This window comes from Hyla sarda, chromosome 8, assembly GCF_029499605.1.
Source record: "Hyla sarda isolate aHylSar1 chromosome 8, aHylSar1.hap1, whole genome shotgun sequence".
Lineage (NCBI taxonomy): Eukaryota > Metazoa > Chordata > Amphibia > Anura > Hylidae > Hyla > Hyla sarda.
Genome location: NC_079196.1, coordinates 11,389,385 through 11,677,742, shown reverse-complemented (window position 1 = coordinate 11,677,742; position 288,358 = coordinate 11,389,385). Strand labels below are relative to the sequence as shown.

The following is a 288,358-nucleotide window of genomic DNA, read 5'->3' as shown; positions in this document are numbered from 1 at the left end:
ACTGTTGTACAGGAGTCCTTTGGATCCAGTCTCTGGTGAGCGACTTCCTCAGATTATGGTTCCCCAAAGAGATGCTGCGATGGTCCTCAACGCGTACCATGATCAGTCAGGACACTTTGGAGTCCACAAGACCGAGTCCACTGTCAGACAAAGGTTTTATTGGATTGGGATGCAGAGTGATGTCGAGAAGTGGTCGCGCTAGACCATGTCAAGTTGTCTCCTACCTGGTCTAGGTACACTCTCACCATGGTGGATCACTACTCCAAGTGGGTAGTAGTTGTGCCTGTCAAAGACCTCACGGCCAAAACAGCGGCCCAGATGTTCTACTCTAACTGGGTGCAGACCCTTGGATGTCCGGAGTCGGTCCTTTGAGGCCCAACTGTTCCAAGAATTGTGTCGATTCCACAACTGCAAGAAACTCCAGACTACAGCTTACCACCCCCAGGGGAATGGATTATGTGAGCGCATCAATCAAGTCTTCATCCACATTCTGCGAGCAGTGTCTGTATATAAGCATGAAGAGTGGCCCGGCTGTTACCAGAATTGTTGGAGATCTATAACAATACCATTTATTGCTCCACTGGATACACCCCGTTCTTCCTGATGATGAGTCGACATGGGCAACTGCCGAAAGATCGGGCATTTGGACTGCAAGCGCCCACTAACAACTTTCCGCAGGCTTCACGAGACTGTGTCTCAGACCATCAGAGAAGAATCCAAGAGGAGAAGGATTGTTGGTAGAAGAATGGGCGAGACTCAAGAAAGACAACATAGAGACTATAACCGTCATGCCTCTGCCAAGTCTCTACAATTGGGAGACAAAGTTTGGCTGCGGAAGTTCCTAAGGACACATAAGTTGGACTACATTTGGGAAACAGAGCCCTACACAATCACTGCAGTACCCTATCCAGACTCCAATGTCTATGAGATTCAGAAGACTGGTTATGAACCACAGGTGGTACATCGAAATTGCACAAAATTGTGCCTTAGAGAAGATCTGCCTGAACCTCCTGCACCTCTTCCTCCAGCTGCTAGACCCGTGAGGGAGTAACCTGGAAGTCTGCAGTCTTCTGTGCTATGCCGTCCCAAGGGCTGGTGCAACCATCCCTAGTTTCTTCACCGGCTCCTGTTCTGTCTCCCGTGGCATAAGCTTGTATTCCGGAATCCAGTTCCTCAGTATCACTTTTAAACCACTTGGATCCAGCTAGTCCAGGGCTTATTTCAGTTCCAGAGTTCAGTCTGCAAGAGTGTCCTGCTACTCCAGAAGCACCAAGAGCTCCCGAAACAGAGAATGTTCCTAAGTCCCAAGAGGTGGTGTTGTGTCGGTCCCAAAGGTAGACACAAGGACAACTGCCAGCCAGATATCTAGACTGACCTAAATAGTGTACACATATAAGTTCAGTACACATAAGCGTAAACCACAAAAGTCATCTACATCAGTCACAAACTTCAGTCAAATGTACATTACGGACTGTAGCATTCTTATATCAGTCCACCCCACTGTTAGTCACTAAAATGTCGTGTAACTAATGTAATTTCTTCTTGTCTTTGCTTGCCCAGGGTACTTTACTCACCAGAAGGTATTACTGTAGCTAACCAAATGCACGTACAAAAGTAAGGTAATAGAATGTAAAGTGTTCTAGGGGTAAGCGTGTAACGCCGATAGACCCTAGTAGCCAAGTAATTGGGCAGAATGCCTCCTGCAACCCAATCCGCAACCAGTGTCTAACAGCCAAAAATAAACAGTGGTAAAATGTCAAAGTGTATGTATAAGCATTGCCGTCACCATGCTTGCCAAGTCTAATAGTCAGTCAAATGTCAGACATAGTCAGATATATCATAGTACTAATCAAATGTCGCAATACTCATAAAGTGTGATGTCATAGTCATAATAGAATGTCAGATATAGTCCAGTGTCATAAAATGTCCTAGTCAGTCAGAAATGTATAGTCAGTTATGTCTGTTATATGCAGTCATTAGATGTGCATAGTCCATAGTCATACCTACTAAGAATAAAAGTTATGTTATAAGTGTAAGTCATGTTGTTATAGTCATAGGTATGCCTCTCTGTGGTACCCCCCCCCCCCCCCCCCCCCCGTTACCATGTGTTGTCCTCCCTTAAGAATGTACTAAGGCTGTGAGTATGTGCAATAAAAATTGCTGAACTGGAAGAACCGGTGAGTGCCGACTTTTCACTCTTCTATCAATTGTATAGTCATAGGTATATTCGTAAGATAATGAATCCTTATCTCAAGCAAGTCCGAGAGTTATTATGTTCATAAGATTTGCAGAGCATGTATGTACATTATATACAGAGACTCTTATCACCAGTTCATCAGTTTTCATATTCGTTTCATCAGCCTGGAATTAGACGTTGTATGTAATGCTTCAGGACTGCATACGGCCCAGTGGCCATTTTGCTCCGCTCCCTAAGGGAACAGATGTCGAGGGCGACTTATATTAAGTAAGGGGGTTTGTTGTGTCCCGGTACAGAACTTGGTTCTGTACAGTTTCCTAAAGTCCCCACAGATAGAGTTCCTCATGTCCACAGGGCTCTCCTGCAGGATCCCCCTAGATCATTATTATGGTTTCTATTGTACATTAATTATGTATGTTTATGTTAGGTATTGTACAGTGAATATAAGCTATGTGCAAAGGTTATTAGGATGTTTAAACTGTATAGGACCTTCCTTAGGTCATGTGATACGTGATCACCTGATACCCAGAGTTCCAGTGGCACAGGCAACCAGCTACCAATGGGCTTCAGTCCAGCCCCTGATATATAAAGGACTGTAGTCTCCGCTCTGTCTCTCTCTTAGTTCCTGGACAGTAAAGCACCAGTCCTGTACAAGCTCCATCCAGTCCAGCTAGGCCAACACCTACAAGTCTTCAGCCACATCTAATCTGCCTCATCTATGTCTACAAGTCAATTCTCTACTGTTAATAGCAAAGTCATAATAGTAGCACAGTGGCTGCATCATCATTATTATCACTACAAGTCCAAGCCTGAGAGGTTCTCTGTGTCCCGGTCGCCTCTGTGGAAGTTGGCTATCTGTAAGAAATGTTATACGGCCTTCCTCAGTAAAGTTCCAGTTGCATCAAAACCTGCTTTGGACTCTCATTTAATATATGCCATTTCTGGGTTGGTTGTCGGCGATGCCGTACACCATACAACCACATCCTGGCGTCACGAACACTACAAAGGATTATACGACCATCTGTCCCTGGGCTATTACCACCTGAACCTACTAATACCTGCACTACACCACCTGGAAAGAATGGAAGAAGAAGGTGGGGAAAAAAGAGGGAAGAAAAATGGTGGAGAGCAGAGGAAGAAGAGGAAAGGGGGACAAAAGGGGGAAACAAGTGGAAACTAGTGAAAGAAGAACAAAGAAAGGACAAAAAAAACAAAGAAGAAGGAAAATAGAGGAAGAAGGGGAAAAGGGGCAGGGGAAGAAGAATGACAGACAGAAGAGAAGATGAAAGAGAAGAGGAAGCGAAAGAGAAAGAATTGGAAGAAGACTCAAAAGGGGAAAAGAGAATGAAAGCAAAAGAAAGGGAAAGAAGAAAGAGGGGAAAGAGTGGAAGCAAAGTAAGAAGGAAGAGGAAAGAAAAATTATGGAAAGAACAGGAAGGAAATGTGGAAGAAAGATTAGATAAAGAAGGGAAAGAAGAAGGAAAAGAAAGAAGAAAAAGATTATAAGAACAGCAGAAAGAAGAGCAAGAAGAAGACAAAAGAGGAAGGAAGGGGGAAGAGAAACTGAAAGGAGGGGAAAAAGGAAGAAATAGAGGAAGGAGGAGAAGAAGACTAAAGAATGAAAGGAAAAGACGGGTCCACTGATTGAAAGAGCTGACAGGAAAACCACCGACCAGGGATGGAAGATGAGGACGGTGCATGTAATGTATGTACACAGTGACCTCACCAGCAGAATAGTGAGTGCAGCTCTGGAGTATAATACAGGATATAACTCAGGATCAGTACAGGATAAGTAATGTAATGTATGTACACAGTGACCTCACCAGCAGAATAGTGAGTGCAGCTCTGGAGTATAATACAGGATATAACTCAGGATCAGTACAGGATAAGTAATGTAATGTATGTACACAGTGACCTCACCAGCAGAATAGTGAGTACAGCTCTGGAGTATAATACAGGATATAATTCAGGATCAGTATAGGATAAGTAATGTATGTACACAGTGACCTCACCAGCAGAATAGTGAGTACAGCTCTGGAGTATAATACAGGATATAACTCAGGATCAGTACAGGATAAGTAATGTAATATATATACACAGTGACATCACCAGCAGAATAGTGAGTACAGCTCTGGGGTATAATACAGGATATAACTCAGGATCAGTACAAGATAAGTAATGTAATGTATGTACACAGTGACCTCACCAGCAGAATAGTGAGTACAGCTCTGGAGTATAATACGGGATATAACTCAGGATCAGTACAGGATAAGTAATGTAATGTATGTACACAGTGACCTCACCAGCAGAATAGTGAGTACAGATCTGGAGTATAATACAGGATATAACTCAGGATCAGTACAAGATAAGTAAAGTAATGTATATACACAGTGACCTCACCAGCAGACTAGTGAGTACAGATCTGGAGTATAATACAGGATATAACTCAGGATCAGTACAGGATAAGTAATGTAATGTATATGCACAGTGACCTCACCAGCATAATAGTGAGTACAGCTCTGGAGTATAATACAGGATATAACTCAGGATCAGTACAGGATAAGTAATGTAATGTATATGCACAGTGACCTCACCAGCAGAATAGTGAGTACAGCTCTGGAGTATAATACAGGATATAACTCAGGATCAGTACAGGATAAGTAATGTATGTACACAGTGACCTCACCAGCAGAATAGTGAGTACAGCTCTGGAGTATAATACAGGATATAACTCAGGATCAGTACAGGATAAGTAATGTAATGTATATACACAGTGACCTCACCAGCAGAATAGTGAGTACAGATCTGGAGTATAATACAGGATATAACTCAGGATCAGTACAGGATAAGTAATGTAATGTATGTACACAGTGACCTCACCAGCAGAATAGTGAGTACAGCTCTGGGGTATAATGCAGGATATAACTAAGGATCAGTACAGGATAAGTAATGTAATGTATATACACAGTGACCTCACCAGCAGAGTAGTGAGTACAGCTCTGGAGTATAATACAGGGTATAACTCAGGATCAGTACAGGATAAGTAATGTAATGTATATACACAGTGACCTCACCAGCAGAATAGTGAGTACAGCTCTGGTGTATAATACAGGATATAACTCTGGATCAGTACAGGATAAGTAATGTATGTACACAGTGACCTCACCAGCAGAATAGTGAGTACAGCTCTGGAGTATAATACAGGATATAACTCAGGATCAGTACAGGATAAGTAATGTATGTACACAGTGACCTCACCAGCAGAGTAGTGAGTACAGCTCTGGAGTCTGGCCACTAGAGGGAGCATCTTCCTGTTTGAGCTTCCTGTGAGCGTTTGGTGTGCTCGACCTTGAGAGTGATCCACCTCTCTCCCAGGGGCGACCTTCCTTTCCCCAGAGGGGGGGTTCGTTTCCTGGTATGAGCGAGGAGCGGAGAACCCCAACACCTGCCCCCCGAAGTAGGTCCGCGGGGGGCAGGGGGAGCCAGCGACCAGTTGCAGAGGGACCAGCATCAGGAACTGCACCAGAGGTCTCTGGGTTAAGGCGCTCTGCCAGGAGATGCAGCGATGTATCTCCAGCACCTCCTGAGCCCATGGAGACGAAGAGTAGCCGCAAGGCTGCTCCAACAAAAGGTACTACAGGTACTATGGACTGTGATACTCCTCCTGGAGCAAAGCCAAATGCCCATGGAGGTGTGGAGGAGGATTGGGCAATGCCCAGGGCCCAGGAGCCTGGAACCACCTATGGATCCCGTGTTGCAGAGATACTTCAGGGATATAAAGAAGCAAGGAGCAGCTTGTATAGGCTCCAGGAGGAGGTACAGGAGGCAAAAGCCTTAATGGAAACTGCATCAAAACACCAGAAGGCTGAGCTGTCAGCAAGGATTAAACAGCTTAAAATCAGCATCAGCAATCTAAAGAAAAGGAAAACTTTTATTTTGGAGAACAGCGGGCCATTTAAAGAAAAGCTTCAGAATGAAGATCGCTTTGCAGAAAAGGAGAGGGAGAAGCAAAGAAAGCTGAGGGGGCTTCAGCCACGGGTGGAGGAGGAAGGAGACGTTGCGGAGGCCGATAATGTTGAGCCAAATCCACCCGGGGGTCTGCAACATCTCACCCCATACAGTGGGCTCCCTGCAGGGCAAGTGGCAATGTCATCTGGCTGCGGCCCTGGCGGTTCGGGGGATGAGAGTAGCACCAGTCACCAGGGAGGGGCGCTGATGGCCCAGATCCAGCTCCTGGAGTCCCCAGGTCGCCTCCAGGACTTCACATTCATTTGGACATGAGTTACCAGAGGAGGCACCTGGGGGAAGGAAAAAGAAGAAGTCAAAGAAGACCAAGCTCCAGGAGCAGGTAACATTTGTATATACCCCCCTCCCTGAGCCCCCCGGACTGGCCGCAGGGTCAGCTCACTGTGTGAACCCCATTTCTCAGCCCAGCCTGAGTTCTGCTGTGGACTCAGTGCAGGAGAGTGGGGAGAGTATGGAGTCTAGTGTGGCGGTGAGCTCCATAGCTGTTTGCAGTAACAGTGGTGGAGCAGACAGTGTATCGGCTGTGAGGTCGGACAGTGATATTTGCCCAGCGATGGGCAGTAAGGGCTCTGGCACATTGGGTTGCTCCCTAACGGGAGGGGGGGGCGATTTTGTGCCAGAGTCGGCTGCGGGAGCTCCGGTGGCTCTGAGCGTTGGCACTGCTGTTCCTTTGGAGCAGCGGTGTCGTCGTGGAGGAGCTGCCGGGGCAAAGATGTCTTCGCCTCCCAGAAAGACTGGACTTAAACCCCTATTTTGTATTGGCGCCGCTGATCCAGATCAGCGGCGCCCAGGAGCAGGAAACTCCAGTACTGATGAGGCGGAGGGTACCAATAAAAACAGGGCTGGGGCCGCTAATAAGCAGGCTAGGCAGGCTTCCCGGTCCTTGTATAAGGGACCGGTGACCTGTCCTGTGGTGGTGGCTCCAGCTCTGGTACCCAGTGATGCTGATGGTACAAAATCTGCACCAGAACGCACCGGTCCAGCCAGTATGAGTGAGAAAGTTAATGTAAAAGTGAATGAAGGAGTGAATGTATCTGTTAATAATTTGTCTGGGGCTTTGAATGGTGGTTTGGGCTGTAGCACGGGTGGAGGTATGGGGGGCACATTAGCTAAAACATGTGACAATGGTTTGGGTATGGATTATGTGGAGGAGGGTGGTGAAGGGGCGCAGATTAGTGGTGGGGATGTAGGGCCTGGTCCAGTTGCACCCCCAGAGGTGGCAGCACCGGTACGCAGCTACGCAAATGTCACCGCTGGGGGGAGGGGGGCACCTTCCTCGTCCTCTGGCTCTGGGGAGAGCAGTTTGCAGCAGCATCTCCTGGGGGCCTTAAGGAGAGGGGAGAGATCGATCAATGTAGAGGGTAGGGAGGTTGATCTATCCTTCTGGATAGAGAGACATGGTCTTTCAGCCTTCCGAGAGGAAAGAGGGGGGGATAATGTGTGGTCCCTCCCTACAGCCGGCCAGGTGGTCTCCGAAGGAATGTGGTCCGGCTGAGGTGGAGAGGCAGTGATACATGTCCTCCAAGATCTAAAGTTGTTGAGCTTCTGCTGAAGTTGGGCTTTAAGGCAGCTGACATCTACGCCTTAATACATCCTTATGGTACCCCTGAGTTTGATATCAGCTTTGTTCGGCCGGAGGGGCTTGAGCTCTTCTGGTCGAATTATGAGCTGATAAAGAACGAACCCGGCTGGCGAGACTTTGCCATTCAGGCGGTGTCTCGCCAAAATAATGTCAAGAAAGTGACCGTTTTAACCCGTAACGAATCACTCTCTTGTATTGACATCATGACGTGGCTAGGTCGGTATGGAGAGGTGGTGGAGGTCCCAAAAAAGAACAGGGATGAATATGGCATCTGGTCAGGGGCCTGGACGTTTATGGTCAAACTGAGGCGTTCAGGAAACACAGTTACCCATATACCATCTGCGACCTTCCTCGGAAGAGATCGTATCCAGATCTTCTACCAGGGTCAGCCGAAGCTCTGTCACAGATGTGGTGACCCCACGCATTTTAGTGCCAATTGCACTGTGCAGAAGTGCACTCTGTGTGGGGAAATAGGTCATCTCGCTGCATCTTGTGCGGAGATTAGGTGTCACCTGTGTGGTGACTTAGGTCACCCATTCAGTCGCTGCCCTCGTTCCTTTGTCAACGCGGTTGTTGCCCCGGTGGGAGTAAGCCTTGAGGTGGATTCTGCTGGGGCGATGGCCGTCGGGGATGAAGGGGTGCAGGGGCCAGGGAAGAAAAGTAAGCAGAAGACGCCTGCCCAACTGAGGCGTCTCAAGAAGCGCCAAAGGGATAGGGAGATTCAGGACTCACAGGAGCATCAACCAACTGGGGTGACTCCTGATCCTGTCCCTGCGGCCAGTCTTACTGCTGAGGCCCTGGGGGATAGTGAACTGGATGAGGAGATTGGGAGGATCCACAAAGAGGGGGATGCCGTCTCCTCACTGTCCTCCCATGGTGAGAGCGCGGATGAGGACAGTGGGGGATGGGCAGAAACAAAGCGGGGTACTCGGAGGAATAAAAAAAGAGGAGATGTAATATCTTCTCCCACCCGCCAGATGCCAAAGGAAGGTACAACTGATCTCCCTCTGATTGGTCTCTCCAACCGGTTCCGAGCCCTCCGCGACATTTCCTCTTCAGAGGGGGAGGAGGCGGGGGGTGAGGTTCCGGATGTTGCGGTGGGGCTCACAGGAGACGCTGAGTCCTCTCTCCCTGGGGAATCTATGTCTTCAGGGGGGGAGACTGGCCCAGAGTCAGGGGACGAGGAAAATGTATATAATGGGAAAATGGACACATCCATCTCACTAAAAAGGGGTAAACCATCATCTGATGAGGAGGGTGGTGGGGTGGATGGGAAGGATGGTGGGAAAAAGAAAGCTGTCTAACTCAATCACCCTCGATGGCGGCACCCTCTCCGTTGACTCTGGCATCCATTAATGTTGCCAGCATTAAGTCAGATACAGCTCGATTTGCGGCCTATGATTTTTTGCCCACATTAATGCTGATATTTTATTTTTGCAGGAGACCAGGCTAACAGATATGTCATCTATCTACAAGGCTAAAAGAGAGTGGAGGAATGGGCCCTCCTACTGGTCTCTTGGGGCCGAGCCGTATAGCGGAGTGGCGGTCCTTTTTACTTCAGCGGTAGAATGCCGACGGGTTATCGAGTTAGAAATGGGGAGGTGCCTGATCTTAGATGTCCTCATGAAGGGACAAGAACTTCGCCTTATTAACATCTACGGCCCACAGTCTAAGTGGGACCGGAAGTGTCTCTTTATGAGGATCAAGCCCTATCTTTTTACAAGTCGGCAGGTGGTCTTTGGAGGGGACTTCAATGCTGTCACGAGGCCCCAAGATAGGGGAGGTTCCAGAGACAAGCTGACTTATGATAGCGTCGCCCTTAATAGCATAGCAAGTGAGGCTCGCCTGGTGGATGTCCACATCCGGTACACCCCAGGACACGCGGGATTCACCTATCATAGGGGTAGTTGTAGGTCTAGGATAGACAGGTTTTATTTGAAGGAGGAAGCCGTCTCTTCAGCAGTATCTGTTGTTGAGGTGGAGTTCTCCGATCACTGTTTAATTTTGTTTTCTCTGAATGTCACAGAGACCCCCCGGATGGGCAGAGGCTATTGGAAGCTGAATTCGTCTCTCTTGGAAGAAGCGGAGATAAGACAGTCCTTTGAGGATTTTCTTCAGAGCCAGGTACCATTGCTGGGCCTTTGTAGCAGTAAGTCAGAGTGGTGGGAGATCTTCAAGAAAAGGGTTGCGAGATTCTTCCGCCAGCTCTCGGGCCTCAGAAGCCTAAACAGGTACCGTTTGTACCAGGGCCTGAGGAAGAAACTTGAGAACCTTGTCTCGACTGGAGGTAGTCGTGACGATATCTCCAGAGTGAAGTCCTTGTTGATGAAGTGCCAGTATGACAGACACGCATCTTTGGTTTTTGAGAGGGATTACGGGAAGTACCGCTCGCCCGACCCTTACAGAAACTGCAAGATGTCAGTGAATAGTAAAATAGTCTCAGGACTGATTGATAGTACGGGATCCTTGAAAAGGTCCAGATCAGGGATCCTGGAGGTCGTCAGATCCTTCTACTCGCACCTCTTGGGAAGGAAGGATCTAGATCGAGATAAGGTATCAGCTTTCTTGGCTGAAACCATCCCTGAACCAGGAGTAGACCCCTCTCTTGACGTTTTGACAGAGATGATCCGGGAAGAGGAAGTCAGGATGGCGATTGATGGGCTTGCCCTCAAGAAGTCACCCGGTCCGGATGGCTTAACATCTGAGTTCTACAAGACCTTTAAGGACACTTTGGTTCCCCTCTTGACTGCGGTTTTTAATGAGTGTCTATCCTCGGGCACTCTGCCAAAGACAATGAGGAGGTCAGCGCTGATCATCTTGTCAAAGGGTAAAGACCCGTCCCACATTGAGAATTGGCGTCCCATAGCTCTTCTCAATGCGGACAGAAAGATTCTGGCAAAAGTGCTGTTTAACCGGCTGGTGGACATTTAGTGCTGTGCTCGGTGTCCGGGAGGCTGTGGAGCAGGGTAGGGCTGGCCACTGGAAGGGGTACTTGCTGTCCTTGGATCAGGCAAAAGCGTTTGATCGGGTTAACCATGAGTACCTCTGGTCTGTTCTTCTGAGATATGGCCTGCCGGGGGGGTTTGTTGATTGGCTTAAGACCTTGTATGCAGGGGCAGAGAGTTTCCCGCTTGTGAATGGTTGGATTGGTCGCTCCTTTGAGGTTGGGTCTGGTGTCCGTCAGGGTTGTCCTTTAAGCCCTTTGCTGTACGTGTTTGCAATTGATCCTTTCCTTAGGAGGATTGATTGTGGACCGTTGGCGGGGGTGAGAATGGACCTGGCGGTGCCGGATTCGGCTCTGAGGGCGGTAGCATATGCTGATGATGTCACTGTGTTTGTCTCCTCACAAGAGGAGGTCAGATGGGTGATGTCAGAGGTGGACCGCTACTCGGAGGCATCCGGGTCCAAGATCAACCAGGATAAGTGTGAGAGTCTCTGGCTGGGAGGGGGAGATCCTAGTTTTGATCTCCCGGACGCCCTTCCAGAGCCCCAGGAATCTGCAAAAGTTCTCGGCATTGAATTTGGCCAAGGGGATTACCCCAAACAAAACTGGGACAGCAGGCTTAAGATCGCCGCTCAGAAGGTGGATCAGTGGAAGGGTTGGTCTTTGACCCTCCGGGAAAGGGTTAACCTGATCAAAACATTCCTGCTCCCTTTGTTGATATATCTGGGCAGTGTATGTATGTTGCCAGAACCTCTCTGGACCCGGGCCTACAGTGTGTTCTTCCAGATGTTATGGGGGAATAGACTGAACCTAGTGAAGAGGGAGGTTACTTACCGTACAAGGAGACTAGGGGGGTTGTGTATGGTCAACCCTGTGGTGTTCCTAGTGAATACCTTTCTTAAGACCAATATAGCAAACCTCTGGTCAGAGAGGGCTCCTCCGTGGGTATCCTCCTGTAGGGGATGGTTTCGGCCTTTCTTCCAGGAATGGGAGACAGGAGGGCAAGTGAAGGATCTTCGCACACCACACGGGCATCTCCCGGTTTACGCTACCCCGGTTCTGAAGGTTATTCGTCGGTGGGGTCTGGGGATGGGGGAGATTAGGACTCTGTCGAGGAAATTCCTTGACAAGAGGGTCCTGTCTTCTCATTTCCAGAGGCCATTGGCGCTCAAGGACTTCCCAAGTCGGGATCTGGAGGTGGGTTTAGAGCTTTTGAATTCTATCAGGATCCCCTTGAAGTTTTGGGACTTGACTTGGCGCTGCTTCCATGGGAAACTGTGTGTGAGGGACAATCTGAAGTGCAGGAGCTCTGATGACCGGGGATGTCCCCGCGAAGAGTGTGGAGGCATGCTGGAAAGCATGGAGCATTTTCTGCTTCATTGTCCCTTTAACACAGAGGTTTACACCAGGGTGGGCGCTTCCATTGGTTGGCCTCGGCTGGCCAGTCTCTCCTATGCGGAATGGGCCTATGGGGCATTCAGAAACCTTGGAGGCTGGGACCAGTGCACTTTATTCCTAGTCAGCTCAGTGGTCAGGTACTACACGTGGAACGCACGGTGTTTAGTGTCGACGCAGCGTAAAATCCTCCCTGTGGATGTGGTGGTTAGGAACATTCTCAGTGACCTGGTGAAGGTGCGTTCTCTGGAGTACGAGAGGCTGGGTGCTGGCAGGGCCTCTCGTCTATGGAGGGGCTCTGCCTTTAAAGTGCCTTAGCCTGTTGTCTCCCCCTGGTGGTGGGCTGATGCTGGCACATTAGTCTTTTTGTTTTGAGCAGTTGGTTTATGGTAATATAGGGCTTGCAGGCGCTGAACTTGAGCTTTAGGGGTTTGTTGTTTGGCTTATATTGTTATATGTATTTGTTATTGTATTTATTGTTGTAGTCTATTTGTATACTTATGTATTGTATATATTGTTAGTCTGTGTATATTTTATGTAATGTATATATTGTATATATTGTGTGATGCCACCTGGGGTTTGGGTTTAGTTTAGGTTGGGTGGTGGGTTAAAAAGGGGGGAGGGGGTTTGTATGGGACTTTTATATATACAGAAAATCCTGGACTGGTTCATGGACGTCTGGTAACATGTACTGGGGGCATGGGATGCGGGACCAGCTCAGGGCCCAAAAAAAAAAAAAAAAAAAAAAAATGTGGTGTTATTTTGTTTGTGTTGGTTTTTATTATTTTGTATATATTATTATTGTTGTTGTTGTTATTCTTTTTGGTATATTACTGGTATTGGGTTTTTGGTATTGCAACTGGGCCAGGAAATTCACATTTAGTATTAGTGTATATAGTTTATTAGTATGGTATGGGTATTATGGGTATTATAGGAATCTGTCTTTTGTAAATATTGTATATATTTGTTTGTGTGCAGGAATGAGTGTGGGGTGGACCGGTGTTGTATTTTATGCTATGGTGATGGTTTTATGATCGTTATATTGATTATGTTCTGTCGGATATGATATGTTTATGTTTTGTAATTTTTTTATTGTTATGTTTGAAATTTTAATAAAAGATCTACAGGATATAACTCAGGATCAGTACAGGATAAGTAATGTAATGTATGTACACAGTGACCTCACCAGCAGAATAGTGAGTACAGCTCTGGAGTATAATACAGTCAGGATCAGTACAGGATAAGTAATGTAATGTATGTACACAGTGATCTCACCAGCAGAATAGTGAGTACAGCTCTGGAGTATAATACAGGATATAACTCAGGATCAGTACAGGATAAGTAATGTAATGTATGTACACAGTGACCTCACCAGCAGAATAGCGAGTACAGCTCTGGGGTATAATACAGGATATAACTCAGGATAAGTACAGGATAAGTAATGTAATGTATGCATACAGTGACCCCACCAGCAGAATAGTGAGTACAGCCCTGGAGTATAATACAGGATATATATATATATATATATATATATATATATATATAATGTATTTTCATAGTGATCTCTTGTAGTTATACATTGACCTGTGGTTCGGTAGAATAATAAGCTGATATAGTAGGTCTGGCTCCATATTTCCAGTAATATTAGTGGCCCCCGGGGGTGGTCAGGAAGGTTTGAGGTTTGTACCTTCACGGTTTAATCAGTTTTCCGGAGTCGATAATTTGCTCCTACACCGTGATCGCCCGAGGCAAAACGACAAAGTCTCTGTATAAAATCATGGTGTGTCATCCGCCGCTCGGCGGATTGATGGAGAAATGTTCTGCCTTGTGGACTCTATATACATTTGTGCACATATACAGCATATTGTAAGTTACACATCATTTCTAGCCTATTGCACAGTTATCTGCACTGCCCTCTAGTGGCCTCTGTGGCCCCTCAAACATCAGGGCCCTCAATGTGACAGCGGAAGCAGTATTATCAGATGTATCATAACTAATGATAAAGCAGCGCCATCTAGTGTTCATAACCAGATGCTGCAGTCTGCCTGTACCGCTTTGCTACATGTTCTATTAGGGCCTCATTATTTCTGGTTACCCAACTTTTCTGGAGACCAGAACGGCAAAGCCTTTGGCTCTTGGGGAATGCTGGGAGATGTAGTTTTTAAACAGCTAGGATTTCTAGGCATGTCTGGAGTTGTAGTTTTGCACAACCTGGGCTGTCTGGACATGCTGGGAATTGTAGCTTTGCAACTGCTGGAGGCACCTTGTTTAAAAAACACTGCATACAAACTATGCATTGTACAAGAGTCTGAAGGGATGCTGGAATCTTGGTTCGTATAAGGGTACGTTCACATTGAGGAATTGGGGCGGAAATCAAGCAGAAATTTTCTGCTTCAAAATATTGTTACTTTTCCACAAGAACTCACAGAGATTTTGTGCGGAATTTTGCGTGGAATTGGCGTGGAAATCGCGGGAAAATTCTGCACGGAAATGCAGGTTTCCTGCGGAGGAGTTCCAAGTATTTCTATTTATAAAATTTTCTTTTTTTTATGCCGAAATTCCGCACAAATTCCACGCGAATTCCACGCCAATTCCGCGGGGAAATGCTTCTGACTCAAAAAATATATATAACATTGATCTCTATGGGAGAACGACGCTGAACATGTTCTTTCTTCAGGCGGAACAGAGCTCTATGGGGGATTTCACTGCTGAATGATTTGGAGAGGAAAAAGCGAGCAGAATTACTCGTGGAAATTCCTCTCCAATTCCTCAGTGTGAACGCACCCTAAGGCAGCATTTCCCAACCAGGCTGCCTGCAGCGGTTGCATGCTGGGAGTTGTAGTTTTGCAACAGCTGGAGGTGTACGGTTTTGAAAGACACTGGTCCAGAGTATGAGCAAATCCCAATAACAAACTTCTCCTGCAGAGGCGTTGCTAGGGTTGGTGTCACCCGGAGGCACCCTGTTGGGAAACACTGATATAGATAGATAGATAGAGAATAGATATAGGACATAGAGCAATGTTTTCTGACAAGGGTGACTCCAGCTGTTGCAAAACTACAACTCCCAGCATGCTGGGAGTTATAGTTTTGCAACAGCTGGATGCACCCTGTTCAGGAAACACTAATCTATGTCCTATCATCCATCTATCTCTGTGCTTCCCAAACCTTTAGATGTTGCAAAACTACAACTCCCAGCATGCCTGGACAGCCAACCATGCTGGGAGTTTTAGTTTTGTAGTTTTGTGGGAGCTGGGGGCACCCTGGTTGGGAAACACTTATCTATCTTCCAGTGTTTCCCAACACTTTAGTTGTTGCAAAACTACAACTCCCAGCATGCTAGGAGTTGTAGTTTTGTAAAACAGAGTGCCCCCCTGTTTACCTGCCTCTGAAGTCTTCCTGCACTGCTCAGCTCCTGTATCCTCAGTACTGATCAGGAGCTCTTCCTGCTTGCAGGGGTCATGTGATGTTATAATGTCACATGACCCTTGCAGGGAAAGCTGCAGAGGAGAAGGAGGAGCTTAGTCCCCCACGAGCGCTCTATGCTCCTGTCACTGTTCCTGTATGCGCTTGCTGTGCAATGCTCTCTGCACTGAGCTCACAGATCAGCCAGTGACAGGGATGGTCGGATGCACCTGGGTGTCACCTGGTGCGGCTGCTCTGGACAGTTCCTGAAACGGACAGAGGTATCAGCAGAGAGCACTGTGGTCAGACTGGAAAGAACTACACAACTTCCTCTGGAGCATACAGCAGCCAAGTACTGGAAGAGTTAAAGGAGAAGTTTCATGCAAAAAAATGTATCCCTTATCCAAAGTTTTTGATTGCAGGGGGTCCGACCGCTAGGGAACGGGGCATGTGGACCCCCGCACAAAGCAGCGCCCGGCATGCCTCCCCATGTATCTCTATGGGGGAACCATTCAGCTATCTCCTCCTCTCCCAGTGGGATACATGGAGGAGACGTCTTGGCCACCGATTCCCGAGGAGAGCCGGGGTCCCGTGCAGACCGTTGGGACTCCCGCAAAATAAAACCTATCCCACATTTTTCGGATAGTGGATACGTTTTACTGCATGATTTAAGAATTATTAAATAGAAGTAATTTACAAATCTGTATAACTTGATTGTACCAGTTGATTTGATAACAGTTCTTTTCCCTCCGGAGTGACCCTTTAAAGGGGTACTCCGGTGGAAAACAAATCTTTTCAAATTAACTGGTGCCAGAAAGTTATACAGATTTGCAAATTACTTCTATTTAATAATTTTTAAGAAGTATCATGCAGTAAAACGTATCCCCTATCCGAAAAATCTTAATCCTTCCAGTACTTATCAGCTGCTGTATGCTCCACAGGAAGTCGTGTAGTTCTTTCCAGTCTGACCATGTCAGGAACTGTCCAGAGCACGAGAGGTTTGCTATGGGGATTTGCTCCTACTCTGGACAGTTCCTGACATGGACAGAGGTGCCAGCAGAGAGCACTGTGGTCAGACTGGAAAGAACTTCGCAACCTCCTGTGGAGCATACAGCAGCTGATAAGTACTGGAAGGATTAAGATTTTTATATAGAAGTAATTTACAAATGTGTTTAACTTTCTGGCACCAGTTGATTTGGAAAAAAAAAAAAAAATTCCACCGGAGTACCCCTTTAACTATCAGTGATTTCAGTGTTATGGACTACGTAGAGCGTTACGGAAAAACTGAATTCTTATTTATTTGACAACAACAACAATGATAATAACAATAGATGCACAATAAAGATGAGCAGAATGCTTAATAACATTTAAAGTGGTACTCCGGAATATAAGGATAGCGGGTAAGTGTCAGATTGCGGGGCTCTTCCATAGAAATGCATAGCTTCATGCAGTGGTGGATACGCCATTCAGGGCGGGAGGTCCCAGTGGTCGGACCCCCCGCGATCTGACTCTTATCCCCTATTCTTAGGATAGGGGATAAGTTTTTCTATCTCGGAGTTCTCCTTTAAAAGCTCAAACACTCCCGGTGATGCGGCGGTCTAGTCTTCTGCGGTCGATATGAAGCCGTTAACCCTCCGTGGTTGTGATCCTCTCCGCCTCTGCTATCTGCGCCGAGCTCCGCCCCCTCTCCAGCGGAGTGGTAGTAGTAGCCGGTGACCTCTTTAGCTTTCATCCTACTTCGTTTGCTCGGTCGCCCCCTGACCCCTCCTCCCGGCGCCGCAGACTCCCCACTTGCAGGCCGCGTTCCTCCTTTTCTTTTTTCCTCCCTTTAATCTCTTCGCACGACGGAGTCTGTTCTCGGCTTCTAAACGCTCCGGAGCTGGAAATGTCGCCTCTCATCTTCTGGCTTATTGTGCTGAAGGTTTTTTTTTTACTCCTCGCCGGCACCTGCCGCCACCGCCGCCGCACAGTCTACAAAGCGCTTTAAGGGTCGGAGCTGCGAGACGCAGTCACTTCAAATAAAGACAAAGATAAATGACTGGAAGCTCGGAGAACAGAACTGACTTCTATTTCACAAAACTTGCCCAAAAAAAAAAAAATAAACTGAAAAAGAAATTGCGCGTTGACGAGGTGGCAGACAGGAGCGGCGGCGGAGACAGATTAAGGGTTTGTTATTCATCCCTGAGGAGCGATCGCTTGGGAGGAGGATTTGCTGATCACACAAAGGTGCAAAGACGCCCTGAGAATCAGCGCAGTTTCACAGCGATGAAGGGAGGATACGAGACACCGGAGCTTACCGTAAAACATACCGCTAATTCTTCCCATCATGGGGAACAGGCAACGTTTTGGCCTTGCGAAGCCTTTATCGAGCCAAGAACTTCAGGGCCATACGACTCGTGTCCTGTGTCCGGCATCCTACATAAATAAAGCCTCAGCTCTGTAGAATGCAGTCTTAAAATGTATCTGTTGCTTAAATTTTTTTTTGACATGTCCTGGACCAGTGTTACCCAACTAGGGTGCCTCCAGCTGTTGCAAAACAACAACTTCCAGCATGCACGGACAGCCAAAGGCTCATAGGTGTATAGGAAGAGGTATAAGCAGTAAAGGGAAGTGCTCATGGGGTGTATAGGGAGAAGTATTAGCAGTAGAAGGAAGTTCTCATGGGTGTATAGGGAGAGATATTAGCAGTAGAAGTTAGTGCTCATGGGTGTATAGGGAGAGGTATTAGCATTAAAGGGAAGTGCTCATGGGTGTATAGGGATAGGTATTAGCAGTAGAAGGAAATGCTCATGGGTGTATAGGGAGAGATATTAGCAGTAGAAAGGGAAGTGCTCATGGGTGTATAGGGAGAGATACTAGCAGTAGAAGGAAGTGCTCATGGGTGTATATAGAGAGGTATTAGCAGTAGAAGGAAGTTCTCATGGGTGTATAGGGAGAGATATTAGCAGTAGAAGTTAGTGCTCATGGGTGTATAGGGAGAGGTATTAGCATTAAAGGGAAGTGCTCATGGGTGTATAGGGATAGGTATTAGCAGTAGAAGGAAATGCTCATGGGTGTATAGGGAGAGATATTAGCAGTAGAAAGGGAAGTGCTCATGGGTGTATATGGAGAGATACTAGCAGTAGAAGGAAGTGCTCATGGGTGTATATGGAGAGGTATTAGCAGTAGAGAGGGAAGTGCTTGTGGTTGTATAGGGAGATGTATTAGCAGTAGAGGTGGAAGTTCTCATGGGTGAACAGGAAGAGATATTAGCAGTAGAAGCAAGTGCTCATAGGTGTATAGGGAGTTGTATTAGCAGTAGAGAGAAGTGCGCATAAATGTATAAGGAGAGGTATTAGCAATAGAAGGAAGTGCTCATGGGTGTATAGGGAAAGGTATTAGCAGTAAAGGAAAGTGCACATGGGTGTATAGGGAGAGGTATTAGCAGTAGAGAGGGAAGTGCTGATGGGTGTATAGGTAGGCATATTAGCAGTAGAAGAAAGTGCTCATGGGTGTATAGGGAGAGGTATTAGCAGTAAAGAGGGAAGTGCTCATGGGTGTATAGGGAGAGGTATTAGCAGAAGATAGGGAAATGCTCATAGGTGAATAGGGAGATATATTAGCAATAAAGAGGGAAGTGCTCATGGGTGTATAGGAAGAGGTATTAGCAGTAGAGGGAAGTGCTCATTGGTGTATAGAGAGAGGTATTAGCAATAGAGAGGAAAATTCTCATGGGTGTATAGGGAGAGGTATTAGCAATATAGAGGGAAAAGCTCATGGTTGTATAGGGAAAGGTATTAGCAGTAGATGGGAGTGCTCATGGGTGTATAGGGAGAGGTATAAGCAGTAGAGGGAAGTGCTCATGGGTGTATAGGGAGAGGTATTAGCAATAGAGAGGGAAAAGCTCATGGATGTATAGGGAAAGGTATTAGCAGTAGAGGGAAGTGTTCATGGGTGTATAGGGAGAGGTATTAGCATTAAAGGGAAGTGCTCATGGGTGTATAGGGAGAGGTATTAGCAGGAGAAGGAAGTGCTCATGGGAGTATAGGTAGAGATATTAGCAGTAGAGAGGGAAGTGCTCATGGGTGTATAGGGAGAGATATTAGCAGTAGAAGGAAGTGCTCATGGGTGTATATGGAGAGGTAAGTGCTCGTGGTTGTATAGGGAGAGGTATTAGCATTAGAGAGGGAAATGCTCATGGGTGAACAGGTAATCATTTCAGGAGTAATCATTTCAGAAGACTTAAAGGTAGGAAGACAATAATAGAGCAACAGGAAATGGTAGCAGAATGCTTGGGTGAATAGGGGTATTAGCAGTAGAGGGAAGTACTCATGGGTGTATAGAGATAGGTATTATCAATAGAGGGAAGAACTCATGGGTGTATAAAGAGGTATTATCAGTAGAGGGAAGTGCTAATGGGTGTATAAGGAGTGGTATTAACAGTAGAGGTAAGTTGTCATAGGTGTATAGGGAGAGGTATTATCAGTAAAAGGAAGATCTCCTTGGTGTATAGAGATAGGTATTAGCAGTAGAGGGAAGTACTCATGGGTGTATAGAGAGAGGTATTAGCAGTAGAGAGAAGTACTCATGCCACTGTACAAGGCACTGGTGAGACCTCACTGTGCGCAGCACTGTTCATTATACAAAGTCCAGAGTTCACCTTCGGTCAAACCAATCTGACTTCATCTCAGACGTTCCTACTCGACTCGCTCTGAAGGACGTAGTCTGTGATTGATCCCAGTAATGTAAAGTAATAATGGATGAGCAGTTATTTTAAAACATAAAACAATACGAATATAGACGTCCGACGTGTATTCAGGGTTCTAACGCCTTCCTCAGGGAGATTACAGTACACCAATCATAGTACCACTCTATCTATATATATATATATATATATATATATATATATATTTATATAGGAGACTATTGCACCTTAAGGCTCTATTCACACGTACAGTATTCTGCTGCAGATTTCAATGTAAACTAAATGACTAATACAGCTTCAAATCCTGCGCATCAAATCTGTGCAGAATACTGTACGTTTGAATAGACCCTAACTCTCTCAAGCCTGGAAATGACATAATTTCATACGCTAAACATAAATCTCCAGGCACTCCAGTAACTCCACTATGGAAATGACAAAACTTCTACTGCAGTATAAACAGTCTCTGATCCTTTTCATCTCACTTGATCCCACATGTTTAATGCTCTTGGCACCATGATTGATCAATGGTTATGTTTGAATTCTAATTTGTCCACGTTTTAATCCCACTTTCATATTATTACTTTTTAGTATGTTGGAATTGTTATTCTTATTTTTACCTTTGTTACTATGTAATTTTGGATATTATGGTGCCACCATCTGACCAAGTATGTTCCTGTCTAAGTCTATCCTTCATATAAGATAGGGATAGGTATAAGATTATCCTTCATATAAGTGTGGTGTCCCGGTACAGGACTTGGTCCTGTCCCTCTCTCTAAAGTTCCCTCAGCCAGAGTCCCTCCATGCTAGTAGGGCTCTCCTGGAGGGCTTACCCCTAGTCGCCTCATATTAATGTGTATTGGTGTATATATTAATATATTTAATTATAGTAAACCTCTGTATAGGACCTTAGAGGTCATGTGCCTTTAAATAATTTATGTTATGCTATGGTTCAAGGACCTTTGGGTCATGTGACATACTCATAGTTCCTTAGGTCAGAACTGACAGATTCTGCTGACCAATGAGCTTTGTACCTGCCCCCTCCATATATAAGGGGCTGCTGCAACTTAATTCGCTCTCTTGGTCCCTGCACTTAAAAGCAAGCGCATCAATCTATATCTCATCATCGGTTCAAGCTAGACCTGAAGCCTGATCTTCCGCAGCCACTAAAACGTGAGTTATCCAACTCAAAACGACTAAAATCCTGTGTGACTACTGCAACTCAATTATCATAAAATCAGTAGCACAGTGGCTAGCAAACCAAAGCTCATTGTTCTCAGAAGTCCCAGCAAACCTGTGAGGAGCCTGCACTACAGTCCTCTCTACAAAGACTAAAAACAGGTCCAGCGCAGCTTTTCACAGATATGCGGCTTTATTGTGTCATACACATATCACAAAGGACATACAGGAAGGTGACGCGTTTCGGCCGGTGGCACCCGGCCTTAGTCATAGTCATGTATGTATGTCCTGTGTGATATGTGTATGACACAATAAAGCCGCATATCTGTGAAAAGCTGCGTTGGACCTTTTCTCTGTTTTTGATTACCACGAGGTGAATCCGTACCTGTCCGTGCTGCAGCAGGTCTATGCCGGATGAGCTGATCCTACTCTCTCTTTGCTATATAAAGACTGTTCTGTTATCTGCAGTTGCATAAAATATGCAGTAAAGTTTATTCCGGTTTCATTAAATATAATGCTGTGGACATTCCGTTGTTTCTCCCTACCGTTTGTGGGACGGTTGGCGGTAGGACCCTTTACCTAAGGAAACCTGGCATCACGACAATTAAGGGTTAAATACCAACATATCCTACACCATAACCTGCACCACCTACAGTGGGGATCAAAAGTTTGGGCACCCCAGGTAAAAAATCTGTATTAATGTGCATAAAGAAGCCAAGGAAAGATGGAAAAATCTCCAAAAGGCATCAAATTACAGATTAGACATTCTTATAATATGTCAACAAAAGTTACATTTTATTTCCATCATTTACACTTTCAAAATAACAGAAAACAAAAAAATGACGTGTACAAAAGTTTGGGCACCTGCAGAATTTATAGCATGCACTGCGCCCTTTACAAAGCTGAGACCTGCCAGTGTCATGGATTGTTCTCAATCATCATCTGGGAAGACCAGGTGATGTCAATCTCAAAGGTTTTAAATGCCCAGACTCATCTGACCTTGCCCCAACAATCAGCACCATGGGTTCTTCTAAGTAGTTGTCTAGAAATCTGAAACTGAAAATAGTTGACGCTCACAAAGCTGGAGAAGGCTATAAGAAGATAGCAAAACGTTTTCAGATGTCAATATCCTCTGTCCGGAATGTAATTAAGAAATAGCAGTCATCAGGAACAGTAGAAGTTAAAGCAAGATCTGGAAGACCAAGAAAAATATCAGACAGAACAGCTCGCAGGATTGCGAGAAAAACAATTCAAAACCCACGTTTGACTGCACAATCCCTCCAGAAACATCTGGCAGACACTGGAGTTGTGGTACACTATTCCACTATAAAGAGATACTTGTACAAATATGGTCTTCTAGGAAGAGTCATCAGAAGAAAACCTCTTCTACGTCCTCACTACAAAAATCAGTGTTTGAACTTTGCAAATGAACATATAGACAAGCCTGATGCATTTTGGAAACAAGTTCTGTGGACCGATGAGGTTAAAATTGAACTTTTTAGCCAAAATTAGCAAAGGTATCTTTGGAGAAGAAGGGGAACAGAATTTAATGAAAAGAACCTCTGTCCAACTGTTAAGCATGGGGGTGGATCAATCAGGCTTTGGGATTGTATTGCAGCCAGTGGCACAGGGAACATCTCACAAGTAGAAGGAAAAATGGATTCAATAAAATTTCAGCAAATTTTGGATGCTAACTTGATACCATCTGTGAAAAAGCTGAAGTTAAAGAGAGGATGGCTTCTACAAATGGATAATGATCCTAAACACACCTCGAAATCCACGGGGGATTACATCAAGAGGCGTAAACTGAAGGTTTTGCCATGGCCTTCACAATCTCCTGACCTCAACATCATTGAAAATCTATGGATAGACCTTAAAACAGCAGTGCGTGACAGACAGCCCAGAAATCTCAAAGAACTGGAAGACTTTTGTAAGGAAGAATGGGCAAAGATACCTCAAACAAGAATTGAAAGACTCTTGGGTGGCTACAAAAAGCGTTTACAAGCTGTGATACTTGCCAAAGGGGGCAGTACAAGATATTAACTCTGCAGGGGGCCCAAACTTTTGCAGACGCCATTTTTTTGTTTTCTGTTATTTTGAAAGTGTAAATGATGGAAATAAAATGTAACTTTTGTTGACATATTATAAGAATGTCTATTCTGTAATTTGATGCCTTTTGGAGATTTTTCCATCTTTCCTTGGCTTCTTTATGCACATTAATACAAATGTTTACCTGGGGTGCCCAAACTTTTGATCCCCACTGTAGACACCACATAAGATAGGGATTAGCATAAGGCTATCCTTCATATAAGATAGAGATAGGTATAAGGCTATCCTTCATATAAGATAGGGATAGGTATACGGCTATCCTTCATATAAGATATGGATAGATATAAGGTTATCCTTCATATAAGATAGAGATAGGTATAAGGCTATCCTTCATATAAGATAGGGATAGGTATAAGGCTATCCTTCATATAAGATAGAGATAGGTATAAGGCTATCCTTCATATAAGATAGGGATAGGTATAAGGCTATCCTTCATATAAGATAGGGATAGGTATAAGGCTATCCTTCATATAAGATAGGGATAGGTATAAGGCTATCCTTCATATAAGATAGGGATAGGTATAAGGCTATCCTTCATATAAGATAGGGATAGGTATAAGGTTATCCTTCATATAAGATAGGGATAGGTATAAGGCTATCCTTCATATAAGATAGGGATAGGTATAAGGCTATCCTTTATATAAGATAGGGATAGGTATAAGGCTATCCTTCATATAAGATAGGGATAGGTATAAGGCTATCCTTCATATAAGATAGGGATAGGTATAAGGCTATCCTTCATATAAGATAGGGATAGGTATAAGGCTATACTTCATATAAGATAGGGATAGGTATAAGGCTATACTTCATATAAGATAGGGATAGGTGTAAGATTATCCTTCATATAAGATAGGGATAGGTATAAGGCTATCCTTCATATAAGATAGGGATAGGTATAAGGCTATCCTTCATATAAGATAGGGATAGGTATAAGGCTATCCTTCATATAAGATAGGGATAGGTATAAGGCTATCCTTCATATAAGATAGGGATAGGTATAAGGCTATCCTTCATATAAGATAGGGATAGGTATAAGGCTATACTTCATATAAGATAGGGATAGGTATAAGGCTATACTTCATATAAGATAGGGATAGGTGTAAGATTATCCTTCATATAAGATAGGGATAGGTATAAGGCTATCCTTCATATAAGATAGGGATAGGCATAGGGACTATTGGGCAGACCAGGATGTTGTCTATCAGGAGGAGGACACCTAGTGGCAGCAAGTATAATATTTCTTATCCTGTATAAACCACATTACATATCTTTTTATTCCCTGTCGCATATGAAAAGTTTTCCAAAAATGACATTTGGGCCATTTAGGGGTTAACATCCCCTTGTTATATACACAGTATTCAGTATCATGATGTCAGTACATGATAAACTCCTCATAATCGTCCCTATACATCACCCAATGCTCCACAGTCATGTCTTATTCCATGTGGTACTTGTGGTTCTACAAGAAATCGCATATTTAACCTACAATCCTACAAGAGGCCGCTCCTGCTCCTATAACATCCTATGGTGGGTTTAGTCAATCCATGTAAAATCTGTGTCCTGCATTGGGGGCTCCAGACTCCATTTTGTTGTATCCATCCAATAGGGGCTCAGGGGGCGTGGCCTAACTAGGCAGGAAGGGAATCAGAAGCCATTTTGGGAATCAGTGAGGATGAGGGAGGAGCGGGGCCGATCTGTGAAGAGAAATGAGCTTAAGTGATGGAAAAGGGGAAATAAAGAGAAAATACACAGAATGGGGGAGATTTATCAAAACCTGTGCAGAGGAAGAGTGGTTCAGTTACCCATAGCAACCAATCAGATTGCTTCTTTCATTTTCCACAGGCCTCTAAAGAGGCCTGTGGAAAATGAAAGAAGCAATCTGATTGGTTGCTATGGGCAACCAAGAGGCTCTAAAGAGGCCTGTGGAAAATGAAAGAAGCAATCTGATTGGTTGCTATGGGCAACCAAGAGGCTCTAAAGAGGCCTGTGGAAAATGAAAGAAGCAATCTGATTGGTTGCTATGGGCAACTGCACCACTCTTCCTCTGCACAGGTTTTGATAAATCTCCCCCAATGAGTACAAATATAGATGAGCAGCTCATAAATCAGAGTACAGGGAAACATGTAATGGGGGATCAGGGCCCATCTGTGAGGTAGAAATATGTTCATAGCTAAAGAAAAGGCCAAAATAACAATAAAAATGACTATTTGAGGAAGAAAAACGTAAAATAAATACAAATATTGAAATGAAACTCATGAACATACCACAGAAAAGAGAGAAATAACCCTAAAAATGATGATTTCAAAGAAATTGTCACGTAGGGCAGAAAATAGTGCGGCCCTGAGCTCACCCAGTACCCCTTTCCCTGCCTACTTGAGTGTCCGCCCTAAACAGCAGATCCACAACTGGTAGACAGTCCCTGCGCTGGTATGAAGTGCAGTAAGTGTACGAAAGTCAGGGAAACAGGTCAGAATACAAAGCGTTAAAGGGGTCCCTGGAAAAAAAGAAATTCATCAAGTAGTGTCAGAAAGTTAAACAGATTTGTAAATTACTTCTATTTAAAAATCTTAATCCTTCCAGTACTTATCAGCTGTTGTATGCTCCACAGGAAGTTCTTTTCTTTTTGAATTTCCTTTCTGTCTGACCACAGTGCTCTTTGCTGACACCTCTGTCCATTTTAGGAACTGTCCAGAGCAGGAGAGGTTTGCTATGGGGATTTGCTCCTACTCTGGACAGTTCCTGCCATGGACAGAGGTGTCAGCAGAGAGCACTGTGGTCAGACAGAAAGGAAATTCAAAAAGAAAAGAACTTCCTGTGAATCATACAGCAGCTGATAAGCACTGGAAGGGTTAAGATTTTTTTTAATAGAAGAAATTTACAAATCTGTTTAACTTTCTGGCACCAGTTGATAATTTTTTTTTCCCAGTGGGCTACCCCTTTAACAGTACAAGGCAAACAGGGAATGAATAAAGTAAAATCAGAGTAAACAGGCCGGGTCTTTACCAGAGAGAGCAACGCAGTACAGATACAGGAGACAGGAGAATAGTCAGGAGACAATAGCAAAGGATAAAAAATACACAGTATAGCAATGTAGAAGCAAGACAAGAGCAAGAGCTGATAGAGAGAAACAAACACAAGCAATGGATGACAGGCTGTCTGGGAATCTATATGCACCTGAGAAGGTTTATAAGCTTTAAAAGGGGTACTCCGGTGAAAAACTTATTATTATTATTTTTTTTATCAAATGGAGCCAGAAAGTTAATCAGATTTGTAAATGACTTCAATTAAAAAATCTTAATCCTTCCAGTACTTATTAGCTGCTGAATACTACAGAGGACATTCTTTTCTTTTTGTAACACAGAGCTCTCTGCTGAATCACGAGCGCAGTACTCTCTGCTGACATCTCTGTCCATTTTAGGAACTGTCCAGAGCAGGAGAAAATCCCTATAGCAAACATATGCTGCTCTGGACAGTTCCTAAAATGGACAGAGATGTCAGCAGAGAGCACTGTGGTCATGATGTCAGCAGAGAGCTCTGTGTTCCAAAAAGAAAACCATTTCCTCTGTAGCATTCAGCAGCTAATAGGTACTGGAAGGATTAACCCCTTAAGGACTCAGCCCATTTTGGCCTTAAGGACTCAGACAATTTAATTTTTACGTTTTCATTTTTTCCTCCTCGCCTTCTAAAAATCATAACTCTTTTATATTTCCATCCACAGACTAGTATGAGGGCTTGTTTTTTGCGCGACCAGTTGTCCTTTGTAATGACATCACTCATTATATCATAAAATGTATGGCGCAACCAAAAAACACTATTTTTGTGGGGAAATTAAAACGAAAAACGCAATTTTGCTAATTTTGGATGGTTTTGTTTTCACGCCGTACAATTAACGCTAAAAATGACGTGTGTTCTTTATTCTGAGGGTCAATACGATTAAAATGATACCCATTATTATATACTTTTATATTATTGTTGCGCTTAAAAAAAATCACAAACTTTTTAACCAAATTAGTACGTTTATAATCCCTTTATTTTGATGACCTATAACTTTTTTATTTTTCCGTATAAGCGGCGGTATGGGGGCTCATTTTTTGCGCCATGATCTGTACTTTTTTTTGATACCACATTTGCATATAAAAAACTTTTAATACATTTTTTATAATTTTTTTTTTAATAAAATGTATTAAAAAAGTAGGAATTTTGGACTTTTTAAATTTTTTTTCGTTCACGCCGTTCACCGTACGGGATCATTAACATTTTATTTTAATAGTTCGGACATTTACACACGCGGCGATACCAAATATGTCTATAAAAAATGTTTTTTACGCTTTTTGGGGGTAAAATAGGAAAAAACGGACGTTTTACTTTTTTATTGGGGGAGGGGATTTTTCACTTTTTTTTTACTTTTACTTTTACATTTTTTTTTACACTTGAATAGTCCCCATAGGGGACTATTCATAGCAATACCATGATTGCTAATACTGATCTGTTCTATGTATAGGACATAGAACAGATCAGTATTATCGGTCATCTTCTGCTCTGGTCTGCTCGATCACAGACCAGAGCAGGAGACGCCGGGAGCCGCACGGAGGAAGGAGATGGGACCTCCGTGCGGCGTTATGAATGATCGGATTCCCGCAGCAGCGCTGCGGGCGATCCGATCGTTCATTTTAATCGCGAACTGCCGCAGATGCCGGGATCTGTATTGATCCCGGCACCTGAGGGGTTAATGGCGGACGCCCGCGAGATCGCGGGCGTCGGCCATTGCCGGCGGGTCCCTGGCTGCGATCAGCAGCCGGGATCAGCCGCGCATGACACGGGCATCGCTCCGATGCCCGCGGTTATGCTTAGGACGTAAATGTACGTCCTGGTGCGTTAAGTACCACCTCACCAGGACGTACATTTACGTCCTGCGTCCTTAAGGGGTTAAAGGGATATTCCAGTGAAAAACTTTTTTTTATAATATCAACTGGCTCCAGAAAGTTAAACAGATTTGTAAATTACTTCTATTAAAAAATCTTAATCCTTCCAATAATGATCAGCTGCTGAAGTTGAGTTGTTTTTTTCTGTCTGGCAACACTGCTCTCTGCTGACATCTCTGCTTGTCTCGGGAACTGCACAGAGTAGAAGAGGTTTGCTATGGGGATTTGCTTCTACTCTGGATAGTTCCCGAGACAGGTGTCATCAGAGAGCACTTACAGAAAAGAACAACTCAACTTCAGCAGCTCATAAGTACTGAAAGGATTAAGATTTTTTAATAGAAGTAATTAACAAATCTGTTTAACTTTCTGGAGCCAGTTGATATATATATATATATATATATATATATATATATATATATTTAAAAAAAAAGTCTTTCCCTGGAATATCCCTTTAATCCTTCCAGTACCTATTAGCTGCTGAATACTACAGAGGAAATGGTTTTCTTTTTGGAACACAGTGCTCTCTGCTGACATCTCTGGCCATTTTAGGAACTGTCCAGAGCAGCATATGTTTGCTATGGGGATTTTCTCCTACTCTGGACAGTTCTTAAAATGGACAGAGATGTCAGCAGAGAGCACTGTGGTCATGATTTCTGCAGAGAGCTCTGTGTTACAAAAAGAAAAGAATTTCCTCTGTAGTATTCAGCAGCTAATAAGTACTGGAAGGATTACGATTTTTTAATAGAAATAATTTACAAATCTGTTTAACTTTCTGGCTCCAGTTGATTTAAAATTATTATTTTTTTTTTTTACCGGAGTACCCCTTTAACCCCTTAAGGACGCAGGACGTAAATGTACGTCCTGGTGAGGTGGTACTTAACGCACCAGGACGTACATTTACGTCCTAAGCATAACCGCGGGCATCGGAGCGATGCCCGTGTCATGCGCGGCTGATCCCGGCTGCTGATCGCAGACAGGGACCCGCCGGCAATGGCCGACGCCCACGATCTCGCGGGCGTCCACCATTAACCCCTCAGGTGCCGGGATCAATACAGATCCCGGCATCTGCGGCAGTTCGCGATTTAAATGAACGATCGGATCGCCCGCAGCGCTGCTGCGGGGATCCGATCATTCATAACGCCGCACGGAGGTCCCCTCTCCTTCCTCCGTGCGGCTCCCGGCGTCTCCTGCTCTGGTCTGTGATCGAGCAGACCAGAGCAGGAGATGACCGATAATACTGATCTGTTCTATGTCCTATACATAGAACAGATCAGTATTAGCAATCATGGTATTGCTATGAATAGTCCCCTATGGGGACTATTCAAGTGTAAAAAAAAATGTAAAAAAATGTAAAAAAATGTAAAAGTAAAAGTAAAAAAAAAGTGAAAAATCCCCTCCCCCAATAAAAAAGTAAAACGTCCGTTTTTTCCTATTTTACCCCCAAAAAGCGAAAAAAAAATTTTTTATAGACATATTTGGTATCGCCGCGTGCGTAAATGTCCGAACTATTAAAATAAAATGTTAATGATCCCGTACGGTGAACGGCGTGAACGAAAAAAAATAAAAAAAGTCCAAAATTCCTACTTTTTTAATACATTTTATTAAAAAAAATTATAAAAAATATATTAAAAGTTTTTTATATGCAAATGTGGTATCAAAAAAAAGTACAGATCATGGTGCAAAAAATGAGCCCCCATACCTCAGAATAAAGAACACATGTAATTTTTACCATAAATTGTACGGCGTGAAAACGAAACCTTCCAAAATTAGCAAAATTGTGTTTTTCGTTTTAATTTCCCCACAAAAATAGTGTTTTTTGGTTGCGCCATACATTTTATGATATAATGAGCGATGTCATTACAAAGGACAACTGGTCGCGCAAAAAACAAGCCCTCATACTAGTCTGTGGATGGAAATATAAAAGAGTTATGATTTTTAGAAGGCGAGAAGGAAAAAATGAAAACGTAAAAATTAAATTGTCTGAGTCCTTAAGGGGTTAAGTCCAAGCCCCCTGATAGGACTGGGAGTCGCCACAGCTACACATGATTGTAGCCAAATACCAGAAAGTGTAACCCTTCGGGCAGAACCAGGATGAGTCAATACAGAAATACACTGAAAATAATGTGTGGGGTCAGATTGGATTCCTGGGCGACACGGGGAACCGCGCAGCCATCAAAATCCTCTGCCACTGCTTTAGGATGTGGATTTGTTAGACCAGGTTCACACGGCCGAAAATATGCAGAAACATCGGCACAACACGGTCGGACATTCCGTACATTTGAATGTTCCGGCAGGCTTCCAGTATTTTATCTGCTGCTGTATGCTCCACAGGAAGTTGTGTAGTTCTTTCCAGTCTGACCACAGTGCTCACTGCTGCCACCTCTGTCCCTGTCAGGAACTGTCCAAATCAGGAGCGAATCCCCATAGCAAACCTCTCCTGATCTGGACAGTCCCTGACATGGACCAGAGGTGGCAGCAGAGAGCACTGTGGTCAGACTGGAAAGAACTACACAACTTCCTGTGGAGAAAACAGCAGCTGATAAGTACTGGAAGGATTAACATTTTATATACAGGTAATTTACAAATCTGTATAGCTTTCTGGTACCAGTTTCTGGTACCAAAACATTTTTTTTTTCCACCGGAGTACCCCTTTAAGTGAAGGAAATGGATTTCAATGCAGAATTGTAATGATTCTATACAGAGAAATCCAGTGTTTCCCAACTAGAGCGCCTTCAGCTGTTGCAAAACTACAACTCCCAGCATACCCGGACAGCCATAGGCTGTCCGGGTATGCTGGGAGTTGTAGTTTTTCACCAGCTGGAAGCACCCTGGTTGGTAAAACACTGCACTAGGCAGCATTAAAGGGGTTATCCAGGAAAAAACTTTTTTTTATATATCAACTGGCTCCAGAAAGTTAAACAGATTTGTAAATTACTTCTATTAAAAAATCTTAATCCTTTCAGTACTTATGAGCTTCTGAAGTTAAGGTTGTTCTTTTCTGTCTAAGTGCTCTCTGATGACATGTGTCTCGGGAACCACCCAGTTTAGAAGAGGTTTGCTATGGGGATTTGCTTCTAAACTGGGCGTTTCCCGAGACACGTGTCATCAGAGATTACTTAGACAGAAAAGAACAACCTTAACTTCAGAAGCTCATAAGTACTGAAAGGATTAAGATTTTTTAATAGAAGTAATTTACAAATCTGTTTAACTTTCTGGAACCAGTTGATATATATATATATATAAAAAAAAAAAGTTTTTTCCTGGAATACCCCTTTAAGACACTGTACACATCAAGAATGCAGCATCTTGAACTTTGAGGTCATCTAGTGGCGATCTACAAGTACTACAAGTGCCACAAATTTATCTATTTAAGGTCTATTTCTCATGAATATTATGATATGCCAATCCATCCTGATAATATTTATTTAATATGTTGTATTTATAAAATTCAGTTTTTTTTTTTTTTTTTTTTTAATGGGGAAAGGAATTCTATATTGATCTGCAGGGAAGGACAGTGTTGCTCACCATTACCCCACCACACACAATCATCTGATCCTTTGCTTGTCTATGAATCTGACGCTCCGGGGTGATTTGCGTTATCCTTAGATGAAATAAAAACGTCGCTGTTAAAGTATATACAGTGGGATCTTGGTTCCCCGTATTGATGGCAGCCAGTAGAGATGAGCGAACTTACAGTAAATTCGATTCGTCACAAACTTCTCGGCTCGGCAGTTGATGACTTATCCTGCATAAATTAGTTCAGCTTTCAGGTGCTCCGGTGGGCTGGAAAGGTGGATACAGTCCTAGGAGACTCGCACCAGCATGAACACCCAAACTTCTTAGGAGGTAGCACCCAGCCTGCAAACTGATATCTACTGAGGATTGGGGAGGGTGAAGCGGCCATACTGATGTATTACATATCGCCCCCTAGAGGCAGTGTTACATCAATGGGCAGACTAGATGGGCTGAATGGTTCTTATTTGCCCATTTATTCAATGGGGGACCTATATTAATATTGGTGTGAGGTAGTACAGATTTTACCCATTTGGTTGGTGTATTTTTTCACAGTTTCTCAAAATTAACCAAAATGATGCCCAGACTTGATAAATTCTGCACAATTACAGAAACCAGTGAGCTGCAGAGCCAGGTTTAAAGGGGTACTCCGCCCCTAGACATCTTATCCCCTATACAAAGGATAGGGGATAAGATGTCTGATCGCGGGGGTCCCACTGCTGGGGACCCCAGTGATCTCCCTTCGTCACGCAGCGTTCATTTAGAACATCGGGTGCAGCGCTGGAGGCTCGTGACGTCACGGCCACGCCCCCTCAATGCAAGTCTATGGGAGGGGGCGTGACAGACGTCACGCCCCCTCCAATAGACTTACATTGAGGGGGCGTGGCCGTGACGTCACGAGCGGGGCGTGACAAAGACATCACGAGCCTCCGCCGCGCCAGTCATTCGGCAGGGAGCAAATTTTGCTCCGTGCACCGGATGTCTGGGGTGCTGCAGCCGAGATCGCGGGGGTCCTTTGAATAGGAGATAAGATATCTAGAGGCGGAATACCCCTTTAAGCTTTGTGTTCTGGTATCTGACAAATATGTATATAGTGTAGGTTTGCGCAAAAAAACTAAAACAACACACCTTAATTTAATTTATATATAAATAATAAATACAGCTCCACTGCAAAAAGTGGGGTACGGTGCACCAAACAGTAGACAATTTAGAAAGATGTTCTACTGAAAATTGTGCTAAAACATTGTGCAAAAAATGCAGTTGCGAAAAATTTTGCAGGGACATTTAGAACATTAAAGTGGCGTAAAGCCAATGATAAATGTCCCCCTATGTTAGAGCATAGGGGGAGAGTTAACCCCCTAAAACCTGTGCAGAAAAAAAGTTTCCTAGTTGCCCATAACAACCAATCAAATCACTTTTCATTTTTTAAAGGGCCTGTGCAAAATGAAAGAAGCGATCTGATTGGTTGCTATGGGCAACTAGGCAACTGTTTCTCTGGACAGGTTTTGATTTTAAAAAATCCCCCTTTGTGTCTACACTAAACATTAAAGGAGGACTCTGACGATATTTCCCCTTTATACCCAGACTGCCGGAAAAAAATCATAAACTTTAACTTACCTTACACTGCTCCCCCAATGTCGCCAAAATCGGTCTCCTGTCCTCTGGCCCTGGTCTTCTTCTTGCTTTTGGTGCCTGACAGGTCACGCCTTAGCCGATCATAGACTGAGCGTCAGTGTGATGTAACGGGCAGCAAAAGACCAGACCAGAGGAAGGGCGACTGACACAGGGTAGACCGGTGTCTATGAAGCGCAGGAGCTATCAGCAGCCGTGCACTCAGAGTCATTGGCGGACGTCAGCGATCACGTCTATGTCCACCATTAACACTTTAGATCAGCGGTTCTCAACCTGTGGGTCTCGACCCTTTTGCCTATACGTAATGAGGGGGAACTCTGCTATATATACCTAATGAGGGGGAACTCTGCTGCCTATACGTAATGAGGTGGAACTCTGCAGTCTATACCTAATGTGGCTTTACTCTGCTGCCTATACCTAATGTGGGGGAACTCTGCTGCCTATATCTAATGTGGGGGAACTCTGCTGCCTATACCTAATGTGGGGGAACTCTGCTGCCTATACCTAATGTGGGGGAACTCTGCTGCCTATACCTAATGTGGGGGAACTCTGCTGCCTATACCTAATGTGGGGGAACTCTGCTGCCTATACCTAATGTGGGGGAACTCTGCTGCCTATACCTAATGTGGGGGAACTCTGCTGCTTATACCTAATGTGGGGGAACTCTGCTGCTTATACCTAATGTGGGGGAACTCTGCTGCCTATACCTAATGTGGGGGAACTCTGCTGCCTATGCCTAATGTGGGGAAACTCTGCTGTCTATACCTAATGTGAGGGAACTCTGCTGCCTATACCTAATGTGGGGGAACTCTGCTGCCTATACCTAATGTGGGGAAACTCTGCTGCCTATACCTAATGTGAGGGAACTCTGCTGCCTATACCTACTGTGAGGGAACTCTGCCGCCTATACCTAATGTGGGGAACTGCTGCCGCCTATATATCTAATGTGGGGGACCTGCTGTCTACCGATTCATAACAATAGCAAAATTACAGTTATGAAGTAGTAACGAAAATAATTTTATGGTTGGGGGTCACCACAATATGAGGAATTGTATTCATATTGGGTCATGGTATTAGGAAGGTTGAGAACCTTTGCTTTAGATGCTTTGCTCAGTGCCCATCATGGCACCTAAAGTAGTATAATGGAGGTGCCGGTGGGTTAGGGGTGCTCATCGAACCCCGCAGACTGATCCTTCATGCTGCCTGATTGTCTCTCCTCTGATCAGTAGAGTGCCGATCTCACTGTGCAATGCTATGCAATTGCATAACATTATTCAATGAATGCAACCTAATAACTGCATATAATAGTCCCCTTATGGTGTAAAATAAATGATAAAAGAGGCCACGTGGCCTCCGCAGACATTACCATTTTTTAATACCCTGAAAGCTTAGTCTGGGTTCACATCAGCGTTTTTTTCATCTACATTATAGCAATGAGCAATGGAGATTAAATAAGATTTCATCCTAAATAACGGATATAATAATAAATTGTTACGCCGAGCGCTCCGGGTCCCCGCTCCTCCCCGGAGCGCTCGCAACATCCTCGCTACGGCAGCGCCCCGGTCAGATCCACTGACCGGGTGCGCTGCGATACCGCCTCCAGCCGGGATGCGATTCGCGATGCGGGTGGCGCCCGCTCGCGATGCGCACACCGGCTTCCGTACCTGACTCGCTCTCCCTCGGTCCTGTCCCGGCGCGCGCGGCCCCGCTCCCTAGGGCGCGCGCGCGCCGGATCTCTGCGATTTAAAGGGCCACTGCGCCACTGATTGGCGCAGTGGTTCCAATTAGTGTCTTCACCTGTGCACTCCCTATGTATACCTCACTTCCCCTGCACTCCCTCGCCGGATCTTGTTGCCCTTGTGCCTAGTGAAAGGGTTCCCTTGTGTGTTCCTAGCCTGTGTTCCAGACCTCCAGCCGTTGCCCCTGACTACGATCCTTGCTGCCTGCCCCGACCTTCTGCTACGTCCGACCTTGCTTCTGCCTACTCCCTTGTACCGCGCCTATCTTCAGCAGTCAGAGAGGTTGAGCCGTTGCTAGTGGATACGACCTGGTTACTACCGCCGCAGCAAGACCATCCCGCTTTGCGGCGGGCTCTGGTGAACACCAGTAGTAACTTAGAACCGGTCCACTAGCACGGTCCACGCCAATCCCTCTCTGGCACAGAGGATCCACCTCCTGCCAGCCGGCATCGTGACAGTAGATCCGGCCATGGATCCCGCTGAAGTACCTCTGCCAGTTGTCGCCGACCTCACCACGGTGGTCGCCCAGCAGTCACAACAGATAGCGCAACAAGGCCACCAGCTGTCTCAACTGACCGTGATGCTACAGCAGCTACTACCACAGCTTCAGCAATCATCTCCTCCGCCAGCTCCTGCACCTCCTCCGCAGCGAGTGGCCGCTTCAGGCCTACGACTATCCTTGCCGGATAAATTTGATGGGGACTCTAAGTTTTGCCGTGGCTTTCTTTCACAATGTTCCCTGCACTTGGAGATGATGTCGGACCAGTTTCCTACTGAAAGGTCTAAGGTGGCTTTCGTAGTCAGCCTTCTGTCTGGAAAAGCTCTGTCATGGGCCACACCGCTCTGGGACCGCAATGACCCCGTCACTGCCTCTGTACACTCCTTCTTCTCGGAAATTCGTAGTGTCTTTGAGGAACCTGCCCGAGCCTCTTCTGCTGAGACTGCTCTGCTGAACCTGGTCCAGGGTAATTCTTCCGTTGGCGAGTACGCCATACAATTCCGTACTCTTGCTTCTGAACTATCCTGGAATAATGAGGCCCTCTGCGCGACCTTTAAAAAAGGCCTATCCAGCAACATTAAAGATGTTCTGGCCGCACGAGAAATCCCTGCTAACCTACATGAACTCATTCATCTAGCCACTCGCATTGACATGCGTTTTTCCGAAAGGCGTCAGGAGCTCCGCCAGGATATGGACTTTGTTCGCACGAGGCGTTTTTTCTCCCCGGCTCCTCTCTCCTCTGGTCCTCTGCAATCCGTTCCTGTGCCTCCCGCCGTGGAGGCTATGCAAGTTGACCGGTCTCGCCTGACACCTCAAGAGAGGACACGACGCCGCATGGAGAATCTCTGCCTGTACTGTGCCGGTACCGAACACTTCCTGAAGGATTGTCCTATCCGTCCTCCCCGCCTGGAAAGACGCACGCTGACTCCGCACAAAGGTGAGACAGTCCTTGATGTCAACTCTGCTTCTCCACGTCTTACTGTGCCTGTGCGGATATCTGCATCTACCTTCTCCTTCTCTACTATGGCCTTCTTGGATTCCGGATCTGCAGGAAACTTTATTTTGGCCTCTCTCATCAACAGGTTCAACATCTCGGTAACCAGTCTCGCCAGACCCCTCTACATCAATTGTGTTAACAATGAAAGATTGGACTGTACCATACGTTACCGCACGGAGCCCCTCCTAATGTGCATCGGACCTCATCATGAAAAAATTGAGTTTTTGATCCTCCACAATTGCACTTCCGAAATTCTCCTTGGACTACCGTGGCTTCAACGCCATTCCCCAACCCTGGATTGGTCCACAGGGGAGATCAAGAGCTGGGGTACTTCTTGTTTCAAGGACTGCCTTAAACCGGTTCCCAGTACTCCCTGCCGTGGCCCTGTGGTTCCCCCTGTAACCGGTCTCCCTAAGGCCTATATGGACTATGCTGACGTATTTTGCAAGAAACAAGCTGAGACTCTACCTCCTCACAGGCCTTATGACTGTCCTATTGACCTCCTCCCGGGCACTACTCCACCCCGGGGCAGAATTTATCCTCTGTCCGCCCCAGAGACTCTTGCTATGTCCGAGTACATCCAGGAAAATTTAAAAAAGGGGTTAATCCGCAAATCCTCCTCTCCTGCCGGAGCTGGATTTTTCTTTGTGTCCAAAAAAGATGGCTCCCTACGTCCTTGCATTGACTACCGCGGACTTAATAAAATCACGGTAAAGAACCGCTACCCTCTACCTCTTATCTCTGAACTCTTTGATCGCCTCCAAGGTGCCCACATCTTTACCAAACTGGACTTAAGAGGTGCTTATAATCTCATCCGCATCAGGGAGGGGGACGAATGGAAAACGGCATTTAACACTAGAGATGGACACTTTGAGTATCTGGTCATGCCCTTTGGCCTGTGCAACGCCCCTGCCGTCTTCCAAGACTTTGTTAATGAAATTTTTCGTGATCTCTTATATTCCTGTGTTGTTGTGTATCTGGACGATATTCTGATTTTTTCTGCCAACCTAGAAGAACACCGCCAGCATGTCCGCATGGTTCTTCAGAGACTTCGAGACAATCAACTTTATGCCAAAATGGAGAAATGTCTGTTTGAATGTCAATCTCTTCCTTTCCTAGGATACTTGGTCTCTGGCCAGGGACTACAAATGGACCCAGACAAACTCTCTGCCGTCTTAGATTGGCCACGCCCCTCCGGACTCCGTGCTATCCAACGTTTTTTGGGGTTCGCCAATTATTACAGACAATTTATTCCACATTTTTCCACCATTGTGGCTCCTATGGTGGCTTTAACCAAGAAGAATGCCAATCCTAAGTCATGGCCTCCTCAAGCGGAAGACGCCTTTAAACGGCTCAAGTCTGCCTTTTCTTCTGCTCCCGTGCTCTCCAGACCTGACCCATCTAAACCCTTCCTATTGGAGGTTGATGCCTCCTCAGTAGGAGCTGGAGCGGTTCTTCTACAAAAAAATTCTTCCGGGCATGCTGTTACTTGTGGTTTTTTTTCTAGGACCTTCTCTCCGGCGGAGAGGAACTACTCCATCGGGGATCGAGAGCTACTGGCCATTAAATTAGCACTTGAGGAATGGAGGCATCTGCTGGAGGGATCAAAATTTCCAGTTATTATTTACACCGATCACAAGAATCTCTCCTATCTCCAGTCTGCCCAACGGCTGAACCCTCGCCAGGCCAGGTGGTCTCTGTTCTTTGCCCGGTTTAATTTTGAAATTCACTTTCGCCCTGCCGATAAGAACATTAGGGCCGATGCTCTCTCTCGTTCCTCGGATGCCTCGGAAGTAGAGCTCTCTCCGCAACACATCATTCCTCCTGACTGCCTGATCTCCACTTCTCCAGCCTCCATCAGGCAAACTCCTCCAGGGAAGACCTTCGTCTCTCCACGCCAACGCCTCGGAATCCTCAAATGGGGTCACTCCTCCCATCTCGCGGGCCATGCGGGCATCAAGAAATCCTTGCAACTCATCTCTCGTTTCTATTGGTGGCCGACTCTGGAAACGGATGTTGTTGATTTTGTGCGGGCCTGCACTGTCTGTGCCCGGGATAAGACTCCTCGCCAGAAACCCGCTGGTCTTCTTCATCCTCTGCCTGTCCCCGAACAGCCTTGGTCTCTGATTGGTATGGACTTTATTACAGACTTACCCCCATCCCGTGGCAACACTGTTGTTTGGGTGGTCGTTGATCGATTTTCCAAGATGGCACATTTTATTCCTCTTCCTGGTCTTCCTTCAGCGCCTCAGTTGGCAAAACAATTTTTTGTACACATTTTTCGTCTTCACGGGTTGCCCACGCAGATCGTCTCGGATAGAGGCGTCCAATTCGTGTCAAAATTCTGGAGGGCTCTCTGTAAACAACTCAAGATTAAATTAAACTTTTCTTCTGCTTATCATCCTCAATCCAATGGGCAAGTAGAAAGAATTAACCAGGTCCTGGGTGATTATTTACGGCATTTTGTTTCCTCCCGCCAGGATGACTGGGCAGATCTTCTTCCATGGGCCGAATTCTCGTACAACTTCAGAGTCTCTGAATCTTCTTCCAAATCCCCATTTTTCGTGGTGTACGGCCGTCACCCTCTTCCCCCCCTCCCTACTCCCTTGCCCTCTGGTTTGCCCGCTGTGGATGAAATAACTCGTGATCTTTCCACCATATGGAAAGAGACCCAAAATTCTCTCTTACAGGCTTCATCACGCATGAAGAAGTTTGCTGATAAGAAAAGAAGAGCTCCCCCCATTTTTTCTCCCGGAGACAAGGTATGGCTCTCCGCTAAATATGTCCGCTTCCGTGTTCCCAGCTACAAATTGGGACCACGCTATCTTGGTCCTTTCAAAATCTTGTGCCAAATTAATCCTGTCTCTTACAAACTTCTTCTTCCTCATTCTCTTCGTATTCCTAATGCCTTTCATGTCTCTCTTCTTAAACCACTCATCATCAACCGTTTCTCTCCCAAACTTATTTCTCCTACTCCTGTCTCCGGTTCTTCAGACATCTTCACCGTAAAGGAGATACTGGCCTCCAAAAAGGTCAGAGGAAAAACTTTTTTTTCAGTGGACTGGGAGGGCTGTGGTCCTGAAGAGAGATCCTGGGAACCTGAGGACAATATCCTAGATAAAAGTCTGGTCCTCAGGTTCTCAGGCTCTAAGAAGAGGGGGAGACCCAAGGGGGGGGGGGTACTGTTACGCCGAGCGCTCCGGGTCCCCGCTCCTCCCCGGAGCGCTCGCAACATCCTCGCTACGGCAGCGCCCCGGTCAGATCCACTGACCGGGTGCGCTGCGATACCGCCTCCAGCCGGGATGCGATTCGCGATGCGGGTGGCGCCCGCTCGCGATGCGCACCCCGGCTTCCGTACCTGACTCGCTCTCCCTCAGTCCTGTCCCGGCGCGCGCGGCCCCGCTCCCTAGGGCGCGCGCGCGCCGGATCTCTGCGATTTAAAGGGCCACTGCGCCACTGATTGGCGCAGTGGTTCCAATTAGTGTCTTCACCTGTGCACTCCCTATGTATACCTCACTTCCCCTGCACTCCCTCGCCGGATCTTGTTGCCATTGTGCCAGTGAAAGCGTTCCCTTGTGTATTCCTAGCCTGTGTTCCAGACCTCCAGCCGTTGCCCCTGACTACGATCCTTGCTGCCTGCCCCGACCTTCTGCTACGTCCGACCTTGCTTCTGTCTACTCCCTTGTACCGCGCCTATCTTCAGCAGTCAGAGAGGTTGAGCCGTTGCTAGTGGATACGACCTGGTTACTACCGCCGCAGCAAGACCATCCCGCTTTGCGGCGGGCTCTGGTGAACACCAGTAGTAACTTAGAACCGGTCCACTAGCACGGTCCACGTCAATCCCTCTCTGGCACAGAGGATCCACCTCCTGCCAGCCGGCATCGTGACATAAATGCAGTAATTTAACATTGAAGTCTATGGTGACGCAGGAAACTCCATTATTTTTATCTATTATTTCATCCGTTATTGCTACTGAGCATGCTCAGAAGAAAAATAAATAAAATAACTGGTGAAAAAATAATGGATATTAAAGGGGTACTCGCCCCTCCCATAAACTTGCATTGGGGGGGGGTTGACCCAGTGGAGTACCCCAGCGGAAAACTATTTTCTTCATATCAACTGGCAGAAAGATATACAGATTTGTAAATTACTTCTATTAAAATATCTCAATCCTTCCAGTACTTATCAGCTGCTGTATGCTCCACAGGAAGTTGTGTTGTTCTTTCCAGTCTGTCCACAGTGCTCTCTGCTGACACCTCTGTCCGTGTCAGAAACTGTCCAGAGCAGGAGCAAATCCCCATAGCAAACCTCTCCTGCTCTGGACAGTTCCAGGTTTTTATAATATGATTTTTTTTTTTATAAGTTTAATAATAAAAAAAACAATTTTAATTAGGTATCGTTGTAATTATATTGACCCACAGAATAAAGAGAACATGTTGGTTGTGCTGTAACCTACGATACATTTACTTTTCAATTTCCCCTCACAAATAATATCTTTTTTCGTGGTACATTTTATGGTAAAATGAGTGATGTCATTACAAAGTACAATGGGTTGGGAAATAGATCCTGGTTGCACCCGGTGAAGATCTGCCCCCTTCCTGATTAGTTTTACCAGAAGCGGGTAAGGCCCCTTTCACACTACAGGTAACATCCTGATTTTTTACTGCCGTTATTTTACAACAACCAATTGGAAAAAAACGGATGCAATAACTGGTAATAACGGATGATAACTGATGACATCATCCATTATTTTTAATGTTTTTTGTCTTAAAAAAACTGATTTTGTTAATCCGTTATTACCAGTTACATCCGTTTTTTTAAATTAGGTTTTTAACCAATTTTTTTTGTAAAGCTGTACTGAGCATGCTCAGTACAAAAAACGATGTTAAAAAACCTGACAATAACTGATGATATTGGATGTTTTTTTTGAACATACAGTCCCCGAGACTTCAATGTTAAATTTTAACGTCCGTTTTTTTCGTAATTTTTTTGGGCCGGACCAAAAATTAGTACATGCATCGTCATTTGTGCCAGCAAGAATAACTGACATTAGTAAAAACGGACATGCCTGATGCAAAAGGATGTTCAAAAAATTCCATTGACATGAAAGGGATTTTTTGTCGCCCGTTTTCAGGACTTTTTGCCAGGAGTAATAATGGAGGTTTTCTAAAGAATGATACTAGAGATGAGCGAACTTACAGTAAATTCGATTCGTCACGAACTTCTCCGCTCGGCAGTTGAGGACTTTTCCCCGCATAAATTAGTTCAGCTTTCCGGTGCTCCGGTGGGCTGGAAAAGGTGGATACAGTCCTAGGAGACTCTTTCCTAGGACTTTATCCACCTTTTCCAGCCAACCGGAGCACCGGAAAGCTGAACTCATTTATGCAGGAAAAGTCATCAACTGCCGAGCCGAGAAGTTCGTGACGAATCGAATTTACTGTAAGTTCGCTCATCTCTAGATGATACCTATAGTGTGAAAGGGGCCTAAAGAAAGACCACTCAGACACCTGTCAGCTTAGTTGATACTTTATTAAATCAGGAAGAGACTGTACAAGGTTTATACAGATGATAGTGATGTCTGCAAAAGGGGTTGTGTGAATTGGGTGTTAAAAGCATTTTATAGGTTAAATCTCCTCCTGCGTATTTTTCTAAAGAGATACATTTCTTATCTCAGCTACATCCCAGCGCCATCTTTGATTCTCGATGGAGGGAGGGAAAAGGAGTATACAGGTGGGGGTGGGAGAGAGCAGTTCAGCGCAGCAAGGATCTATGCAGTTTAGGAAAATAGACATTTTAATAAGTATATATATATATATGCAAATCCAAAAAATGTTGCAGTATCTTGTAATATCTTTTTTATTGGACTAACAGAATTTTGTAGAGAAGCTTTCGAGATTCCTCCCATTATCAAGTCCAGAGCAAATCCCATAAAGGGAGGAATCCCGAAAGCTTCGCTACAAAATGCTGTTAGTCCAATAAAAAAGGTCATTACAAGATACTGCAACATTTTTTGGATTTGCATCTGCATCACTGGACTAATACGGCTACTCAAATTTACTATATATATCTATCTATTGTAGGGATCGACTGATATCGGATTTTTTAGGGCCGATACCGATATTCTGTGACCTTTCAGGCCGATAGCCGATAACTTATACCGATATTCCAGTATAAATTATCGGGGATGGGGGAGGCAATGGGGCAGCGGCAGCAGCGGTCTCTGGCCGGGGAGGCGGGGCATTATCGGCAAGGTAATTGCCGATGCCAATAATGTTCAAAATCGTGAATATCGGCCGATAATATCGGCCAAACCGATAATCGGTAGATCCCTAATATATTAGTATATTTATCAATCCACTACAGTTTATATTAGTACATAGGAGTCCACTACAGTTTATATTAGTACATAGGAGTCCACTACAGTTTATATTAGTACATAGGAGTCCACTACAGTTTATATTAGTACATAGGAGTCCACTACAGTTTATATTAGTACATAGGAGTCCACTACAGTTTATATTAGTACATACGAGTCCACTACAGTTTATATTAGTACATAGGAGTCCACTACAGTTTATATTAGTACATACGAGTCCACTACAGTTTATATTAGTACATACGAGTCCACTACAGTTTATATTAGTACATAGGAGTCCACTACAGTTTATATTAGTACATACGAGTCCACTACAGTTTATATTAGTACATACGAGTCCACTACAGTTTATATTAGTACATACGAGTCCACTACAGTTTATATTAGTACATAGGAGTCCACTACAGTTTATATTAGTACATAGGAGTCCACTACAGTTTATATTAGTACATAGGAGTCCACTACAGTTTATATTAGTACATAGGAGTCCACTACAGTTTATATTACTACATAGGAGTCCACTACAGTTTATATTAGTACATAGGAGTCCACTACAGTTTATATTAGTACATAGTAGTCCACTACAGTTTATATTAGTACATAGGAGTCCACTACAGTTTATATTAGAACATACGAGTCCACTACAGTTTATATTAGTACATAGGAGTCCACTACAGTTTATATTAGTACATAGGAGTCCACTACAGTTTATATTAGTACATAGGAGTCCACTACAGTTTATATTAGTACATAGGAGTCCACTACAGTTTATATTAGTACATAGGAGTCCACTACAGTTTATATTAGTACATAGGAGTCCACTACAGTTTATATTAGTACATAGGAGTCCACTACAGTTTATATTAGTACAGAGGAGTCCACTACAGTTTATATTAGTACATAGGAGTCCACTACAGTTTATATTAGTACATAGGAGTCCACTACAGTTTATATTAGTACAGAGGAGTCCACTACAGTTTATATTAGTACAGAGGAGTCCACTACAGTTTATATTAGTACATAGGAGTCCACTACAGTTTATATTAGTACATAGGAGTCCACTACAGTTTATATTAGTACATAGGAGTCCACTACAGTTTATATTAGTACAGAGGAGTCCACTACAGTTTATATTAGTACAGAGGAGTCCACTACAGTTTATATTAGTACAGAGGAGTCCACTACAGTTTATATTAGTACATAGGAGTCCACTACAGTTTATATTAGTACATAGGAGTCCACTACAGTTTATATTAGTACAGAGGAGTCCACTACAGTTTATATTAGTACAGAGGAGTCCACTACAGTTTATATTAGTACATAGGAGTCCACTACAGTTTATATTAGTACATAGGAGTCCACTACAGTTTATATTAGTACATAGGAGTCCACTACAGTTTATATTAGTACATAGGAGTCCACTACAGTTTATATTAGTACATAGGAGTCCACTACAGTTTATATTAGTACATAGGAGTCCACTACAGTTTATATTAGTACATACGAGTCCACTACAGTTTATATTAGTACATAGGAGTCCACTACAGTTTATATTAGTACATAGGAGTCCACTACAGTTTATATTAGTACATAGGAGTCCACTACAGTTTATATTAGTACATAGGAGTCCACTACAGTTTATATTAGTACATAGGAGTCCACTACAGTTTATATTAGTACATAGTAGTCCACTACAGTTTATATTAGTACATAGGAGTCCACTACAGTTTATATTAGAACATACGAGTCCACTACAGTTTATATTAGTACATAGGAGTCCACTACAGTTTATATTAGTACATAGGAGTCCACTACAGTTTATATTAGTACATAGGAGTCCACTACAGTTTATATTAGTACATAGGAGTCCACTACAGTTTATATTAGTACATAGGAGTCCACTACAGTTTATATTAGTACATAGGAGTCCACTACAGTTTATATTAGTACATAGGAGTCCACTACAGTTTATATTAGTACAGAGGAGTCCACTACAGTTTATATTAGTACATAGGAGTCCACTACAGTTTATATTAGTACATAGGAGTCCACTACAGTTTATATTAGTACAGAGGAGTCCACTACAGTTTATATTAGTACAGAGGAGTCCACTACAGTTTATATTAGTACATAGGAGTCCACTACAGTTTATATTAGTACATAGGAGTCCACTACAGTTTATATTAGTACATAGGAGTCCACTACAGTTTATATTAGTACAGAGGAGTCCACTACAGTTTATATTAGTACAGAGGAGTCCACTACAGTTTATATTAGTACAGAGGAGTCCACTACAGTTTATATTAGTACATAGGAGTCCACTACAGTTTATATTAGTACATAGGAGTCCACTACAGTTTATATTAGTACAGAGGAGTCCACTACAGTTTATATTAGTACAGAGGAGTCCACTACAGTTTATATTAGTACATAGGAGTCCACTACAGTTTATATTAGTACATAGGAGTCCACTACAGTTTATATTAGTACATAGGAGTCCACTACAGTTTATATTAGTACATAGGAGTCCACTACAGTTTATATTAGTACATAGGAGTCCACTACAGTTTATATTAGTACATAGGAGTCCACTACAGTTTATATTAGTACATAGGAGTCCACTACAGTTTATATTAGTACATAGGAGTCCACTACAGTTTATATTAGTACATAGGAGTCCACTACTGTTTATATTAGTACATAGGAGTCCACTACAGTTTATATTAGTACATAGGAGTCCACTACAGTTTATATTAGTACATAGGAGTCCACTACAGTTTATATTAGTACATAGGAGTCCACTACAGTTTATATTAGTACATAGGAGTCCACTACAGTTTATATTAGTACATACGAGTCCACTACAGTTTATATTAGTACATAGGAGTCCACTACAGTTTATATTAGTACATAGGAGTCCACTACAGTTTATATTAGTACATAGGAGTCCACTACAGTTTATATTAGTACATAGGAGTCCACTACAGTTTATATTAGTACATACGAGTCCACTACAGTTTATATTAGTACATACGAGTCCACTACAGTTTATATTAGTACATAGGAGTCCACTACAGTTTATATTAGTACATAGGAGTCCACTACAGTTTATGTTAGTACATAGGAGTCCACTACAGTTTATATTAGTACATAGGAGTCCACTACAGTTTATATTAGTACATAGGAGTCCACTACAGTTTATATTAGTACATAGGAGTCCACTACAGTTTATATGAGTACATAGGAGTCCACTACAGTTTATATGAGTACATAGGAGTCCACTACAGTTTATATGAGTACATAGGAGTCCACTACAATTTATATTAGTACATAGGAGTCCACTACAGTTTATATTAGTACATAGGAGTCCACTACAGTTTATATTAGTACATACGAGTCCACTACAGTTTATATTAGTACATACGAGTCCACTACAGTTTATATTAGTACATACGAGTCCACTACAGTTTATATTAGTACATAGGAGTCCACTACAGTTTATATTAGTACATAGGAGTCCACTACAGTTTATATTAGTACATAGGAGTCCACTACAGTTTATATTAGTACATAGGAGTCCACTACAGTTTATATGAGTACATAGGAGTCCACTACAGTTTATATGAGTACATAGGAGTCCACTACAGTTTATATGAGTACATAGGAGTCCACTACAGTTTATATTAGTACATAGGAGTCCACTACAGTTTATATTAGTACATAGGAGTCCACTACAGTTTATATTAGTACATAGGAGCCCACTACAGTTTATATGAGTACATAGGAGTCCACTACAGTTTATATTAGTACATAGGAGTCCACTACAGTTTATATTAGTACATAGGAGTCCACTACAGTTTATATTAGTACATAGGAGTCCACTACAGTTTATATTAGTACATAGGAGTCCACTACAGTTTATATTAGTACATAGGAGTCCACTACAGTTTATATTAGTACATAGGAGTCCACTACAGTTTATATTAGTACATAGGAGTCCACTACAGTTTATATTAGTACATATGAGTCCACTACAGTTTATATTAGTACATAGGAGTCCACTACAGTTTATATTAGTACATAGGAGTCCACTACAGTTTATATTAGTACATAGGAGTCCACTACAGTTTATATTAGTACATAGGAGTCCACTACAGTTTATATTAGTACATATGAGTCCACTACAGTTTATATTAGTACATATGAGTCCACTACAGTTTATATTAGTACATACGAGTCCACTACAGTTTATATTAGTACATACGAGTCCACTACAGTTTATATTAGTACATACGAGTCCACTACAGTTTATATTAGTACATACGAGTCCACTACAGTTTATATTAGTACATACGAGTCCACTACAGTTTATATTAGTACATACGAGTCCACTACAGTTTATATTAGTACATAGGAGTCCACTACAGTTTATATTAGTACATAGGAGTCCACTACAGTTTATATTAGTACATAGGGTCCACTACAGTTTATATTAGTACATAGGAGTCCACTACAGTTTATATTAGTACATAGGAGTCCACTACAGTTTATATTAGTACATAGGAGTCCACTACAGTTTATATTAGTACATAGGAGTCCACTACAGTTTATATTAGTACATAGGAGTCCACTACAGTTTATATTAGTACATACGAGTCCACTACAGTTTATATTAGTACATACGAGTCCACTACAGTTTATATTAGTACATAGGAGTCCACTACAGTTTATATTAGTACATAGGAGTCCACTACAGTTTATATTACTACATAGGAGTCCACTACAGTTTATATTAGTACATACGAGTCCACTACAGTTTATATTAGTACATACGAGTCCACTACAGTTTATATTAGTACATAGGAGTCCACTACAGTTTATATTAGTACATAGGAGTCCACTACAGTTTATATTAGTACATAGGAGTCCACTACAGTTTATATTACTACATAGGAGTCCACTACAGTTTATATTAGTACATACGAGTCCACTACAGTTTATATTAGTACATAGGAGTCCACTACAGTTTATATTAGTACATAGGAGTCCACTACAGTTTATATTAGTACATAGGAGTCCACTACAGTTTATATTAGTACATAGGAGTCCACTACAGTTTATATTAGTACATAGGAGTCCACTACAGTTTATATTAGTACATAGGAGTCCACTACAGTTTATATTAGTACATAGGAGTCCACTACAGTTTATATTAGTACATAGGAGTCCACTACAGTTTATATTAGTACATAGGAGTCCACTACAGTTTATATTAGTACATAGGAGTCCACTACAGTTTATATTAGTACATAGGAGTCCACTACAGTTTATATTAGTACATAGGAGTCCACTACAGTTTATATTAGTACATAGGAGTCCACTACAGTTTATATTAGTACATAGGAGTCCACTACAGTTTATATTAGTACATAGGAGTCCACTACAGTTTATATTAGTACAGAGGAGTCCACTACAGTTTATATTAGTACATACGAGTCCACTACAGTTTATATTACTACATAGGAGTCCACTACAGTTTATATTAGTACATAGGAGTCCACTACAGTTTATATTAGTACATAGGAGTCCACTACAGTTTATATTAGTACATAGGAGTCCACTACAGTTTATATTACTACATAGGAGTCCACTACAGTTTATATTAGTACATACGAGTCCACTACAGTTTATATTAGTACATACGAGTCCACTACAGTTTATATTAGTACATAGGAGTCCACTACAGTTTATATTAGTACATAGGAGTCCACTACAGTTTATATTAGTACATAGGAGTCCACTACAGTTTATATTACTACATAGGAGTCCACTACAGTTTATATTAGTACATACGAGTCCACTACAGTTTATATTAGTACATAGGAGTCCACTACAGTTTATATTAGTACATACGAGTCCACTACAGTTTATATTAGTACATACGAGTCCACTACAGTTTATATTAGTACATACGAGTCCACTACAGTTTATATTACTACATAGGAGTCCACTACAGTTTATATTAGTACATAGGAGTCCACTACAGTTTATATTAGTACATAGGAGTCCACTACAGTTTATATTAGTACATAGGAGTCCACTACAGTTTATATTAGTACATAGGAGTCCACTACAGTTTATATTAGTACATAGGAGTCCACTACAGTTTATATTAGTACATACGAGTCCACTACAGTTTATATTAGTACATAGGAGTCCACTACAGTTGTGGAAAAAACAACAACGAGCCTCATATGGATCTGTGGATAGAAAAATAAGAGTTCTGACTCTTAGAAAGCGAGGAGGAACAAACGAAAATGCAAAAACGTAAAAAATGGCCACAAAGAGAATTAATATATATATATATATATATATATATATATATATTTTTTTTTTTTTTTTAAATTATGTTTAAAAAAACTTTGTCTTCCAACCAGGGTGCCTCCAGCTGTTGCAAAACTACAACTCCCAGCATGCCCAGACAGCCAAGGGCTGTCTGGGCATGCTGGGAGTTGTAGTTTTGCAACATCTGGAGGCACACTGGTTGGGAAACACTTGTCTAGGGGTTTGTACAAGGCTGTCATGTCATGCTGGGAGTTGTAGTTCTACACCAGCTTGGGAAGCACCGGCTGTATACAGAGGCGGATTTTACATGGCCTGGAGAAGACCCCTGGCTGCCATGACAACAAACGGACCCCGGAGGTGCCTGACGTGCGTCCAGTAGCAGTTGTCATCACTTACAGCGGCAATTAGATGGTTAAAAACGCTGATCTCAGCTGTTACCATAGCTACCCGCTACACGTGGTCTGTACTTCCGGCTCTGGCTGATGACGTTGTCGTCAACCAGGAAGTGAGGTCGCCCTGTGAGCCGCTGACAGCGACCAATCACATTGTTCGGTCTCCTGTGACGTCACGTCGGCGCTGGCAGTGTCGGGAGTAACAATGTCTGTGGTGGATCAGTTTATGGAGCTCCAGGGCGGTCTGAGCGCCGACCAGGATGTCCGTGAGGTGAGAGGGGGGTGCACGGTGTCTGGGGGTCCCTCCTAATCCGTAGTGTCTGGAGGCGGAGCCTCGGTCTATCAACCCCTCCCCCATCTAATCCCCATAGCAATTATTAGATTGCTTACAACAGCGTTTCCCAACCAGTGTGCCACCAGCTGTTGAAAAACTACAGCTCCCAGCATGCCCGAATAGTGTTTGTCTATTGTTAAGGCGTTATTCACCATTAAACATTCTTTGGTGCTGGAGGCGGGGCTCCATGTGACGGCAGTAGTATAGATGATGTCACCTCTGGAGGTTATTTTATTACATTTTTGTTTTTTCTTTACCCATTTTAGGACATCAGGAAAGTGGTTCAGACCTTGGAGCAGGAGGCGCGGGAAATCCTCATCCTCCTGCACAGCGTCCACCATGACACCGGATTAAACTCCAGTAAGTGACGCCGTACCTGAGGAGATTCATAGAGGGGCCACGCAGGGACACAGGATTTTCTTTATATTACTTATCTACTTATTTTTCTTTAATCCTCACTTTTTCCTTTTTTTCGATGACATTTTGGGACTTCAGAACCAATTTCCAGGTTTCCATAGAGTTCTGGTCCCAACATACAATGGTCGTCCTGGAACTGATTAATATTGTAACTTGATGGACCACTATATATATATATATACACACACATAAAAAGACTATTTAACAAAGTCCCACGCTGTTTTCCCCCCTCCTGTCGAGTAGAAGAATTTCCTGTTCTAACCAACGCCTAAAAACCAACGCCTAAAACATTCTTAAAGGGTAGCTCCCACCATCCCTTTTTTTTTTTCTTCCTGTCCCTGCCTATTGCCCATCTATCCCTAACCCCCCCCCCCCTGCCTTTACATTTTTTTTTACTATATTAAAAATGCTTTTTTTTCTGCCTGGTAGTGTGCTCACTACCAGGCAGACTTCCCCGGCAGGCATGACGTCACTGACGCCTGCTGGGGGGCCTGACTTCCGCCCTTAGTTCAACTATACAGGGTGCCTCCAGCTGTTTCACCACTACAACTCCCAGCCTGCCCTGACATCTATTGGCTGTCAGGGCATGCTGGGAGTTGTAGTGGGGAAACAACTGTAGGCACCCTGTGGTGAAAACAGTCTCAGCCGCAGCTGCCACAGATCCCGCTCCCCCAGGCCCCGCCGCGCAACACCCCCCACCCTTCTCCCTCCGCCGACCCGGAAAAAACATTCCGCTCTCCAAACTCCATCACCCCCAGACCCCGCTGTGCAACAGCCCCCTCCCTCCAACTGCCCGAAAAGAAGACATTCCGCTCCCCTTATAAGACCTCAGATCAGACTTGCCCATCCGGAGGATCAGCGCAGCAATGAGTGCGCGCGCTGCCTCCGGACAGGGTAATGGGGGCGGGGCCATGCGCGAGGCTAGTGGAGCAGCCTGACAGTGGGCAGTGCAGCCCCAGCTTTCAGCACGCTGGCTCTCGCCTGTTTGATTGACAGGCGGGAGCGAGCACCGCAGTGACTGGATTTCGACTCATTGCCAGGCTGAAATGAGTCGAAATCCAGTAGTGACGTCACTGCTGAATGCATTCGGCCACTAGGAGGGCGACCCCTAGTGGCCGAATTTAAAAGTGATTTTAAACTTGTTTAAAATCACTTTTTTTAATTAAAGTATATTAGAGATATGTTGTAGTACTTAAGTACTACAACATATCAATTTTTTTACTTCATGTCAGTGCCCATTTAAATATGCATATGGTGTGCCAGGGCTAAAAACACCCCCCTAGTGAGGGCGGGAATTTATTCTAATTGCAACATCTATATAACTTGAACGACTGCCAAATAAAGCTAGAAGTACAGTGACCCCCCCCCCCCCCCCCCCCGACCTATGATAATTTCAACATGCGATGGCCTCTCAGAGGCCATCGCATGCTGAAGGCAGCATCACTATCCGATGCTTTTGTATGTCATGGACATCGCATAAACGGCTATCCATCAGTGCAGACTGCTTCAGCCACCGCCGGATAGCCGTTTAAGGTGCCCTGTGTCATCCGGTGAGTCTCACTCACCTGTCCCCGCCGCTCCGGACCGTCCTCTTCGGGATCCCCTGCATCGCTGTCCTGTCAGCCAATAGGAGCGGCGTGCGCAGCGACGTGATGACGGCGATGAAAAGCGACAATCCCAGGCAGCAGAGACGGTCCAGAGCGGCGTGGACACGGCGGTGATGGCGATGGAGGGCGACATCCAGGGCAGCGGTGACAGTCCGGAGAGGCGGGGACAGGTGAGTATAACTTCCTATACTTATCATTACACGGATCCCTCAACATACGATGGTTTCAACAAACGATGGTTCATTTGGAACGGATTACCATCGTATGTTGAGGGACCACTGTATTTGATACTGACATGACTCCGTCTGATTTTACTTTGGTGTTTTGGTGAATACTTTCTGATAATGAATTAGGATGGGGGTCAGATATTTACTAGGTCACTGATAAAATCCTTATCACTGGGAGTTGTAGTTTTGCAACATCTGGAGGTCAGCAGTCTGGAGACCGCTGCAGCATGCATTGTTTTCTGCTCCTGACGTACAGCGACCTCCATATTGTTTACTTTCGGTTAGTTCCCGCTCCGCTTTCATAATTTTTTTTTTTTTTTTTAACATTTATTTTCTCAGTTCCTGAAAAGAGCGCCAACGTTCCTGAACACTTCCCCGCCGTCCAGAGCGAGCTGGCTGCACCGCGAAGTAAAGCTACATGTATGAAGTATTTGATACTGACATGACTCCCTCTGATTTAGTTTGGTGAATACTTTCTGATAACGAATTAGGACGGGGGTCAGATATTTACTAGGTCACTGATAAGATCCATATCACTGGGAGTTGTAGTTTTTCAGCATCTGAAGGTCCACAGTTTAGAGACCGCTGCAACAGAGTGCAGCATGCGTTGGTTTTCTGCTCCTGACATATGGCGGCCTCCATATTGTTTACTTTCGGTCAGTTCCCGCTCCGCTTTCATAAAATTTTTTTAACATTTATTTTCTCAGTTTCTGAAAAGTGCGCCAAAGTTCGTGAACACTTCCCCACCATCCGGGCCCAGATGGCTACACTGGCCACGAAGTTCCCTGCAGATCAGTACTACAGGTGAGGATCAGTACATGGCGCTGCGCTCCCAGGACAATGACGTCACCCATCTTGCTGTTTACTGGGGTGCCTCCAGCTTTTCCAAAGCTACAACTCCCAGCATGCCAGGGCAGCATTTAGTTTTATACTGAGGCTCCATATAAGCATTTTCCAATCAGTGTGCCTCCAGCTGTTGCAAAACTACAACTCCCAGTATGCCCGGACAGCCGTTGGCTGTCCGGGCATGCTAGGAGTTGTAGTTTTGCAACAGCTGGAGGCACCCTGGTTAGGAAACACTGCTCTACTCTCAAACTCCCTTTCCGGTTTCACAGGTATCACGATCAGTGGCGTTTCGTTCTGCAGCGTCTGGTCTTTCAGGCGGCGTTTCTGGTATATTTGGAGAAGGAGCAGCTGGTGACCCGAGATGCCGTCGCTGAGATTTTGGGAAGTGCGTTGCTCATTTTGCCCCTGTTACCGACTGAAAGTTTCCTCAAGGTGCCACGCTGAATGCTGGGACCACGATTTATCGGATGCGCCATTTTAATGTGAAAATCTTCTTTTTTTTTTTTTTTTTCTAGTTGAAAGTGAACGGGAGAAAGGGTTTCACCTGGACATTGAGGATTATCTGTCTGGGGTGCTGAACCTGGCCAGCGAGCTGGTGAGTGCTTCTCTCTTGTGCTACACCAGGGTTTCCCAACCAGGGTGCCTCTAGCTGTTCAAAAACAACTGCCAGCAAGCTCGGACATGCTGTTGGGAAACACTGTGCTACACACAGCCTCTTGCAGATCTTTGTAACATCACAACCTGACATTATTATTTTTTTTAAATATATATATATATTAAAGGGGTACTCTGCTGCCAGACATCTTATCTCCTATTCAAAGGAAAGGGAATAAGATGTCTGAACAAACCCGCTAAACAAACGCTGGGTTCCTGCGACAGTGGTCGTGAAGTCACGCAACACCCCCTCCAATCATGTCTGTGGGAGGGGGCATGTCAGACTACACGCCCCCTCCCATAGACTTGCATTGAGGGTCCGGGTGTGACATCACGAGGGGGCGGGGCTGTGACATCAAGATACTCCGGCTTCTGTATCGCCCGTCATCAGACACAGAGCCAACTTCGCTCTATGCAGCAGATGACACGGGGTGCTGCAGGAGAGATCGCGGGGGTTACCAGCGGCGGGACCACGATCAGACATCTTATCCTCTATTCTTTGAATAGGAGATAACATGTCTAGGGGCGAACGACCCTTTTAAGGACACAGCCTATTTTCATTTTTGCGTTTTTCGTTTTTTCTTCCTCGCCTTTTAAAGTAAAATGTTCAGCCTGTTCACCCACACTAAACCCAATAGTGCGGGTTATAGTGCGGGTGAACAGGATTCCATAGAGGGGTCACTTACCTAAATTGGTCCAGTAGGTCTTGAGATATTAGCTTTGGAAGTTCCCTGGCTGTATTGAGGGAAATGTGCAGTGGAAAAATTGTAATTGCTTATTATTCATATATTTTTTACTGATATATGTGAAGGAGTTTCGGCATGTATAGGATAGGAATAAGGCTATCCTTCATATAAGATAAGGATAGGTATAAGGCTATCCTTCATATAAGATAGGGATAGGTATAAGGCTATCCTTCATATAAGATAGAGATAGGTATAAGGCTATCCTTCATATAAGATAGGTATAGGCATAAGGCTATCCTTCATATAAGATAGGGATAGGCATAAGGCTATCCTTCATATAAGATAGGGATAGGCATAAGGCTATCCTTCATATAAGATAGGGATAGGCATAAGGCTATCCTTCATATAAGATAAGGATAGGTATAAGGCTATCCTTCATATAAGATAAGGATAGGCATAAGGCTATCCTTCATATAAGATAGGGATAGGCATAAGGCTATCCTTCATATAAGATAGGGATAGGCATAAGGCTATCCTTCATATAAGATAGGGATAGGCATAAGGCTATCCTTCATATAAGATAGGGATAGGCATAAGGCTATCCTTCATATAAGATAGGGATAGGTATAAGGCTATCCTTCATATAAGATAGGGATAGGCATAAGGCTATCCTTCATATAAGATAGGGATAGGCATAAGGCTATCCTTCATATAAGATAGGGATAGGCATAAGGCTATCCTTCATATAAGATAGGGATAGGCATAAGGCTATCCTTCATATAAGATAGGGATAGGTATAAAGCTATTCTTTATATAAGATAGGGATAGTTATAAGGCTATCCTTCATATAAGATAGGGATAGGCATAAGGCTATCCTTCATATAAGATAGGGATAGGCATAAGGCTATCCTTCATATAAGATAGGGATAGGTATAAGACTATCCTTCATATAAGATGGGGATAGGTATAAGGCTATCCTTCATATAAGATAGGGATAGGTATAAGGCTATCCTTCATATAAGATAAGGATAGGTATAAGGCTATCCTTCATATAAGATAGGGATAGGTATAAGGCTATCCTGCATATAAGATAGGGATAGGGATAGGTATAAGGCTATCCTTCATATAAGATAGGGATAGGTATAAGGCTATCGATAGTGTTCAGAATATTTTGCAGACTAGATGGACCAAATGGTTATCCTCTCTGGACACATTGTATGATGTTCTTCCTGCTTCAGTCCAGGCTGGCGGTGAACAGTGTGACCGCGGGGGACTACACCAGGCCTCTCCGTATCTCCGCCTTCATTAACGAGTTGGATTTCGGATTTAGACTTCTCAACCTTAAGAATGATTCCCTGAGGAAGCGCTACGATGGCCTGAAGTACGACGTGAAGAAGATCGAGGAGGTGGTGTACGACCTGTCCATCCGGGGGCTCAGCAAGGGGCAGTCCTCAGAGAAGTCCTAGACCCGGAGCCCCTGGTGTCACTATCTGCAGGGGAGAGGTTATTCCCCCCCCCCCTTTCTGCACTGCCTCCACTTTGTTCTACTTCTGTATATGTCATCTGTGTAGGGCAGTGATTCCCAACGAGGGTGCCTCCAGCTGTTGCAATACTACAACTCCCAGCATGCCCAGACAGCCAAAAGCTGTCCAGGCATGCTGGGAGTTTTAGTTTTGCAACAGCTGGAGGCTCCCTGGTTGGGAAACAATGGTGTAGGGGATTTTTCAGCACAACTTGTATAAAAATCACTGCAGCTTGGATAAAGGTGAGGAGTAAAGACGTTCTCATACTCATCGGATATCTAGGGTTTTGGCCGGAGGGATTCACATGGATGTTTTCTATTAGAATTCGGTAACATAACTAAATTAAAATGTGAACCACTTTGTATTACTTATCCAGAGTTATATCCTGTATTATACCCCAGAGCTGTACTCACTATTCTGCTGGTGAGGTCACTGTGTACATACATTACCTTACTTATCCTGTACTGATCCTGAGTTATATCCTGTATTATACTCCAGACCTGTACTCACTATTCTGCTGGTGAGGTCACTGTGTACATACATTACATTACTTATCCTGTACTGATCCTGAGTTATATCCTGTATTATACTCCAGAGCTGTACTCACTATTCTGCTGGTGAGGTCACTGTGTACATACATTACCTTACTTATCCTGTACTGATCCTGAGTTATATCCTGTATTATACTCCAGAGCTGTACTCACTATTCTGCTGGTGAGGTTACTGTGTCCATACATTACATTACTTATCCTGTACTGATCCTGAGTTATATCCTGTATTATACTCCAGAGCTGTACTCTCTATTCTGCTGGTGAGGTCACTGTGTACATACATTACATTACTTATCCTGTACTGATCCTGAGTAATATCCTGTATTATACTCCAGAGCTGTACTCACTATTCTGCTGGTGAGGTCACTGTGTCCATACATTACCTTACTTATCCTGTACTGATCCTGAGTAATATCCTGTATTATACTCCAGAGCTGTACTCACTATTCTGCTGGTGAGGTTACTGTGTCCATACATTACATTACTTATCCTGTACTGATCCTGAGTTATATCCTGTATTATACTCCAGAGCTGTACTCACTATTCTGCTGGTGAGGTCACTGTATACATACATTACATTACTTATCCTGTACTGATCCTGAGTTATATCCTGTATTATACTCCACAGCTGTACTCACTATTCTGCTGGTGAGGTCACTGTGTCCATACATTACATTACTTATCCTGTACTGATCCTGAGTTATATCCTGTATTATACTCCAGAGCTGTATTCACTATTCTGCTGGTGGAGTTACTATGTACTCAGGATCAGTACAGGATAAGTAATGTAATATATGTACACAGTGACCTCACCAGCAGAATAGTGAGTACAGCTCTGGAGTATAATACAGGATATAACTCAGGATCAGTACAGGATAAGTAATGTAATGTATGTACACAGTGATCTCACCAGCAGAATAATGAGTGCAGCTCTGGAGTATAATACAGGATATAACTCAGGATCAGTACACAGGATAAGTAATGTAATGTATGTACACAGTGACCTCACCAGCAGAATAGTGAGTACAGCTCTGGAGTATAATACAGGATATAACTCAGGATCAGTACAGGATAAGTAATGTAATGTATGTACACAATGACCTCACCAGCAGAATACTGAGTGAGTGATCAGTAAGGTGATTATTATTATAAATGGCCGCTCCTCCCTGTACACTGCCTTTGTGTATGTAATATATTTGCCCCCTCATCATTTCTTCTTGCCCCTTTGAGCTGATATAATGGAGATTTCATCCAGACTTTCTCCTTTGGATTGGTCGCTGTGTAGTATTTTACTTTGTGCTCTTTAGTTATTTCAGGATAATATCTCCTGATATTGGAGGCCATTGGGCAGCATTATGCCCCAGGGTGAGGTACTTTCTGTCGGGTGCATTATCATTCCTGAGCCCGCGCTTGTTGCTTGTTAAAATAAAAGGATTTCATCCTAATTATTTTGGAACCATTTTTGTTGTTGCTGTTTTGATTAACTAATATGAGATGCCGTGTGTCTCCAGCTGTTGCAAAATTACAACTCCCAGCATTCCTGGACAGCCTTTGGCTGTCCAGGTATGCTGAGTGTTGTAGTTTTACAACAGCTGGAGGCTCCCTGATTGAGAAACACATTTGTTATCCACGACCATTATAAATGCTGACTGCAGGTGGCGCTCTTGTTCTGCTCATTGGCGTTCATTCGTTTTAAGTCTTTATATTCTGCTGAAGGCTAAAAACCTAATTAAGTGTTCATCTGCAATGAGCGTAATGAGATGGCTGCCGAGGACGCCTGACCTTGTGTTAATTACACGCTGATCAGATCCGTCCTCACGCGGGTCACTCGCCTCGATCACCGCCGGCGCCGCTGTCCTGTACAGTAAGTAAATGCTCTGCAGCCTTCTATCTGATCCTGAGATCTGGATGGTAGATGAGGTCTCTATGGGCTCAGTATACATAGTAGTTATACACCTCCATCTGTATACTGCTGCTATCTCTATGGGGTCAGGATATAGTAGTTATACACCTCTCCTCCGGCTCTCTCTGTATACTGCTGCTATCAGGATATTTACACTGCTCAAAAAAAATAAAGTGAACACTAAGATAACACATCCTAGATCTGAAAGAATGAACTAATCGTATGAAATACTTTCATCTTTACATAGTTGAATGCGCTGATAACAAAATCACACAAAAATTATCAATGGAAATGAAATGTATCACCCCCTGGAGGTCTGGATATGGAGTCACTCTCAAAATCACAGTGGAAAACCCCACTACAGGCCGATCCAACTTTATGTAATGTCCTTAATACAAGTCCCAATGAGGCTCAGTAGTGTGTGTGGCCTCCACGTGCCCGTATGACCTCCCTACAACGCCTGGGCATGATCCTGATGAGGTGGAGGATGGTCTCCTTAGGGATGTCCTCCCAGACCTGGACTAAAGCATCCGCCAACTCCTGGACAGTCTGTGGTGGATGGAGCGAGACGTCCCAGATGTGCTCAATCAGATTCAGGGGAACGGGTGGCCAGTCCATAGCATCAATGCCTTCCTCTTGTAGGAACTGCTGACACACTCCAGCCACATGAGGTCTAGCATTGTCTTGTATTAGGAGGAACCCAACCGCACCAGCATATGGTCTCACAAGGGGTCTGAGGATCTCATCTCGGTACCTAATGGCAGTCAGGCTACCTCTGGAAAGCAAATGGAGGGCTGGGCGGCCCCCCAAAGAAATGCCACCCCACACCATTACTGACCCACCACCAAACCGGTCATGCTGGAGGATATTGCAGGCAGCAGAACGTACTCCACGGCGTCTCCAGACTCTGTTACGTCTGTCACGTGCTCAGTGTGAACCTGCTTTCATCTGTGAAGAGTACAGGGCGCCAGTGGCGAATTTTCCAATCTTGGTGTTCTCTGACAAATGTCCTGCACGGCGTTGGGCTGTAAGCACATCCCCCACCTGTGGACGTCGGGCCCTCATACCAACCTCATGGAGTCTGTTTCTGACCGTTTGAGTGGACACATGCACATTTGTGTCCTGCTGGAGGTCATTTTGCAGGGCTCTGGCAGTGCTCCCCCTGCTCCTCCTTGCACAAAGGCGGAGGTAGCGGTCCTGCTGTTGGGTTGTTGTCCTCCTACGGCCTCCTCCACGTCTCCTGATGTACTGGCCTGTCTCCTGGTAGCGCCTCCATGCTCTGGACACTACGCTGACAGACACAGCAAACCTTCTTGCCACAGCTCGCATTGATGTGCCATCCTGGATGAGCTGCACTACCTGAGCCACTTGTGTGGGTTGTAGACTCCGTCTCATGCTACCGCTAGAGTGAAAGCACCGCCAGCATTCAAAAGTGACCAAAACATCAGCCAGGAAGCATAAGAACTGAGAAGTGGTCTGTGGTCACCACCTGCAGAACCACTCCTTTATTGGGGGGGTGTTTTGCTAATTGCCTACAATTTCCACCTGTTGTCTGTTCCATGTGAAATTGATTGTCAATCAGTGTTCTTCCTGAGTGGACAGTGGGATCTCACACAAGTGTCAGTGACTTGGAGTTACATTGTGGTGTTTAAGTGTTCCCTTTATTTTTTACCCTTGTAGTAGTTATACACCTTCCCTTCAGCTCTATCTGTAGACTGCTGCTGCTATCTCTGGGATCAGGATATATAGTAAATATACTCTCCTTCAGCTCTATCTGTATACTGCTGCTGTTGTCTCCATAGGATCAGGCTATATAGCAATTAGACACCTCCCCTCCAGCTCTATCTTTATATTGCTGCTGCTATCTCTATGGGATCAGGATATATAGTAAATATACTCCCCTTCAGCTCTATCTGTATACTGCTGCTGTTGTCTCCATAGGATCAGGCTATATAGCAATTAGACACCTCCCCTCCAGCTCTATCTTTATATTGCTGCTGCTGTCTCTATGGGATCAGGATATATAGTAAATATACTCCTCTCCTTCAGCTCTATCTATATACTGCTACTATCTGTATGGGATCAGGATATATAGTAATTATGCACCTCCCTTCCAGCTCTATCTGTATACTGCTGCCTTCTATCTCTATAGGATCAGGCTATATAGTACACTGCTCAAAATATAAAGTAAACACTTACACACCACAATGTAACTCCAAGGCACTGACACTTGTGTGAGATCCCACTGTCCACTCAGGAAGAACACTGATTGACAATCAATTTCACATGGAACAGACAACAGGTGGAAATTATAGGCAATTAGCAAGACACCCCCAATAAAGGAGTGGTTCTGCAGGTGGTGACCACTTCTCAGTTCTTATGCTTCCTGGCTGATGTTTTGGTCACTTTTGAATGATGGCGGTGCTTTCACTCTAGTGGTAGCGTGAGACGGAGTTTACAACCCACACAAGTGACTCAGGTAGTGCAGCTCCTCCAGGATGGCACATCAATGCGAGCTGTGGCAAGAAGGTTTGCTGTGTCTGTCAGCGTAGTGTTCAGAGCATGGAGGCGCTACCAGGAGACAGGCCAGTACATCAGGAGACGTGGAGGAGGCCGTAGGAGGGCAATAACAAGCAGCAGGACCGCTACCTCCACCTTTGTGCAACGAGGAGCAGGAGGAGCACTGCCAGAGCCCTGCAAAATGACCTCCAGCAGGACACAAATGTGCATGTGTCCACTCAAACGGTCAGAAACAGACTCCATGAGGGTGGTATGAGGGCCCGACGTCCACAGGTGGGGGTTGTGCTTACAGCCCAACACCGTGCAGGACGTTTGGCATTTGCCAGAGAACACCAAGATTGGCAAATTCACCACTGGCGCCCTGTGCTCTTCACAGATGAAAGCAGGTTCACACTGAGCACATGTGACAGACGTGACAGAGTCTGGAGATGCCGTGGAGAACGTTCTGCTGTCTGCAACATCCTCCAGCATGACCGGTTTGGCGGTGGGTCAGTAATGGTGTGGGGTGGCATTTCTTTGGGGGGCCGCACAGCCCTCCATGTGCTTACCAGAGGTAGCCTGACTGCCATTAGGTACTGAGATGAGATCCTCAGACCCCTTGTGAGACCATATGCTGGTGCGGTTGGCTCTGGGTTCCTCCTAATACAAGACAATGCTAGACCTCATGTGGCTGGAGTGTGTCAGCAATTCCTACAAGAGGAAGGCATTGATGCTATGGACTGGCCGCCTGTTCCCCTGAATCCGATTGAGCACATCTGGGACGTCTCGCTCCATCCACCACAGACTGTCCAGGAGTTGGCGGATGCTTTAGTCCAGGTCTGGGAGGACATCCCTCAGGAGACCATCCTCCACCTCATCAGGAGCATGCCCAGCCTGTATACACTTCCCCTCCAGCTCTATCTGTATACTGCGGCTACTATCTCTATAGGATCAGTATATATATATAGTAGTTCTCTACCTCCCTTCCAGCTCTATCTGTATACTGCTGCTACTATCTCTATAGGATCAGTATATATATATAGTAGTTCTCTACCTCCCCTCCAGCTCTATCTGTCTACTGCTGCTGCTATCTCTATAGGATCAGGATATATAGTAGTTATAGTATATGTTTTATGTATTTTGGAGCCTTTCACTCACAAATACACATGAAATCCACCAACAAATTGTGCTGCAGTTCACACTGTGTCTATCTCTCTGTTGTTAATTTGAAATACAAAAAAACTTGTATTGATTTGTGTTATTAGAAAATCTGTTGAAAAAAAAAAAACACAGCAACTATACAATACGTTTAGAAAATTCATATTTTTCAGCGTTTTTCCTTAGAAGCAGCTGACAACCCTCCCGACGATCACCCACCATACACTGCGGTATTAGAGTCCGCGCAGACCAGCGGCTGCTGCGATTTTATTTTAAGATTTTCCAATACTGGATTTTGCACATCATTTGCGTTTTATAGATGAATAACAAACACACAACATGAGACTGAAATCTGCTTCACCTTCACCACCTCCGAGGAGGACGGACAAAAGTGAATCAGGAAAGTGCAGAAGATCCGACAAACCAAAACGTACTGAAATGTTCTCGGTGGGGGGCAAAAAAAAGTGTCTAATTATTTACAGTCGGATTATGTCAGACGATGATGATGATGATGTCATTACGGCGGGGATACATGGTTGCGGCGTGCACCACTAATGTGAAGGATTACAATAGATAACTATAGAAATAGCAATTCTGTTCTATATTTTCAGGGTTACACCCTTTACAGGTGTGGGCCCATAGGAACCTGCGGAGCTTCACGTTGGTATCAGATATTTCTCTTCCATCCCCCATCAGCATAATAATGGGGGGCTGACCACCCCGGGAGCGAGCAGGACAAAGGAACTTTTAATGGATAAAAAAAAAATGAAACTAAGACCCCCCCACACCACCTCTAGGTATATATTTGCGAATAACCTCAAGGACAGAGAGCCCAATGTCCCCATTATTGTGCTGGGTGATATAATGTGGTTCCCTTAGTCCCAACAGCAGCAGAAATTATTTTATTAGTTGTAATGTATTAGTTCTTGGTACTTAAAATGGTATTTTGGTTTCAAAAATTTCGAATTAAAAACTACACCAAGATACCTTTGCATGATTCTCCTCTGACAGGTTTTGTAGTCCTCCCCTATCAGTGTGGTGTTGTCTCAGCTGCTCCTGTCTCCTCCCTCTCTCATGACAGGAAGTTGAATAGTCCTCTCCTATCAGTGTGGTGGTGTCTCAGCAGCTCCTCCTCTCCTGACAGGAAGTTCTGTAGTCCTCTCCTATCAGTGTGGTGGTGTCTCAGCAGCTCCCCTTCTCCTACCCCTCTCCTCTTCTGTCTTAGGAGGTGTGGCTGGATCATGACTCTGAGCTCTAGTCCGACCCATTAAGTGAGGTCATCACCATCTTCCTGTTATATACACATATATATTTTTTGGGACATTTAGGTAAGAATAAGCTGTGGTTACAGCATGGTGCCTTGTGCTGAACAATTCCACAGGCAGAGGAACAGACAGTAAATGAATACAGCAGGTGCTGGAACCTCCCCTGATGCAATAGTCTGTTGTAAAATGAGATGTTCTGCAAGAAAACTGGGCAGGAAACTGACATGAGAGGTGTGGGAGGACTGTGATGAAGAGCTGAGGGAAAGCAATGCATTCTGGGAATTAAAGTACTGGGAAACTGCTCAACCAGGAAGTATAGGACAGATTTTTGGTGTTTAAAACTGGGGCAGACTGGTAAGCAATGCTATATGCTTCTGCAACATTTTTTATATATTTTTTTATCCTGATGTCAGAGTACCCCTTTAAGAATTACTCACTGCCCTTGGGGTTAGCCGTTCATATATACCTAGAGGGGTGTCTTAGTTTAAAGAGGTACTCCACTGCTCAGCGTTCGGAACAAAATGTTCCGAATGCTTAGAACCAGCATCGGGATTGTGACATCATGACCCCGCCCCTTTTGACCGCACACCCTGCCTACTCAATGCAAGTCTATGGGAGGGGGCGTGATGACATTTTGTTCCGAACGCTGAGGAGCGGAGTACCCCTTTAATAGTTTTAGTCCCTCATTACCCGTTCTTTTATCACAGGGGTGAGGACTCCCCATTATTGTGCTGCTGATGGGACTAAGGGAGAACACGATTACTATTCTGGGATCTTCCTCCAGTTACTGATAGTTCGGCTCCTCACGTGCAAAAAAAAGTGACTCCCAGAAAACATCTGGTAATTGCTGTATATCCCATTCTCTCATATATATCATTCTGCAGGGCCCTGGAGCTAAAAATCCTCCGACCAGGTACTTCTTCCCAGTAGACCCCCAACCCTTCCCCACCCACACTTGTTCATTACTAGAGATGATATCATGTAGGATGTAACACCGTGAGACAGACACCAACGATGAGTTAACCCATGGAGGCCCCTGAATAATATTAGACAAAGTTCATGCGAACGACATCACAAATCCCCGGAATAGGAGGAAACGTTTCTCTTGTGAAGGTTTCAGGATTTTTTTTATGTTGTGCTTCTGCATCAAGAGCTCCAGCCAAAATGACCGGGGACCATCCTGATCCCAGATAGGGACATCATCAGACCATGACGTGGGGGCCACAGCTGACCAGTGGGGAACAGCCTATAGAACTGTACAGGACATTGAGCCGAGCGCCACATGTAGGACTTGTGCTGGGAGGAGAACACATCCAATGTGGGAATCCTTTACAGGATCTGTGAGGTTTGTGTAGATGTCTGGTCCCCCCTCCCTCCCTGTAGGTTCTGGTTTGGGATCTGTGAGGTTTGTGTAGATGTCTGGTCCCCCCTCCCTCCCTGTAGGTTCTGGTTTGGGATCTGTGAGGTTTGTGTAGATGTTTGGTCCACCCTGTCCCTCCCTGTAGGTTCTGGTTTAGGATCTGTGAGGTTGGTGTAGATGTTTGGTTCCCCCTCCCTCCCTGTAGGTTCTGGTTTAGGATCTGTGAGGTTTGTGTAGATGTTTGGTCCCCCTGTCCCTCCCTGTAAGTTCTGTTTTTAGGATCTGTGAGGTTTGTGTAGATGTCTGGTCCCCCTGTCCCTCCCTGTAGGTTCTGGTTTAGGATCTGTGAGGTTTGTGTAGACATTTGGTCCCCCCCCCCCCCTCCCTGCCTGTAGGTTCTGGTTTAGGATCTGTGAGGTTTGTGTAGATGTTTGGTTCCCCCCCCCCCCCTCCCTCCCTGTAGGTTCTGTTTTTAGGATCTGTGAGGTTTGTGTAGACATTTGGTCCCCCCTCCCTCCCTGTAGGTTCTGGTTTAGGATCTGTGAGGTTTGTGTAGACATTTGGTCCCCCCTCCCTCCCTGTAGGTTCTGGTTTTAGGATCTGTTTTGCGCTGTGCTTATCATTATGTTAGGGAGGGCGTTTCGACGTTTCTTCCAGGTTCCGAGTTCACTCGAATAGCTCTTCATCTGTTGGAACCAGTGCTGGGTTCGGGAATTGTCACTGTCCCGAAAAACAAACCCTTCCCTCCTGACCTCCAGGAGTTCGAAGGTATCTTCACAGTCCGGATCAGTAGACACCACACAGTGGGCAAGTCTCAGGGGGTCCCTGAGCATCACAAATTTTCCATTGCTTTTGTCTTTTATAAGCACCACAACGGCGTCTCTCACCGCTCTGTCTGCGGAGCCGCCCTCCAGGCCGGAGTCTGAAGTTCTCTTTACGTTCACCATCAGTAGTGCATGCACATTGTGGAACTTTAGGGCCTTGCAGCCCTTCTTGACCCATTGTCCATCGGTAGGTTGTGCCATCTGCAGAAGCCCCTCTTTTATAAAACGCGTCTCCTCCCTGGGCCAGCCGACCTGCTTGATGGCCATCTCCCTCATCTCGATGTTGGTCACTTCCCTGTTCTTCCTGCTCTCCCTGCGGAAGGAACGTAACGTCCATGTGTTCCCTTCCTGCCGCGTCTTCATGTTGATGTGCTCTAAATGAGACTTGATCCTGCTCTTGGCCTCCCACAAGCTGCTGTGATCCGGATGGAATTCTGTTGTGCTCTTGAGGATCCGGCTCAGCAGCAGGGGGTACTTGGTGACCCTCTGTAAGGGAGCCATAAGGAAAGATCGGAGGTTCATGCGTCGCAGGGCGGTATTATCATTCTGAGACACATCCAGAAAAATCCTAAAATTAAATGGTACAAGATACGGTCAGGATTATAGACAATATTCCACTTTACATCTGTATCTGTAACAATTGCCTCCTATGATGTTCTATGTAGAGAAGCAGAAGATCACTGACAGCGGAGGAAGAAGTGGCATTACCTCTTATTGGCAGTAGGTGGTGTTCTAACGTTATACCAGTGACATACAACCTAAAGCTGAACTCAAGGGACCTTTATGTTCACAAAGGAATCGGAATAATTGTCAGAGGGACATTGTGTGGATTCAGGTTCCTTTCGATATCCTAACAGGATAGGATAACATCAGATATACAGACATATGCATATATAGAAAAAAGACCAGCTCACCACCCTGTGGTTACTTTGAATTGGAGGAACCAATGGCCAAGACGCCTACTTGGTGTGAACAGGCAACAAAAAAGAGATAAAAGTCCAAAATGTATTTCACATAATTAAAAGTTAATTCAAAAAATGAAAACCAAAAAAGGTGATTTTAAAAGCATAGCAGAAACGCCGTGGCGTTTCTCCTATGCTTTTAAAATCACCTTTTTTGGTTTTCATTTTTTGCATTTACTTTTAATTATGTGAAATACATTTTGGACTTTTATCTTATTTTTGGGAGCTGGAATTTTCATCTCTTTATTGTTGCAAATATACAGACCATATTGTCCTCAGACCTTTTACATTTTTCTAATTTTATTATGGAGCTTAACCACAGTGACCATTGGTTTCTTAGTCACCTCTTTTACCAAGACCCTTTTCTTCTGTTTTGCCCCCTTCTCCAGATCTGTGCCTCCACCCAATCCTGTCTCTGAACTCTACAGGCAGTTCTTTCCTCCTCATGGCTTGGTGTTTGCTCTGATATACGTTTGTGGTGGCCCAGTAGGGGAGGTGTTGCCCCGTACCCTTCGTACCCATGCTGTCCTGTCAAGCAGTCTCCTTCAGTGTCCCCAGGGCCCCTTGCACCTGTCTCCCCCCCCCCCCCCCCCGTACATATGTTCTGCAGTGTATTGTACAGGAGGTACCAGTAACCAGGTGATCCCCGGGGTGACCTATGGGCCCCCTGCTAGTCTCCCCCATACAGTGACCTATGGGCCCCCTGCTAGTCTCCCCCATATAAGTCCTGGGTGGAGCTTCTCTCTCTCCAGCTGAGGTCCAGTGCAGTCTTGTCTAGTGTGTGTGTCCAGAGTGTTGGAGACCTCAAAGTCCAGTCCTGCAGCCGCCATCAAGTCAAGTAAGATAAAGTCACAGCTTTATGAGTCCAGTCAGTCCCTGTCATCTGTCAAGTCAGCGTGGTCTGCATTCAATTGTCCAATCCTACTACAAGTCCCAGCAAGCCCTTAAGGTCTCTGTGTCACTGGTCACCTCCTTGGGCCCTGGCTGAACTGTATAGACTTTACCATCTGTCTACCCTCAGTAAAGCTGCCATTATCTGTAACTTGGCGTCGGAGTCTTTATTGCCCCCGTGCCTAACCCAGGATCCAGCGGTATACCTTCGGATGGTTATAGGCTAAACCACACCCTGGAGTCACGAACACAAGGGGTTAATGCCATCTGCCCCTAGGGTAACAACATCTGCCCTCATCACACCCCACTGCCACACATTGTCAGCTGTGAGGCCTTATATAGACAGGGCTGTGTCTGAGCTCTACAGGCAGTTCTTTCTCCCTCTAGGCTTGGTGTTTGCTCTGATATACATTGTCAGCTGTGAGACCTTATGTAGACAGGGCTGTGTCTGAGCTCTACAGGCAGTTCTTTCCGCCTCACGGTGTTCGCTCTGATATACATTGTCAGCTGTGAGACCTTATGTAGACAGGGCTGTGTCTGAGCTCTACAGGCAGTTCTTTCCGCCTCATGGTGTTCGCTCTGATATACATTGTCAGCTGTGAGACCTTATGTAGACAGGGCTGTGTCTGAGCTCTACAGGCAGTTCTTTCCGCCTCATGGTGTTCGCTCTGATATACATTGTCAGCTGTGAGACCTTATGTAGACCGGGCTTTGTCTGAGCTCTAAAGGCAGTTCTTTCCGCCTCATGGTGTTCGCTCTGATATACATTGTCAGCTGTGAGACCTTGTGTAGACAGGGCTGTGTCTGAGCTCTACAGGCAGTTCTTTCCGTCTCATGGTGTTCGCTCTGATATACATTGTCAGCTGTGAGACCTTATGTAGACAGGGCTGTGTCTGAGCTCTACAGGCAGTTCTTTCCGTCTCATGGTGTTCGCTCTGATATACATTGTCAGCTGTGAGACCTTATGTAGACAGGGCTGTGTCTTTTCCAATCAGATGAATTTACCCCCAGGTGACTCCAGTCAAGGTGGAGAAACATCTCAGAGATGATGTCAGAGATGATCGAGAGAAGTGGAAGGAGGCAGAGATAAATATAACGTGTAATAGTAAAGGGTCTGAATACTTATGTCCATGACAAACTTTAGTTTTCCTAAATATTTCTAAACTTTGGTTGTTCTTTGTCATTATGGGGGTATGGAGAGTAGGATAATGGGGAAACTTTATTTTTTTTTTTGTAACTCAAAGAGCAACATAACAAAATCATAAAAAAGTGGAAGGGTCTGAATACTTCCTGAATGCATCGTACGTGGACTGTGATATGGATGGTGACATGGTGGAGCTGCAGTGATGAGACTTGTCACTTCATGTGCTCCATGTGAATAGTGAGATACTATTATCATTCTTTACTATTCTCCATGAGTTAATTCTCTTTATACTGGTGTTTAGTCTATTGTACTGGTGTTTAGTCTGTTATACTGGTGTTTAGTCTGTTATACTGGTGTTTAGTCTATTATACTGGTGTTTAGTCTATTGTACTGGTATTTAGTATATTATACTGGTGTTTAGTCTATTATACTGGTGTTTAGTCTATTATACTGGTGTTTAGTCTATTATACTGGTGTTTAGTCTATTGTACTGGTGTTTAGTATATTATACTGGTGTTTAGTCTATTATACTGGTGTTTAGTCTGTTATACTGGTGTTTAGTCTGTTATACTGGTGTTTAGTCTATTATACTGGTGTTTAGTCTATTATACTGGTGTTTAGTCTATTGTACTGGTGTTTAGTATATTATACTGGTGTTTAGTCTTTTATACTGGTGTTTAGTCTATTATACTGGTGTTTAGTCTATTGTACTGGTGTTTAGTCTATTATACTGGTGTTTAGTCTATTATACTGGTGTTTAGTCTGTTAAACTGGTGTTTAGTCTGTTATACTGGTGTTTAGTCTATTATACTGGTGTTTAGTCTATTATACTGGTGTTTAGTCTGTTAAACTGGTGTTTAGTCTGTTATACTGGTGTTTAGTCTGTTATATCGGTGTTTCGTCTGTTATACCGGTGTTTAGTCTATTATACTGGTGTTTAGTCTATGATACCGGTGTTTAGTCTATGATACCGGTGTTTAGTCTGTTATACTGGTGTTTAGTCTGTTATACTGGTGTTTAGTCTGTTATACCGGTGTTTCGTCTGTTATACCGGTGTTTAGTCTATTATACTGGTGTTTAGTCTATGATACCGGTGTTTAGTCTATGATACCGGTGTTTAGTCTATTATACCGGTGTTTAGTCTATTATACTGGTGTTTAGTCTATTGCACTGGTGTTTAGTCTGTTATACCGGTGTTTAGTCTATTATACTGGTGTTTAGTCTATGATACTGGTGTTTAGTCTATTGTACTGGTGTTTAGTCTATGATACTGGTGTTTAGTCTATGATACTGGTGTTTAGTCTATGATACTGGTGTTTAGTCTATGATACTGGTGTTTAGTCTGTTATACCGATGTTTAGTCTATTATACCGGTGTTTAGTCTATGATACCTGTGTTTAGTCTATTGTACTGGTGTTTAGTCTATGATACTGGTGTTTAGTCTATGATACTGGTGTTTAGTCTATTATACTGGTGTTTAGTCTATTATACTGGTGTTTAGTCTATGATACTGGTGTTTAGTCTATTGTACTGGTGTTTAGTCCATGATACTGGTGTTTAGTCTATGATACTGGTGTTTAGTCTATTGTACTGGTGTTTAGTGTATTATACTGGTGTTTAGTCTATGATACTGGTGTTTAGTCTATTGTACTGGTGTTTAGTCTATTGTACTGGTGTTTAGTCTATTATACTGGTGTATAGTCTATGATACTGGTGTTTAGTCTATTGTACTGGTGTTTAGTCTATTGTACTGGTGTTTAGTCTATTGTACTGGTGTTTAGTCTATGATACTGGTGTTTAGTCTATGATACTGGTGTTTAGTCTATTGTACTGGTGTTTAGTCTATTGTACTGGTGTTTAGTCTATTATACTGGTGTTTAGTCTATTATACTGGTGTTTAGTCTATTATACTGGTGTTTAGTCTGTTAAACTGGTGTTTAGTCTGTTATACTGGTGTTTAGTCTATTATACTGGTGTTTAGTATATTATACTGGTGTTTAGTCTATTATACTGGTGTTTAGTCTATTGTACTGGTGTTTAGTATATTATACTGGTGTTTAGTCTATTATACTGGTGTTTAGTCTATTATACTGGTGTTTAGTCTGTTAAACTGGTGTTTAGTCTATTATACTGGTGTTTAGTCTATTATACTGGTGTTTAGTATATTATACTGGTGTTTAGTCTATTATACTGGTGTTTAGTATATTATACTGGTGTTTAGTCTATTGTACTGGTGTTTAGTCTATTGTACTGGTGTTTAGTCTATTGTACTGGTGTTTAGTCTATTGTACTGGTGTTTAGTCTATTATACTGGTGTTTAGTCTATTATACTGGTGTTTAGTCTATTATACTGGTGTTTAGTCTGTTAAACTGGTGTTTAGTCTGTTATACTGGTGTTTAGTCTGTTATACTGGTGTTTAGTCTATTATACTGGTGTTTAGTATATTATACTGGTGTTTAGTCTATTATACTGGTGTTTAGTCTATTGTACTGGTGCTTAGTATATTATACTGGTGTTTAGTCTATTATACTGGTGTTTAGTCTATTATACTGGTGTTTAGTCTGTTAAACTGGTGTTTAGTCTGTTATACTGGTGTTTAGTCTGTTATACTGGTGTTTAGTCTGTTATACTGGTGTTTAGTCTGTTATACTGGTGTTTAGTCTGTTATACTGGTGTTTAGTCTGTTATACTGGTGTTTAGTCTATTGTACTGGTGTTTAGTCTGTTATACTGGTGTTAAGTCTGTTATACTGGTGTTTAGTCTGTTATACCGGTGTTTAGTCTATTATACTGGTGTTTAGTCTATGATACTGGTGTTTAGTCTATGATACTGGTGTTTAGTCTATTATACTGGTGTTTAGTCTATTATACTGGTGTTTAGTCTATTATACTGGTGTTTAGTCTATTATACTGGTGTTTAGTCTATGATACCGGTGTTTAGTCTATGATACCGGTGTTTAGTCTATTATACCGGTGTTTAGTCTATTATACCGGTGTTTAGTCTATTATACCGGTGTTTAGTCTATTATACCGGTGTTTAGTCTATTATACCGGTGTTTAGTCTATTATACTGGTGTTTAGTCTATTGTACTGGTGTTTAGTCTGTTATACCGGTGTTTAGTCTATTATACTGGTGTTTAGTCTATGATACTGGTGTTTAGTCTATTGTACTGGTGTTTAGTCTATGATACTGGTGTTTAGTCTATGATACTGGTGTTTAGTCTATGATACCGGTGTTTAGTCTATTATACCGGTGTTTAGTCTATGATACCGGTGTTTAGTCTATTGTACTGGTGTTTAGTCTATGATACTGGTGTTTAGTCTATTATACTGGTGTTTAGTCTATGATACTGGTGTTTAGTCTATGATACTGGTGTTTAGTCTATTATACTGGTGTTTAGTCTATTAGACTGATGTTTAGTCTATTATACTGGTGTTTAGTCTATTATACTGGTGTTTAGTCTATGATACTGGTGTTTAGTATATTATACTGGTGTTTAGTATATTATACTGGTGTTTAGTCTATTATACTGGTGTTTAGTATATTATACTGGTGTTTAGTCTATTGTACTGGTGTTTAGTCTATTGTACTGGTGTTTAGTCTATTGTACTGGTGTTTAGTCTATTATACTGGTGTTTAGTCTATTATACTGGTGTTTAGTCTATTATACTGGTGTTTAGTCTATTAGACTGATGTTTAGTCTATTATACTGGTGTTTAGTCTATTATACTGGTGTTTAGTCTATGATACTGGTGTTTAGTATATTATACTGGTGTTTAGTATATTATACTGGTGTTTAGTCTATTATACTGGTGTTTAGTATATTATACTGGTGTTTAGTCTATTGTACTGGTGTTTAGTCTATTGTACTGGTGTTTAGTCTATTGTACTGGTGTTTAGTCTATTATACTGGTGTTTAGTCTATTATACTGGTGTTTAGTCTATTATACTGGTGTTTAGTCTGTTATACTGGTGTTTAGTCTGTTATACTGGTGTTTAGTCTATTATACTGGTGTTTAGTATATTATACTGGTGTTTAGTCTATTATACTGGTGTTTAGTCTATTGTACTGGTGTTTAGTATATTATACTGGTGTTTAGTCTATTATACTGGTGTTTAGTCTATTATACTGGTGTTTAGTCTGTTAAACTGGTGTTTAGTCTGTTATACTGGTGTTTAGTCTGTTATACTGGTGTTTAGTCTGTTCTACTGGTGTTTAGTCTGTTATACTGGTGTTTAGTCTGTTATACTGGTGTTTAGTCTGTTATACTGGTGTTTAGTCTATTGTACTGGTGTTTAGTCTGTTATACTGGTGTTTAGTCTGTTATAGTGGTGTTTAGTCTGTTATACCGGTGTTTAGTCTATTATACTGGTGTTTAGTCTATGATACTGGTGTTTAGTCTATGATACTGGTGTTTAGTCTATTATACTGGTGTTTAGTCTATTATACTGGTGTTTAGTCTATTGTACTGGTGTTTAGTCTGTTATACCGGTGTTTAGTCTATTATACCGGTGTTTAGTCTATGATACTGGTGTTTAGTCTATTGTACTGGTGTTTAGTCTATGATACTGGTGTTTAGTCTATTATACTGGTGTTTAGTCTATGATACTGGTGTTTAGTCTATGATACTGGTGTTTAGTCTATGATACTGGTGTTTAGTCTATTATACTGGTGTTTAGTCTATGATACTGGTGTTTAGTCTGTTATACCGGTGTTTAGTCTATTATACTGATGTTTAGTCTATTGTACTGGTGTTTAGTCTGTTATACCGGTGTTTAGTCTATTATACCGGTGTTTAGTCTATGATACTGGTGTTTAGTCTATTGTACTGGTGTTTAGTCTATGATACTGGTGTTTAGTCTATGATACTGGTGTTTAGTCTATTGTACTGGTGTTTAGTCTATGATACGGGTGTTTAGTCTATGATACTGGTGTTTAGTCTATGATACTGGTGTTTAGTCTATTATACTGGTGTTTAGTCTATTATACTGGTGTTTAGTCTATGATACTGGTGTTTAGTCTATGATACTGGTGTTTAGTCTATGATACTGGTGTTTAGTCTATTGTACTGGTGTTTAGTCTATGATACTGGTGTTTAGTCTATGATACTGGTGTTTAGTCTATTGTACTGGTGTTTAGTCTATTGTACTGGTGTTTAGTCTATTATACTGGTGTATAGTCTATGATACTGGTGTTTAGTCTATTGTACTGGTGTTTAATCTATTATACTGGTGTTTAGTCTATTGTACTGGTGTTTAGTCTATGATACTGGTGTTTAGTCTATGATACTGGTGTTTAGTCTATTGTACTGGTGTTTAGTCTATTATACTGGTGTTTAGTCTATTATACTGGTGTTTAGTATATTATACTGTTGTTTAGTCTATTGTACTGGTGTTTAGTCTATTGTACTGGTGTTTAGTCTATGATACTGGTGTTTAGTCTATGATACTGGTGTTTAGTCTATTGTACTGGTGTTTAGTCTATTGTACTGGTGTTTAGTCTATGATACTGGTGTTTAGTCTATTGTACTGGTGTTTAGTCTCTTGTACTGGTGTTTAGTCTATTGTACTGGTGTTTAGTCTATGATACTGGTGTTTAGTCTATTGTACTGGTGTTTAGTCTATGATACTGGTGTTTAATCTATTGTACTGGTGTTTAGTCTATTGTACTGGTGTTTAGTCTATTGTACTGGTGTTTAGTCTATTATACTGGTGTTTAGTCTATGATACTGGTGTTTAGTCTATTGTACTCGTGTTTAGTCTATTATACTGGTGTTTAGTCTATTGTACTGGTGTTTAGTCTATTATACTGGTGTTTAGTCTATTATACTGGTGTTTAGTCTATTATACTGGTGTTTAGTCTATTGTACTGGTGTTTAGTCTATTGTACTGGTGTTTAGTCTATTATACTGATGTTTAGTCTATTATACTGGTGTTTAGTCTATTGTACTGGTGTTTAGTCTATTATACTGGTGTTTAGTCTATTATACTGATGTTTAGTCTATTATACTGGTGTTTAGTCTATTGTACTGGTGTTTAGTCTATTATACTGGTGTTTAGTCTATGATACTGGTGTTTAGTCTGTTATACTGATGTTTAGTCTGTTATACTGGTGTTTAGTCTATTATACTGGTGTTTAGTCTATTATACTGGTGTTTAGTCTATTATACTGGTGTTTAGTCTATGATACTGGTGTTTTGTCTGTTATACTGATGTTTAGTTTGTTATACTGGTGTTTAGTCTATTGTACTGGTGTTTAGTCTATTATACTGGTGTTTAGTCTATGATACTGGTGTTTAGTCTATTGTACTGGTGTTTAGTCTATGATACTGGTGTTTAGTCTATGATACTGGTGTTTAGTCTATTATACTGGTGTTTAGTCTATTATACTGGTGTTTAGTCTATTGTACTGGTGTTTAGTCTGTTATACCGGTGTTTAGTCTATTATACCGGTGTTTAGTCTATGATACTGGTGTTTAGTCTATTGTACTGGTGTTTAGCCTATGATACTGGTGTTTAGTCTATTGTACCGGTGTTTAGTCTATTATACTGGTGTTTAGTCTATGATACTGGTGTTTAGTCTATGATACTGGTGTTTAGTCTATGATACTGGTGTTTAGTCTATTATACTGGTGTTTAGTCTATGATACTGGTGTTTAGTCTATTGTACTGGTGTTTAGTCTATTATACCGGTGTTTAGTCTATGATACTGGTGTTTAGTCTATTGTACTGGTGTTTAGTCTATGATACTGGTGTTTAGTCTATGATACTGGTGTTTAGTCTATTGTACTGGTGTTTAGTCTATGATACTGGTGTTTAGTCTATGATACTGGTGTTTAGTCTATGATACTGGTGTTTAGTCTATTATACTGGTGTTTAGTCTATTATACTGGTGTTTAGTCTATGATACTGGTGTTTAGTCTATTGTACTGGTGTTTAGTCTATGATACTGGTGTTTAGTCTATGATACTGGTGTTTAGTCTATTGTACTGGTGTTTAGTCTATGATACTGGTGTTTAGTCTATGATACTGGTGTTTAGTCTATTGTACTGGTGTTTAGTCTATTGTACTGGTGTTTAGTCTATTATACTGGTGTATAGTCTATGATACTGGTGTTTAGTCTATTGTACTGGTGTTTAGTCTATTGTACTGGTGTTTAGTCTATGATACTGGTGTTTAGTCTATGATACTGGTGTTTAGTCTATTGTACTGGTGTTTAGTCTATTGTACTGGTGTTTAGTCTATGATACTGGTGTTTAGTCTATTGTACTGGTGTTTAGTCTATGATACTGGTGTTTAGTCTATTGTACTGGTGTTTAGTCTCTTGTACTGGTGTTTAGTCTATTGTACTGGTGTTTAGTCTATTGTACTGGTGTTTAGTCTATGATACTGGTGTTTAGTCTATTGTACTGGTGTTTAGTCTATGATACTGGTGTTTAATCTATTGTACTGGTGTTTAGTCTATTGTACTGGTGTTTAGTCTATTGTACTGGTGTTTAGTCTATTATACTGGTGTTTAGTCTATGATACTGGTGTTTAGTCTATTGTACTCGTGTTTAGTCTATTATACTGGTGTTTAGTCTATTGTACTGGTGTTTAGTCTATTATACTGGTGTTTAGTCTATTATACTGGTGTTTAGTCTATTATACTGGTGTTTAGTCTATTGTACTGGTGTTTAGTCTATTGTACTGGTGTTTAGTCTATTATACTGATGTTTAGTCTATTATACTGGTGTTTAGTCTATTGTACTGGTGTTTAGTCTATTATACTGATGTTTAGTCTATTATACTGGTGTTTAGTCTATTGTACTGGTGTTTAGTCTATTATACTGGTGTTTAGTCTATGATACTGGTGTTTAGTCTGTTATACTGATGTTTAGTCTGTTATACTGGTGTTTAGTCTATTATACTGGTGTTTAGTCTATTATACTGGTGTTTAGTCTATTATACTGGTGTTTAGTCTATGATACTGGTGTTTTGTCTGTTATACTGATGTTTAGTTTGTTATACTGGTGTTTAGTCTATTGTACTGGTGTTTAGTCTATTGTACTGGTGTTTAGTCTATTATACTGGTGTTTAGTCTATTGTACTGGTGTTTAGTCTATTATACTGGTGTTTAGTCTATGATACTGGTGTTTAGTCTATTGTACTGGTGTTTAGTCTATGATACTGGTGTTTAGTCTATGATACTGGTGTTTAGTCTATTATACTGGTGTTTAGTCTATGATACTGGTGTTTAGTCTATTGTACTGGTGTTTAGCCTATGATACTGGTGTTTAGTCTATTGTACCGGTGTTTAGTCTATTATACTGGTGTTTAGTCTATGATACTGGTGTTTAGTCTATGATACTGGTGTTTAGTCTATGATACTGGTGTTTAGTCTATTATACCGGTGTTTAGTCTATGATACCGGTGTTTAGTCTATTGTACTGGTGTTTAGTCTATTATACCGGTGTTTAGTCTATGATACTGGTGTTTAGTCTATTGTACTGGTGTTTAGTCTATGATACTGGTGTTTAGTCTATGATACTGGTGTTTAGTCTATTGTACTGGTGTTTAGTCTATGATACTGGTGTTTAGTCTATGATACTGGTGTTTAGTCTATGATACTGGTGTTTAGTCTATTATACTGGTGTTTAGTCTATTATACTGGTGTTTAGTCTATGATACTGGTGTTTAGTCTATTGTACTGGTGTTTAGTCTATGATACTGGTGTTTAGTCTATGATACTGGTGTTTAGTCTATTGTACTGGTGTTTAGTCTATGATACTGGTGTTTAGTCTATGATACTGGTGTTTAGTCTATTGTACTGGTGTTTAGTCTATTGTACTGGTGTTTAGTCTATTATACTGGTGTATAGTCTATGATACTGGTGTTTAGTCTATTGTACTGGTGTTTAGTCTATTGTACTGGTGTTTAGTCTATGATACTGGTGTTTAGTCTATGATACTGGTGTTTAGTCTATTGTACTGGTGTTTAGTCTATTGTACTGGTGTTTAGTCTATGATACTGGTGTTTAGTCTATTGTACTGGTGTTTAGTCTATTGTACTGGTGTTTAGTCTATTGTACTGGTGTTTAGTCTATTGTACTCGTGTTTAGTCTATGATACTGGTGTTTAGTCTATTGTACTGGTGTTTAGTCTATGATACTGGTGTTTAATCTATTGTACTGGTGTTTAGTCTATTGTACTGGTGTTTAGTCTATTGTACTGGTGTTTAGTCTATTGTACTCGTGTTTAGTCTATTATACTGGTGTTTAGTCTATGATACTGGTGTTTAGTCTATTGTACTCGTGTTTAGTCTATTATACTGGTGTTTAGTCTATTGTACTGGTGTTTAGTCTATTATACTGGTGTTTAGTCTATTATACTGGTGTTTAGTCTATTATACTGGTGTTTAGTCTATTGTACTGGTGTTTAGTCTATTGTACTGGTGTTTAGTCTATTATACTGGTGTTTAGTCTATTGTACTGGTGTTTAGTCTATTATACTGGTGTTTAGTCTATTATACTGGTGTTTAGTCTATTGTACTGGTGTTTAGTCTGTTATACTGATGTTTAGTCTGTTATACTGGTGTTTAGTCTATTATACTGGTGTTTAGTCTGTTATACTGATGTTTAGTCTGTTATACTGGTGTTTAGTCTATTATACTGGTGTTTAGTCTATTATACTGGTGTTTAGTCTATTGTACTGGTGTTTAGTCTATTGTACTCGTGTTTAGTCTATTATACTGGTGTTTAGTCTATGATACTGGTGTTTAGTCTATTGTACTCGTGTTTAGTCTATTATACTGGTGTTTAGTCTATTGTACTGGTGTTTAGTCTATTATACTGGTGTTTAGTCTATTATACTGGTGTTTAGTCTATTATACTGGTGTTTAGTCTATTGTACTGGTGTTTAGTCTATTGTACTGGTGTTTAGTCTATTATACTGGTGTTTAGTCTATTGTACTGGTGTTTAGTCTATTATACTGGTGTTTAGTCTATTATACTGGTGTTTAGTCTATTGTACTGGTGTTTAGTCTATTGTACTGGTGTTTAGTCTATTGTACTCGTGTTTAGTCTATGATACTGGTGTTTAGTCTATTGTACTGGTGTTTAGTCTATGATACTGGTGTTTAATCTATTGTACTGGTGTTTAGTCTATTGTACTGGTGTTTAGTCTATTGTACTGGTGTTTAGTCTATTGTACTCGTGTTTAGTCTATTATACTGGTGTTTAGTCTATTGTACTGGTGTTTAGTCTATTATACTGGTGTTTAGTCTATGATGCTGGTGTTTAGTCTATTGTACTGGTGTTTAGTCTATTATACTGGTGTTTAGTCTATTGTACTGGTGTTTAGTCTATTATACTGGTGTTTAGTCTATTGTACTGGTGTTTAGTCTATTATCCCGGTGTTTAGTCTATTGTACTGGTGTTTAGTCTATTATACTGGTGTTTAGTCTATGATACTGGTGTTTAGTCTATTGTACTGGTGTTTAGTCTATTATACTGGTGTTTAGTCTATTGTACTGGTGTTTAGTCTATTATACTGGTGTTTAGTCTATTGTACTGGTGTTTAGTCTATTATACTGGTGTTTAGTCTATTATACTGGTGTTTAGTATATTATACTGGTGTTTAGTATATTATACTGGTGTTTAGTCTATTAAACTGGTGTTTAGTCTATTGTACTGGTGTTTAGTCTATTATACTGGTGTTTAGTCTATTGTACTGGTGTTTAGTCTATTGTACTGGTGTTTAGTCTATTATACTGGTGTTTAGTCTATTGTACTGGTGTTTAGTCTATTATACTGGTGTTTAGTCTATTATACTGATGTTTAGTCTATTATACTGGTGTTTAGTCTATTGTACTGGTGTTTAGTCTATTATACTGGTGTTTAGTCTATTATCCCGGTGTTTAGCTCTTCTTACCTGAGAAGCTCCTTCTCTTTCTCCAGTGCGTTCAGCGTGGCCATGGAGGTGGGTTGCTGGAGGCAGTACGCCTGGAAAGCGGGCAGCATGTTCACAAACTCCAAGAAGATCTCCCCAATGCAGATGGTCATCAGGTCATCATCCCCCTGCAACAAAACATGGTCATATATGGCAGCGAAACCTGGTGGGATCTCCATAAGACTCATTCATGGCCTGTGCAGAGGCCGGACAAGTGCAGCTCAAGGGGTCAGGAATTATGGGCCAGCAGGGCTGGTGCAAGGATTTTTGTCACCCTAGGCAAAAGCTCATTTTGCCACCCCCTTGACTCCACCCATTGGCCCGCCCTTTGACAGTCCCATCTTACTACTGGGGTGATACACTGTAACAAACCTCCTCCTCATGTAATCACCTTACTACTGGGGTGACACACTGTAACAAACCCCCTCCTCATGTAATCTCCTTACTACTAGGGTGACACACTGTAACAAACCTCCCCTCATGTAATCACCTTACTACTGGGGTGACACACTGTAACAAACCCCCTCCTCATGTAATCTCCTTACTACTGGGGTGATACACTGTAACAAACCTTCTCCTCATGTAATCACCTTACTACTGGGGTGACACACTGTAACAAACCACCTCCTCATGTAATCTCCTTACTACTAGGGTGACACACTGTAACAAACCTTCTCCTCATGTAATCACCTTACTACTGGGGTGACACACTGTAACAAATCTCCTCCTTATGTAATCTCCTTACTACTGGGGTGATACACTGTAACAAACCTTCTCCTCATGTAATCTCCTTACTACTGGGGTGACACACTGTAACAAACCTCCTCCTCATGTAATCTCCTTACTACTGAGGTGACACACTGTAACAAACCTTCTCCTCATGTAATCTCTTTACTACTGGGGTGACACACTGTAACAAACCTCCTCCTCATGTAATCTCCTTACTACTGGGGTGACACACTGTAAAAAATCTCCTCCTCATGTAATCACCTTACTACTGGGGTGACACACTGTAACAAACCTCCTCCTCATGTAATCTCCTTACTACTAGGGTGACACACTGTAACAAACCTCCTCCTCATGTAATCTCCTTACTACTGAGGTGACACACTGTAACAAACCTTCTCCTCATGTAATCTCCTTACTACTGGGATGACACACTGTAACAAATCTCCTCCTTATGTAATCTCCTTACTACTGGGGTGATACACTGTAACAAACCTTCTCCTCATGTAATCTCCTTACTACTGGGGTGACACACTGTAACAAACCTCCTCCTCATGTAATCTCCTTACTACTGAGGTGACACACTGTAACAAACCTTCTCCTCATGTAATCTCTTTACTACTGGGGTGACACACTGTAACAAACCTCCTCCTCATGTAATCTCCTCACTACTGTGGTGACACACTGTAACAAACCTCCTCCTCATATAATCTCCTTATTATGGGGATGACACACTGTAACAAACCCCCTCCTCATGTAATCACCTTACTACTGGGGTGACACACTGTAACAAACCTCCTCCTCATGTAATCTCCTTACTACTGGGGTGACACACTGAAACAAACCTCCTCCTCATGTAATCTCCTTACTACTGGGGTGACAAACTGTAACAAACCTCCTCCTCATGTAATCACCTTACTATGGGGATGACACACTGTAACAAACCTCCTCCTCATGTAATCTCCTTACTACTGGGGTGACACACTGTAACAAACCCCCTCCTCATGTAATCTCCTTACTACTGAGGTGACACACTGTAACAAACCTCCTCATTTAAACTCCTTACTACTGGGGTGACACACTGTAACAATCCTCCTCCCCATGTAATCAGCTTAGTACTGGGGTGACACACTGTAACAAACCTCCTCCTCATGCTGCTGGCTGAGCGAGTGGTTTGGCTGCTGGTAGTCTAACTTTCTTGTGGCAGACAGAGCGGTGCCCCCATAAAGAGGGTGCTTTAGGCAGCTGCCTATTTTGCCCATAGGTATAGCCGGCCCTGTGGGCGAGTAATGAGAAAGGGAACCAACTATAGTAAAGTCATAGGAAACCTGAAAGGTCTCTAATGTTCTGTGACTGCCTGGTGGTAATAGAAGTTTATGGGATGTCATGGAGTGTCCTGGTGGTAATAGAAGTTTATGGGATGTCATGGAGTGTCCTGGTGGTAATAGAAGTTTATGGGATGTCATGGAGTGTCCTGGTGGTAATAGAAGTTTATGGGATGTCATGGAGTGTCCTGGTGGTAATAGAAGTTTATGGGATGCCATGGAGTGTCCTGGTGGTAATAGAAGTTTATGGGATGTCATGGAGTGTCCTGGTGGTAATAGAAGTTTATGGGATGTCATGGAGTGTCCTGGTGGTAATAGAAGTTTATGGGATGTCATGGAGTGTCCTGGTGGTAATAGAAGTTTATGGGATGTCATGGAGTGTCCTGGTGGTAATAGAAGTTTATGGGATGCCATGGAGTGTCCTGGTGGTAATAGAAGTTTATGGGATGTCATGGAGTGTCCTGGTGGTAATAGAAGTTTATGGGATGCCATGGAGTGTCCTGGTGGTAATAGAAGTTTATGGGATGTCATGGAGTGTCCTGGTGGTAATAGAAGTTTATGGGATGTCATGGAGTGTCCTGGTGGTAATAGAAGTTTATGGGATGTCATGGAGTGTCCTGGTGGTAATAGAAGTTTATGGGATGTCATGGAGTGTCCTGGTGGTAATAGAAGTTTATGGGATGTCATGGAGTGTCCTGGTGGTAATAGAAGTTTATGGGATGTCATGGAGTGTCCTGGTGGTAATAGAAGTTTATGGGATGTCATGGAGTGTCCTGGTGGTAATAGAAGTTTATGGGATGTCATGGAGTGTCCTGGTGGTAATAGAAGTTTATGGGATGTCATGGAGTGTCCTGGTGGTAATAGAAGTTTATGGGATGTCATGGAGTGTCCTGGTGATAATAGAAGTTTATGGGATGTCATGGAGTGTCCTGGTGATAATAAAAGTTTATGGGATGTCATGGAGTGTCCTGGTGATAATCGAAGTTTATGGGATGTCATGGAGTGTCCTGGTGATAATCGAAGTTTATGGGATGTCATGGAGTGTCCTGGTGATAATAGAAGTTTATGGGATGTCATGGAGTGTCCTGGTGGTAATAGAAGTTAATGGGATGCCATGGAGTGTCCTGGTGGTAATAGAAGTTTATGGGATGTCATGGAGTGTCCTGGTGGTAATAGAAGTTTATGGGATGTCATGGAGTGTCCTGGTGGTAATAGAAGTTTATGGGATGTCATGGAGTGTCCTGGTGGTAATAGAAGTTTATGGGATGTCATGGAGTGTCCTGGTGGTAATAGAAGTTTATGGGATGTCATGGAGTGTCCTGGTGGTAATAGAAGTTTATGGGATGTCATGGAGTGTCCTGGTGGTAATAGAAGTTTATGGGATGTCATGGAGTGTCCTGGTGGTAATAGAAGTTTATGGGATGTCATGGAGTGTCCTGGTGATAATAGAAGTTTATGGGATGTCATGGAGTGTCCTGGTGATAATAGAAGTTTATGGGATGTCATGGAGTGTCCTGGTGGTAATAGAAGTTTATGGGATGCCATGGAGTGTCCTGGTGGTAATAGAAGTTTATGGGATGTCATGGAGTGTCCTGGTGGTAATAGAAGTTTATGGGATGTCATGGAGTGTCCTGGTGGTAATAGAAGTTTATGGGATGTCATGGAGTGTCCTGGTGGTAATAGAAGTTTATGGGATGTCATGGAGTGTCCTGGTGGTAATAGAAGTTTATGGGATGTCATGGAGTGTCCTGGTGGTAATAGAAGTTTATGGGATGTCATGGAGTGTCCTGGTGGTAATAGACGTTTATGGGATGTCATGGAGTGTCCTGGTGGTAATAGAAGTTTATGGGATGTCATGGAGTGTCCTGGTGATAATAGAAGTTTATGGGATGTCATGGAGTGTCCTGGTGGTAATAGAAGTTTATGGGATGTCATGGAGTGTCCTGGTGGTAATAGAAGTTTATGGGATGTCATGGAGTGTCCTGGTGATGATAGAAGTTTATGGGATGTCATGGAGTGTCCTGGTGATAATAAAAGTTTATGGGATGTCATGGAGTGTCCTGGTGATAATTGATGTTTATGGGATGTCATGGAGTGTCCTGGTGATAATAGAAGTTTATGGGATGTCATGGAGTGTCCTGGTGATAATAAAAGTTTATGGGATGTCATGGAGTGTCCTGGTGATAATCGAAGTTTATGGGATGTCATGGAGTGTCCTGGTGATAATAGAAGTTTATGGGATGTCATGGAGTGTCCTGGTGATAATAGAAGTTTATGGGATGTCATGGAGTGTCCTGGTGATAATAGAAGTTTATGGGATGTCATGGAGTGTCCTGGTGATAATAAAAGTTTATGGGATGTCATGAAGTGTCCTGGTGTTTATGAAGATTCGGGGCAAATGGGGTGCCTGCTGTTGGTGAAAACTCTTGGGGTGTCAGGCAGTGTCCTAGTATTTGGGGACATTCATGAGATGTCTCGCAGTGTTTTAGCAATGGTGGAAGTTCACATGGCCTGGCAGTGTCCTGGTATGGGTTGTTTATGGGATGTCACACAGTGTTTTGGTGTTGATGTAAGTTTATGGGATGTCACGCAGTGTCCTGATGTTTGTGGGATGTCATGCAGTGTCCTGGTGTTGATGTAAGTTTATGGGATGTCACGCAGTGTCCTGCTGTTGATGGACGTTTATGGGATGTCACGCAGTGTCCTGGTGTTGATGTAAGTTTATGGGATGTCACGCAGTGTCCTGGTGTTGATGTAAGTTTATGGGATGTCATGCAGTGTCCTGGTGTTGATGTAAGTTTATGGGATGTCACGCAGTGTCCTGGTGCTGATGTAAGTTTATGGGATGTCATGCAGTGTCCTGGTGTTGATGGACGTTTATGGGATGTCACGCAGTGTCCTGGTGTTGATGGACGTTTATGGGATGTCACGCAGTGTCCTGCTGTTGATGGACGTTTATGGGATGTCACGCAGTGTCCTGCTGTTGATGGACATTTATGGGAGGTCACGTAGTGTCCTGGTGTTGATGTAAGTTTATGGGATGTCACGCAGTGTCCTGGTGTTGATGTAAGTTTATGGGATGTCATGCAGTGTCCTGGTGTTGATGGACGTTTATGGGATGTCACGCAGTGTCCTGGTGTTGATGGACGTTTATGGGATGTCACGCAGTGTCCTGCTGTTGATGGACGTTTATGGGCTGTCACGCAGTGTCCTGCTGTCATTGGACATTTATGGGATGTCACGCAGTGTCCTGGTGTTGATGGACATTTATGGGATGTCACGCAGTGTCCTGGTGTTGATGGACATTTATGGGATGTCACGCAGTGTCCTGCTGTCAATGGACATTTATGGGATGTCACGCAGTGCCCTGGTGTTGATGGACGTTTATGGGATGTCACGCAGTGTCCTGCTGTTGATGGACGTTTATGGGATGTCACGCAGTGTCCTGCTGTTGATGGACATTTATGGGATGTCACGTAGTGTCCTGGTGTTGATGTAAATTTATGGGATGTCATGCAGTGTCCTGGTGTTGATGTAAGTTTAGGGGATGTCATGCAGTGTCCAGCTGTTGATGGACGTTTATGGGATGTCATGCAGTGTCCTGGTGTTGATGGACGTTTATGGGATGTCACGCAGTGTCCTGCTGTTGATGGACGTTTATGGGCTGTCACGCAGTGTCCTGCTGTCAATGAACATTTATGGGATGTCACGCAGTGTCCTGGTGTTGATGGACATTTATGGGATGTCACGCAGTGTCCTGCTGTCAATGGACATTTATGGGATGTCACGCAGTGCCCTGGTGTTGATGGACATTTATGGGATGTCACGCAGTGTCCTGCTGTCAATGGACATTTATGGGATGTCACGCAGTGCCCTGGTGTTGATGGATGTTTATGGGAGGGGAGACTTGCGCATAGGTTGTAGCTACGTGGTTTAAAGTTGGTGAGGATGGGTCACAACTATGAATACTCGTAATATAGGAGATAAGTGGAGTGGCAATAATACCTTTATGGGCTAACTGGGGAGATATAGATTGGAAACTTCCGAGACCTCTGAGGTATCATCATTCCTCCACTTATCTCTTATATTTCTAAGGTTACCACCCTTTCTCCTCAGAATTTGGTTTTTGGATTAGTTCTATATGCCTTTTGTGTCCTTTGCACTGACCTGGTCGAAGGCTTGGTCGATTTCCTCTTGTAGAACCTCCAGGAACTTCTCGTTGAGGTCAATGAGTTCTTGGATGTTACTGAACACGACAGCCAGCTGTTCTTGTGTCAGTAATCCCGCCGTCTGCATAGGGATGTAGAATTCCTCTTTTATGATCCGCAGATCCTCCCCGTAGCTCGATTCTGTGTTCACAAATTCCAGCACGGCCTCCTTATGCTCCATCCTACGAGTGACGCACTTCACACACAGCGTTTCCCGCCTTTTTCCTCTGCTCCCAGAGTCCATGGATGAATTGCTCTCCCCACAGTCTATACACGGACGGTGCGCCTCCCAGGCCTCGAGGGAAGCCGATGCCTCTACCACCCGAGCTCTCCACTTTCTAGAGAGTGCATCACCGATCCCACTGTCCACCCGCTCCACCTCTCCTGGCTTTACGGGTCTTGTGTTCCCTTCACATTCTTCCCTCTCATCATTGACCCCAACAATCCCACTGTCTGTGCTCAAGCTGCTGATGTTACTCCAGCGATGGCGCGATCGGTACGAGTGCCCCGTGGTGTAAGTGCTATCTTTGTTGGAGCTGCACGATGTTGTGGTGTTGGCCTTCATCAAAACGGGTCCTGTGCAATAAAGAAGACAAATAAAAATAGTCTGGTTAGGCGGATCATATTATCACGTCATAGGCCTCAGATCGACATACTTTCTTATGGCTCAGTGAAGGAGAACACTTATTAGGGTACTTTTTCCTGTAGGGTGAGGAAAGGGTTATTTTAGGACAGTTCTGCCAATACTAGAGGCATCTCATATGTTTCCTTGAACAGGGTGGCGCTATTTCAGCTCTCAACCAATCCCTGTCAACTCTAGATAAAGCGGTACTCCGGTTAAAAAAAAAAATGTTTCAGATCAATTGAGGCAGGGAAGTTAAACAGATTTGTAAATTACTTCTATTAAAAAATTGTTATCCTTCCAGTACTTATCAGCTGCTGTATGCTCCATAGGAAGTTGTGTAGTTCTTTCCAGTCTGAACACAGTGCTCTTTGCTGCCACCTCTGTCCATGTCAGGAACTGTCCAGATCAGGGGCAAATCCCCACAGTAAACCCGTCCTGCTCTGGACAGTTCCTGATATGGACAGAGGTGGCAGCAGAGAGCTCCGTGGTCAGACTGGAAAGAATTACACAACTTCCTGTAGAGCATACAGCAGCTGATTAGTACTGGAAGGATTAAGATAAAAAAAAAAACCTAATTTACAAATCTGTATAACTTTCTGGAACCAGTTAATCTGAAATTCCCCCCCCCCCCCCCCCCCACTGGAGTACCCCTTTATAGGTGTTCTCGGCAGTTCGGTGTTCAAAACAAAATGTTCCGAATGCTTAGAGCCGGCGCCGGGGTCTCGTGACGTCACGGCCCTGCCCCTGCCCCCTTATAATGTCATGCCCGCCTCCTCAATGCAAATCTATAGAAGGGGGCGTTTTGACCGCCGCGCGAAGCATCGGCTGATGCGGCGCTTTCAGCAATCTCCGGCTCTGCCATAGAGTTGTATTGAGGGGGCGTGTCAGCTGCCGCTTCGTGCGGTGGTCAACACGCGCTATCTGGCCAGCGAGCCGGGGCCCCGTACAGAGAGGTCGCGGCGGGCCCCAGTGGTCGGACCCCCCACGATCTGAAACTTATCCCCTATCCTTAGGATTAGGGGATAAGTTTTTCACCACTGGACTACCCCTTTAAAGGAGTTTAGGAAAACGTATTCCCTGAATGAAGCTGTGTCGACTATGGCAGGAAGCAATGGCTGAGGTGCCCCCTCTATACATCTCTATGGGAGAGCCAGAGACACACGAGTGCTGTACGCCTTATCTCTGGACTGCATGCCGACCCCACTGCTCCGTACATAGGAAAAGAGGGGACCCCATTCTGGAGATACCGGAAAATCAGAATAAGACTGAGATCAAGGGATCCTGCTGCTAGCAGATTCTGCTTGGAATTAAAGGGGTATTCCAGGAATAAAAAAAACAGGCCTTTTTTCTTTCAAAGACCACTCCCTGTCTGTCTCCAGGTTGGGTGTGATTCTCCAGCTCAGTTCCATTAAAGTGAATGCAGTCAAGTTGTAATACCGCACCCGAAGTGGAGACAAGGAGGGCGCTGTCTTTTAAAGAAAAAATGCTTGTTTTTTGATTCCTGGAATACCCCTTTAAGTCAGAGTGAATGAACAGATGTGATGTGACTCCTAAATCCTAGAGACGTAAAGGACGTATAACGTGTGTGCGCCGTAGTAGTGTCTATAGGCCGCGCTCAGTATGAACGGTACCATTCTCTCTGTCCTGCCTCCTCTTCTGAGCATGGTGACGGGCAGCCGCTGCGATTTTCAGCTCTAACTGTTTCCTCTTCACTGCGTCAGTGGGCATGGGGTCACTGAAATGTGGGCGCAGGCGACACCCACGTTGGGCTTTTCCCGACTCTGCAGCTTCGTGAGTCATGTCTGAACTGGACCTCCGACAACCGGGGCTGCAGATCTGAAAGAGACAAAGGAGGCAATTAATGATCTATAGCGGCGTGATCACATAGGCGGGTGACGTACACAGCGCTCGCCCACTTCCCTGTGCAGCATCACACCCCCGGCTAGTTCAGTGTGATGTCAGCTGTGACTGGGGGGACCCTGGCCCTGTGACCAGGGGGAGCAGGTGGGCGACGTTCTGTATAACATGGGGGCGTTGAGCTGTGGGATATATCTGCGGGCACTGGCCATGCACTTCACCTGGGTGATTCATACAAAAAAAATTAATATACCTGAAAATGTACTTGTGTGGGTTGAACACTAGCCTGCAGTTAGTCAATGGTTAATGTCGGCATTTCACATAATCGTGACAGAGCACTGTAATGTTCACTATACACAGGCCTAGTGTAGGGATATTCGCCACCCTAGGCGAAAGCTATTTTTGCCGCCCCATTGGCTCCTCCCCATGTATGGAGGCACGTGAGGTCAGGATGTTGGACAGACCTGACCTTAGTGATCGCCCCTGTCTGCCTCAGAAGTGGCGCTGTGCTCCTCCAGCAGGCTGAAAAAAACAGATTTTATAGTACGGGTGGGGGTAGCGTGGCGGGGTATTGCGTGATGGGCAGGTGCTTCGGATGGGCGGGTGTTTCGGATGCTTGCTAACTTTATTCCAGCAGGCAGAGTGGCGTCCCTATCAAGAGGGCGCTTTAGGCGGCTGCCTATTTTGCCTATAGGCAGAGTCGGCCCTGACTACATAAGGATTGGGCTATTAGGTGACTTTAGCCACAATACACACGAGCGCGGCGTCCTGAAGCAGAGATTGTGCGGCACTGCAGCTAATACAAGTGAATGGGGCCACGCTGCAACCAAGACTGCTACCAAAAAGTCGCAGAAATTATGTGATTCGCAACTAATGTAAGTAAAAAGGGCCCCATTGTGACCCACGAGCGTCCGTGACCACCTTATGCATTAATGGATGCTAAAGAAAAAAAAACGGACCGCAACGTATACGTTTTTTTCTGGCATCCGCAAATGTGTAGTTGACCACATTTTTGCATACAGTATAATTAAACAGACTGTAAGGGCCCATTCACACTCCAGGAGATTCTGCCTGCAGCGGGCACCCCCATAGTCAATCAGCGTTATGTTCACATGGACAGGGGCTGTTCCCATTGACAGCAATTTAGTCCAAGCTGAATTCCGCCAAAAGAATGAACATGTTGATTCTTTCGGCGGAGCCTGGAATCCAGAAATTGTGAAGTGTGCATGGTGCGGCAGTGAACCACTAAAAACGAATGGGAGGCTGCTGCAACAGAAGGTCTGAGCGGAGTTATGTCGGCAGAAACATTATGGGGGGAAATGTATCAAACCTTAGGCAGAGGATACCAATCAGATTCCATCTTTCCTGTTCCAGAGGCCTTTTCAACTCCTCAGATTTTTAACAAAAAGTGCACTGCGTAGAAACGGAAGCCCCCAAAATATGCAAAACTGTTTTTTTTTGTTTTTTTTTCAATTTCAAATTTTTTTTGGTTTCACGGTAGATTTTGTGGTAAAATGAGTGAGGTCATTATAAAGTACAGTACAATTGGTGTAACAACAACCAAGCCCCCATATCGGTTTGTAGGTGGAAAATTGAAAGCGTTATGGCAAAAAGAAAAGTGCAAAAATAAAAAATACTGCCGCGTCCTTAAGTGGGTTAAAAAATGAAAGCTGGATTCTGACTGGTTGCTATGGGCAACAAATAAATGAAATATGAAATCTGGTTTGTTGCTATGGGCAACTGATAAATGAAAGATTAAATCGGATTGGTTGCTATGGGCAAGTGATAACTGACAGATGGAATCTGGATGGTTGCTATGGGTAACTGATAATTGAAAGATTAATCTGGTTGCTATGGGCAACTGATAAATTAAGACGGAATCTGACTGGTTGCTATGGGCAACCGATAAATGAAAGATGAAATGTGGTTGCTATGGGCAACTGATAAATGACAGAAGAAATCAGATTAGTTGCCGTGGACAACTGATAACTGAAAGATGGAATCTGATTGGCTGCTATGGGCAACTGATAAATGAAAGACGAAACCTGGTTGGTTGCTATGGGCAACTGATAAATGAAAGATGAAATTGGATTGGTTGCTATGGGCAACTGATAACTGACAGATGGAATCTGTCTGGTTGCTATGGGTAGCTGATAATTGAAAGATTAATCTGGTTGCTATGGGCAACTGATGAATTAAGATGGAATCTGACCGGTTGCTATGGGCAACCGATAAATGAAGATGAAATCTGGTTGGTTGCTATGGGCAACTGATAAATGAAAGATGAAATCTGATTGGCTGCTACGGGTAACTGATAATCGAAAGATGAATCTGGTTGCTATGGGCAACTGATAAATGAAAGATGGAAGTTGCTATAGGCAACTGCTCCTCTGCACAATGTTTTAAACATCTTTCCTTATATGTCTGAATGGCCAATAATGGAAGTGTAGTGATCAGTCATTCCACAACCAGTCACACACTAAGGCCGCATTCACAAATCTGACGCCCTAAAATCTTATGAAAACGTAAGCTAAAAAAATCAAATCAGATTAATTGTATCCGCCACACATATGGTAGTATATTTTTTGCAAATTTTCGTCTGTTGTCTTAAAAAATATATATTTGTATTCGCCTTTATGTTTTGTTCGGTCATTATAGACTCTAAAGCTACTGCGCACGTGTAAAAAATAAATTGCGTATGATTAAGTGGATCGAAACGTACAGTGAATACGACTTAATAAGGTTTACATAGACAGATGCTGCCATACTTACACTAGGCTTGGGTTCAGGGGTCAGCTTGTTGCTTGAAGGGTTTTTACAAGTTTTTGTTGCCATGGATACAGTAGTAGGTGATGGACAGCTCTGTCGATCCGGTATGGTATCGGTTTTTGGGGTGTCACATGATGTACTTGTTGGGGTCTCAGCACTTTCAGAGCTGCAGCTGTGAGGACAACAAAATGGTAAAAATACTGAGGTGAAGAGCGGAGGACATAACATCCGGACAACATGGCGTCCGTCTCCTGTCTCAGTCTTTCCTCAATACGTGTCCCTTATATATCATCCGCTCCTGGCTTTGTGTTTCTATATCTGAACGCACCCTAAGGTAGTGTTTCCAAACCAAGGTGCCTCCAGCTGTAGCAAAACTGCAAGTCCCAGCATGCCCAGACAGCCAACGGCTGTCCGGGCATGCTGGGAGTTGTAGTTTTACAACAGCTGTAAGGCTCCCTGAGTGGGAAACACTGTCCTAAGGGTACATTCTCGCGATCATATTTTGCTTTTTAAATTTCTTAGCAAACATCTGACCGCAGCATTTTTGTCCCAAAAAAAAACACAATGGCATTTTTGGTGGCATTTGTTCCTTTTTTTTTATATTTTATTTTTTTAATACAAAACTCCATGTGTGTTTTTAGGCTTAAAGCTGCAAGAACCGGACTTGGACCGGGTTTGGCTCATCAGACCCAGGGTCAGGCCAGGACTTGCGCGCCTTAAATAGCGCAAAAATGCAGCCATATTGGGGGAGATTTATTAAAATCTGTGCAGAGGAAAAGTAACTCAGTTGCCCATAGCAACCAATCAGATTGCTGCTTTCATTTTGCAGAGGCCTTGTTAAAAATGAAAGAAGCGATCTGATTGGTTGATCTGGGCAACTCAGGAACTTTTCCTCTGCACAGGTTTTGATAAATCTCCCCCATTATGTCCGTGTGAACCTAGCCTTAAAAGGGGTTGTGCGCTGCCCTGCAGTTCGGAGCTCCGCTCACAGCGTCCGGAAGTTCATTACTCCGAATGTTGTGTGCGGGCTTCCGTGTTCGCAGGCGTCTGGCGGGACGTCACGTCCAGCCCCTTCGGGACGTCTAGCCCGCCCCCTTCCCATAGACTTTCATTGAGGGGGCGGGCGAGAGGTCACAAGGGGGCGGGTGCGAACACGGAAGCCCGCACACAGCGTTCGGAGTAATGAACTTCCGGACGTTGTGAGCGGAACTCCGAACTGCAGGGCAGCGCACAACCCCTTTAAAGGGGTTATCCAGGAACAAACTTTTTTATATATATATATCAACTGGCTCCAGAAAGTTAAACAGATTTGTAGATTACTTATATTAAAAAATCTTAATCCTTTCAGTACTTATGAGCTGCTGAAGTTGAATTGTTCTTTTCTGTCTAAGTGCTCTCTGACGAAACGTGTCTCGGGAGCTGTCCAGAGTAGAAGCAAATTCCCATAGGAACTGCACAGAGCAGAATAGGTTTGCTATGGGAATTTGCTTCTACTCTGGACAGCTCCCGAGACACGTTTCGTCAGAGAGCACTTAGACAGAAAAGAACAATTCAACTTCAACAGCTGATAATTATTGGAAGGATTAAGATTTTTTTTATAGAAGTAATTTACAAATCTGTTTAACTTTCTGGAGCCAGTTGATCTAAAAAAAAAAAAAAAAAAGTTTTTTTCCTGGAATACCCCTTTAAGCTGTGTTCACACATGGTATTTTGCTCAGGATTTAACTAAAACGGACACAGAGAAAAACTAGAATGGGAAGATTTGCGCTTTTTTCTGTGTCGGTTTTACTCCGGTTAAAAATACTGAGCAAAATCCTGACTGAAATAAATGAGTGTGAACATAGCCTCAGACTGGGGGAGATTTATGAAAACCTGTCCAGGGGAAAAATTGTTGAGTTGCCCATAGCAACCAATCAGATGGCTTCTTTCATTTTTCAGAGGCCTAAAGTTGCTGAGTTGCCCATAGCAACCAATCAGATCGCTTCTTTCATTTTTCAGAGGCCTAAAGTTGCTGAGTTGCCCATGGCAACCAATCAGATCGCTTCTTTCATTTTTCAGAGGCCTAAAGTTGCTGAGTTGCCCATAGCAACCAATCAGATCGCTTCTTTCATTTTTCAGAGGCCTAAAGTTGCTGAGTTGCCCATCGCAACCAATCAGGTCGCTTCTTTCATTTTTCAGAGGCCTAAAGGCCTCTGAAAAATGAAAGAAGCGATCTGATTGGTTGCTATGGGCAACTCAGCAACTTTTCCTCTGGACAGGTTTTCATAAATCTCCCCCAGAGTGAATTCACACATGGCAAATTTGAGGCAGAAATTTTGCGCAAGGCCCCATTCACACTGTGGAATTGCCGGCCGGACATTTTGTCCGCCGTAGCCATCGGCAGAACAGGCCGGCACTAGGACCGCGCAGAAGTCGTCTCTATAGACTCCAATGTATTTCCGAGCGGATTCCGCAGAAAGAATTGACAGAAAGGATGGAATTGATGGCGGACACAAAATGGTTGAAATGGAAAGATGTCATGTCTGGATAGAAATGTGATGCTCTACAGCAGCGTCTCCCAACCAGTGTGCCTCCTGGGCATGCTGGGAGTTGTGGTTTTGCAACAGTTGAAGGCACACTGGTTGGGGAACACTGGTCTGTAACAACTTTAAAAAGGCACCTTGGGAAATTGCAGTATATATCCTGATCCTGCAGCGATAGCAGCAGTAGTATACAGATAGAGCTGTAGGTGGTGTATAACTACTATATATAATTTTTATATTTTTTATATATTGATCCCATAGAGATAGCAGCAGTATTCAGATCAAGCTGTAGGGGAGGTGTATAACTACTATATATTTACTGATCCCATAGAGATAGCAGCAGCAGTTTACAGATAGAGCTAGGGGGAGGTGTATAACTACTATACATAGTGATCCCATAGAGAAAGCAGCAGCAGTATACAGATAGAGCTGGGGGGAGGTGTATGTCTACTATACATACTGATCCCATTGAGATAGCAGCCTATACAGATAGAGCTGGAGGGGAGGTTTATAACTACTATATATATCCTGATCCCATAGAGATAGAAGCAGCAATATACAGATAGAACTGGGGGGGGGGGGGGAGGTGTATAACTACTATATATACTGATCCCATAGAAATAACAGCAGTATACAGATAGAGCTGGAGGGTAGGTGTATAACTACTATATATCCTGGTTCCATAGAGATAGCAGTAGTATACAGATAGAGATGGACGGGAGGTGTATAACTACTATATATCCTGATCCCATAGAGATAGCAGCAGCAGTATACAGATAGAGCTGGAGAGGAGGTGTACACCTACTCTATATCTTGATCCCATAGAGATGGCAGCAGCAGTATACAGATAGAGATGGAGAGGAGGTGTACACCTACTCTATATCTTGATCCCATAGAGATAGCAGCAGCAGTATACAGATAGAGCTGGGGGGGGGGAGGTGTATAACTACTATATAGCCTGATCCCATAGAGATAGCAGCAGTATACAGATAGAGCTGGAAGGGAGGTGTATAACTACAGTATATCCTGATCACCTAGAGATAGCAGCAGTATATAGATAGAACTGGAGGGCAGGTGTATAACTACTATATATTCTGACCCCATAGAAATAGCAGCAGCAGTATACAGATAGAGCTGGAAGGGAGGTGTATAACTACAGTATATCCTGATCACCTAGAGATAGCAGCAGTATATAGATAGAACTGGAGGGCAGGTGTATAACTACTATATATATTCTGACCCCATAGAAATAGCAGCAGCAGTATACAGATAGAGCTGGAAGGGAGGTGTATAACTACAGTATATCCTGATCACCTAGAGATGGCAGCTGTATACAGAGAGAACTGGAGGGCAGGTGTATAACTACTATATATTCTGACCCCATAGAAATAGCAGCAGCAGTAGTATACAGCTGGAGGGGAGGTGTATAACTACTATATTTCTTGATCTCATAAAGATAGCAGCAGTATACAGATAGAGCTGGGGCGGAGGGTATGATGATAAATCTGATAAATGATGTAGTCATCCTGTAATTCACAGGAAGTCAGCAGACCCCAGGACTGACCGCTTCCCCTGACACGTTAAACACTGTGATTTTCTGTGGGGCAGACTGGTGATCACATGACCCAGTTACAGTAATGAAACGCATGGATTCAGCTGTGCTGGGATAACACAGATGGCGATGTAGGACTAGTAGTGAGTGTGCATGATATGGGCAAAAAAACAAAAAGCTGGGAATCCTGATCCCTTGTGTAATCATCTTATCAGGTAACTCTCCTACTTCTAAAGTAGTGGTCTCAAACTGTGGCCCTCCAGATGTTGCAAAACTTCAACTCCCAGCATGCCCGGACAGCCAACGGCTGTCCGGGCATGCTGGGAGTTGAAGTTTTGCAACATCTGGAGGACCACAGTTTGAGACCACTGTTCTAAAGGAAGAAATTCTAACATTTGTGTATCTTATGGCATTACTATTCATCTAATTCTTTATGATATTATTGCACATTCAGCAAAAGTGACCCCCCGACTTTAAAGGGGTACTCCTGTGGAAACCAAATTTTTTTTTAAATCAACTGGTGCCAGAAAGTTAATCAGATTTGTAAATTACTTCTATTTCAAAATCTTAATCCTTCCGGTACTTATGAGCTGCAGTATACTCCACAGAAAGTTGTGTAGTTCTTTCCAGTCTGACCACAATGCTCTCTGCTGACACCTCTGTCCGTGTCAGGAACTGTCCAGAGTAGGAGGAAATCCCCATAGCAGACCTCTCCTGCTCAGGACAATTCCAGAAATGTACAGAGGTGTCAGCAGAGAGCACTGTGGTCAGACTGGAAAGAACTACACAACTTCCTGTGGAGCATACTGCAGCTCATAAGTACTGGATGGATTAAGATTTTTAAATAGAAGTAATTTACAAATCTGTATAACTTTCTGGCACCAGTTGATTTAAAAAAAAAAAAGTGTTTTCTACCTGAGTACCCCTTAAAGGATTACTCCACTCCCCAGCGTCCGGAACATTGGCTTCCGTGTTCACGCCCGCCCCCTCGTGACATCACACCCCGTCATGTGACGTCATGTCCCGCCCCCTCAATGCAAGTCTATGGGAGGTGGCGTGACGGTCGCCGCGCCCCCTTCCCATAGTCTTTCATTGAGGGGGCAGGCCGTGAACTCACGAGGGGGCGGGTGTGAACACGGAAGCCCGTACACAGTGTTCAGGAACTCAATGTTCCGGACGCTGGGGAGCGGAGTAACCCTTTAAAGGGATACTCTGCCACACACATCTTATCCCCTATCCAAAGTCATCGGTAACGGAGTTCGCTCCGTGACCTGAATGACAGGCCCAGAGATCGCGAGGGTCCCCAGCGGCTGGACCCCTGCGATCTAACCTCTTATCCCCTATCCTTTGGATACGGGATAAGATGTGTGCGGCGGAGTACCCCTTTAATGGGATTTACCAAATCATTTCTAAAAACAAGACCCAGAGGTCACGCTACCTTTTCTTGATCAGATCCAGAGCCGATCCTATGAGGCCGTCCTTCATTTTCTGCAGCTTGGCTCCGTAACCAGACAGATCAGTTGCTTCTAGAAGCAAAGATGGACAGCAAGAAGAATGGGCTTCAGAAGGGAGACCCTGCTCAGCCATCCCGGGGAATCCACTAGATCTACCGGAATCAGACACATGGGGATCACACACCACAAGCTCCTCTCTCGTGCTATGTATGTCTAACACCTGGAATGGAAACCTGGAGACGGGACTGGAACAAATGGGGGCTGTGAATGCAGGCCGACATGAAGGGTGAGCTCTGTGGTCTAATGCACTATCCTGTACAATGGAGGGGTCTCCGGGGTCAGGCTGGGGAGGAGCCGGCAGATCTCCGGGGTCAGGCTGGGGAGGAGCCGGCAGATCTCCGGGGTCAGGCTGGGGGGGAGCCGGCAGATCTCCGGGGTCAGGTTGGGGGGGAGCCGGCAGAGCGTTGGTTTCAGAGTCTTGTGTATAGTCCATGTTTGGAGAACCAGCTGTCGGGTCGGTGTCGTTGTGCGGTTCTTGCGTTGAGGTTCTATCAACGGAGGATTCTGGGCGGACATCGCTCTTTGACAAGTTCTTTTCCTTATTGCGCATCTTCTTGAATTCTTCGAATGTCGGGATGTAGAACCTGGCCGTTCTCTTGGGCCTCCTGGCGTTGGCTTCCATGACTCTGCCCGGACATGGCCTCAGCTCCTTGAAGGATTCTGCAGTCTTGGACTTCCCTAGACTTTTGCTGTCGGTCTCTTCTTGATACAGGGTTAGGTTTGGGGAACTATATTGCCTGCGGAGCTGCAGTCTTCTCCTGGCCTCCTGCTTGATGTGCTCTGGGGTGGTCCTGTGATGTAGGAGACTTGTGCATTGCCGGGAGGCCGGCATTGTGCTACTTATAAGTGCAGGATGACCAGAAGATATTGCACTACAGGGTGCCTGGTGTTTGCAGTGCTGGCATAGTTTGTCTGCTGCTTCTCTTGCCTTGCAGTCAACCAAGCAAACCTGGGGGCGGATGGGCCTGTTGGGTTCCACAACCTTGGAACTGTGAGTCCTCAGCTTCTCTTTCAGTTCCCGTTTGGCGTCACCATAGGAGACCTTGTCATCCGCTGTAAGAAAAAGCCACTGATGAACTTTGGCAAGAGGAGGAGCAGGAAGGTCCCGGTGGCCCACGTCCCTTACTGACAGGCCATGGGGTGGCATATTTCCTGCAGATCCTTCTGATAAGTTTCTGGTGCTTCTACAGTGCAACATGAACTCACTATCCATGCTCCTATAATGTGCAAACACACTCGACTCTGCAAAGTGTAAGTTCTCCAAGCTCCGATACAGCCTGGGTTCAACATTTGTCCCCGTTGGTGCATTACCTGCATGACATGCCTGCGGAGGGTAAAACTGCCCCCAGGCAAGATGGCAATCTACATTCTTTAATGGATGCATGCTGCTCAGCGAGGGCTCCTCTAAGCCATGGTTAGTGCACAGCAGATAGTTCTGGGGACTTGGAATGACTCTGGAATGTTCATGCGTTTCATCGGCACGGATGTATGTCATAGCAGATGGACATGGGAGTTTTGCACACGGATGTTGAAGGAGATAGAGGGGTCCCTGTAAGCAGCCGGGATGATGTTGAGCGTCCATAGTATGGAAAGCAGCTGCTCAGTCTGCTGAGGGTACTCACATTCTGCCAGAATTACTGAGCGATTTATGCGGGGACCATGGCGGTGACGTCTGGGAATGGATCCAATCAGGTGACGTATCCTTCACAACAAAGAAAAAAGAGAAGGTTATTGTGTATGGAGCATTAAGTCTTAAATTATGTTTAAATATTTAAAGTATCTGTCAGCAGGAAAATTGGGGTGTAAATAAGCACATGGGTAGAAAGATAATGGCCCAAATTTATCAAACTGTGTGAGAAAAAATAGAGGGATTTTCCCACAGCAACCAATGACAGCTCAGTTTTCACTTTACCAGAGCTCTTGGCTGAGCTGTGATTGGTTGCTGGGGGAAAAAAATCACTTTATTTTTTCTCTCACACAGTTTGATAAATCTGGGCCATAGTCATCAGGATTCTGGGCATACCTTTCTACCATCCATAGTCCTTTCCAGTTCCAAGATATAAGTCTTATTGTTATTATGTAAATGAGGCTCAAAAGCCAAGGGGGCATTCCCCAGCATAGCAGGAGCCAGGGGGTGTTCCCCAGCATGGCAGGAGTCCAGGGGGGCGTTCCCCAGCATAGCAGGAGTCCAGGGGGTGTTCCCCAGCATGGCAGGAGTCCAGGTGGCATTCCCCAGCATGGCATCAGTCCAGGGGGCGTTCCCCAGCATGGCAGGAGTCCAGGGGGGCATTTCCCGGCATGGCAGAAGTCCAGGGGGTGTTCTCCAGCATGGCAGGAGTCCAGGGGGGCATTCCCCAGCATGGCAGGAGTCCAGGGGGTGTTCCTCAGCATGGCAGGAGTACAGGGGGGGATTCCACAGCATGGCAGGAGTCCAGTGGGTGTTCCCCAGCATGGCAGGAGTCCAGGGGACGTTCCCCAGCACGGCAAGAGTCCAGGAAAGTCCGGCTCAACTCTTATTACCTCCTACTGGTATCTGCCTACCCCATTTGTCAGCCAATAGATAAAGAGGATATGGGCCGAATTGTTTATTTCTACTTGAAATTTGCAATAATAGACCTTCTCTACCTTATACTAGGAACCAACTATGGTAGCAGAATTACTAAGGCTAGGTTCACAATTTGGAATCTCTGGGCAGAATTTCTGTCGGAGATTTAGCTGGCGGCACTAAGACCGCACGGGCTCCACTGCCATCCCCATAGATGGCAATGCATTTCTGGGTGGATCTTTTGGGAGACCTGCTCGGAAATACATTGACATCTATGGGGACGGCAATGCAGTCCGCACAGTTCTAGTGCCGCCAGCATTATCTCCGGCAGATATTCTGCACAGAAATTCCATAGTGTGAACCTAGCCTAAGTGTCAATTCACATGGCAGAATTTCCGCTTGTGGAATTCCACCTCAAATTAAAGCCCATAGACTTCTATGGGATTTTCCACTCCCATTCACACTTCTGAATTTCTGCAACAGGAAATTCTGCCGTGTGAATTGACCCTTAGTGTCTGGAGTCGGGAGAGGAAGCTGCTTGAGTCTCCTTTCTAGTTCAAATTATTGGCTGGACTTACCTGGACTCTTGCCATTTTGGCGAACTCCCTCTGGTGCTTTTGAGCCTCATTTACATAATAACAAAAAGTGTTAAATGTTGGGAGCTGGAAAGGATTATGGAGATAAACACATGCAAGCCCACTATTCTGATGACTAGCCCTATCTAGCCATGAGCTTAATTACACCCCTGTTTAACTTTTGACTGGCCCACTTTATAGAACAACTACAGACACTACTGCCCCCTATATACAAGAATATAACTGGTATAATACTGCTCCTATATACAAGAATATAACTGGTATAATACTGCCTCCTATATACAGGAATATAACTACTATAATACTGCTTCCTATATACAAGAATATAACTACTATAATACTGCCTCCAATATACAGGAATATAACTACTATAATACTGTCTCCTATATACAGGAATATAACTACTATAATACTGCTCATATATACAAGAATATAACTACTATAATATTGATCTATATACAAGAATATAACTACTATAATACTGCCCCCATATACAAGAATATAACTACTATAATACTGCTCCTATATACAAGAATATAACTACTATAATACTGCTCCTATATACAAGAATATAACTACTATAATACTGCTCCTATATACAAGAATATAACTACTATAATACTGCTCCTATATACAAGAATATAACTACTATAATACTGCTTCTATATACAAGAATATAACTACTATAATACTGCCCCCATATACAAGAATATAACTACTATAATACTGCTCCTATATACAAGAATATAACTACTATAATACTGCTCCTATATACAAGAATATAACTACTATAATACTGCTCCTATATACAAGAATATAACTACTATAATACTGCTCCTATATACAAGAATATAACTACTATAATACTGCTCCTATATACAAGAATATAACTACTATAATACTGCTCCTATATGCAAGAATATAACTACTATAATACTGCTCCTATATACAAGAATATAACTACTATAATACTGTCTCCTATATACAAGAATATAACTACTATAATACTGCTCCTATATACAAGAATATAACTACTATAATACTGCTCCTATATACAAGAATATAACTACTATAATACTGCTCCTATATGCAAGAATATAACTTCTATAATACTGCTCCTATATACAAGAATATAACTACTATAATACTTCCCCTATATACAAGAATATAACTACTATAATACTGCTCCTATATACAAGAATATAATTACTATAATACTGTCTCCTATATACAAGAATATAACTACTATAATACTGCTCCTATATACAAGAATATAACTACTATAATACTGTCTCCTATATACAAGAATATAACTACTATAATACTGCTCCTATATACAAAAATATAACTACTATAATACTGCCTCCTATATACAGGAATATAACTACTATAATACTGCTCCTATATACAAGAATATAACTACTATAATACTGCCCCTATATACAAGAATATAACTACTATAATACTGCTCCTATATACAAGAATATAACTACTATAATACTGACTCCTATATACAGGAATATAACTACTATAATACTACTCCTATATACAAGAATATAACTACTATAATACTGCTCCTTTATACAAGAATATAGCTACTATAATACTGTCTCCTATATACAAGAATATAACTACTATAATACTGCTCCTATATACAAAAATATAACTACTATAATACTGCCTCCTATATACAGGAATATAACTACTATAATACTGCTCCTATATACAAGAATATAACTACTATAATACTGCTCCTATATACAATAATATAACTACTATAATACTGCCTCCTAGCTGATTGTGTCTGTGTAGCTCTCCTGATGTCTGGAGAAAGCCCAGGGAGGGGCCACCCTGGGTGGGGAAGCTCCCCAAGCAAGGCCCAGGCTTCTCGGCCTATTCTGGGAATTAATCCCCAGACACCACAAACCATGGATGAAAATCCTAAAGTTTCTCTGGATGTAAGAAATGTTCAGAATGTTGTCAGTTCTGGTGCAGTAAGAAGCACAGATGAGAAGAAAGCTGTGGAACTAAAGAAGAAATCATCATCAAGTAAGGTAATGGCTGCAGGTACAATCCACCCCTCCTGCAGTCAGACAGAGGAGAACATCCCTGGAGAAGCAGACCATGCAGGAGAATCTGCAGCAGCCTGTCCTGATACGTTCTGACCGCACACGATACGGGAGCGGGAGCAGCGCAAAAGTTACAAGCACGCCAGAGGGGACCAGAGGGAGTACACCAGGAAGGCTTCAGGGGGCCACAAGTGCGGTCACTGGGAAGAACCAGGGGCCCAGTCCCCAGTCTGGAGATTGTGGCCCCGCAGCAGTGACCACAGCAACACCGAGACAGATGCCACCTCAGAAGCAGAGTCCTGTGAGTACCCCACCAGCGCGGCCCCCCAATACTCAGCGGGCACCTGAACTATGTCTGGCCGAGCAGATCCCAGCTCTGGTAAAGAGACTTGAGACTTTAAAAAAGACAAAGTTACAGCTGCAGAAACAGATAGACTGTATATACAAGCTAAAGGCAGCAAACCCCAATAACCATGCTGTACATGATAAGAAGCTGAGCTCCCTCGCTGTGCAGCTCGCTGACACTGTGCAGGACATGGAGGATGTATTGGACCAGATGGGACCAGTCGCTGAGACCTTCAGAAATCAGCAGCGATTTGAGGGATATAAGGAGAGACCAAAGTTATCTCCATCTATTGCTGAACCCAAGTCTTCAGCCTCACCAGGGGACACCCAGCAGTCCTGTACAAGACAAGAGGACATCCAGCAGTCCTGTGCAAGACCACTCCTCAGACCAGCCAGCTTCCCTTTTGAAAAAGGGGATTTGTACAGACAAGCAGAAGCAAGCGTCCAGCAACATCAGAGACCTGCAGAGACTCCTCCAGAGGTACCACAAGTCCCAGCAGTCAGCACGGTGAAGCAGGACTATGGACACATACCTGAAGGTAACTCTGTAACAGTAGTGCAGTCACCACAAGCCCCTGGGGGCAGTAGAGAGCAGCAGGACTGTGGACTCTTACCTGAAGGCAGCAGTGCAGCAGAGAGTTCACAGGACATGGCTCTGCAGGGCTTGCTGGGCTCTGTAGTGCAGGATCATACTGCCAGTGACTGCACTGATATGACTGTATGTGATATTACTGATAATGTGTCTGCAGAGGGGGGCGCTTCACAGTCTGTGTGGGATCTGGGGTCATCTCTGGGGTCAGGTCCACCATTAGTTCAGCCTTCAGAGGCTTGTGACCCCCAGAGTATAGAGGTTGATGGTGGGGAGGGGGCTGTACAGTCTGATGCACAACACTTCCCCCCTTTAGTCACACAAGTGTCAGACCCCCCTAGTACGGCTGGTCAGCAGCCACCACAGCGCCCCCAAGTACAGCAGGAGGGTAGAAGTAGTGGCGCCTCCTCTGGTAATGCCTGGAGTCGTGGGTCACCATTCATGTCCAATGTAAACTATACGGGTCAGGCTTTCAAGAGGAGGAACGTGGTCAGGTTCAGACATAGAGGGGCCAAGGAGGAGCTGCCTGACAGGAGGTTTGTGGTCCGTGAACTTCTGTGCCACCAAATGGGCTTCCTGCCATCTAACATCCTGGCAGTGATAAACCTTCCTGACAGGCAGGGCTATGACGTCAGCTTCAAACTCATGTCTGACCTCGACCGTTTCTGGGCCCATGTCACCCGGGTGAGAGATGCTGATGGCTGGAATAAGTTCAGCTTTGTCCCCATCTCCAGACCGGACACAGCGAATGTCACCATTATATTCTGGAACGAGTCTGTCCCCCCCCAGGATATTGTTGTATGGTTAAAGAGACACTGTGACCTAATGTCAGACCTGACTAAGACCAGGGATGAGGACGGCATATGGACGGGCGGGTGGAAGGTCCTGGTGAAGTTAAGGCAGATTAATAACATTACCCAACATCTGCCCAATTCATTTTTCATTGGTCGGGAGAAAGGGGTTTGTTTCTATGCAGGTCAGCCCAGAAAATGCTTCAAGTGTGGGAAGACCGGTCATATCGCGAGTGTCTGCACCCTGGTGAAGTGTAATTTATGTGGGGAGATCGGCCATGTCAGCGCCACCTGCCAGAACATCCGCTGCAACCTCTGTGGTAAGACCGGTCACTCCCACAGGGACTGTCCTGACGCCTGGCATAACATCTGTAAGGACTTCCCTGATGAGGACCTGCTGGAGGGGGCAGAGGACCTGGAGGAGGAGACGTTGGTGTCAGGGTCAGCAGTGACACAGCCCGAGCCTCAGCATAACACTAGGGGTGACAATATGGGTGACACTGTAGGTGACACTAGGGGTGACAATATGGGTGACAATATTGGTGACACAGTGCCCGACCAGTCCCAGCCAGGAGCCACTGAGGGGAACAGGGAGGTCACTGAGCAGGTTGTGGCCATGTCTTCTTCCGCCCCAGCATCAATAAATCCGCAGAAGAGACGGAAAAAAGACAAAACCAGCCGTAAGCCTGAGGAGGGATGGACCACTGTCCAAAAGCCCTCCAAAAAGAAAGTAGACCCCGGGTCAGGTGTAATGACCATCACAAATAGGTACAGTGTGTTGTCAGAGTCAGACGCTGAGGAAGAGATGGAGAGGGAGCTAAAGAGAGTGATAGAGGAATTTAATGAAGACCAAGAGGGTGATCCCCCCACAAAAAGGAGACCCCCACGGGATAAACGTCTGTCCGAATCGGACATGGAAACAGGTGGTCAGCAGGAGGGCTCGGACTCAGATCTGTGATGATGGGGGTGACATCTCTGCTTCTTCTGCTTTCCTTTGTTATGATGGCCGACTTTACCCTTAAAGTGTTCTCCAGTAATGTGAATAGTGTCAGAGTGAGGAGGACCAGACACGTCGTATATGACCATCTAAAGTCTATTGATGCTGACATCTTCTTCTTACAGGAGACACGTTTAAATACTCAAGGACTGTTACGTGAAGCAGAGCGTGAATGGCGGTCTGGTCCATCCTTTTGGTCACTGGCTGTGGAACCAAGTGCCGGGGTCTCTATCCTCTTTACCACCAATGATGTAACTATACATAGGCTGACAGAGGTATTGATGGGAAGATGCCTAATGCTAGAAGTTACTATTCGGGGTAGAAGGCTCTGACTCATTAATATCTATGGTTCACAGACAGTGACTGAAAGGGTTAACCTTTATAATGAAGTGAAGCCATATCTCTTCACGTCTGTCCCCGTCATCTTGGCCGGAGATTTTAATGCCTCCAGAAGAACTAGTGACAGATCCTCTAATAGACCTCTAACCCGAGACTCCAAGGTCTTAAACAACATTATTCTACAGGCCGGGTTGTCAGATGTGTTTGTGCAGGGTGGTCGGAAGGCAAAGTTTACCTATTTTTGTGGTGGAAGAAGCAGTAGGATAGATTTGGCTCTGGTTAGTCCTACAGAGACCATTGGTGAGAAAGATGAGAAAATCGTCCCTTATTCTGACCATCTGGCCTTATATTTCTGTTTGGGTGTCACACAGGGTCCTGAGACAGGTAGAGGGTTGTGGAGACTGAATTCCAGCCTATTAGAGGATCCTTCTGTACAGAGACAGGTTCACTCTCTTATACAGGGTCAGCTAGAGCGGGTGGACTTCTATGATGATATGGCCGCCTGGTGGGAGGATGTCAAGGATGAGATCAGAACCCTCTTAAAGAGACTGTCCTTTATAAAGGGGAGGAGTAAGTATGGCCAGTATCTCAAGCTGCGCAAAGAATTGGAGTCACTGTATTCGGTGGGTGGGGACCAACAAAGGATAGACCGGCTGAAATCTGAGATAAGGCAGTATCAGTACAGCAGGTATACCTCCCTGGTTCTTGAACGGGATTATGGGTCCTTAGGGTCTCCTGATCCCTTTGAGAATTGCCGGGAGCGGGTGGCAAATAAATCTGTCACCGGTCTCACTGACTCCCAGGGTGTTTTGCAGGAATCTCGGGAGGGTATCCTGGGGGTGGTGAGATCGTACTATGCTGACTTGTTTCAGAGGAAGGTTTTGGATAGAGACAAGATGACCCAATTCTTGGAGACAACTCCGCTCCCTGATACTAATGATTTGGACTTTTCTCCTTTGACAGCAGAATTGACGGTGGCGGAGGTCAAAGAGGCCATTGATAAGTTACATGTGAAGAAGGCACCAGGTCCAGATGGGATAACAGAAGAATTCTATAAGACATTCAGAGACCTCTTGGCTCCAATCCTCGTGGATGTTTACACAAATTGTCTAGAAAGTCACCTGATGCCTCCATCCATGAGAGTGTCCTCGCTGATTCTGCTGTCTAAAGGTAAAGAGCCGAGTGACATCAAGAACTGGAGGCCAATTGCCCTCTTGAATGTCGACAGGAAGATTCTGGCAAAAATCCTGTTTTCTAGGTTAGTTTGTCTGTCCCCGGCACTGTTGGCAGGCTGTCAGTATGGCACAGTAAAAGGGCGGAACATCTCTGGGGCAGTGATCTCCATAAGGGAGATGTTTGAGAGATGTAAAGCCCTGAGGTGTGGGAGATATGTTGTGAGTCTTGACCAGGCTAAAGCCTTTGACAGAGTAGATCATGAGTATCTATGGGCCACTTTGTCAAAGTACGGTATTCCGGGACAATTCATCGATTGGCTGAAGACTTTGTATTGTGAGGCCGAGAGCTTTCCTCTGATCAATGGTTGGCAGGGTGACACGTTCAGGGTTGAGGCGGGGGTGAGACAAGGTTGCCCACTGAGCCCGCTGCTGTATGTATTTGCCTTAGACCCGTTTCTGAGGTCACTGCAGGAGTGTGGTTTTCAGGGGGTGCCGGTCCCCCACTGCCTGCCCCTGAGTGTTGTTGCCTACGCGGATGATGTGACCGTAGTGATATCTGAGCCTCGTGAGGTGGAGATGTTGTCTGCGGCCATCAGAAGTTACTCGGAGGCCTCAGGGTCTCTGGTCAACCTTGAGAAGAGTCAAGCTCTCTGGGTATCAGATACTGATCCAGATTTTGATCTGCCCCAATTTGTGAGAGCCTCCTCCTATATTAAAATCCTAGGGGTCAAATTCGGGAGGGACGATAACGCCAAACTAAATTGGGAAGAGAAGTTGGAAGCCGGAAATGCAAAGGTTCAGCGCTGGAAGAACTGGAGGCTGACCTATAGAGAAAGGGTTAAAATGTTGAAGACTTACCTGGTCCCCGTCTTCTTATATGTCTCTGTTGTTTTTCCTTTGCCAGAATCTTTCTCCGCTCGGCTCTTTAGCCTGTTCTTCCAAATTTTCTGGGGGAACAGGTTGAATCTGATAAAAAGAGGGGTCACCTACAGAGGAGAGAGGGTGGGTTGGATATGCTGAATCCAAGGGTGTTCTTTGACTCCATGTTTCTAAAAGTTAATTTTGGTTGCATGGACTCAAACAACAGCTCCCTGTGGGCGAATAGTATCAGGGACTGGATATTGCCTTTTGCAGAGTCTTGGGTGCGAGGCGGCAGTCTCAAGAGGGGGAGATGGACGCGTGACTACCTCCCCCCGTACCTGGAATACGAGCTCAGATGTCTGAAGAGATGGCGCATTGAGAAGTCCTATATAGAGAGTAAGCCAAGGAAGGATCTATACGTAAGGGTTTGTAGGGCTTTCTTCTGCTCTCCGCTTGCCTTGAGGGATTGTGTGACCAGCACTTTACAGGAAAGTCTAAAGTTCCTCAATGGGAAACGACTCCCCGCAAAATTCTTTGACATAGCTTGGCTGTCGCTCCATGGGAGGCTCTTTGTCAGGGTTAACCTGAAATATCTAAGCGTTTCTGATAGGAACTGTCCTCTGGGTTGTCAGCAGGAGGAGACTATGGAGCATTTCATATCTGACTGCAGGGCCGGGAGGAGGATATGGGAAGAAGTGTCCAGTAAGCTGAACATCCCATTACTGCAGAACCTGACGTATCCTGACATCATATATGCTGTACCATCCAGTAACAGGACTGTAGACAGGGGGACAATGTACATAATTATAACAATCATTAAATATTACCATTGGCACATGAGAACTAGAGTGTCCATACACAACGAGCCATTCCACCACATCACAGCAGTAAGACAGATCATGTCCGAGCTCCAGTGGGTAAAGTCATTAGAGATACGGAGGAACCAAAATAATGGGAAATTATGGAGGAATGTCTCTTTGGTTTAACACGGATGATGTCATGTTATTTTATTAAATTTTTTTGTGTTTTTCCTTTTCCAGCAAATGTGGACTTTCTAAGTTTAATATTACTCTGTACATACTCTAGTTGAGTAGTCATTGTGTGTACAATGCTTGTTATTTTTGTTTTGCATTGTAAGAATTTATGTTAATTGTAATTTTGTTTGTTTTCACAATAAAAATTGCCTCCTATATACAAGAATATAACTACTATAATACTGCTCCTATATACAAGAATATAACTACTATAATACTGCTCCTATATACAAGAATATAACTACTATAATACTGCCCCTATATACAAGAATATAACTACTATAATACTGCTCCATATACAAGAATATAACTACTATAATACTGCTCCCTATATACAAGAATATAACTACTATAATACTGCTCCTTTATACAAGACTATAACTACTATAATACTGCTCCCTATATACAAGAATATAACTACTATAATACTGCTCCTTTATACAAGACTATAACTACTATAATACTGCCCCTATATACAAGAATATAACTACTATAATACTGCTCCATATACAAGAATATAACTACTATAATACTGCTCCCTATATACAAGAATATAACTACTATAATACTGCTCCTATATACAAGAATATAACTACTATAATACTGTCTCCTATATACAAGAATATAACTACTATAATACTGCCTCCTATATACAAGAATATACCTACTATAATTCTGCCTCCTATATACAAGCATATAACTACTATAATACTGTCTCCTATATACAAGAATATAACTACTATAATACTGCCCCTATATACAAGAATATAACTACTATAATACTACTCCTATATACAAGAATATAACTACTATAATACTGCAATAGGTACAACAGGTGCGGCACAGCTCACTCGATTGCCCCTCCCGCTCACGGACCGGACCGGACCTCAGTCCATATAATAGTAGAAAGAAATGGAGTTGTCCAGAGCAGGATGTCAAGCAATGCAATATTTATTCAGCGGTAACTGTGGGTGATGACAAGGTGACGCGTTTCAGCTGCACTCAGCAGCCTTAGTCATACAAAACAATAGTGCAAATGGCTCGCTTATATGGGGGTGAAAAGATTGGGTCCGCCCTGATGGGAGTTTTCACTGGGCTTAACCCATTATTCACCTCCATCCAGCAAGTATAATACATATAGTAAAAAACGCACATATAATGTGAACAATAGTCAACATATTAAAACGCTTGAATTACAAGCAATGATGTAGAAAAAAACATACGTTAATACTAAAAATACAAAAGCAAATTACAAAATGTCAGATGACATATATACATGTGCGATCCCAAAATGGAAAAGGAAAAGACAGGGGGGAAATTTCCAAAAATAGAAAAATCTATATAGAGATAGCCCTATATAATATCATATGAATCTAAATGAATTCAAGTGACCTATATGGCTGTATATATTACCATAGGGCATGAAAAGCATAAGTTCGAAAAAATTTTTTGTTTCTTTTTTATGTTTATTATATTCCAATTATATAATAGGATCGCAAATGGATATACGGAACAGTTGAATTATCTCAAACATATCCCCACATGTGGTATGAATATTGTTTAATGCTCAGTTATATATATACTATTAATTATCAATTGTCACATGTGCGGGAAATGATTGTGGGGAAGAGAATTTGTCTATGTATATAAAAATAAACATATGTAAAATTGTCCCCCCAAAACTCCAAGAAAGACCAAAAATATTTAGTTCCATACACAAACAACAGCAAATCAGTAATGGAGAATGACATCTTGTCTTAAATTTAAACCAAGGGGACACCTAGTTTGAAGTTTGATGATCCAGAAGACTTCTCTATCCAATAATTTTTGCTTAATATTGCCTCCTCTAATATTATTGGTGACCCTCTCAATCCCCTGGAGGCTGAGACCAGAAAAATCACCCTCATGTTTCTCGGCAAAATGCTTACTGACCATGGAAAGATGTCGGGTCTGGAAATGGGGGATGTCCGACAGGTGTTTTCTGGTCCTAGTCTTCAGGGGATTGGAGGTGCACCCCACATACTGTAACTGGCAGATGTTGCATGTCATTAAATAAACCACATGACTCGTGTTGCAATTAATATATTCTGACATGCCAAATGTTTCTCCAGTTACTGTGGACATAAAGGTTTTGGAATTCTTCATGATTTTACAACAAATACATTTTAGATGTCCACATTTGAAATTGCCCTTGGTATTCAGCCAAGTTGGTTTTTTGATTTCACCAGAAATGAACAAGCTCGGGGAAACACATTGGCCAATGGTTCTGGCCCTCCGTGACACAAATTTATACCCATGTTCAAAAATTTTTATATATTGGCTATCATTAACTACCATTGGTAAATATTTCTCAATTATTTTACATATTGGTTTGAAATCTTGGCTATAATTTGTGGAAAAAACAAGGGGTTTAGCTTCACTATTATTTTTAGGAACTTGTGATAATGGCTTTTTGATGCCATATACCAAGTCAGACCTATTTTTTCTCCTAGCAATGTCCTTGGCTCGGTTCAATGACCAAGTCTGGTAACCTCTTTCACCCAGCCTCATTGATATATCCTCCGCCTCTTTTTCGAACAGCTCCAATGTGGAGTTGTTCCTCCTGGCTCTAATCATTTCTCCTACCGGGAGATTCTTGACCACATGCGGTGGGTGGCACGATGTTGCCTGCAAAATCGAATTGGTAGCTAATTCTTTACGGTATGTTAAGGTGGTGACCCTATAATTCAAAGGATCACCTCTCAATGTCAGATCCAAGAAACTAACCTCATGTTCCTCACTATGAAGTGTGAATCTGAGGTTGCAAGGATTCTGATTGAGGTACAGTCCAAACTGCTGCATGGTCGGCATAGACGACCCCCCGATAAACAGGAGGTCGTCTATGTACCGGCCATACCACAGGATGTGCTCCCCAAATGGATTGTCATGAGAAAAAAGAAAATTTCTTTCCCACCAACACATATATATGTTTGCCAATGAAGGCGAGAATCCCCTTGGTTTAAATTTAAGACAAGATGTCATTCTCCATTACTGATTTGCTGTTGTTTGTGTATGGAACTAAATATTTTTGGTCTTTCTTGGAGTTTTGGGGGGACAATTTTACATATGTTTATTTTTATATACATAGACAAATTCTCTTCCCCACAATCATTTCCCGCACATGTGACAATTGATAATTAATAGTATATATATAACTGAGCATTAAACAATATTCATACCACATGTGGGGATATGTTTGAGATAATTCAACTGTTCCGTATATCCATTTGCGATCCTATTATATAATTGGAATATAATAAACATAAAAAAGAAACAAAAATTTTTTTCGAACTTATGCTTTTCATGCCCTATGGTAATATATACAGCCATATAGGTCACTTGAATTCATTTAGATTCATATGATATTATATAGGGCTATCTCTATATAGATTTTTCTATTTTTGGAAATTTCCCCCCTGTCTTTTCCTTTTCCATTTTGGGATCGCACATGTATATATGTCATCTGACATTTTGTAATTTGCTTTTGTATTTTTAGTATTAACGTATGTTTTTTTCTACATCATTGCTTGTAATTCAAGCGTTTTAATATGTTGACTATTGTTCACATTATATGTGCGTTTTTTACTATATGTATTATACTTGCTGGATGGAGGTGAATAATGGGTTAAGCCCAGTGAAAACTCCCATCAGGGCGGACCCAATCTTTTCACCCCCATATAAGCGAGCCATTTGCACTATTGTTTTGTATGACTAAGGCTGCTGAGTGCAGCTGAAACGCGTCACCTTGTCATCACCCACAGTTACCGCTGAATAAATATTGCATTGCTTGACATCCTGCTCTGGACAACTCCATTTCTTTCTACTATTATATGGACTGAGGTCCGGTCCGGTCCGTGAGCGGGAGGGGCAATCGAGTGAGCTGTGCCGCACCTGTTGTACCTATTGGATCATTTGGACCTGGCAACGTGCTCCTGGAAATGGCGTGTCCACAATCCAAAGAAACAGAGAGGGAGTCTGCAATGCCAGCAGACATCTGCCTCAAACCTGTGGAGGAACGCCTAGCCCGATCAAGCCGAATTACTGAAATCTTCAGCAAAGGTAACGTGAGCGTTGATGAAGCAGTGGATTTGAAAATTCTTATGTCAGATTTGGAAACATCACTAGTTTCGGAGACTAAACTATGGTGGGACTCGTCTACGCTAAAGAAATATGTGGAGCGTGATATGGTCCCGAGAGGACTTAGATTGAGAAAGTTCCCAACCACGATCTTCTCCGAACAGTTTAAGGCAGAATGGGAAGAACTGTTAAATGACTCATCCCTCAGGTTTGTCAAGCTCATTATCAAACATGAGGAGACTGCCTTAACCGAGATTACATCTAAAATTTCGGAACTACAGAACTCTATCTCCAAGTACGAAAATCATCCCACTTATGTGGACCTCAATCAAAAAATCAGTGGGAACATTGTAAAAATGGAGACTTTGATATCTCAAACCAAGGAGAACAAGTTCCTTCGAGATCTGCAGGACTATAAGTCCAACCATGTCTATGAGTGGCCACAGAACAGATCAACCAAATCAACTCCGAAGTCTATCCTGAAAAATCACAGAAATTATAAAAAATATAACAGAAACAACAAACCAGCAAGGGTCAGCTTTAGTGAAACGGATGCGGATTCCATGTCTGGAACGGAGCCAAATGAGATGTCTGTTCCGCATACTCCAGAAGCAGCGTCTTCCCCTCTTCCTCAGTCTCGTAAAGCAAAGTCTGCAAAAAACGACGCCGGGGCCGCAAACATCACGGCCGTAAAGAGAACCCGAAGACATCAAGTCAAACCGACCTAACATGCATTCCGGTCTTCAACCTCTCTGCGTGGATCCTGTCTGAGCCGCAACTAAAGGTACTTTCTAAAGGATTATCTTTTTCTCCATCATGCTCTTTCGATTTCTACAGAACCATGTTGGATGTTAATCGTTTTGTCCGCTCCATTACGGTGCGAAAACATTTTGCCAAGATTCAGGATCAGAGATCCACTCAGGAACTTGTGCTGGACTTGGGGAGGGAGGGGGAGGCGGGAGGCGGTGGGAGTCTGGACACGGGTGACCATGATTTTTCTGATTACTTTTTTGATTCGAATACAGCATTCATATCTGTACCAACTGTCGATCATGATGTTTCCCTCATGGTACCCCAGTATCCCACCCATGGTGGTGTTTCCGACAGAGTGGAGGGATTCTCTTTCCGGGACCTCTCCACTCTCTCGGAATTACAACAATTGACCACATCTAGAAATCATGTAGAACCTTCCTTCCCTACCCCCAACCCCGAATTTTATCCCATCATGTCCCGCACACCTGTATTGGAACAATTTCAGAATTTAGTAGAAAGGGATTTATACAAATTATCTCGAAATGTCAAAATAATGAAACATAATTTAACAAAATGTGAAAAAGTGGCTCTGAAAGAATTGTCTGAAACCAGAGATATAGTGATTCGTGGAGCGGACAAAGGTGGAGGGGTTGTTGTATTGGATTCTAAATTATATAGAAAGCTCAATATGGACATTTTGTCGGATATAAATACATACAGAGTATTAAAAATGAATCCAACACCACAATCCAAATTGGTATTATACAATCTGGTAGATTTGGGAGTAAAAGATGGCCATTTCACGTCCAAGGAGGCAGATTATATTAAAATAACTAATCCCGTCATGGCAATTTTTCATTCGCTCCCTAAAATCCATAAGAATACATTTCCTCCCCAGATGCGTCCTATTGTAGCGGGGATTGGCTCTCTCAATGAGAGACTCTGTGAGTGGGTCGATTCCAGACTTCAGCCGTTGGTCCCTCTCATCCCGGGTTTCCTCCAAGACACCAGGGATGTCCTGGTTGCTATGGACAACATCCGGTGGGAACCCGGGATGAGATGGATAACAGCTGACGTCACCGCTCTGTATTCCGTGATTCCCCACAAGGAGGCATTGATTGCCCTGAGATGGTTTTTGTCCATTTATGCCCCATACTCCGGTGACCTGCAGAACTTCATTATTTTGGTGGTGGAATATTTACTTACCCACAATTTTTTTATGTTCGATGGAGAGTATTTTCTGCAGATCACCGGAGCATCTATGGGTGCTAAATTCTCGCCTTCATTGGCAAACATATATATGTGTTGGTGGGAAAGAAATTTTCTTTTTTCTCATGACAATCCATTTGGGGAGCACATCCTGTGGTATGGCCGGTACATAGACGACCTCCTGTTTATCGGGGGGTCGTCTATGCCGACCATGCAGCAGTTTGGACTGTACCTCAATCAGAATCCTTGCAACCTCAGATTCACACTTCATAGTGAGGAACATGAGGTTAGTTTCTTGGATCTGACATTGAGAGGTGATCCTTTGAATTATAGGGTCACCACCTTAACATACCGTAAAGAATTAGCTACCAATTCGATTTTGCAGGCAACATCGTGCCACCCACCGCATGTGGTCAAGAATCTCCCGGTAGGAGAAATGATTAGAGCCAGGAGGAACAACTCCACATTGGAGCTGTTCGAAAAAGAGGCGGAGGATATATCAATGAGGCTGGGTGAAAGAGGTTACCAGACTTGGTCATTGAACCGAGCCAAGGACATTGCTAGGAGAAAAAATAGGTCTGACTTGGTATATGGCATCAAAAAGCCATTATCACAAGTTCCTAAAAATAATAGTGAAGCTAAACCCCTTGTTTTTTCCACAAATTATAGCCAAGATTTCAAACCAATATGTAAAATAATTGAGAAATATTTACCAATGGTAGTTAATGATAGCCAATATATAAAAATTTTTGAACATGGGTATAAATTTGTGTCACGGAGGGCCAGAACCATTGGCCAATGTGTTTCCCCGAGCTTGTTCATTTCTGGTGAAATCAAAAAACCAACTTGGCTGAATACCAAGGGCAATTTCAAATGTGGACATCTAAAATGTATTTGTTGTAAAATCATGAAGAATTCCAAAACCTTTATGTCCACAGTAACTGGAGAAACATTTGGCATGTCAGAATATATTAATTGCAACACGAGTCATGTGGTTTATTTAATGACATGCAACATCTGCCAGTTACAGTATGTGGGGTGCACCTCCAATCCCCTGAAGACTAGGACCAGAAAACACCTGTCGGACATCCCCCATTTCCAGACCCGACATCTTTCCATGGTCAGTAAGCATTTTGCCGAGAAACATGAGGGTGATTTTTCTGGTCTCAGCCTCCAGGGGATTGAGAGGGTCACCAATAATATTAGAGGAGGCAATATTAAGCAAAAATTATTGGATAGAGAAGTCTTCTGGATCATCAAACTTCAAACTAGGTGTCCCCTTGGTTTAAATTTAAGACAAGATGTCATTCTCCATTACTGATTTGCTGTTGTTTGTGTATGGAACTAAATATTTTTGGTCTTTCTTGGAGTTTTGGGGGGACAATTTTACATATGTTTATTTTTATATACATAGACAAATTCTCTTCCCCACAATCATTTCCCGCACATGTGACAATTGATAATTAATAGTATATATATAACTGAGCATTAAACAATATTCATACCACATGTGGGGATATGTTTGAGATAATTCAACTGTTCCGTATATCCATTTGCGATCCTATTATATAATTGGAATATAATAAACATAAAAAAGAAACAAAAATTTTTTTCGAACTTATGCTTTTCATGCCCTATGGTAATATATACAGCCATATAGGTCACTTGAATTCATTTAGATTCATATGATATTATATAGGGCTATCTCTATATAGATTTTTCTATTTTTGGAAATTTCCCCCCTGTCTTTTCCTTTTCCATTTTGGGATCGCACATGTATATATGTCATCTGACATTTTGTAATTTGCTTTTGTATTTTTAGTATTAACGTATGTTTTTTTCTACATCATTGCTTGTAATTCAAGCGTTTTAATATGTTGACTATTGTTCACATTATATGTGCGTTTTTTACTATATGTATTATACTTGCTGGATGGAGGTGAATAATGGGTTAAGCCCAGTGAAAACTCCCATCAGGGCGGACCCAATCTTTTCACCCCCATATAAGCGAGCCATTTGCACTATTGTTTTGTATGACTAAGGCTGCTGAGTGCAGCTGAAACGCGTCACCTTGTCATCACCCACAGTTACCGCTGAATAAATATTGCATTGCTTGACATCCTGCTCTGGACAACTCCATTTCTTTCTACTATAATACTGCTCCTATATAGAGGAATATAACTACTATAATACTGCTCCTATATACAAGAATATATCTACTATAATACTGCTCCTATATACAAGAATATAACTAATATAATACTGCTCCTATATACAAGAATATAACTACTATAATACTGCCCCTATATACAAGAATATAACTACTATAATACTACTCCTATATACAAGAATATAACTACTATAATACTGCTCCTATATAGAGGAATATAACTACTATAATACTGCTCCTATATACAAGAATATATCTACTATAATACTGCTCCTATATACAAGAATATAACTAATATAATACTGCTCCTATATACAAGAATATAACTACTATAATACTGCCTCCTATATACAAGAATATAACTACTATAATACTGCCTCCTATATACAAGAATATAACTACTATAATACTGCTCCTATATACAAAAATATAACTACTATAATACTGCTCCTATATACAAGAATATAACTACTATAATACTGCTCCTATATACAAGAATATAACTACTATAATACTGCTCCTATATACAAGAATATAACTACTATAATACTGCCCCTATATACAAGAATATAACTACTATAATACTGCTCCTATATACAAGAATATAACTACTATAATACTGCTCATATATACAAGAATATAACTACTGTAATACTGCTCCTATATACAAGAATATAACTACTATAATACTGTTCCTATATACAAGAATATAACTACTATAATACTGCTCCTATATACCAGAATATAACTACTATAATACTGCTCCTATATACAAGAATATATCTACTATAATACTGCTCCTATATACAAGAATATAACTACTATAATACTGCTCCTATACACAAGAATATAACTACTATAATACTGCTCCTATATATAAGAATATAATTACTATAATACTGCTCCTATATACAAGAATATAACTACTATAATACTGCTCCTATATACAAAAATATAACTACTATAATACTGCTCCTATATACAAGAATATAACTACTATAATACCCCTCCTATATACAAGAATATAACTACTATAATACTGCCTCCTATATACAAGAATATATCTACTATAATACTGCTCCTATATACAAGAATATAACTACTATAATACTGCTCCTATATACAAGAATATAACTACTATAATACTGCTCCTATATATAAGAATATAATTACTATAATACTGCTCCTATATATAAGAATATAATTACTATAATACTGCTCCTATATACAAAAATATAACTACTATAATACTGCTCCTATATACAAAAATATAACTACTATAATACTGCTCCTATATACAAGAATAAAACTACTATAATACTGCTCCTATATACAAGAATATAACTACTATAATACTGCTCCTATATACAAGAATATAACTACTATAATACTGCCTCCTATATACAAGAATATAACTACTATAATACTGCTCCTATACACAAGAATATAACTACTATAATACTGCTCCTATATACAAGAATATAACTACTATAATTCTGCTCCTATATACAAGAATATAACTACTATAATGCTGCTCCTATATACAAGAATATAACTACTATAATACTGCTCCTATATACAAGAATATAACTACTATAATACTGCTCCTATATACAAGAATATAACTACTATAATACTGCTCCTATATACAAGAATATAACTACTATAATACTGCTCCTATATACAAGAATATAACTACTATAATACTGCTCCTATATACAAGAATATAACTACTATAATACTGCTCCTATATACAAGAATATAACTGCTATAATACTGCTCCTATATACAAGAATATAACTACTATAATACTGCCTCCTATATACAAGAATATAACTACTATAATATTGCCTCCTATATACAAGAATATAACTACTATAATACTGATCCTATATACAAGAATATATCTACTATAATACTGCTCCTATATACAAGAATATAACTACTATAATACTGCTTCTATATACAAGAATATAACTACTATAATACTGCTCCTATATACAAGAATATAACTACTATAATACTGCTCCTATATACAAGAATATAAGTACTATAATACTGCTCCTATATACAAGAATATAACTACTATAATACTGCTCCTATATACAAGAATATATCTACTATAATACTGCTCCTATATACAAGAATATAACTACTATAATACTGCCTCCTATATACAAGAATATAACTACTATAATACTGCTCCTATATACAAGAATATAACTACTATAATGCTGCCTCCTGTATACAAGAATATAACTACTATAATACTGCTCCCTATATACAAGAATATATCTACTATAATACTGCTCCTATATACAAGAATATATCTACTATAATACTGCCTTTTGTAGATAGGAATATAAGTACAAGTTCATGATGTATAACTTATGAGTTTGTTCTCCTTTTCCCCGGTATAAATGCTCCATTACGGTAGAATACATGAATACGTACTGTGGTTACAAGGTCAGTGATTTGTCTTCTGCCGGATCTATAGACTGACCTAGAACTGCTGACATTTGGATCGCGCTGCACGTTGTGTAAGCAGCTTCTGTACACAGGATCTGTAATCGAGTGAATTGCCACAGACCAAGGTCAGGACCACGGACAGTGATACAATGTATCCAGATATGAGACACTGATCAATGTATCATCATTATCTATATCTCCCCTCCCCTGGGAGTTCTTCTGATTCATTTCGTATGAACTTATATTTAAAATTCAAGAAATCTATAAAAAGAACAAAAAACAAAGTAACAAAAAAAAAAACACAACAAAAAAAGAACAACAACAACCAGGAATCATCTCCATTACCATAGATATCATTGATTGGGTGCCTGGAGAATTATTTTCCATTGATATCTCCGCAGTGATCAGCGTGACGATGGTAATCAGCCGCCGCCGCTCCTACACGCAGCGTTAATGAGCTTTACGGGAAATCTTTCGGGTTATTGTTCTACGACAGTGGTCTTCAAACTGCGGACCTCCAGATGTTGCAAAACTACAATTCCCAGCATGCCCGGACAGCCGTTGGCTGGGGTATGGAGGAGGACAGAGGGGTCTGGAGGAGGAAGATAGAGGGGTTTGGAGGAGGAGGAGGACAGAGGAGTTTGGAGGAGGAAGAGAGAGGGGTCTGGAGGAGGAGGACAGAGGAGTCTGGAGGAGGAGGACAGAGGGGTCTGGATGAGGAAGAGAGAGGGGTCTGGAGGAGGAGGAGGACAGAGGAGTCTGGAGGAGGAGGACAGAGGGGTCTGGAGGAGGAAGAGAGAGGGGTCTGGAGGAGGAGGAGAGGGGTCTGGAGGAGGAGGACAGAGGGGTCTGGAGGAGGAAGACAGAGGAGTCTGGAGGAGGAGGACAGAGGGGTCTGGAGGAGGAGGACAGAAGAGTCTGGAGGAGGAAGACAGAGGAGTCTGGAGGAGGAAGACAGAGGAGTCTGGAGGAGGAAGACAGGGGTCTGGAGGAGGAGGAGGACAGAGGAGTCTGGAGGAGGAAGACAGGGGTCTGGAGGAGGAGGAGGACAGAGGAGTCTGGAGGAGGAAGACAGGGGTCTGGAGGAGGAGGACAGAGGGGTCTGGAGGAGGAGGACAGAGGAGTCTGGAGGAGGAGGACAGAGGGATCTGGAGGAGGAGGATAGAGGGGTCTGGAGGAGGAGGACAAAGAAGTCTGGAGGAGGAGGAGGACAGAGGGATCTGGAGGAGGACAGAGGATATCATTGATTGGGCGCCTGGAGAATTATTTCCCATTGATATCTCCACAGTGATCAGCGTGACGATGATAATCAGCCGCCGCCGCTCCTACACGCAGCGTTAATGAGCTTTACGGGAAATCTTCCGGCTTCGGGTTATTGTTCTCCGACAGTGGTCTTCAAACTGTGGCCCTCCAGATGTTGCAAAACTACAACACCCAGCATGCCCGGACAGCCAAGATACGGCCTTTTGGTTGGCTGGGAGTGGTAGTGGACATTAGTATTCTCCTTCCTTGTTCTCTTGTATCCTCCAGCTCATATATTTTTATTATTAGAACAGGAAGAATCTGTGATAGAACAATCTGAGTATAAACACAAGGAGAATAATAAATATTGGGGCCGCTGCGTTCTCTGCTGCATAAATCCATTATTATGAGAACGTCCTGTATATAGGGGGGGGGGGGGGGGACATACTGTATATCTGATGTCAGGACACAACAGGGACATAACCAGAGGGATATAGCAGAAGTGACGATCCCAATGGTCACAGCTTATAGTCTCATTCACTGAACTCCATTCTATATCCAGATAAGTCCTAACAGGATTTCACATCAGTCACTTGTGGATGTATCACTGGACGAACAAAACCATCTCATCTTCTGGAGGGGTCAGGAGAGAGCAGAAGAGACAGAGGAGTCCGGAGGGGAACAAGGAGTCTGGAGGAGGAGGACAGAGGAGTCTGGAGGAGGAGGACAGAGGGGTCAGGAGAGAGCAGAAGAGACAGAGGAGTCCGGAGGGGAACAAGGAGTCTGGGGGAGGACAGAGGGGTCTGGAGGAGGAGGACAGAGGGGTCAGGAGAGAGCAGAAGAGACAGAGGAGTCCGGAGGGGAACAGGGAGTCTGGAGGAGGAGGACAGAGGAGTCTGGAGGAGGAGGACAGAGGGGTCAGGAGGAGGACAGAGGGGCCAGGAGAGAGCTGAAGAGACAGAGGAGTCCGGAGGGGAACAAGGAGTCTGGGGGAGGACAGAGAAGTCTGGAGGAGGAGGACAGAGGGGTCAGAAGAGAGCAGAAGAGACAGAGGAGTCCGGAGGGGAACAAGGAGTTGGGGGAGGACAGAAGAGTCTGGAGGAGGAGGACAGAGGGGTCAGGAGAGAGCAGAAGAGACAGAGGAGTCCGGAGGGGAACAAGGAGTCTGGGGGAGGACAGAGGGGTCTGGAGGAGGAGGACAGAGGGGTCAGGAGAGAGCAGAAGAGACAGAGGAGTCCGGAGGGGAACAAGGTGTCTGGGGGAGGACAGAGGAGTCTGGAGGAGGAGGACAGAGGGGTCAGGAGAGAGCAGAAGAGACAGAGGAGTCCGGAGGGGAACAAGGAGTCTGGGGGAGGAGGACAGAGGAGTCTGGAGGAGGAGGACAGAGGGGTCAGGAGAGAGCAGAAGAGACAGAGGAGTCCGGAGGGGAACAAGGAGTCTGGGGGAGGACAGAGGGGTCTGGAGGAGGAGGACAGAGGGGTCAGGAGAGAGCAGAAGAGACAGAGGAGTCCGGAGGGGAACAGGGAGTCTGGAGGAGGAGGACAGAGGAGTCTGGAGGAGGAGGACAGAGGGGTCAGGAGGAGGACAGAGGGGCCAGGAGAGAGCTGAAGAGACAGAGGAGTCCGGAGGGGAACAAGGAGTCTGGGGGAGGACAGAGAAGTCTGGAGGAGGAGGACAGAGGGGTCAGAAGAGAGCAGAAGAGACAGAGGAGTCCGGAGGGGAACAAGGAGTCTGGGGGAGGACAGAAGAGTCTGGAGGAGGAGGACAGAGGGGTCAGGAGAGAGCAGAAGAGACAGAGGAGTCCGGAGGGGAACAAGGAGTCTGGGGGAGGACAGAGGGGTCTGGAGGAGGAGGACAGAGGGGTCAGGAGAGAGCAGAAGAGACAGAGGAGTCCGGAGGGGAACAAGGTGTCTGGGGGAGGACAGAGGAGTCTGGAGGAGGAGGACAGAGGGGTCAGGAGAGAGCAGAAGAGACAGAGGAGTCCGGAGGGGAACAAGGAGTCTGGGGGAGGACAGAGGAGTCTGGAGGAGGAGGACAGAGGGGTCAGGAGAGAGCAGAAGAGACAGAGGAGTCCGGAGGGGAACAAGGAGTCTGGGGGAGGACAGAGGAGTCTGGAGGAGGAGGACAGAGGGGTCAGGAGAGAGCAGAAGAGACAGAGGAGTCCGGAGGGGAACAAGGAGTCTGGGGGAGGACAGAGGGGTCTGGAGGAGGAGGACAGAGGGGTCAGGAGAGAGCAGAAGAGACAGAGGAGTCCGGAGGGGAACAGGGAGTCTGGAGGAGGAGGACAGAGGAGTCTGGAGGAGGAGGACAGAGGAGTCTGGAGGAGGAGGACAGAGGGGTTAGGAGGAGGACAGAGGGGTCAGGAGAGAGCTGAAGAGACAGAGGAGTCCGGAGGGGAACAAGGAGTCTGGGGGAGGACAGAGAAGTCTGGAGGAGGAGGACAGAGGGGTCAGAAGAGAGCAGAAGAGACAGAGGAGTCCGGAGGGGAACATGGAGTCTGGGGGAGGACAGAAGAGTCTGGAGGAGGAGGACAGAGGGGTCAGGAGAGAGCAGAAGAGACAGAGGAGTCCGGAGGGGAACAAGGAGTCTGGGGGAGGACAGAGGGGTCTGGAGGAGGAGGACAGAGGGGTCAGGAGAGAGCAGAAGAGACAGAGGAGTCCGGAGGGGAACAAGGTGTCTGGGGGAGGACAGAGGAGTCTGGAGGAGGAGGACAGAGGGGTCAGGAGAGAGCAGAAGAGACAGAGGAGTCCGGAGGGGAACAAGGAGTCTGGGGGTGGACAGAGGAGTCTGGAGGAGGAGGACAGAGGGGTCAGGAGAAGGAGGACAGAGGGGTCAGGAGAGAGCAGAAGAGACAGAGGAGTCCGGAGGGGAACAAGGAGTCTGGGGGAGGACAGAGGAGTCTGGAGGAGGAGGACAGAGGAGTCAGGAGAGAGCAGAAGAGACAGAGGAGTCCGGAGGGGAACAAGGAGTCTGGGGGAGGACAGAGGAGTCTGGAGGAGGAGGACAGAGGGGTCAGGAGAGAGCAGAAGAGACAGAGGAGTCCGGAGGGGAACAAGGAGTCTGGGGGAGGACAGAGGAGTCTGGAGGAGGAGGACAGAGGAGTCTGGAGGGAGGAGGACAGAGGGGTCAGGAGAGAGCAGAAGAGACAGAGGAGTCCGGAGGGGAACAAGGAGTCTGGAGGAGGAGGACAGAGGAGTCTGGAGGAGGAGGACAGAGGGGTCAGGAGAGAGCAGAAGAGACAGAGGAGTCCGGAGGGGAACAAGGAGTCTGGGGGAGGACAGAGGAGTCTGGAGGAGGAGGACAGAGGGGTCTGGAGGAGGAGGACAGAGGGGTCTGGAGGAGGAGGACAGAGGAGTCTGGAGGAGGAGGACAGAGGAGTCTGGTGGAGGAGGACAGAGGAGTCTGGAGGAGGAGGACAGAGGAGTCTGGAGGAGGAGGACAGAGGGGTCTGGTGGAGGAGGACAGAGGGGTCTGGAGGGAGGAGGACAGAGGAGTCTGGTGGAGGAGGACAGAGGAGTCTGGAGGAGGAGGAGGACAGAGGGGTCTGTAGGAGGAGGACAGAGGGGTCTGTAGGAGGAGGACAGAGGGGTCTGGAGGAGGAGGACAGAGGAGTCTGGAGGAGGAGGACAGAGGGGTATGGAGGAGGAGGACAGAGGGGTCTGGAGGAGGAGGACAGAGGGGTCTGGAGAAGGAGGACAGAGGGGTCTGGAGGAGGAGGACAGAGAAGTCTGGAGGGAGGACAAAGGAGTCTGGAGCAGGAGGACAGAGGAGTCTGGAAGAGGAGGACAGAGGAGTCTGGAGGAGGAGGACAGAGGAGTCTGGAGGAGGAGGACAGAGGGGTCTGGAAGAGGAGGACAGAGGAGTCTGGAGGAGGAGGACAGAGGAGTCTGGAGGAGAAGGACAGAGGGGTCTGGAGGAGGAGGACAAAGGAGTCTGGAGGAGGAGGACAGAGGGGTCTGGAGGAGGAGGACAGAGGAGTCTGGAGGAGGAGGACAGAGGAGTCTGGAGCAGGACAGAGGGGTCTGGAGGAGGAGGACAGAGGGGTCTGGAGGAGGAGGACAGAGGAGTCTGGAGGAGGAGGACAGAGGAGTCTGGAGGAGGAGGACAGAGGAGTCTGGAGCAGGAAGACAGAGGGGTCTGGAGGAGGAGGACAGAGGAGTCTGGAGGAGGAGGACAGAGGAGTCTGGAGGGAGGACAGAGGAGTCTGGAGGAGGACAGAGGAGTCTGGAGGAGGAGGACAGAGGGGTCTGGAGGAGGAAGACAGAGGGGTCTGGAGGAGGAGGACAGAGGAGTCTGGAGGAGGAGGAGGACAGAGGAGTCTGGAGGAGGAGGACAGAGGAGTCTGGAGGAGGACAGAGGAGTCTGGAGGAGGAGGACAGAGGGGTCTGGAGGAGGAAGACAGAGGGGTCTGGAGGAGGAGGACAGAGGAGTCTGGAGGAGGAGGAGGACAGAGGAGTCTGGAGGAGGAGTAGGACAGAGTAGTCTGGTAGTAGCTTTCCTCTCTTCTTTATGTTTCCTCTCTTCTCTTGGTTTCTCAGGTTTTTCCTGTTTTTATTCTTTTGTCGCCTTTTTCACATATAACGTTTCGGCTCCGCACAGTGGACGCTGCTCCCGATTCTGTGACGTTTATGGAGACTTTTGTGTAGAGACGACATTTACCACAGACAAGAGGTCGGGCGCAGGGGAAGACGTTTTAGGAGGGTCCGATGTTTTCCCACCAGTGAAGTGGATTCTCAGTGGGGGGATATGACGGTTCTTATTTACTGCACTACATGGCGGCAGCTTTTTAAAGACACAATTGTTTGGAAAAAACACGCGGTTTAAGAGTTTTTAACATAAATAACTAAAGCTGTGATATTTTATCCCGGTCCTCATGATCTGTGGGGGTCCTTGCAGTCAGACCCCCACTGATCATTTCCGGTGAATAGAGGATCACACTTCTTCAGCTTGGAATACCCCTTTATATATTCTGTCTATCCTGCACAAATGACCTTTGCACAGGCCACAAAGCATGCCCACAACACTCTCCCATAGAAGTTTATTGGTAACAGTCAAAGCTTACCTCTCTGCGCCGTGAATTTTCTACAGGTCACAGAGCATGTCCACTACACTCCCTTATATAAGGCAGTAGATGATGACCACTGCTCCCCTCCTCTCTCCTTGCACACAGGTCTTGGAGCATGCCTGCAACACCCTTCTATAGCAGTCAATAGATTATTATCACAGCTCCCTTCCTCCCCCTCTCTGTACAATGACCACTGCACAGGTCACAAAACATGGCCACAACATTCTCCTACAGACGTTCATTAGTAAAAGTTGAAGTTTACCTCTCTGCATAGGGACTTTCTTTTACAGGTTTAAAGAGCATGCCCATTCTCTTACATAAGTCAGTAGATGATGGTCACAGCTCCCCTTCTCCTTCTTCCTTTCATACTGATCTCTACACAGGTCACAGAGCATGCTCAAAACAATCTCCCATAGTAATCCATAAATCTATAGTAATCTATACATTCTATCTCTCGCCGCTCAGTGACTTGTTCGTAGGTCACAGAGCATGCCCACAACACTCTACTATAGATGTCAATAGTATATTATCAGAGCTCCCTTCCTCCCCCTTCCTGCACAATGACCACTCCACAGTTCACAGAGTATGCCCACTGCATTCTCCTATAGATGTCAACAGGTTATTGAAATGTTTCCCATCTAGTGGGCCTCCAGCTGTTGCAAAACTACAACTCCCAGGATGCCCGGACAGCCTTTGGCTGTCCAGGCATGCTGGGAGTTGTAGTTTTCCAATAGCTTGAGGCACACTGGTCGAGAAACAATGGGTTATGGTTACAGTTCCCATCCTCCCCTTCCCCACACTGATATCTCTACCGGTCACAAAACATGCCCACAACACTCCTACAGAAGTCAATAGGTGATTGTCACAGCTCACCTTCTCCCCCTCCCTGCACTGACATTTCTACAGGTCACAGAGCATTCCCACTACACTCCTATAGAAGTCAATAGGTGATTGTCACAGCTCACCCCCTCCCCTTCCCTGCACTGATATCTCTACAGGTCACAGAGCATGCCCACAACACTCCTATAGACGTCAACAGGTGATTGTCACAGCTTACCTCCTCCCTGCACTGATATCTCTACAGGTCACAGAGCATGCCCACTATACTCCTATAGAAGTTACTAGGTGATTGTCACAGCTCACCTCCTCCCCCTCCCTGTACTGATATCTCTACAGGTCACAGAGCATGCCCACTATACTCCTATAGAAGTTACTAGGTGATTGTCACAGCTCACCTCCTCCCCCTCCCTGTACTGATATCTCTACAGGTCACAGAGCATGCCCACTATACTCCTATAGAAGTTACTAGGTGATTGTCACAGCTCACCTCCTCCCCCTCCCTGCACTGATATCTCTACAGGTCACAGAGCATGCCCACAACATGACTCATCTCCCGCCTACAGGTTCCTATGGTCCATGTGGCTCGGCCAATATGGCCGCCTCGGTTATCAAGAACAGAAAATAGAATTAAAAAAATCTACAATCAGAAAATAAAACCAGATTAAAAACAGAATTATCAGCAGTTTACTGTAAACTTTTATCCGATGATGTATTTCTTCCTGGCAGTGATGGAGTTAACCATATCGCGAGGAGAATTAAAGAGACGCATTACAGATTAATGGGACGATCTATAAACCCTCAATCGTCTCCTGGAGCTAACCGCCCCCCCGGGAGCCATGTTACTGTAATCTGAGAAATATGGAATAATGTGGTTAGAGAATCGGCCGCCGGTGAGCCACATGTGCGCCCTGACCGCCGCGGCGCAGGAGCCCGACACTCCGCAAATACAGAGAGAAGCGGAAAAAAATCACTGGCGACTCTTATCTCCCCCATCTGTCCGCAGGGCCAAACTGCGTCGTCTGCATCTTCAAAGACGGCGACGGCGGCCGAACCATCCAGATCTATAATTACAGATTCACAAAATGATACACGAAAAATTAATTAAAGTTTTTAATTATAGAAATGAGCTATGTTAACCCATTAGTGCTTAGAGCAGTGATTGTCAGCTCCTGGGTCCCGACTTATTCAATCACATGATCACAGACAGCAAGTCTAATTAACCCTTTCCTCTTCACTTCTTAAAAGCCCTAAGGCCACGTTCACACGGTGGAATTTTTGCGGTGGACATTCTGTAAACAGCGGACGCTGGCAGAACATTCCGGCGCTAGGACCGATCCCGAATGCTCCGTCTCCATAGACAGCAATGCATTTCCGAGCAGGTTTCGCAGACATGTCATTTCCTTGTGCAGAGGCCGCAATCTGAACTTACACGGCAGATGTTTCCTCCGCAGAAATTCTGCCGTGTACACGGTGCAGCAGAAACTCATTGAAAACAATGGGAATCTGCTGCAACAGAATTTCCAAGAATTTTTTTTGCCAGATTCCGCTCGGAAATTCCACCATGTGTCCAACTTTCCATCTACATATGAGGCTTGTTTTTTGCAGGACTAATTGTTCTTTGTAATGCCACTTTTAATTTAACCATAAATTCTATGGTGAAACTTAAAATAAAAAAGATCATATATATATTTTTGTGGGGTTGTTTTCACGCAATGCACTTTACAGGTGAACTGTCAAGTCATTTTTATTCTGTCGGTCCTTATCATAAGAACTATATTTTTTTAGGTTTTTTTCTTCCTACTTTTTAAAAGAGAATAAAAACTTTTTTTATTTTTCCGTAGACCGGGCTGTATGAGGGGTTAATTTTATTTCATGATGTGATCTGTAGCTCTTACTGGGACTTTTTCGTGGGACTTTTTGTTCACTTTTTATAAATGTTATTTCTGATATATGAAGTGACCAAGAATAAGCAGTTCTGATGTTTGGTATTGTTTCTCGTACATACGTTCACTCTGCGGGAATATAAACCTTGTATTTTAATAGTTCTGATGATTCTGCATAAGGTGATACCGATTCGTTTTTTGTTGTTGTTTTGTTTATGTTTCTTATTTTTTTTAAATACTTTTTATTTTATTCCCCATAGAGGACTTTTAGAAGCAATCTTGGGGTTGCTTCTAAAAGTCCTCTATGGGGAATAAAATAAAAAGTATTTAAAAAAAAGTTCCAAGCTTCCATGTTCCAGATGCCGCCACTGCTGCCCGCCTGGAGATCACAGGGGTCCTCAGCGGCAGAACCCCGTAATAAGATATCTTATCCCCTATACAAAGGATAAGATGTTTTCCGGTGGAGTACCCCTTTAATAAACAGATTGTTTGAGAAAGAGGGCTCCGACCTGTTCAGTCCCTTCTCTGAGCTTAACATATCAGTGCAAATCTTTCTCTCTCTCTCGGCCTGATGGTTTGTTACAATGTATCAGTCTGGCTGTTGTTGTTGTTGTTGTTGTTACAATGTATCAGTCTGACTGTTGTTACAATGTATCAGTCTGGCTGTTGTTGTTGTTGTTGTTGTTGTTGTTACAATGTATCAGTCTGACTGTTGTTACAATGTATCAGTCTGGCTGTTGGTACAATGTATCAGTCTGGCTGTTGTTGTTGTTGTTGTTGTTACAATGTATCAGTCTGACTGTTGTTACAATGTATCAGTCTGGCTGTTGGTACAATGTATCAGTCTGGCTGTTGTAGTTGTTGTTACAATGTATCAGTCTGGCTGTTGTTACAATTTATCAGTATGGCTGTTGTTACAATGTATCAGTCTGGATGTCATAGTTGTTGTTACAATGTATCAGTCTGGCTGTTGTTACAGTGTATCAGTCTGGTTGTTGTTACAATGTATCAGTCTGGCTGTTGTTACAGTGTATCAGTCTGGTTGTTGTTACAATGTATCAGTCTGACTGTTGCTGTTTTTGTTACAATGTACCAGTCTGGCTGTTGTTGTTGTTGTTTTTGTTGTTACAATGTATCAGTCTGGCTACTGTTTTTGTTGTTACAATGTATCAGTCTGGCTGTTGTTGTTGTTGTTGTTACAATGTATCAGTCTGGCTGTTGGTACAATGTATCAGTCTGGCTGCTGTTGTTGTTACAATGTATCAGTCTGGCTGTTGTTACAATGTATCAGTCTGGCTGTTGTTACAATGTATCAGTCTCGCTGTTGTTGTTGTTGTTGTAATCTATCAGTCTGGCTGTTGTTGTTGCTGTTGTTACAATGTATCAGTCTGGCTGTTGTTACAATGTATCAGTCTGGCTGTTGTTACAATGTATCAGTCTGGCTGTTGGTACAATGTATCAGCCTGGCTGCTGTTGTTGTTGTTGTTGTTACAATGTATCAGTCTGGCTGTTGTTACAATGTATCAGTCTGGCTGTTGGTACAATGTATCAGTCTGACTGTTGTAGTTGTTGTTACAATGTATCAGTCTGGCTGTTGTTACAATGTATCAGTCTGGCTGTTGGTACAATGTATCAGTCTGGCTGTTGTTGTTGTTGTTGTTGTTGTTGTAATGTATCAGTCTGGCTGTTGTTGTTGCTGTTGTTACAATGTATCAGTCTGGCTGTTGTTACAATGTATCAGTCTGGCTTTTGTTGTTGTTGTTGCTGTAATGTATCAGTCTGGCTGTAGTTACAATGTATCAGTCTGGCTGTTGTTATTACAATGTATCAGTCTGGCTGTTGTTATTACAATGTATCAGTCTGGCTGTTGTTGTTGTTGTTGTTACAATGTATCAGTCTGGCTGTGTGTACAATGTATCAGTCTGGCTGTTGTTGTTGTTGTTGTTGTTGTTACAATGTATCAGTCTGGCTGTTGTTATAAGGTATCAGACTGGCTGTTGTTGTTGTTGGTACAATGTATCAGTCTGGTTGTTGTTGTTGTTGTTGTTACAATGTATCAGTCTGGCTGCTGTTGTTTTTGTTGTTACAATGTATCAGTCTGGCTGTTGGTACAATGTATCAGTCTGGCTGTTGTTGTTGTTGTTGTTGTTGTTGTTGTTGTTGTTGCTACAATGTATCAGTCTGGCTGCTGTTGTTTTTGTTGTTACAATGTATCAGTCTGGCTGTTGTTATAACATATCAGTCTGGCTGTTGTTGTTGTTGCTACAATGTATCAGTCTGGTTGTTGTTGTTGTTGTTGTTACAATGTATCAGTCTGGCTGTTGGTACAATGTATCAGTCTGGCTGTTGTTGTTGTTGTTGTTGTTGCTACAATGTATCAGTCTGGCTGTTGTTATAATGTATCAGTCTGGCTGCTGTTGTTTTTGTTGTTACAATGTATCAGTCTGGCTGTTGTTATAACATATCAGTCTGGCTGTTGGTACAATGTATCAGTCTGGCTGTTGTTACAATGTATCAGTCTGGGTGTTGGTGCAATGTATCAGTCTGGCTGTTGTTGTTGTTGTTACAATGTATCAGTCTGGCTGTTGATGTTACAATGTATCACTTTGGATGTGATATGACTATAACATCTGTCAGTAATGAGAACCCTGAGGTCCAGACCAGCTTTGATGCTTCTGGATGTAAGCAAGGAATGTTCCCGTTCACTGACAACAAGCGAAGCTCTTGAAAATAGCCACAACCTGAAACACAAAAAAAAGTCAGAAAGTTACAGGACTCTCTGTTGTGCAATGATTGAGGATTCTGTACATTAAACTGGACTGGGGTGAAGCCCTGATATGACGTGTGATTCAATGTCGCCCCCAAGAGAAGATCTCAGGGGCCGAATACGAGGAGATTCATCAAGTCAGCAAAAGGGTTAAATGAATAGAATTGCTATCTTCCTTGCAGTCCATAAACACATATACTGTATGTGGCCCCTGACTTGAGCCCCATAAAGCAGTGTTTCCCAATCAGTGTGCCTGCAGCTGTTGCAAAACTACAAGTTGTAGTTTTGCAACAGCTGGAGGCACACTGGTTGGGAAACACTGCCATAGAGCCACATTATGCCTCTGGCAGCGAGAATCCGTTATTCACGTACATTGAGATTTGTCACGGCTCTAATAAATAATAAATGGCGCGCTTTGCGAGCTGCGCTCTAGGATGTGGTGGACAATACATTTCGATAGGATGTCGTAAATAATATATCAGGTGAACTTCATTTCTGAATGTGAAGATTTAGCGTTTGTTTAGTTTTCGGGTGGACGCGGCGAAACGATCTCCATAAATAATAGAAGAGCGAAACGTTAATGTAAGAAGCAGAACCGCGGCGAGATACGGTATCAGTATAATAAACACTAAAGAAATTACCCTCAGGTGTGAATGGAGAACAGGTGTTTTAAATTTGGTGTTATCGCTCTCACACTCTCTAATACTGGTCACTGAAAGTTTAACATGGCACCTCATAGGAAAGGACTGGGGGCAATAAAGGATTGCCAAGACCCTGAAACTGAGCTGCAGCAAGTGGACAAGAGCATACAGCAGTTTTACAGGAAAGGTTCCACTCAGAACAGGCCTCGCCATGGTCGAAGTTGAGTGCACGTGCTCAGCGTCATATTCAAAGCTTGTCTTTGGGAAATAGCCGTATGAATAGATAGAATAAAATACTTACAATAACGGGAGGGGTGGACACACTTATGGGAGATACTGTCCGTGTCATGTGGTCCAGCACACGCTATATCTAGAGACTCTTGGTGCAAAAAAACCCCAAAAAACGAAACTGCTAATCCTGCACGTTCAGCGGTAAATTTATCCATTTGCTCGGCAGCGCGGGGCCCTAAAATGTAATTATCCAGCCGCTTATCTCAGTAAAATAATGAGGTCGTCATATAGAAGAGAAATGAAGTGTTCTGTATGAAGTCCTCGAGATCCAGATCAATCCACTTAACTATGTATGAGACAAACTAGAAGAAGATCCCCCCCAGCTGCCAGATACCCATCACCCCCCTAGCTGCCAGATACCCATCACCCCCCAGCTGCCAGATACCCATCACCCCCCCCCCCCCCCCCAGCTGCCAGATACCCATCACCCAGCCCATGGCCAACAAATTAAAATCTGGATAAATTAAATCAAAAATTACTTTGAAAATAAAGTGCAGAGGCTGGAAACAGCAATACACCAACTGCTTAGATCAGATACCATAATACAAGATGACATTACTGTACAGAGCAGAATACAAGTCACCAGCAGAATAGTGAGTGCAGCTCTGGAGTATAATACAGGATATAACTCAGGATCAGTACAGGATAAGTAATGTAATGTATGTACACAGTGACCTCACCAGCAGAATAGTGAGTACAGCTCTGGAGTATAATACAGGATATAAATTAGGATCAGTACAGGATAAGTAATGTAATGTATGTACACAGTGACCTCACCAGCAGAATAGTGAGTACAGCTCTGGATTATAATACAGGATATAACTCAGGATCAGTACAGGATAAGTAATGTAATGTATGTACACAGTGACCTCACCAGCAGAATAGTGAGTACAGCTCTGGAGTATAATACAGAATATAACTCAGGATCAGTACAGGATAAGTAATGTAATGTATGTACACAGTGACCTCACCAGCAGAATAGTGAGTGCAGCTCTGGAGTATAATACAGGATATAACTCAGGATCAGTACAGGATAAGTAATGTAATGTATGTACACAGTGACCTCACCAGCAGAATAGTGAGTACAGCTCTGGAGTATAATACAGGATATAACTCAGGATCAGTACAGGATAAGTAATGTAATGTATGTACACAGTGACCTCACCAGCAGAATAGTGAGTACAGCTCTGGAGTATAATACAGGATATAACGCAGGATCAGTACAGGATAAGTAATGTAATGTATGTACACAGTGACCTCACCAGCAGAATAGTGAGTACAGCTCTGGGGTATAATACAAGATATAACTCAGGATCAGTACAGGATAAGTAATGTATGTACACAGTGACCTCACCAGCAGAATAGTGAGTACAGCTCTGGAGTATAATACAGGATATAACTCAGGATCAGTACAGGATAAGTAATGTAATGTATGTACACAGTGACCTCACCAGCAGAATAGTGAGTACAGCTCTGGAGAGAGGTTGGGTGTGTCTGAGCTCCTGTTACTTCCAGACTCTTCCAGTGAAGCAGTGATTTCCATCCGCCCCTCCCCAGGTGTGTGGCAGATACCTGGGTAGAGGGTTTTCCTGCTATGGAGCCCCAGGAGGCTTCATCTTGCACTCCCCGTACCCGGCCGGCGGGGGGTGCAAAGGAAAATGCGACGGCCAGCAGCCAGGATGGGGTGAGACGATCCACCAGGGCCCATCGCCATGTGGGGCCCCCTCCCCCATCCCCAGCTGGGAGCTGCAAGGCTTCCAGCAAAAGCTCCTCAAGGAAAAGAAGCTCATCCAGGCAGAGGAGTGGAGTGAAGGCTTCTACCTCAGGCTCCTCAGAACCCCAGCAATGGGGGGTCAAGGGGCCAAGGGAATCCCTGGAGACTTTTGGTTCAAGAATCCAGGCAAAGATGGCCCAATATGAGCAGCTTGGGAAACAGCTACGAGGTCTAAGAGAAGATATAAAGTTTTCAACTTACCAGGCGGATACAGCAGCCAAGGGCAAGAGAGCAGCGTTCACTGCAAAGGTGAGAGCACTAAAGAAAGAGGTGGAGGAGATTGTTCAGCTGAGAGCGGACATTGTGGCTGGAGCCGGCTTCTTCAGTGAGAAGATTCTTAATGAGGAGAGGTTCCCCAAAAAGGGGGTCTCCAGAGGTGCAGAAAAAGAAAGTCACCAAGATGAGAGTGAGGAGGAGGAGGAGATGGAGGAAGGTGAGGAGGGGGATGTGAGTGAGGGGGATATGGACACGGGTTCTGTTTGTACCACCACCACTGTTACCCCAGACCCCCCACTTACCCTCAGTGAGGACTATATAAACCCGGCTCAGGTGGCCTTACCTCCCTCCAGTGAGGACGATGAGGATGGCAGTGACTGTAGTGATTGCAGCGGCTTGGCAGATGGGGGTCTCCTGCGGGCAATTGTTATGCAGGAGTCCCCCCACTCGTCTAGAAAATTTTTCTTTCGGGGATGATTTGGGCCCAGAGGAGAAGAAAAAAGCGAAGGGCAAGAAGAGGAAGAAGACACAGGCAGTGAAGTTTGTCTTTGCTCCCTTCCAGCAGCCTGGGTCGGCTGAAAAGTCGGTTCAGCGTGCTGGGTCCCCCAATCTGCCAGACCCCGTTTCTGTAGTGGAGCGGGGCCAGCATGGGGGATACAGTAGTGCACCCAAAATGGCCGCGGGTGCTATAGAAAAAAAAGGGCACCCTCCTGTGAGGGGGGAGGGTGTCCAGGCACCAGAAAATAGCGGCAGATTTACCAATTTGGGGGGCGGTCCCCCGATTGAAGCTGGCAGTATAGGTCCTGGCACTGCGGGGCACTCCCCTGTGAGGGGGGGGAGTGTCCGGGTGCCGGACCTTGTTGGTTCAGGGGGCGGTCCCCTAGGTTACACAGTTGGTACCAGTTCTGGCGCGTCGGGACTCTCCCCTGTGAAGGGGGAGGTTCTGCGCCCGTCAGCTGCAGTAAGCGGGGCGGGAGTGCATCCGGTGGGACAGCTCCCGCCAAAATCTATGGCGCTGTGCGAGGGGGCGGAGCCTGTGTCCGTGCCCCAGAAGACTGAACGGAGGAGCTGTGCAGCGCTGATCCTTAAGCCAGCAACCCTTGTACACGGAGCTATAGACCAAGCCAGCCCGGCCTCTAATACATCAAGGGACAGTGTAGGCAAGAGTGAAAGTGAGGGAAAAAATGTGACTAAAAATGGTAATGTGCAGAATGTGAGTTATAGTGTGCATGGGAGGAGTTGTGGTAGCAGTGTGGATGAGGGGGGAACTTGTGGGGTGCAAGAGAGGGGTGCAAGTGGGGTGCAAGAGAGGGGTGCAAGTGGAGTGCAAGAGAGGGGTGCAAGTGGAGTGCAAGAGAGGGATGCAAGTGGAGCGCAAGAAAGGGGTGGTAGTGGAGCGCAAGAAAGGGGTGGTAGTGGAGCGCAAGAAAGGGGTGGTAGTGGAGCGCAAGAGAGGGGTGGTAGTGGGATGCCAGAGAGAGGATTGGTGGCAGACACCTCTGTTAAGAATAAGGGTGCTGGTTTGGGGTCTGGATCAGGTTCTGGTTCGACTGCCCCCCCGGTAGTGGCTGCTTCTCCCAGAAGCTATGCCAGCGTCACTGCCGGGGGATCAGGGGGATCCCTATCTCCGTCTGGCTCTGGTGGTCACTTGCAACAGAGCCTACTGGAGGCTCTACGTAGGGGAGACAGGTCAATCCATGTAGAGGGGAGGGGTGAGGTTGACCTGTCTTTTTGGATAGAAAGACATGGCTTAGGCGCATTCCGAGAACATAATGGGGAGGTGGTCTGGTCCCTCCCGACATCCGGGCAGGAAAGTGGCCGTAGGAATGTGGTCCGTTTAGTGTGGAGGGGCGAAGATGCGTGTCCGCCACGGGGTAAGGTGGTTGAGCTCCTCCTCCAAATGGAATTCAGGGCAAGTGACATCTTTGCCCTGATCCACCCCTACGCTACTTCTGAGTTTGACATCAGCTTTGTTCGGCCGGAGGGTCTTGAACTCTTCTGGTCGAACTATGAGGTGGTGAAAAACGAGCCCGGCTGGCGGGATTTTGCCGTAAAGGCGATATCCCGTCAGAATTTGACCAAGAAAGTGACCGTTTTGACACGTAACGAGTCACTATCTTGCTATGACATCATGACCTGGCTCAGCCGATATGGGGATGTGACGGACATGCCAAAAAAGAACTATGACGAACATGGGATCTGGTCTGGGGCCTGGACGTTTTCCGTCAAACTGAAGCGTTCGGGGAGCACTGTTGTCCACATCCCATCAGCTGCTTTTCTTGGGAGAGACAGAATCCAAATTTTCTACCAGGGGCAGCCCAAGGTCTGTCACAGGTGCGGCAGCCCCACTCACTTTAGCGCAGCCTGTACCGTGCAGGTCTGTGCTCTGTGTGGTGGGGTAGGTCATCTTGCCGCATCCTGTAGGCAGATCAGGTGTCATCTGTGTGGTGTCTTAGGACACCCTTTCAGCCGTTGTCCTAGCGCCTTTGCCCGTGCGACGGTCACCTTGGCTGGAGACAGCAGTAATGTTGCTTCAGCTTGGGCGGGCACGAGTGCGGGTGAAGGTGCAACAGGGTCAGTGAAGAGGAAAAGTCCCGCCAAGCTGAGGCGGGAGGCTAATCGCAGAAGGAGCAGGGAACTGGAGAGTTCCCATGTGGCAGGGGTAGCTTCTGGCCCTGCTCCAGAGGTTAGTCCTGAAACTGCTGAGGCCCTGGAGGAGAATGTGCTGGATGAGGAAATGGGGAGAATCTGTAAAGAAGAGGGCAGCAAGGCCGATCTTTCCGATTCCTCCCACTGTGAAAGTGTGGATGAGGAGGGTGAAGAGAGGCCAAAAAAGAAGGGCAGTAAAGGGAGAAAGAAGAGGTCAGAGCCCTCTAGTCCCCGTGCTACGGACCAGGTCCCAAGCGGAAGCTTACCTGCCCCCCCTCTGATTGATCTGTCTAACCGGTACTCTGTCCTTGAAGACATCTCCTCCCCCTCCATGGAGGGGGGGGGGTCAAGGATGGGGTGCCTGAAGTGGGGGAGCCTCCAGGGGGAACTGGGCCCTGTCCACATGGGGCAATTTCCTCAGGGGATGGGGCCAGACCAGAGCCAGGCGGAGATGGCGATTTAAAAATGGACCAGTCTGAGTCCAAAAAAAGGTTTAAAGAGAAAGAAGCCTCCTCTTCCGGGGATGAGGGGGTAAAGAAAAAACAGAAATGAGGGGGTTAGGGCTATCTAACTCAATCACCCATGATGGCGGCACTCACCCCATTGACGCTGGCATCTATTAACTGTGCCAGCATAAAGTCTGATACGGCTAGATTCGCAGCCTTTGATTTTCTCGGCCGTGTTGAAGCCGATATTTTGTATCTGCAAGAGACCAGGTTGTCAGATCTAGCCTCCCTGGTAAAAGCCAGGAGAGAGTGGAGGCGCGGCCCCTCCCACTGGTCTCTTGCGGCTGAGCCGTATAGTGGGGTGGCGGTCCTTTTTACCGCTCCTGTTGAATGCAGACGGGTTATTGAGTTAGAAATGGGGAGGTGCCTGATCTTAGATGTCCTCATGAAGGGGCAAGAGCTCCGGCTTATTAACATCTACGCCCCACAAACCAAGTGGGGACGAAAAGATCTCTTTATGAGGATCAAGCCCTTCCTTTTTACAAGCCGACAGGTGATCTTTGGAGGGGATTTCAATACTGTCACGAGATCCCAAGATAGAAGAGGCTCAAATGATCGGTTGGCTTATGATAGCATAGCTCTCAATAGTATAGTTAGGGAAGCTCGCCTAGAGGACGCCCACATCCGGAGCCCCTCAGGCCACGCGGGTTTCACCTATCATCGAGGTAGCTGCAGGTCTAGAATAGACAGGTTTTATTTGAAGGAGGAAGCTGTCTCTTCCTCAGTGTCCGTGGTTGAGGTGGAGTTCTCCGATCACTGTATGATTTTGTTTTCCCTGAATGTTTCAGAGACCCCTCGGATGGGTAAAGGTTATTGGAAGCTGAATTCGTCCCTCCTGGAGGAAGCGGAGATAAGACAGTCCTTTGAGGATTTTCTTCAGAGTCAGGTACCTTTACTGGGCCTATGTAGTAGTAAGTCAGAGTGGTGGGAGATGTTCAAGAAGCGGGTTGCGGGGTTCTTCCGCCAGCTCTCGAGCCTCAGGTCCCTGAATAGGTATCGCCTGTATCAGGGACTGAGGAGGAAACTCGAGCTTCTCGTCTCGACTGGAGGTAGTCGTGAGGATATCTCCAGAGTGAAGTCCTTGCTGATGAGGTGTCAGTACGATAGGCACGCATCTTTGGTTTTTGAGAGGGATTTCGGGAAGTACCGCTCGCCCGACCCTTACAGAAACTGTAAGATGTCAGTGAGTAGTAAAGTCATTTCAGGACTGATTGATGGTACGGGATCTCTGAATCGGTCCAGATCAGGGATCTTGGAGGTCGTCAGATCCTTCTACTCGCACTTCTTGGGAAGGAAGGATCTAGATCGAGACGGGATATCGGCTTTCCTGGCTGAAACCATTCCTGAGCTAGGGATAGACCCCTTTCTTGATGTTTTGGCAGAAAAAATCAGGGAAGAGGAAGTGAGACTGGCGATTGAGGGGCTTGCCCCCAAGAAGTCACCAGGTCCGGATGGCTTAACATCCGAGTGGTACAAGACCTTTAAGGAGTCTTTAGCTCCCCTCTTGACTGAGGTATTCAATGAGTGTCTCTCCTCGGGCACTCTGCCGAAGTCAATGAGGAGGTCAGCCCTGATTCTTCTCTCAAAGGGTAAAGATCCTAGCCGTATTGAGAATTGGAGGCCCATAGCTCTTCTCAATACGGACAGGAAGCTTCTGGCCAAGATACTGTTTAATCGGCTGGTGAAGTTTGCGCCCCGGCTCCTTTCGGGGGCCCAGCACTGCTCTGTTCCAGGCCGAAGCACCTTAAGTGCTGTTCTCGGTGTCCGGGAGGCAGTGGAGCGGAGTAGTGCGGGTCTCTGGAAGGGGTACTTGCTGTCCCTGGATCAGGCCAAAGCATTTGATCGGGTGAACCACGAGTACCTCTGGTCCGTCCTCCTGAGATATGGCTTACCGTGTGCTTTTATTAATTGGCTTAAGATCTTGTATACAGGGGCAGAGAGTTTCCCGCTGGTGAACGGTTGGTCTGGCCGCTCTTTTGAGGTGGGGTCCGGAGTCCGTCAGGGTTGTCCTTTGAGCCCGCTTTTATACGTGTTCGCAATCGATCCCTTCGTCCGGAGGGTAGATTGTGGGCCGTTGGCGGGAGTCGGGATGAGTCTGGCGGAGCTGGATGTCGCCCAGAGAGTGGTGGCGTACGCTGATGATGTCACCATTTTCGTGTCCTCGAGAGAGGAGGTCGATGTGGTGATGTCGGAAGTGGACCGCTACTCGGAGGCATCCGGGTCTAAGATCAACCAGGATAAGTGTGAAAGTCTCTGGCTGGGAGGGGGAGATCCCACTTTTGATCTCCCGGACACCCTTCCGGGGCCCCAAGACTCAGCAAAAATTCTGGGCATCACATTCGGCCAGGATGATTATCCCACCAAAAACTGGGACGGTAAGCTACAGGATGCCACTCATAGGGTGGATCAGTGGAAGGGTTGGTCTATGACCCACAGGGAAAGGGTACACCTGATCAAATCGTACCTGCTCCCCTTGTTTATCTATCTGGGCAGTGTATGTATCTTGCCAGAGGCTTACTATACTAGGATCTACAGCCTGTTTTTCCAACTGTTATGGGGGAACAGGATGAACCTAGTCAAGAGAGAGGTTACGTACCGCACAAGGAGACTAGGGGGTTTATCTATGGTAAACCCTGTGGTGTTCTTAACAAACACCTTCTTGAAAGCCAACATCGCAAAACTCTGGTCAGAGAGGGCTCCTCCGTGGGTATTCTCCTGCAGGGAATGGTTTCGGCCTTTCTTCCAGGAATGGGAGACAGGAGGGCAAGTGAAGGACCTCCGTACGCCCCATGGATATCTTCCGGCTTACGCTACCCCGACTCTGAAGGCGATACGTCGGTGGGGTCTGGGAGTGTGGGAGATCAGGACCCAGTCAAGGCAGTTCCTTGACAAACGGGTTCTGTTGACCCACTTCCAGAAGCCTCTGGCGCTCAGGGACTGCCCAGGTCGGGATCTGAGGGTGGGGTTGTATCTCTTAAATATGAAAAGGATCCCCCAGAAGTTTTGGGACTTGGCCTGGCGCTGCTTTCAGGAGAAGCTATATGTGAGGGACAATTTGAAGTGCAGGAGATCTGATGACCGGGGGTGTCCCCGAGAAGAGTGCGGGGACATGCTGGAAAGCATGGACCATTTCCTGCTTCATTGTCCCTTTAATATAAGGGTCTACAACCGGGTGGGCGCTTCCATCAGCTGGAGTCAACTTGCCGGCCTTACCTATCCAGAGTGGGCTTATGGGGCATTCAGGAACCTGGGTGGCCGAGATCGGGGCACTTTGTTTTTAGTCAGCTTAGTGGTTAGGTACTACACGTGGAATGCACGGTGTTTAGTGTCTAATCAGTGCAAAGTCCTCTCCGAGGTGGAGGTCTGTAGGAACATCACCGGTGACCTCGGGAAGATCAGGTCTTTGGAGTATGGCAGTCTTGGTACCAGTAGGGCTTCTCTCCTATGGAGAGGGTTTTCTTTTGATGTGCCCTAGGTACTAGACCTTTTGGGTAGAGTACCCTTGATTTGGTTAGGGACAGTGATGTAGGGACAGGGTTAGGGTGATAGTAGGGTCAGTTTATCTTTAGGGATAATGGTAGGGTGAGAGGTAGGGTGCAGTTAGGGAAAGAATATACATTTTGTATGTATCAGGATTGCCATCCTTCTTCCTGGTGGTGGGCTAATGCATGTGCACCCTAGCTTTTTGTTTTGTTTTCAGATGCTATGGTTATGAAGGGCTTACAGGCACCGAACTTGGGCCTAAAGTGGGTTGTATTGTTTTCTTATGTATGTTAAAGCTGGTTATGGTTAAGTTGGTTGGGAGGAGTTCTAGGTTGGGAGGGTGTATTTGTGGGTGGTGGTGGTCTTTTCTTTTGGTGGACCTGGCATGGGTCAGTTGTGGACTGGACATTGAGGACTATGAACTGTATGGAGAAAACTCTGACCCATGTACAGGAGGGCGGGTGGTGTGGGTGAAGGGTCAGTTTAGTGTAGAATGTTCTTTTATATTTTGTAGGTGTGTTTTCTGTTTATTTATAGGTGTATATAGTTTGTGTATAGTATTGTACATAGTAGTGTATATAGTTAGTTATGTATATAGTATGTATAATGTATGTTATATTATTATTAAATTTTTTTTTTTTTTTTTTTAAAGTATATAGTATTTATAGTAGAGATAGACATGGCAGTCGAACCAGTTTTGTTTTTGTGGTAATGTTTCTTTAGTATCCCGTTGTGGATTTATTTTCTTTGGTTTATATATGTAGTATGTAGTAAAGATGTGTGTAAGCATGTGTGTATTGTGTTTTCTGAGATATTTTCCCGAGTTTGGGTATTTTGAGTTGAATTTAATTTATTTATTTATTTATTTTTGGTTTCTTGGTTAAATGTAGTTAATATATGGATATAAATGTGTGCATGTGTGAGTGTGGTATAGTGTTATAATTATTATTATTATTAATATTATTATTTAAAAAAAACATGGTGTGCAGTGTGAGTGCTTGTTGTGTTTTCTATGTATGATTTTTCCCGAGTTTGGGTGTTTTGAGTTAAAGCGAAATAGTGCTATTCTTATGTTTCTTATGAGTGTGTTGTTTGGCTATGAAAGGTTTAGTTGTAATATTTCTAGTCCTAGTAGGAAAGCTGGGCTGGCCGGTTAGGCAGGATTTTTGTTCTTTTATTTAAATGTAAAGTTTGGGTTTATGTTATTTCATGTTGTTGTTTTCCGTTATGGCAAAGTTGTGCTGGTTTATGTTTTGTTATGATTTATATTTTTCTAATAAAAGATTTACAGAATATAACACAGGATCAGTACAGGATAAGTAATGTAATGTATGTACACAGTGACCCCACCAGCAGAATAGTGAGTACAGCTCTGGAGTATAATACAGAATATAACTCGGGATCAGTACAGGATAAGTAATGATGTACACAGTGACCTCACCAGCAGAATAGTGAGTACAGCTCTGGAGTATAATACAGGATATAACTCAGGATCAGTACAGGATAAGTAATGTAATGTATGTACACAGTGACCCCACCAGCAGAATAGTGAGTACAGCTCTGGAGTATAATACAGAATATAACTCGGGATCAGTACAGGATAAGTAATGATGTACACAGTGACCTCACCAGCAGAATAGTGAGTACAGCTCTGGGGTATAATACAGGATGTCTGATAAATCATTATGTCTGTGTTTCCGCGCTCTATATTAGAAACATAGAATGTGTCGGCAGATAAGAACCATTTAGCCCAATAATCTGAATCCTATCAATAACCCATGGCCCTATCTTATACACTGCTCAAAAAAATAAAGTGAACACTTAAACAACACAATGTAACTCAAGTCAATGACACTTGTGTGAAATCCCACTGTCCACTCAGGAAGAACACTGATTGACAATCACTTTTGGTCACTTTTGAATGATGGCGGTGCTTTCACTCTAGTGGTAGCATGAGACGTCGTCTACAACCCACACAAGTGGCTCAGGTAGTGCAGCTCATCCAGGATGGCACATCAATGCGAGCTGTAGCAAGAAGGTTTGCTGTGTCTGTCAGCGTAGTGTCCAGAGCATGGAGGCGCTACCAGAAGACAGGCCAGTACATCAGGAGACGTGGGGGAGGCCGTAGGAGGGTGTGTGGGGCAAATAGCATTAACCCCTTGTGTTCGTGACTCCAGGGTGTGGTTTAGCCTGAACCACCAGAAGGTATACCGCTAGATCCCGGGCTAGGCACAGGGGCAATGAAGACTCAGATGCCAAGTTATGGACAACGGTAGCTTTACTGAGGGTAGACAAATGGTAAAGTCTATGCAGTACAGCCACTGCCCAAGGAGGTGACCAGTGACGCAGAAACCTTGCAAGTTTGCTGGGACTTGTAGTTGGACGGGAGAATTTAATGCAGGCCATACTGGGTAGACAGAAGACTTGACTGACAGGACGGTGACTTCAGCTTACTTGCACTTGACTTGAGGCCTCCAATGCTCTGGACACACACACTGAGACAACTTGACTGGACCTCAACACCAAGCAAGAGCAGAGCTCAAAGAAAGTGGGGCTCGCTCCACCCAGGGCTTATATGGGGGAGACTAGCAGGGAGCCCATGGGGTCAGCTGGTCACTGGTACCTCCTGGGTATCAATCACATGATACATTTATTAAAGGTATATCACATAGCATAAGGCATAACATATATACAAATGGGGAAACAACTGCTGGGGGACACTGCCTGACAGGACAGGGAAGATACGGGGAAACACCATCCCGTTCTGGACCACCACACATACATGCTTAAACTCCTTCACTTTATTTGCAGTGACCACTTCTGCAGGAAGGCTATTCCATGCATCCACTACTCTCTCAGTAAAGTAATACTTCCTGATATTATGTTTAAAACTTTTGCCCTTCTAATTTATAACTATATCCTCTTGTGGTAATCTTCCTTCTCTTATATATCTTCTCCTCCTTTACCGTGTTGATTCCCTTTATGTATATAAAGTCTCTATCATATCCCTCTGTCTCTTCTTTCTTCTATACATGTTAAGGTCCTTTAACCTTTCCTGGTAAGTTTTATCCTGCAATCCATGTACTAGTTTAGTATCTTCTCTGAACTCTCTCTAGACTATCTATATCCTTCTGGAGATACGGCCTCCAGTACTGCGCACAATACTCCAAGTGAGGTCTCATCAGTGTTCTGTACCGCGACATGAGCACTTCTCTCTACTGCTAACACCTCTCCCTATACATCCATGAGCACTTCTCTCTACTGCTTATACCTCTCCCTATACATCCATGAGCACTTCTCTCTACAGCTTATACCTCTCCCTATACACCCATGAACACTTCCCTCTACTGCTAACACCTCTCCCTATACACCCATGAGCACTTCTCTCTACTGCTAATACCTCTCCCTATACACCCATGAGCACTTCTCTCTACTGCTAACACCTCTCCCTATACACCCATGAGCACTTCTCTCTACTGCTAACACCTCTCCCTATACACCCATGAGCACTTCTCTCTACTGCTAACACCTCTCCCTATACACCCATGAGCACTTCTCTCTACTGCTAATACCTCTCCCTATACACCCATGAGCACTTCTCTCTACTGCTAATACCTCTCCCTATACACCCATGAGCACTTCTCTCTACTGCTAACACCTCTCCCTATACACCCATGAGCACTTCTCTCTACTGCTAATACCTTTCCCTATACACCCATGAGCACTTCTCTCTACTGCTAACACCTCTCCCTATACACCCATGAGCACTTCTCTCTACTGCTAATACCTCTCCCTATACACCCATGATCACTTCTCTCTACTGCTTATACCTCTCCCTATACATCCAAGCATTCTGCTAGTGCTTCCTGCTGCTCTATTACATTGTCTTCCTACCTTTAAGTCTTCTGAAATAATTTCTCCTAAATCCCTTTCCTCAGATACTGAGGTCAGGACTGTATCACATATTCTATATTCTGCCTGAGGGTTTTTACGCCCCAGGTCCATTATCTTGCACTTATCCACATTAAATTTCAGTTCCCAGAGTTCTGACCATTCTTCTAGTTTTCCTAAATTCTTTTCCATTTGGTGGATCCCTCCAGCAACATCAACCCTGTTACACATCTTTGTGTCATCAGCAAAAAGACCAAAACCATCGAGACCTTCTGTAATATCACTAATGAAGATATTAAACAATATTGGTCCCAGTACAGATCCCTGAGGTCCCCACTGGTAACAAGACCTTGCTCTGAATATTCTCCATTGACTACAACCCTCTGTTGTCTGTTACTCAGCCACTGCCTAATCCACTTAACAATATGGGAGTCCAAGCTCAACGACCTGTAGTTTATTGATAAGTCTTCTATGTGGGACAGTGTCAAAAGCCTTACTAAAATCTAGATATGCGATGTCCACTGCCCATCCGCCATCTATTATTTTAGTCACCCAGTCAAAAAAATCTATAAGATTTGTTTCACATGATCTCCCTGAAGTAAACCAATGTTGTTTTTCCTCTTGCAATCCATGGGATATTAGATGTTCCACAATCCTATCCTTTAGTAGGGTTTCCATTAATTTCCCCACTATTGATGTCAGAATTACTGGCCTATAGTTGCCTGATTGCTCCCTACTACCCTTCTTGTGAATGGGCACACCATTTGCTAATTTCCAATCTTCCGGGACGACTCCTGCTACCAGTGATTGGTTAAAGGGGTACTCCGCCCCTGGCATCTTATCCCCTATCCAAAGGATAGGGGATAAGATGTCATATCGCCGTGGTCCCGCTGCTGGGGACCGGGGATCGCCGCTGCGGCACCCCGCTATCATTACAGCACAGAGCGAGTTCGCTCTGTGCGTAATGACAGGCGATACAGGGGTCGGAGCAGCGTGACGTCATGGCTCCGCCCCTCATGACATCACGGCCCGTCCCCTTAATGCAAGTCTATGGCAGGGGGCGTGACGAATGCCACGCCCCCTCCCATAGACATGTATTGATGGGGGCGGGCATTGACGTCACGAGGGGTGGAGCCGTGACGTAACGATGCTCCGGCCCCTGTATTGCCCGTCATTACATGCAGAGCGATCTCGCTCTGCGCAGTAATGATGGCGGGGTGCTGCAGCGGCGATCCCCGGGGTCCCCAGCAGCGGGACCCCGGCGATCTAACATCTTATTCCCTATCCTTTGGATAGGGGATAAGATGTCTGGGGGCAGAGTACCCCTTTAAATAAATCTGTTAAATCAGTGAAAGAGAGTCAGCAGAGCCGGCCGGTGTAAGGGGCGCCATGATCCCGGAGCTACGAGGGAGCGCCATAAGGTGAGTTAAAGTGTTTGTTATTTTTGTAGGCAGCCTGGGGACAATCAGAGAGTAACTATGGATAACCCCTTTAAAAAGACTTCAGAGATGGACATGTGCCGTAAGACAGTGAATAAATATTAGAGAATCCTTTCCTAATTCATAGCCACTGATAATCCATCAATATTAGAAGAGGGAGCTTTGCTCTATAGGACGTGCTATGATTGTGATCAGCATAAAATACATGATTTCATCCTCACATAAAGTAGAGAAGATTATCTCTCTTGCTAATTTCTTTTGTTTTCCATAAGGATTAAATATGAAGGAGATTATAGATTATAGCGCGATGTCATGTGACAGGTGGTATCCGCACAAAACACAATGGATGATGTCGGGCGCTGGTTCCACCATCTGTAGCCATGATAAGAATGAGGTTTGTGGAACATCAGTGTTTGTTACAGTGTGTCAGTGATTATACAGCCCTCCTGACCTATAAGGCTAAGTTTCCACTTGATATTTGTGGCCCAAAAAATGCAAGATTAAAAACACCAGAAAAAACACCACAGCATCTTCCTGTGTTTGGCGTTTTTTTCTTGCGTTTTTGCCTTTGAGTTGAAATAGCATTTTTGGCCCCTTTGACATTTTAACAAAAATTTCTTGGGTACCAAAAAAAAATAAAAAATAAAATAAAAAATGCAGTAGTGATGGAAAGAATTTATTTAACGAAATTTATATTTTTTTATGACAAAATTGTAATTAATTTTTAAACAGGGATCAATTTATGTGGGCAGGCAGGGCACTAAAAATGTAGTGTGCGTGTTTTACACTTTTTTTCCCTTTATTTTTTATATTTTTTTAGGTAGTACTTCTACTCCCAGCATGGAACACATTGTTCCATGATGGGAGTAGTAGTTCCTGTACTAATAGACAGATTGCCCCGGGTATCACTCCTGACACCTGATGCGATCGTCCATAATATAGCAGAGATGCGGAGCGGCTCTATACAGCACTGGCATCTCTGCTCTGTACTCCTGCCAGTGATGTGAATAGAACATCATTCATATTTGCCGTCCAGAGTAGTGATTGGCCGGATGGTGGCAGCCAATCACTGCTCTCAGTGGGAAATATGAATGAGTGAGTGGCCGGTCGCAGTACAGAGCAGAGATGCGAGCGCAGGAGAAATCCGCTCCACATCTCAAAGATGAAGGATGATCGCATCAGGTTTCAGGAGTAACACCCGCTGTGATCTCTCCTTAACTGCAGGTACTACTGCTCCCAACATGGAGCACACTCTGCTCTATACTGGGAGCTGTAGTACCTGCATTAATAGACAGATCGCAGCAAGTGTCACTTCTGACACCTGTTGCAATCTGTCTATTAATGCAGGTACTACAGCTCCCAGCATGGAGCAGAGTGTACTCCATGTTGGGAGAGGTACCTGCAGTTGAGTACAGATCACAGTGGGTGTCACTCCTGACACCTGATGCGATCATCCTGTATAATGTATAAATGCGGCCGGCCGCTCTTCTTTGGTCCCCTGCACTGACGTATATATATACACCCACTTATATTTCCCAAAGAGAGTTGTGATTGGCTGGAACCATCTGGCCAATCACAGCTCTGCGGGAAATATGAACATGTGTATATATATGTCAGTGCAGGGGACCATAGAAGAGCGGCTGCATACATACATTATACATTATACAGGAGGATCGCAACCGGTGTCAGGCGTGACACCCAGGGCCATCTGCCAGTTAGTACAGGTACTACTATTCCCATCATGGAACACTGTGTTCCATGCTGGGTGTAGTATATACTAACTAAAAAATGTAAAAAAAATAAGGGAAAAAAAAGTGAAAAACACACAAACACTACATTTTTATTATTGTCGGCTACATTTTTAGTGCTTTACCCGCCCACATAAATTGATCCATGATTAAACATTAATAAAAATGTTGTTATAAAAAAGATTTATGTTGTGAAATACAAATTTTTCCATCACTACTGTATCTTTTATTTTTTTAATGGTACCCTATGAAATTTTATCCAAAAAGGTATCTCCAAAACAGAATAAAAACCGCCTGCAAAAACACCAAAGTTAAAACCCACATGTCGTTTTTCTTGGCGTTTTTTTACTCCCATAAACTTTTCCGGGAAAAAAACGCCATAGGCTCAACATGCTGCGACTTTGAAAAACCCCCAAGAAGCTGAAAAACGCCAAAAAAGAGTGAAAAAGGCCAAAAGGATAAAAAAAAAAAAAAAACGCCAAACTTTTTTTTCTTTAAATATGAAATAAGCCCCTTCTCCTAATAAAAATCCAATGGCTGTCCGGGCATGCTGGTTGTTGTAGTTTTGCAACAGCTGAAAGTGTACTAGTTAGGTAACACTGGTATAAGCAACCCTATGGTTGCTTATAAAAGTCTTCTATGGCCAACGGCTGTCAGGGCATGCTGGGAGTTGTAGCTTTGCAACAGCTGGAGACGTACTAGTTAGGTAACACTGGTATAAGCAACCCTATGGTTGCCTATAAAAGTCCTCTATGGCCAACGTCTGTCTGGGCATGCTGGGAGTTGTAGTTTTGCAATAGCTGGAGAGCCACAAATTGGAGACTACAACCAGTGGATCCTTATAATGATACCACAGACCCAGGAAAGAGATCTGTGCGTGCAGTCATATTAGAGGCTTCCGCAACGTATAGGGCCTGGACGTAAACCGCGAGGTGTGAACGAACCCCGAGAGCCGCGCTATGTGTGTGTATATATATATATATATATATATATATATATATATATATATATATAGGCGTCCGTCACGTGCGAGGAGATGTCTCCCACAGACCGCAGCCATCTTTCAGGACGACATTTACAGGAACATCCCTCATCACCGAGCGGTTTGCGTACGGCGGTAATCTCTCAGGGCGCGTCAATAAATCGCCGTAATTGCTCATTTCCTCCGTCGCAGAGATCTATAACCTGGGCGTCCCATCTCGGCTGTGAATATTCATAAGCACTGGAGCAATTTCACTAATAGCCCCCAATTTATATAAGGATGGAGGGACTCCGGGCCCCAGCTGCTCCGCACACCTGCCGCCGGATCAGCCAGACGCAGCTTCTTTAGTGAAGCTTTATCGCTCGGCGCTTACATTGATTATGAGGCCTTGTTCACACTACTGCGGAAAAAATAAAGACTTGTAATACACAGTTTTATTTTTTATTTATTATTATTAATAATAATTATTATTTAATATATTTATTTTTATTTATTTCATAATTTTTTTTTAGCATTTTGTTCTGTTTTTAGGTCTGTATTGTATTTGTATTTTCTCCTGTAGTTTGTAATAAGTTTGTTTTTTTTTCATCAGTATAGAGTCACAAGATAGTGGATAGGTATATGATGGTGATAATGGGGGGAAAGAGACTGCTGGGACCCCTTGACTTCTCGAGTACAGGCTCCCCACCCATGTCACCCTTCAGAAGTGGACACAAATAATTGGCGGTCACAGAAATGCTGCAAACGTCAGCTGATGTAGAATTCAACGATGTTCATACTACTTATTCCTAGGAGCCATAAGGGCCCGTTCACACTGCTGAATTTCCACCTGGAGAAATTCCAGGCGGAGATTCTGTCTGCAGTGGGTACTAACGAAATAAATCAGCATTAGGACTGTGCAGACATACGTCTCCATGGACGGCAATGCAGTCCAGGCGGTGTTCCACCAAAAGAACGCCTTCTTTCGGCGGGTCCTAAATCTTGTATTTCTGTAGCGGAAACATAAAAGACCAATATATGGAGGGTTAATCCAGATAATTCACCACAAGATCACCGCAGTAATCCACTAATTCCCTAATTTCCCATATATTAAAACATGTAACTTTATTGATTTATAATAATCCACACAAAATGAAAGATTCAAAATTCAGAGTGTCTCTCTTCCCATGTATATTGATGTTAAATGAGTACTGCTGTACCGCAATTAATTATAATTCTGTATGCTCCTGCAGTGTGACATACAGATGGGGAAGGACACCACAAGATTTAAAATCCGTTTACAGCCCCCCCTCGACATGTTTCGCCGTTAGACACGGCTTTGTCAAGAGGTTGTAGGGCTATAGCCCTACAACCTCTTGACAAAGCCGTGTCTAACGGCGAAACATGTCGAGGGAGGCTGTAAACTGATTTTAAATCTTGTGGTGTCCTTCCCCATCTGTATGTCACACTGGAGTGGAGTGTAGGTTTCTTTGTGGGTTTTGATTTCCCAAGGCATTTACTAAGGTTTCCCTACATTTTGCACTTTTCCCTATATTTTGCTTTTTTTTTTACAACTGTTCTGATCTGTCGGGTTTTTCTCAGCTCAAATCCACCACTTTTTCTGTGGAAACCTTAGTAAATAAGTTGGGATTTTTCAAAACTGTCGGCCCACGCCCCCTTTCGTCGGGACCACGCCCACTTTACACCGTAACCACGCCCCCTTTTCAGGTTTATCTTGTAAAATGGAGGGTTTTGTTTTTTTTGGTCGCAAATTGTGTCGCAAGGGACATGCTACACAATTTGGGCGCAAAACCTGACAAAAAAGAGTCGGGATCACGTTAGTAAATAAACCCCATTGTCTCATTTAACCAACAGGCCAAACTACTCAGTGACAAACTACAAGACCGAGGATATCCCCCGCATCACTAATTCAACAAGCCTGGGATAAAGCCCTTCATAGAAAGCCTGAACAATTATTATATCCCCAAAATCGGGTTAGGAATAAAAGGGAGGGATTTTCATTTACTTTTAAATATAGCACGATGTCTAATGTTATTAGATCTGCCATACAGAGAAACTGGCATTTCATTGCCAGAGAAGCCGTTTTTTCAGAGAAATCTTAACACAAACCTATTGTAAAAGGGAGAGAGGAGAGAGCGTGTAAAGAGAATCGCCTGCAGAGCGCGCTACCTAAGGGCAACCACCCATGTGGCAGCTGTCGTTTTTGCAGTCAATTTCGTAAGCTATCATCTATCTGTCTATGAGATTATGATCGATCAATTCTTCACATGCCGCACCAGCTTTGTGGTATATGCGGTCATCTGCGAATGCAGTCCCCATTATATTGGTAAAACGATCCGACCCCTGTTCAAACGCTTTGGGGAGCATGTCCGCTCACTTGGAACAGAGGTCGGATCACCAAGACTGATTGACCATATGAGGCAGTGCCATGAAGGTGATGCGAAATATATGTGGGGGGGGGGTTTGACCGTAACCAGGAATTACTGAGAAGAGAGACGGAACTCATTCTCAGAACAGAAGCATTGAGCCCTATGGGTATGAATGAGAGGAGCGATTTGAACAGTATATTTTAATGTATTTAGTCAAGACCTGACGGTTGCATAGAATGCACATACAGTGGTCCCTCAACATACGATGGTAATTCGTTCCAAACGACCCATTGTTTGTAGAATCCATCGTATGTTAAGGGATCCGTGCAATGTAAAAAGTGCATTTAATACTCACCTGTCCCCGCCGCTCCGGACTGCGTCCTCACCGCTCCCGATGCTGTCCCAGGGGCTCCCGATGCTGTCCCGCTGCTTCGGCGTCTTCTTCGGGATCCTCCGCCTTCTTCTGCATCTTCTCCAGGGTCCAGGCCTCGCTTTCTGGTGACGTTATTACGTTAATGCTCCGGGACAGCGTGCGTAGCGACGTAATAACAATGCCAGAAAGCGAGGCCCGGACCCCGGAGAAGACGCCGGAGGATCGCGAAGTGGACCTGGAGCAGCGGGGATAGGTAAGTGAACCTGTCCGGGATGCTTAAACTGCTATCCAACAGCAGCTTATATATTTCAACTTACTTTTCTATAATTGATTTTAATGTATCTAGTTACAATGACATATGTTTAATTTTAACAATTTTTATGCAAGTCCTCTGTTCCCTGGTAGGTTGGGTTCACACCATGTTTTTGCAATACAGTTTTGTATCAGGTTCTTGATTAAAAAAAAAACGGATTCCTCAAAACCTGACTAAACTGTATCAAAACGTGTGCACACATTTTTATCTGTATACGGTTGAAAACGGTATATGGTTTGAAAAATGATGTCCGGTTGCATCCGTTTTTTTAAGAAAAAAACTTATACGTTTTGAACTTTTCACTTCATTATGAATAAAGTTTCACTTGTTTGATTGAAATTCCCCCCCAAAAAACTGAGCAAAGCCAAAAACCGTATGGTGAAAATCGGAGGGAACCGTACGCACATACCTTTCTGCACGGTTCTCATTGACTCCCATGTTAAAAAAAAAACGTATACAGTTTAATACGGTAGGCCACGGTTTTCTGTCCGGGAAAAAAAGTAAAAAAAACGTATGGTTTGAAAAACGGAGACAACCGTATACATTATGGTGCATGCGGTTTTGAATGGGAAGTCTATGTGCACGGTTTTCTGTACGGTTGCATACATTTTTTTTTTTTTATGAAACCGTATGCCGAAACCGTATAGTAAAATTTAATAAAGTTGGTTTGGGAATGCTGGGAACTTTTTAAAGGGGGTGGAGATCCCTGGTTCAATTAGGCTGTGAAAAAGCTACCTGCGAGTAGCGAAACAATTGTTGCTGAGCATTTCCACCTGCAAATAAACCGCTTGACCGGAACCAGTGTGCCCAGTGCGTCTCCATTCGCATTGTGTAAGTCTGTCCTGTATTCGGCTGAGAGCACCGGTGGTCAGTGCCGCAGACGCCCGAAGGTTCGTTGTGTGTTGTCTTGCACTTGTGGGATAAAGTTTAAGCAGTGCCGGCTGCATTCCTTATTTGAGAATCATAAAAAAATAAAACAATTCACAGCTGACTCGACCCTTACAACAGTTTTTCCCAACTAGGGAGCCTCCAGCTGTTGCAAGACAACAACTTTTAACATGCCCGGACTGCAGGGGACGGGTCTGCAGAGAAGGGGGAGGGGTTTATAAGGGTAACTGCCCAGGAGGAAAGTTTAAAGTTTTCTTGCCCTGAAAAAAATTCCCACTATCCCCCAGAGACCTACAACAGTTTTTCCCAACCAGGTTGCCTCTAGCTGTTTCAAAACTACAACTCCCAGCATGCCCGGACAGCCAAAGGCTGTCCGGGCATGCTGGGAGTTGTAGTTTTGCAACAGCTGGAGACACTCTGGTTGGGAAACACTGACTAACAACCTATGCCTGGGTTCTCATATTGCGTTTTTGGTGAAGCGCAGCCTCTAATAAGCATGGCACACACCCACTTGCCAAACAAACCACACCCGCTTTTCTCAAAAAACGAAAACAAGCAACCAGCATTGCGCAAATATGAAAAGTAGTACAAATACATAATAGGAAAAACTGACTAAACAAATAAAATAAAAAAAGGACACTATTTACAATTTACGAACGAACATTTTTTTCCCCGCAAAAAAGTATGTGATCCTTTCCCCTCCAGACCCGGGGACACCAGGAGACGCACAGTCAGGTTAGAAGGAGAGAAGGGGCTGTGCGTGTCTATGAAGCCTGGGTGACCCTGAGACTATAGCTTCTTCCAGGATTTGCCAAGAAGTGGCTGACACAAGAAGACAACAGCACACACTGATAATAGTGTATGGGGGATGAGCTATAGTACTCGGCATGCTGTATGTCCCATCTGCTGTCTCCCGTTTACTGCAGGACATAACGCGGTATTCCTCAGGGAGTGGGTGGTATTTGTGGTGAACATCTCGGAGCTGTCACTATATGAGCTGTCATCACTCCTGCTATTGATCTTCTGGTTTTACGACTTCTTCATCTGAAGCTGATGTTGCGCGCAGAGCAGTGGAGAAAGCATACATTGCCCTCCCAGCATTAGGCTGTGTTAGAGTGGCCATGAATAAGAACTTGATCAGCTCGAAATGCGTCAATTCTTTCCAGTCATGCTGTAACCACCAGCCACTTATAGACTTTCAGTCATGTCATGTAGAGCAAGGAAGACTGTGCCCTGAGCTGACCCAGAACCTCTTTCCCTGCCTACTCTGCCCTAAGCAGCGGCTCTACAACTTGGTGTCGGACCCTCCGCTAACTAAAGTGCTGTGGCGACATAGTCAAAACAACAATTGGAACAGTATGAGGCCAGGGACACAAGTAAGGACACAAAAGGTAAGAAGCTAACAAAGACACAGACAGGAAACCAGAATACTAAATAACGGCAGGAATGCAAAGTAGAACAAACAGATATCAGGGAAACATAGCGGCAGGTATATACAGACTACAGCCCAAGAACCAAAACAAGATAAACGGCAAGTAAGGATAACTAGAATTATAACGGTGAGACTAATAACGGTGAGACTTAAAAGGATAGGGGATAAGTTGTCTGATCGTGGGGGTCCCACCACTGGGGACCCCTGCGATCTCCCTGCTGCACCCGGCATTCGTTTACAGCGTCAGGTGCAGCACCGGAGGCTCGCGACGTCAGCCTCTGTCCCCCATCGCCAGTCATCCGGCACGGGACCCCCACGATCAGACATCTTATCCCCTATCCTTTGGCTAGGGATAAGATGTCTAGGGGCAGAGAACCCCTTTAACAAGGAATGGAGGGGATAGAAGGTTTTCTAAAGTCAGACACTATGGCAAATACTAGAGAACAAGAACAGATACATAATCGCACAAAGACCAACAGGTCTGAACATGGACCAAGATACTAAATAGATTAGGATACACAGAACTAATTTACACTAGAAACAAGAACAAAACTGATTCCTAGGTGAGGGACATAGCGAAACTCAGGAGCGGAACTAACTATAGGAGGAACAGGATTCAATTGAAAACCAAACTCCAAGCATGGAGGAACACAAAACAGGTCTGAACACTAACCAAGATACAGGTTCACAAAACAGATACAAAGCTGGACATGAAAATACCGACCATTTTGTGGCGGCCCAGTACGGGAGGTGTTGCCCCGTACCCTTGCTGTCCTGTCAGGCAGCCTCACTACAGTGTCCCCTGGGCCCCCTTGCATCTGTCCCCCAATGGAAATATGTTTCTAATGTATTGTACCACGTAATGTGTTCAGGAAGCGTTGTCACTTTAAGACTGTTTACCATGTGACTTGTCATGTGATTGTTACCCAGGAGATACCAGTGACCAGGTGATCCCAGAGGTGACCTATGGGCTCCCTGTTAGTATCCCCCATATAAGCCCTGGGTGGAGCTTCTCTCTTTCCTTACAAGTCTTTTCTGAGGTCAAGTCGAGTCCTAGAGAGTCCGGAGTCATAGGAGCCACAAGTCCAGTCTACAGCAACAAGTAACCACAGTCTCAGTAATGTCCGTCATCAGTCAAGTCAGTCACAGTCACCATTTATCAAGTCAGCGTGGTCTGCATTAAATTGTCCAGTCCTACTACAAGTCCCAGCAAGCCCTTAAGGTCTCTGCATCACTGGTCACCTCCTTGGGCCCTGGCTGAACTGTATAGACTTTTCCATCTGTCTACCCTCAGTAAAGCTACCGTGATGGTCGCCACACCCCCTCCCATAGACTTGCATTCAGGGGGCGTGGCCGTGATGTCACGAGCCTCCGGTGCTGGACCCAACGCTCTAAATGAACGCCGGGTGCAGCAGGGAGATCGCAGTGGTCCCCTTTGGATAGGGGATAAGATATCTTGGGGCAGTGTACCCCTTTAAGGGTTAGATCAGCTCGAAATGCGTTGGTTATTTCCCGCTATGCCATAACTCACCTGTAATTCACCTATGGACTCCTTTTTTTTTCTTTTTTTATATTAATAAAGTACGAGAGATTTTATCTTCTATTCCCTGAGTTATGATTGACACAGAAGCCGATGAGAATCTCCTTCTCCACAAATATAAATCCCCAAAAACCTTAGAACTTGATTATTTGGTTAGTCATATCTGGGAAAGCTGGGTGACAACCAAATACATTAACCCCTGGAGCACAAGTTGTCTTATCTCCATTACTCTCCCTCAAGTGTTGAGAATAAGATATATAATACATGACGACTTCTTTCACAGATGCCCTCCGAGGCGTGATGGCGGACGGTCATGTGACAGGCCCATTCACCTATTCTGATCTCTGGAGGTGTCAGTCTGAACTGCGTCATATGCTAAATGTCACGACACAGACAGGAAGATGCGGTGACTTGGTGGGATGAAGGTGAAGGGAACGAAGAGCAGCCATTGTCTGGGAGAAGTCGTCTGGAACTGGTTAAAGGTCTCCTGCCATTATTGTTGACATTTATATCTGAACACCTGCAAGTCTCATAGAAAAGAAGTCAATAACAAGGCGGACTCTGATCCCAAGAGCTAGCAATCTGCTGCAAATTACTGCGGCGGACACTGATCCCAAGAGCTAACAATCTGCTGCAAATTACTGCGGCGGACACTGATCCCAAGAGCTAACAATCTGCTGCAATCCACTGCGGCGTGCTCTGATCCCAAGAGCTAACAATCTGCTGCAATCCACTGTGGTGGACTCTGATCCCAAGAGCTAGCAATCTGCTGCAATCCACTGCGGCGGACTCTGATTCCAAGAGCTAACAATCTGCTGCAATCCACTGCGGCGGACTCTGATCCCAAGAGCTAACAATCTGCTGCAATCTACTGCTGCGGACTCTGATCCCAAGAGCTAACAATCTGCTGCAATCCACTGCGGCGGACTCTGATCCCAAGAGCTAACAATCTGCTGCAATCTACTGCTGCGGACTCTGATCCCAAGAGCTAACAATCTGCTGCAATCCACTGCTGCGGGCTCTGATCCCAAGAGCTAGCAATCTGCTGCAATCCACTGCGGCGTGCTCTGATCCCAAGAGCTAGCAATCTGCTGCAATCCACTGCGGCAGACTCTGATCCCAAGAGCTAACAATCTGCTGCAATCCACTGTGGCGGGCTCTGATCCCAAGAGCTAACAATCTGCTGCAAATTACTGCGGCGGACTCTGATCCCAAGAGCTAACAATCTGCTGCAATCTACTGCGGCGTGTTCTGATCCCAAGAGCTAACAATCTGCTGCAATCCACTGCGGCGGACTCTGATCCCAAGAGCTAACAATCTGCTGCAATCAACTGTGGTGGACTCTGATCCCAAGAGCTAACAATCTGCTGCAATCTACTGCGGCGGACGCTGATCCCAAGAGCTAACAATCTGCTGCAATCTATTGCAGTGGACACTGATCCCAAGAGCTAACAATCTGCTGCAATCCACTGCTGCGGACTCTGATCCCAAGAGCTAACAATCTGCTGCAATCTACTGCAGTGGACACTGATCCCAAGAGCTAACAATCTGCTGCAATCTACTGCGGTGGATGCTGATCCCAAGAGCTAACAATCTGCTGCAATCTACTGCGGTGGATGCTGATCCCAAGAGCTAACAATCTGCTGCAATCCACTGCGGCGGACACTGATCCCAAGAGCTAACAATCTGCTGCAATCTACTGCGGTGGATGCTGATCCCAAGAGCTAACAATCTGCTGCAATCTACTGTGGCGCTCTGATCCCAAGAGCTAACAATCTGCTGCAATCCACTGCTGCGGACTCTGATCCCAAGAGCTAACAATCTGCTGCAATCTATGTGGCGGACTCTGATCCCAAGAGCTAACAATCTGCTGCAGTCCACTGCGGCGTGCTCTGATCCCAAGAGCTAACAATCTGCTGCAATCCACTGTGGTGTACTCCGATCCCAAGAGCTAACAATCTGCTGCAATCCACTGCTGCGGACTCAGATCCCAAGAGCTAACAATCTGCTGCAATCTACTGCGGCGAACACTGATCCCAAGAGCTAACTATCTGCTGCAATCCACTGCTGCGGACTCTGATCCCAAGAGCTAGCAATCTGCTGCAATCCACTGCGGCGTGCTCTGATCCCAAGAGGTAACTATCTGCTGCAATCCACTGCGGCGGACACTGATCCCAAGAGCTAGCAATCTGCTGCAATCCACTGCGGCGTGCTCTGATCCCAAGAGGTAACTATCTGCTGCAATCCACTGCGGCGGACACTGATCCCAAGAGCTAACAATCTGCTGCAATCTATGTGGCGGACTCTGATCCCAAGAGCTAACAATCTGCTGCAGTCCACTGCGGCGTGCTCTGATCCCAAGAGCTAACAATCTGCTGCAATCCACTGCTGCGGACTCAGATCCCAAGAGCTAACAATCTGCTGCAATCTACTGCAGCGGACACTGATCCCAAGAGCTAATGATCTGCTACAATCCACTGCTGCGGACTCTGATCCCAAGAGGTAACGATCTGCTGCAATCTACTGCAGTGGACACTGATCCCAAGAGCTAACAATCTGCTGCAATCTACTGCAGTGGACACTGATCCCAAGAGCTAGCAATCTGCTGCAATCTACTGCGGTGGACACTGATCCCAAGAGCTAACAATCTGCTGCAATCCACTGCTGCGGACTCTGATCCCAAGAGCTAGCAATCTGCTGCAATCTACTGTGGTGGACTCTGATCCCAAGAGCTAACAATCTGCTGCAATCTACTGCGGTGGGCTCTGATCCCAAGAGCTAACAATCTGCTGCAATCTACTGTGGCGGACTCTGATCCCAAGAGCTAGCAATCTGCTGCAATCTACTGCGGTGGACTCTGATCCCAAGAGCTAACAATCTGCTGCAATCCACTGTGGTGGACTCTGATCCCAAGAGCTAACAATCTGCTGCAATCCACTGTGGTGGACTCTGATCCCAAGAGCTAGCAATCTGCTGCAATCCACTGCGGCGTGCTCTGATCCCAAGAGCTAACAATCTGCTGCAATCTACTGCGGTGTGCTCTGATCCCAAGAGCTAACAATCTGCTGCAATCCACTGCGGCGGGCTCTGATCCCAAGAGCTAACAATCTGCTGCAATCTATGTGGCGGACTCTGATCCCAAGAGCTAACAATCTGCTGCAATCTACTGTGGCGGACTCTGATCCCAAGAGCTAACAATCTGCTGCAATCCACTGCGGCAGACTCTGATCCCAAGAGCTAACAATCTGCTGCAATCCACTGCGGCAGACTCTGATCCCAAGAGCTAACAATCTGCTGCAATCCACTGCGGCAGACTCTGATCCCAAGAGCTAACAATCTGCTGCAATCCACTGCGGCGGGCTCTGATCCCAAGAGCTAACAATCTGCTGCAATCCACTGCGGCGTGCTCTGATCCCAAGAGCTAACAATCTGCTGCAATCCACTGCTGCGGACTCTGATCCCAAGAGCTAACAATCTGCTGCAATCCACTGTGGTGGACTCTGATCCCAAGAGCTAGCAATCTGCTGCAATCCACTGCGGCGGGCTCTGATCCCAAGAGCTAACAATCTGCTGCAATCCACTGCGGCGGGCTCTGATCCCAAGAGCTAGCAATCTGCTGCAATCCACTGTGGTGGACTCTGATCCCAAGAGCTAGCAATCTGCTGCAATCCACTGCGGCGGGCTCTGATCCCAAGAGCTAACAATTTGCTGCAATCTACTGTGGCGGACTCTGATCCCAAGAGCTAGCAATCTGCTGCAATCCACTGTGGTGGACTCTGATCCCAAGAGCTAATAATCTGCTGCAATCCACTGCGGCGGGCTCTGATCCCAAGAGCTAACAATCTGCTGCAATCTATGTGGCGGACTCTGATCCCAAGAGCTAACAATCTGCTGCAATCTACTGTGGCGGACTCTGATCCCAAAAGCTAATAATCTGCTGCAATCCACTGCGGCAGACTCTGATCCCAAGAGCTAACAATCTGCTGCAATCCACTGCGGCAGACTCTGATCCCAAGAGCTAGCAATCTGCTGCAATCCACTGCGGCGGACTCTGATCCCAAGAGCTAACAATCTGCTGCAATCCACTGCTGCGGACTCAGATCCCAAGAGCTAACAATCTGCTGCAATCTACTGCGGCGAACACTGATCCCAAGAGCTAACTATCTGCTGCAATCCACTGCTGCGGACTCTGATCCCAAGAGCTAGCAATCTGCTGCAATCCACTGCGGCGTGCTCTGATCCCAAGAGGTAACTATCTGCTGCAATCCACTGCGGCGGACACTGATCCCAAGAGCTAGCAATCTGCTGCAATCCACTGCGGCGTGCTCTGATCCCAAGAGGTAACTATCTGCTGCAATCCACTGCGGCGGACACTGATCCCAAGAGCTAACAATCTGCTGCAATCTATGTGGCGGACTCTGATCCCAAGAGCTAACAATCTGCTGCAGTCCACTGCGGCGTGCTCTGATCCCAAGAGCTAACAATCTGCTGCAATCCACTGCTGCGGACTCAGATCCCAAGAGCTAACAATCTGCTGCAATCTACTGCAGCGGACTCTGATCCCAAGAGCTAATGATCTGCTACAATCCACTGCTGCGGACTCTGATCCCAAGAGGTAACGATCTGCTGCAATCTACTGCAGTGGACACTGATCCCAAGAGCTAACAATCTGCTGCAATCTACTGCGGTGGACACTGATCCCAAGAGCTAACAATCTGCTGCAATCCACTGCTGCGGACTCTGATCCCAAGAGCTAGCAATCTGCTGCAATCTACTGTGGCGGGCTCTGATCCCAAGAGCTAACAATCTGCTGCAATCCACTGCGGTGTTCTCTGATCCCAAGAGCTAACAATCTGCTGCAATCTATGTGGTGGACTCTGATCCCAAGAGCTAACAATCTGCTGCAATCTACTGCGGTGGGCTCTGATCCCAAGAGCTAACAATCTGCTGCAATCTACTGTGGCGGACTCTGATCCCAAGAGCTAGCAATCTGCTGCAATCTACTGCGGTGGACTCTGATCCCAAGAGCTAACAATCTGCTGCAATCCACTGCGGCAGACTCTGATCCCAAGAGCTAACAATCTGCTGCAATCCACTGTGGTGGACTCTGATCCCAAGAGCTAACAATCTGCTGCAATCCACTGTGGTGGACTCTGATCCCAAGAGCTAGCAATCTGCTGCAATCCACTGCGGCGTGCTCTGATCCCAAGAGCTAACAATCTGCTGCAATCCACTGCGGTGTTCTCTGATCCCAAGAGCTAACAATCTGCTGCAATCCACTGCGGCGGGCTCTGATCCCAAGAGCTAACAATCTGCTGCAATCTATGTGGCGGACTCTGATCCCAAGAGCTAACAATCTGCTGCAATCTACTGTGGCGGACTCTGATCCCAAGAGCTAACAATCTGCTGCAATCCACTGCGGCAGACTCTGATCCCAAGAGCTAACAATCTGCTGCAATCCACTGCGGCAGACTCTGATCCCAAGAGCTAACAATCTGCTGCAATCCACTGCGGCAGACTCTGATCCCAAGAGCTAACAATCTGCTGCAATCCACTGCGGCGGGCTCTGATCCCAAGAGCTAACAATCTGCTGCAATCCACTGCGGCGTGCTCTGATCCCAAGAGCTAACAATCTGCTGCAATCCACTGCTGCGGACTCTGATCCCAAGAGCTAACAATCTGCTGCAATCCACTGTGGTGGACTCTGATCCCAAGAGCTAGCAATCTGCTGCAATCCACTGCGGCGGGCTCTGATCCCAAGAGCTAACAATCTGCTGCAATCCACTGCGGCGGGCTCTGATCCCAAGAGCTAGCAATCTGCTGCAATCCACTGTGGTGGACTCTGATCCCAAGAGCTAGCAATCTGCTGCAATCCACTGCGGCGGGCTCTGATCCCAAGAGCTAACAATTTGCTGCAATCTACTGTGGCGGACTCTGATCCCAAGAGCTAGCAATCTGCTGCAATCCACTGTGGTGGACTCTGATCCCAAGAGCTAATAATCTGCTGCAATCCACTGCGGCGTGCTCTGATCCCAAGAGCTAACAATCTGCTGCAATCTATGTGGCGGACTCTGATCCCAAGAGCTAACAATCTGCTGCAATCTACTGTGGCGGACTCTGATCCCAAAAGCTAATAATCTGCTGCAATCCACTGCGGCAGACTCTGATCCCAAGAGCTAACAATCTGCTGCAATCCACTGCGGCAGACTCTGATCCCAAGAGCTAGCAATCTGCTGCAATCCACTGCGGCGGACTCTGATCCCAAGAGCTAACAATCTGCTGCAATCCACTGTGGTGGACTCTGATCCCAAGAGCTAACAATCTGCTGCAATCCACTGCTGCGGACTCAGATCCCAAGAGCTAACAATCTGCTGCAATCTACTGCGGCGAACACTGATCCCAAGAGCTAACTATCTGCTGCAATCCACTGCGGCGGACACTGATCCCAAGAGCTAGCAATCTGCTGCAATCCACTGCGGCGTGCTCTGATCCCAAGAGGTAACTATCTGCTGCAATCCACTGCGGCGGACACTGATCCCAAGAGCTAACAATCTGCTGCAATCTATGTGGCGGACTCTGATCCCAAGAGCTAACAATCTGCTGCAGTCCACTGCGGCGTGCTCTGATCCCAAGAGCTAACAATCTGCTGCAATCCACTGCTGCGGACTCAGATCCCAAGAGCTAACAATCTGCTGCAATCTACTGCAGCGGACACTGATCCCAAGAGCTAATGATCTGCTACAATCCACTGCTGTGGACTCTGATCCCAAGAGCTAACAATCTGCTGCAATCCACTGCTGCGGACTCTGATCCCAAGAGCTAGCAATCTGCTGCAATCTACTGTGGCGGGCTCTGATCCCAAGAGCTAACAATCTGCTGCAATCTACTGCGGTGTGCTCTGATCCCAAGAGCTAACAATCTGCTGCAATCCACTGCGGCGGGCTCTGATCCCAAGAGCTAACAATCTGCTGCAATCTATGTGGCGGACTCTGATCCCAAGAGCTAACAATCTGCTGCAATCTACTGTGGCGGACTCTGATCCCAAGAGCTAACAATCTGCTGCAATCCACTGCGGCAGACTCTGATCCCAAGAGCTAACAATCTGCTGCAATCCACTGCGGCAGACTCTGATCCCAAGAGCTAACAATCTGCTGCAATCCACTGCAGCGGACACTGATCCCAAGAGCTAATGATCTGCTACAATCCACTGCTGTGGACTCTGATCCCAAGAGCTAACAATCTGCTGCAATCCACTGCAGCGGACACTGATCCCAAGAGCTAATGATCTGCTACAATCCACTGCTGTGGACTCTGATCCCAAGAGCTAACAATCTGCTGCAATCCACTGCGGCGGACACTGATCCCAAGAGCTAACAATCTGCTGCAATCTACTGCGGCGGACTCTGATCCCAAGAGCTAACAATCTGCTGCAATCTATGTGGCGGACTCTGATCCCAAGAGCTAACAATCTGCTGCAATCTACTGTGGCGGACTCTGATCCCAAGAGCTAACAATCTGCTGCAATCCACTGCGGCGTGCTCTGATCCCAAGAGCTAACAATCTGCTGCAATCCAGTGCGGCAGACTCTGATCCCAAGAGCTAACAATCTGCTGCAATCCACTGCGGCAGACTCTGATCCCAAGAGCTAACAATCTGCTGCAATCCACTGCGGCGGGCTCTGATCCCAAGAGCTAACAATCTGCTGCAATCCACTGCGGCGTGCTCTGATCCCAAGAGCTAACAATCTGCTGCAATCCACTGCAGCGGACACTGATCCCAAGAGCTAATGATCTGCTACAATCCACTGCTGTGGACTCTGATCCCAAGAGCTAACAATCTGCTGCAATCCACTGCAGCGGACACTGATCCCAAGAGCTAATGATCTGCTACAATCCACTGCTGTGGACTCTGATCCCAAGAGCTAACAATCTGCTGCAATCCACTGCGGCGGACACTGATCCCAAGAGCTAACAATCTGCTGCAATCTACTGCGGCGGACTCTGATCCCAAGAGCTAGCAATCTGCTGAAATCCACTGCGGTGTGCTCTGATCCCAAGAGCTAACAATCTGCTGCAATCTATGTGGTGGACTCTGATCCCAAGAGCTAACAATCTGCTGCAATCCACTGCGGCGGACACTGATCCCAAGAGCTAACAATCTGCTGAAATCCACTGCGGTGGACTCTGATCCCAAGAGCTAACAATCTGCTGCAATCTATGTGGTGGACTCTGATCCCAAGAGCTAACAATCTGCTCCAATCCACTGCGGCGGGCTCTGATCCCAAGAGCTAACAATCTGCTGCAATCTACTGTGGCGGACTCTGATCCCAAGAGCTAACAATCTGCTGCAATCTACTGCGGTGGACTCTGATCCCAAGAGCTAACAATCTGCTGCAATCCACTGTGGTGGACTCTGATCCCAAGAGCTAACAATCTGCTGCAATCTACTGCGGTGGACTCTGTTCCCAAGAGCTAGCAATCTGCTGCAATCCACTGTGGTGGACTCTGTTCCCAAGAGCTAGCAATCTGCTGCAATCCACTGCGGCGGGCTCTGATCCCAAGAGCTAACAATTTGCTGCAATCTACTGTGGCGGACTCTGATCCCAAGAGCTAGCAATCTGCTGCAATCCACTGCGGCGGACTCTGATCCCAAGAGCTAACAATCTGCTGCAATCTATGTGGCGGACTCTGATCCCAAGAGCTAACAATCTGCTGCAATCTACTGTGGCGGACTCTGATCCCAAGAGCTAACAATCTGCTGCAATCCACTGCGGCGTGCTCTGATCCCAAGAGCTAACAATCTGCTGCAATCCACTGCGGCAGACTCTGATCCCAAGAGCTAACAATCTGCTGCAATCCACTGCGGCAGACTCTGATCCCAAGAGCTAACAATCTGCTGCAATCTACTGCGGCGGACTCTGATCCCAAGAGCTAACAATCTGCTGCAATCCACTGTGGCGGACTCTGATCCCAAAAGCTAACAATCTGCTGCAATCTACTGCGGCGGGCTCATGTTGAGCCTCAGATCGTCGGACGTGTCAGGTCGCGGTGTTGTCAGGTGTCGGGAGCCTTGTCTCTTCTCGTAGTAGCAGATTTGCTGCAGTGTCATCCAGTAACCTTGTTCTCATGGATGTCGCCTGTATCGGGGGCCGCTGCGCTCCTCACCCCGCACACATACGAGCTGTAATAATCTGATAATCGGATCCCTGTGAGTGACGTCTTATCTCCTCGCTGTCACCGGTCACAAGTTATGAACATTTCTCTGATGAACACGACTGTAAATCTCTACGAGGAGACACAAATTCTGCTCTCAGGAATAACGTGGATTCATTCTTTATATTCCAAATATTCATCATTTTAAGATCTCTGCTTACTGAGTGAATAGAAACTTTCTTGTATTCAATCAGTGGATGAAAAGACATAGAGGGGGAGATTTATCAAAACTTGTGCAGATGAAAAGTTGCCCAGTTGCCCATAGCAACCAATCAGATCACTTCTTTCATTTTTAACAAGGCCTCTGCAAAATGAAAGAAGCGATCTGATTGGTTGCTATGGGCAACTTTTCATCTGCACAAGTTTTGATAAATCTCCTCCATCGACCTAACACTTCTTAGTGTATCCAGTCCTGACAATTCGCTGTTAGGTAAAGACATCAGCAGAAGAAACCACAGAGGACTGAATCTATAGAGGACTAGATCCCTACAGGACTGGAGCCACAGAGGACTAGATCCTTACAGGACTGGAGCCACAGAGGACTAGATCAACATAGCACTGGAGTCATAGGAAACAGAAGCCCAACAACAGTATTTCCCAACCGTGGTCCTCAAGTCCCCCCATGATTTCAGGATTTCCTTATTCAGGTGAAAATTTGTGGTGATGCCTGATGCACTAACAAGAATTATATCACCTGTAAAACATGACCAGTTGGGGACTTGGGAAACAATGCCCTGTAGTACTGTAGCCACAGAGAACTGGAGCCATTTGGAACTGGAAGAACATAGAGCCAGAGAGGACTGGAGCCACAAAGGACTGGGGCCAGAAAAGGCTGGAGTCACAGAGGGCAGGGGCAAAAAAAGATTGGAGCAACAGAGAACTGGAGCCACAGAGGATGGGGCCACAAAAAAGACTGGAGCCACAGAGCTCTGAAGCCACAAAGGACTGGAGCCACAGAGGACTGAGACCACAGAAGACTGGAGCCAGAGAGAACTGGAACCACAGAAGACTGGAGCCACAGAAGACTGGAGCCACAGAAGACTGGAGCCACAGAGCTATGAAGCCACGGAGGACTGGAGCCATGGATGTATTGCAAACACTTAAGTAAAGCTGTTCAAGTTCAAGTTCAATCTCCTTGTGGACCTTCAGTCATTTCATGCACCTATCATTACTGGGAAGGGCGGTGATAGGCCGGAGCATTGCCTCAGCATACCAGCCCTCAGCCTGGCATCACGAACTATAGGGTTAACATTAACCCGTCATATACCGATACCATACCACCACTACCATACACCCCCAAGGGCTACCACAAAGCCTTTTTGGCGTTGCACAAACAGGATTCGGGTGTGTGCCTACTATTGCCACTAGTGAAAGTGTACTGCCCCCCCCCCCCCCCAGAAAACAAACTTTATTCATGTGTTGCTGTGTACAAGAGCGGTGCTTGTGGGGCATCATACAAGGGGGCCAAGAGAAGAGTAAGGGGGAGGCGAAGATTTGTCTACAGTTGAAATGTGTAAACTGCGCAAGGAGTTCATGCTGCGATCCTCTGGTCCGGTTGGCACAGGCGGAGCCGAACTGGTGCCGGAAAAATGCGCGATGAAAGCCCGCGCTGCACCCCGCCCCTGGGCGTGGACGCCAAGGGGCTGTATCCCAGCCGAAAGGGAACACAGAGATGCAGGAGTCGTTTCTGGAGGGACCGGAAGTCGGGGCTGCACCGATAGTGTCCTTCCTGCCCAGCTCCATTTTGGAGAAGCCTACTATAAAAGACGCCACGCACAGCGACCTCTTCAGTCTGCAGAGAGAGCCGGAGAGTACAGACATGGCGGAGAGCAGCGTTCCACGTGGTCAAGTTGGCAAAATGGCGCCAGAAACACGGAAAGTTGTGGCAGTCACAGCCCAACTTTTTCAAGAGCTTGCTGATCGTCTGCAGCGGTTGTCATTAGACGAAGAGGGGGCCTGCAATCTTCCCCCATTGCCTGATGATGACGACAATTGGCCAGAGACACCTCCAGCGAACAGTGCAGGGACACCTGGAGGTGCGTCACCGGTGAGATTGTCCCCTCACCACAGAACTTGTTGCTCGTGGGCCGAGATCCCGTCGGAGGAGTCTGCTGTGAGTACCCCGCCAGAAGCGGCCTATTCTTCCTCCTCCAGCCCTGAAGTCATTCCTCGATCAAGCTTGCCAAGTGCACGACCGTGCTCACCAAAATTGCCGCAATGGGTGTTCGGAGATGAGCCGGAGCTGATCGAGTACATGCACAGAGTGCTTCAACTATTACCTGGGAAGACACTCCCACCAATCCTCACTGCAGAAAGGGAAAGGGCCCATCAAGAAGCCGAGCTGGCTGAATTGATGGAAAAGCTAAAGGCCCGATACAAAGAACTCTACGCTCCAAAGCACGTACATTTGCCTTATGAAGAAAGAGTGCGGTTATCAAGAAAATACCAAAGAAATGGAGGCATTGTACATCCGTAAATGGGATCACCCCCGAGAAGGGGAGGAGCCATTAGAAAGAAGAAGAGCAACTGTGGCCAAGTTCGAAAAGGTCAGAAGTTATGGGACACTCCTTGACTGCCACACTGGACAGACCATCCTCGTAAACCGGTCAGCAGTGCAAAGGCCATATCTCTAGAAGAAGTTCTACACCTTGGAGGTGGGTGAAATTGTGGAGTACAACCCCGTCCAGAGCCTTCGTGGAGAATGGGCTGCAGCGGTCACCAGACCAACAACCCCAACACATCTTCCTTTCAAATATTTCCCGTCGACGGATTGGGAGTCCGATCCCTTCAACTTGAGGCTGACGAGGTCTGCTCCTAAAGCCTCCACCAGCGTACCCAAGGAGGAGGAGCCTAAAGAGTCAAGTTCATCATCTTCTATGTACAGTAAAGAGTCAAGTTCATCATCTTCTTCATACCGTCAAGTTCTGCACAGGGTGAAGAAAACAGGCCAAAGTTGCGGCCACCCAAGTCGGTACCTAGACCCTTTCGGAACAGTGAGAGTTTGTCTAACCCTGGGGTACCCACAGATGTACCAAGGCCCTCTCGGAGCAGTGAGAGTTTGCCAGTTCCTAAGGTACCAATGAAAGGGTCATGGGTTGCTTCTAATTTGGAGATGGTGCTCAAGCCCTATTGCCTTACTGTGATCCTGGCTAGTAAGCCTATAACCCCTTCTTAAGCTGCCTTCCACAACTCCATCCTCACCAATGTGGTGTGGCAAAGCTATGTTAAGTCTAATCCTGCCCCTGATGTTGGCAGATATAGAGGAACCAGGAGAGGCACTACAAGCGTAAAGAAGAACATCTTCTAAAGAGACTCTAAAGTAATGGCATATTGTTTTTCTGTCTAACCATTTTGTCTTACAGTAACAAAGTTCAAGAATTGTGCCTAGCAGGACTGTGCTAAGATTGTTCCAGTTGAAAGTTCAGCAACGTAACCACTAAGCTTGTGCCTATTAAGTCAAGAAACTCCTAGCTTGTAGGAGATTCATTAAGCACTGTACCCGGCTGAGTTGTGGTTAAGGCCATGTTTACCTTTCCATTCCTATGAACTCCTAGTGTAGGTGGACTGCTGATCCCTACACGCCAATTTGTATATTTTCTTTGGACTCTTAGTGTAGGTGGACTGCTGATCCTTACACGCCTGCTTCATGTTTATACCCCCAGTTTCATAAGAACTCTTATGATAAATGTTGCACTTATCGGATGAATGCATCTGAAACATGTTGGAGTGTTGATAAATGTATAGTAAATATGTATATGGTTCTGTACACAGTAAGGTATCTTCATATCTGTGTACATAAGTAGTAAGTAAAGGTTGTACATAGGAAAATAGTCTAATGTCTATGTACATATAAAGTAAGTTAGAGCTGTACACAGAAAATATCGACGTACTGCACGTGTACACTCAACACTGAAAACCTAACTAATTCTTGTACATATAAATGTATAGAATGCTAAAGGTGTTTAGTAGGTAACTCAATAGGGGACACCTCGGCTCCTCTGAGGGTAGTATTATTGCTGTTGCCCATCGCTAACACCTGTCTCAACCAAAAATAGTAGGGAGAATTTCCCTTAAACTAGTACTTGTACACATAGTACCCTAGATTATTCACTTAAATGTACTACCTCAAAATTTCTCTAGTACATACTTCAAAATAAATATCTCACTTAAAGAAAACACTTAGGAATTGTAGCATATTGATACCCAATTCCTGCCACTGTTAGGTACACTTCTTCTTTTCTTTATTCATTGCGTGTGTGAGATGCTCTGCCTGGCCAGTAGGTGCTCTTGCAAATACAAAAATAAACACATAACTCTAAGAATAACCTAATAGGTTGTTTTGAAAGTGCTCTAGGGATAAGTAGCGTGTAGCTGATAGACCCTAGCAGCCACCCTTACTGTGACCTAGCTTCCAGCTAGCCAGTATACCTTTTGTGTACTAACAGGTAACTTATTGTTGGCAAATAGAATGTGTGAGATAATATAAATGCCTAGTCAGCTTGAAGCTAACTGTATAGAAAGCTGTACCAATGTCTAGTTAGCCTTATGTATAGAAGTATGTGCTTATGTTCAGTTTAGCCTCATAAAAATGTATAGAGAGCTAATAAAGTGTTTTAGGAGCTAGCAACTACATGTCAGATAGCTGCACAATTGTCTAGTAAGCTTCCAAATGTATAATAAGTTTGATAAAGTTGTATAGGAAGCTAGAAACTAAAGGATAGATAGCTTCTTTAAATGTCTAGATAGCTTTAAATGTCTAGATAGCATTGAATGTCTAGATAGCATTATATGTCTAGATAGATTTCTAATAGCCTGTTCTATAGCATCCTGTTCTAGTCCTAGTCCCTCTGTCTCAGGGGACAGACGTCGAGGCCAACTTATCTTAAGTAAGGGGGTTTGTGGTGTCCCGGTACAGCATCTTATACGGTACCTATGTATGTGTTGGTCCCCATAGCCAGAGTCCCTAGGACGTAGGGATCCCTATTGTGTAGCCTACCCCTTGTTGCCTCTATTCCAACTAATAGTCTAGTAATTTATGTAAAGGTAATGTAAATATAGTAATATATATGTAAATAAATGGTTAATTACCGGTTCCATAGCGTTGCAGGACCTGCGGGTCACGTGACTAGGTAAACTCTATGGTATTTTGCTTAAGGACCTTTGGAGGCCCTGTGAGGTATGCAATCCCATTACTCTGTGTAATGGTGAGTGACAGATGTTCGGACCAATTGGATTCACCCCGCCCCCTGCCCATATAAGGGAGCGGCGGCCATCTTTTCTCTCTCTTGTTCCTGTGCAGCCAAGCTGTAAGCAGCTCTCTTGTTCCTGGGCTGTCAAACGAGAAGGATCTGCTCAGCATCTATCGCAGTGAGTAATTCAGAATATAGAGTGTCTCAATTCCCAGACACTCTGCAGCATCACCGGACCTAATATAACCCCTAAATCCGGACGGATCTGCAAATATCTACCCTAAATTCAGAGACTTTCTAAATAGCTCAAGGTCCGCAACAACTGTCAGTCACTGAGCAATATAAGGACTGTTTGTATGAGACTGTTACTGTGCCTGGGATGTATCGCAAGCACTTAAGTAAAGTTATTCAAGTTCAAGTTCAATCTCCTTGTGGACCTTCAGTCATTTCATGCACCTATCATTACTGGGAAGGGCAGCGATAGGCCGGAGCATCACCTCAGCATACCAGCCCTCAGCCTGGCGTCACGAACTATAGGGTTAACATTAATCCCTCATATACCGATACCATACCACCACTACCATACACCCCCCAAGGGCTAACACATATGTATTTCACATCCATGAATAATGTACGTAATACGCATTACAATGATAATCTGTGCTGTAGTTTGTATTATGCTTTTTTTGCAACAAATTTTTGTGGGTAAAAACCTGCGCTCTATCACTTGGCTCCCATATTATGTGTAGATAAAGGGACAGAGGAGCAGGGAGCACACAGAGGGGACACCCAGAGGACACACACACCCAGAGGGGAAGACACAACCAGAGGGACGGACTGACACACACACACACACACCCAGAGGGGGACACACACGCATACCCAGAGGGGACACACCCAGAGGGGACACACACACACACCCCCAGAGGGAGACACACACACACACACACACACACCCAGAGGGGGACACACACACACACCCCCAGAGGGAGACACACACACACACACACACACACACACACACACACCCAGAGGGGGGACACACATGCAGAGGGGACACACATCCAGAAGGGGGACACACACACATACCCAGAGGGACACACACACACAGAGGGGACACACACAGAGGGGGACACACATCCAGAGGGGACACACACACACACACCCCCAGAGGGAGACACACACACACACACACACACACCCAGAGGGGGGGGACACATGCAGAGGGGACACACATCCAGAAGGGGGACACACACACATACCCAGAGGGACACACAGAGGGGACACACACAGAGGGGGACACACACACAGAGGGGGACCCATACACCCAGAGGGGACACAGATTGAGACGTGATCTCATGACGGAGCAGATGAAGTCGGAGCCCCAGGATCCCCCCCCCCCCCCCCCGCTCCTCAGTCATTTCCTCCTCGACAGGTTCTTCTTCTCCAGTCTGTAATTTTCTCAGATGTGTGAATGAGACGGAGACTGATCCTGTTATTACACGAAGCGACAATCACACAGCGCTGCCGCCATTCCTGTCTGTCACACACTTCTGGAGCTATAAGCCTGGGCCCTAACACAAAGTCTCTACCAAGGGCCCCACTGTCACGTATAGCATTGCTGTCCTCTTATGTGGACACTGGGACTTCTCACAAACCACGGCCCAAGTATGACTACAACCTCCAACAGCTCTTACTCCCATCATCCTGCAGCGCCATTACTGATAGGGGCAGCGGTTATATACACTGTACTATAATATATACTGTACTATTATGTACACTGTACTATTATATACACTGTACTATTATATACACTGTACTATTATATATACACTGTACTATCATATATAAACTGTACTATTATATACACTGTACTATTATATACACTGTACTATTACTGTACTATCATATACACTGTACTATTATATATACTGTACTATTACTGTACTATTATATACACTGTACTATCATATACACTGTACTATTATATACACTGTACTATTATATACACTGTACTATCATATACACTGTACTATTATATACACTGTACTATTATATACACTGTACTATCATATACACTGTACTATTATATATAAACTGTACTATTATATACACTGTACTATTATATATACTGTACTATTACTGTACTATTATATACACTGTACTATTATATATACTGTACTATTACTGTACTATTATATATACTGTACTATTACTGTACTATTATATACACTGTACTATTATATATACTGTACTATTATATACACTGTACTATCATATATACTGTACTATTACATACACTACTATAATATATACTGTACTATTACTGTACTATTATATATACTGTACTATTATATATACTGTACTATTACTGTACTATTATATATACTGTACTATTATATACACTGTACTATTATATATAAACTGTACTATTATATACACTACTATTATATATACTGTACTATTACTGTACTATTATATACACTGTACTATCATATACACTGTACTATTATATATAAACTGTACTATTATATACACTGTACTATTATATATACTGTACTATTACTGTACTATTATATACACTGTACTATTATATATACTGTACTATTACTGTACTATTATATACACTGTACTATTATATATACTGTACTATTATATACACTGTACTATCATATATACTGTACTATTACATACACTACTATAATATATACTGTACTATTACTGTACTATTATATATACTGTACTATTATATATACTGTACTATTACTGTACTATTATATATACTGTACTATTATATACACTGTACTATTATATACACTGTACTATTATATATACTGTAATAATTTATATACACTGTACTATCATATATACACTGTACTGTACTATTATATACAGTGGGGATCAAAAGTTTGGGCACCCCAGGTAAAAATGTGTATTAATGTGCATAAAGAAGCCAAGGAAAGATGGAAAAATCTCCAAAAGGCATCAAATTACAGATTAGACATTCTTATAATATGTCACCAAAAGTTACATTTTATTTCCATCATTTTCACTTTCAAAATAACAGAAAACAAAAAAATGGTGTCTGCAAAAGTCTGGGCACCCTGCAGAGTTAATATCTTGTACTGCCCCCTTTGGTAAGTATCACAGCTTGTAAACGCTTTTTGTAGCAGCCAAGAGTCTTTCAATTCTTGTTTGAGGTATCTTTGCCCATTCTTCCTTACAAAAGTCTTCCAGTTCTTTGAAATTTCTGGGCTGTCTGTCACGCACTGCTCTTTTAAGGTCTATCCATAGATTTTCAATGATGTTGAGGTCAGTAGATTGCGAAGGCCATGGCAAAACCTTCAGTTTACGCCTCTTGATGTAATCCCCCGTGGATTTCGGGGTGTGTTTAGGATCATTATCCATTTGTAGAAGCCATCCTCTCTTTAACTTCAGATTTTTCAAAGATGGCATCAAGTTAGCATCCAAAATTTGCTGAAATTTTATTGAATCCATTTTTCCTTCTACTCGTGAGATGTTCCCTGTGTCACTGGCTGCAATACAACCCCAAAGCATGATTGATCCACCCCCATGCTTAACAGTTGGACAGTGGTTCTTTTCATTAAATTCTGTTCCCCTTCTTCTCCAAACGTACCTTTGCTCATTCCGGCCAAAAAGTTCAATTTTAACCTCATCGGTCCACAGAACTTGTTTCCAAAATGCATCAGGCTTGTCTATATGTTCATTTGCAAAGTTCAAACGCTGATTTTTGTGTTGAGGACGTAGAAGAGGTTTTCTTCTGATGACTCTTCCATGAAGACCATATTTGTACAAGTATCTCTTTATAGTGGAATAGTGTACCACAACTCCAGTGTCTGCCAGATCTTTCTGGAGGGATTGTGTAGTCAAACGTGGGTTTTGAATTGTTTTTCTCACAATCCTGCGAGCTGTTCTGTCTGATATTTTTCTTGGTCTTCCAGATCTTACTTTAACTGCCACTGTTCCTGATGACTGCTTTTCTTAATTACATTCCGAACAGAGGATATTGACATCTGAAAATGTTTTGCTATCTTCTTATAGCCTTCTCCAGCTTTGTGAGCGTCAACTATTTTCAGTTTCAGATTTCTAGACAACTGCTTAGAAGAACCCATGGTGCTGATTGTTGGGGCAAAGTCAGATGAGTCTGGGCATTTAAAACCTTTGAGATTGACATCACCTGGTCTTCCCAGATGATGATTGAGAACAATCCATGACACTGGCAGGTCTCAGCTTTGTAAAGGGGGCAGTGCATGCTATAAATTCTGCAGGGTGCCCAAACTTTTGCAGACGCCATTTTTTTGTTTTCTGTTATTTTGAAAGTGTAAATGATGGAAATAAAATCTAACTTTTGTTGACATATTATAAGAATGTCTAATCTGTAATTTGATGCCTTTTGGAGATTTTTCCATCTTTCCTTGGCTTCTTTATGCACATTAATAAAATTTTTTACCTGGGGTGCCCAAACTTTTGACCCCCACTGTATAAACTGTACTATTATATATACTGTAATATTCTATATACTGTACACACAGCACAAGATACAATTACAGATCTGTCCTTTACCCTCATTAATAAAACAGCCGGACTTGTGCTAAGAGCCGCCGAGCGATTACCAGAGCGAAAACCAAGGGGGATGATGGGTCTTGTAAAACCGTTAAAGGGCCAATAACCCTCAAAATCAGCAGCTTATAATACTGCAGGAGCGATATAAGTCTCCTGTCCTACAGTCACCTCTCCCCTCCTGACATGGCTGATAACAGAGAACAATAGATATATTCACCTGTATAGGCAACAGGAAATAAATAGAGAAAAATGGTAACAATGTATCAGAGAATTGTGCGATCCATATGAGTGAATGTCTGGGCTCCAGGAGGGGATCAGAGAACGGATCTCGTAATCACTCAGCGTTTTTTGTGTCGTAATTAGAAAATGTGATTGAGTTCAGTAATGAGAAGCTGTAGGTGCAGGGAGGGGGAGGAGTGACGCATGGGCGACAGTCACAAGTCAGCACCCAGGCCTTACCTTCTGGGCCTGGATCACTTCTATTAGATCATTCACTGAGGCCTAAGGAATAACCTCATCTCATGAGGGACATGGAGCTGTCATGGAGCCATCACACGAGGTGTACAGTCCTGTCATTAATTCATCACACAAGACGTAGTCCTGTCATGAAGCCACCACATGAGGTGTACAGTCCTGTCATGGAGCCATCACACGAGGTGTACAGTCCTGTCATGGAGCCATCACACGAGGTGTACAGTCCTGTCATGGAGCCATCACACAAGATGTACAGTCCTGTCATGGAGCCATCACACGAGGTGTACAGTCCTGTCATGGAGCCATCACATAAGGTGTACAGTCCTGTCATGAATTCATCACAAAAGGTGTACAGTCCTGTCATGGAGCCATCACACGAGGTGTACAGTCCTGTCATGGAGCCATCACACGAGGTGTACAGTCCGGTCATGGAGCCATCACACGAGGTGTACAGTCCTGTCATGAAGCCATCACATGAGGTGTACAGTCCTGTCATGGAGCCATCACACGAGGAGTACAGTCCGGTCATGGAGCCATCACACGAGGTGTACAGTCCTGTCATGAAGCCATCACACGAGATGCACAGTCCTGTCATGGAGCCATCACATGAGGCTCATAGTCCTGTCATGAAGCCATCACATGAGGCTCATAGTCCTGTCATGCAGCCATCACATGAGGCTCATAGTCCTGTCATGAAGCCATTACACGAGGTGTACAGTCCTGTCATGAAGCCATCACACCAGGTGTACAGTCCTGTCATGAAACCTTCACACGAGGTGTACAGTCCTGTCATGGAGCCATCACACGAGGTGTACAGTCCTGTCATGAAGCCATCACACGAGGTGTACAGTCCTGTCATGGAGCCATCACACGAGGTGTACAGTCCTGTCATGAAGCCATCACACGAGGTGTACAGTCCTGTCATGGAGCCATCACACGAGGTGTAGAGTCCTGTCATGGAGCCATCACATGAGGTGTACAGTCCTGTCATGAAGCCATCACACGAGGTGTACAGTCCTGTCATGGAGCCATCACACGAGGTGTACAGTCCTGTCATGAAGCCATCACACGAGGTGTACAGTCCTGTTGTGAAGCCATCACACGAGGTGTACAGTCCTGTCATGAAACCTTCACACGAGGTGTACAGTCCTGTCATGGAGCCATCACATAAGGAGTACAGTCCTGTCATGGAGCCATCACATGAGGCTCATAGTTCTGTCATGAAGCCACCACATGAGGCTCATAGTCCTGTCATGAAGCCATTACACGAGGTGTACAGTCCTGTCATGAAGCCATCCCACCAGGTGTACAGTCCTGTCATGAAACCTTCACACGAGGTGTACAGTCCTGTCATGTAGCCATCACACGAGGTGTACAGTCCTGTCATGAAGCCATCACACAAGGTGTAGAGTCCTGTCATGAAGCCATCACACGAGGTGTACAGTCCTGTCATGGAGCCATCACACGAGGTGTAGAGTCCTTTCATGTAGCCATCACACGAGGTGTACAGTCCTGTCATGGAGCCATCACACGAGGTGTACAGTCCTGTCATGGAGCCATCACACGAGGTGTACAGTCCTGTCATGGAGCCATCACACGAGGTGTACAGTCCTGTCATGGAGCCATCACACGAGGTGTACAGTCCTGTCATGAAGCCATCACACGAGGTGTACAGTCCAGTCATGGAGCCATCACACGAGGTGTACAGTCCTGTCATGGAGCCATCACACGAGGTGTAAAGTCCTGTCATGGAGCCATCACACGAGGTGTACAGTCCTGTCATGGAGCCATCACACAAGGTGTACAGTCCTGTCATGAAGCCATCACACGAGGTGTACAGTCCTGTCATGAAGCCATCACACGAGGTGTACAGTCCTGTCATGAAGCCATCACACGAGGTGTACAGTCCTGTCATGGAACCATCGCACGAGGTGTACAGTCCTGTCATGAAACCATCACACGAGGTGTAGAGTCCTGTCATGAAGCCATCACACGAGGTGTACAGTCCTGTCATGGAACCATCACACGAGGTGTAGAGTCCTGTCATGGAACCATCACACGAGGTGTACAGTCCTGTCATGGAACCATCACACGAGGTGTAGAGTCCTGTCATGGAACCATCACACGAGGTGTACAGTCCTATCATGGAACCATCACACGAGGTGTACAGTCCTGTCATGGAACCATCCCACGAGGTGTAGAGTCCTGTCATGAAGCCATCACATGAGGTGTACAGTCCTGTCATGGAGACATCACACGAAGTGTAAAGTCCTGTCATGGAGCCATCACAAAGGTTTATGGTCCTGTTATAAAGCCATCACAGGAGATTCATGTCCCTGTTATGTAGCCATCACACAAGGCATGTAGTCCTGTCATGAATTCATCACACAAAACATAGTCCTGTCATGAAGCCATCACACAAGGTGTACAGTCCTGTCATGGAGCCATCACTTGATGCACAGAGTCCTGTCATGGAGCCATCACACGAGGTGTACAGTCCTGTCATGGAGCCATCACACGAGGTGTACAGTCCTGTCATGGAGCCATCACACAAGGTGTACTGTCCTGTCATGGAGCCATCACACGAGGTGTACAGTCCTGTCATGGAGCCATCACACGAGGTATAGAGTCCTGTCATGGAGCCATCACACGAGGTGTAAAGTCCTGCTATAAAGCCATGCATGTTCCAGTCACGTTCCAGTCATGAAACCATCACACAAAACATAGTCCTGTCATGAAGCCATCACACAAGGTGTACAGTCCTGTCATGGAGCCATCACTTGATGCACAGAGTCCTGTCATGAAGCCATCACACGAGGTGTACAGTCCTGTCATGGAGCCATCACACGAGGTGTAGAGTCCTGTCATGGAGCCATCACATGAGGCTCATAGTCCTGTCATGAAGCCATCACACGAGGTGTACAGTCCTGTTGTGAAGCCATCACACGAGGTGTACAGTCCTGTCATGAAACCTTCACACGAGGTGTACAGTCCTGTCATGGAGCCATCACATAAGGAGTACAGTCCTGTCATGGAGCCATCACATGAGGCTCATAGTTCTGTCATGAAGCCACCACATGAGGCTCATAGTCCTGTCATGAAGCCATTACACGAGGTGTACAGTCCTGTCATGAAGCCATCCCACCAGGTGTACAGTCCTGTCATGGAGCCATCACACGAGGTGTACAGTCCTGTCATGGAGCCATCACACGAGGTGTACAGTCCTGTCATGGAGCCATCACACGAGGTGTACAGTCCTGTCATGAAGCCATAATACGAGGTGTACAGTCCTGTGATGGAGCCATCACACGAGGTGTACAGTCCTGTCATGAAGCCATCACACCAGGTGTACAGTCCTGTCATGGAGCCATCACACGAGGTGTAGAGTCCTTTCATGTAGCCATCACACGAGGTGTAGAGTCCTGTCATGGAGCCATCACACGAGGCGTACAGTCCTGTCATGGAGCCATCACACGAGGCGTACAGTCCTGTCATGGAGCCATCACACGAGGTGTAGAGTCCTGTCATGGAGCCATCACACAAGGTGTAAAGTCCTGCTATAAAGCCATGCATGTTCCAGTCACGTTCCAGTCATGAAACCATCACACAAGGCACACAGTCCTGTCATGAAGCGATTACAAGAGGCTTCTGGTCCTGTTATAAAGCCATCACACGAGGTGTACAGTCCTATCATGGAGCCATCACACGAGGTGTACAGTCCTGTCATGGAGCCATCACACAAGGTGTACAGTCCTATCATGGAGCCATCACACGAGGTGTACAGTCCTGTCATGGAGCCATCACACGAGGTGTACAGTCCTGTCATGGAGCCATCACACGAGGTGTAGAGTCCTGTCATGAAGCCATCACAGAAGATTTGTGTCCCTGTTATGTAGCCATCACGTGAGGTGCATTGTCCAGTCATGAAGCCATCACGTGAGGCACATGGTCTTGTTATCAAGCCATTACAGGAGGCAAGTGGTCCTGACATGGAGCCATTATATGAAGTACAAAATTCTGTCGCTCAGCCATCGCAGAGGCATGTGGTCCTGTTATGAGGGCATCACACAAGGTAAACAGTCCTATCGTGGAGCCATCGCACGAGGCACACAGTCCTTTTATGGGGCACACAATCCATGAAGCACACAACATGAGGCACACAATATGGAACGCTTCACAAATTTGCGTGTCATCCTTGCGCAGGGCCCATGCTAATCTTCTCTGTATCGTTCCAATACAGCACACATGGGGCACACAATCCTTTCATGGAGCCATCGTACAATGCACATGGTCCTGTCATGGAGCCATCACACAGTCCCGTCACGGAGCCATCAGTCCTCCCCAGAGCTGTCCTCTATAGACAGATGTTCTCATGATAGAAACAACATTAACCCATTGTTCCTCAGCCGCTCCAGTCTGTTCCCACTGCCCAGGATTAGAGACGGAGAAATTACTATAATGTTCTTATCAGGCTCCGGACGGGCAGCTTAACACTACGGTCACCGAGATCTGATGAGCAGATGACCCCCTGGGATCACAGTGAAGGACACGTGTCCCCTCTACCGCCATGTCCTGCCCCATCTCGGGGGTCACTGATACCAGTGCTAAGGGGGGGTCGAGAGATTTATACATCTCTGGGTCTGCGCCCACTAATCAGCTTTCCTCTTATCTGCGGTGCGGACAGACACGTAACCACCGCATCCTGCGCTTTTATGGAAATCAATTGCCAAAACCTCTGTTTGCTGTCAGTGAATGGAAGCAATCTTACAACCCATCTTGACCTATTGTATTCAGTCTAGATAATCCTCTCCGCGCCAAACACAGAATCAAGGCTAATCTCTCTCCTATCCCGAAAGTATAGGGATTACGGAGTTAATATAGGATTCTCATATAGTAGTGGTCTCTAAACTGTGGTTCGTCCGGCTGTTGCAAAACTACAACTCCCAGCATGCCCTGAGATCAGAAAAGACTTTACATGGGGCATAGCTATAGTGTTCCCCAACTTTGTGTGTCTCCAGCTGTTGCAAAACTCCCAGCATGCCCTGAGCTCACCAGAGACTTTATATGGTGCATAACTATAGTGTTCTAAAACTTATGTCTCTCCAGCTGTTGAAGAACCATAACTCCCAGCATGCCTTGAGCTCAGTGACTTTTTTTAATTAAAATTTTTATTAAGCAATATACAATCAATGGCCGACATTTATCATTGTCTTTAGACTGTTTTTTGTGTTAGAAAAGGTCTTTTGGTTTACACATTTCTGCTGATTTTGAGTTGTAATCCACCGATTTTGGCGATACACATGATATGGAAGGGTTTTATGAACTGCGCCTTTTTGTGAAAAGGCGCAAAAAAGGTGCAAAGCCACTGAAAAGTCTCTAAAACTACACCAGCCCCAGACTTAGCTTTTTGGTGTATGTGAAGAGAGAAATATCAGAAAATGTGACCGGCACAAAAGAGATTGAGGTCGGGATATGAGGACGGGATATGAGGACGGGATATGAGGTCGGGATAAGAGGTCGGGATAAGAGGTCGGGATAAGAGGTCGGGATATGAGGGCGGGATATGAGGGCGGGATATGAGGGCGGGATATGAGGGCGGGATATGAGGGCGGGATATGAGGGCGGGATATGAGGTCGGGATATGAGGTCGGGATATGAGGTCGGGATATGAGGTCGGGATATGAGGTCGGGATATGAGGGCGGGATATGAGGGCGGGATATGAGGGCGGGATATGAGGGCGGGATATGAGGTCGGGATATGAGGGCGGGATATGAGGGCGGGATATGAGGGCGGGATATGAGGTCGGGATATGAGGTCGGGATATGAGGTCGGGATATGAGGTCGGGATAAGAGGTCGGGATAAGAGGTCGGGATATGAGGGCGGGATATGAGGGCGGGATATGAGGGCGGGATATGAGGGCGGGATATGAGGTCGGGATATGAGGTCGGGATATGAGGTCGAGATATGAGGTCGGGATATGAGGTCGGGATATGAGGTCGGGATATGAGGTCGGGATATGAGGTCGGGATATGAGGTCGGGATATGAGGTCGGGATATGAGGTCGGGAAATGAGGTCGAGATAGATATGAGGGCGGGATATGAGGACGGGATATGAGGGCGGGATATGAGGGCGGGATAGGAGGGCGGGATAGGAGGGCGGGATAGGAGGGCGGGATAGGAGGTCGGGATAGGAGGTCGGGATAGGAGGTCGGGATAGGAGGATGGGGTTGGGATATGACAACAATATATGAGGACGGCATATGAAGTCAAAAGTTTCCTCCTTTGTTTATTTTCCTCCCCAACAAGGATTAGGAAGGAAAAACCGGGCAACGCCGAGTACTCAGCTAGTACATACATATATATATATATATATATATATATATATATATATATATATATATATATATGTGACAGCCGGTCACTCTCTGATTGGGACCTTTACAACCGAGTCCCACAGTTCAGGAGTTACAACATTATCTTTCGGGACCACTTCTCAAAAGCCACAACATTACATTTCGATAAGTATTTATCAAGCAAGAAAGTAGATAATCTTGTGATAAACCCTGAGGATCTAGTAGCGGAGACTATAAAGTCCAGTGCTATATCATTTTGGTAAGTTAAAGGGGCACTCCACTGGAAAACATTTTCTTTTAAATCAACTGGTGCCAGAAAGTTAAAACAGATTTGTAATTTACTTCTATAAAAAAAATCTTAATCCTTCCAATACTTATCAGCTACTGAAGTTGAGTTGTTCTTTTCTGTCTGACATCAGTGCTCTCTGCTGACATCTCTGTCTGTCTCAGGAACTGTCCGGAGCAAGAGATGTTTGCTATTGGGATTTGCTCCTACCCTGGACAGCTCCCGAGACAGATGTCATCAGGGAGCATTTAGACAGAAAAGAACAACTCAACTTCAGCAGCTGATAACTATTGGAAGGATTAAGATTTTTTAATAGAAATAATTTACAAATCTGTTTAAGTTTCTGCTAAAAATGAAAGCAGCGATCTGATTGGTTGCTATGGGCGACTCAGCAACTTTTCTTCTGCACAGGTTTTAATAAATCTCCCCTATAAAGTGTAGAGTAGAATTCTCTGAAAACCATAAGAATTTCATCAACAATATCTCCGGTATTAGATTTAAGGGATGAAATCATTACGGGAGGATTTTAAGCTTTTTACATTTTTGAAATAATACGACCGACCGATTCCCCCTCTGTATAAAGGACTTGTTTCTGTAACATTAATCTATTATTTGCCTGAGACTTTATATAGTGCGTAACTATAGTGTTCCCCAACTCGCGTCTCTCCAGCTGTTGCAAAACTACAACTCCCAGCATACCCGGAGCTCAGCAGACTTTATATAGTGTGTAACTATGGTGTTCCCTAACTTGCGTCTCTCCAGCTATTGCAAAACTACAACTCCCAGCATGCCCTGAGCTCAGCAGAGACTTTATATAGTGCGTACCTATAGTGTTCCCTAACTTTCGTCTCTCCAGCTGTTGCAAAACTACAACTCCCAGCATGCCCTGAGCTCAGCAGAGACTTTATATGGTGCGTAACTATAGTGTTCCCCAACTTGCATCTCTCCAGCAAAACTACAACTCCCAGCATGCCCTGAGCTCAGCAGAGACTTTATATAGAGCATAACTATAGTGTTCCCCAACTCGCGTCTCTCCAGCTGTTGCAAAACTACAACTCCCAGCATGCCCTGAGCTCAGCAGAGACTTTATATAATGCGTAACTATAGTGTTCCCTAACTCGCGTCTCTCCAGCTGTTGCAGAACTACAACTCCCAGCATGCCCTGAGCTCAGCAGAGACTTTATATGGTGCGTAACTATAGTGTTCCCCAACTTGCATCTCTCCAGCAAAACTACAACTCCCAGCATGCCCTGAGCTCAGCAGAGACTTTATATAGAGCATAACTATAGTGTTCCCCAACTCGCGTCTCTCCAGCTGTTGCAAAACTACAACTCCCAGCATGCCCTGAGCTCAGCAGAGACTTTATATAATGCGTAACTATAGTGTTCCCTAACTCGCGTCTCTCCAGCTGTTGCAGAACTACAACTCCCAGCATGCCCTGAGCTCAGCAGAAACTTTATATGGTGCGCAACTATAGTGTTCCCTAACTTGCGTCTCTCCAGCTGTTGCAAAACTACAACTCCCAGCATGCCCTGAGCTCAGCAGAGACTTTATATAGAGCATAACTATAGTGTTCCCCAACTCGCGTCTCTCCAGCTATTGCAAAACTACAACTCCCAACATGCCCTGAGCACAGCAGAGACTTTATATAGTGCGTAACTATAGTGTTCCCCAACTTGCATCTCTCCAGCAAAACTACAACTCCCAGCATACCCTGAGCTCAGCAGAGACTTTATATAGTGCGTAACTATAGTGTTCCCCAACTTGCATCTCTCCAGCAAAACTACAACTCCCAGCATACCCTGAGCTCAGCAGAGACTTTATATAGTGCGTAACTATAGTGTTCCCCAACTTGCGTGTCTCCAGCTGTTGCAGAACTATAACTCCCAGCATGCAATGAGCTCAGCAGAGACTTTATATAATGCGTAACTATAGTGTTCCCTAACTTGTGTCTCTCCAGCTGTTGCAAAACTACAACTCCCAGCATGCCCTGAGCTCAGCAGAATTTTTTATAGTGCGTAATTATAGTGTTCCCTAACTTGCGTCTCTGCAGCTGTTGCAGAACTACAACTCCCAGCATGCCCTGAGCTCAGCAGACACTTTGCATGGTGCATAACTATAACTTGCGTCTCTCCAACTGTTGCAAAACTACAACTCCCAGCATGCCCTGAGCTCAGCAGAGACTTTATATAGTGTTCCCCAACTTGCGTCTCTCCAGCTATTGCAAAACTACAACTCCCAGCATGCCCTGAGCTCAGCAGAGACTTTATGTAGTGCGTAACTATAGTGTTCCCCAACTCGCGTCTCTCCAGCTGTTGCAAAACTACAACTCCCAGCATGCCCTGAGCTCAGCAGAGACTTTATATAGTGCGTAACTATAGTGTTCCCTAACTTGCGTCTCTTCAGTTGTTGCAGAACTATAACTCCCAGCATGCCCTGAGCTCAGCAGAGACTTTATATAGTGCGTAACTCTCCCTAACTCGCGTCTCTCCAGCTGTTGCAGAACTACAACTCCCAGCATGCCCTGAGCTCAGCAGAAACTTTATATAGTGCGTAACTATAGTGTTCCCTAACTTGCGTCTCTCCAGCTGTTGCAAAACTACAACTCCCAGCATGCCCTGAGCTCAGCAGAGACTTTATATAGAGCGTAACTATAGTGTTCCCTAACTTGCGTCTCTCCAGCTGTTGCAAAACTACAACTCCCAGCATGCCCTGAGCTCAGCAGAGACTTTATATAGAGCGTAACTATAGTGTTCCCCAACTCGCGTCTCTCGAGCTATTGCAAAACTACAACTCTCAGCATGCCCTGAGCTCAGCAGAGACTTTATATAGTGCATAACTATTGTGTTCCCTAACTTGCGTCTCTCCAGCTGTTGCGTCGCTCCAGCCGAAGGCTGTCCGGGCATGCTGGGAGTTGTAGTTTTGCAACAGCTGGAGAGCTTGAGGTTTGAGGTCTATTACTATAACATTTCCTCTATTCTGCCATCACCAGCAGCAGAAGGGCAGCCATCCCCCCCAGTGCAGGTGGAGCAGATCACCTGGCAGCGGCGCTCACTGCGGCTACGGCTACTGTGGCAGCTGCATTGTGGAGACGGTAACATTAGGCATTGTTTTCATGTAACACGAGGCAGCGAGACAATGACAGGCTCCAGTATCAATATCTCCTAGACAATGCCTGCAGCCACTTAAAGGGCAAGTAGTCAGTGACCATAGCACCGGCGCACACTTACAGCGTCTTGGAAAAACACAAAGTTTTCATTGCGCGGTTATTATGGAAAAAAAATAATAATAATAATAATCAAAAAAAATTTGCAAAACTCCAGAATAAAAGGTAACAAGTCACGGAGGTGTGCGCTCATAGACAGCGCTACGTATGGATCGTATTACACATAGCGGTACATATAGGTGGATATATTACCGTATCGCCAGGAGATGTAAACGAGTAACAGGCGCTAAATTTGTAATCGCTTTATTAATAATATTATTATTCTAATTATTATTCTATTATTCTAAATAATAATTATTATTAATTATATTATTACATTTATTATTATTTCAATATTATTATTAGTCTTATCTATAATCTTCATTTATTATATTATTTTTAATATATATATATATATATATATATATATATATATATTAACCTTTTTTTTTTATATATATATTCCATTGTCATGTACACATACAGCAATGGGATGCGTTAACCCCTCAGTGACCGCGCATGTCACACGTACAGGCGCTATATTTCTAATCGCTTTATTAATATTATATTATTATTCTAATTAATAATATTATTACATTTATTATTATTTAATTATTATTATTAGTCTTATCTATAATAATTTATATTTTATATTCCATTTTCATGTACACATACAGCAACGGGACGTGTTAACCCCTCAGTGACCGCGCATGTCACACTTACAGGCGCTAAATTTCTAATCGCTTTATTAATATTATACTGTTATTCTAATTAATTATATTATTACAATTATTATTATTTAATTATCATTATTCTTATCTATAGTCTTTATTTATTATTCATTTTTAATATATATATTTTTTAACCATTTTTTATATTCCATTGTCATGCACACATACAGCAATGGGACGCGTTAACCCCTCAGTGACTGCGTATTTATTTATTATTTATTTTTAATATATATATATATATATATATTTATTTATTTTTTTAACCCTTTTTTATATCCCATTGTCATGTACACATACAGTAACGGGACGTGTTAACCCCTCAGTGACCGCGTATGTCACACGTATAGGTCACGGCGAGAGTTCACGGCTCGGGTTACCTGGCTACTCTTTTTTTTTTTAGTTGTAGTCAGGTATCCAGGAGCCCCGGGGGGGCTCCAAGTGTTTCACAATGACGTCCTCTGGCCCTATAGAATCAGGTTACCCCCCCCCCCCCCACTGTGGGGGTCACTACACAATAGTGTCATGTGATTGTGACCGCTGTCCTGGGTACGGTACATGAGGGGGGGGTCTCACAATGATATAGGGCCCACCACATCTTGGCACGTCACCCCCCCCCCACCACCACCACCCACCACCCGCACACCCCCTTTCTTACCATTCTCAGAGGAAAGTGTGTGGTTACGGTCATTCTGCGGCATGTCCCCCGTCACCTCCCAGTCCAGCCGGGGAACGCTGAATATTCCAATATCCGGGAACCATTGTTCTGCAGACGAGGGGTTCGGTGCGGTGGTCCGATGCTGCGGGCGCCCACCGCTGGGGTGATAAGTCACAATGAGTGTGTAGTGATGTGCGGCAGTGGGTGTGTGCTGCGCTGACAGTATATAGCGGTAGGAGTCCTTGTATCTCCTGGATGTCGTCTTATTCCTGTGCAGGATACATTATGGCAGGTGTTGTGCGGTGCAGGTGTGCGGTGTCGTTGCGGTGCCGGGTCTGTACCTGGATAGCGTGTGTGTCAGGCTGCCCTGCTGCTTCTTTGTGTGCGGGCTCTGCAGAACGTTGCTTTGCATTGAGAATAAGCCGAGGGCTGCCGCCGCCTCCTCCTCCTCCATCATCATCACCGCTCCCTCCTCCCTCTCTGTCCCTATGAATCAGCTCTGCCTTCGCCCTCCCTCACTCATCTTTCTGAGGGTCCAGCTATGCTGGCAGCCCTTTTGGTTTCACCGGTGGTCATGGTAACGGGGGGCAGGGAAGCATGGCGGGGTCCCCGGGCTGTCATATGAATGACTGTGTACCGCATCATCTCTGCGGCGAGGACCATGTGCACTACACAGCTCGGATATAGGGGGGCAGATATAGGGTTGGGGGTCCCCGGAATCATCACCCACATGAGGGTCAGATTATAGGGTCACCACCAGGACGGTATTTTTTTATATTAAAAATAACGGCAATGCAATGGCTGGAATTTATCCAACCAACCCTCCAACTTCTGGAATGTTGCACTATATAATATACCAGTGTTTCCCAACCAGAGCGCCTCCAGCTGTTGCAAAACTACAACTCCCAGCATGCCCGGACAGCCAACGGCTGTCCGGGCATGCTGGGAGTTGTAGTTTTGCAACAGCTGGAGGCACCCCTGGTTGGGAAACACTGATCTATACTATATACAACTATATAGTCCAACATGCTGGGAGTTGTAGTTTTGCAACAGCTGGAGGCACCCCTGGTTGGGAAACATTGACCTATACTATAAACTACTATATAGTCCAACATGCTGGGAGTTTTACTTTTGCAACAGCTGGAGGCACCCCTGGTTGGAAAACACTGCCCTATACTATATCCTACTATATAGTCCAACATGCTGGGAGTTGTAGTTTTGCAACAGCTGGAGGCACTCCTGGTTGGGAAACACTGATCTATACTATATACAACTATATAGTCCAACATGCTGGGAGTTGTAGTTTTGCAACAGCTGGAGGCACCCCTGGTTGGAAAACACTGCCCTATACTATATCCTACTATATAGTCCAACATGCTGGGAGTTGTAGTTTTCGTTTGGAACAGCTGCTGAGCCACAGGCTGTATCAGGGCATGCTGGGAGTTGTAGTTAGCAACTAACTGCAACTCGTGAATTAAATTTTTTAAAAAGCGATCAAAAAGTCCCATCAAAACAAAAATGGTCCTGTTAAAAACTACAGATCGGGGCGCAAAAAATGAAAAAAAGTTATAGGCATCAGAATAGGACAAAATTTCCCCCACATGTGTGTATCATGTGAGGTCACGCATATATAATTAATTATGCAAATTAGAATGATCGGTATGTTTTTTGCAAGAAAGGTGGTGACCCTAGTCAGATATAGGGTTGGGGGTCCCCGGAATCACCCACAAGATTATTGATCGCTGCTCCGGTGTTCAGCGCCATAAATCAAAGAAATAGAGAAACCCGAGCATAAGAGCTGACACTCTAAAACATATAAAGGGCAAGGACATGAGGCTGCGGTGCTGGGCGGCATTATATACACGATGGTGCATGAATAGGAAACCCATAAAGACCACGAGAACGTCCGTAATCCTGAAAACAACGCGCACTATATACAGATCAGCCGCAACATTAAAACTGCTGACAGGTGAGGCGATAAACATGGATAACCTGAGGCGAAAAACATGGATAACCTGATCACAATGGCGTAACTTCACTGTAAATAATGCTGCAACACTGTGCACAGATCAGCCATAACATTAAAACCGCTAACAGGTGAGGTGATAAACATGGATAACCTGATCACAATGGCGTAACTTCACTGTAAATAATGCCGCAACACTGTGCACAGATCAGCCATAACATTAAAACCGCTAACAGGTGAGGTGATAAACATGGATAACCTGATCACAATGGCGTAACTTCACTGTAAATAATGCCGCCACAATGTGCACAGATCAGCCATAACATTAAAACCGCTAACAGGTGAGGCGATAAACATGGATAACCTGATCACAATGGCGTAACTTCACTGTAAATAATGCCGCCACACTGTGCACAGATCAGCCATAACATTAAAACCGCTAACAGGTGAGGTGATAAACATGGATAACCTGATCACAATGGTGTAACTTCACTGTAAATAATGCCGCAACACTGTGCACAGATCAGCCATAACATTAAAACCGCTAACAGGTGAGGTGATAAACATGGATAACCTGATCACAATGGCGTAACTTCACTGTAAATAATGCCGCAACACTGTGCACAGATCAGCCATAACATTAAAACCGCTAACAGGTGAGGTGATAAACATGGATAACCTGATCACAATGGCGTAACTTCACTGTAAATAATGCCGCCACACTGTACACAGATCAGCCATAACATTAAAACTGCTGACAGGTGAGGCGATAAACATGGATAACCTGATCACAATGGCGTAACTTCACTGTAAATAATGCCGCCACACTGTGCACAGATCAGCCATAACATTAAAACCGCTAACAGGTGAGGCAAAAAACATGGATAACCTGATCACAATGGCGTAACTTCACTGTAAATAATGCCGCCACACTGTGCACAGATCAGCCATAACATTAAAACCGCTGACAGGTGAGGCGAAAAACATGAATTATCTGATGACAATTGCTTCTCTACAGCGCACAAAATGTCAGTAACCTCGCTCTAAAATAATGCCGCCACACTGTACACAGATCAGACGTAAAACCATCGATGGTTGAAGCAAAAGTCACGGATCGTCTGATGACAAGGACGCCTGTAAGGGGAGTACGCAGAGTTTTGTGTGTGAGGGGTCACAGTAATGTCACTATAAATAAAGCCACCACATGGTACACAAGTCATGACACTGATATTCCAGATGCACCATGCGGAGAACAGTGCAGGCGAGTAGTGCTGACATGTATGTACTGTATATGGTGCAGAAATAAACCAGGAGAGGACGTCACTATGGAATATTCTGCATATTATTTCTCAGATTTAAATGACATCTGCAGCAAAATACAACTTATCTCCTATCCACAGGTAAGTGTTTGATCGCGGGGGGGGGGGGGGGGTTTGATCGATGGGACCCCCACGATGTCCTGCATGGGGCCACGGCTCTCCCATGCAGGAGGGGTGCCAGCCGCAGTGTGAAGTTGCGGCCGACGCGCCTCCTCCATGTATGTCTATGGGAGAGGTAGGGAGGCAGCGTTCGTGCTTCTCCCATAGAGCTGAATGGGGACGGGGCATGGAGGGGCAATGCGGGGCCCCGTTTGGGAGATCGCAGGGGGTCCCAGTGGTTGTACCCCCCGCGATCAGACACTTATCCCCTATCCTGTGGAGAAGGGATAACTTGTATTTTGCTGCAGATGTCCTTTAAAGTTTAAAAAAATATATTCTGCTGAAATAACATTGTACAGTGAACTAAACATTATTCTTACATACAGAAAACACAGACAGTCACTTCTGAAATGTTTCTATAAAATGAAGTATTCCTCACAGGAAAGGATTGCAGTAACACACGTTTATTCCCTTTGTGTGTATTGGAACTAAACCAAAAAAGGAGGAAAAATAGCAAATTGGACATAATGTTACCAAACTCCAAAAATGGTCTGGACAAAATTATTGGCACCTTAACTTATATTTGGTTGCAGACCCTTTGGAAAAAATAAGTGAAATCAGTGTCTTCCTATAACCATCAATAAGTTTCTTACACCTCTCAGCCGGAATGTTGGACCACTCTTCCTATAACCATCAATAAGCTTCTTACACCTCTCAGCCGGAATGTTTGACCACTCTTCCTATAACCATCAATAAGCTTCTTACACCTCTCAGCCGGAATGTTGGACCACTCTTCCTATAACCATCAATAAGCTTCTTACACCTCTCAGCCGGAATGTTGGACCACTCTTCCTATAACAATCAATCAATAAGCTTCTTACACCTCTCAGCCGGAATGTTGGACCACTCGTCCTATAACCATCAATAAGCTTCTTACACCTCTCAGCCGGAATGTTGGACCACTCTTCCTATAACAATCATAAAGCTTCTTACACCTCTCAGTCGGAATGTTGGACCACTCTTCCTTTACAAACTGCTCAAGGTCTCTCTTATTGGACGGCGCCTTTTCCCAACAGTAATTATAAGATCTCTCCACAGGTGATCAATGGGATTTAGATCTGGACTCATTGCTGACACTTCAGAACTCTCCAGCGCTTTGTTGTCTCCATTTCTGGGGCTTTTTGACGTATGTTTGGGGTCATTGTCCTGCTGGAAGACCCAAGATCTCGAACACAAACCCAGCTTTCTGACACTGGGCTGTACAGTGCGACCCAAAATCCATTGGTAATCCTCAGATTTCATGATGTCTTGTACACATTCAAGGCCCCCAGTGCCAGAGGCAGCAAAACAACCCAAAACATCACTGACCTCCCCCATATGTCACTGTAGGTACTGTGCTCTTTTCTTTGTAGGCCTCATTCTGTTTTCGGTAAACAGTAGAATGATTTGCTTTAACAAAAAGCTCTATCTTGGTCTCATCTGTCCACAAGACGTTTTCCCAGGAGGATTTTGGTTACTCAAGTTTATTTTGGTAAAATGTAGTCTTGCTTTATTATGTCTCTGTGTCAGTAGTGGGGTCCTCCTGGGTCTCCTCCATAGTGGGGTACTCCTGGGTCTCCTCCATAGTGGGGTCCTCCCGGGTCTCCTCCATAGTGGGGTCCTCCCGGGTCTCCTCCATAGCGGCGTCCTCCCGGGTCTCCTCCATAGCGGCGTCCTCCCGGGTCTCCTCCATAGCGGCGTCCTCCCGGGTCTCCTCCATAGCGGCGTCCTCCCGGGTCTCCTCCATAGCGGCGTCCTCCCGGGTCTCCTCCATAGCGGGGTCCTCCCGGGTCTCCTCCATAGCGGGGTCCTCCCGGGTCTCCTCCATAGCGGGGTCCTCCCGGGTCTCCTCCATAGCGGGGTCCTCCCGGGTCTCCTCCATAGCGGGGTCCTCCCGGGTCTCCTCCATAGCGGGGTCCTCCTGGGTCTCTTCCATAGTGGGGTCCTCCTGGGTCTCCTCCATAGTGGGATCCTCCTTGGTCTCCTCCATAGTGGGGTCCTCCTGGGTTTCCTCCATAGTGGGGTCCTCCTGGGTCTCCTCCATGGTGGGGTCCTCCTGGGTCTCCTCCATAGCGTTTCATTTCATTTAAATGTTGACGGATAGTTCGCGCTGACACTGATGCTCCCTTAGCCTGCAGGACAGCTTGAATATCTTTGGAACTTGTTTGGGGCTGCTTATCCACCATCCGGACTATCCTGCAGTGACACCTTTCATCAATTTTTCTCTTCCGTCCACGCCCAGGGAGATTATCTACAGTGCCATGGGGTTGTAAGCGTCTTGATAATGTTGCGCACTGTGGATAAAGGCAAATCTAGATCTCTGGAGATGGACTTGTAACCTGGAGATTGTTGATATTTTTCCACAATTTTGGTTCCCAAGTCCTCAGACAGTTCTCTTCTCCTCTTTCTGTTGTCCATGCTTAGTGTGACACACACAGACACACAATGTGTAGTTCTTTCCAGTCTGACAGAGGTGGCAGCAGAGAGCCCTGTGGTCAGTGTCAGGATCACGCATTGTCCAGGAAAGAATATCATGGATATATAGCAGTGACTTCCAAACAGTTTTCTCGAATTTAGGCAAAACTACAACTCCCAGCATGCCCAGACAGCCTTTGGCTGTCTGGCCATGCTGGGAGTTGTAGTTTTGCAACAACTTAAGACACACTATCTGGAAAACACTGCTATATATGTTTATGATAATATTTCACAGAGTATATAGAGATGGCCTCGTCCAGACATTATTTCCAAACAAAAATCTGAAAAGTGTTGAGTGTATAAGTATTCACCCCCTAACAAATACCTACAGAAAACACCCCGCCACCTACTGTATCCTGCAGCTTTGCCAGCTCCCCTGCTGAACCACATTCCAGTGCAGATCAAGAAGTCTGACGCGTTTCGGCTTTACTAAGCCTTAGTCATGGCATCTCTATGATGAAGGCTTAGTAAATCCGAAACCCGTCAGACATCTGTACTGGTATGTTATTATGCCTATGACAATAAATAATTCAGGCCTTAAAAGGAAAACTGTCAGCAGTCACCCGCACTAACCAGTGATACTGGCTGGTAGTGCGGATGATGCTGATTAAAACGCTTCCTACCAAGCCCGGATCCATATGGGCGTTCCTCAGTTATGTTCCTAATTGTCATTATGCAAATTACCACAGTCGCAAGGGCGGAGTTACGATGGCGGCCTCAGGCACTATGACGTCTCAGCGCTTGGCCAGCTCATACATATTCATACAAACCCGTCCGCTTCCCCGCTCTGTATTTACTCTTACTGCACATGTGCCGATGATGGTCGCGGCCATCTCGCATCATCGGCGCATGCGCAGTAAGAGTAAAGACAGAGCGGGGGAGCGGAGGGGATTGGATGAATGTATGTGTAGTTCTTGCCAGTCTGACCACAGTGCTTTTTGCTGCCCCCTTTGTTCATGTCAGGAACTGTCCAGAGCAGGAGAGGTCTGCTATGGGAATTTGGGGACATGGACAGAGGTGTCAGCAGAGAGCACTGTGGTCACACTGCAAAGAACTACACAACCTCCTGTGGAGCATACAGCAGCTGATAAGTACTGGAAGGATTAAGATTTTTATATAGAAGTAATTTACAAATCTGTTTAACTTTCTGGTCCGAGAGGACCCCTTTAAAATAATTTCCCCCCCCAATTTCATCCCACAGTACATTAGGTCCTGCAAGTTTAGGTGATGCAAAACTACAACTCCCAGCATGCCCGGACAGCCGTTGGCTGTCCGGGCATGCTGGGAGTTATAGTTTTGCAACAGCTGGAGGCCCCCCGTTTGTGAAACACTGCTGTAGTATATTATGAGGCTGACAACTACTACTCCAGATAGATTCCGGTCATCATCTTTAGGATCCGCTTTGTGACGCTGTAAACAAGCGGAGACTTGCCGGTGCGGCGGGCGGGTGTATGACCATCGGTGACTACCGCTCATTAATCCATCGTTGTGTTTGCTTTACCCTGTCATCATCTTCACTTTGTAGAGTAGAGAGAGCTCCACCCTGAGAACCTTCTCCATCACTTTCCAAAGGAGAACCTATATAGAGGCAGAGAGTTAAACAAATACAGTGTTTCCCAATCAGGGTGCCTCCAGCTGTTGTAACACTACAACTCCCAGCATGCCTGGACACCTGTCTGCTCTCTATTAGGGTTTCTCAACTGGGGTGCCTCCAGCTGTTTCAAAACTCCCAACATCCCCGGAAAGCCAAAAGGCTGGGAGTTGTAGTTTTGCAACAGCTGGAGGCACCCTGGTTGGGAAACACTGGGATAATGGCTATTTTTCTCCAAACCCCTTCCCCCTATAAGACGTCTTGCAAGTGTTTTGTATGGGATTAAATATTTTTTTTATTTTATATGCTTATATAAAGCATAATGTAGAGGTTCTTGGGTTTAACAGGTTTAGATGATGTGGCAGGCACAGGTTTACAGCCATATTGATACTGTACAGAAATGATTTCCTACTGTTTCTCACATTTCCAATTAATTCTCTGGCATTGCAGAGAGATAGAGGGGGTGGAGTCTGATCACTGCACCTGGTCATCTAATTAGACTGCTGGTGCTGGAGGTCAGACAGATGAACTAAATAGACTCCTAAGTGGGTTGGGGTCAGTTCACACTATGTCCTGTATCAATGCTTATTTATTTATTTATTTATTTAATTTTAAGAAAAATATTGCCATAAGGCAAAACTGATTTGACCTACTATCAAAACTGAAGGGTTTTTACAAAATTGCAGACAAAAAAAAAAAAAATGCACAATTTTGCAGTGATTTTCGAAAAATTATGGCAAAAACGGAATGTGTAAACGCAGCCTCAGAGGAGGTGTACAACGAATATATATCCTGATCCCATAGAGATAGCAGCAGTATACAGATGGAGCTGGAGGGGAGGTGTATAATTACTATATATACTGATCCCATAGAGATAGCAGCAGTATACAGATAGAGATGGAGGGGAGATGTATAACTACTATATCCTGATCCCTTAGAGATAGCAGCAGTATACAGATAGAGCTGGAGGGGAGGTATATAACTACTGTACATTCTGATCCTATAGACATAGCAGCCAAAGGGCTGGAGTCTAACATGGGAAAATACTTGTCTTAGGCCACATGCACATTATAAAATGGTTGTCAAAACCTGCTGATCTTGGCAGGAGCGGCCCACCAGTTAATATGTATGGGAGGGCTTCCGATTCTCCCAACAGCTGAGGTTGGAGGAGAGAAGGATCAGAAATGTTGGATTTTAACTATCATTTTGTTCTCCATGAGATAACGTGGCAAAGTTGCGCATGCGCTTCCTAAACTGAGTGACGGCGGCAGCTGATAACCGGCACTAGCAATCATGGCACCTAGGAGCCCGAAGGACAGGTTGGGTGCCCAACTGGCACCTTCTGCAACATATTTGAAGGCCTCTATGCCAGCCTATAGACAACTGCCTCATAGAGTCTGCCATAGGCATGGCATTGACTAGTATAAGCAATCCAAGTAGTGACCAGTATAAGCAATCCTAGATCAGTTTTCCAAACAAACAGGGTGCCTCCAGAAGTTGCAAAACTACAAGTCACAGCATGCCCGGACAGCCGAAGGCTGGAAAACACTGTCCTAGATGCAGTTAAAAAAAATTAAATAATAAAGAAAGAAAGAAAATTATATATAATAATAATATAAAAATAAAAACAAAAAAAAATAATGGTTTAAAATATAAGAAAAAGCCTCCCACCAATAAAAAAAAAAAAAAAACCTTCTTTTCCAAATTAGAAAAAAAATAAATAAATAAACATTTGCTATCGTCACATGCAGGGTTGTCTGACCTATTAAAATATACCACCTTTTCCCAGTACGGTCGAAAGTGCGATAGTACAAAAGCGTAAATATGGGTATCGTCGTAATCGTATTGATCCACAGAATAAAGATTACATGTCAGTTTTAATGAAAAGTGCACAAAATGCACAAAAATGTCCCCGTCCCTTCCACAAATAATATTTTTTTGGTTCGGTAAAATGAAAGTCATTACAAAGTACAAGTGGTGGCGCAAAAGAAACAAGCCCTCATATGGATAGTAAAATAAAAAAAAAAAAAAGTAATTTCTTTGGGTGCGTTCACACGGCCGTCTGTCCCGATTTTTTTTTTACACCCGTTTTGGTTCCGTTCTTGCAGGTTGTAAACGGATTAAAAACGGTTTTAGAAAAATCCTGTCAATTCATGTCAATGGGATTTTTTTTTTTTTTACAATCCGTTTACATCTGCATTCATTTCCGTTTTTTTGGACGGCACAGTATTTTTTCTTCCGTCAAGAAAAACGGGGAAAAAAAACGGATACAGTAAATTTAACATTGAAGTCTATGGAAAACGGATGAGCCTTTAATGTCATCCATTTTTTCAATCTGTTTTTTGATCCGTTTTTACTTCTGAGCATGCATCTGTTTTTTTTTTGTTTTTTTTTGGTTTATTAACTGAACAATAACGGATAAAAAAAAGATAACATCCGTTTGCTTCCGTTATTGTCCGTTTTTTTTTTTTTTATTTTATTTTTGACGGGAGAAGAACGTGACGAGTCTAGACTGGTATGAACACAGCCTTAGAAATAAATTCTAATTAATAAATTAATAAATAAATAAAAAACATTGGCCTGGTCCTTTAAAAGTGTACCCGTCAGATCCAACAAAATATTTTATATATATATATATATATCACTCAGTACCTAATCCTGACCATGTACATCTAATTTTTATGTGTTTATCCCCTTTATTTATTTTTTATTACACTTTTAATTTGTCTCACTAGTCTGAATTCCTCACTAGTCTGAGGGGGCGTGGCCTCACTGTGCAGGTCTCCGCCCCCTCCCTCAGTATGCTGTCTGCTCACATCTCCCCTAGCATTAGCAAAACTACAACTCCCAGCATGTCCTCACTGACAGAAGCGGGACACAAGCTGACAGTGGGAGGATTTTTCCTGCACTCACAGCTGTCAATCAAGGAAGTGTGTCCATGACATAGGTGATGACTCATGGACACAGCAGGACTAGTATGTGTCCAGGCAGGCAGGGGGGCAGTTGTTTGACTGGCTTTTTCACTATGAAATACTGAACATTTTCTAATGAAAACAATTGCAAAACCTATTGGTTATACATGCTTTACAACCTATCAAAAGTTTTTGCATCTGACAGTGCCCATTTAAGGGTTAAGTGACAACAAAGCCAACTTGCGTATGTTAAAGAAATATTTATACCATATTTATTACGGTTTAATTATGAGTGGAAAAAAAAATAAGTTAGAAAAATCCTAACGGGTAATTACAAACCATACACAAATGTACATACGATATCTACATATCAGCCTACGCTCACGTGTGGTCACATGACTGGGGACCGGCGACACGTCTCCGGAACGAGTGACTTTACTGCTCTGCGGAAACAGGAAGATTACACGTTACGGACATGGTTATACGCAGCGACGGGCGAAGACGAGTCATAGAGGACACGCGGTGAACATCTTCAAAGACGAGACGCGTTTAACCGTTTAAGAACCAGTCATGGGATCTGAAGGTATGTAAACAGTGCGGTTGTGTCAGTCAGTCAGTCAGCGGGATCGGGAGGTTATGGCCTTCGGGCTGAATTACGGTTGTTTGCTTCCAGCCATGAATATGATGCCGTGCTCCAGGTCAGGGATGTCGCCCCGAATAGAATCATTTTCCTCCACAAATTCATCGCTCAGCTTCTTCCACCAGGGCCAGCGGCTCCGCTTCAGCATGGTGCTGTGACACTGCTTGGCTTTGAGGGCGACGGGGACGGATCTGCTGGTGAAGAGGTCCACGTCTTTCTCGGTTGCGTCTTTAAGACTCGGGGCACCTATAAAAAACAACCGGGACACAGTGCACAGAGGGATGAAGAAATGCTGCCACCTGGTGGTGGAGACGAGAATGCGCTTACATAGGAGGATGACCTACCCATGAGCATGCCGATGTCAGTGTTGATGTGGGCCAATAGCGCCTCCCTGCGTTGCTCGCATCGTTGCTGCTGCTTTCTGGTCAGTAGGAATTGGCCCAGTCTGTCCTGCACCTTCTTGTGCAGGTCCTGGCTCTGCTCTAGTGACATCTGCTGGGCCTGGGAGGAATAGCACCATAAGAATTAAAAACACCATAAACCAGTGTTCTCCAACCAGTGGGCCTCTACCTATTGCAAAACTACAACTTCCAGCATGCCCGGACAGCCGAAGGCTGTCCGGGCATGCTGGGAGTTGTAGTTTTGCAATTGCTGGAGGCACACAGTTTGGAAAAACTATCCTAGATGGACTTAAAGGCGATTTTATAAATTTTTTTAAATTAACTAGTGCCAGAAAGTTAAACAGATTTGTAAATTACTTCTATTCAAAAAATCTTAATCCTTCCAGTACTTATTAGCTGCTGAATACTACAGAGGAACTGCTTTTCTTTTTGGATTTCTTTTCTGTCTGACCACAGTGCTCTCTGCTGACACCTCTGTTCATTTTAGGAACTGACCAGAGCAGGATAGGTTTGCTATGGGGATTTTCTCCTACTCTGGACAGTTCTTAAAGGGGTACTCTGGTGGAAAAACTTTTTTTTTATTCATTTTTGTTTTTAAATCAACTGGTGCCAGAAAGTTAAATAGATTTGTAAATTACTTCTATTAAAAAAATCTTAATCCTTCCAGTACTTATTAGCTGCTGAATACTACAGAGGAAATGCTTTTCTTTTTGTAACACACAGCTCTCTGCTGACATCAAGACCACAGTGCTCTCTGCTGACATCTCTGTCCATTTTAGGAACTGTCCAGAGTAGGAGGAAAAACCCCATAGCAAACATATGCTGCTCTGGACAGTTCCTAAAATGGACAGAGGTGTCAGCAGAGAGCACTGTGCTTGTGATGTCAGCAGAGAGCTCTGTGTTCCAAAAAGAAAATAATCCTTCCAGTACTTGTTAGCTGCTGAATACTACAGAGGAAATTAAGATTTTTTAATAGAAGTAATTTACAAATCTGTTTAACTTTCTGGCACCAGTTTATTAAAAATAAATAAAAAGGTTTTCCACTGGAGTACCCCTTTAAAAAGCTGTACGGGAATGCTGGGAATTGTAGTTTTGCAACAGCTGGAGAGACACAAGTTGGGTAACACTATAGTTATGCACCATATAAAGTCTGCTGAGCTCAAGGCATGCTGGGAGTTGTAGTTTTGCAACAGCTGGAGAGACACAAGCTCATAGAGAGATCAAGCTCCTGGCTCTGCTCTAGTGACATCTGCTGGGCCTGGGACAAATAACACCATGAGTGTTTTTCAAATTTCAAGTCTCCAGCTGTTGCATAACTACAACTCCCAGCATGCAAGCTGGGAGTTGTAGTTTTGCAACAGCTGGAGGCACACTGTTTGGGATCTGTGTCTCTCCAGCTGTTGTAAAATATACTACAATTTGACATATGGTAATAGTACAACTCCAATAACACCCTGTCAGAACATGATGGGAGTTGTAATTTTGCATCTTCACATGCTGTAAAATTACAACACCCATCATGCCCTTGAAATACTACAAATCCTATCATGCACTGAAAAAACAGTTGTCAAAGTTTTGCAGCACAGCAACTGTTTGTTAGGGTATGATGGGAGTTGCAGTTTTGCCAGGGCATGATGGGTGTTGAAATATTGCAACACGTGGAGATACAAAATGTTGCAACATTACAACCCCCATCATGCACTGACAACTAAAAGCTTTCAGGGTGTTATGGGAGTTGTAGTATTGCAGTTGTAGTTCTGCCAGGGCATGATGGGGTCTTGTACTATTGCGACATTTTGCATCTCTAGATTTTGCAAAACTACAACTCCCAGTTGTGTCAAGAGTGGTGATGGGTTGGTTTAGTATTACAATTTGTAAAAGTTTTGTAGTTTTGCAACATTATTTAAATTGTAACACTACATCAACCTATCACACCCTGGCACACATGATGGGAGTTGTAGTTTGGCAACATCTGGAGAAGCAAAATAATGCAAATTTATAACCTTGACAAAACTGTTTCCTTTGACTGTCAGAGCATGATGGGAATAGTAGTTTTGCAAAATCTGGAGATACATAGGTTTATGAACACTGCTTTATGTTGCATACATTTTCCCCAACCAGGGTGCCGCCAGCTGATGCAAAACTACAACGTCCAGCATGCCCGGACAGCCGAAGGCTGTCCGGGCATGCTGGGTGTTGTAGTTTTGCAACAGCTGGAGAAACCCTGGTTGGGAAGCACTGTATTAAATGCAGATAATGAAGCAAATCTATAAAGCAATGTTTTTTTTTTTTTTACCAGGGTGTCCCCAGCTACAACTCCCAGCATGTTTATTGACTGTCGGGCATGCTGGGAGTTGTAGTTTTGCAACAGCTGGAGGCACTCTGGTTGGGAAACACTGTATTAAATGCAGATAATGAAGCAAATCTATAAAGCAATGTTTTTCTACCAGGGTGCCCCCAGCTACAACTCCCAGCATGTTTTATTGGCTGTCCGGGCATGCTGGGAGTTGTAGTTTTGCAACAGCTGGAGGCACTCTGGTTGGGAAACACTGTATTAAATGCAGATAATGAAGCAAATCTATAAAGCAATGTTTTTCTACCAGGGTGCCCCCAGCTACAACTCCCAGCATGTTTATTGGCTGTCCGGGCATGCTGGGAGTTGTAGTTTTGTAACAGCTGGAGGCACTCTGGTTGGGAAACACTGTATTAAATGCAGATAATGAAGCAAATCTATAAAGCAATGTTTTTTCTACCAGGGTGCCCCCAGCTACAACTCCCAGCATGTTTTATTGGCTGTCCGGGCATGCTGGGAGTTGTAGTTTTGTAACAGCTGGAGACACCCTGGTTGGGACACCCTTTCTTCCTGTGATATGTAGAATATTCTAACCGGGTGGAGCTGGAGGCGAGCGTCCACTTTCTGCTGCAGCCTCAGCTTTTCCTCATCCGGGAGATCTTGGTGTTTTTTCCAAGGCGATAAAGATTCCCGGATCAGTCTCCGCTTCTTTAACAGTCTCATTGCCTGAGTAAACAAGAAAAGCAGAAATATCACAACCTCCTCATGGTCCCAGAACATGGAAGAATTAAGCAGACCCCCGAATGGCTTTTGTAGACGCACCGCCCTCTGGATGATGACCGCCGCCTTGTACTGTTTGAGGATTTGTTTCTGCCGCAGGAATTGTCTTCTCTCTCTGTACCCCCTCCAGAGCTTCTGTATCATCATTGCCGACCGCTCCTGGGTTTCCTGGATGTGTTTGTCCATTTGTCCTGTAGATTGAGAGAGAGAGAGAACTGTTATATATAACTTACTAATATAGTGTTATAACAAATTGTACTGGATGTGTTTTTGCTTCACAGGAAGTTGTGTAGTCCTCTCATTTTCAGTGTGGTGTTGTCTCAGCAGCTCCTGACTCCTCCCACTCCTGACAGATAATTGTGTAGTCCTCTCATTGTTAGTGTGGTGTTGTCTCAGCAGCTCCTGACTCCTCCCACTCCTGACAGATAATTGTGTAGTCCTCTCATTGTTAGTGTGGTTTTGTCTCAGCAGCTCCTGACTCCTCCCACTCCTGACAGATAATTGTGTAGTCCTCTCATTGTTAGTGTGGTGTTGTCTCAGCAGCTCCTGACTCCTCCCACTCCTGAAAGATAATTGTCTAGTCCTCTCAGCAGCTTCCCAGCTCATTCCTCTCTCCTGATAGGAAGTTGAGTGGTCCTCTCATTGTCAGTGTGGTGTTGTCTCAGCAACTCCCTTCTCCCCCAATATGACACATCATCCTTTGCTGTCTCAGGAGGTGTGGCTGGATCTTGTCTCTGAGCTCTAGCCCCGCCCCTTTAGCCTACATCACCTTCTCAACAAGTTGTGTAGTCCTCTCATTGTCAATGTAGCATTGTCTCAGCAGCTCCCTGGCTCCTCCCTCTCTCCTGACAGGAAGTTGTGTAATCCTCTCATTGTCAGTGTGTTGTGTTAGGCAGCACCTGACACCCCCCCCCCCCCTCCCTAATGTGATACCTCCTTTGCTGTCTCAGGGGGTGAGACTGGATCTTGTCTCTGAGCTCTAGCCCCGCCCACTGGGTGATGTCTTCACCTCTAAACAGCCCCTTTAGCCTACATCACCTTCTCCCGGTCATATTCATCTTTATTGGGAAATTTATGGAAGAAGGAGGCGTGGTTACAGCATGCTGCCTTGTGCTGAGCAATGCCACAGGCAGACCAGCACACAGGGAATGAATACAGCAGGTGCTGTTGCAATCTCAGTGATTGTGCCATAGTCTGCTGTGAAATAAGATGTTCTGCGGCAGCTCTGGGCAGTGAGTAGGGTGGGAGAGCTGTGATGAAGAGCTAAGGGGGAAGCAATGAATTCTGGGAGTACTGAGCAATTGCTCAACCAGTAAGTAGTGTTTCTGACATGTAGGGGAGAGGTTTACAGGTGAACAAAACTAATAGATTCTTGTTTTTACAACTTGGGCAGAGAGAAAGGCCTGCTATATGCTTCTGCAGCATTTTCATCTTTACCCGAGGTCGGAGTAACCCTTTAAAAGGGTTCCCATCCCCAGGACCGCAGCGGAGGGACCGTGAGGAGAGGGGTGTTGGAAGAGAAGCGGCGCCCAGGACACATGGGGGGTTGGGGGGAATACAGTTAAATACCGTGGAACCGCCATCACTTACAAAAATACCGTGATACACGTTTTTGCTCATACCGCCCAGCTCTACGGGAACTGTACTGCAAAAACATGGTGTGAATGCGGCCTTATCTGCCCACATAACTAATCCGCCCTCCTCTCCTATGTAGTGATGAGAAGATGGTCACAGCCTGTCCTGGATCTTCTCTTACCCGCGTGGACGATCTCCAGCAGCGTCAGCTGCTTCTCTCTGAACTCCCTCATCGCGCGCAGTCTCTGCAGCTTCATCCGCTCCCTCAGATCCTCCTCTTCTCTCTGTCTCTTCTGTTGCTTCATTTCTTGGTCACGTTTGGATCTGGATTTTGGGTCAGAAGAAACATTTCAGTTTTAGACAACAAGGAGTCTTTTACCTTCTTGCGTATGCCTTGTGCTTACCTGTTTTAGCTGATGTGGCAGGCATGAGGTTTTTAGCCACTGTTTCTATTTCAGAACAGAAATCATTTTCTAAAGCTGCATAAATATCCCATAAATCCTCTGGCTTTGCAGAGAGAGGGGGATGAAGTCTCATTGTTGCAGGTCACTTAATGAGACCAATAGAATACAAAAGAAGGTAAGCGGCACACCAGGGTAGCTTGAAAATAAAATCCAGGGCTTTATTCAGTGTAAATTCACACACAGCAAGGGGAAGACCGACATACAGCGGACAAGTGAATTGGGCAACAGTTGTTTCGCACGAATCGTGCGAAACAACTGTTGCCCAATTCACTTGTCCGCTGTATGTCTGTCCTCCCCTTGCTGTGTGTGAATTTACACTGAATAAAGCCCTGGATTTTATTTTCAAGCTACCCTTTTTGTGCCGCTTACCTTCTTTTGTATGCTGCTTCCATATGGACTGATTTCTTCAAGCTGTGCACCCGTGGGTGTGAAAAGAGGCTCCCCGCCTTCACCGAGACATCAGGTTCCTACAACCGGATCAGATGAGTCTATTTACCGTATATAGTTGCATTGTCTGCCGAGCCGCATTCATTTTTCTACATTGAACTCCAGTAACCAGAAGCCTGAACTGCTGAGACTCCTAAGTGGGTTACAATCAGTTCACACTACATGCTGTTTTGATGTGTTCTCTTATTTAAAGTACATTTCTAGAGAAATACTGGAATGAGGCATAAGAGATTTAACCTATAATCATAATTTGTTACATGAATATCTGGTCTTCAGGCTGAGTTTATATGTAGCATTTTTTACAGCACTTTTGGCCATGTTTTTATTGATATTTTACAAAATTGCTGTGACAAGTTTTTACTGCAATTTGGTAAATCGCACCACACTTGCCTCTTAAAGCTGTTTAGTCCTTGGGAAAATGCAATGTGTGAACACAGCCACAGGGAAGGCATATAACTACTATATATCCTGATCCCATAGTGATAGCAGCAGCAGTATACAGATAGAGCTGGAGGAGAGGTGTATAACTACTATATATCCTGATCCCATAGAAATAGCAGCAGCGGTATACAGATAGAGCTGGACGGGAGGTGTATAAACTACTATATATTCCGATCCCATAGAGATAGCAGCGGCAGTATACAGATAGAGCTGAAGGCAAAGTGTATAACTACTATATATCCTGATCCCTTAGACCTAGCAGCAATAGTAATATACAGATAGAGGTGAAGGAGAGGTGTATAGTTACTATATATCCTGATCCTATAGAGATAGCAGTAGTATACAGATAGAGCTGGAGGGGATGTGTATAATTACTATAAATCATGATCCCATAGAGATAGCAGCAGCAGTATACAGATAGAGCTAGAGGGGAGGTGTATAACTACTTTATCCTGATCCCATAGAGATAGCAGCAGTATACAGATAGTGCTGGACGGGAGGTGTATAAACTACTATATATCCTGATCCCATAGAGATAGCAGCAGCAGTATACAGATAGAGCTGTAGGGAAAGTGTATAACTACTATATACCCTGATCCCTTAGACATAGCAGCAACAGTAATATACAGATAGAGCTGGAGGGGTGGTGTATAATTACTATATATCCTGATCTCAGAGATATCAGCAGTATACAGATAGAGCTGGAGGAGAGGTGTATAATTACTATATATCCTGATCCCTTAGATATAGCAGCAGTATACAGACAGAGATGGAGGGAAGGTGTATAATTAATGTATCCTGATCCCACAGAGATAACAGCAGCCGTATACAGATAGAGCTGGGAGGGGAGTGGTCTGGGAGCTAACATGAGGGATATAATAGATGATGATGTCATCCTGTAGTTCACAGGAAGTCAGCTGACACAGAACTGACCACTTCCTCTGACACATTAAGCATTGTGATTTTCTATGGGCCAGGCTGATGAGTACATGACCCAGTTACAGTCATGAAACACATAGATGCTGCTGTTCTGAGATAAAACAGATGGCGCTGTAGGAATAGTCATTCTGAGTGTGCATGATATGGGCAAAAAACTAAACAAACTCCAAACAAACCTGGGGTGCTTCTTTAAAAATTACAGAATGAGATTCAGTAGTCTAAATTTGTGTTTCCTACCATCTGGTTGTGGGTTATGAACAATTCTGATGAGTCATAAAATCCGACAATTATCATAGAACGTGAATACTGAAAGTCACAATATGCGCAGCCTGAAGAAGTTATGTGTGACCACCATAAGCTACAGAAACCCCCCGCGTATACCCATCACAATGTATAACGCACGTGGATGCTAATCTGCTTATACTGCTAACACAACGCGCAGCCCAGAATGGCGCTGTCCCAGCTCGTACCTGAAGCTCCTCTGTAAAGACGTCACAGCCCCAGGTAACTTCCGTATCCTCCTCCGAATCCGAAATCCCCTCCACACGGCCTGAATGACGCAGGCAGCGCGGTGCAGTCTCTGCGCAAAATAAGTTCACGCGTTACAATTCTCACTGCATAAGTGTTTCCCAATCAGGGCGTCTCCAGCTGTTGCAAAACTACAACTTTCACAAGCTGGGAGTTGTAGTTTTGCAACAGCTGGAGGCACCCTGGTTGGGAAACAGAGGCCTAACAGATAGAAAGGGAAATTCTGGAACTAAAAACCCTTATTAAAGTAGGGAAAGTCATCAGTCCAATGGGGTTGGCTGACTGTTCACTAATGTGTACGGGGCCCTTTATGGTCTCACATCAGGACCATGGTTGCAGATTAGTCTGGTTGCATTTTACCTGCAGCTCCTCCTGCTGGTAAGTGCTGGAATACAGAATGTCCAGGAGTCGGCTGAGCTCACGGCCAAAGCCTTTCCCAGTCCATTGCTTGCTCAAGAGAGATCTGAGGCCTACAAATAAAACATCATATGTAAAACAGGTATAAAAAATAAGTTATAAGAGGCTGGAAAACTAATCAAACAGCAAAACTTCATAAAATGATTTATATAAACTCACACACATATAATATATATATATATATATATATATAGGCTCATTCTCAGAATACACAGAGCACATATAGAACTAATCTACAACATTACTCATCCTGTATTATACTCCAGAGCTGTACTCACTATTCTGCTGGTGAGGTCACTGTGTACATACATTACATTACTGATCCTGAGTTATATCCTGTATTATACTCCAGAGTTGTACTCACTATTCTGCTGGTGAGGTCACTGTGTACATACATTACATTACTTATCCTGTACTGATCCTGAGTTATATCCTGTATTATTCTCCAGGGCTGTACTCACTATTCTGCTGGTGAGGTCACTGTGTACATACATTACATTACTTATCCTGTACTGATCCTGAGTTATATCCTGTATTATACTCCAGAGCTGTACTCACTATTCTGCTGGTGAGATCACTGTGTACATACATTACTTATCCTGTACTGATCCTGAGTTATATCCTGTATTATACCCCAGAGCTGTACTCACTATTCTGCTGGTGAGGTCACTGTGTACATACATTACATTACTTATCCTGTACTGATCCTGAGTTATATCCTGTATTATACTCCAGAGCTGTACTCACTATTCTGCTGGTGACGTCACTGTATGTACCGGTACATGCAGGAAGCATCAGAATGACAACATACTGATCCTTATCTATATATATCTCTATATCTATATCTATAATCTCAACGTGTGTGTATGTATGTATGTGTGTGTATGTATGTGTGTGTATGTATTTGTGTATATGTGTATGTATGTGTATGTGTGTGTATATGTATGTGTGTATATATGTGTGTGTATGTATGTTCCACAAAAACGTCCAAACGGCTAAAGATTTTAACATGAAACTTGGCCACATGTTACTTATATGTCACCAACAAACATAGGATAGGTGATTTAACCCTTACTCACCCCCATTTGCATGGGGCGGGGCTTATGTTTAAAGTCCCATACAAGTCAATGGGAAATATATGTTACTGCATAACTTCCAAATGGCTGGAGATATTTCCATAATACTTGGTCACATGTTACTTATATGTCCACTTAAAATATAGGATAGTTAATTTAACCATTTACCCCCATTTGTGAGGGTCAGGATTTTTGTTCCGATTCAAATTAATGGGAAATGTATGTTCCCACATAACTTCCATACGTCTGGAGATATTTCAATACCTGGTCACATATTACAGGTCGGGATAGGAGGACGGGATAGGAGGTCGGGATATGACAACAATATATGAGGACGGGATATGAAGTCAAAAGCTTCCTCCTCTGTTTATTTTCCTCCCCAACAAGGATCAGGAAGGAAAAACCGGGCAACACCGGGTACTCAGCTAGTTCTGGAATAAGACGCCTCGTGGCACCAAACTGCTGACCTGAAACCTCCTCCGACAGCTCATTCCATTCCTACATAAATAATGTATTCTGCGCTACAACAGAATATCGCCGACCGCAGCATCTGGAGGAGAATCGCTTCTCATATTCAGGGATGGATTGTTGTATCAGGAGGGAGAGAGCAGGACGGTGATTTATACGATTGTTCTTACATCTTGTATATTATATAATTTATATTACACAAGTTGTTTATTACAGCGCTGAATACTTCTCCTGTGGGGAAGCTACGATTATACTCCATGTATTCATTTCTGAAATGTAATTGCAGTGATCTCTAAATTGTGAGCCTCCAGCTGTTGCAAAAATAAAACTCCCAGCATGCCCGGACAGTCAACGACCACTGAGCCACATGATCTGCTCAAGAAACAAGGGGTATTCCGACATATATCCACAGGATAGGATAAGTGAGATCATGGGAGGGGAGGGGGGGGGGGGGGTCTTCTTTAAATACAGCGGTGGGTCAGCACATGTGCCCTCGCTTCATTAATTGTCTATGTAGCCAATGGAGATATTCAAGTACAGCGATTTCACTTATCCCCAAACCTCTGGATAAGTTCATTTAAGTCAGAATACCCCTTTAGGGTATATTCACACTACAGTGAGTGAACGGAATCTCCGCTCGCTGAATTCAGCGAGCGGAGATTCAGCCTGGCAGCCGGCGGCAGGACCGCACGGCACTGCGCCGTCACCATTGATGGCTATGCAGTGCTCGCGGACTTCTGCGCAAAGAATGAACATGTTCTTTCTTTGTGTGGAATAATTTCAGCGGCGGAATTGTCTGCCACTGAAATTCCGCAGTGTGAACGGGTCTCGCGGAGACCCATTCACACTAATGTTAAGTTCACACCGCGGAATTCCGTAGTGTGAACATACCCTTAAAGGGCTATTCCAGCCATTTTTAACTTACTGTTACACATTATTTCTATTATTTGTAAGTTTTCTACCTTGATATTGCTCTGTATTTTCTGCTCAGTCTCAGTCAGATTCACAGACTGGGAAGGGGCGTTCCCCAGCAGGTGTGACATCATCTGAAGCCATACAGGGGAGAACTTCCTCCCTCACTCTGCTACTCACAGCCCAGAGTTCAGTGTAAGATGAGCAATGATTGGCTAAGGCTGCACACACCCTCCTCAGCACTCCAGACTGCATTTCCTGATTTTGGACTTCTCCCAGGCCAGCAGGAGTCCAAAGTCTGTGCATTTTTCTTTTCATATCAACTGGCTCCAGAAAGTTAAACAGTACTTAGCTGCTGAAATTGAGTTATTCTTTTCTGTCTGACAACAGTGTTCTCTGAGTTAATTTTGGCTGTAGTTCTCTTAAAGTACAGTGTAAAAGAATTCCACCTGTCATGTACCTTTATATCGAGTGCCCACTATTCGCACTAGTTGAGGATTGGACTCCACCATGAGAAGCAGCGACCGAGTTGCAGAGCTGCCGGTGACTGGATTGGATGAGGCAGAAAGTTTGTAAACCAGTTCATCTAGAATTGGATGCAAAGTCTCTTCTGGAATCTGGTGGAGGACGGAGCTGAAAGCACAAGACAGACAAGAAACATGGCTCAAAATGTGAAAGACACAGACACGTGAATGAGAACAGTAAAACCAATATACACAGCGCCCGCTGGGCAGAGAAGACTTGTAAATTCATCTTGAGGCAAAAAACAAACAAAAATAAAACTATATATTATATATATATATATATATATATATATATATATATATATATACACACATACATACATACACACACACACACACACACACACACAGTGTATAGATTTTGAATGGTGACAATAGCACAATACAATACATGGTATTACATGGTATTTAGGATCGTGAGGTGTGATCTGATGCAAAACAGCCGCCTATTGCCTCCCAAAATATACTGTGCACCTTTTGATACAGGCAGCTCTTGTTTAGGGTACGTTCACATGGGCGGATTACCTGCAGAATTTCCACAGCGTATTTGCTGAGGAAAATCTGCAGCAGATATTCTGCTACCATTGAATTCAATGGGTCTGAAGGAAAATCTGCAAAACTGCCTCTATTGTGGATTTTCTGATGGCCCATTGAAGTCAATGGTAGCAAAATTCGCAGCAAATACACTGCGAAAATTCTGCAGGTAATCCACCCATGTGAACGTAGCCTTAATGTAGATTTTCCCAACCAAGGTGCATCCGGCAGTTGCCTTTGGCTGTTTGGGCATGCTGGGAGTTGTAGTTCTGCAATGGCTGAAGTTCCTCAATTTGGAGACCTAGGCTCTAACCTAACCAGCCGCTGTCAGTGCATGCTAGTAGTTGTAGTTTTGCAACATTTGGAGGTCTACAGTTTGGAGACCTAGGATCTATCCCAGTTTTTTCCAACCAGGGTGCTTCCAGCTGTTGCAAAACTACAACTCCCAGAATGCCCGGACAGCCAACGGCTGTCCGGGCTTGCTGAGAGTTGTAGTTTTGCAACAGCTGGAGGCACCCTGGTTGGGAAACACAGGGTTAGAGGCACTGGTGTGGCATTCATCACGTGGTTAATACTACACAGGATCTAAGGAAATGTAAACTCTCAAATAATAAAAAAAAATAATATTATATATATATATTAAATAATAAATAATAATAATAAATATATATATATTATTTGGGATCTTCAATCGTCATATATCCCCCATATAAACTGCAGCAGATAATAACCCAGACAATGAATCCTCTGCTGCAGCGATATAGGTTTAATCACATCACTGTCTTAGATGTAGCATTATGTTGCACACCGTTCACATTATGAAGTGGTTGTTCGTCACACGCAGCAGTGATCGTCCTACCTGTTAGCGCGCAGAATGGCCTGCAGTACAGACATGACGGCCGTGCCGCTCTCCACATCATCGGTCATCAGTAGCTGCAGGAAATGCTCCTGTCTCCAAACTGCAGAGAAACCAAAGAGATTCTTGTGTTACCGTGAGGAGGTCACATCGTGCGTTATCTGAGGTGAAACCTGGTGTATGAGCAGAGCCCTAGAGAGGTGTAAGAATATGGGGAAATACAGCTAACGGGAGCACAGGATTCTAGGGTCAGGGCTAAATTATGTTCTTTAACCCCTTCATGACACAGCAATTTGTTTGGGGCTTAAAGGGTTATTTGGAAAACATTTTTTTTTTTTTTTTATCAACTGGAGCCCGAAAGTTAAACAGATTTGTAAATTACTTCTATTAAAAAAATCTTAATCCTTCCAGTACTTATTAGCTGCTGAATACTACAGAGGAAATTATTTTCTTTTTGGAACACAGAGCTCTCTGCTGATATCATGACCACAGTGCTCTCTGCTGACATCTCTGTCCATTTTAAGAACTGTCCAGAGTAGGAGAAAATCCCCATAGAAAACATATGCTGCTCTGGACAGATGTCAGCAGAGAGCACTGTGCTCGTGATGTTAGCAGAGAGCTCTGTGTTCCAAAAAGAAAAGAATTTCCTCTGTAGTATTCAGCAGCTAATAAGTACTGGAAGGATTAAAAAATTTTTGTTTAATAGAAGTAATTTACAAATCTGTTTGTAAAACTTTCTGGCACCAGTCGATAAAAAAAAAAAAAAAATTTCCACCGGAGTACCCCTTTAAGTTAGTTTTCTTCTTCCTCGCATTCCAAGACCCATAACTTTATTTTTCCACTGACCAAGTAGTATTAGGGTAGGGTCACACGTAACAGATTCACCGGTGACCCGATCCATAGTGTGCCTCCAGCTGTTGCCACCCCATCCCCCCCCCGGGCCTGCAAGTCACCGACTGCACTTGCAGTGTACTCAGACATCGCTGAGCAGCCGTGATTTCCCAGTACACTGTGCATGCACATGGCGACTCGCAGGCCCCTCTGTGGCTGCTCGGAGCGGCGGATTGCCGTTGTGAGCAGGCCAGGGGGCGGGGAAAGGCGGAGCAACAGCTGCAGGCACACTATGGGTCAGGTCACCGGCAGATCTGCAGCGTAAAAAACGATGTGAATCCATTAAGAATGAACCTACCCTTAGGGCTTATTTTTTGCCGGACAAGTTCTACTTTTCATTGGAGCACTTTATTTTATCATACAATGTATTAGGGAGACAGAAAAAGATAAGGCAAAAAAAAAATATAAAAAACACCAAAAAACATAATTACGCAATTTTGCCCAGCAATAATTTTTTCGGAGTTCACAATATGGTAAACCTGACATGTGAGACTTCCCGTAATGTGTCACTTACCGAGCTCCACCAGTTGTACGTGACCGCTGAACAACCAACACAAAGAGTCCATCACCAGACGGAAACACCGCAGCAGCTCTCCGCTTTTTTCATCCTTAAAGAGACATTACACAGATTTGTATATAACCCTGTAAGCTTGAAAAATATATTATATATATATATATATATATATATGTAAATATAAATAAATAAAAGTTTTTTCCTGGATAACCCCTTTAATAACTCATGGGAACATTATAGCAGCGGCAGGGGGAAGGAAGGAGAACGCGAGCTCCTCGGAGCTCGCGTTCTCCTTCCTTCCCCCTGTTGCTGCTGCTGTAATGTCCCTGTGATTTAATAAAGTACCTTCCTGGCATCTACCTGGTGGGTGCTGTACAGCCTTTTCTTTTTTGGATTTATAGACCTTCATATAAGGGCTTGTTCACACTACGGAAATTCAAAAAGGAAATTCCGGGTGTATTGCGCTTACGGCAGCCCCCTCCGGAATCTGTGCTTAAAGGGGTAGTCCACTGGCCAGCCTTCGGGCTGTGTTTGGAACTAATGTTCTGAACGCTGTGCGCGCACTGCGGTGGTCCCCCACGCCCCCTCAATTCAAGTCTATGGAAGGGGGCATGGCATCCTTTATGCCCCTCACATAGTCTTGTATTGGGGGAGTGGCCTGACTGCACGAGGGGCGTGGCCGACCCCTGCAGTGCATGCACAGCATTCGGAACTAAACGTTCCGAACTCGGCCATACTCCAGGGGTGCAGACTCTTAGAAGCAGCAGTCCATAAATATAGCAATGGTAAGAAGAGGATAAGTTGCACTCACCCGAGTCTTATTTCTTTATCCCAAATTTCTCTTTATTCCATAAAGTTTCCAAACAGTCAGTCAGACAGACAGGTGCGGGGAGCGAGAGCAGCAGCTCTCAGATGCGGGGAGCGAAGGCCTTCAGGGCTGCTGCTCTCGCTCCCCGTGTCTGTCTGACTGTTTGGAAACTGTACTTTATTAAATAAAGAGAAATTTGGGATAAAATAAATAAGACTCGGGTGAGTTCGACTTATACTCTTCTTACCATTAACCCTTTAATGATGTTGGGATTTCTCCGGCGGATTGTACTAGAAGGTTGAACATGTTCAATCTTCTGGCACAATCTAATTCCGCTACATGTTCTGCTACTGAACTTCCATAATGTGAACTGAGCAGCAGAATCCCATTGAGATCAAGGGAATCTGCTACAAGCTCAATCTGTGTGGAAATCCCGTAGTGTGAACAGACCCTAAGAGATCTCTGTATCGAAGACTTATCATCCACGCGATACCTACCTTGACCGAGCGCACGTATCTCGCTTGGATCCTTCTTCCCAGCACTAACATGTTCACGGCAGCGGAGGGCAGCAACTTCGAGTAGAATTCATCAGCGTCGTTCTTGGGATCCAGACCAACGCAGCACTTACTAAGAGATGGGAACATGTAAGGTTACTTGGGATCTGGCTGTATTAGAGCAATGATAGCGGCTGTTTTCGCGCTGTGGGAGTCGACCACGCCCCTTGTGATGTAATGGCCACGCCCCCTCAATGTAAGTGTATGGGAGGGGGCGTGACTTCCTTCACGTCCCCTCCCATTGACTTGCATTGAGGGGGCGTGACCATGACGTCACAAGGGGCGTGACCGACCATCGAGGCTCGAAAACCGCGTTTCGAACATTTACTTCCGACCGCTGGCCAGTGGAGTACCCCTTTAAGCCTTTAAAAATATGCTTATATCGTATATACTCGAGTATAAGCAGAGTTTTTCAGCACTATTTTCGGTGGGAAGGAAGGGTGAGCTGGTCCGGGCCACCTATGCTGCAGGGACCATCCGGTGGGGAGGGTTAGTCGTTGCGGGCTGTCCATTTTCACCAGGGGGCCCTCTTCTCCGTGCTCAGGGCCTGCCCTGGACTAGTGACGTTGCATTGACGACGACGCACAGGGACGTTCCATTCGACCTGCGCTTGAACGTCCCTGTGCGTCGTTGTCAAGGCAACGTGACTAGTCCGGGGCAGGCCCGGAGCACAGAGAAGAGGGCCCCCCCAGTGAAGATGGTCAGCCGGTGGCTGACCAGGCATGCTGGGACTTGTAGTTTTGCAACATCTGGAGGTCCGCAGGTTGAAGACCACTGATGAAGGGATTGACAGGCGGTGATGATAAGGGGGGGGGATGATGACGGGGGGGTCTGGATGATGACATGGGGGGGGGGGGGGATGATGTATTTCCCACCCTAGGCTTATAGTCGAGTCAATAACTTTTCCTGTTTTTTTGGGGTGAAATTAGGGGCCTCGGCTTATACTCGAGTATATACAATATGTGCTTTTTCATCCTTGCCTTACAAGAGACAGTAAATATATATATATTTGTGTGTGTGTGTGTGTGTGTGTGTGTGTGTGTGTGTGTGTGTGTGTGTATATATATATTAGAGAGATAGAGATATATATTAGAGATATATATATATATATATATATATATATATATATATCTATCTATCTATCAGACACTTTTTTTTGCAGGGTGATCAGTTTTTATAGGTACTATTTTGGGAAAAAAGGACTATATAAGTAAAAGAAGCACTAATAGGGTGGCTCACTGTACAAAACCAATCAGTCAGATCAGGCTGGCCAGCAATGCACCTATACCCTGTGTGCACAAAAATAGGGAAATAAACAAGAATTACCGTTGCTCAAGATCTATTAGATATATGGAAAAAAGGATATCAATAAAAAAAAAATTCTTGAGATAATCAGTTGCTGATTCCACCACAGGGCCCTTGAAGGTGAAAAAGCAACCCCAAAATAAAGATTATACAGAATAGAAAAATACAGAATAATCAGCACATAAAACTCCTAGATAAATTCATTGCAATAGAAAAGAAACCAGGCGTCTCATGCAGACAGTCAAATAGCGATCTTAAATCTTTAGAGGAGAACTCCAGCAAATCCGGAACCGGACCCTGGCTCTCTCAGTGAGGAGCAGGCGTCATCTACCGGTAGACAGCATTCATTTCTATGGGAGCGCCGATGATGCTCCAGCGCTGTACTTAGGTCTCTTCAGCGCTTTCACAGAAATGAATGGATCGCGTCTTATCTGCGCCTCACTGAGAGCCGGGTACCGTTCTGGAGGGGATAGAGAATAAGTAGCTGATCGTGGGCGGTCCGACCGCTGGGACCCCCTGTGACCAGCTACATATCCCCTATCCTGTGGGCAAAGGATAAGATAGTTTTTGCTGGAGTTCTCCTTTAAGCCTCATATAGCTCATTTAACACTACATCTCACTTGAACAAATAGGAGTTTTATATGCGCTAAAATATGTATCCATTCCTCCATAGTAGTTACACGTATACATTCCCCCACAGGAGTTACACGTATACATTCCCCCACAGGAGTTACACGTATACATTCCCCCACAGGAGTTACACACATACATTCCCCCATAGGAGTTACACATATACATTCCCCCATAGTAGTTACACATATACATTCCCCCATAGTAGTTACACATATACATTCCCCCATAGGAGTTACACATATACATTCCTCCATAGGAGTTACACATATACATTCCTCCATAGTAGTTACACGTATACATTCCCCCATAGGCGTTACACATATACATTCCCCCATAGTAGTTACACGTATACATTCCCCCATAGGAGTTACACATATACATTCCCCCATAGGAGTTACACATATACATTCCCCCATAGGAGTTACACGTATACATTCCTCCATAGTAGTTACACGTATACATTCCCCCATAGTAGTTACACATATACATTCCTCCATAGGAGTTACACATATACATTCCCCCATAGGAGTTACACATATACATTCCCCCATAGGAGTTACACATATACATTCCCCCATAGGAGTTACACATATACATTCCCCCATAGGAGTTACACATATACATTCCCCCATAGGAGTTACACATATACATTCCCCCATAGGAGTTACACATATACATTCCCCCATAGTAGTTACACATATACATTCCCCCATAGTAGTTACACATATACATTCCCCCATAGGAGTTACACGTATACATTCCCCCATAGTAGTTACACATATACATTCCCCCATAGTAGTTACACATATACATTCCCCCATAGTAGTTACACGTATACATTCCCCCATAGGAGTTACACGTATACATTCCCCCATAGTAGTTACACGTATACATTCCCCCATAGTAGTTACACATATACATTCCTCCATAGTAGTTACACGTATACATTCCCCCATAGGAGTTACACGTATACATTCCCCCATAGTAGTTACACATATACATTCCCCCATAGGAGTTACACATATACATTCCCCCATAGGAGTTACACATATACATTCCCCCATAGGAGTTACACATATACATTCCCCCATAGGAGTTACACATATACATTCCCCCATAGGAGTTACACATATACATTCCCCCATAGGAGTTACACATATACATTCCCCCATAGTAGTTACACATATACATTCCCCCATAGGAGTTACACGTATACATTCCCCCATAGTAGTTACACATATACATTCCCCCATAGTAGTTACACGTATACATTCCCCCATAGTAGTTACACATATACATTCCCCCATAGGAGTTACACGTATACATTCCCCCATAGTAGTTACACATATACATTCCTCCATAGTAGTTACACATATACATTCCTCCATAGTAGTTACACGTATACATTCCCCCATAGGAGTTACACGTATACATTCCCCCATAGGAGTTACACGTATACATTCCTCCATAGGAGTTACCTATTGAACTTTCCACAAGAAGTCATATCTTATAGTAATATTTTGATGGTGGTTTATATACTGATTATTGGGCACTTTTCAGCCATCTGTTTTTGGGGTTGCCTTTTCATCTGAAACTTTGGGGGGAGATTAAAACCTGTCCAGAGGAAAGTTCACCAGATGCGCATAGCAACCAATCAGATCGCTGCTTTCATTATTCAGAGGCCTTTTCAAAAATGAAAGCAGCGATCTTATTGGTTGCTATGGGCAACTCAGCAACTTTTTATCTGGACAGGTTTTCACAAATCCCCCCCCCCCTTATGTTTTGGAGGAAAGATCTTTATAGGGGCATCTGGATCAGTAACCTATATTGGACCCTATAAAGATCTATCATGAATACAATGTGGGACGTGTATCATTATTTGTGTACGGTAGAAGCAGTTTACCCCTTTTGCCGAATTCTAAATTATGCGCAGATGCACTAAATTTATCAATCAAGCGCAATGAGTTTCATAAATTGCGGGCAAATATAGTAATCTCCTCCTACCTCCACTCTTTGATAAATGAAATGAAATGATGATTTAGATCATCTTGCTACGTGTGGTCCAAGATGGCTTATATTTGCGTAAAAAATATGGTCATTGCGCAAGATTTCTGCAGGTAAATGAAATGTACGGAGTTAATGAATTTGTGCGCACTAAATATGTAACTCCAAGGTTACACCGAAACATACACATCTGGAGGAAATGCTCCACCAGAATGTACGCAAAAAAAAAAAGACGCAAAAAAACAGCTTGCGCAAAATTTTGCTTACAAATTTAAACACAAAACAGGGATAAAATCTTTGATACATGTCCCCAATGAGTGAAGCAGAGGTTTGGGGGACTACACGTACCTCAGGACATCAGCCAGAGCAGCGGCCGTCGTCCACCTGCCATCCACCCGGCTGTAATCCTGCTTCAGAACCAGGACGCAGTACTGGACCAGGCCGTAGCTATAAGAATCCTCCTTGAGGTTCTGCAGAGATTTACTTCCAGGCGCCGCACTCTGCAGGATATCTGGAGACAAAGATATGGATTGTGAAACCACAGTAATACAGTAACAGTGGGGCCCGGGGGGGGGCCACGTCTCACCTCTAAGGGTCAGCAGCAGGACTGGGTCTGAGTCGTGACTGCTCTCCGTCAGCTTAGACGCCAACTCCAGGATCCGCCGGTCAGGATTGTGCGCTGCGCCCGCGCTCATCTTCCTCCTGGGAGTGGAAACCATAAGAATCTCTGGGTTACTGACAATGATCAAAGAAATTGCAAAAAAATTGACATATTTAGAAGCCTGCAAGGGGCCCAATTTCCTGGCATTAATTAGTCAAGAATCAACCAGAGAAATTATTCTCTATGCTGATGGGGGGGAGGCACCCTCTTTGGGAAATGCTGTAATAGACTTCCATTTCTCCCCATTTTCAAGACCTCCGCTTACTGTATTTGAAGTTGAAACTATTTACAAGGGCTGTCCGGGCATGCTGGGAGTTGTAATTTTGCAGCAGCTGGAGGCACTCTAGTAGAAAAACACTGTCCCAGTGCAAACTGTGGTCCTCCAGCTGTTGAAAAAACTTCAACTCCCAGCATGCCCGGACAGCCGTTGGCTGTCCGGGCATGCTGGGAGTTGTAGTTTTGCAACAGCTGGAGGCACCCTGTTTGTGAAACGCTGTTATAGACTTGCATTTCTCACCATTTTACAAGACCTCCGCTTGCTCTGTATGAAGTAAAAACTATTTCCTAATATATCCTGAAAACTATTACTCTCCTCTATGGGCCGAACTGCCCGGATTCAAGACTGATACATTGTAACAAACCTTCGGCGAGACACATTGGTGCTGCTGTTTGCCTCTTTATTCAGTGGATGCATGTGTAACAAACCTTCAGCTGCGATAGCTATTATAAATATTCCTTATGTAAGACGATGTTCCCCAACCAACTCTGACAAGACTACAATTCCCATCATGCACTGACAGGGGGGGGACCTTTAAAACATAACCTTTAATGTTATTCTCTAAAATACACCACACCCTGTGATAAAGAAAAAAGTGCTCCAACTCCAGCACCAACACAAGATTAATCCAGAGCAGTTATCACATGTCATGTGGATTTACAAAAGATGATAACGAGCTATTGCTTAGAATGTCACCCAACGCATTTCTGCCACAACGTGGCTTCCTCAGGGGAGATATATACAATATGCAATAGATCATAATACTGCTACGTAATAAAATTACAATAAGATATTTAGACGGACGGTGTAGCTTATTTGATAGTGAAACACCTGATACATAGTGTACATCCCTAGATACATAGTTGGGGGTAACTATAGTTACCCCCAATATCCGCATCACAATTTCTTATTCATACCATTCATTTCTAAAAGTCTAATATCTAATATGTATTCTCTGTTGCGCATATTAACACTCAGCCAGGCTCATTAGTTTACTTTCATTTTATACAAGCGAATTGTCTTTTAACCCCTTAAGGACTGGGGTTTTTTCCGTTTTTGCATTTTCGTTTTTTGCTCCTTGCCTTTAAAAAATCATAACTCTTTCAATTTTGCACCTAAAAATCCATATGATGGCTTATTTTTTGCGCCACCAATTCTACTTTGTAATGACATCAGTCATTTTGCCCAAAAATCTACGGTGAAACGGAAAAAAAAATTATTGTGCAACAAAATTGAAAAAAAAAAAACACTGTTTTGTAACTTTTGGGGGCTTCCGTTTCTACGTAGTACATTTTTCAGTAAAAATGACACCTTGTCTTTATTCTGTAGGTCCATACGATTAAAATGATCCCCTACTTATATAGGTTTGATTTTGTTGGACTTCTGGAAAAAATCATAACTACATGCAGGAAAATTAATACGTTTAAAAATGTCATCTTCTGACCCCTATAACTTTTTTATTTTTCCGTGTATGGGGCGGTATGAGGGCTTATTTTTTGCGCCGTGATCTGAAGTTTTTAACGGTACCATTTTTGCATTGATAGGACTTATTGATCGCTTTTTATTCATTTTTAAATGATATAAAAAGTGACCAAAAATGCACTATTTTGGACTTTGGAATTTTTTTGCGCGTACGCCATTGACCGAGCGGTTTAATTAATGATTATTTTTATAATTCGGACATTTCCGCACGCGGTGATACCACATATGTATATTTTTATTTACACTGTGTTTTATTTTTTTTATCGGAAAAGGGGGGTGATTCAAACTTTTAATAGGGGAGGAGTTAAATGACCTTTATTCACTTTTTTTTTCACTTTTATTTTGCAGTGTTATAGGTCCCATAGCAAAACTACAACTCCCAGCATGCCCGGACAGCCCTTGTAAATAGTTTCAACTTCAAATACAGTAAGCGGAGGTCTTGAAAATGGGGAGAAATGGAAGTCTATTACAGCATTTCCCAAAGAGGGTGCCTCCAGCTGTTGCAAAACTACAACTCCCAGCAGCCAAAGGCTGTCAGTGCATGATGGGAACTGTAGTCTTGCCATAGTTGGTTGGGGGAACATAGTCTTACATAAGGAATATGTATAATAGCTATCGCAGCTGAAGGTTTGTTACACATGTATCCAGTGAATAAAAGAGGCAAACAGCAGCACCAATGTGTCTCGCGAGGGTTTGTTACAATGTATCAGTCTTGAATCCGAGCAGTTCGGCCCATAGAGGAGAGTAATAGTTTTCAGGATATATTAGGAAATAGTTTTTACTTCATATAGAGCAAGCGGAGGTCTTGTAAAATGATGAGAAATGCAAGTCTATAACAGCGTTTCACAAACAGGGTGCCTCCAGCTGTTGCAAAACTACAACTCCCAGCATGCACGGACAGCCAACGGCTGTCCAGGCATGCTGGGAGTTCTAGTTTTGCAACAGCTGGAGGACCACAGTTTGCACTGGGACAGTGTTTTTCTACTAGAGTGCCTCCAGCTGCTGCAAAACTACAACTCCCAGCATACCCGGACAGCCCTTGTAAATAGTTTCAACTTCAAATACAGTAAGCGGAGGTCTTGAAAATGGGGAGAAATGGAAGTCTATTATAGCATTTCCCAAACAGGGTGCCTCCAGCTGTTGCAATAATACAACTCCCAGCATGTGAGTTGTAGTTTTGCAACAGCTTAAAGGAGTAGTCCAGTGGTGATTCAGTGGTGAGCAACTTATCCCCTATCCTAAGGATAGGGGATAAGTTGCAGATCGCGGGGGGTCCGACCGCTGGGGCCCCCTGCGATCTCCTGTACGGAGCACCGACAGCCCGCGGGAAGGGGGCGTGTCGACCTCCGCACGAGGCGGCGGCCGACACGCCCCCTCAATACAACTCTATGGCAGAGCCGAAGCGCTGCCTTCGGCAATCTCCGGCTCTGCCATAGAGATGTATTGAGGGGGCGTGTCGGCCGACGCCTCGTGCGGGGGTCGACACCCGCTATCTCGGCGGAGAGTCGGGGCCCCATACAGAGAGATCGCAGGGGGCCCCAGCGGTCGGACCCCCCGCGAGCTCAAACTTATCCCCTATCCTTAGGATAGGGGATAAGTTTTTCACCACTGGACTACCCCTTTAAGGACCACAGTTTGCACTGGGACAGCCCTTGGCATGCTGGGAGTTGTAGTTTTGCAACAGCTGGAGGACCACAGTTTGCACTGGGACAGTGTTTTTCTACTAGAGTGCCTCCAGCTGCTGCAAAACTACAACTCCCAGCATACCCGGACAGCCCTTGTAAATAGTTTCAACTTCAAATACAGTAAGCGGAGGTCTTGAAAATGGGGAGAAATGGAAGTCTATTATAGCATTTCCCAAACAGGGTGCCTCCAGCTGTTGCAATAATACAACTCCCAGCATGTGAGTTGTAGTTTTGCAACAGCCCTTGGCATGCTGGGAGTTGTAGTTTTACAACAGCTGGAGGCACACTGTTTGGGAAACACTAATTGACTTTTTCCATTTCTCATCATTTTCAAGACCTCCGCTTGCTGTGTAAAGGAAACAATATAATACATCAGACTCAAGACTGATACTTTCACATTCTGTCAGGGCACGATGGGAGTTGTAGTCTTCTGCAATATTTGTAACACTAGTTTTGTATCAAGTGAGAAAGTTGTGAAGCTTTTGCAACATTGTAGCTTATAGAGAGGGCATGCTGGGTGTTGGAGTTTTGCAACAGCTGGAGGCACACAGTTCGCCCTGGGACAGGGTTTCCCAACCATAGTGCCTCCAGCTCCTTTAAAACTACAACTCCCAGCATGCCCGGACCGCCCTTGGCTGTCCGGGCATGCTGGGAGTTGTAGTTTTAAAACAGCTGGAGGCACCCTGGTTGGGAAACACTGATTAACTTTTTTTTCCACCATTTTCAAGACCTCCGCTTGCTGTGAAAAAGGAAACAATATAATACAACAGACTCCAGACTGACACATTGTAACAAACTCACACAAGACACATTGGTTCAGCTGTGTCTGGCTACAAGTGTAACAAATCCTCAGCTGTGATACATATTTGGGTCTAGACTACAATGTTCCCATTCACTGACAGCAAACAATAGCTTGCAGGTCATGTGACAGGTTGCTATAGATACCCCCATCCGTCCCCGTCTCCATGGCGCCCCCGTTAGCCCCGCGGCACTCACACACCTCACACCGGCTCTCTGGATAACGGGCGACCGGAATCCTTCACGTCGCCTAGCAACCAGAAACAACTCAAGCCAGGTCTTCTCCCTCAGCCAGGCCACAGCCGCGCTGAATTCTGGGAGTTTAAATAAACCGTCACTGCTGAGCGGCTCAGAAACCATAGAGGCGCATTGGTTTGCTCATCAGTTTGTCCCCTTCTCCGCTGACCGCAGCCATTTTGGTAAAGCCATCGAGCCCTTGTCTCTGGTGGGACGGTAGTCAGAAAAATGGCCGCGGTGCTGAGGACACATTGATTGCACAAAGCTTATCCCCTATAAACAAACTACGGTAGAGGGGCGTGGTTGACGGCTGATGTCATGGTGTGACAGCAAATCAGAGTGTTTAGCTGTCCCACGGGACCAATCAGCGTCCGGTGTGGTCGGAGTCCCCGCCCCCCCGGTGGCTGGTGTGCGGTGTTGCCGGCTGGCTGAAGGCAGATGGTTGAAGCCGGCGGCGCTGGGTGGCCGTAGGGATGAATGGTGCGGCCTGTCCACTGTTTGACACCAAGGAGCGAGTGCTGAAACTCGGGGAGAGCTTCGAGAGGCAGCCGCGGTCAGGCTTCCACACTATCCGATGTGAGGAGGGGAACGGAGGACGGTGACAGCTGTTCACACTGCGCGGCGCTGTCAGGGATCTGCTTGCGTCTGCAGTGGGGGAGGGAGAGCAGAGCAGAGCAGTACCATTACATTCACTCCCCATTACATTACATTCACTGCCATTACATTCACTACCCCCCCTCCCCATTACATTACATTCACTCCCCATTACATTCACTGCCATTACATTCACTCCCCATTACATTACATTCACTGCCATTACATTCACTGCCATTACATTCACTCCCCATTACATTACATTCACTGCCATTACATTCACTCCCCATTACATTACATTCACTCCCCCATTACATTACATTCACTCCCCCATTACATTACATTCACTCCCCCATTACATTACATTCACTCCCCCATTACATTACATTCACTCCCCCATTACATTACATTCACTCCCCCATTACATTACATTCACTCCCCCATTACATTACATTCACTCCCCCATTACATTACATTCACTCCCCCATTACATTACATTCACTCCCCCATTACATTCACTCCCCCATTACATTCACTCCCCCATTACATTCACTCCCCCATTACATTCACTCCCCCATTACATTCACTCCCCCATTACATTCACTCCCCCATTACATTCACTCCCCCATTACATTCACTCCCCCATTACATTCACTCCCCCATTACATTCACTCCCCCATTACATTCACTCCCCCATTACATTCACTCCCCCATTACATTCACTCCCCCATTACATTCACTCCCCCATTACATTACATTCACTGCCATTACATTCACTCCCCCATTACATTACATTACATTCACTCCCCCCCCCCCCCATTACATTCACTCCCCATCCCCCTACCACAGCGTTTATACCACAACTACGACTCCGGCTGTGCCAGCTAAGCTGCGACTCCGGCCGTGCCAGCTGGAGAGACGCAGTTAGCAATAGGACAATGTTTTCCAACCAGTGCGCCTCCAGCTGTTGCAAAACTAAAACCGGACAGCACATGCCCGGACAGCAAACTACAACTCCCGTCGTGCCAGCTTTTGTTAAACTACAACTCCAATCATGCTTCCCATTCATTGACAGCAAGCGGAGATCTTTAGAATGGTGAGGAATAGTCCAGGCCCCAGAATAAGAAGTAACCTGTGTTGCACTGCGTTCACCACCACAAACACCTGGACGCAACCGAAAAACGAGTGGTGAGCGAAACCGCCACGTGAGCCGGTAGAGAGGAAACAGCTGTGCCCCAGAATAGCTACCTGACCCCTGTGTGACCCAACACTGCTCACAGCTGAGGGGTTGTTACAGTCACATCCAGTCTAGATCATCCCCTGAAGCATCGGTGAGACTCACTGTACTGATACAATGTTCCGCATCCTCTGCAGTATAAAGAAGTTGGGGATAAGATGATATTCTAAATCGCCCCCCCCCCCCCTCTCAACTTATGGCTCTCCAGCTGTTGCAAAACTTCAGTTCTGTCAGGGCATGATGGGAGTTGTAGTCTTTGTAATATTTGTAACATTGTAGTTTTGTATCATGTGAGAAAGTTGTGAAGGTTTTGCAACATTGTAGCTTAGTCCGGGAATGCTGGGATTTGTAGTTTTGCAACAGCTGGAGGTCCACAGTTCGGAGACCACTGGTCTATAGGACAGTGGTCTCTTATATGTGCCTGTCCAGCTGTTACAAAGCTACAACTCCCAGCATGCCCGGACAGCCGTTAGCTGTCCGGGCATGCTTGGAGTTGTAGTTTTGCAACAGCTGGAGGCACACAGTTTGTACTGGGACAGTGTTTCCCAACCAGTGCGCCTCCAGCTGTTGCAAAACTACAACTTTCAGCATGCCCGGACAGCCTTCGGCTGTCCGGGCATGCTGAAAGTTGTAGTTTTGCAACAGCTGGAGGCGCACTGGTTGGGAAACGCTGGTAAATAGCGCTGAGCATTGCATTGTGGGAGCTTAGGGGTCCCATGGCGGCAACTTCCCAATCATGTAACATGCATGGGGGGAAGGGCACATACTTGGGCTGTCCGGGCATGCTGGGAGTTGTAGTTTTGCAACAGCTGGAGGCTCACTGGTTGGGAAAAGCTGGCATATAGCACTGAGCATTGCATTGTGGGAGCTGGGGGGGGGGGGTCACATGGTGTCCATTGCCCTGTGATGTAGCATAGGGGGGGGCACATACTTCTCCTTCAGTGCAGCCTCTATCGTGCCCGTCCTGCCCCCCGTTCTATGGCAGAGCTGGTGTTTACCCAGTGAGCCCGGTGCACATTGGCCGGCGGCCACCATCACTGACGTCAGCGGCTTCTTAATCTCCTATGAAAAGATCCGGATCTCAGCACATTGGGGGGGGGGGGTGTGAGGGGTCCCTATCAGCCGGGGCCCCCCCCATAATTACTGCTCATACCAGACATTCATACTGTTTCTCTTCATTAGATGATTTCAAACCGGCATCGATTGACACATCATGTGAGGGCGACCTGGAGGTGGGGAAAGGGGAACAGGTGACCATAACACTGCCCAACCTAGAGGTGAGTATATGGGGGGGCATATATACCTGTACATAGGGGGCAGTATTATAGTAGTTATATTCTTGTATATAGGAGGCAGTATTATAGTAGTTATATTCTTGTATATAGGAGACAGTATTATAGTAGTTATATTCTTGTATATAGGAGCAGTATTATAGTAGTTATATTCTTGTATATAGGAGCAGTATTATAGTAGTTATATTCTTGTATATAGGAGCAGTATTATAGTAGTTATATTCTTGTATATAGGAGCAGTATTATAGTAGTTATATTCTTGTATATAGGAGCAGTATTATAGTAGTTATATTCTTGTATATAGGAGCAGTATTATAGTAGTTATATTCTTGTATATAGGAGCAGTATTATAGTAGTTATATTCTTGTATATAGGAGCAGTATTATAGTAGTTATATTCTTGTATATAGGGGCAGTATTATAGTAGTTATATTCTTGTATATAGGGGCAGTATTATAGTAGTTATATTCTTGTATATAGGAGCAGTATTATAGTAGTTATATTCTTGTATATAGGAGCAGTATTATAGTAGTTATATTCTTGTATATAGGAGCAGTATTATAGTAGTTATATTCTTGTATATAGGAGCAGTATTATAGTAGTTATATTCTTGTATATAGGAGCAGTATTATAGTAGTTATATTCTTGTATATAGGAGCAGTATTATAGTAGTTATATTCTTGTATATAGGAGCAGTATTATAGTAGTTATATTCTTGTATATAGGAGCAGTATTATAGTAGATATATTCTTGTATATAGGAGCAGTATTATAGTAGATATATTCTTGTATATAGGAGGCAGTATTATAGTAGTTATATTCTTGTATATAGGAGCAGTATTATAGTAGTTATATTCTTGTATATAGAAGCAGTATTATAGTAGTTATATTCTTGTATATAGGAGCAGTATTATAGTAGTTATATTCTTGTATATAGGAGCAGTATTATAGTAGTTATATTCTTGTATATAGGAGGCAGTATTATAGTAGTTATATTCTTGTATATAGGAGGCAGTATTATAGTAGTTATATTCTTGTATATAGGAGGCAGTATTATAGTAGTTATATTCTTGTATATAGGAGGCAGTATTATAGTAGTTATATTCTTGTATATAGGAGCAGTATTATAGTAGTTATATTCTTGTATATAGGAGCAGTATTATAGTAGTTATATTCTTGTATATAGAAGCAGTATTATAGTAGTTATATTCTTGTATATAGAAGCAGTATTATGGTAGTTATATTCTTGTATATAGGAGACAGTATTATGGTAGTTATATTCTTGTATAGAGGAGCAGTATTATAGTAGTTATATTCTTGTATATAGGAGACAGTATTATAGTAGTTATATTCTTGTATATAGAAGTTGTATTATAGTAGTTATATTCTTGTATAGAGGAGCAGTATTATAATAGTTATATTCTTGTATATAGAAGCAGTATTATGGTAGTTATATTCTTGTATATAGGAGACAGTATTATAGTAGTTATATTCTTGTATAGAGGAGCAGTATTATAGTAGTTATCCACAGAAAATGTGGTGGATTTGAGCTGAGGAAAACCCGACAGATCAGAACATGTGTAAAAAGCAAAATGTAGGGAAACCTTAGTAAATACCGTGGAAAAAAAATTGTAGGGAATAAAAACTTACAAAGAAACCTACACAACACTTAGTAAATCAGAGCCAACAAACGTATGTGTGAAGTGTCCTGCTGTAAATATGCACTAGACCTACATAAACTGGGACAAATTGTGCAACATCCTCAGAGAAGAGATTAGGCAACAGTGGCATTAACCCTTAAAGGGATTGTCTTGGAGTTTAAGAAATAAAACTAGATGAAGAATAAGTTCTAAACCTCCACCAAAAGAAATGTAAAAATCAATTAAGTCCTTCACCAGTCCTTGTTTATCTATTTGTTCCCATTGAGATAATACTATGTGCTTGCATGTGACCACCACAGCCGGTCATTGGCCTTAGCGGTGAGGCTGCATGTACCACACGAGACATAGAAACATACACAGCGGCAAGTGATTCGCTGCATCGGTCATGAGTGTTTATAGGGTTAATCGCCATCACAGCCCCTGTATGCCCTTACCTGGTCCCGGTGTATGTAACCCTATGGTGTCTGTGCAGTCACTTCTCTGTATATATTTCTTATTCTGATGATTTCTGTCTTTGTTGTGAACGTTTTGCTTTGTTTCCAGGGATCCACCGCACCCATCACCGTATTTAAAGGCTCCAAGCGGCCGTACCTGCGGGAATGTATCCTGATAGTGAACCATGACACGGGCGAGTGCCGGCTGGAGAAGCTGAGCAGTAACATCAGTGTGAAGAAGACCAGGTATGGCAAGGAGGAAAAAACGAAAAGGAAACAAAAAACTTAAAGCTAAACAGATTTGTAAATTACCTGTATTTAAAATTTTTAAAGGGGTACTCTGCTTCTCAGCATTTGGAACAAACTGTTCGGTACGCAGGAGCCTGCGCTGGGTGCTTGTGACATCATAGCCCTGCCCCCTCATGACGTCACGCCCCGACCCCTCAATGCAAGTGTATGGGAGGGGCGTGACTGCGTTTGTTCCAAATGCTGAGCAGCGGAGTACCCCTTTAATCCTTCCAGTACTTTCAGCTGCTGTATGCTCCACGGGAAGTTGTGTAGTTATTTTCTGTCTGGCCACAGTGCTCTCTGCTGACACCTTTGTCCGTATCAGGAACTGTTAAACCCCTTAAGGACATAGACAATTAGGTCTGTACGCCCCTTAAAGGGGTACTCCGCCCTAGTATCTTATCCCCTATGCAAAGGATAGGGGATAAGATGGCAGATCGCGGGGGTCCCGCCGCTGGGGACCCCCAGGATCTCCGCTGCAGCGCCCCGCTATCATTACTGCAAAGAGCAAACTCGCTCTGTGCGTAATGATGGGCAATACAGGGGCGGAGCATCATTACGTCACTGCTCCGCCCCTCATGATGTCACGGCCCACCCCCCTCAATACAAGACTATGGGAGGGGGCGTGGCGGCCATCACTCCCCCTCCCATAGACTTGCATTAAGTGGGCGGGCTGTGACATCACGAGGGGGTGGAGCAGTGACGTCACGATGCTCCGGCCCCTGTATCGCTTGGGCCGGAGTTTGCTCTGTGCAGTAATGATAGCGGGGCGCTGTAGCGGATATCCTGGGGGTCCCCAGCGGCTGGACCCCCATGATCTGACATCTTATCCCCTATCATTTGGATAGGGGATATGAGGATAGGGGCCGAGTACCCCTTTAAAGACCAGGCCTGTTTTTTTTTCAAATCGGGGATGTCTGACTTTATCAGAGAATAACTCTGGCAACGTTTTGCCAATCACGATAATTCTGGGGAACGGAATGATGGGGGCTCAACCCAATAAGTACAGTTGGGTGTTACTCAGTAATGAAAGGCGACACTGAAGCATAGTAGTACACCAATAAATAATCTAGACACATTTATTAAATGTTTACACAAAAAAGACCCAACTACACACACACAGTAATTAAAGGGGTATTCCAGGAAAAATCTTTATATATATATATATATATATATATATATATATATATATATATATATTCAACTGGCTCCAGAAAGTTAAACAGATTTGTAAATTACTTCTATTAAAAAATCTTAATCCTTTCAGTACTTATGAGCTTCTGAAGTTAAGGTTGTTCTTTTCTGTCTAAGTGCTCTCTGATGACACGTGTCTCGGGAACTGTCCAGTTTAGAAGCAAATCCCCATAGCAAACCTCTTCTAAACTGGGCGTTTCCCGAGACACGTGTCATCAGAGAGCACTTAGACAGAAAAGAACAACCTTAACTTCAGAAGCTCATAAGTACTGAAAGGATTATGATTTTTTAATAGAAGTAATTTACAAATCTGTTTAACTTTCTGAAGCCGGTTGATTATATATAAAAAAAAGAAGTTTTTTCCTGGAATACCCCTTTAATGACAAAAAGCCACATTAAAAACCTTAAAATACTGGCTCACAAGAGCCAATTGCACAACCCAGGAGAGGGGCCATGAACCCCCCTCACCTGAAACTGACGCCCGTCCTCAGACACTATGAATAGTCAATAGTAAACACACAATAATAACTACAGGGGTCCCTCAACATATGATGGTGATCCGTTCCAAACGGACCATCGTTTGTTGAAACCATCGTATGTTGAGGGATCCGTGCAATGTAAAGTATAGGACAGTGGTCTACAACCTGCGGACCTCCAGATGTTGCAAAACTACAACACCCAGCATGCCCGGACAGCCGTTGGCTGTCCGGGCATGCTGGGTGTTGTAGTTTTGTAACATCTGGAGGTCCGCAGGTTGTAGACCACTGTTAGAGGAAGTTGTACTCACCTGTCCTCGCCGCTCCGGACCATCACCGCTGCCCGGGATGTCGCCGTCCATCGCTGTCGCCGCGTCCCCGGGGTGTCCCCGACGCTCCGGCAAGGCCTCTGCTTCCCCGGGATCTTCTCTCTCCATCGCCGCCATCATCACGTCGCTACGCACACCGCTCCTATTGGATGACGGGACGGTGCGCGCAGCGACGTGATGACGATGATGGAGAGCGCCGACGATGCAGGGGATCCCGAAGAGGACGCGCCGGAGCCCCGAGGACAGGTAAGTGATCGTCAGCGGGCCACACGGGGCACTGTAAACGGCTATCCGGTGGCAGCTGAAGCAGTCTGCGCTGCTGGATAGACGTTTATGCGATGTCCCCGACATACAAAAGCATCGTATATTGATGCTGCCTCTGAGAGACCATCGTATGTTGAAATGATCGTATGTCGGGGCCATCGTAGGTCGGGGGGGTCACTGTACTCCAATCTGAATAGAAGTATGCAATACAGTACTTAACCCCTTAAGGACTCAGGGTTTTTCCGTTTTTGCACTTTCGTTTTTTCCTCCTTACCTTTTAAAAATCATAACCCTTTCAATTTTCCACCTAAAAATCCATATTATGGCTTATTTTTTGCGTCACCAATTCTACTTTGCAGTGACATTAGTCATTTTACCCAAAAATGCACGGCGAAACGGAAAAAAAAATCATTGTGCGACAAAATCGAAGAAAAAAACGCCATTTTGTAACTTTTGGGGGCTTCCGTTTCTACGCAGTGCATATTTCGGTAAAATGACACCTTATCATTATTCTGTAGGTCCATACGGTTAAAATGATACCCTACTTATATAGGTTTGATTTTGTCGCACTTCTGGAAAAAATCATAACTACATGCAGGAAAATGTGTACGTTTAAAAATGTCATCTTCTGACCCCTATAACTTTTTTATTTTTCCATGTACAGGGCGGTATGAGGACTCATTTTTTGCGCCGTGATCTGAAGTTTTTATCGGTATGATTTTTGTTTTGATCGGACTTTTTGATCACTTTTTATTCATTTTTTAATGGTATAAAAAGTGACCAAAATACGCTTTTTTGGACTTTGGAATTTTTTTGCGTGTACGCCATTGACCGTGCGGTTTAATTAATTATATCTTTTTATAGATCGTACATTTACATAGATACCACATATGTTTATTTTTATTTTTTTTACACTGTTTTTTATTTTTTTTATGGGAAAAGGGGGGTGATTCAAACTTTTATTAGGGAAGGGGTTAAATGACCTTTAACACTTTTTTTTACATTTTTTTTGCAGTGTTATAGGTCCCATAGGGACCTATAACACTGCACACACTGATCTCTTATACTGATCATTGTTATCCCATAGGGACCTATAACACTGCACACACTGATCATTGTTATCCCATAGGGACCTATAACACTGCACACACTGATCATTGTTATCCCATAGGGACCTATAACACTGCACACACTGATCTCTTATACTGATCATTGTTATCCCATAGGGACCTATAACACTGCACACACTGATCGCTCATCCTGATCACAGGCGTGTATTAACACGCCTGTGATCAGTGTTATCGGCGCTTGACTGCTCCTGCCTGGATCTCAGGCACGGAGCAGTCATTCGTCGATCGGACACCGAGGAGGCAGGTAAGGGCCCTCCCGTTGTCCTGCAAGCTGTTTGGGACGCCGCGACTTAACCGCGGCGGTCCCGAACAGCCCGACTGAGCAGCCGGGTCATTTGCTTTAGAAGCGGCGGTCAGCTTTGACCGCCGCTTCTAAAGGGTTAATAGCGCACATTGCCGCGATCGGCGATGTGTGGTATTAGCCGCGGGTCCCGGCTGTTGATGAGCGCCGGGACCGACGCGATATGATGCGGGATCGCGGCGCGATCCCGGTTCATATCGCGGGAGCCGGCGCAGGACGTACATATACATCCTGTGTCGTTAAGGGGTTAAATATATAATATAAAATGCTAGATGGTTAGTATAATGTACTACAAATGCCTTAAGGGTACAATCCAAATAGTCCTAGTAAGATAGGAAAATAAATCCCAATAGTAGCTGCATATAGAGATGAGCGAACTTACAGTAAATTCGATTCTTCACGAACTTCTCAGCTCGACAGTTGATGACTTTTCCTGCATAAATTAGTTCAGCTTTCCGGTGCTCCGGTGGCTGGAAAAGGTGGATACAGTCCTAGGAAAGAGTCTCCTAGGACTGTATCCACCTTTTCCAGCCCACGGGAGCACCGGAAAGCTGAACTAATTTATGCAGGAAAGGTCATCAACCGCCGAGCCGAGAAGTTCGTGACGAATTGAATTTACTGTAAGTTCGCTCATCTCTAAAAGAGAGTGCACCATATAAAGGAGGACGTGGTCACTAGGAACCTTACCGGCGACTTCCTCAGGGGTGTTGACAACTTTTATTTTTAAAGCATTTTTTTTTTTTTCACTAACATTTTAAATGAATTAGAAGCCTAACCATTTTACTTGAAACTTTGAAAAGTACGTCTTTTTATATGTGCTATGCAAAATTTGCTGAAATTTGAAGGCGGTAGAACATAGGAACTCCCCCTAAATGACTCCATTTTAAAAACTAGACCCCTCAAGGTATTCGCTAGGGGGTACAGTGAGTATTTTAACACCATCGTTTTTTGGCAGGAATTATTACAAAGTCAGTGTTAAAAAAATTCAAAATTTGCTTTTTTTTTTTTTTACCCCCCCAAGAATGCTTCATTTGTGGGACATATTTTTTGTACATCGTTTCTGATTTTGAAAGAAATGCGCCCTATACTTTATTGATTTGTCACCCAAAAAACACTAAAACATAACTTTTAATTGATGATTTTTTTTTTTTAAAACCTGTCAAGAAAAACCACAAGTGCAGCTCATATTATACGAAGGCTAAAATTGTTCTCAATCTCAGGATCTATAGATATCGATCAATATTAGGAGACTCGGATATTGTCACTAAAGGATAGAGGGGGTACAAGGTAGAGCGAGATGGGGAGGGAGGGCCTAGGGAAATGTCTGGCCAGGAGATAGAACGGCCACTACCTACATGTCCCTCGGACTGGAACCCTATGCTACCCCTATACCTAGGCGGGGTGGTCCGTCCTAAAAAGGATGGGCCCGCACTGGAACCTACCCCTACGTTCCTAGAGATTCCCTGAGAATATAGACAGGTAGGAGGCTGTCTCGCTGTAGGAGGCTGTCTCGCTGTAGGAGGCTGTCTCGCTGTAGGAGGCTGTCTCGCTGTAGGAGGCTGTCTCGCTGTAGGAGGCTGTCTCGCTGTAGGAGGCTGTCTCGCTGTAGGAGGCTGTCTCGCTGTAGGAGGCTGTCTCGCTGTAGGAGGCTGTCTCGCTGTAGGAGGCTGTCTCGCTGTAGGAGGCTGTCTCGCTGTAGGAGGCTGTCTCGCTGTAGGAGGCTGTCTCGCTGTAGGAGGCTGCCTCGCTGTAGGAGGCTGCCTCGCTGTAGGAGGCTGCCTCGCTGTAGGAGGCTGCCTCGCTGTAGGAGGCTGCCTCGATAAGTGAGGGTAGGAGTAGGGGGCCGGTTGCCAATAACTGACTAGACCATTAGACCCCACTGACGGAGTGTCTGAGTGTCTGTATGAACAATGCTGTGTCTGAATAGTCCCCACATGTGAAGGGTCTATAATAATTAAGGCAAGGTTTGTAGTGAAACATAACGTCTCGACGCGTTTCCAGCCCCAATCGTCAGGAGACGGTGAGGGGCATAAGAGATGTCGTACAGATATGAATGAAGGTCGGTCCCGGTAGACGGTAGGCCGCCACGCTGATTCACATGGCGTGTTCCTATTTATGTAGTGACTATACACAATTCCACTAATTCCAGATTGAATCGCCCGCACCGAACAGAAGGTAAACGTCACTACGTCACATCCGGTAGCTAGTAGTACAGTGATCCCTCAACTTACAATGGCCTCAACATATAATAGTTTCAACATACAATGGTCTTTTCTGGACCATCGTAACTTGAAACCAGACTCAACATACAATGTACAGACAGTCAGGATCTGTGAAACGTGTCATAACTGGAGGAACCGACCAATCAGAATGGGCATTTTACTGGTAAATCACCTCTATTACTGAAGTGTATGCACTGACTGGTGTCTGGTAGCGCCCCCCGCAGTACAGGGAGGAACTACAAGTTCTGCACTACTCCTTACCTGTGCCAGGGTCAGCTGCTCCTTTTGGACACCAAGTAAGGACGGCTCCATTTGGGACACTGTGTGTACTTTATAGGACCCTGAAGAAGCTCCTGTCCTCTACATAAACCATTGTTTCCCAACCAGGGTGCCTCCAGCTGTTGCAAAACTACAACTCACAGCATGCCCGGACAGCCGTTGGCTGTCCGGGCATGCTGGGAGTTGTAGTTTTGCAACAGATGGAGGCTCCCTGCTTGGGAAACACTGACATAGACAGTGATTTACAGCTCCCAGCAGATCTTTATTACTTTTATATGTAAGGATTTGCTTTATATACATCTCCCAGCAGCTCTTTCTTACTTTTATATGTAAGGATTTGCTTTATATACATCTCCCAGCAGCTCTTTCTTACTTTTATATGTAAGGATTTGCTTTATATACATCTCCCAGCATCTCTTTCTTACTTTTATATGTAAGGATTTGCTTTATATACAGCTCCCAGCAGCTCTTTCTTACTTTTATATGTAAGGATTTGCTTTATCTATATTAGTTATCTACATATTTTTCTTTAATCCTCACTTTTTTTTTTTGCCTATTTTTGGGTGACATTTTGGTGGCTTCAGAACCAATTACCAGGTTTCCATAGAGTTCTGGTCTCAACATACAATGGTTTCACCTTACAATGGTCGTCCTGGAACCAATTAATATTGTAACTCGAGGGACCACTGTATAAGGAAATGGAGCCGGTATGCGTCGCGGTATCTAAGATACTGGTCACGTGATTTCCCCCGTGTCTGCATACCTTCCGGTCCGCAACTGCCTATGACAAGTCACATGACGGGTTATGGCACATTTAGTCATCCGCAAGGATTGACGAAAACGCTCAGTTGCGCAGCTGTATACAAGATAGGACCCGGTCATGTGACCCAGGTTATCATCCACAGTGAATGGCAAAGCGCTCCATTACACAGCCGCATAGAGGAAGAACAGTGCGGAAATCTCATCCCGGCTGTTCCGCATTGTTGGGCCGAGATGACTAAACCACTGAAACCAATGAAAGGGATGTTAATTGCTCACATCAGTAATGTTATTATTAATCATAAGGTAAGTATTCCAGTTATTTTTTAATTTATGTACACATGACTATTGGAGACAAAGATATGACAATAACAGGATAAAAGGGGGAGGACCTGGAGAAGTTCTAGATACTGGTGCAACTTCAACCAGCCAAATAGAATGTACAGCCTTAAAGGGGACCTCTCATCAAATAAACTTTTGATACATTTTAGATGAATGAATGTTGAATAACTTTCCAATAGCATCTTAATGAAAAATATTCTTCTTCTTTCTATTGTATTTTTCCCGATCAGTCCTGTCAGCGAGCATTTCTGACTCTTGCTGGAGTCCTAAACACTCAGAGCTGCCAGCCTGCTTTGTTCACAGCCAAACAGGCTGAGAACAAAGCAGGCTGGCAGCTCTGAGTGTTCTCCTTTGTGAACAAAGCAGACTGGCAGCTCGTAGTGTTTAGGACTCCAGCATGAGTCTGAAATGCTTGCTGCCAGCACTGGTAGGGAGACCCCTAGTGGTCATTTCTTCAAAGTGGAAAATTAAATAGAAAGAAGCATATTTTTTAATAACATGCAATTGTAAAGTTATTCTGCATACATTAATCTTTAATATATCAAAAGTTTTTTTGATGAGAGGTACCCTTTAAGTGAGCTGCTAGATAACATGAAATGGGGATAAACAATCTAGTGCAAATTCCAAGTTGACTGGATAACTTGAACCTATCATGCCCCCTCCATAGGCTTGCATTGAGGGGGCGGAGCTGTGACGTCACACGGGGGGGGGCGGAGCCGTGACGTCACTATACTCCGTCCCCGTGATCGCTAGTAATTAGACCTGGAGCTCCGGGGGCTGATTCTAACAGGGTGCGGCGTGGAAGATCACGGGGGTCCCCAGCAGCGGGACCCCCGTGATCAGGCATCTTATCCCCTCTCCTTTGGAGAGGGGATAAGATGTCTTAGCGCCAGAATACCCCTTTAAAGGGGTTATCCAGGAATCAAAACAAAGTCCTAATTTCTATAAAAGACTGCTCCCAATCTGTCTCCAGGTTGGGTGCGGTATTACAACTTGGCTCCATTCACTTCAATGGAACTAAGCTGCAGAACCACATCCTATCTGGAGACAGACTGGGAGTGGCCTTTAAGCGAAACTCTTTTTTTTTTTTTTATTCGTGGATAACCCTTTTAAGGACTTAAAGGACTTGTCCACTTTCAAATTTCTTTGTATTTTAGAATGTTTATTGGCTTCTTGAAAATGCGCCAGACATCCCCTTTAAATGCAGGACATCAGGTGGTTGACTTGTGAAGATTTCTGGGGATCTTACGGTTTGTACTTTTATTTCAGAGCTGAAGGAAGCAGCAAGATCCAATCCCGCATCGAGCAGCAGCAACAGCAGATGAGAAATACCAGCAAGACCCCAACCAGCAGCAAAACCTCCTCCCCCCTGGGCAAACTCTCCCCCACGTCTCCAATGGACGACATAGAGCGAGGTACCGTGACACTGTGTCAGGACAGAGCTCCGGCTTTCTGCAGCGTTTTCTATCATTCTACATTCAGCTCAAGTAACTTGGGGAGCATGTACCCCTTTAAGGGGTTAAAGATTTACCTGTAAATCAGTATCAGGCAGATGTATTCAACTAGTAATGAACAGAATCAGGAAGAATACAGTGAGCGCCCCCTAGAGGGGGGAAAAGTTATTGACCACGTAACAATAGTTTCTACCTAAACCTTCCCCTTATTTTATAGACATAATCCCTGACATGGCTGAGGGGGGACATAAGAGAAGGGTCCGCTCCTCGCCGTGTTGGGATTGATCCCGGGCGGTCGCAGGGGACGTCCCTCACGTGTTAATTCCCGTCTTTCTGCAGAGCTGATGGCGGAGGCCAGTGTTATCGACCAGATGAGCAGCTCAGACAGTTCATCAGGGTCCAAGAGTTCATCGTCCTCCAGCAGCGACAGCTCCAGCGACTCTGAAGACGAGGGGAAAAAATCTTCGCGCTCGGCCTCCCAGCTCCAGCAATCCTCCTCCAGCATGGAGATCGGGAACGGCAAGTCCCAAGATGGCGGCAAGCAGCTGATGAGCACCCTGAGTACGTGTCATCTGCCACTGACATAGTTTATTGTAAAGGTGTTTGTAAGTAAATCTAATATCCTCAAGGGGGCGATCTGAGCGCCTTATTGGTCACATAATCTGGTGAGCGTTCTATTAAAGGGGTACTCTGCTGTTAGAGATCTTATCCCCTCTCCAAAGGATAGGGGATAAGATGTCTGATCGCGGGGGTCCCGCGGCTGGGGAATCCGTTATCTCCCTGCTGCACCCGGCGTTTATTTAGTGCGTTGGTTGCTGCGCCGGAGACTCATGATGTCATGGTCACGCCCCCTCAATGCAAGTCTATGGGAGGGGGCGTGACGGACGTCACGCCCCCTCCCATAGACTTGCATAGAGGGGGTGTGGCCATAACATCACGAGCGGGCGTGACCGTGACGTCACGAAGCTCCGCCCCGTATAGCCGGTCATCCGCACGGAGCGAAGTTCGCTCCATGCATCGAATGTCTGAGGTGCCGCAGCCAAGATCATTGGGGTCCCCAGCGACGGGGACCCCCGTGATCAGACATCTTATCCCCTATGCTTTGTATAAGGGATAAGATATCTAGGGGTGGAGTACCCCTTTAAGTAATAATTAATTTAAAGAAGCACTGTCATGATAAAAAAACAAAAAAAGCTTGATATGTTAAGAGAGAAATATCAAAAGTTTTAATTGGTCGGGGTCTGAGTGTTCAGAGTCCACAACCAATCATGAGAACGAGCCCAGAGGTGCGTGTGATGTTACCTGGAAGGAGGGAGGGAAGCACGTGGCTGAATGCTTCCCTCCCTGCTCTTTGTCTTCATCGTCCTTAAAGAGGTTATCCAGGGAATAAAACTTATCATCCCCTATCCACAAGATTATAGATAAGGGTCTGATCACAATAATGGGGCCTCTACTCCAGCTCCCACCCTCTAAGATGAACTGGTCATGGGAGCACTGACTAATAGAGATGAGTGAACATACAGTAAATTTGATTCGTCACAAACTTCTCGGCTCGGCAGTTGATGACTTTTCCTGCGTAAATTAGTTCAGCTTTCAGGTGCTCCGGTGGGCTGGAAAAGGTGGATACAGTCCTAGGAAAGAGTCTCCTAGGAATGTATCCACCTTTTCCAGCCCACGGGAGCACCGGAAAGCTGAACTCATTTATGCAGGAAAAGTCAACAACTGCCGAGCCGAGAAGTTTGTGACGAATCGAATTTACTGTAAGTTCGCTCATCTCTACTGACTAGCTTTGCCAACTACTGCCTGAGGCAGGACATGCAACTAGTGCTTGGCGGAGCTGCCATCACTGTGAGACCAGTAAGTCCCAGAAGGAATGCAGATTGGCCGGTTATGTTAAAGGGTTAATCAGGACCAGAATGACAGCTAATTTGAGCTAAAAACGGCTCCCTGTTGGTCTCCAGATAGGGTGTGGTTCTGCAGCTCAGTTGCATTGAAGTGAATGGAGCCAAGTTGTAATACCACACACAACCTGCGGACAGACGGGGAGCAGTTTTTGCAGGCTCCCGGTGATAATGCTATTAGGAACCGGGACCCACGGCTAATGCCGGATATCACCGATCTGGCCAATGTCCGGCACTAACCCTTGAGACGCTGCGTTCAATGTTGATCGTGACGTCTAAATGCTGTAAATCCCGTTCCTGCCTAGCGCAGCGGCTGATCAGGACTGCGGCAGTGAAACCGCGGCCTCTCGATCAGCTGAGAAGTCCTCCTCGCTGTCCGATTGGTGGTCTAAAGCTCCTTGGCAGGCTGGAGCAATGGAGCACAGATAACACTGATCAATGCTTTCCTATGGAGAAGCATTGATCACTGTATGCAACCTAAAGATTACATGTTATAGTCCCCATACAAAAAAGTGTAAAAAAAAAAAAATAGTTATTATGCATTAACCCCGTCCTTAATAAAAGTTTAAATCACATCCCCTTTTCCTATTTTTCAAATAAAAATTATGTAAACAAAATTTAACCCGAACGTGTGGTATTTCCGCGTGCGTGAAATATTAAAATGTAATGTTAATTACCGTATTTTTCGTCCTATAGGACGCACCGGCGTATAAGACGCACCCAATTTATAGGTGCAAAATCTAAAAAAAAATTAAGATTTTGAACCCAATAGTGGTCTTCAACCTGCGGACCTCCAGATGTTGCATAACTACAACTCCCAGCATGCCCGGACAGCCGTTGGCTGTCCGGGCATGCTGGGAGTTGTAGTATTGCAACATCTGGAGGTCCGCAGATTGAAGACCACTGCATAGGAGGTAATACTCACGTGTCCCCGCCGCTCCGCTCCATCGCTGTCGCCGCTTCCCCGTTGTGTCCCCGTCGCTCCGGAACGTCTCTGCTGCCGGCCGGGTATCCTCGCTCTCCGTCGCCGCCATCACGTCGTTACGCACGCCGACGCACGTACGTGATGACGAGGAAGGAGAGCGCCGGCCATACAGGGGATCCCTGAACGGAGAAGACACCGAGGAGGCAGGTAAGGTCCCTCCCGGTGTCCTGTAAGCACTAACCCGGCTATTCAGTCGGGCTGTTCGAGACCGCCGCGGTGAAATCGCGGCGGTCCCGAACAGCCCAACTGAACAGCCGGGTTAGTGTCACTTTCCCTTCAGACGCGTCGGTCAGCTTTGATCGCCGCGTCTGAAGGGTTAATACAGGGCATCACCGCGATCGGTGATGTCCTGTATTAGCCGCGGGTCCCGGCCGTTGATGGCCGCAGGGACCGCCGCGATAGGGGTGTATTCACCGTATAAGACGCACCGACTTTTTCCCCCCAGTTTTGGGGAAGAAAAAGTGCGTCTTATACGGCGAAAAATACGGTATACCGCACAGTCAAAGGGGCAAGTGTAAAAAAAAAAAAAAAAAAGCCTAAGGCCAGAAATGTATATTTTTGGTCACTCCATATACTGGAAAATAAATAAAACGCCATCAAAAGAAAAATAGTCCCAGTAAAAACTACAGATCGTGGCGCAAAAAAAAATGACCCTCATACATCCCTGTATATGGAAAAATAAAAAAGTTTTATAGGCGTCAGAAGTGGACACGTTTAAGCATACAATTTTTTTTACAAAAACGTAGAATTTTTTAAGTAGTAAAATAAAACAGACCCCATATAAATTGGGTATCATTTTAATCATATGGACCTACAGAATAAAGATAAGGTGTCATTTTAACCAAAAGGTACACTGGGTACAAACGGTAACCCCCAAAATTAACAAAATTGTGTTTTTTTGTTTTTTTCAATTTTGCCCTACAAATTTTTTTTTTTTTTACTGTACATGTGGAGGGAAAATGAGTGAGGTCATTACAAAGTACAATTGGGGACACAAAAACAAGTCCTTATAATGGTCTTCAGATGGAAAAATAAGTTATGTCCATTAGAAGACAAGGAGGAAAAACAAAACCTCAAAAAAGGAAGAAAAAAAGCCCCAAATGGCCGGTCCTGAAAGGGTTAAAGGGGTATTGCAGGAAAAACTTTCTTTTTTTTTTTTTTTTTTATATCAACTGGCTCCAGAAAGTTAAACAGATTTGTAAATTACTTCTATTAAAAAAATCTTAATCACTACAATAATTATCAGCAGCTGAAGTTGAGTTGTTCTTTTCTGTCTGACAACAGTGCTCTCTGCTGACATCTCTGCTTGTCTTGGGAACTGCTCAGACTAGAAGTGGTTTGCTCTGGGAATTTGCTTCTACTCTAGACAGTTCCCGAGACACGTGTCATCAGGGAGCACTTAGACAGAAAAGAACAACTCAACTTCAGCAGCTCATAAGTCCTGAAAGGATTAAGATTTTTTAATAGAAGTAATTTACAAATCTGTTTAACTTTCTGGAGCCAGTTGACATAGATATAGATATAGATTAGATAATATATGACTTTTCCTGCATAAATTAGTTCAGCTTTCCGGTGCTCCGGTGGGCTGGAAAAGGTGGATACATTCCTAGGAAAGAGTCTCCCAGAACTGTATCCACCTTTTCCAGCCCATCGGAGCACCTGAAAGCTGAACTAATTTATGCAGGAAAAGTCATCAACTGCCGAGCCGAGAAGTTCGTGACGAATCGAATTTACTGTAAGTTCGCTCATCTCTAATATTAATAATATATAAATAATAATAAAAATAATAATAAATAAAAATAATATATAAAAATTATAATATAAATAAATATTAATATAAATATTAATAATAATTTATATTGTTATTTTTTATTTATATATTTTTTTATTATTATTATTATTATTATTTATTTATTTATTATCATTATTTTTATTGTCGAATCCTCTTTTTGCTGATCTCCATATTTGGAAAAATAAAAGTTTTTCCTGCTGATTCCGCTGTGATTTGCGCTGCCGCTGTTCTCCTCTGATCTCTCTCTGCTTGAATTTGTCGCTTTTGTTTTCCAGGGAATGACCTGCAGCTGAGCGAGTCTGGCAGTGACAGCGATGACTGAGCCGCGGAGCTGACGCTTCCCCACATCTGAATGTTCTGACGGGGCCTCAGTCTGGGTGGGGGTTTATTATGGCCGCTCGTGTGACCTCCCCCGCCGCCGCTGTCGCCTTCTACCATCACTGCCTCTTATAACTCAAGGACCAGAGATTTTCTGCAGTTTTCTGTTTCTTTTAAGTTGTTCTATTGACTTGATGTATAGCGCCTCACGGAGGACTTCACCGGCCGCTGCAGCCGCCAGGCCCTGCATCTTGTCAGGACTAAAGTCAGTATTTCTTCTTCTTTATTATTTTTTTCTGTTTAAAAAACTGAAGAAAAAAACAACCAAAGTGCAATAAAATGTGAATTATCTGATTGGTTCTTTCCCCGGAGTGTCCTTCATTTATGAGACTCGTGAGCAGAATTAATAATAAATATAAAAGGCAAAAATTCACAAAATGCTATTGAAATAGAGGAAGTTCATGGATGACACGGGTTGGGGGAACTACAATTCCCAGCATGCCTTCAGCTCTCGGGGAATGTTGGGAGTTGTAGTTTTGTAACAGCTGGGAAGACACATCATTGCCTTAGATCAGAAGTCTTCAAACTGTGACCATCCAGCTGTTGCAAAACTACAACTCCCAGCATGCCCGGACAGCCGTTGGCTGTCCGGGCATGCTGGGAGTTGTAGTTTTGCAACAGCTGGAGGCACCTGGTTGGGAAACACTAGTATAATATATAATGAAAAATAACATGCCATTTTCACACTGGCCACTAGATGTCAGTGCAGCAGCAGCATCTTGTTTTACGACCTGCTGAAAAACTGAGCGTTCTTGTGATCACGTATTTAGATGGTTCTGCCCGACCAAAGGTAACGTATACACACCCTGACGATAACTCATCTGCCTCAGAGCATGATTAAAAGACTGAGGGGATGCTGGGAATTGTAGTTCTTCAACAGCTTGAAAACCATGACATGCAGATCACATCTCAAAAGGGGTACTCCGGGGGAATATAAATGCTTTCAAATCAACTGGTGCCGGAAAGTTAAAAAATTTGTAAATTACTTCTATTTAAAAATCTTCATCCTTCCAGTACTTATTAGCTGCTGTATGCTCCACATGAAGTTGTGTAGTTCTTTCCAGTCTGACCACAGTGCTCTCTGCTGACACCTCTGTCCGTGTCAGGAACTGTCCAGACTAGCATTGGTTTGCTATGGGGATTTGCTCCTGCTCTGGACAGTTCTTGACACGGACAGAGGTGTCAGCAGAGAGCACTGTGCTCAGACTGAAAAGAACTACACAACTTCCTGTGGTGCATACAGCAGCTAATTACTGGAAGGATTAAGATTAACCCCTTCAGGCCGTAGGGAATTGTCATTTTTGCACTTTCAATTTCCTCCCCACAGACCCCCCCCCCCCCCCCCCCAAAAAAAAAATCCCCCCCCCCCCCCCAAAAAAACGCAATTTTGTAACTCTTGGCGCAGTGCACGTTTTGGTAAAAATTACATATTTTTTGTATTTCGGTCCATATGATTACGACGATACCCGATTTTATTGAGGTTTTATTTTACTACTACTACTATAAAAATGTATAACTTTTTTTTAAAATGAAAATTAATTAGTTTGCCCATTGTCCCCTTCTCACCCCTGTAACTTTTTTTATTTTTCAGTATACGATGACCACCCCAGAATTGTTATCAAAAAGTGCAACCTTTTCCACAAAAACTAAATCAATACAAACCTCAATGAAAAAGAAATAAAGTTATAGTAAGAATGTAACAATGGAAAGAAAGGAAAAAAAACAGTGTGGGCAATATGGGGTTAAAACTGGTTTTGATGTTGTGTGTAGAATTATCCAGCACTGTCGCCCTGTACGCCCTGGGTGTGTCCGGACGCTGCGTTTGCTATAGATAATACATTTTATAGCGGGTTTAACCTATTACAGGTCATGTCATTCTGTGTCAGGGTGTCTACACATGTCCTGGCATGCTGGGAGTTGTAGTTTTGCAACAGCTGGAGGCACAATGGTTGGGGAAAAACTGTTCTATGGACAAGATTGCACAGGATCCAGGGATCACACACAGAAATGTGCAGAATATCTCTATGGGATCAGGATATATAGTATTTACCTCCCCTCCAGCTCTATCTGTATACTGCTGCTATCGCTATAAGATCAGGATATATAGTAGTTATACACCTCCCCTCCAGCTCTATCGGTATACTGCTGCTATCGCTATAAGATCAGGATATATAGTAGTTATACACCTCCCCTCCAGCTCTATCGGTATACTGCTGCTATCTCTATGGGATCAGGATATATAGTATTTACCTCCTCACCAGCTCTATCTGTATACTGCTGCTATCTCTATAGGATCAGGATATATAGTAGTTATACACCTCCTCTCCAGCTCTATCTGTATACTGCTGCTATCTCTATAGGATCAGGATATATAGTAGTTATACACCTCCTCTCCAGCTCCATCTGTATACTGCTGCTATCTCTATAGGATCAGGATATATAGTAGTTATACACCTCCTCTCCAGCTCCATCTGTATACTGCTGCTATCTCTATAGGATCAGGATATATAGTAGTTATACACCTCCTCTCCAGCTCCATCTGTATACTGCTGCTATCTCTATAGGATCAGGATATATAGTAGTTATACACCTCCTCTCCAGCTCCATCTGTATACTGCTGCTATCTCTATAGGATCAGGATATAAAGTAGTTATACACCTTCCCTGAAGCTGCGTTTACATGTTGCATTTTTGCAGTTTTTTTTTCTGCTTTTGTTATGAATTTGCCCAGAATTACTGCAAGAATGGTACAATTTACCACTAGAGATGAGCGAACTTACAGTAAATTCGATTCGTCATGAACTTCTCGGCTCTGCAGTTGATGACTTTTCCTGCATAAATTAGTTCAGCTTTCCGGTGCTCCCGTGGGCTGGAAAAGGTGGTTACAGTCCTAGGAGACTCTTTCCTAGGACTGTATCCACCTTTTCCAGCCCACGGGAGCACCTGAAGGCTGAACTAAATTACGCAGGAAAAGTCATCAACTGCCGAGCCGAGAAGTTCATGACGAATTGAATTTACTGTAAGTTTGCTCATCTCTATTTACCACAATTGCCCAAATTCCTGTCAAAAACATTATTTTTTACAGAGATTCTGGAAAATTGCCTTAAAAACAGCAAAGAACAGACAATTTTTCAAAAATGCATGGCAGTATTTCTTAAAAACAAACTGTACAAAGGGATCAGCTGCCCATAGGAGCATATGGAGAGGGGAGCGGGAGAGGGAGGAGGAAGTGTTCCATTCCCCCCCTCCCCCAGTGCTACATTCACAGTTTACACTGCTGTATGCTTCCTGTAAAAGTCTACAGATGGGGAAGGAGGCGGTGGTAGCTGGAGAGAGATACAGAGAAGCTGAAGGCTTTAAACTCAAATTATTCTTATACACTGAAAATCGATCTACAAAGGCATCATCTCACTGAGGGTTTAGGTTACAGTTGCCTATAGAAGTGTATAGAGAGAAGTAGGAAGTGTTCTCTCTCTCCTTTGGATAGGGGATAAGATGTCAGGGGGGGAGGGGCTTGGCCTGACGCGCTGGCGACCGGCAGCATCTAGCGTGAGCTCCCGCCAGGGCTGACAAAAAAGGGCTATAATACTGCCGATGGGAGGCAGACAAAGACGCAAACACAAGAGGACACCTCACCCGCAAGTGCCGGTCCCTGCTCATCTCATTTCCTCTTTCTTCAAGCCGCGGTCTGCAGCGGAGGCGCCGGAGACCCGAACGAGGCCTACGTCTCCTCACACAGCCTCACACCTGTCAGTCCCGCGGGCGCCTCTGCCTGAGAGAGAGCGCTGCGCCACGGCAGCGGGATCCTCACTGCTCCCCAGTGACTCATCGGAGGCTCCGTTGACCGGCCCCAAACAGAAGAGGAGTGAAGTAAGTGCTCGGCCCCCTGACCTAGGTCCCGATCTCCACACAGTGCTTACACACGCATCGGAGCTCTCCCTACTAAAGATGACGGCATCCTCTCCCTCTCAGGGACCTGTCCCCTCCCTGCATGGGGCACCTGCGCCAACCGCTGCCACCAATGCCCAAGCTCTCCTGCAGTTAACCCCTACTCTGCCTGCAATACTCCCACACCCAACTGTCAACCCCTCGGCTGCTTTTGGAGCACTCCCTCCTCCTCACCGCCCTCACCCTGTTGCTCACCCCTCTGTGCTGCCTGAAATACTGGACCAGTCTCTGGTTCCCTCAGCTGCCTGTGACTCTCCACTCCTGGTGTCTGCATCTCCTGCGACTGTCTCCTCTCACCATATGGACTCTGACTCACCCCACTCTGATAATGAGTCCCTACACACTAATGGCGATGTGCCTGATTACTGGGGAGACAGCCCCCCTGCGAAGAAGAAGTTGTTTAAAACACCATCAAAACAGCGCTCTCAGCAAAAACTCCACGCTGACAACTCCTCCTCTGATGACTCTAGACGGTCCCCTAGGGATAGGGGCCCACAGCCGCAACCACCCAAACCTGATAAGAGACTCTCTGATGGACCGACTGCGGCGCCTACACCGTGCCTCTTGCCTGCACCAGTACTTCCAAGCCCAGAGGCAGCTGCTGATACCCTCAAAAATCATCCTGAGCTGCAGGCCTTACTGGCCCTGCTGCCCACCAAAATGGACATGCTATCCTTAGCAGCTGACATGAAAAAGACGTGGCGCCAGGACTTGGCTCCGGTCAAACATGAGGTGACCCAACTATCCACCCGGGTATCGGAGCTCGAGACTTTCCGCGCCTCCATCTCTGCAGAAGTCCACACTCTGAGAACCGCTACAACATCCCTCTTGCGCCAACAATCCCAAATTGTGGACCAAGTCGATGATATGGACAATCGCAACAGGTGCAATAATATTCGCCTTAAAGGCTTACCAGAGTCTGTGGGTCCGCAAGACCTGGCGCGCACCCTGCAGACCATCTTTAACGACATTATGCACAGACCCACTGATACCCCGCTGGAGTTGGATAGGGCGCATAGAGCCCTCAAAGCTAAGAGTCCTGACCCCTCTAATCCCAGGGACGTAATTTGCAGGGTCCACCATTATCTTTTGAAGGAAGACATCATGCGTAAAGCACGTGCCCTAAAGGCCTTAACGTACCAGGGGACTGAACTGCATATTTTCCCGGATCTCTCTCTACGTACCCTCCGCCTTAGAGCAACACTAAAACCCCTCCTGACAATACTCCAGAACGCCAAGATTCTATACAGGTGGGGATATCCTTTCTCCCTTACGGCTAGACATGGCACCACAGTGGGCTCTCTGCGGAGACCCGAAGACCTTCCGGAATTCTTGGCTACCTTCAAGTTGCCCCCAGTGGACTTGCCTGATAGGGAACAGCTCTACACCCCGACTACTCTGTCAGCGAGACGCCCGGTGGACATCCGCCACTCTGCAAGGAGACCCAGAGATGATGCCCCTGACAACATGCCACGGAGACACGGCCACAAGACCTGATCTGCTCCACCCAAGACCGCTGTTGTGATGTCTGGCTGATTTTGTTTCTATTTGTTGCCCTACTGCTCACCATGCTAGGCGGTCTCCCTGTAGACAGCCTCTGTCTGCCTTATTGTTCCTGGTCGGGGCTCTCGCTGAACCCTAGGACTGGGATTTGACCTCCCCATAGAGTTCCCCCCTTAGTCTTCCTTCCCCTCTCCTCTCCTACACTGCCTATACCCTGGGGACCCCACGCCCCGCTGCCTCTGTCATCATCTCCTTGATTGTTTGACTTGTTGATATTAGTTTTCTGCCTCCCACACTGTATTGACCCATATGGTCTCTGACCGATTTTGTCCATCCTTGCCCTTGTTGGTTTTCCGCTTCTCCCCCGCCCTATGGTGGGGGGAATCCCTTCCTGCACCAACTGGCCCTAGGCCCTAGCGCTACGAATTTTCTGACCTAGTTGATTGCTGGCGCTTCTACCTCGCTACCCCATTAGTCGAGCACTCAGACTGGCTCTGTTAGTGCTTTCTACGGCCCTTATGGCCCCTCTTCTTAGTCCCTCTGCACTTGTTCCCTTACGAGTGCTGTTTCCTTTACGTTTTCTACTTCTAATCTTCCCCTCTCTACTTCTCTTGTTTCTTTGTAGGTGGTGCACTTGTAGCCTTCAACGCTGTGTTTGGTGGTGTGTGCGTATTGGACCCCGGGCCGTTGGTTAGTTCCTTATGCTTTGCTACTCTACCCATGGCAGCTGACATTACCGTAGTTTCACTCAATGTAAAAGGGTTTAACACACCTGAGAAGAGATCCCAAGTACTATACTCCTTTCACAAGTCCCGGGCCCACATTCTGGCGCTCCAGGAAACCCATTTTAAAGACTGCCATATACCAGCCTTGCCCACAAGATACTACTCGTCCTGGGTACACAGCACCAACCCCGAGGCCAGGACCAAGGGAGTCTCCCTAGCTTTTCATAGGTCTCTCCCTGTCCAGATATTGAGCTCCATCTCTGACCCTGCAGCTAGATATGTGTTTGTCAATTGTGAAATTTCGGGCCAGGCCTTTACTGTAGCGTCCATATATGCACCTAACCACGCCCAAGTACCCTTCCTCACTAGTGTTCTGAATAGACTCACCGCCTTTGCATCTGGACAAATTATACTTTGTGGAGATTTTAATCTCCCCATCTCTCCGCTGCTCGATACGTCCACCGGCCACTCCACTCTATCCTTTCGAAAACTGCGAGCCCTCCGTGCCAAACTCCACGGGTTGCAGCTAAGTGATACATGGCGTGCCTTACATCCTGGCGGACGTGATTATACCTTCTACTCCCATCCCCGCAAATCCTATAGCAGGATAGATTACATTTTCTGCCCTCACCATCTCTTACCCTCCCTCACCCACTCCTCCATCGGCACTACCACCCTGTCAGACCATGCCCCGGTCTTTATGTCCTTCGCCCTTCCCTCCTTCCCCAAACCCCATGCAACCTGGAAGCTGAATGAAACCCTCCTGCTAGATCCACTGTGCTTTACGGACCTCCAGGTTGCGGTTGCAAACTTCCAATCTGACCATTGCTCTGATGACTCCTCCCCCCTGATTAAATGGGAGGCTCTGAAGTGCATCCTCCGAGGCATTCTAATCCGGCATGGGATGAGGTTGAAGATGGAAAAATCGGCGAAACTGACCTCCCTTCACGCTGATCTCCGCACCCTAGAATTGCAGCACAAAAGATCCCAACATGAGCATACACTGCGTGATATCCTACGCATTCGACAGGAGCTGCTGTCCCTGTTGAATGAGAAATATCGCTACTATAAACAGCTCACTGGCAGAACCTTCTATGAGTGGGGGAACAAATCGGGCAGACTTCTGGCCAGAGCACTACGAGAGAAGAGGTCATCCCTGTTCGTTCCTGTTATTCGTAAGCCTGACAACTCTCTTTCACATCTCATGCCAGAAATTCTCGATGCGTTCCGACAATACTACTCCGCACTATACCACTTACCGGCTCCATGTTCGACACGCTCACCCTCATCTGCCCCGTCATCCCTGGCCTCTTACCTCAGCGCTACAGCCCTCCCGACCCTTTCTCCTGATAGTATCTCTATGCTTGAGCAGCAATTCTCTTTGGAGGAGCTTAGCGTAGCTGTGAAATCTCTGCCTGCAGGTAAGAGCCCTGGCCCTGATGGCTTTTCGGCCAAGTTCTACAGGCTCCTCCTTACAGAATTGACCCAACCACTTCTCTCGGCCTTTAATGCTATCTATGAGACCTCACCCCCCCCCCACTCCTTTTTACGGGCTTTTATAACGGTGATCCCCAAAGAGGGGAAAGATCCATTGCTGTGCCAGAGTTACAGACCGATCTCCCTCATCAACACGGACACAAAACTTTTTGCCAAGTTGATTTCAAACAGACTGGCTCCTCTTATGCCCGGTCTGATACATATCGACCAGGTCGGCTTTGTCCGCGGCCAAGAGGCCAGGGATAACACCCTGAGGACTTTCTCTGTCATCCATCATGCTCAAAGGACTAAGACCCCTCTTTTCTTGCTGTCGTTGGATGCAGAGAAGGCCTTCGACCGTGTTGATTGGGGTTTTCTAGGGGCAACTCTATCACAAATTGGATTAGGTCCACTAATGGCGACCCGCATCATGTCACTTTACTCAGACCCGCAAGCCCAGGTTAGGATAAACGGCCAGCTATCCCTCCCCTTTGGCATCTGCAATGGCACGAGGCAAGGCTGCCCTCTCTCCCCTTTGCTTTTCGTGCTATGCATGGAACACCTTCTTAATGCGATCCGTAGCAATCCGAATATCCAGGGCCTGAGAGTTGCCTCGTATCATCACAAATGCTCGGCTTTTGCGGACGACCTGTTGCTTTTCTTGACCTCTCCCCTTACTTCCCTCCCATCCTTACTCTCTACCATTAACACCTTCGCCAAGTACTCCAACTATAAACTTAATGCCGCCAAAAGCGAGGCACTTAATGTTTCCCTCCCCATGCCCTTAATTAGGCAACTGAAAGACAACTTCCCCTTTAAATGGTGTAGAGACTCCCTTAAATACTTAGGTGTCCAAGTACCCAGTAAGTTGACTGACGCTTTCCGCGTTAACTACCCTCCTCTACTCCTTGCCATCAAAGTGGACCTGACTAAATGGGAGAGGAAGGACTTCTCCTGGCTGGGTCGTATCAATGTAATCTAAATGAATATCTTGCCCCGACTCCTTTACCTCTTCTCCAGCCTCCCCGCTATCCCTCCCAAATTATTTTTTAAAGACCTGTCGACCCTGCTATCGAAATTCATCTGGGCCGGTGGGTGCCCTCGAGTGGCGAAGACTGTTCTCTCCAGACGCAAACTGGACGGTGGACTGGGTTCCCCGGACTGCCTCTTTTACTTCCTGGCGGCCGTGTTGACCAGAGTGCTGGACTGTCATCATGACCCGGTTCCTAAGCAATGGGCACTTTTGGAAGCCCATACGGCACGCTTACATCCTAAGACACTGCTATGGCTACCCAGGTCACAATTGACAAATGCTGTCCTATCTGAGCTACCGCCAGTCATGTCCTCTATTGCTAGAACACACCACACCCTCCTGCCGGACTCCCTCTTACATAGGTCAGATGGCCCCTTGTCCCCTGTGTTCGGAAACCAGATATTTCCACCAGCATTTGACTCACCTAAGTTCCTGTGTTACCCTAGAGCGGTGGGTGCCTCCTTCTCGCACTTCTTATCCCCCTCGGGCTTGAAGTCGTTATCTGACATACTCCCTGATTGCCTGCCCTTGCCCCTTGTTAGCTATCAGTATACACAGTTAAGTCATTTTTACACTGCTAGAGGGGCGCGTCTTAACCTCTACCGTCCACTGTCCTCGTTTGAGAGATTATGCACCTCTGGCTCTGCTTCGGCTCGGCCGATTAGCACCTTATACGCTCTCCTCATAGATACGCTTCGTGATGACCCTCTCCCCTTCCGTATGGGTTGGGAGAGAGAGTTGGACCGTGCACTCTCGGACGAGGAGTGGGGACAGGCGATCTCTTCTTGCCATAAGACTTCTATCTCCAGTAAAGCACAGGTGACCTGTTACAAGGTGTTGACAAGGTGGTATAGAGTGCCTACCCTCCTGTCCCGTATCTACCCCGGAGTGCCTGATCACTGCTGGAGGTGCGGTGGGCGGGGTGGTAACATGTCCCATGTCTGGTTCCACTGCCCATTGCTTCTTCCCTTTTGGGACCAAGTGATAAACCTGATCTACCGGCTGACTGGAGTTTGCCTTCCCCCTGACCCTGTTCCCCTTCTCCTTTCCGTCCTCCCTCCATCGGTGCCGAGGAGTACCTCTCGATTGATAAGATTCATGTTGCTGGCTGCTAAATCGGTAATACCTAGAATGTGGAAGTCCACCTCCCCCCCCACCTTCTCAGACTGGCTGCAGGAGTTGTCTACTATCCACAGAATGGAGGAACTTCTGGCCGACTCCTCCAGGCAGCTGACCAAATACCACCAGATATGGTATCCTTGGACCTCCTTTGTGTCCTCCCACGAATATAGATCGCTCCACACACAGACTGGCCCCCAATTGGTGTCCATATCTCTTCTCGGGTGTGTGACCCGCCTAGTTATGTCAAGCTGCTAGACGGTCGGGGCCTGGTCCGTGCACACGATCACCTGAGGTATGCACCCCCTTGCATCTACACCCTTACTTCAGCATCCTTCTCTGTTCTCTTTCCCTCTTCCTTTTCCCTCCTTTATCCTTCTCCCTTTCTCCCTTGTATGTCGATTTGGTTTACCAAGTGCGCCTACGTAACATGTCAACTTATCTCATTGCCGGTTGCGACATGAAACGAGACTGTCTCGTGACTCATATAGACGACAACTGAGTTTCCACATGTATTCTTACATATGCATTGATGTTATATTCCACATTTGTGGAAGTGTTGCAACTTGCCTATTCTGTTTGCATATCTGTAGGCTGTTCTGCAATCTACTTTTTGCTGTAATGTTACTATTATTGTTAATACCAATAAAAACCTTTAATACAAAAAAAAAAAAAAAAAAAAAAGATGCCAGGGGCGGAGTACCCCTTTAAGGACACAGGGTGTACCTGTACTCCCTGAGTCCGCTTCACTTTCTATAACGCGGGGTCACGGCGTGACCCCTCGTCATAGCGGGTCGCGCCCAGCTTCTAACAACGGCCGGGACCCATGGCTAATAGTAAGCGTCACTGATCGCGGTGCCGCACGCTATTAACCCTTTAGACGCGGCATTCAAAGTTCATTGCTGCGCCTAAAGTTGTGAAAAAGCACCCCCGGCAGCTCAGTCGGGCTGATCGGGAAAATCGCAGTGAAACCGGGATGTCCTGATCAGCAAGGGCACATCAAGAGGGTCCCCACCTGCCTCCTGCGCGTCCGATCGCTGAATGACTGCTCCTGCCTATCCTATGGGATAACAATGATCAGTGTAAAAGATGCATAAAAAAAAGTGGAAAAAAAAAAAGTTTATAAAGATCATTTAACCCCTTCCCTAATAAATATTTGAATCACATAATCAAATAAAAAACAAACAAAAAAAAAAAAAAAATGTAGAAACAGAAGCCCCCAAAAGTTACAAAATGGTATTAATTCTTGAATTTTGTCACATAATGATACATATATATATATTTTTTCCGTTTTGCCGATTTTTGGGTAAAATGACACAAAGTAGAATTTGTGTCGCAAAAATTAAGCCATCATATGGATTTTTAAGTGCAAAATTGAAAGGGTTATGATTTAAAAGGTAAGGAGTAGAGATGAGCGAACTTACAGTAAATTAGATTCGTCACGAACTTCTCAGCTCGGCGGTTGATGACTTTTCCTGCATAAATTAGTTCAGCTTTCCGGTGCTCCCGAGGGCTGGAAAAGGTGGATACAGTCCTAAGAGACTCTTTCCTAGGACTGTATCCACCTTTTCCAGCCCATCGGAGCACCGGAAAGCTGAACTAATTTATGCAGGAAAAGTCATCAACCGCCGAGCTGAGAAGTTCGTGACGAATCGAATTTACTGTAAGTTCGCTCGTCTCTAGTAAGGAGGAAAAAAACAAAAGTGGAAAAAACGCATGGTCCTTAAGGGGTTAAGAAACCTCTGCATTGTTCTTCAATTTATGTAACTCCAATCTTAATAAACCTCCCTCTAAGTTTATGATCGAGTTGTAGAACTTTCCATTATACACGGATTATACGTTAAGTATTCGGCTCCTGAACGTGAAGCCATAAGATTTGTCTGCTCGGAGCTCTTAGTATAAGGCATCCCTCCACCCCCGGAGTCAGTAGTTAGTTACAGCAGTGTTTCCCAACCGGGGTGCCTCCAGCTGTTGCAAAACTACAACTCCCAGTGGGGCTGGGCGGTATTACCAAATGTGTGTATCACGGTATTTTTTAAACTTTTGGCGGTCCCACGGTATATAACGGTATTTCCTATTTTTTTGCAGCATAGGACATAGGGATACCGCACAGTATAGAGCAGTGGTCTCCAACCTGCGGACCTCCAGATGTTGCAAAACTACAACTTCCAGCATGCCCGGACAGCCAACGGCTGTCCGGGCATGCTGGGAGTTGTAGTTTTGCAACATCTGGAGGTCCGCAGGTTGAAGACCACTGGTATAGAGTGTTAGCGCCGGCGGCTGAAACAAACGGGACGAGGAGGCAGCGCATGCGGGTGACATGTGAGTAGTACCCTGATGGGGACAACGCCAGGCTGATAATTAATTGGGGGGGGAGGGGGGCAGCACAGCGCTCGCCGGGTCACATAGGATTAGTTCCCCGATGCGGGGACAGAGCAGCGCTGGGCTGATTAATTCATTCCCGAGGGGGAGGGGCCAAACCAGTATTGCGGAATGGGTTAAAATTCATATCGTGCAGCACAAAAATTTCGGTATTCGATATGAACCAGTATATACCGCCCATCACTAACTCCCAGCATCCCCGGACTGTTCAAATCCCCATAGCAAACCTCTCCTGCTCTGGACAGTTCCTGACACGGACAGAGGTGTCAGCAGAGAGCACTGTGGTCAGACTGGAAAGAATTACACAACTTCCTGTGGAGCATACAGCAGCTGATAAGTACTGAAAGGATTAAGGTTTTTAAATAGAAGTCATTTACAAATCTGGTTTAACTTTCCAGCACCAGTTGATTTGAAAAAAACATTTATATTCCACTGGAGTACCCCTTTAAAATGTGATCTGCATGTCATGTGCACTGCGCATGTGCAAACTGCAAAACCATATGGAACCGTATTCACATACGGTTCCCATTGACCACCATTTAAAAAAAAATAAAAAAACGTAAATGGGTTGTATCAGGTTTTTCACCTGGGCATAAAACCGTAGTAGACTACGGTTTTCTGTACGGGGAAAATAAAAACGGATAAAACCGTAAATGATGCAAAATGTACACAACCGGATGCTACGTTTTGCATACGGTTTTCAATGAAATGTCTATACATACGGTTTGCAATACGGTTCCATACGGTTTTTACACTGAAACGGGAACCGTATTGCAAAAAACGAGATGTGAATGCAGCCTAAATATGTGATCACAAGAACGCTCAGCTTTTCAGCAGGCTGTAAAACAAGATGCTGCTGCACTGACATCTAGTGGCCAATGTGAAAAGGGCACGTTATATTCATTATTATATATTATACTAGTGTTTCCCAAACAGGGTGCCTCCAGCTTTGCCAAAACTACAACTCCCAGCATGCCCGGACAGCCAACGGCTGTCCGGGCATGCTGGGAGTTGTAGTTTTGCAACAGCTGGAGGCACCCTGGTTGAAAAACGCTGAGTTACAGTATAGATCTGTGGCCAGTGTCACGGTCCATTCATCACCTGGTTCCTTCTCTACAGTTATATATAGTGTGAGTGAGCGCTCAGGGGCCCCGCGGTACACTTGCCCCACCCCCCCATCCCGTACGATCATTGACAACTTCGCTCTGATAAATCTCCGGCTCTTTTCTTGCCCCCGAAGTGACGGCGCTGATCAATCCCGCAGCCTCTGAATACACAAGAACACCAGGGGGATTTGTTAAGTGCTTTCTTGGCTCCCGGCCGCCTCTTCCTCGGAGACTGAACCATTTTAATTGATGACTTCCAAAGATTGGGAACCAGAATCGTTTAACCCTTTCATCCATCACAGAGGGAGGGTCGTGACCCGATTATTTTAAAGAGGGGTTCTGCCTGTTAGCACAATACTGCAATCCATCACTTCCTATAAATAGTAGTTGGGGGGGGTGCTTTGGGGACACCCCCATATCTGCTTCCCCTGGTCAGTAGTGATGACCTCTGTGTATATAGTGATATGCCATGGACGGGCGAAGCTCCAGGATGTCTTGTGCCAGGACACCACACTATTAGGAACCTGGGCAGACATGTTTGAACATGGATTATTTACTTTTTTTTTTTTGTGTATAAAGTAGACTTTCCCAACCAGTGTGCCTCCAGCTGTTGCAAAACTACAACTCCTGGCATGCCTGGACAGCCAAAGGCCACATGCATATACAGTTTACACTGCTTAGTACTGCTCTATAATTTCCTCCATGCTGCCCATAGAGGTTTATGAAGAGAAGAAGGGAAAGCAGATGCAGAGAGAAACAGAAAGTGTGCCTATGCCATCTCCCACCAGAGCTACATTTACGGCTTACACTTCTCATTACTGCTCTATAATGTCTGTAAAAGTCTATGGGGAAGGAGGAAAAGACATCTGCAGAGAGAAACAGAAGCAGAAGGCTCTAAGGGGGAGATTTATCAATGCCTGTGCAGAGGAAAAGTTGCCCATAGCAACCAATCAGATTGCTTCTTTCATTTTGCAGAGGCCTTGTTAAAAATGAACTAGCACCTTGTCCTGATGAAGGATCCGCTCTGGGCCAAAAATGCGTTGATGTGCTTTAAATAAACGCTACCCAACATACTTTTTAAGAGCTTGGTCTCTTTTAATCTGCTTTGTCCAGCGCTGCAGAAAAAAATCAGTTTTTTTTATTTACTTGCATTTGTTAAAAATGAAAGAAGAAATCTGATTGGTTGCCATGGGCAACTGGGCAACTTTTCATCAGCACATGTTTTGATAAATCTCTCTCTTAATTCATAAATCGGCTCACTAAGGGCTCATATTACAGCTGCCTATAGAAGTCTATAGAAAGAAAGGAGTCAAGGAGAAGAATGCAGCTGCAGGGAGACACAGAAAGTGTTCCCTGCCCCCTGTGCTACATTTACAGTGTATACTGCTTAATACTGCTATATAATGTCTTCCATGCTGGCTGTAGGAGCTGTAGAAGCATATGGAGAGGAGAAGGGGAGGATGAGGTAATTGCAGAATGACACAGAAAAATGCAGAGAATCTTCTGAAATATCTAGAAAGTGTTCTATTTCCCCCAGTGCTATATTCACAGCTTACACTCAGTACTGCTCTATGATTTCCTCCATGCTGCCCATAGAGGTTTATGGAGAGAGGAGGCAGCTACAGAGATAAACAGAGAAGCTGAAAGTGTACCTGTCATTTCGGATGACTTACTAGGATAAGCTGCCCTGTGTGTGTACATGATGAGCACTATTTCTGACCATTGTATAACTTTTACATGGTATTTATCAGCAGATGTCTGCTCTGCAGGCTTCATCTCTAATTTGCACAGCTCCCTCCTCCTCCCTCCATAGACTTGTATTGCTCGTCTTGTAGACACAGGACAGAGCTGAGCTGATTTCCAAAGTGTATTTGCTTGAAAAGTTTGATCAAATGACAAGTGCCTATTTAAGGCTCTAGTAAGTGTTATTCCTCATCCCATACCTGGATGCATAGCTTACACTGCTCAATACTGCTTTATAATTTCCTCCATGCTGCCTGTAGAAGTTTATGGAGAAGGGAGGAAGAGGTAGCTGCCGAATGAGACAAAAGAAAATATTTGCGGCACTCAAAATAAGGTTATGGTGAAAAAAAGTGTAGCTTTATTCCATCCAAAAAAAAAGCGATGTTTCAGCTGACTCACTCAGCCATTCTCAAGCCGAATGAGACAGATAGATTCAAAAACTATAGTGAAAGCTCGAGTACGTCTTCTATCTTCTCCAAGTGCTGGATTCACAGCTTGTACTGCTCAGTATTACTCTATAATGTTTTCCATGTTTCTCCTTTATAGAGTGTGCTATACAAATATAGAGGAGCAGGACCCCTCTTATGTGTATGCAGTATATGGAAACATCATAGCAGTTGGTCTATACCCAATAGTTCAGAGAAAACCTAACATTAGAGATGGAGCCTAGAGAAGGGAAAACTGGTGAAAAAGGCCATAAACATATATCCATGTAATATAATGGCCAGAAATAGTGCTGCCCCCTCATGTACACACAGGACAACTTACCATGAGAAGTCACCTGGATGTCCAGTGACCTTTTAAGCATCAGATATGGAAAATGTTTGCAACTTTTTTTTGTTATATACTTTTTTCATTACCATTTTCAAGACCTCTGCTTGCTATCAGTGAATGACTACATAATATGCATAGCTGAGGGTTTGTTACATTTGGATCTCATCTTAGAATACTCCCTTTCCCAATTAACACATCAGAAAGTACTGAGATCGTACAGAGCATTGTCTAGACAAGTGGTCTCCAACCAGGGTGCCCCCAGCTGTTGCAAAGCTACAACTCCCAGCATGCCCGGACAGCCAGCGGCTGTCCGTGCATGCTGGGTGTTGTAGTTTTGCAACAGCTGGAGGCACGCTGGTTGGGATGCTCTGGTATAATGTGGGCTTAGGGGCTTGTCTATTCTGGTGGTGTTAAATATAACATGTCATTTTCACATTGGCCACTAGATGTCAGCGCAGCAGCATCTTGTTTTACAGCCTGCTGTAAAACTGAGTGTTCTTGCGATCTCGTAGTTGGATAATTCAGCCCGACCCAAGATAACATCCACTGCACCCTGACAATACGAAATGTGAAAGCGAATCACAAAAAATTTAAATTGGGGGGGGGGGGGGGTCCTGACAATGTTCTTCTATCTGTGGCTCTTCAGCTGTTACGAAACTACAACTCCCATCATGATGGATCCACTGGTTGGGGGGGGGGGGCACTGCTAGAAGGTGTATTGCCTGCAATGTGTTAATACTTCTCTATGATTCCGGCTGCAAAAAAGTAGGCACTACCGCCATCTCATAATGAGATGTAAAATATTAAGCAAATCGGTAAAACCCTTCTATTACCAGGACATAAAACTGTTCCAGACGACTATATATAAAGCGTAAATGGTCACTGACTTCTCAACAAATGTTGTAATAAAATAGATCAACTGTGACCATGAATGAAAGAAACTGCTTATATCAGACTCTTTTTTTTCTTTCTCCGCTTTCCCTCCTAAATTCAGAATTCACTCGGAAAATTTGGTCTACAAAGGAATCCTCTCACTGAGGGTTCAGATTACAGCGGCTCACAGTAGTGTATGGAGAGGAGAGGGGAAGGAAAAGGAAGCAGCTGCAGGGAGAAAACAGAAAGTCAGAAAGTGTTCTAACCCCCCCCCCCCCCCCCCAGTTCTACATTCACAGTTTACACTGCTCATTACTGCTCTATAATGTCCTCTACACTGCCTGTTGAAGTCTATGGAGATGGGAGGGGGAAGAAGGAGTAGGAGGAGGCAGCTGCAGAGAAAAACAGATGAGCTAAAGGCTCTTAATTCATAAATTACTCTTATACACATGAAAAAATCATCCTACAAAGAAATCTGCTGACTGAGAGTTCAGTTGCAGATGCCCATAAAATTGTATGAATAGGGAAAAGGGGAGGAAACAGCTGCAGAAAGAAACAGACAGTGTTCTATCTACATTCCCAGTGCTACATTCACAGCTTACATTGCTTAATCCTGCTCTATAATGTCCCTTATTCCACATGTGAAAGTCGATGGAGAGGGGAGGGGTAGGATAAGGTAGCCCTGAAAGATACTGAAAATCTGCTAATAGCTCTAGTAAGTGTTCTGTCTCCACCAGTGCTATATTCACAGCTTGCACTGCTCAGTACTGCTGTGTATGGTATAGGGAAGGAGGCAGCTCAGAGATAAACAGATGAGTGTACCTATAATTTAAAGTGACTTTTTTAGGATAAGCTGCCCTGTGTGTATACATGGGGAGCAGCACTATTTATGAACTTACAAATGGTATGTTTCAGCAGATATCTGCTCTACAGGCTTTATCTGTGCAGTTCTCCCAGAGCTCCTCCTCCCCCCTCCATAGACTTGTATTGCTTGTCTTGCAGACACAGGAAATAGCTGATCCGATTTTCAGCTATTATAGTCTCATATAGCATATAGTCTCACAGGAGAGGGATGAAGCTTGATGACAGCAGAAAGAAGCATTTTTGTCTAATAAGTTATATCACAAACGTTCTTATATTTGCTTATACTATTGATCTATACAAAATTTCTTTAAATGACTCTGTGTCTATTGATGGCTTTAGTAAGTGTTATCCCTTATCCTATTGCTGGATGCACAGCTTACACTGCTCAATATTGCTTCATAATTTCCTCTATGCTGCCTGTAGAAGGAGGAGGTAGCTGCAGAACGGGACAGAGAGATGGAGAAAATATGCTGAAAGTTCTACTTAGTCTTATAACTCCTACCGGCAGCTTACACTGCCCAATACAGCTCTATAATGTTCCCCATGCTGATGGCTGCTTCTTAGAGTGAGACATAGAGCTATAAGGACATAGAAGAGCAGGATCCACTTTATGTGTATGTAGTATATGGAGACATCTTTCTTTCTTTTATACTTAAATTTCAAAACCATTTTCAAGACCTCTGCTTGATATCAATGAATAGCAACATTCTTGTTATATCAAAGAAATGTATACATTTTTTAAATTTAATACGCATAGCTGAGGGTTCGTTACAGTTGGATCCCATCTTAGAACACTTGCCTGGAGAATATTTAGAATGGCACAGAGGGTTGACTAGACACGTGGTTTCCAAACTCTGACCCTCCAGCTGTTGCAAAACTACAACTCCCAGCATGCCCGGACAGCCAACAGCAAAACTACAACTCCCAGCATGCCCAGATAGCCAACAGCAAAACTACAACTCCCAGCATGCCCAGACAACCAACATTAAAACTACAACTCCCAGCATTCCTGGACAGCCAACAGCAAAACTACAACTCTCAGCATGCCCAGACAGCCAACAGCTAAACTACAACTCCCAGCATGCCTGGACAGCCAACATTAAAACTACAACTCCCAGTATGCCTGGACAGCCAACAGCAAAACTACAACTCCCAGCATGCCCAGACAGCCAACAGCAAAACTACAACTCCCAGCATGCCCAGACAGCCAACAGCAAAACTACAACTCCCAGCATGCCCAGACAGCCAACAGCAAAACTACAACTCCCAGCATGCCCAGATAGCCAACATTAAAACTACAACTCCCAACATGCCTGGACAGCCAACAGCAAAACTACAACTCCCAGCATGCCCAGACATCCAACAGCAAAACTACAACTCCCAGCATGCCCGGATGGCCAACAGCAAAACAACAACTCCCAGTGTCTGTCCGGGCATTCTGGGAGTTGTAGTTTTGCTGTTGACTGTCTGAGCATGCTGGGAGTTGTAGTTTTGCAACAGCTGGAGGCACACAATTGGGAAACTCAGTTAAGAGCAGTGGCCTTCAAACAGTGGCCCTCCAGCTGTGGCAAAACTACAACTCCCAGCATGCCTGGACAGCCATTGGCTGTCCAGGCATGCTGGGAATTGTAGTTTTGCTGTTGGCTGTTCGGGCATGCTGGGAGTTGTAGTTTTGCCGTTGTCTGTCCGGGCATCCTGGGAGTTGTAGCTTTGCAACAGCTAGAGGGTCACTGTTTGAAGGCCACTGCTCTAGACTGTTTCCAAATCGGTGTGCCTCCAGCTGTTGCAAAACTACAACTCCCAGCATGCTGGAAGTTGTAGTTTTGCAACAGCTGGAGGGCTACGATTTGGAGATCACTGGTCTCGACTAAGTATACCTGTAGCAAACCCTCAGCTGTGAGAAGAACCAGGTCCTGTGAGTTGCACCGTACTCTCGTTGCAGATTCCTGATGGTTGGATTTTTCCATTGAATGTCCCCATCCACTTCTTTGCGTGTCACCACCCGGGTCTAGCAGCAGGGGGCAGTGTGTCCCCTCTCTGGGAGATTAACTGCAGCTATTTCCATAATGAAGCTTTCGCCTCTTCTTCTGAACCGAATTAATTGTCTGTACAATAAGTTCATCTTTGTAAAATTCTCGCTCATTTTCCTGTTCATGGGAGTCATTAAGACGAGGACGATCTTTTCTTCTTCTGAGGTTTGTTTTAACTGGAGACAGATGGTCATTTAGATGAAACCGTACAATATTCGCCATTTTTAATTTTTTTTTTTTTCCGGAGCGATGTGAAGAATAGATTGAACTCTGGGGTGTGCTGGGCTTTTACGCCACCAGCTAATAATTTACTCCAACCGGTGAATCCACCATCTGATTAGATTTTTGCCCCGGAATGTCGCACCTTCTTCATTTGTATTCCTTTACGCCATGTCTTTGTCCTTATCTCCATACAAGTCAAAGCTATGGAGAAAAAAAAAAAATTCTAATTACCCCGAAAGATCGGCGGCTGATACATCTCAGGTTCATCAGTGCAGATGAAAATGGGCGACTCCCAGCAGGGGGATGACCCCCCAAACCATCCATCATGCCGGGGTTCTCGGAGTTGTATTATTACTATCATTCTATGGAGCCCGGATCCAATCATTTTAAGAAAACCTTTTAGAATGATTTGGTTTTTAAATTCTAAATAGTCAAATATTCTGCGCTGATTAAACTTATACTATAAAGCTGCAAGAGAAAGAAGGTAAACGTCCACAGTGCAGGGAGAAAACGTAAGTGAACCCCTTGGGACTCCCTGGATTTCTGATTTGATTACTAATAAAATTATAGACAAACACAATGGCCCTGATTTACTAAGAGTGTTGTGTAGTTTTCTTTGTGGGGTTTAAAGGGGTACTCCGCTGCTCGGCATTTGGAACAAACTGTTCCGAACGCTGGAGCCGGCAGCTTGTGATGTCATAGCCCCGCCCCCTCATGACAGCACACCCTGCCCCCTCAGTGCAAGTCTATGGGAGGGGCCGTCACGCCCCCTCCCATAGACGTGCATTGAGGGGGCATTGCGTGACATCGTGAGGGGGTGGGGCTTTGACGTCACAAGCTGCCGGCTCCAGTGTTCGGAACAGTTTGTTCCAAACGCTGAGCAGCTGAGTGCCCCTTTAAGAAAAATAAAAATTCCCCAAAGCCGCCACAATACCTGTCCTGTGTCCTCTGTAGTTATTCGTGTGGTTGTGGCAGCTCCTGTGGCCCCTGTTGTCTCCTAAATACTTTTTTTCCCCATGTTTGCAGTACAGACTACAACTCCCAGAAGTCAGTGCAGCTCTGTGTAATGGCTTCCTGCCAATTGCTTTCACTATCTGTGTGCATGTTCACACTGCAGCTCACACACACACACTGTACAGGTCTTTTCATCCTTCCTCCAGCAATAAATCATGTTATGCTTTGAATGGCAGCAGTTAGTGAGTGATAAGATCTACAGCTAACTTCACTCAGCTACTCTCAGGGCACATAGAGAGGAGAGGGGAGGGGAGCTGTGGTGATTGTCTCTGTGTTAACCCCTCACTGACCTAGCCCCCACCCTCCTGTCAAGACACAGTAGTTGGCTGGATGACACTTCCCGCATGTAAGTGACAGCTGAAAGAGGAAAAACTGCTGTATATAGCTAATGAATGATATTTAGACAAATACCTAAGTTGGTGAGATGGAAAGGATGTGCTATGGGTTTAGTTCCCTGTAGTGCCCCTTTAATTCCCTACAATTTTTTTCCCATGATATTTACCAAGGTTTCCCTATATTTTGCACTTTCCCCACATTTTGCTTTTTTTTACACATGTTCTGATCTGTCAGGTTTTTCTCAGCTCAAATCCACCACATTTTCTGTGGAAACCTCAGTAAATATGTTGGATTTTTGTGAAAATGTTTTGGACATCCCCCCTTTTCGTCGGCCCTACTCACTTTTCGCAGACGGTCACACACCCCCTTTTTCAGGTTTTCTCAGTAAAATGGAGAGTTAGGTTTTTTCAGTTCTGGTGCAAATGTTGGCGCATATTCTGGTGCACAGCCCGACAAAATATTTTGGCTTTACAATACTAAATCAGGGCCAATGTGGGAGTTTCATCAAAACCTGTTTAGAGGAAAGGTTTCTGAGTTTCCCATAGCAACCAATCAGATCGCTTCTTTTATTTTTCGGAGGCCTTTTCAAAAATGAAAGAAGCGATCTGATTGGTTGCTATCGGCAACTTTTCCTCTGGACAGGTTTTGATAAATCTCCCCCAACTTTAACTAAACCAATAAACAACAAATGTCTTTCATTTAGAACATTGAGTAAACATTCACAGTGCAGGATGAAAACATAAGTGAACCCATTGAGGTTCCCCGATTTCAGCATAATAATAACATTTACTAGAAACAACGTTACTAAACTAACAAACAACATGCGTTTTAGTTCGCACATTGAGTAAACATCCACAGTGCAGGAAGAAAACGTAAGTGAACCCCTTGGGATTCCCTGAATTTCTGCATTAATTACTAATAAATTTATAGACAAACTTAATGTAACTAAACCAACAAACAACACGTATCTTTTATTTAGCACATTAAGTAAACATCCACAGTGCAGAGAGAAAATGTAAGTGAACCCTTAGAAATTCCCTACAATTCTGCATTGATCACTAATAAAATGCGGTCTGATATTTGTCTACAATTATAGACAAACACAATGTAAGTAAACCTACAACACATGTTTTTTATTTTTTATTGAGAACACCAAGTAAGCATCACCATACATTGGTTAAAAGTAAATTAACCCTTTGGAATCCCCTGGATGTCTGCATTGATTAATAATACTGTATATTGGAGCTCTTCAGGAGACTGGGTTAACTGGGTGACATGCATTTTCTGTGCTACCCAGCTTTCCCAGTCTCCTGAAGCCCCAGCAGTGATAGGCTGCTCATCCCCCCTGGACTTCACTCCTCTCTCAGCTCAGAATAAGTGCACGCCCTGTCCCCTCTCCCTCCCTTTTTTGTAAGTTTTATATAAATAAACATATATAGGTACAAAAAAGAAAGGCGACAGCAGCACACCGGCGTATTCATTCAAAGCTGCGAGGTAGCTTTATTCCAGCAAATACAGATACAGCAACCTGTGTTTGCTGGAATAATGCTACCTCACTGTTTTCAATGAATACGCCAGTGTGCTGCTGTCACCTTTCTTTTTTGTACCTATACTTTTGGACCCAGGCCAGGACCGGGGCCCCTGAGACCAAGCTGCACCCACAGCATTTGCTTTGGCTATTTCGGTTGTGCTGGTCCCTTTCCTTTTCTATTATCTACATATAAATATATATAAATGTTGACACCCCTGAAATTGTTCTATAAAATGAAGTATTCCTCACAGGAAAGGATTGCAGTAACACAGGTTTTGCTATACACATGTTTATTCCCTTTGTGTATTGGAACTAAACCAAAAAAGGGAGGAAAAAAAGCAAATTGGACATAATGTCACCAAACTCCAAAAATGGTCTGGACACAATTATTGGCCCCTTAACATAATATTTGGTTGCACACCCTATGGAAAAACTAACTGAAATCAGTGTCTTCCTATAACCATTAATAAGCTTCTTACACCTCTCAGCCGGAATGTTGGACCACTCTTCCTATAACCATCAATAAGCTTCTTACACCTCTCAGCCGGAATGTTGGACCACTCTTCCTATAAGCATCAATAAGCTTCTTACACCTCTCAGCCGGAATGTTGGACCACTCTTCCTATAACCATCAATAAGCTTCTTACACCTCTCAGCCGGAATGTTGGACCACTCTTCCTATAACCATCAATAAGCTTCTTACACCTCTCAGCCGGAATGTTGGACCACTCTTCCTATAAGCATCAATAAGCTTCTTACACCTCTCAGCCGGAATGTTGGACCACTCTTCCTATAACCATCAATAAGCTTCTTACACCTCTCAGCCGGAATGTTGGACCACTCTTCCTATAACCATCAATAAGCTTCTTACACCTCTCAGCTGGAATGTTGGACCCCTCTTCCTTTACAAACTGCTCCCGGTCTCTTATTGGACGGCGCCTTTTCCCAACAGTAATTATAAGATCTCTCCACAGGTGATCAATGGGATTTAGATCTGGACTCATTGCTGACACTTCAGAACTCTCCAGCGCTTTGTTGTCATCCATTTCTGGGGCTTTTTGACGTATGTTTGGGGTCATTGTCCTGCTGGAAGACCCAAGATCTCGGACACAAACCCAGCTTTCTGACACTGGGCTGTACAGTGCGACCCAAAATCCATTGGTAATCCTCAGATTTCATGATGCCTTGTACACATTCAAGGCCCCCAGTGCCAGAGGCAGCAAAACAACCCAAAACATCACTGACCTCCCCCATATGTCACTGTAGGTTCTGTGTTCTTTTCTTTGTAGGCCTCATTCCATTTTCGGTAAACAGTAGAATGATTTGCTTTACCAAAAAGCTCTATCTTGGTCTCATCTGTCCACAAGACGTTTTCCCAGAAGGATTTTGGTTACTCAAGTTCATTTTGGTAAAATGTAGTCTTGTTTTTTATGTCTCCGTGTCAGCAGTGGAGTCCTCCTGGGTCTCCTCCATAGTGGGGTCCTCCTGGGTCTCCTCCATAGTGGGGTCCTCCTGGGTCTCCTCCATAGTGGGGTCCTCCTGGGTCTCCTCCATAGCGGGGTCCTCCTGGGTCTCCTCCATAGTGGGGTCCTCCTGGGTCTCCTCCATAGTGGGGTCCTCCTGGGTCTCCTCCATAGTGGGGTCCTCCCGGGTCTCCTCCATAGTGGGGTCCTCCTGGGTCTCCTCCATAGTGGGGTCCTCCTTGGTCTCCTCCATAGTGGGGTCCTCCTGGGTCTCCTCCATAGTGAGGTCCTCCTGGGTCTCCTCCATAGTGGGGTCCTCCTGGGTCTCCTCCATAGTGGGGTCCTCCTGGGTCTCCTCCATAGCGGGGTCCTCCTGGGTCTCCTCCATAGTGGGGTCCTCCTGGGTCTCCTCCATAGTGTTTCATTTCATTTAAATGTGGACGCATAGTTCGCGCTGACACTGATGCTCCCTGAGCCTGCAGGACAGCTTGAATATCTTTGGAACTTGTTTGGGGCTGCTTATCCACCATCCGGACTATCCTGCATTGACACCTTTCATCAATTTTTCTCTTCTGTCCACGTCCAGGGAGATTATCTACAGCGCCATGGGGTGTAAACTTCTTGATAATGTTGCGCACTGTGGACAAAGGCAAATCTAGATCTCTGGAGATGGACTTGTAACCTGGAGATTGTTGATATTTTTCCACAATTTTGGTTCCCAAGTCCTCAGACAGTTCTCTTCTCCTCTTTCTGTTGTCCATGCTTAGTGCGGCACACACAGACACACAATGCAAAGACTAAGTGAACTTCTCTCCTTTTTATCTGCTTTCAGGTGTGATTTTTATATTGCCCACACCTGTTACTTGCCCCAGGTGAGTATAAAGGAACATCACATGATGGAAACAATCTTATTTATCCACAATTTTGAAAGGTGCCAATAATTGTGTCCAGACCATTTTTGGAGTTTGGTGACATTATTTCCAATTTGCTTTTTTTTCCTCCTTTTTTGGTTTAGTTCCAATACACACAAAGGGAATAAACATGTGTATAGCAAATCATGTGTTACTGCAATCCTTTCCTGTGAGGAATACTTCATTTTATAGAAAGATTTCAGGGGGGCCAACATTTACGGCCATGACTGTATATATATATATGTAACATACACTATAGTAGTGTTAGATACAGATCACATGACTGTATATATATGTAACATACACTATAGTAGTGTTAGATACAGATCACATGACTGTATATATATATATATGTAACATACACTATAGTAGTGTTAGATACAGATCACATGACTGTATATATATATGTAACATACACTATAGTAGTGTTAGATACAGATCACATGACTGTATATATATATATGTAACATACACTATAGTAGTGTTAGATACAGATCACATGACTGTATATATATATGTAACATACACTATAGTAGTGTTAGATACAGATCACATGACTGTATATATATATATATGTAACATACACTATAGTAGTGTTAGATACAGATCACATGACTGTATATATATATATGTAACATACACTATAGTAGTGTTAGATACAGATCACATGACTGTATATATATATATGTAACATACACTATAGTAGTGTTAGATACAGATCACATGACTGTATATATATATATGTAACATACACTATAGTAGTGTTAGATACAGATCACATGACTGTATATATATATGTAACATACACTATAGTAGTGTTAGATACAGATCACATGACTGTATATATATATATATATGTAACATACACTATAGTAGTGTTAGATACAGATCACATGACTGTATATATATATATATGTAACATACACTATAGTAGTGTTAGATACAGATCACATGACTGTATATATATATATGTAACATACACTATAGTAGTGTTAGATACAGATCACATGACTGTATATATATATATGTAACATACACTATAGTAGTGTTAGATACAGATCACATGACTGTATATATATATATATGTAACATACACTATAGTAGCGTTAGATACAGATCACATGACTGTATATATATATATGTAACATACACTATAGTAGTGTTAGATACAGATCACATGACTGTATATATATATGTAACATACACTATAGTAGTGTTAGATACAGATCACATGACTGTATATATATATATACATGTAACATACACTATAGTAGTGTTAGATACAGATCACATGACTGTATATATATATATATGTAACATACACTATAGTAGTGTTAGATACAGATCACATGACTGTATATATATATGTAACATACACTATAGTAGTGTTAGATACAGATCACATGACTGTATATATATATATGTAACATACACTATAGTAGTGTTAGATACAGATCACATGACTGTATATATATATGTAACATACACTATAGTAGTGTTAGATACAGATCACATGACTGTATATATATATATATATGTAACATACACTATAGTAGTGTTAGATACAGATCACATGACTGTATATATATATATATATATATGTAACATACACTATAGTAGTGTTAGATACAGATCACATGACTGTATATATATATATGTAACATACACTATAGTAGTGTTAGATACAGATCACATGACTGTTTATATATATATATGTAACATACACTATAGTAGTGTTAGATACAGATCACATGACTGTATATATATATATATATATATATATATATATATATGTAACATACACTATAGTAGTGTTAGATACAGATCAAATGACTGTATATATATATATATATATATATATATATATGTAACATACACTATAGTAGTGTTAGATACAGATCACATGACTGTATATATATATATATATATGTAACATACACTATAGTAGTGTTAGATACAGATCACATGACTGTATATATATATATATATATATATGTAACATACACTATAGTAGTGTTAGATACAGATCACATGACTGTATATATATATATATATGTAACATACACTATAGTAGTGTTAGATACAGATCACATGACTGTATATATATATATATATATATATGTAACATACACTATAGTAGTGTTAGATACAGATCACATGACTGTATATATATATATATATATATGTAACATACACTATAGTAGTGTTAGATACAGATCACATGACTGTATATATATATATATATGTAACATACACTATAGTAGTGTTAGATACAGATCACATGACTGTATATATATATATATATATGTAACATACAGTATAGTAGTGTTAGATACAGATCACATGACTGTATATATATATATATGTAACATACACTATAGTAGTGTTAGATACAGATCACATGACTGTATATATATATATGTAACATACAGTATAGTAGCGTTAGATACAGATCACATGACTGTATATATATATGTAACATACACTATAGTAGTGTTAGATACAGATCACATGACTGTATATATATATATATATGTAACATACACTATAGTAGCGTTAGATACAGATCACATGACTGTATATATATATATATGTAACATACACTATAGTAGTGTTAGATACAGATCACATGACTGTATATATATATATATATGTAACATACACTATAGTAGCGTTAGATACAGATCACATGACTGTATATATATATATGTAACATACACTATAGTAGTGTTAGATACAGATCACATGACTGTATATATATATGTAACATACACTATAGTAGTGTTAGATACAGATCACATGACTGTATATATATATATATATATATATATATATATGTAACATACACTATAGTAGTGTTAGATACAGATCACATGACTGTATATATATATGTAACATACACTATAGTAGTGTTAGATACAGATCACATGACTGTATATATATATATATGTAACATACACTATAGTAGTGTTAGATACAGATCACATGACTGTATATATATATATATATGTAACATACACTATAGTAGTGTTAGATACAGATCACATGACTGTATATATATATATGTAACATACACTATGGTAGTGTTAGATACAGATCACATGACTGTATATATATATGTAACATACACTATAGTAGTGTTAGATACAGATCACATGACTGTATATATATATATATATATGTAACATACACTATAGTAGTGTTAGATACAGATCACATGACTGTATATATATATATGTAACATACACTATAGTAGTGTTAGATACAGATCACATGACTGTATATATATATGTAACATACACTATAGTAGCGTTAGATACAGATCACATGACTGTATATATATATATATGTAACATACAGTATAGTAGTGTTAGATACAGATCACATGACTGTATATATATATATGTAACATACAGTATAGTAGTGTTAGATACAGATCACATGACTGTATATATATATATGTAACATACACTATAGTAGTGTTAGATACAGATCACATGACTGTATATATATATGTAACATACACTATAGTAGCGTTAGATACAGATCACATGACTGTATATATATATGTAACATACACTATAGTAGCGTTAGATACAGATCACATGACTGTATATATATATATATGTAACATACACTATAGTAGTGTTAGATACAGATCACATGACTGTATATATATATATATATGTAACATACACTATAGTAGTGTTAGATACAGATCACATGACTGTATATATATATGTAACATACACTATAGTAGTGTTAGATACAGATCACATGACTGTATATATATATATATGTAACATACACTATAGTAGTGTTAGATACAGATCACATGACTGTATATATATATATGTAACATACAGTATAGTAGTGTTAGATACAGATCACATGACTGTATATATATATATGTAACATACACTATAGTAGTGTTAGATACAGATCACATGACTGTATATATATATGTAACATACACTATAGTAGCGTTAGATACAGATCACATGACTGTATATATATATGTAACATACACTATAGTAGTGTTAGATACAGATCACATGACTGTATATATATATATATGTAACATACACTATAGTAGTGTTAGATACAGATCACATGACTGTATATATATATATGTAACATACACTATAGTAGTGTTAGATACAGATCACATGACTGTATATATATATGTAACATACACTATAGTAGTGTTAGATACAGATCACATGACTGTATATATATATATGTAACATACACTATAGTAGTGTTAGATACAGATCACATGACTGTATATATATATGTAACATACACTATAGTAGTGTTAGATACAGATCACATGACTGTATATATATATATATATATATATATATATATATATATGTAACATACACTATAGTAGTGTTAGATACAGATCACATGACTGTATATATATATGTAACATACACTATAGTAGTGTTAGATACAGATCACATGACTGTATATATATATGTAACATACACTATAGTAGTGTTAGATACAGATCACATGACTGTATATATATATATATATGTAACATACACTATAGTAGTGTTAGATACAGATCACATGACTGTATATATATATATGTAACATACACTATAGTAGTGTTAGATACAGATCACATGACTGTATATATATATGTAACATACACTATAGTAGTGTTAGATACAGATCACATGACTGTATATATATATATATATATATATATGTAACATACACTATAGTAGTGTTAGATACAGATCACATGACTGTGTATATATATGTAACATACACTATAGTAGTGTTAGATACAGATCACATGACTGTATATATATATATGTAACATACACTATAGTAGTGTTAGATACAGATCACATGACTGTATATATATATATGTAACATACACTATAGTAGTGTTAGATACAGATCACATGACTGTATATATATATGTAACATACACTATAGTAGTGTTAGATACAGATCACATGACTGTATATATATATGTAACATACACTATAGTAGCGTTAGATACAGATCACATGACTGTATATATATATATGTAACATACACTATAGTAGTGTTAGATACAGATCACATGACTGTATATATATATGTAACATACACTATAGTAGTGTTAGATACAGATCACATGACCCAGGTCTCCATCATCACTCCACAGCGTCACCATTTGTCGGTCATCACAAGACTGAATTATTCCCATCACATCCGAGTATAAGTGCAAATATTATGTGGAAAACAATAGTGATCGGCGCTGGGAACATTGTGGCTACATCCGTATACATGGCCTATATCAGTGTTTCCCAACCAGGGCGCCTCCAGCTGTTGCAAAACTACAGCTCCCTTCAGCTGTCTGGGCATGCTGGGAGTTGTAGTTTTGCAACAGCTGGAGGCACCCTGGTTTGAAAACACTGTCCTATATCCATAACCTGGTCCTGCTCACACAGTCCTCATATAGTGTAATATACCTCCGAAAATATTTTCAACCATTCACTCACAGCAAGCAGAGATCTTACAAATAGTTTAAACAGAAAGGCTTTTACAATGTGACGGAACATTCCCGGCCGGGTTCACACTGTGGAATCTTCAGCCCAAGACACCCGTGCGGTTCCTATAGACGGCAATGTAGTCTGTGCTGGATTCCATATACATTTCCGCAATGAAAAGCTCTATCACTGAAATTCCGTGGTGTTCACTGTGCAGCGGAATCCCATTGACCGCAATGTGACTCTGCTGCACCGGAATTTACCAGCGGAATTCTGCTGAGAAATTCCGTAGTGTGGACCCGGCCCAGCGAAGCTTCCCATGAATCCCTTCTTGGTTCTGTAATCACATGTAGGTTATTCCTCAGCTGGTGATTGGCTGAGCGGGCCGTCACTTCTACTCCTCTTATTTCCTTAGAGTACCCCTTTAACCCTGTGCAAAGGAACGGGGGAGCAGTTGCCCATAGCAACCAATCAGATACCAGCTTTGATTTTTTAGACGTATGAAAGCTGAAATCTGATTGCTATGGGCAACTACTAACTGAAAGCTGGAATCAGATTGGTTGCTATGGGCAACCAATAACTTAAAGCTTGCATGTGATTGGTTCCTATGGACAACTAATACCTGAAAGCTGAAATCTGATTGGTTACTATGGGAAATCAATAACTTAAAGCTTGAATGTGATTGGTTCCTTTGGACAACTAACTGAAAGCTGAAATCTGATTGGTTACTATGGGTAACTCATAACTGAAAGCTTGAATGTGATTGGTTCCTTTGGACAGCTAATAACTGAAAGCTGGAATCAGATTGGTTGCTATGGGCAACCAATAACTTAAAGCTTGCATGTGATTGGTTCCTATGGACAACTAATACCTGAAAGCTGAAATCTGATTGGTTACTATGGGAAATCAATAACTTAAAGCTTGAATGTGATTGGTTCCTTTGGACAACTAACTGAAAGCTGAAATCTGATTGGTTACTATGGGTAACTCATAACTGAAAGCTTGAATGTGATTGGTTCCTTTGGACAGCTAATAACTGAAAGCTGGAATCTGATTGGTTGCTATGGGCAACTGCCCCATCTACCTTTGTACAAGGTAGATTCATTCTGTATATTACCCCTAATGACCGTGGCTCATAATAAGACCCCAAAATATTTTCCTGAAGCCATTTTACTAGTATTTGTAAACACAGAGGGGGATGTCTGGACACAAGTTTTGTGTCTAGGCATCTGATTGGCTACTGGTGAGTCACATGATCATTAGTGCTTGAGATTGTGCTGAGATTTCCTGCTGGAAGAGGGGACACCCATCCCACGCACTGTCGATCTTTTTTACTCCTCTCTAGGGGGCGCTTTGTGTTTGAATCTGTTTCATAGTCACTTTATCTTATTTGTATACAGTGATCCCTCAACTTACAATGGCCTCAACATACAATAGTTTCAACATACAATGGTCTATTCTGGACCATTGTAAGTTGAAACCAGACTCAACATACAGTGTATGGACAGTCCAGATCTGTAAAACGTGTGGAAGAACTGACCAATCAGAATGGGCATTCACTGGTAAAACGCCTGTGTTACTGAAGTGTATGCACTGATTGGTGTCTGGTAGCGCCCCCTACAGTACAGGGAGGTATTACATGTTCTGTACTCTTTACCTGTATTACTGAAGTGTATGCACTGACTGGTGTCTGGTAGCGCCCCCTTCAGTACAGGGAGGTATTACATGTTCTGTACTCTTTACCTGTATTACTGAAGTGTATGCACTGACTGGTGTCTGGTAGCGCCCCCTTCAGTACAGGGAGGTATTACATGTTCTGTACTCTTTACCTGTATTACTGAAGTGTATGCACTGATTGGTGTCTGGTAGTGCCCCCTTCAGTACAGGGAGGTATTACATGTTCTGTACTCTTTACCTGTATTACTGAAGTGTATGCACTGACTGGTGTCTGGTAGCGCCCCCTACAGTACAGGGAGGCATTACATGTTCTGTACTCTTTACCTGTATTACTGAAGTGTATGCACTGACTGGTGTCTGGTAGTGCCCCCTACAGTACAGGGAGGTATTACATGTTCTGTACTCTTTACCTGTATTACTGAAGTGTATGCACTGACTGGTGTCTGGTAGCGCCCCCTACAGTACAGGGAGGTATTACATGTTCTGTACTCTTTACCTGTATTACTGAAGTGTATGCACTGACTGGTGTCTGGTAGTGCCCCCTACAGTACAGGGAGGTATTACATGTTCTGTACTCTTTACCTGTATTACTGAAGTGTATGCACTGACTGGTGTCTGGTAGCGCCCCCTACAGTACAGGGAGGTATTACATGTTCTGTACTCTTTACCTGTATTACTGAAGTGTATGCACTGACTGGTGTCTAGTAGCGCCCCCTACAGTACAGGGAGGTATTACATGTTCTGTACTCTTTACCTGTATTACTGAAGTGTATGCACTGACTGGTGTCTGGTAGCGCCCCCTACAGTACAGGGAGGTATTACATTTTCTGTACTCTTTACCTGTATTACTGAAGTGTATGCACTGACTGGTGTCTGGTAGCGCCCCCTACAGTGCAGGGAGGTATTACATGTTCTGTACTCTTTACCTGTATTACTGAAGTGTATGCACTGACTGGTGTCTAGTAGCGCCCCCTACAGTACAGGGAGGTATTACATGTTATGTACTCTTTACCTGTATTACTGAAGTGTATGCACTGACTGGTGTCTGGTAGCGCCCCCTACAGTACAGGGAGGTATTACATTTTCTGTACTCTTTACCTGTATTACTGAAGTGTATGCACTGACTGGTGTCTGGTAGCGCCCCCTACAGTGCAGGGAGGTATTACATGTTCTGTACTCTTTACCTGTATTACTGAAGTGTATGCACTGACTGGTGTCTAGTAGCGCCCCCTACAGTACAGGGAGGTATTACATATTATGTACTCTTTACCTGTATTACTGAAGTGTATGCACTGACTGGTGTCTAGTAGCGCCCCCTACAGTACAGGGAGGTATTACATGTTCTGTACTCTTTACCTGTACCAGGGTTAGCTGCTCCTTTGGACACCAGGTGAGAGCGACTCCATCTTACTTTTTTAGGACATTGCGTGTTCTGTACAGGACCCTGAAGAAGCCCCTGTCCTTTACATAGACCAGTGTTTCCCAAGCAGGGTGCCCCAAGCTGTTGCAAAACTACAACTCCCAGCATGCCCGGACAGCCTTTGGCTGTCCGGGCATGCTGGGAGTTGTAGTTTTGCAACAGCTGGAGGCTCCCTGCTTGGGAAACACTGACATGGACAGTGATTACAGCTCCCAGCAGATCTTTATTACTTTTATATGTAAGGATTTGCTTTATCTTTATTAGTTATCTACTTATTTTTCTTTAATCCTCACTTTTTTCTATTTTTGGATGACATTTTGGTGCCTTTAGAACCAATTACCAGGTTTCCATAGAGTTCTGGTCTCAACATACAATGGTTTCAACATACAATGGCCATCCTGGAACCAATTAATATTGTAACTTGAGGGACCACTGTAATTGTGGTCATGCAGCATAGTGCGGTGGCAGCGTCTAAAGCAGCGTTTTGTAACCAGTATGCCCCAGCTGTTGTAAAACTACAACTCCCAGCATGCCCGAACAGCCAACGGCTGTCCGGGCATGCTGGGAGTTGTAGTTTTGCAACAGCTAAAGGCACACTGGTTGGGAAATGCTGCTCTAGAGAGATAAGGGCTTCACCACAAAGGGTTAAGTGCCCCCCCCTCCCTCCAATGATGCTTTATTAATACACCCAACGTCGCCTCCTAATGGCGTTTCGCAGTAATAGGCTTTTTTTTTTTTTTATACTTCTGCTTTACATGAAAACCAGACACAATAATCATAAACTCTGCTGCGTGGCTTCTTCTTAAAGGGAAAGCGTCCTCGAAAAACTTTTACGACATAGTTCTAGGTGACCGGCGAGCGTAAATGGATGCAACGCCGCCATTATTGTTAGATCTATGGGCCTGTAAAAGATACAGATCGATAGACCGGGCCTCATCCTTCTCATAGATCACCGTGAATTTAGCGTTTCACCCTTTCAGGATCGCGCAAATCTGATTTGTTTTTTTCCCCTGGCATCCGTAACTTTCGCGTTTCGCTGCAGCTTTATGGTCACTTGTGTATTGCGGGAGCATTGAGCTTCCTATAAGTGACATTTTTGGCCTCATATACATCTGATTTGGGGGGGAGGGGGCAAGTTTTCATGGCAGGACTGAGGGGGTTAAAGTCAAAGGCTGTCTGGGCTTGCTGGGAGTAGTAGTTTTGAGGCAGCTCGAGGCGCCTTGGTTGGAAAACACTGTTCTAGAGCCTAGGCCTCTAAACTGTGGACCTCCAGCTGTTGCAATAGCTGTAGTTTTGCAACAGCTGGAGGCATCCTGGTTAAGGAACACTGCCCTATAGTGATGCACCAACAATTAGAAGGAATATTAAGGCGGTCCGGGTATGCTGGTAGTTGTAGTCTTGCAACAATTGGTCCCCGGGACCTCTGGGCTGCGGCATACTGTGCAGTAAAGCGGTAATTCCTTAACGAGATCATGTGGCTTCTAATTAGCGGCGGCATCCTGTCCGATAATCAGGGCGGATGTCACAGGACGAGCGCGCTGACATTGCTGAATTAATGGTCCAGAAGCAGAAGAAATGGATCTGATGTTAATGTGAAGCCATTAATTGTAATATATATCAGACTGACTGGGGGCGGAGCATGTGAGGCCTATACAGGAGTATAATACGGGATATAACTCAGGATCAGTACAGGATAAGTAATGTAATGTATGTACACAGTGACCTCACCAGCAGAATAGTGAGTACAGCTCTGGAGTATAATACAGGATATAACTCAGGATCAGTACAGGATAAGTAATGTATGTACACAGTGACCTCACCAGCAGAATAGTGAGTACAGCTCTGGAGTATAATACACTATATAACTCAGGATCAGTACAGGATAAGTAATGTAATGTATGTACACAGTGACCTCACCAGCAGAATAGTGAGTACAGCTCTGGAGTATAATACAGGATATAACTCAGGATCAGTACAGGATAAGTAATGTATGTACACAGTGACCTCACCAGCAGAATAGTGAGTACAGCTCTGGAGTATAATACACTATATAACTCAGGATCAGTACAGGATAAGTAATGTAATGTATGTACACAGTGACCTCTCCAGCAGAATAGTGAGTACAGCTCTGGGGTATAATACAGGATATAACTCAGGATCAGTACAGGATAAGTAATGTAATGTATGTACACAGTGACCTCTCCAGCAGAATAGTGAGTACAGCTCTGGGGTATAATACAGGATATAACTCAGGATCAGTACAGGATAAGTAATGTAATGTATGTACACAGTGACCTCACCAGAAGAATAGTGAGTACAGCTCTGGAGTATAATACAGGATATAACTCAGGATCAGTACAGGATAAGTAATGTAATGTATGTACACAGTGACCTCACCAGCAGAATAGTGAGTACAGCTCTGGGGTATAATACAGGATATAACTCAGGATCAGTACAGTATAAGTAATGTAATGTATGTACACAGTGACCTCACCAGCAGAATAGTGAGTACAGCTCTGGAGTATAATACAGGATATAACTCAGGATCAGTACAGGATAAGTAATGTAATGTATGTACACAGTGATCTCACCAGCAGAATAGTGAGTACAGCTCTGGAGTATAATACAGGATATAACTCAGGATCAGTACAGGATAAGTAATGTAATGTATGTACACAGTGACCCCCACCAGCAGAATAGTGAGTGCAGCTCTGGAGTATCAGAATCCGGTTATGTATGCACACAAATACATCAATATAGTAAACCATCAGGACAGGAGGAGGTTTGTGCAGCTGATGTGTTTAGCTCACAGAGAATTGTCTAGAGTAAATGCAATTGTAACAAACCCTCCTGGATATAAACAAATGTTTCCTTTCAGTGACCACAGAGTATATTGGTTGTAACACAGAGTATATTGGTTGTAGCACAGAGTATATTGGTTGTAGCACAGAGTATATTGGTTGTAGCACAGAGTATATTGGTTGTAGTACAGAGTATATTGGTTGTAGTACAGAGTATATTGGTTGTAGTACAGAGTATATTGGTTGTAGTACAGAGTATATTGGTTGTAGCACAGAGTATATTGGTTGTAGCACAGAGTATATTGGTTGTAGTACAGAGTATATTGGTTGTAGTTAGAGTATATTGGTTGTAGTTAGAGTATATTGGTTGTAGTACAGAGTATATTGGTTGTAGTACAGAGTATAGTGGTTGTAGCACAGAGTATATTGGTTGTAGCACAAAGTATATTGGTTGTAGTACAGAGTATATTGGTTGTAGTTAGAGTATATTGGTTGTAGTACAGAGTATATTGGTTGTAGTACAGAGTATATTGGTTGTAGTACAGAGTATATTGGTTGTAGCACAGAGTATATTGGTTGTAGTACAGAGTGTATTGGTTGTAGTACAGAGTATATTGGTTGTAGTTAGAGTATATTGGTTGTAGTACAGAGTATATTGGTTGTAGTTAGAGTATATTGGTTGTAGTACAGAGTATATTGGTTGTAGTACAGAGTATATTGGTTGTAGCACAGAGTATATTGGTTGTAGTACAGAGTATATTGGTTGTAGTACAGAGTGTATTGGTTGTAGTACAGAATATATTGGTTGTAGTACAGAGTATATTGTTTGTAGTACAGAGTGTATTGGTTGTAGTATAGAGTATATTGGTTGTAGTTAGAGTATATTGGTTGTAGTATAGAGTATATTGGCTGTAGCACAGAGTATATTGGTTGCAGCACAGAGTATATTGGTTGTAGTACAGAGTATATTGGTTGTAGTATAGAGTATATTGGTTGTAGTATAGAGTATATTGGTTGTAGCACAGAGTATATTGGTTGTAGCACAGAGTATATTGGTTGTAGTACAGAGTATATTGATTGTAGTACAGAGTATATATACAGAGTATATTGGTTGTAGTACAGAGTATATAGGTTGTAGTATAGAGTATATTGGTTGTAGTACAGAGTATATATACAGAGTATATTGGTTGTAGTACAGAGTATATTGGTTGTAGTTAGAGTATATTGGTTGTAGTACAGAGTATATTGGTTGTAGTACAGAGTATATTGGTTGTAGTATAGAGTATATTGGTTGTAGTACAGAGTATATTGGTTGTAGTACAGAGTATATTGGTTGTAGCACAGAGTATATTGGTTGTAGTACAGAGTATATTGGTTGTAGTACAGAGTGTATTGGTTGTAGTACAGAATATATTGGTTGTAGTACAGAGTATATTGTTTGTAGTACAGAGTGTATTGGTTGTAGTACAGAGTATATTGGTTGTAGTTAGAGTATATTGGTTGTAGTATAGAGTATATTGGTTGTAGCACAGAGTATATTGGTTGCAGCACAGAGTATATTGGTTGTAGTACAGAGTATATTGGTTGTAGTATAGAGTATATTGGTTGTAGTATAGAGTATATTGGTTGTAGCACAGAGTATATTGGTTGTAGCACAGAGTATATTGGTTGTAGTACAGAGTATATTGGTTGTAGTACAGAGTATATATACAGAGTATATTGGTTGTAGTACAGAGTATATTGGTTGTAGTACAGAGTATATTGGTTGTAGTACAGAGTATATTGGTTGTAGTACAGAGTATATTGGTTGTAGCACAGAGTATATTGGTTGTAGCACAGAGTATATTGGTTGTAGCACAGAGTATATTGGTTGTAGCACAGAGTATATTGGTTGTAGTACAGAGTATATTGGTTGTAGTACAGAGTATATTGGTTGTAGTACAGAGTATATTGGTTGTAGCACAGAGTATATTGGTTGTAGCACAGAGTATATTGGTTGTAGTACAGAGTATATTGGTTGTAGTTAGAGTATATTGGTTGTAGTTAGAGTATATTGGTTGTAGTACAGAGTATATTGGTTGTAGTACAGAGTATATTGGTTGTAGCACAGAGTATATTGGTTGTAGCACAAAGTATATTGGTTGTAGTACAGAGTATATTGGTTGTAGTTAGAGTATATTGGTTGTAGTACAGAGTATATTGGTTGTAGTACAGAGTATATTGGTTGTAGTATAGAGTATATTGGTTGTAGTACAGAGTATATTGGTTGTAGTACAGAGTATATTGGTTGTAGCACAGAGTATATTGGTTGTAGCACAGAGTATATTGGTTGTAGTACAGAGTGTATTGGTTGTAGTACAGAATATATTGGTTGTAGTACAGAGTATATTGTTTGTAGTACAGAGTGTATTGGTTGTAGTATAGAGTGTATTGGTTGTAGTTAGAGTATATTGGTTGTAGTATAGAGTATATTGGTTGTAGCACAGAGTATATTGGTTGCAGCACAGAGTATATTGGTTGTAGTACAGAGTATATTGGTTGTAGTATAGAGTATATTGGTTGTAGTATAGAGTATATTGGTTGTAGCACAGAGTATATTGGTTGTAGTACAGAGTATATTGGTTGTAGTACAGAGTATATATACAGAGTATATTGGTTGTAGTACAGAGTATATTGGTTGTAGTACAGAGTATATATACAGAGTATATTGGTTGTAGTACAGAGTATATTGGTTGTAGTTAGAGTATATTGGTTGTAGTACAGAGTATATTGGTTGTAGTACAGAGTATATTGGTTGTAGTATAGAGTATATTGGTTGTAGTACAGAGTATATTGGTTGTAGTACAGAGTATATTGGTTGTAGCACAGAGTATATTGGTTGTAGTACAGAGTATATTGGTTGTAGTACAGAGTGTATTGGTTGTAGTACAGAATATATTGGTTGTAGTACAGAGTATATTGTTTGTAGTACAGAGTGTATTGGTTGTAGTACAGAGTATATTGGTTGTAGTTAGAGTATATTGGTTGTAGTATAGAGTATATTGGTTGTAGCACAGAGTATATTGGTTGCAGCACAGAGTATATTGGTTGTAGTACAGAGTATATTGGTTGTAGTATAGAGTATATTGGTTGTAGTATAGAGTATATTGGTTGTAGCACAGAGTATATTGGTTGTAGCAAAGAGTATATTGGTTGTAGTACAGAGTATATTGGTTGTAGTACAGAGTATATATACAGAGTATATTGGTTGTAGTACAGAGTATATAGGTTGTAGTACAGAGTATATTGGTTGTAGTACAGAGTATATATACAGAGTATATTGGTTGTAGTACAGAGTATATAGGTTGTAGTACAGAGTATATATACAGAGTGTATTGGTTGTAGTACAGAGTATATTGGTTGTAGCACAGAATATATTGGTTGTAGTACAAAGTATATTGGTTGTAGGCAGTACAGAGTATATAGGTTGTAGTACAGAGTATATTGGTTGTAGCACAGAGTATATCGGTTGTAGTACAGAGTATATCGGTTGTAGCACAGAGTATATCGGTTGTAGCACAGAGTATATCGGTGGTAGCACAGAGTATATTGGTTGTAGTACAGAGTATATAGGTTGTAGTACAGAGTATATCGGTGGTAGCACAGAGTATATCGGTGGTAGCACAGAGTATATTGGGTATAGTACAGAATATATTGTTTGTAGCACAGAGGATAGTGGTTGTATTACAGAGTATATTGGTTGTATTACAGAGTATATTGGTTGTAGTACAGAGTGTATTGGTTGTAGTACAGAGTATATTGGTTGTAGTACAGAGTATATTGGTTGTAGCACAGAGTATATCGGTTGTAGCACAGAGTATATCGGTTGTAGCACAGAGTATATCGGTTGTAGTACAGAGTATATCGGTTGTAGTACAGAGTATATCGGTTGTAGCACAGAGTATATCGGTTGTAGCACAGAGTATATTGGTTGTAGCACAGAGTATATTGGTTGTAGTACAGAATATATTGGTTGTAGTACAGAATATATTGGTTGTAGTACAGAATAATTTGGTTGTAGTGCAGAGTATATTGGTTGTAGCACAGAATATTTTGGTTGTAGTACAGAGTACATAGGTTGTATTACAGAGATTATTGGTTGTAGCACAGAGTATAATGGTTGTAGTATAGAGTATATTGGTTGTAGTATAGAGTATATAGGTTGTAGTACAGAGTATATTGGATGTAGTATAGAGTGTATAGGTTGTAGTACAGAATATATTGGATGTAGTATAGAGTGTATTGGTTGTAGTACAGAGTATAAAGGTTGTTTTGCAAGGTATATTGGTTGTAGTACAGAGTATATTGGTTGTAGTATAGAGGATATAGGTTGTAGTACAGAGCATATAGGTTGTAGAACAGAGTATATTGGCTGTAGTACAGAGTATATAGGTTGTAGTACAGAGTATATAGGTTATAGTACAGAGTATATTGATTGTAGTATAGAGTATATTGGTTGTAGTACAATGTATATAGGTTGTAATACAGAGTATATTGGTTGTAGCAGAGTATATTGGTTGTAGCACAGAGTATATTGGATGTAGCACAGAGTATATTGGTTGTAGTACAGAGTATATAGGTTGTAGTACAGAGTATATTGGTTGTAGTAAAGAGTATATTGGTTGTAGCACAGAGTATATTGATTGTAGTACAGAGTATATTGGTTGTAGTACAGAGTATATAGGTTGTAGTACAGAGTGTATTGGTTGTAGTACAGAGTATATTGGTTGTAGCACGGAGTATATTGGTTGTAGTACAGAGGATATAGGTTGTAGTACAGAGGATATAGGTTGTAGTACAGAGTATATAGGTTGTAGTACAGAGTATATTAGTTGTAGTACAGAGGATATAGGTTGTAGTACGGAGGATATAGGTTGTAGTACAGAGTATATTGGTTGTAGTACAGAGGATATAGGTTGTAGTACAGAGTATATTGGCTGTAGAACAGAGTATATTGGCTGTAGTACAGAGTATATAGGTTGTAGTACAGAGTATATAGGTTATAGTACAGAGTATATTGATTGTAGTATAGAGTATATTGATTGTAGTACAATGTATATAGGTTGTAGTACAGAGTATATTGGTTGTAGCAGAGTATATTGGTTGTAGCACAGAGTATATTGGATGTAGCACAGAGTATATTGGTTGTAGTACAGAGTATATAGGTTGTAGTACAGAGTATATTGGTTGTAGTACAGAGTATATTGGTTGTAGTAAAGAGTATATTGGTTGTAGCACAGAGTATATTGATTGTAGTACAGAGTATATTGGTTGTAGTACAGAGTATATAGGTTGTAGTACAGAGTGTATTGGTTGTAGTACAGAGTATATTGGTTGTAGCACGGAGTATATTGGTTGTAGTACAGAGGATATAGGTTGTAGTACAGAGGATATAGGTTGTAGTACAGAGTATATAGGTTGTAGTACAGAGTATATTAGTTGTAGTACAGAGGATATAGGTTGTAGTACGGAGGATATAGGTTGTAGTACAGAGTATATTGGTTGTAGTACAGAGGATATAGGTTGTAGTACAGAGTATATTGGTTGTAGTACAGAGGATATAGGTTGTAGTACGGAGTATATTGATTGTAGTACAGAGTATATTGGTTGTAGTACAGAGTATATAGGTTGTAGTACAGAGTGTATTGGTTGTAGTACAGAGTATATTGGTTGTAGCACGGAGTATATTGGTTGTAGTACAGAGGATATAGGTTGTAGTACAGAGGATATAGGTTGTAGTACAGAGTATATAGGTTGTAGTACAGAGTATATTAGTTGTAGTACAGAGGATATAGGTTGTAGTACGGAGGATATAGGTTGTAGTACAGAGTATATTGGTTGTAGTACAGAGGATATAGGTTGTAGTACAGAGTATATTGGTTGTAGTACAAAGGATATAGGTTGTAGTACGGAGTATATTGATTGTAGTACAGAGTATATTGGTTGTAGTACAGAGTGTATTGGTTGTAGTACAGAGGATATAGGTTGTAGTACAGAGTATATAGGTTGTAGTACAGAGTATATTGGTTGTAGTACAGAGTATATAGGTTGTAGTACAGAGTATATAGGTTGTAGTACATAGTATATTGGTTGTAGTACAGAGGATATAGGTTGTAGTACAGAGTATATAGGTTGTAGTACAGCGTATATAGGTTGTAGTACAGAGTATATAGGTTGTAGTACAGAGTATATTGGTTGTAGTACAGAGTATATTGGTTGTAGTACAGAGGATATAGGTCGTAGTACAGAGTACATTGGTTGTAGTACAGAGGATATAGGTTGTAGTACAGAGTATATTGGTTGTAGTACAGAGGATATAGGTCGTAGTACAGAGTATATTGGTTGTAGTACAGAGGATATAGGTTGTAGTACAGAGTATATTGGTTGTAGTACAGAGGATATAGGTTGTAGTACAGAGTATATTGGTTGTAGTACAGAGGATATAGGTCGTAGTACAGAGTATATTGGTTGTAGTACAGAGGATATAGGTTGTAGTACAGAGGATATAGGTTGTAGTACAGAGTATATAGGTTGTAGTACAGAGTATATTAGTTGTAGTACAGAGGATATAGGTTGTAGTACGGAGGATATAGGTTGTAGTACAGAGTATATTGGTTGTAGTACAGAGGATATAGGTTGTAGTACAGAGTATATTGGTTGTAGTACAGAGGATATAGGTTGTAGTACGGAGTATATTGATTGTAGTACGGAGTATATTGGTTGTAGTACAGAGTGTATTGGTTGTAGTACAGAGGATATAGGTTGTAGTACAGAGTATATAGGTTGTAGTACAGAGTATATTGGTTGTAGTACAGAGTATATAGGTTGTAGTACAGAGTATATAGGTTGTAGTACATAGTATATTGGTTGTAGTACAGAGGATATAGGTTGTAGTACAGAGTATATAGGTTGTAGTACAGCGTATATAGGTTGTAGTACAGAGTATATAGGTTGTAGTACAGAGTATATTGGTTGTAGTACAGAGTATATTGGTTGTAGTACAGAGGATATAGGTCGTAGTACAGAGTATATTGGTTGTAGTACAGAGGATATAGGTTGTAGTACAGAGTATATTGGTTGTAGTACAGAGGATATAGGTCGTAGTACAGAGTATATTGGTTGTAGTACAGAGGATATAGGTTGTAGTACAGAGTATATTGGTTGTAGTACAGAGGATATAGGTTGTAGTACAGAGTATATTGGTTGTAGTACAGAGGATATAGGTCGTAGTACAGAGTATATTGGTTGTAGTACAGAGGATATAGGTTGTAGTACAGAGGATATAGGTTGTAGTACAGAGTATATAGGTTGTAGTACAGAATATATTGGTTGTAGTACAGAGGATATAGGTCGTAGTACAGAGTATATAGGTTGTATTACAGAGTATGTTGGTTGTAGGACTCCATTATGCTATTAAGCTGTAATTATACAGGATGTGATCGGCTCCTGAAGTTATTGATCTCTTATTGATAACTTTTGGCTTCCATCATCTTCTGTCCTCTTACACTCTTTGGCAAAAAAATAAAAGCAGCCAGATAGTAATATCAGATAGTTGTAAAGTATATAGTTCTGTCTCAGGCAGATATGTAATGGTTACAGGTGAGGTCTGGGTCTAACCAGAGTGCTTCCCTCACTGACCTATAAAAAGCCTCTCAGAGGCTACTTCTTGGTGAGAGATGTCTGACTCCTAGACATGGCTCTACGATGTACTCATAAACATTTTGCCTAGTTGACGGACTTATAGACAGGGTGCATCATTGGACTAAGAGAAGGTAGATGTGTGGTAGCCCAGTGCGGGAGTTGTGCCCCCGTACCCTTGCTGCCCTGTCAGGCAGCCCCCTTACACCTGTCCCCTTATGTATATATTGTTTGTGTTATAGTTTATAATACATATAGAAAGTGTTATTACTTTAAGAGACGTTAACATGTGATCACCAGTTTTCATGTGAGTGTAACCCAGGAGGTATCAGTGACCAGGTGACTTAAGGGTGACCTATGGGACCCCCCCAGAGTCTCCCCAATAAAAGCCCTGGAGGAGTCTCTGTGCTCTCTTTCTGCTGAGTCAAGTCCTAGAGTGAGTCTGGAGTCCATAGGAGCCCTAAGTAAGTACAACCACAGCATTGTCAGTCTCTAGTCAGTCACAGTCATCTATTGTTACGTCAGAGTGGCCTGCACTAAAATTGTCCAAATCTACTGAAAGTCCCAGCAAGCCCTTATGGTCTCTGCGTCACTGGTCACCTCCTTGGGCTCTGGCTGAACTGTATAGACTTTACCACCTGTCTACCCTCAGTAAAGCTACTGTTATCCGTAACTTGGTGTCGGAGTCATTATTTCCCCCGTGCCTAGCCCAGGATCCAGCGGTATACCTTCGGGTGGTATTGAGGATAAACCACGCCCTAGCGTCACAAATACATGGGGTTAATGCCATCTGCCCCTAGGGTGACAACATCTGCCCTGCATCATACACCCTCTACTACAGATGGCTGCCTCTTCTTGTACTTTGACCCTTCATTACCCAAACCTGTCTCTTCCTTACACCCCTGTCTCTTTATTACACTCGCTGTCTCCTCCGTTTATCCCAACTGTATCTCATCTTGTATTCCAGCTGGAGTACTAGAGCCTCCATGTATCCCAATTGTATCTCTTCTTGTATCCAGTCTGGAGTACTAGAGCCTCCATGTATCCCATCTGTATCTCATCTTGTATGCAGGCTGGAGTACTAGAGCCTTCATGTATCCCATGTGTATCTCATCTTGTATCCAGGTTGGAGTACTAATGCCTTCATGTATCCCATCTGTATCTCATCTTGTATCCCGGCTGGAGTACTAGAGCCTCCATGTATCCCATCTGTATCTCATCTTGTATTCCAGCTGGAGTACTAGAGCCTCCATGTATCCCAATTGTATCTCTTCTTGTATCCAGTCTGGAGTACTAGAGCCTCCATGTATCCCATCTGTATCTCATCTTGTATGCAGGCTGGAGTACTAGAGCCTTCATGTATCCCATCTGTATCTCATCTTGTATCCAGGCTGGAGTACTAGAGCCTCCATGTATCCCATCTGTATCTCATCTTGTATTCTGGCTGGAGTACTAGAGCCTCCATGTATCCCATCTGTATCTCATCTTGTATCCTGGCTGGAGTACTAGAGCCTCCATGTATCCCATCTGTATCTCATCTTGTATCCCAGCTGGAATACTAGAGCCTCCATGTATCCCATCTGTATCTCATCTTGTATCCAGGCTGGAGTACTAGAGCCTCCATGTATCCCATCTGTATCTCATCTTGTATCCAGGCTGGAGTACTAGAGCCTCCATGTATCCCATCTGTATCTCATCTTGTATCCTGGCTGGAGTACTAGAGCCTCCATGTATCTCATCTGTATCTCATCTTGTATTCAGGCTGGAGTACTAGAGCCTCCATGTATCCCATCTGTATCTCATCTTGTATCCTGGCTGGAGTACTAGAGCCTCCATGTATCTCATCTGTATCTCATCTTGTATCCAGGCTGGAGTACTAGAGCCCCCATGTATCCCACCTGTATCTCATCTTGTATCCAGGCTGGAGTACTAGAGCCTCCATGTATCCCATGTGTATCTCATCTTGTATCCAGGTTGGAGTACTAGATCCTCCATGTATCCCATCTGTATCTCATCTTGTATCCAGGCTGGAGTACTAGAGCCCCCATGTATCCCACCTGTATCTCATCTTGTATCCAGGCTGGAGTACTAGAGCCTCCATGTATCCCATGTGTATCTCATCTTGTATCCAGGCTGGAGTACTAGAGCCTTCATGTATCCCATCTGTATCTCATCTTGTATCCCAGCTGGAGTACTAGAGCCTCCATGTATCCCATCTGTATCTCATCTTGTATCCAGGCTGGAGTACTAGAGCCTCCATGTATCCCACCTGTATCTCATCTTGTATCCCGGCTGGAGTACTAGAGCCTTCATGTATCCCATCTGTATCTCATCTTGTATGCAGGCTGGAGTACTAGAGCCTTCATGTATCCCATGTGTATCTCATCTTGTATCCAGGTTGGAGTACTAATGCCTTCATGTATCCCATCTGTATCTCATCTTGTATCCCGGCTGGAGTACTAGAGCCTCCATGTATCCCATCTGTATCTCATCTTGTATTCCAGCTGGAGTACTAGAGCCTCCATGTATCCCAATTGTATCTCTTCTTGTATCCAGTCTGGAGTACTAGAGCCTCCATGTATCCCATCTGTATCTCATCTTGTATGCAGGCTGGAGTACTAGAGCCTTCATGTATCCCATCTGTATCTCATCTTGTATCCAGGCTGGAGTACTAGAGCCTCCATGTATCCCATCTGTATCTCATCTTGTATTCTGGCTGGAGTACTAGAGCCTCCATGTATCCCATCTGTATCTCATCTTGTATCCTGGCTGGAGTACTAGAGCCTCCATGTATCCCATCTGTATCTCATCTTGTATCCCAGCTGGAGTACTAGAGCCTCCATGTATCCCATCTGTATCTCATCTTGTATCCAGGCTGGAGTACTAGAGCCTCCATGTATCCCATCTGTATCTCATCTTGTATCCAGGCTGGAGTACTAGAGCCTCCATGTATCCCATCTGTATCTCATCTTGTATCCTGGCTGGAGTACTAGAGCCTCCATGTATCTCATCTGTATCTCATCTTGTATCCAGGCTGGAGTACTAGAGCCCCCATGTATCCCATCTGTATCTCATCTTGTATCCAGGCTGGAGTACTAGAGCCTCCATGTATCCCATGTGTATCTCATCTTGTATCCAGGTTGGAGTACTAATGCCTTCATGTATCCCATCTGTATCTCATCTTGTATCCCAGCTGGAGTACTAGAGCCTCCATGTATTCCATCTGTATCTCATCTTGTATCCAGGCTGGAGTACTAGAGCCTCCATGTATCCCACCTGTATCTCATCTTGTATCCCGGCTGGAGTACTAGAGCCTTCATGTATCCCATCTGTATCTCATCTTGTATCCAGGCTGGAGTACTAGAGCCTCCATGTATCCCATGTGTATCTCATCTTGTATCCAGGTTGGAGTACTAATGCCTTAATGTATCCCATCTACATCTCATGTTGTATCCCAGCTGGAGTACTAGAGCCTTCATGTATCCCATC

At 44.1% G+C, this 288,358-nt stretch overlaps 5 protein-coding genes and 1 pseudogene across 12 annotated transcripts; 3 read left to right on the top strand and 3 right to left on the bottom strand.

Moving 5' to 3' along the window:
• The first annotated feature begins 50,044 nt into the window (after nucleotides 1-50,044).
• Nucleotides 50,045-57,485, top strand: TSN (translin). Of its 2 annotated transcripts, XM_056533715.1 has the most exons (7): nucleotides 50,045-50,201; nucleotides 50,531-50,624; nucleotides 52,855-52,935; nucleotides 53,223-53,319; nucleotides 53,631-53,746; nucleotides 53,877-53,956; nucleotides 55,940-57,485. In XM_056533715.1, exons 1-7 carry the CDS (start codon nucleotides 50,136-50,138, stop codon nucleotides 56,165-56,167), a joined length of 762 nt encoding a protein of 253 aa, XP_056389690.1. In that variant the 5' UTR covers nucleotides 50,045-50,135; the 3' UTR covers nucleotides 56,168-57,485. The 2 variants fall into 2 exon arrangements, with proteins under 2 accessions (XP_056389690.1, XP_056389691.1); XM_056533716.1 differs by lacking the exon at nucleotides 52,855-52,935 and having other exon boundaries at nucleotides 55,940-57,471.
• Nucleotides 57,486-65,493: 8,008 nt separating this feature from the next.
• LOC130284247 (uncharacterized) lies at nucleotides 65,494-186,498 on the bottom strand. Of its 2 annotated transcripts, none has more exons than XM_056534418.1 (8): nucleotides 185,890-186,498; nucleotides 118,852-119,127; nucleotides 96,733-98,510; nucleotides 91,224-91,392; nucleotides 88,226-88,430; nucleotides 85,929-86,545; nucleotides 79,693-79,838; nucleotides 65,494-66,352 (listed from the first exon to the last, which is right to left on the bottom strand). In XM_056534418.1, the coding sequence occupies exons 3-8, from the start codon at nucleotides 98,388-98,390 to the stop codon at nucleotides 65,554-65,556; spliced, it is 3,594 nt and encodes a 1,197-aa protein (XP_056390393.1). In that variant the 5' UTR covers nucleotides 98,391-98,510; nucleotides 118,852-119,127; nucleotides 185,890-186,498; the 3' UTR covers nucleotides 65,494-65,553. The 2 variants fall into 2 exon arrangements, with proteins under 2 accessions (XP_056390393.1, XP_056390394.1); XM_056534419.1 differs by lacking the exon at nucleotides 118,852-119,127 and having other exon boundaries at nucleotides 185,890-186,031; nucleotides 186,231-186,337.
• LOC130285258 (uncharacterized) lies at nucleotides 174,714-175,604 on the top strand. The gene has a single exon (XM_056536607.1). It carries the CDS (start codon nucleotides 174,714-174,716, stop codon nucleotides 175,602-175,604), a length of 891 nt encoding a protein of 296 aa, XP_056392582.1.
• LOC130290145 (U6 spliceosomal RNA) lies at nucleotides 178,816-178,913 on the bottom strand (annotated as a pseudogene).
• Nucleotides 186,499-196,509: 10,011 nt separating the features above from the next.
• IQCB1 (IQ motif containing B1) lies at nucleotides 196,510-221,557 on the bottom strand. 4 transcript variants are annotated; one of them, XM_056534612.1, is made up of 14 exons: nucleotides 221,400-221,557; nucleotides 216,881-216,996; nucleotides 216,643-216,805; nucleotides 212,296-212,425; nucleotides 210,991-211,084; nucleotides 209,589-209,688; nucleotides 208,132-208,304; nucleotides 205,159-205,268; nucleotides 204,741-204,850; nucleotides 202,161-202,303; nucleotides 200,447-200,595; nucleotides 200,219-200,350; nucleotides 197,275-197,431; nucleotides 196,510-197,176 (listed from the first exon to the last, which is right to left on the bottom strand). In XM_056534612.1, the coding sequence occupies exons 1-14, from the start codon at nucleotides 221,555-221,557 to the stop codon at nucleotides 196,944-196,946; spliced, it is 1,968 nt and encodes a 655-aa protein (XP_056390587.1). In that variant the 3' UTR covers nucleotides 196,510-196,943. The 4 variants fall into 4 exon arrangements, with proteins under 4 accessions (XP_056390587.1, XP_056390589.1, XP_056390588.1 ...); XM_056534614.1 differs by having other exon boundaries at nucleotides 196,512-197,176; nucleotides 221,407-221,500; XM_056534613.1 differs by lacking the exon at nucleotides 221,400-221,557 and adding an exon at nucleotides 221,201-221,331 and having other exon boundaries at nucleotides 196,512-197,176.
• On the top strand, nucleotides 221,477-241,038 carry EAF2 (ELL associated factor 2). 3 transcript variants are annotated; one of them, XM_056534619.1, is made up of 6 exons: nucleotides 221,477-221,616; nucleotides 224,448-224,542; nucleotides 226,760-226,896; nucleotides 235,504-235,649; nucleotides 236,028-236,249; nucleotides 240,642-241,038. In XM_056534619.1, the coding sequence occupies exons 4-6, from the start codon at nucleotides 235,556-235,558 to the stop codon at nucleotides 240,686-240,688; spliced, it is 363 nt and encodes a 120-aa protein (XP_056390594.1). In that variant the 5' UTR covers nucleotides 221,477-221,616; nucleotides 224,448-224,542; nucleotides 226,760-226,896; nucleotides 235,504-235,555; the 3' UTR covers nucleotides 240,689-241,038. The 3 variants fall into 3 exon arrangements, with proteins under 3 accessions (XP_056390594.1, XP_056390593.1, XP_056390592.1); XM_056534618.1 differs by lacking the exon at nucleotides 221,477-221,616 and adding an exon at nucleotides 221,676-222,010 and having other exon boundaries at nucleotides 236,028-236,293; XM_056534617.1 differs by lacking the exon at nucleotides 221,477-221,616 and adding an exon at nucleotides 221,684-222,010.
• The last annotated feature ends 47,320 nt before the right edge of the window (nucleotides 241,039-288,358 follow it).

What these genes read in the sequence shown, in the direction of transcription:
- LOC130285258 (XM_056536607.1), top strand. Translation starts at nt 174,714, where the DNA reads ATGGAGCTGTCATGGAGCCATCACACGAGGTGTACAGTCCTGTCATTA.
- LOC130284247 (XM_056534418.1), bottom strand. Translation starts at nt 98,390, where the DNA reads ATGGACGCTCAACATCATCCCGGCTGCTTACAGGGACCCCTCTATCTC. An exon ending in TCGACCAAGCCTTCGACCAG is followed by an intron (nt 79,839 to 85,928) that starts GTCAGTGCAAAG and finishes GTTTTGTTGCAG; the next exon opens with GGGGATGATGACCTGATGAC. An exon ending in AAAGAGAAGGAGCTTCTCAG is followed by an intron (nt 66,353 to 79,692) that starts GTAAGAAGAGCT and finishes ATTTAATTTTAG; the next exon opens with GATTTTTCTGGATGTGTCTC.
- IQCB1 (XM_056534612.1), bottom strand. Translation starts at nt 221,557, where the DNA reads ATGGTTTCTGAGCCGCTCAGCAGTGACGGTTTATTTAAACTCCCAGAA. An exon ending in CCTGCTGCTGACCCTTAGAG is followed by an intron (nt 216,806 to 216,880) that starts GTGAGACGTGGC and finishes CTTTGTCTCCAG; the next exon opens with ATATCCTGCAGAGTGCGGCG. An exon ending in CGTACAACTGGTGGAGCTCG is followed by an intron (nt 209,689 to 210,990) that starts GTAAGTGACACA and finishes GTTTCTCTGCAG; the next exon opens with TTTGGAGACAGGAGCATTTC.
- EAF2 (XM_056534617.1), top strand. Translation starts at nt 221,908, where the DNA reads ATGAATGGTGCGGCCTGTCCACTGTTTGACACCAAGGAGCGAGTGCTG. An exon ending in TAACACTGCCCAACCTAGAG is followed by an intron (nt 224,543 to 226,759) that starts GTGAGTATATGG and finishes CTTTGTTTCCAG; the next exon opens with GGATCCACCGCACCCATCAC. An exon ending in AATGGACGACATAGAGCGAG is followed by an intron (nt 235,650 to 236,027) that starts GTACCGTGACAC and finishes GTCTTTCTGCAG; the next exon opens with AGCTGATGGCGGAGGCCAGT.
- TSN (XM_056533715.1), top strand. Translation starts at nt 50,136, where the DNA reads ATGTCTGTGGTGGATCAGTTTATGGAGCTCCAGGGCGGTCTGAGCGCC. An exon ending in TGACACCGGATTAAACTCCA is followed by an intron (nt 50,625 to 52,854) that starts GTAAGTGACGCC and finishes TTATTTTCTCAG; the next exon opens with TTCCTGAAAAGAGCGCCAAC. An exon ending in CGTCGCTGAGATTTTGGGAA is followed by an intron (nt 53,747 to 53,876) that starts GTGCGTTGCTCA and finishes TTTTTTTTCTAG; the next exon opens with TTGAAAGTGAACGGGAGAAA.